This window comes from Ptychodera flava, chromosome 5 (assembly GCF_041260155.1).
Source record: "Ptychodera flava strain L36383 chromosome 5, AS_Pfla_20210202, whole genome shotgun sequence".
In the NCBI taxonomy this organism is placed as follows: Eukaryota; Metazoa; Hemichordata; class Enteropneusta; family Ptychoderidae; genus Ptychodera; species Ptychodera flava.
In genome coordinates this window covers 26717420-26978237 of record NC_091932.1, presented here as the reverse complement: position 1 = coordinate 26978237, position 260818 = coordinate 26717420, and the positions used below count along the sequence as shown (strand labels likewise).

At 37.6% G+C, this 260818-nt stretch overlaps 6 protein-coding genes and 3 long non-coding RNA genes across 17 annotated transcripts; 7 read left to right on the top strand and 2 right to left on the bottom strand.

The window, feature by feature from the left end:
* The first annotated feature begins 36 nt into the window (after positions 1-36).
* On the top strand, positions 37-13980 carry LOC139133399 (uncharacterized). The gene is made up of 6 exons (XR_011552587.1): positions 37-194; positions 3105-3315; positions 3828-3947; positions 9324-9563; positions 9895-9993; positions 10477-13980. It is a non-coding gene; the product is annotated as an uncharacterized lncRNA (long non-coding RNA).
* A 7191-nt stretch (positions 13981-21171) lies between these two features.
* LOC139133619 (uncharacterized) lies at positions 21172-21921 on the top strand. The gene has a single exon (XM_070700366.1). It carries the CDS (start codon positions 21172-21174, stop codon positions 21919-21921), a length of 750 nt encoding a protein of 249 aa, XP_070556467.1.
* Positions 21922-33299: 11378 nt separating this feature from the next.
* LOC139133398 (cytochrome P450 1A5-like) lies at positions 33300-93372 on the top strand. Of its 4 annotated transcripts, none has more exons than XM_070699963.1 (10): positions 33300-33439; positions 46304-46490; positions 47394-47567; positions 48913-48997; positions 50143-50304; positions 52137-52345; positions 52847-52966; positions 60705-60944; positions 61178-61276; positions 61770-65489. In XM_070699963.1, the coding sequence occupies exons 2-10, from the start codon at positions 46325-46327 to the stop codon at positions 62042-62044; spliced, it is 1530 nt and encodes a 509-aa protein (XP_070556064.1). In that variant the 5' UTR covers positions 33300-33439; positions 46304-46324; the 3' UTR covers positions 62045-65489. The 4 variants fall into 4 exon arrangements, with proteins under 4 accessions (XP_070556064.1, XP_070556065.1, XP_070556067.1 ...); XM_070699964.1 differs by lacking the exons at positions 46304-46490; positions 47394-47567; positions 48913-48997; ... (4 more) ...; positions 61178-61276; positions 61770-65489 and adding exons at positions 80586-80772; positions 81613-81786; positions 82538-82622; ... (4 more) ...; positions 91463-91561; positions 92116-93372 and having other exon boundaries at positions 33376-33439; XM_070699965.1 differs by lacking the exons at positions 33300-33439; positions 46304-46490; positions 47394-47567; ... (5 more) ...; positions 61178-61276; positions 61770-65489 and adding exons at positions 79730-79878; positions 80586-80772; positions 81613-81786; ... (5 more) ...; positions 91463-91561; positions 92116-93372.
* Positions 93373-95557: 2185 nt separating this feature from the next.
* LOC139133397 (cytochrome P450 1A1-like) lies at positions 95558-128187 on the top strand. Of its 2 annotated transcripts, XM_070699960.1 has the most exons (10): positions 95558-95714; positions 100916-101102; positions 111623-111796; positions 113163-113256; positions 114123-114284; positions 116319-116530; positions 117062-117181; positions 121179-121418; positions 121762-121860; positions 126166-128187. In XM_070699960.1, the coding sequence occupies exons 2-10, from the start codon at positions 100937-100939 to the stop codon at positions 126438-126440; spliced, it is 1542 nt and encodes a 513-aa protein (XP_070556061.1). In that variant the 5' UTR covers positions 95558-95714; positions 100916-100936; the 3' UTR covers positions 126441-128187. The 2 variants fall into 2 exon arrangements, with proteins under 2 accessions (XP_070556061.1, XP_070556062.1); XM_070699961.1 differs by lacking the exon at positions 121179-121418 and having other exon boundaries at positions 95587-95714.
* A 2573-nt stretch (positions 128188-130760) lies between these two features.
* LOC139133395 (cytochrome P450 1A1-like) lies at positions 130761-164526 on the top strand. Of its 4 annotated transcripts, XM_070699957.1 has the most exons (11): positions 130769-130948; positions 138199-138385; positions 143066-143239; positions 146213-146306; positions 147201-147362; positions 148794-149005; positions 149540-149659; positions 151846-152085; positions 152421-152519; positions 155199-155482; positions 155676-164526. In XM_070699957.1, the coding sequence occupies exons 2-10, from the start codon at positions 138220-138222 to the stop codon at positions 155453-155455; spliced, it is 1524 nt and encodes a 507-aa protein (XP_070556058.1). In that variant the 5' UTR covers positions 130769-130948; positions 138199-138219; the 3' UTR covers positions 155456-155482; positions 155676-164526. The 4 variants fall into 4 exon arrangements, with proteins under 4 accessions (XP_070556060.1, XP_070556058.1, XP_070556057.1 ...); XM_070699956.1 differs by lacking the exon at positions 155676-164526 and having other exon boundaries at positions 130770-130948; positions 155199-155561; XM_070699958.1 differs by lacking the exons at positions 130769-130948; positions 155676-164526 and adding an exon at positions 130967-131208 and having other exon boundaries at positions 155199-155561.
* A 1773-nt stretch (positions 164527-166299) lies between these two features.
* LOC139133391 (short transient receptor potential channel 4-like) lies at positions 166300-188882 on the bottom strand. The gene is made up of 11 exons (XM_070699954.1): positions 188831-188882; positions 188130-188219; positions 187734-187937; positions 179839-180596; positions 179145-179388; positions 178477-178593; positions 177939-178099; positions 174485-175009; positions 170136-170186; positions 169197-169339; positions 166300-169065 (listed from the first exon to the last, which is right to left on the bottom strand). The coding sequence occupies exons 4-8, from the start codon at positions 180249-180251 to the stop codon at positions 174919-174921; spliced, it is 1026 nt and encodes a 341-aa protein (XP_070556055.1). The 5' UTR covers positions 180252-180596; positions 187734-187937; positions 188130-188219; positions 188831-188882; the 3' UTR covers positions 166300-169065; positions 169197-169339; positions 170136-170186; positions 174485-174918.
* LOC139133392 (uncharacterized) lies at positions 181056-182902 on the top strand. The gene is made up of 2 exons (XM_070699955.1): positions 181056-181375; positions 182283-182902. The coding sequence occupies exons 1-2, from the start codon at positions 181178-181180 to the stop codon at positions 182730-182732; spliced, it is 648 nt and encodes a 215-aa protein (XP_070556056.1). The 5' UTR covers positions 181056-181177; the 3' UTR covers positions 182733-182902.
* LOC139133394 (uncharacterized) lies at positions 188881-235853 on the bottom strand. Its single transcript, XR_011552586.1, has 5 exons — positions 235713-235853; positions 195394-195423; positions 192393-192573; positions 189849-189963; positions 188881-188911 (listed from the first exon to the last, which is right to left on the bottom strand). It is a non-coding gene; the product is annotated as an uncharacterized lncRNA (long non-coding RNA).
* Positions 216834-229024, top strand: LOC139133393 (uncharacterized). Of its 2 annotated transcripts, XR_011552585.1 has the most exons (6): positions 216834-217149; positions 218771-218967; positions 221611-221761; positions 224727-224810; positions 228157-228374; positions 228614-229024. It is a non-coding gene; the product is annotated as an uncharacterized lncRNA (long non-coding RNA). The 2 variants fall into 2 exon arrangements; XR_011552584.1 differs by lacking the exon at positions 216834-217149 and having other exon boundaries at positions 218164-218967.
* Positions 235854-260818: the final 24965 nt, after the last annotated feature.

Sequence of the window (260818 nt, the reverse complement as noted above, 5' to 3'; positions counted from 1 at the left end):
TTTAATTAACTACAATTTTTGTATTTTTTTAGGAATTTCGCCAGCGGATACCCATTGGAAAGATCTGTAATAAAGGTGGCGTTTCCTAATGTAAAGAAAGCCATTGTTGACAAGAATGGAGAACCGTTCAATCCGAGATCAATACTGAAGTTGTGTGTTTGTAATGTGTTGGCAAATATTTGCTTCGGTAACGAGTAAGTTCACTTGCCTACACTTATCCATGAAAAAATGACCAAGTTAGCGTCGGATGTAGTCTCATAAACTTGTTGTTTGAAAGCCAGCAGTTTGATATTTTGTCGTAAAATTCATATAGCGAAAATGCTAAACTCTTTGCATATCTATATCTTGCTTATCTATCGTACTCGAAGTCATATACTTCATAGCAAGAAATAATTATCCAACTTGAATTCAAACATAGGATTTCAACTTACAATGAACAATGTCAATTATGCATTTACGATAAAGTTTACACAATGATGCAGCCTTAATACACTATAAAATAACCAAATATCTAGGGTAGCTTAGCTCGTAGCCGATCTGAACGACTCTTAGAAATCTCAAAATTTCATGATCCATTTAAGCAAGAACTGGATTCCAAATAACATGGGCGATATTATTCGAGTCATTTGTCCGTGAGAAAAAGAATCCTAGCTAGGTAAGTTTGCAAACTCTCAGTCAGAAAAATGTAACAACTTAGCCGGCTATTGAACCACTCTTTTTGGGAGTGGAGATTTAGCCGACTGGTTCTGTCTCAGGCCTCTCAGCTAGGCGACTGATGCGTATGTTGTGGGTTCGAATCCGATTGAAAACTATCCGTATTTTCTATCCTGGGTCGGTAACACTGCTGGTGGACAGAATTGTCCCCGAGGTTATCGTTCGCCCAGTTAAAGCGATGAAATTCGTTTCTTCGCTTCGATAAAGTGTGTATGTGCGATGTATGATAGTGAGCATGCGTGCGTGAGTGCTTCACGAACTCTACAACGTGTTGAAAGGTCTCAGTCAGAAAAATGTAACAACTTAGCCGGCTATTGAACCATCTTTTTTGGGAGTGGAGATTTAGCCACTGGTTCTGTCTCAGGCCTCTCAGCTAGGCGACTGATGCCGTATGTTGTGGGTTCGAATCCGATTGAAAACTATCCGTATTTTCTATCCTGGGTCGGTATCACTGCTGGTGGACAGAATTGTCCCCGAGGTTATCGTTCGCCCAGTTAAAGCGATGAAATTCGTTTCTTTGCTTCGATAAAGTGTGTATGTGCGATGTATGATAGTGAGCATGCGTGCGTGAGTGCTTCACGAACTCTACAACGTGTTGAAAGGTCTCAGTCAGAAAAATGTAACAACTTAGCCGGCTATTGAACCACTCTTTTTTGGGAGTGGAGATTTAGCCGACTGGTTCTGTCTCAGGTCTCTCAGCTAGGCGACTGATGCCGTATGTTGTGGGTTCGAATCCGATTGAAAACTATCCGTATTTTCTATCCTGGGTCGGTAACACTGCTGGTGGACAGAATTGTCCCCGAGGTTATCGTTCGCCCAGTTAAAGCGATGAAATTCGTTTCTTCGCTTCGATAAAGTGTGTATGTGCGATGTATGATAGTGAGCATGCGTGCGTGAGTGCTTCACGAACTCTACAACGTGTTGAAAGGTCTAAGTCAGAAAAATGTAACAACTTAGCCGGCTATTGAACCACTCTTTTTTGGGAGTGGAGATTTAGCCGACTGGTTCTGTCTCAGGTCTCTCAGCAAGGCGACTGATGCCGTATATTGTGGGTTCGAATCCGATTGAAAACTATCCGTATTTTAATGAAAGCTTGCACAAGCTCTAGGAGAGGAGAAAATAAGGCTAACTTTTGTTACCATTTCATTTGCTTCGACATTTTGTTGACCTAAAACTTTTAAACACATCAATTAACAATGTATATTAACCAGCGAAAATATATATGTTTTCACGCTAACATCGACTGATTAACTAAGACATTTCCAAGGGACCAACGGGATTAAGACCAGGGTATGTTGGAGGCTCTGAATATACATTTGCACAGAATTTCAGCGCACACTAGATCGCGCCCTATACCGGCATTGGAAATTGCAAGAAAATTTATTGTGGTAATGGATATTGTCACCCCTCGGCAAATGGATGCCCTCGTCACGAATATAAGAATATAATATAAGTTTGCAAACGGACAGTATTTTCCAACGCTCTTAGCGGCATTAACGTCCTTGTCCACACTTTGCAGTACCTTTCATTATTGACATTTAAGAAGAAGGAGTAACAGAACTGAGTGTATTAATTTCGTTTGTGTATTACTAGTAAGAGCTTGTCAGTTTGAGCATATCTCGGCATACCATTCTGTGCATTCAAGCAGATTCTTATTCAATCCCGGTGGTATTTTGCCTTTAATATCCTCAGCATTCAGGCATTTATGCGAAGCTGTTTCAATGCTTGAAAGTCAATTTTGCTTTGTTTATATCACTGCTCACCACTGATTAACAAATGTTCTTCCCTTGGATATTGCTTTAAATTTCTAAACCTAATTTTTCATCATCGCGTTAAAAATGGATCACGAGCTCGCGAGGGCTCGAGTTTTCTCAGGGGAGTTTTTGGAGCCAATTAATTTTTCTTGAAATCTCGAGTTTTAGGTTTCTCAATACAGCAATCGGTAATAAATCTGATGATTAGATAAAAGCATTTTCTAGCTAAAACAACATAGTGTTACATTAACTGATATTAACTGTTTTCACCTTTGGGAGTTTCTTATTTTGTGTGTTCATTCATTCTATTGATGTTTCGTGAAGATTCATTTGTCTGCTATTCATCTACGTATTGCAAACACGAAAATCTCGGACTGTTAGATGCTATTGGAGAAATGGAACCTATGTCAGAGCTAGGATATCTTATTCGAGAGTTAATTTTAAAGCTTTCTCAAGAATATTCTCTGACGATTTCATAGAAATCCTGGTGATTAGTATTGTAGCATCATTATAACTTAAAATTGATAGGGACCCATCTCCTTAAAGTGCCATGATTTTCTTTTGACATTTATCATTGGAGAACAGTGGCATGTCCCACGTCTTCGCAATCTACACATGTATCATGTCTTGTTTCAGCTATGACTTTGATGACACTGAATTCAAAAACATCATGCAAAATTCGTTAACGATATGGATGATATCTTTGCAAATGGCACACTGGCTGACATTAAGCCAATACTTAAGTATATACCATCCAAAACGATCCGTCAGATGAAGAAAGTTGCCAATACTTGGTTAAGATTTATCCAGTCCAAGATCGACGATCATAGGATGAATATACAAGAAGGTATCGTATAAACAACTAAACGGTAGAAATATTGAAATGATAACATAGTCAAGATTCATATGTGACATGTACTCGAAAAGTAGAATTAGCTGGAGTATGTACTAATATGCTCTTGTTTGCACAAAGAGAGTGGCTATATTTAAACATCATGAAGATTCTGAACTCTCGTCCATGTAGTAAATAGTTTCTTTGTTTCTACGCTTTCTCTCGACACAATGTTATATTCGTAATGATTCACACTAACGTCTTTATTTTATCATATACAAATAATATCTAACTTTTTACATTCATCAATGATAATATGTTTTTGAATTTTACTGAAAAATACAAACACAATTATCATCAGAATTATCACTGTCATTATGCTCCTCCTCATGATTATCTCATGATGAACACCTTTTTCAGAATTGCTGATTTTGTCAATCTATAACTCCTACAAATACTATCAGAACTTAGAATGATAATGTTCGTTGTCAGTGATTTACGGTCATTTCAACTTTCTTCTTTGATAGGTAGCGATTCTAATGTTGTTCATGATGTTTTGAAGTTACAAGCAGAATTGAAAGGTACAAACCAGGCTGATGTGTTGACAGACGTCTAAGCACGACAAATAGTATCTGATGTATCTGGAGGTAATTCATTCCTTTTATTTTGGATGATAGATGAAACTCTTGTAGAGTATAATAATTGTCTTCCATACTCTAAAATATTACAAAACGCATATACGTTCTTGTGTGCTAACAGTAACTTAATATAGAATTAATAATTATATGGGATCCGGATACATTGTGTCCAGGCCACTGTAATGTGACATAGTTTTTAATATCTCTAATGTTATACAGCTAACCCTTTTAAATTTATGCCATTTGGCTTCATATGGTATGGTCTTTGTCTTATGCTGGTAACACAAATGATGTATTTAAAAAAATGATACATGGCATAAATAGTACTTGACTTGTGAGTGCGACTACAGCAAGCCAAATGTTCCAAATATATTAATCGTCACAGTATAAAAAGAACCTTTCTACAGTGACATAAAAATTTGGTTGAATCATGGAAGTAAATAAATAAATAAATAAATAAATAAGAAAAGTATAATTCCATAAAAGGATATAAATGATATTTTATACTTAAATGTAAAATATTCTTCAAAGCGTAATAAGGGAATAAACAGTTTGTGCAACAAACGATTTGGAAAAAGGGGTACACCCATACTTATTGGCCTACATACACGTATAATAGTTATCGTAAAAATTGCAGTGAGTGCTGATTAAAAAAATTAAAAATCTTTAAAAACGATGTTACGTACAAAATAGCACGATGAGAAAATGTTTCAAAAAGCACTACTACCAGTCGGGGAAAACACGACAAAAAATTTCAATTACAAATGTTCTTACAATGTAACGAATAGTCGTTAACCATTTCAATAAAGCATCTACCATAAAGGCTATGGTCGGAAATACTTAATCGACCAAATTATGGCAAGAGCTTCTTTCTCGATTGTTGAATTGTATTTCTCATGTTTGGGAAAGTTCGACCGCATAAGAAATTGAAACTTCTTTATTGTCACGTACCTGTATCAAACAAGATCCAATACTAGTGTAACATGAATCTATACGCAGGACAAACGGTTCATCAAAATCAGGATGTCCGAGTAGTGGATTGGAAATAAGCACTGACTTCAAAGTGCAAAAGGGGTCTTCACATTCAGTACTCCATTCAAATGCAATGTCCTGTATCAACAGTTTGTTTAGCAATGAGTGACTTTGGCAAAGGTTTGCACACCCCGTTGATAGTACGATGCTAATCCAAGGAAATTCAGTAACTGAAGAATATTATTCGGATGAGGATAGTCCTTTACTGAATTAATTTTCTTTGGGTGTGATCTTAAGTCATGTCGTGTAACGATATGTCCTAATGATCTATTTCAGTCTTATAGAAGTGACATTTACTACATTTTAATTTCTGCCCGGCTTCTTCAAATCGATTTAAGACCTCTCGCAAATGTTGTAGGTGTTCATCAAATGTTTTTAAAAACACCACAATGTCATCCAGATAAATCAGGCATATTGACCCTTCGGTAAATTCCATCAAGCATTGAAAGGTGCTTGGCATGTTACACAAACCAAATGGCATAATGTTTAATTCACAGAGTCTATTGTATGAAACAAAGGCGGTGGTATCTCTATCTTCCAATGCAACTTCAATTTGCCAATATCCTGATGCTAAGTCCATTTTCGAAAACTAATGTGCTTGCCAAATGGCTATTCGATGGACTATTCGATGCATAGAACTGGGTAAACATCCTTCTTTGTGATGTTGTTCAATTTACGGTATTTCACAAAGATAGGCTGTACCATGGGCTGGTGTATGGTCAGATTACGTCATTGCCTAACGTAGATTGATTATGTTCTCATATGTATATACGTGTCTTTTGGATTATCTCCAGTATCTAGATTTTCCCAATCTTTGTCATGTTACACAAATATTACATCATATTCCATTAACAGCTCATCAATCTGTCTCATCTGCTAGGCAGACAAATCTGTGTTACACAGACCATGTGTCTCCTCGAAATAACCTTAGGCAATACTTTACCAGTAATTCACCATGGGTTGCTAAAGTCAGTCTCCGTCTCAGTGTCACATGCCTAGATCTGGAACTCACTACATTACCATCAACATCTCTAGCATCCAAATTCCATACTCATGCAATAACATCATCGTCGTCAGTAACTTCAAATACACCTAGATTTATATGCTTATATATCTTCTCAGGCTTATCTCTTGGGTTTATAACTCTAACTTTCACACATCAATTGTTTACAGTAACCAGTTCTTATGCAAAGCCAACTCCCAACTTAACATCATCATGTGGTCGGGCTTTTACTAGGCACAGTTTCCATTGTCTATACCTATGTCTGTCATGAAAGTTGTCTGCTAACTGCCAGACTTTCTGAAGTATGTAAGGAGGTTTCAAAACACGCGTTCTACAGTGGCAACTGTTAACTTTCAGTGAGGTATCACGTCGTTCTACTGTGGCTTGTTTTGTAGTGAACATGATGTAAAATCTGATCAATCAGTCATACGTGGAATTTGTGATAATATAAGCATGATAGAAAAATTTCTTGGCGGGAATCTCGAAGTCGACTTCCATTCGTCCAATAATGTTGACTTTGTTCCTATTGATGTTTTCTCACAAATCCTAGATATATGCAACAGGGATTTATTCCTCAAATTATGCAAACTTTGGCATAACTTTTCACTTACTATCGTAGTTCCTCCGCAACGAATGTCCGCTTACATCTTGACATCATCATTACAAATTTTCCCGTAGTAGTGTTGTTTTTGTCGTAACCTAGAGATGCTTTATCTTTGTAACAAAAGTCAATTTAACTCCTCCAAGATAGACAGGAGGAATGCGACGAACTCTAGAGGCTTCGGAAATAACACACATGCAACTTGTTTTCTTGTTATGAAAATGATATCGTGACTGTCACCGTACCAACTGCAAATATTAACGAACGTCTGAGTCCCTTCACAGAAGGACTAATTAGACAAATATCATCGGCATACATTAGGTGGTTTATGCAAATTCCTCGAATGTTACAACCAGTTTTCGTCTTCGACAAAATACAACTAAAATCATCAACATATATATTAAATAGCTAAGGTGACAAGATCCCACCTTGCCTTGCACCATTTAAGAGAGAAAATGTATTCGAAAGCCATGTGAGAAATGAAATTATTCCTGTCATTCAAAGGTGATGCTTCAATAGCTGAAGTCATCACGCTCTGATGTGTGATGTGTATTTAACCCGAAGTGGACAGTTATACATTGCATACATAGTAAAACATTTTAAGTGTTTTCAAGTTTCTAATGTAGATTAGAATCAATAAGGCGGGCAGGAGTGCTAGGGTTATAGCAGCAGGATGGAGGGGAAGCGGACATCTACACAAACGCTTTAAATATCTACTCTCTTTAACTGAGTAAAATGCAAATGATAAGAAAGAAATCGTAATTCAGGAAACCGCCCAGAAGAGAAAAAGAAAGCAATTGAATGAAAAACAGCACAGTTTTTGTCTTAGTCGAATAATAGCCGGAAAAATATAATCAGTCTGTTGCATGTTTATGGTTGAGTTGACGAGATGCTGATTCAATTAATCACCAAGTTTCCAAATTATATCAAGCCTTCGTATAATATTTCACAAGAAATTCTCGTAGCAATTTAATGACTACTAGTTCGGAAGTTTGACTTTCATGGGAAGCTTGGCACACCGTGATGGATTCAGCTATTGAGGCATCATCTTGGAATGACAGGGAATAATTTCATTTTTCACATGGCTTTCAAAATGTGGAGTGTGAAAAGATGGAGAGAGAGAGTTAGATTCCTAGCTCTAAAGGCTCATCTTCTGACTGCTGATATCAGCTGATATTAAAGATCATCAAATAGACTGATCAATAACTGGCTGCAGAAAGGGACAATCGATCTGTATTAAATTAATATTTTTCTATTTTGTTCATTTGATGGTGTTCTGACTGCTGATATCAGCTGATATTAAAGATCATCAAGTAGACTGATCAATATTTGGCTGCAGAAAGGGACAATCGATCTGTATTACAATTTAATACTTGTCTATTTTGTTCATTTGATGGTGTTCTACTTTGAACACAATGTGGTAACTCATCTAGAATGTACCTAACCACACTAAATTTCAGTCTGTGTTGTTTGAATTATTTAAGAGTTGACTACAATGGCGAGCATGAATGAGGATATACCACTTTTGAATTTTAAACTTTAACATACAACTTCGACCATGTGCTGTAATTTAATTGACCTTTCACAGTTATCAAAACATGAGTGTTCAGTCCCAGTGAAAAACATACTGTGTAAAACGAAGTTATTTTATTTGCTTTGTCGTTATGATTTCAAGTTTCTATCACAGATACACATCATTTTAGATTTGCTTAAGACCTTTCATTGATTGGCAAATTGTTGAAGTTGTGCGGGGTAGAATTGCATGTTTACTAACTGACAAATTGTTTTACTCACGTTAGTACATTAAAAATAGTTAGGAAAGGCCAGGGAAAGACAAGAAAACGTTGGATAGGTCTCACTCATTTTTTTACGAAACAAACATCTTACATCAATGCTCGTTTATATTACCAGCATTTCATTTAGCTCTCTCTGAACCTTGCAAGTCACTTATATATTATATGATAAAATAATTTAAGAAAATCTTCGCGTTATTAATTTGGAGATTTTCCACAAAAGTGCCAATGTGGCGCTATTTTCATGCTGACTCAAAATTTCGGTTGTCTTGCCCACACAAAATATTTATCAGTAGTCAAGTACACATTAACCGTACACCTGCCAAAAGGCTGCGTGCTGCTGAATGTTGTGATAAATATAGAAAAATTAGCTCAGCGCTACTGATGCTATCTTGGCTTACAGGAAATTGGTTCTTGGTCTTGTGCCAAATTATTTGAATTGTGATATGTGAAACTTAGTAAACGACTCAAACATGCTTCGATAACATATTTTGTTACTTCTGCTAAATCGCATGAATTCGTGCAATGTATTCATTGCCTTGATATACTCTGTAATGTGTGCGATGTGTTATAGTGAGTGTACGAGCGTAAGTGCTAACTCTATAGCGTGTGGAGGGGTCACAGTCAGATAAATTGTAATAACTTGGCTCGATTATTGACCCACTCTGTTTTGGAAGTGGGGATTTGGTTGAGCAGTTCTGTCTGTGGCTTCTCTGCTAGGTGACTAGCTGCCGTATGTTGTGAGTTCAAATTCAAAAACTTACCGTATTTACCATTAGTAAGGAAATGGGAAGGGCATTGTTATTTTACATTACGGTTCATGTTGAACAAAGAAATAATTTGAACTTGAACTGTTGTGCAGTCTAAAGACAAACAAACACCTGTTTGCAACAATTATAGATTGTTTTTTGTAGTTGTCTGTACTCAGACATTTCAATATTATACTCTCATACCAGCCGGGGTCGACACAACAACTGAAACCTTGATTTGGTGTGTGGCTTACTTGGTCAGCTATCCCGATGTTCAGGCAAAAGTACACAAAGAAATAGATGATGTCATCGGAAGAGATCGGTTACCATTGTTGTCCGACAAGGCTAAATTACCGTACTGCGAATCTATCATCCGCGAAGTAATGAGAATCAGAACAACTATGCCGCATAACGTACCTCATGAAACCACGGAGAACACTGTAATTGGTAGGTCTTCTTTTCACCTTCTTGTAAACATTCGAAGCAAGTACATATATTGTGTACTAATTTCGAAGAGTAAATAGAACTATTTCTATTGACGTTCCGCCTATCGGAGGTTGTACATGCTAATGAGCTCTTGCTTTCCGTTTAATAGCAGGAGTGGTTTCTTAAACTTTGAAAAGTGCAGTCATTTTCATTTATTACAAGAACTTCCAATCATTTCAGGCATCTAGCATTTGATGAGAGGGGATGAAAATTATGTGAACAATATGTCTGCATAGTTTACCAGGATTATTTGATTATAGAGGACTGAATCCTGCTATATCCAATCCCATAGGTGGCTATAACATACCAAAAGGGACCCAAATATGGACTAACTTTCAGAATCTGCACATGGATGAGGAATACTGGAAGGAGCCTGAGAAATTTTGCCCAGGTATGTTGAATCAAAATTTCTATATAGCAGTGTTTTTGACAAGGTCATTGTGTAGCAAATATATATTGATAATTAATGTGTTCTTCTGCCTTCCGAGTAAAAAAGCAACATAACAACAAACTAATGTAGCACTTTAATGGATGTTTCTACCTTTTTGAAATATAAATTGTTTTATAAAGTTGACTGGATATGATACAAAATTACTGATGACAGCAACAGAAGGAGATGTTGCGATCCAACAGCAGTTAAAGATCAAAGTATAGAGTAGCCGAGATCATGGTCATTTGCATATGCTAATATGGTTAACAAAAAATTCACTTAGAACTTGATCCCTTGTTGGTAACATTCCATTGCATAACAATCATATGGTACCCTTTGGTTCATTTTTTCGAGGTAGACTATACAAAATCATGAGAGATCACTGATTTGTAGAAGTATAGTCCGTAAAGAAAAATACAGACATTTTTTATGTTTTCCCTACAGAACGATTCTTAGACGACGAAGGCCGTATTGAGAAAAGACAAGAGAGTTACTTCCCTTTTTCGACTGGATGCCGTATGTGCGTAGGAGAGACTTTGTCGAGGAATGAAATGTTTCTGATATTAACCTGTTTGTTTCAGCAGTTTACTTTATCACCGGTCAAAGAAAAAGGGAAGCCAAGCCTGGAACCGACCTTTAGAAATCTTGTCACAAGATGTATGCCCTTTGAAGTTGTCGCAAAGGAACGCATTTCTGTGAAAACTGACTCGCAGGCTTGAATTAGTGTGTTCTGAAACAACAAAATTATCCACCGCCGAACTAAATTGGAAATGATAAATGCGTGCACTCCGAATCAGTAGATATAACACATGAAAAAAACACGTAATGTTTTTCCGATATAATGTCACCAGTGTTTTTGTTTGCAAAATATGTAAAACGAGAAATGTTGCAAACGTAGCGTAGTTTAGCAAGGTGTTAGGGATGTAAGATGATCACTTTTTACTCGCTAGAGAGGACACCAACATTGTAGTGTATATAAGAACGTTTTGCAAAGTGTAACCAAGTCTAAAACTATTTTGTGAAAATTTGACAAGGGGGTGTTGCGAACTTTGCGAGGTGTTTGGGCAGTAAAATGGTCACTTTTTACTCGCCAGAGAGACATAATCATGTAGCATAGTTAACAAACTTAGTGTAGCGAAGGGTAACCAAGTCTAGAAATATTTTTATGAAAATTTGAGAATGGGGTGTTGCAAACGTAGTGAAGTGTAGCGAGGTGTTTTGGGCTGTAAGATGGTCACTTTTTTACTCGCCAAAGAGACACTAATCTTGTAGCATAGTTAACAATCTTAGTGTAGCGTAGTGTAACCAAGTCTAGAAAAAAATTGTGAAAATTTGAGAAGGGGGTGTTGCAAACATAGCGAAGTCTAGCAAGGTGTTGGGGGCTGTAAGATGGTCGCTTTTTACTCGCCAGAGGGACAACAATCTTGTATCGTAGTTAAGAACGTGTAGCGAAGTGTAAGACGAGAAATAACATTTTGTAAAAATTTGAGAAATGGGTGTTGCGAACATAAGTGTAGCAAGTTGTTGGGGGCTATAAGATGGTCACCTTTTAACGCCAGAGGGACACCAATCTTGCATCGTAGGTAAGAACGTGTAGCGAAGTGTAGAAAAATTTTGTGAAAATTTGAGAAGGGGGTGTTGCGAACGTAGCGTAGTTTAGCAAGGTGTTGGGGATGTAAGATGGTCACTTTTTACTCGCCAGAGAGACATTAATCCAGTTGCGTAGTTAAGAACGTGTAGCAAAGTAAACTTTTGTAAAAATTGGAGAAGGGGTGTTGCGAATGTAGCGAAGTGTAGCAAGGTGTTCGGGGCTGTAAGATGGTCACTTTTTACTCGCCAGACAGACACCAATCTTGTAGCGTAGTTAAGAACGCGTAGTGAAGTGTAACCAAGTCTAGATAAATTTTGTTAAAAATTTGAGAAGGGGTTTTTGTGAACGAGCGAATTGTAGTGACGTGTTGCAAGCTGTGAGATGGTAATTTTAGCGAAGTTTAACCGAGTCTAGAGAATTTGATTTTCTAGAAAATTGGAGAGAGAGGGGGTTTAAGAGTGTAGCTGCTTTTGCTTGACGTTAGTTGAAGTAATAGAACAAAAACTTACAGTGTTGTTAAAAATGTCTAGCAAATTACTTGAACATATTTAACTTGGAGTATTGTCACTTGTAGTGCCCTGTAGGCTCTATAGAAAACCTTTTCTTGATTATTAAAATAACTGAAAATTCCTCAAAACATCCTGCTTACTTGTTCGATCAAAACACTCGATCTGAGGTAAATTCTGTAACCTTCGTACGGTAGCGATTTAACCTTGCGAAGACATCAGAGGTACCGGTGTTGTCCAACGGCGATCTCTCAGAGTCTAAGCACTGTAAAGCTTACCGAGCACTCGCACATACGTAATTACTAACAAGATAAAGTGTACATGTAATTTGGATCTATGACAGTTTTTCTGAGTTATTAATGTATTGACTCAAGACATATGAAAATGAGTTCAAACAAGAAAGGAATTACAAAAAATAAAAGCAAAAACTACCCGACCAAGATTTTTTACATTTTCCTAAAATGTAGTCTTAGTGGGTCGCAAATCTAAGTTGTTTCAGGAAAAGCCAAGTTGATCAATTTGTATTAAAATTAACATAGTAGGCGAGCAGCAGGCTCACCTATTTTTCACACTTAATGTACCCACCTTACATTAAGCCACATCACACATCATTTGAAAGCTTATTATCTTTACTTCAAGAAAATTGACGATGTGGAGCTGCCAAGTAGGGCCATAACCCCCTAATTTGCAAAATTCACATGGGTATCCAATTTGCATAAATGTGATTTAAAATTAGGAAAATTATTGTTAACTGTTAAATGATAGGTATTTGCATGTAGAAAAGAACTATGAACTCCAAACGTGTATTCAAAATATTCTTATTGAATATTTCTAATTAAATTGTAAACATCTTGAGTCGTTTTTAGCTCACGTGTGTAAACACGTGGGCTAATGTCATAGCGATGTCTGTCTGTCTGTCTGTCTGTCTGTCTGTGTGTGTGTGTGTGTGTGTGTGTGTGTGTGTGTCTGTCTGTCTGTCTGTCTGTCTGTCTGTCTGTCTGTCTGTTTACACGATAACTGAAAAACACCTGAATGGATTCAAGTCAGATTTGGTACACAGGTACCATATGCTACTTGCAAGATCTGATTAGATTTTGGTTAGTGTGGCTTGCATATTAATGAAGTTATGCAATCTCGTTTTTTTCGTACAATGGTTTCCCTATGAAGACGGTAATGACAGTGTAGACATATATAAATAAATACTGCACAAAATTTCATGAAACTTTTCACAGATGACAATCTAAGAACATTATGATGATAATGTGAGTGTCATGTCAATTATCTTCTCATTTGCATATTAAATGAAGTTTTGTTATTAGTGAGATAACTCTGAAATTCCAGCACCAAACTTGATGATACTTGCAACAAATATTGATCTAATATATATCAAATTATACTTAGAAGTATTAGGCAGTGTCAAGTTAATAAATAGCTCATTTGCATATTTTATGAAGGTTTGTAATTAGTCATATAACTCTAATACAACTTCACCAAATGTGATGAAATCTGCTGCAGATACTGATCCGACTGATATCTAACTGTAGTGTAAAGCATTTAACAGTGTGAAATTAATTAAGGGCTGATTTGCATATTTAATGAACTTTGTAATTAGGTATATAACTCTGAAATTACGGAACCCAAGTCAGTGAAATTGGGTACAGATATTGTTTAGATAAATATCTAATTGTACTGAGAAGCATTTGGCAGTGTCAAGTTAACAAATAGGTCATTTGCATATTTTATGAAGTTTTGTAATTAGTCATATAACTCCAAAATAACTGCACCAAATGTGATGAAATCTGCTGCAGATACTGATCCGACAGATATCTAATTGTGGTGAAGAGCATTTAGTTGTGTGAAGTTAATAAAGGGGTTATTTGCATATTTAATGAACTTTGTAATTAGTGATATTACTCCAAAATTACAGCGTGAAATTTGATGAAACTTGCTACAGATGTTGATTTGATAAATATCCAATTGTACTGAGAAGCATTGAGCAGTGTCAAGTTAATAATTAGCTCATTTGCATATTTCATGAAGTCTTATAATTAGTCATATAACTCCGAAATAACTGCATCAAATGTGATGAAAACTGCTGCACATACTGATACAACAGATATCTTACTGTATTGTAAAGCATTTAGTAGTGTAAAGTTAATTAAGGGTTCATTTGCATATTTGATAAACTTTGTAATTAGGTATATAACTCTGAAATTTCGGCACCAAAATTTTGTGAAACGTGCTACAGATATTGATTTGATAAATATTTAACTGTGCTATGAATCATTGAACAGTGTCAAGTTAATTTAGGGTTTATTTGCATATTTAATGAACTTTGTAATTAGTGACATTACTCTAAAATTACAGCATTAAATTCAATAAAACGTGCTACAAATGTTGATCTGATGGATATCTAATTGTGTCATGAATTATTGAGCAGTGTCAAATTAATGAACAGCTCATTTGCATATTAAATAAAGTTTTGTAGTTAGTGATTAAACTCTGAGAGTACTGTGGGAAGTTGAAATAAAACTGCTACATATAGTGATAACATATATCTCATTATTCTGTGAAGCGTACAACTATTAATGAACCTGTTGTAAAACACGTGAGCATATTCAGTTCATATCTGGTTGTTTTTTAAGGATACGCAGACTGGAACCTTTTCCCTTTTAATTCCCATATAGCTGAACAAAAAGAATATATAAACCAATTGGAACTAATCCAATTGCATATTATAAATGTGTGCTGAACAGCCCTCGTGTATTATTGATGTCATTTTGTTTCAATTTCTCTTGAAATCTTGTTTTGATGGAGAATCATTTGTTACTACATCTGTGTTACATCGACCGTTTCAGTTCAGTTATGTGAAATATGTAGACACAAGGCACCACATTTCATTTATCGTATTTATTGTTATGTAATAAAGGAAAAGCAACTCAACACACCGTTCATATCTTCGTTGATAGCGTTTTGTGTATGATATTGTATACATTGTCAGTGTATATTATATACTTTGTTTGGCTGTTTTATATAAAGTTTTGATTGGCCGTGGCGATTATTCCAGTTAACAGTAAAATACTAACACCACGCACAAGTTGGTACCTCATGCTAAAAGTACAAGTGAACAAAATGACGTCCACAAGGAAAGTTCTTAGGTTTGCCGTCTTGTAGCGTGTGGTCTAAATCTACGCCTATATTAGAACTCGTGAGCAGGATCTCGGCATGGCGTCTCAGCTTTTAACAGCTTTTAACAGCTTTTCGTAGTTTAGTTCAGAACATAAACAGTAGAGGGGGACTTCCCCCTCTACTGTCTATGTTTAGAACTACTGGGCAACATGATGTCTGACCAGTACATAGGCCTAGGGGTAACTAAAAATGCTCAGAACAGCCATTTTATCCAATCACACACGCGTTTCGTCAAAGATGTCAAAACATTTGGCTGATCTAACATTTGTAGATAAATATCGAGAACAATAGTATTATGTATGTGTTATAATCCAAAGCTGGCAAGTTTCTTTGTGGGGAAAAGTTGGAATGGGTGATATCTTGAGCAAAGATGTGCCACATACCCTAAATGTTAACAGATGTGAAAGTTTAAATAATTGTCTTCTTAAGATATGTCCTAAGGCTGCATTGGTGATACTGAGTGATATTAAACTTTTCAGTGAACCGTGCTAACGATCTTATATGCTGTATTGGTATTGTATGTAGTTTTTCTGTATTGGAAACAGCATTTGATATTATCTATTACCTTAAATGAGAGAGAGAGAGAGAGAGAGAGAGAGAGAGAGAGAGAGAGAGAGAGAGAGAGAGAGAGAGAGAGAGAGAGAGAGAGAGAGAGAGAGAGAGAGAGCGAGAGCGAGAGAGAGAGAGAGAGAGAGAGAGAGAGAGAGAATTATTCTGCTTTCCAGAACACATATATTCTATTCTATTGGTCTGCACATGCGCCTAGCTTGTGTTCAAAACTTATTACAGTATGCTGATGCGTAAATAGTGTTCTATTTCATGCAATCTTTGAACAATGGTAATGCGTTCTAAATATAAATACTGTATGTTCTAATTCTGAACACCTAATTCTTACTGACCACTGTAAGTGCATTCAAAAATTTATACAGTAAGTGTTCTAGTTTGCTGATCATTCAGCATCACTGTTAGTATAATGATTACATTTTTCCTAGCTATGTAATCTGTATTAATGAAGGAAGGGACGCTTTACACATGTCATTTTTTTGTGTGGCTTCACCAGCGTCCTTTTGCCGTGTTTATGTTTCAGCTTTGCACTTTTACAGTGGACATTGAATCATAGTCACTAATCCCTTACGCTTTATTAAATGCAAATGTATTCAACCGTGACCTTCACCGAGGTTTCCTGTTGTCGTTCATTCCAAAACTGAGCATTCACGTGCTAGCTGCCACACTGAGCTTTGCTTTCTGAACTCGCTCCAAGTTCCACACTGAATGTGTCTTTGTTTGCTGCATTCCTCACCTTCAAAGGAAGCATGGGCAAAACTAAAAACTCTCGCCGTCCGTCCTCTCACACCAAGCGTGTACCTGCACGCTTCGTTACAACCCCGAAGGCCAAGAAGACTCAGGCTTCACGACAGTCTCGACGTCGATCCACTCCGAATAACAATGATGGTGCAACCCTTCCCGAATACATCAGCCAACTCATCCAGTCTGAAATCGCCGCCGCGGTAGCGTCACTGCAGGCTACGCAGGGGTCAACCGCCAAGGACGTCATCTGCGTCGGATCCGGTAACACCACTTCCTCCAAGTTCAAACCATACCACCGATGTTCACTCGACACACGACGGGCCAGGCCATCAACGCCCACCAAGAGGTATTACTGCCTGAACTAATCGGCACATCTCACCAACTCAACGCAACCAATCACTTTTGGCAGCATATCAAACCAACGATGACTCTTCGCCGCCGGATTAACGACGACGTCATCGACACACTCACTACCAGACCACACTTGATCCAGCTTCTGCCACGTTTCATCAACAGGAAGTCAACCAGCAGGCCGTTGGCAGCGCCAGCACAAACATGGTGGCCTCCATGGTTAACAATGTTCCGAGTGAACTCAACGTCATCACCGCCAACGTACAACCACCGCCAGTACAAAAGTCCACACCAATTCCACCATCACACCTGAACCTTCTGTACGTCGACCAGTCAACACTAACAGCACTCGCCAACCCTGGTAAGTTCATTGAACTAGCTGATTTACACCCCGACACCCTCCTCCCATCCTCTACTCAGACCACCAAAACGCAAGTCTCCTTCGACCCGGACACTCCTGGCGTGGCCACCTTCACAACCCACATAAAACGGAAGAATATGACAGTTTTGAGTCATGGTCACAGTACTTTGCAACATTCCAAGCCTACAGTTTATACTTCTTCCCTCACGAAGCCGTCGACCTATGCGGTTACTACAAATTAATAGCATCCAAGGCTGAGATCTACAAGCCTGAGGCATGGTTAGGGTACGATAAAGCCTTCCGTCTTAACAAGGCCAGATATCCTGACCAGCACATTTGGAGTGTACCAGACCATAAACTAGACTTTACATGCTTTCAGCAGCATCCACATCTGCTGATTCCAAAATGCTTCGCCTGCGGCCAATGAGGTCACTTAAAATCTGAATGTCACACCAATGCTGCCTCACGCAACCAATATTACTGGGACAACTCCATGCCACGCCTACAGCTACACAACAACATTGCGCCAACAACAAGCACCCAGGTATGTCGACAGTTCAACCGAGGAAACTGCAAAAGTCCATGTGCACATGGTCGCATTCACACATGTTCCATTTGCTCTGCCACTGACCATGGTGAAGCATCCCACCAAAAATCTGGTTCAAAACAACAGCAAGACCAGCCCTTTCCACCACAGCCCTTTCGAGGGCATAACATGCAAGCCAGGGCACAGGCGACCCAATAGGTTCTGAGTTTTTCACACTGTTTTCTCTATCATTTTCTCTTCTTTCTTCATGCTCTGAATGATCGGAATAAATAAAATAAATGGTTTATATAACCTAACCTAGCCTCTGTGACTCTTTATTTATTTTACACTCCATTACAAGGACGTATATCTCTCATACACACATGCTGTAATTAATTAGTCAACACAACTAATTATGCTAATCCGTGGACTTATCAGGGGTTGGTCAACATCGGAAAGATAGTGATGTTAATGAAAAGGAGAAGGTATGAAGATCTAGGGAAACATGTCCTGAGGACGTCCGTAAACCTAGTGGACGCTTATATATTCATGATATGCGCAAACAAACACTGCTCATTATTCAAAAATAAACGGGAAGTTAGATCGAAAAGAACGCTGGAAACGCGCATGCTTTTCGTTGCCAAGCGCCAAATTCTAACATAACTAAGCAGACATGGTCCTGCTCCGTGTAACAAATGCCACCAGAAAGTATCGACCGACCAAGCAGAAAAAGATCGCCGGAGTTGCCGTTTCATGAGTTTTTCAACAAAATTATATAGATGTATGCTTCACGTCGTCGTTTTCTGCGAGTGTATATACCGAGTATAATTTACAAACCGCGTCGTGATTCAAGGCACAGTGGTGACACATTAGCAGGAGCACACACTGGAGAATTTTGGCCAGCACTGTGAATTTTTTAAACCAGTCACCTTCATTTCTCTGCACTCGCTATTAACTCCATGTCTACCGCTAACATATCGTTATTTTCTGTCTCAAAGTACGTAGCAGCAATAGGCCTTTGACGTTAAAGTCGGTTGTTTTCTGGTATACGGTAGCAACCAAGCTCATGACTAGAATGACTGTACGGCGGTTTCTTTTTTTCGCATAATAAAAGAGAGTTGGTCGCTACATGGAGCTAGTTTCTAGCTCCATGGTCGCTACTAGTCTAAGGAATTCATCGATTTTCAATCGTGCCTTATGCTGTTAGCAAAATTCCCGAAAGAAGCGGCGCACGGGCTATAAAACTTCGTTTGTACTGTTAGGCTAGCTTTGGGTCCATAGCTGTGGTGTTTTCGGACGGGATTTCTGCCTTTTATGGCTGGTTTTGACTTTAACGTCACCACCACAGCCATGGGAACGTCCATGTTCTGCCCGACAGCACGCTTGTCGCAACTTTGTTTGTCGATATTTCGAAAATTTTCCAACCAAATTGCCAACACTCATCGACAACATGGTTATTAGGGGCCTACCACTACCAGAAATCCGCTCAAAACTCACCAAACTATCGCAGTTTTCCAGCTTTTTCGACATGACTACTCGCAGACCGTTCTTTTTCTGGCGTACAAGCGATTGACGAGGCTCAGAGCAGCCCGTCACTAAAGTCACCTGAGCGGTGACCTCGCAACATCGAAACACAAACTGACATCACCGATGATGTCGGCCACTACGTTAAGAAGCCTGTGAGAATTTTTACCAGCACTGTGAATTTTTTAAACCAGTCACCGTCATTTCTATTCACTCGCTATTATCTCCATGTCTGCCGGTAACATATCGTTATGGAGAAGTTTAGTTACACGTAATTACGTTCCATCATCAGCTGATCAGTGATACCCATACGTCGCGTACGTGTAGAACATATACGTTCGGAACGGCAAACAACACCTCTACACATACAAAATGTAGTCATAATTACGTGTAGTAGTATTTTTAGATTATTCTTGATGATTTCCGCGAATTTAGACAAGAAACCTTGTAAACTATCATGGAAAACATCTTTGATATCATAATATTTCGTAGAGTTTGCACCAGCGCAAGAAGTACTTGCTATATGATTTCCTTACATGAACGTAATGTTGTTGTCTCATTCCACTTGTTATCTGACGCCGCCCCAAAGAGTTCTCCAAACCATATAAAAAACTGTATCAAAGAAAATCGTCTAGATACGAGCTAGAATATTCCTCATATAAAAATTAATGTTTCTTAAAACTTAAACGAATTTCCAATGTTTGTGAGAAAAAATACAGCAAAATTATCGAGAACGCACAGCTAAACTGAAAGGCAGACCACCGTCCGTACACCCACGGACGGCGGGCAGATAAAACGTCCCTAAGCAACACCACCCAATTGAGAGAACCACGCTTAACCACACGAACTTTGACCCTAGTCAAAATCAGACTTGTCCCTGGGAAATATGTTTACAAGTTTGCCCACATATAAACAACGTAAAGGTCAAAGGTTTCAACTTCCGACTTCCTGCTTTACGGACGTCCTCATGCCATGAACTGCAGGCAAGGCACTGGCAGGGTTTGCACTGTTCGCGACCATTTAAACGTTTGAAATTAGAGTAGCTGGCTCTCCTTGGCCATCGAAATACATTGGCTGCAGTAAATTTTGGATAAATGGTCATGACTGGCCGCAATTTGGTAATTTCTGGACACATTTCAGGAGAGCTTCTTACCTTCCCGTTTTAGTAACCATTCCTATCTTTCGCGATGTTGACCAACCCGTAAAATCCCTGATAAGTCACGGATTAACATAATTAGTTGTGTTGACTAATTAATTACAGCATGTGTGTATGAGAGATATACGTCCTTGTAATGGAGTGTAAAATAAATAAAGAGTCACAGAGGCTAGGTTAGGTTATATAAACCATTTATTTTATTTATTCCGATCATTTAGAGCATGAAGAAAGAAGAGAAAATGATAGAGAAAACAGTGTGAAAAACTCAGAACCTATTGGGTCGCCTGTGGCCAGGGCTGACCGTGTCACTCCAACCACAACCCCACTGCAGCTCCATACATTTGCAGCAGAACTACACCACCACCCCGACAAGGAATTGTTTCATCTGTCTTGCAAAGTATCAGCCATGGCGCAAACCTGGGATTCAAAGGTCACCATCACTCCCGTTTCACACCAAATGTACGGTCGGCACTCAGCAACCCAGACATCGTCATCAAAGTAATCCTAAAAGAAGTCTCGCTTGGCCACACAGTCGGACCTTTCACCGCCCCCCCCCCCTACTTCCAGACTTTGTCATCAACTCCCTCGGCCTTCGACATAAAAAAGTCTGGGGGACATCGTATTATTATGGACTTATCCCGACCTAACACAGACAGTGTCAACACCCACATCTGTAAAGAAGACTATACGCTCTCCTACGGCAGGGTCGACAATGCTGTTGCAATAATACAGAAGTACGGCAAAGGAACTTTAATGACAAAGGTCGACATCAGGTATGCCTTCCGCCTCTGTCCTGTCCGAAAAGAAGACTGGCACCTGCTTGGCTTCAAATGGTTGGATCACTACTTCTTTGACCGAGTTCTGCCATTCGGTCTAAGATCGGCACCTTTCCTGTTCGATCACATAGCAGATGCCATCCACTGGATCATCAGCCGGAGAGCTGATACTGAAGATCTACTACACTATCTTGATGACTACTTCGGCGCAGGACCTCCACGCCCCGATAAATGCCAGCAACTCTTAAACACAATGGTATCAGTCTGTCACGACCTTGGCGTCCCAACCGCCCCGGAGAAGATCGAAGGCCCATCACCGATCATCATTTTCCTGGGCATCGAACTCGACACAATCAAAATGGTCATGCGACTTCCTAATAACAAGCTCACCGATCTGATTCAAGCCTTGCCAACATGGATACAGCAACAAAGCTGCACGAAACGCCAACTTCTATCTTTAATAGGAACTCTCTCCTTTGCATGCAAATGTATTCCAGCTGGCAGAATCTTCATACGCCGTATGATGGATCTCAGCACGACCGTCAAATGCACCAATGACATCATCACCCTGTCAGATGACTTCCGCCTCGATGTCCAATAGTGGCTCGATATTCTTCCCACTTGGAATGGCTCAGCATCCTTCCTTGATACAGAGTGGTCTGCATCCTCAGACCTCGAACTGTTCACAGATGCCGCTGGGTCAATCGGCTGTGGTGCATACTACAAAGGTCATTGGTTCCATCTCACCTGGCCTGACGACTTCAGTGCTTCAATTGAATGGCAAGAGATGTACCCAATCATGCTGGCCTGTTCAATTTGGGGCCAATTGTGGCATGGTCGGAGAATTCACTTCCATTGCGATAATACATCAGTGGTCAGCATCTGGAAAGAAGGCTCATCGCGCTGCCCACGAATAATGCGTTTTTGATCAGAGCTATCTTCTTCGCAGCCGCCAAAGGGAACTTTCATATCATGCTTGCTCACATAAGAGGCACAGATAACACAATAGCTGATTCACTTTCTCGTTTGCAGATGAGGAAATTCAGGCAGCTCGCACCAATGGCAGACCAAGACCCATTCAGCGTTCCAAGTCACCTCTAACCGGAAATTCTGCTGTCCTCAAACTAGAGTCACATGTCAAGGCCTTTATACATAACAGCATTGCAGGCTCCACAAGGAAAACATACCAGGTTGGTCAGTCAAACTCAAGTTTACCACAATCAGGGTCTACCTCGCAGTCATAATTCACCTGCACACCAAAATGGGCTTCAAAGACGACATCAGCAATCACATACGGTTACAACGTACAATGCAAGGCATACACCAGAGCTTAGGAGACCAAAAACGCACCAGACTGCCCATGACCATCGACATACTTGTGAGACTAAAAGAAGGCTTTCGGGCGCACGCGTCTCTATGTAACCATGACAAGCTAATGCTATGGTCTGCCTTCACCATGGCTTTCTTCGGCTTTCTCCGTGTCAGTGAATTCACAGCACCAGGGAGCCATGACTTCGACAAAACATGCACACTTCTGGCTCGCAATGTGACAATATCTGAAGACCTAGAAATTTCACTTAAGGCATCGAAGACCGACCCATATCGACGGGGACAGCACATCAGGATTGCACCCACGAACACAGGAATTTGTGCACTGCGGGCTTATACTAAATATAGACGTTTCCATGCCGCGGTAGCGGAGATGCCAGTATTCCAATTTAACAATGGAGCGTGGCTCACACGACACGCCCTGACTGTCCATCTTCGTGACCTGCTAAGCAGAGCTGGGATAGACAACGCTCATCATTTTGCCACCACAGCTTCAGGAGTGGTGCGCTACCACAGCGGCGGATGCCAATCTACCATTACTAATGCTGTATATAAAGCCTTCGCATTGGGAGGTAAAATTGCGTCGTTCGAACTTATGGACTCCCTAGAATATCGTCAATCAGCAAAACAACAAACCTTCGGGGGGTTTTGCGTCATAATCAGAAACGATCGTAAAACCTCGGGATGTGAAAAATATGCTCGGGAAATGACATGTTTTTTACGATATCTCACGATCCGCGCGCAGTCGCCACGTCAAATATCGACCGTTGGCATTAAAAAAAATGTGTTTTAAAAATGTTACCAAATGGGAGTGCCTCTTTAAGTACTAGACGAACATATTATAATGCATATATATTTCCCCATTTGGACTATTGTTGTAGTGCCTGGGGAACTAGTGCAAATATAAACAAGTTATTCAAATTACAGAAACGCGCTGTGCGTGTTATGATGGGCACTTAGTATAATTATCCGACCAATGGACTTTTTAGATCATTACATATTATGCCTTTACCTGATATAATTTTATACAAAAATATGTGTTTAGTTTTTAATCCTTGAAAGGTATAGCCCCATTGTATATGACGGAAATGTTCCATATGTCTGTCAGTGTCATAGCCGTGTGACCAGAGCTAGCTCCCAAAATAAGCTTTATATCCCTAGAGCCAAATTGAATGTTTTTAAAAACACATGATCAGTACAGGGAGCTATGGAATGGACTAAGTTGAAAACAGAAGTCAAATCTTCTGAGACACTTGTCTCTTTTAAAAGAATTTATTTACAATAATATTGGGCAGAATTTAAGTTTTTCTTGCCTTTCTTGTTAAATGTGGCAGTTGTTATATGTGGTTATTTGTATTTTCACTCTTGAAAATTGTTTTTGTGGTTTTGTATATATTTGTTGTAAGTCGAGGGCCCTGGGGGAGATAAACTCTCTCTAGAGTTTACCAGGCTACCCTAATTAAATAAAGCCAAATAAAATAAAAAATAAATTTGTGTTCAATAACTACACACAAACCTTTAAAATAATTGATGATGATTTTTCAGCGAATTGATCTTGGCCTGCATAGCCTATCTGATGAAGTTTAATTTGACGTCAATTTTTACGGTAAATAGTTTTTGTTTTGCTTGTGACTCCTGCCCCAAACTAAATGGGGTAGTTATACCTCCAGTTCTATTACATGTCTATGGTTGTGTAATAAATTTGATTTTCGAATTTCACTGAAATGTTAATCACTATGCATGGTGGTCTGTGATGAAACTATATTTTTTTTCAGTACAAAATTAGATAAATCTTTGCATTTATGTATGCTTGATTATTTACATTATTGTGTTTGATTAAAGTAGAGTGGTTACAAGTCCATGGTTGTGCAAGAAATATGATTTTGGAATTTCACCGAAATGTAATTCACTATGCATGGCGGTTCTGTGATGAAACTACAAATAATTTATTTCCAATATAAAAACTAGGTAAATCTGTGCATGTATGTGCGCTTGATTATTTATATGAATGCTTTTGATTAAACTAGAGTGGTTTATGGCCATGGTTGTGAAAGAAATTTGATTTTGGAATTTCACTGAAAAGTTGATTTACTGTTTATGGAAGTCTATGAGAGAACTATGCACAATATTTTTCCAATATAAAACTGACAATATCTTTGCATTTATGTACATTTGATAATTAATATACACTTTTCCACCTTTTGCATGTTTTTGTCTCTTGCCCTTTATCAGTTTTAACCTTTCAAGCTGTTTAATGTAGGATACCACTGCATCTTCTTTGCTTGTGAAACTTGTGGATAATGTGTACCTATTTTGTTGGTGATTTCCTATTCAGGAAATATCACACGGACAATCAAAGTTTTGACCATAAAAACAGCTTCTGTCAAAAGTGACCCTCCCCCTAAGATAGGTTATAAAAAGTGACCCTCCCCCTTGAACTGTTTTCTAAAAAGTGACCCTCTCCCCTCCCTCCTGTTCCCCCGGCCCACCCTCCCTGTAATTTCTGAAGGCTCCCTAAGTTCAACTGAATAAATGAGTACAGTAGAATTTTCGGGAAAGAGACATAGAAGGCACAAGCATAAAGTAATTCGACTAACACGATAAATTTCTTTCATCGCACAAAAAAATCAGTGAATTCTCGCTCGGAATCAAACTTGCAGCGTGGCGTAAGGCTGTAGCGAAGACACAAGCTGTCGAACTGTGTGTAGCGCTGTGGAATCCCTTAGTTGACTCAGACAACACTCAAAACAGAATTTCTTCAAGTAATAAATTAGAATGTATCCACGCGCGAGATATGTGTCACTTCAAACATCTAAGTCCGTAAGACGAAACATTGACGTCGGAGATCGGGATTGACGATTTGACACCAGCAGAGAGACCGATGACGGCAGCGTTGTAGGCACAAACATGCAATGAGTGTGTCATCAAACAGAATCTTTCGCGCTCGCAAAGGTCGTAAACTTGTGCGATATTTTGAAAGCCATGGCATCTCTGAGAATGAGAATTACTTTTTCGATCGTGTCGTTGCATTTACTTCATAAATCTATTTGTAAACATTCTAAATAACTCTGAATACTATCTGTCGCTAGCACGGTGAAAGCTATGTCCGCTGATGGTCGACTTGCCTTGGTCTTCAGGCCTGGCATGACCCATGTGTGCAAGTGCCTGCATATGGATGGAACTTTGTCTGAATGTGAGTGACGTCAGTTAAGTGTTCTAGTTTGTGTTCGATAACTAAATGCATACCTTTAAAATGATTGATGATAATTTTTCAGCCGATTGGTCTGGGCCAGGATAGCCTATCTGATTAAGTTTAATTTGACGTCAATTTTTTAGGGTAAATAGTTTTTTCTTTTGCTTGTGACTCCTGCCCCGAACTAATGGGGTAGTTATACCTCCAGTATTCTATTTTAATATCTCCGAGAAGGATGTTCCTGATAATAAGTTCAGCTGTCCTCGGATTATAGTCCATTCCATTTAGATTACAGTAAACACTTAAGAGCTGTTTTACAGTATTTTTAACATTCTTATATACGTGTAACTATGGATTTCAATGTGTTCCCTTAAAAGATCATTGTTAAATTTTATTATATTACAAACTGACGGTCAGATCAAGATGTATCGTCGGCCATTGCCGTGTACCGTATCACATACCGTATAGGCTAAAGTTGATTTAAAAAAAGAATACCGTTATGTGACTGTTTTCATTTTGACAATTGCATTTGTATGCGTGACAAAGGTACTGTTCCATTTAACTCTCAACCTGTTCACAACCTGTTCATTTCGACTCGCTGCTATTCAAAGAATAAACAACAAAGGAAAGGCAATGTCTTCTTACATAACCATTGAAAAACATTGGAGAATTCATTTGCATCATATTTTAAATCCAAACGTTTGTTTTTCGAGTTACTTTTCCACATGATGCACTCCACTTGTATGACGTCCGCGGCAGATTAAGAGTACACAAAAACAGACAATAACGGGTAAAGGAAAAAACATAAATAAAAAAGAAAATTGTGTAAATCTTTACAAACAGGTTAATGCTTTACGTCCTGTATAGGTCAAGAGACTGGTTTCATGCAAAGGCCGCACCAGGCCTGCCATACCATGGTAATATTTAGAAATGGATATACTTCAGACATGTAATCTTATGCAACCAAATATTTTCTGGAATTCTCTACTCAAAGCTTTAGAATCTGTTATTCCCGATTTTTATGTGAAGGGTTTAAATGCATGGTACAATGCGAGTTGCAACACCACAAGAAACAGATGATGTAACTTTGAAATGGTGTAGTAAATTCCACTTTTTAAGTAAATCATCGAAAAATTGTAAAGGTCGTATCTGGAATGGGAAACAGTTGATTGCCACGGTAAAAATTGACTTGTAAAGTCCTGTAGTTGAATATGATGTCACAGAATTGTGTAGGTGTTGAGAAACTTAGAAAATGGTACTCGTCACTTGGAGTAACCCACCAGTCCCGTGAAATGATCTTGAAGAATATATATAAATTTACGAAAGAAACGAAATTACGGGAGTTTCAATGGAAACTTTTACACAAATTATTGCCATGTAACAAGTATTTGTTTTATTGGAAGAAGAGATATTCACTCAATACTGAGTGTCGTATTACACCTGATTCTCTTGAACATAAATACATACACTGTTCATTAGCTAAGGTGATTTGGGCTATAAAAAAGTCAAAAGCATTATAAGACGGGTATTTTGCAGAAATTTCGTTCTACTTGACCATTATATCATTTTTAACTGTGTAACAAACAACGTTTTCTCAAAAAGATGAGGAAGGCATTGTAAATTTACTGGTTTTGATTGGCAAATGGTGCAGTCATAAACATTGTCAGAGTGAAATAAAAGTGCTTGTAATTGCACTGTTAAAATATGAGTTTTCCTTAAGCTGCAAAATAGACAAGGAGATCTGTAATAACCCAGAAAGATTAAGAATGTTTTCCATATATTTTGCACGTTACTTGATTTAACATCAAAAGGACTGTACAGAAATATCCAATAAAATTACGTTTTGCTTTCTTGTGGTGTTTTGTTGTAAAATTAAAAATGCCTTTACACATTTCAAAAAGATTCACATGCAGCGTAGATTTCGTGCACTTTAAGTTCAAAGCCCAGCGATTGAGGCCCCAGGGGTTCGCTGCATATCGCTCATTAAACCAGGTCAGTTTTTCTTACTTAGGATCACACTAGTACTGTAAGCTAAAGCAAAACAGGGAGCAACATTTACCCGCACCGTAGTCTGGTCTTCAGGCCTGGCATGACCTATGTGTGCAAGTGCCTGCATATGGATGGAACTTTGTCTGAATGTGAGTGACGTCAGTTAAGTGTTCTAGTTTGTGTTCGATAACTAAATGCATACCTTGAAAATGATTGGTGATCATTTTTCAGCCGATTGGTCAGGGCCAGGATAGCCTATCTGATTAAATTTAATTTGACGTCAATCTTTTAGGGTAAATAGTTTTTTCTTTGCTTGTGACTCCTGCCCCGAACGTATGGCGTACTTATACCGCCAGTATTCTATTTTAATATCTCCGAGAAGGATGTTCCTGATAATAGGTTCAGCTGTCCTCGGATTATAGTCATTCCATTTAGATTACAGTAAACACTTAAGAGCTGTTTTAAAGCATTTTTAACATTCTTATATACGTGTACCTATGAATTTCAATGTGTTCCCTTAAAAGATCATTGTTAAATTTTATTATATTACAAACTGGACGGTCAGATCAAGATGTATCGTCCGCCATTGCTGTGTACCGTATCACATACCGTATAGGCTAAAGTTGGTTTAAAAAAAGAATACCGTTATGTGACTGTTTTTATTTTAACAATTGCATTTGTATACGTGACAAAGGTACTGCTCCATTTAACTCTCAACCTATTCACAACCTGTTCATTTCGGCTCGCTGCTATCCAAAGAACAAACAACAAAGGAAAGGCAATGTCTTCATACATAACCATTGAAAAACATTGGAGAATTCATTTGCATCATATTTTAAATCCAAACGTTTGTTTTTCGAGTTACTTTTCCACATGATGCACTTCACTTGTATGACGTCGGCGGCAGATAAAGAGTACACAAAAACAGACAATAACGGGTAAAGGAAAACATAAATAAAAAAGAAAAATGTGTAAATCTTTACAAACAGGTTAAAGCTTTACGTCCTGTATAGGTCAAGAGACTGGTTTCATGCAAAGGCAGCACCTGGACTGCTATACCATGGTATTATTTAGAAATGGATATACTTCAGACATGTAATCTTATGCAACCAAATATTTTCTGGAATTCTCTACTCAAAGCTTTAGAATCTGTTATTCCCGATTTTTATGTGAAGGGTTTACATGCATGGTACAATGCGAGTTGCAACACCACAAGAAACAGAAGATGTAACTTTGAAATGGTGTAGTAAATTCAGCTTTTTAAATAAATCATCGAGAAATTGGAAAGGTCGTATCTGGAATGGGAAACAGTTGATTGCCACGGTAAAAATTGACTTGTAAAGTCCTGTAGTTGAATATGATGTCACAGAACTGTGTAGGTGTTGAGAAACTTAGAAAATGGTACTCGTCACTTGGAGTAACCCACCAGTCCCGTGAAATGATCTTGAAGAATATATATAAATTCACGAAAGAAACGAAATTACGGGAGTTTCAATGGAAAACTTTTACAGACATTATTGCCATGTAACAAGTATTTGTTTTATTGGAAAAAGAGAGATTTACTCAATACTGAGCGTTGTATTACACCTTCTTCTCTTGAACATAAATACACTGTTCTTTAGCTAAGGTGATTTTGGCTATAAAAAGTCAAAAGCATTATAAGACGGGTATTTTGCAGAAATTTCGTTCTACTTGACCATTATATCTTTTTTAACTGTGTAACAAACAACGTTTTCTCAAAAAAATGAGGAAGGCATTGTAAATTTACTGGTTTTGATTGGCAAATGGTGCAGTCATAAACACTGTCAGAGTGAAACAAAAGTGCTTGTAATTGCACTGTTAAAGTATATCGCTCATTAACCAGGTCAGTTGTTCTTACTTAGGATCAGACTAGTACTGTAAGTTAAAGCAAAACAGGGAGCAACATTTACCCGTACCGTAGTATGGTCTTCAGATATTGGTGAATTATCCAATTGAAAACCTTCCTGGTTTTTTTTAGAATACACATACTCCAATTCCCTTCGAAAGTGTTGAAAATGACCCAGCCAGGCAAACGTAAAGAATAGCCTTGCTCGTCGCGTTGAACGTGGGTACAGGTCCTTTCAAAGTCTCCTTACAGCAAGCATTGAGAAACTCTTCCAAGTATGTGCGATGGCTATACGTTATGTGAGAAATCTAGCAAGTACATACTGTTCTCGTGTTTATGATGTTGGTCATAGATACATGTAGGTACCTTGGCACCAAATACGTTATTATCAGGGAGAGACGTTAGATTTCATTGTATGTAAATAAGTATTGAACAGACTAAATTTTATATAGAAGGTGTCTTTACGAACACCAGCTCAAACGAAGGGACAACATCTTTAGAGAAGGAACTATCTGGCAATATGTAGCATCCATATATAAGAAATAAACGGTGTTATCTTTGAAGACTTGGAGTCTCTACTGTGTTTCTGTATCCCTACATCCTCTCCCATGGCGATTTCCCGAGGAATAAGTGTTCGTTTAATATTGTTGATTTCTTCGTGTCGCTTTTACAGTGCTGTAACGTCTGCCGTATTTTCTTACGACGCCACGATACTGGCAGAAATCAAAGAGGAGAACCCTCATTTCGTTCATTGGCGATACAAAGGGCAATAACTCACTTAAATTTGACAAGGTGAAATGGTGGGAAATTTTGCCAATTTTCACTGCATGAAAACGCAATAATACAGATAAATTCACATTAATGAGTTGCCTGTATTATAGAATAATACACGTGAATTCACATGAATCCACATGAATACAGGCTTTCTGAATACAAGCAATGGATTATTAACTGTATTCACCTGTATATGCACTATTCAGCTAAAATACAGGCAATAATTCATGCTAATACAGTAAGTATTATAGCGTTTTTATGCAGTGTTTGGCAAGCTGACAATATAAAATGACCATATCCGGTAAGGCCAAAGTAAGTAAATTCTTTGTTTTGCGTCCACTCAAAATCCTAAAAGGTACGCGGGTAAGCGGCTTAAAAACACACACAGAAAATTTAACACAAAATCTGTTTGCCTGAATTGGACAATTTTTCTCAAACCACATGAATACTCCTGTCACAGTGTGACACACTGTATGATCACTGTATGCATTTTCATAACAAATGGATCAAAATAAACAGTCATTCTTTGACGTTTGCTTTTCTCTTATTAGTTTTAGATTTCTTTCTTGTGCATTCAAAGTGTCCACATGTCAATACTATTGCACAGCAACTTTACAGCCTTGGCAGTTTGAGGAATGGGTACACTATAACACTATACAGTAGCAGTCTTTTGTCCTCAAGTTCTTGTACGTTTTTTTCAAGTTTCTTGTAATGCCTATTCTCTGATGGAATGTCATAGTTTTGCTGAAAGGTGTCTGTTGTGAAAGAAAACACCAAACAGAAATGGTAACTTGTAGCCTCTGCATTCAATTTTAGAAAGATGGGGCATCAGACAGAAGAAGAAATTGATGATATAATTGACAAAAGTATTCCCTGTAGCTTCCTCGGGACCAGCACCTTTCCTTTCCATCAAATAAAAGAAAGCATTTCGCAATTGTCAGTCTCCACACGTACACACAGACTCATCAGACCCAAATTTTGTGGAAGCTTCACATCTATATTCCTTGCACTTTCAAAGTAACAAATACCAGATTGATTGAAAAGATGAAGTATCGTGGCATAAATGGAAATATTCTACAGTGGGTCAAAGCATGATCGACAAATACAAAACAGCGAGTAGTCATAAATGGAGCATCATCTGAATGGAGAATACGTCACAAGTGGTGTCCCAAAGGGTTCAGTTCTTGGACCAATACTCTTTCTAATCTACATCAATCATACTGGCGGTGAAATTAGTTCTTGACTCAAAAAATTACTGACAATACCAAGACATGTCATCCCTAGCGAAATTGTAGTGATCCTGAATTCTACAAGCTGATTTGGACAAGCTACAAAAAATGAGTGAACACTGGCGGACGCATATTGGCTACAACAATCCCTTCAATAAATACTCAAGAACAATATTTCACTGGGACGTACAACTGAAGAAATGATCTACTTCATTTTACCTTAAAACCTTCAAGCAAATGTGATAAGTTTGCAAAAAGGCAAACAGAATGTTGATCTCATCAAACGATCATTGTCGATCAAATCAAAACAATGTCATTCTTCGTCTTTACAAGCAACTTGCGAGACCACAGCTCGAATATGCAGTACAAGCTTTGTCACCATGGCTACAAAAGGACATAAAAATCTTAGCACGGCAAATAATACCCAAACTCCAACACTACAATTATCAAAATAGACTTAAACAGCTTGGTTTAATGAAGAATTCGCGGCGACATGATTCAACGCTAGAATTAGTTATCAAAGGCCATGACCACTGTAACCTTTCACTTGAGTTAGGAGCCAACTCGAGAACTTGAAGACAGTGTCCCAAACTTCATAAACTATTCGTTCGACTTAACACAAGAAAGTACTTTTTCAGCAAGAGTTGTGGACACCTGGAATAAATTACCAGCCGATGTCATTAATGCAGAAAGTGTGACCTCCTTCAAGAGCAGCTACGACCGCCTACTACAAGTTTGAACTTTCACAGAGGGATTCTAATATACTTTCCCATACTCAAACTGAACAAAAAAGTACCTAAAGGCCTTTCCTTTACAGGACTGATCATTGTTTATTTTTTGTTTCAAGTTAAAACCAATTAACCAATTTTTGGCAAATCTAAAAGACCAATTAACTAGGATAGGCCTCAACACTTTCTGATTTTCCCGTCTGCCATACTCTCTGAGTCGTGGTACCCAAGTCCAATCGGCCGACTGAATCTCTCTCTGTTCAAGTCCCGATTGCTCGCAATGACCATGCCTTCAAGTTGCCGTGCAAAGTTTCCTGTATTTTAACTTCGATTATTTCCCTGCTTTCATCCATTTTTTATCGTGACGACAAAGCCACAACAGGCAAAGCCACAACAGACAGCGAGAACGTGAGGCCCGGCGTGAGGCTGAGAGTATCGACAGGTGTAAATGTGTAGAGAGTACTGTTTTACGTCACCGCATGGTCCATTAGTGAAATCTGACTGCCGTAAAGGAGTGTTTCGAGCGCCACGACTTGTTTTTGCGACAAAATAGCGCCACCAACGGCGAAATTTTGAAAGGAATGTTTGTGGTTTTTTTCCGAAAAATCTCCAAAAACCTAGGCGCGCGCGGACGCAAAACAAAGAATTTACTTACTTTGGCCTAAACAATGTTTCTCGCTTCCTCTGTGATACAAAAAAACACACACACACAAAAAAACAAAAACAAAAAAACCCACAAAAGAAACACACACACAAAAAAAACAAAGACTTGAATTCCAAATCTATATAGTCATTGAAATTGACTGACTTACAATCAGATTGATAATTTTTCATTATCTGCTTTGTTCATTCCAACAATTAATTGTGAATACTTGTGTGCCCCAAAAGGTGTAATGGCTATGACACCCTTATATAAGCAGAAAAATGCAAAGTAGTTTTATGTCAAGACTAAAGAGATCAACGGGTCAGGATCATTAAACCACATTTGAGAAGGCAAGCACAGACGGAAGGTGAGCCGATTATCAGCAATTCATTGCTAGAATTTTCCCACTCTTTACCATATTATTTGAACCTTGAAGGTTCACTCAAGATAATCATCTTAGCAGAAGCAAAGTAGTCGCCAAAATTGGGCGAACAAAGCTTTTAAAGTGGCATTATGGTCCTGTCACACCTTGACGATTTAGCCAGCGTATACCGAAGTGTCAAAATCTCTCTAAAACGCTGGCTTACGCTGAACTAACGGTATATTTATTAATTTTGGGCGAATACACAGCGTATTCATAACGATTTTGACGTATACATAACATATTAGTAAGTAATAACTTCTCAATAACATATAGAAACTGTCACACGGACGGCGAATCTCTGGACGAAGGTTTTCTTGAAATCCGCCGCATCTTGCACGTTGTCTTTATCTCACAGAAAGTGACCACAAACAGTCGAAGTACGACTGCTGTCAATGATTAAACCGTCGTTTTCCAGTCGAAAATATACACTGTCGACCATTTCCTTAGCATATTTGGCATCGCTTATGATCAGGAAGCAAGACTTTGGCAAAACGTCCGAGATATAAGGGAAGATTCGCCGCCCATGCGACCATTTCTGTTCACAGCAGACTTGCAGTGCAAAATTTCCGCGTTTTCTATTGGAAGGAATTGTAGCCTTACGGGCTGGTGATCTGCCAACAACGTAGGCTGCCATGCCACCAACGGAGACGAGTTTTAGGCCAAAAAAGGAAATGTTTCTGGTCAGGTCTTTCTTTAAAAAATGGTGCGGCGACGCGAATTTTTTTTATTTTTTTTTACCCTACTGGAATTTTTGAGGGGATTTTAAAATTTGGGGGGGATTTAACTGAAACATTTAATGACATCTTATATATAAGTTTTAATGTTGCAGTGTTGTCACTTGTGATATACATACTACAAGCCATAAATCACTTGCTTACATAATACAGCTGCTGGCTGCAAAGACCATCCTCTATAAGAGTTTTTCAAAAGTCAACAAATTTGGGTATCACTGTTGTGAATGTATAGGGCTTCCAAGAGTGGCGGACAGCTCATTAATATTCATAAGCATTAATATCCCTAAAAATTGTAGCATATTCCCTCATACTTAAATATTCTGTATGTTTGTTTGCACATATTCTGTAAGTCTGCTTTCATAGGGCTTAACATCAAAAGTAACAACAGCCAGCCATTCCCGCTGTACCTTCAAGGGATTTTTTCATTTTTCACTGAACTGTCTGCACTACACAAATAAAGAAAAAAATATATTGCAGTTATAAAAGAATGTTTTGTAGCTTCTGAAAAAAATAATGTGCTTGTTTGTCACGTTTTTACTGAGCGTATATCATCCCTCACTACTGTAAGTTTGGATCAAGATTGCCCTTTGCAAACCAGTGAGCTGTATTTTTCTAGTGACCTAGCTGGTCTTGTAGTTTTGTGCGCAGATTCAGTAGAGCTAAAACGAACACCCTAGATGGCCAGATCCCGTATTTTGCGGAGTCGAGTTTTTCTCAATGTCAGATTTGCTCCAGTTGCTTTTTTCAGTCATTTTAGAATGAGGAAAATAACAAACAGAAAGGTTGGTTGTTTCCGACAGTTAATTTTAGGGTTTATTTGCCCAGAAAAATGAGTCAGTGACTGTTCACTGAATTCAAAAACCGGGCCCATTGACACCACAGCTTCCTTCAATGCGCTATGCTTGTGCAGTCTGCACTGAACACGTTTCTGTGACAGTAAAGTCCAATTTTTCGTATCACTTTTGCTATCAGAATTATTTTCAGTGTGTTATGGACATTCATATGATGCACAAAAACTTCAGTCTCCTTTTCTCAATCGTACCAGAGATGATGTGACACAGAAACCTTATCGGGCCAGGGGCAATGAACTTTTGTGAACGTAACTCTCAACTGGCTGATATAGGCTTTCATATGCAAAATCAGCGTACGGAAATTTACGCGTGGTATACTTTCAACAGCATTTTATTGAAGCAGTTCTAAAAGTATCAAAATAGAACTAAAATTAGTCCCTTCCATGTAAATGTACTTGCTACATTATACAATGCCAGTTGCCACACTATTAACAGGTGCCGATAACGGGTCAAATGCATCGAAGTGTGACAACCATGATAGCAGCCATTCCAGCCAGCTCAGTGCAGTGCGCAATGGGTCGCCTCTTCTATGTGCAATTAGCGGCGCGCAGCCTAGATGAAACACTGGTCAGTTTTATAATTTTATCGATATAGTCACATATGTACTGTTCATGCAGTCACTGATCATGCACCCCAAAGAATTTTCTCTTTCTCTTCAGCCGTTTTGGTTTGGTGTCATAGCAATCAGTACGTAGTTTGCCGCGGCCGCCGGCCACAAAACCGGAAAAAAGGGTGACGCGTTGTTGTTCAGGTGACGCGCGCGCTGACCAGAAACATTTCTTGGGGGGGGGGGGGGCTTAGCCTGCCGACAACGGTGCGCGTAAACCTCATGCTTATGGAAATTTGCTTTTTATTTTACAATTATCATTTATACATGCCCCCCAGCCAATTGTAATTGATAGTTTTTTACCGTCTGCTGACAGGACTTGGTTGCTTTATTATGTAATAATAATTTTTCGTTATAGTTAGGCCCGTTTTCTAAAGTCGACAATCTCAGGACAACCGTGAAATAGGAAAACATTTAATGAAAAGCTTGTAGAGTGATAGCTCAGCCGTGGAGTTAGGAAAAGAGCATCTTTTTGCGAACTTGTATATAAAAACAAAGACGGTTTTACTCCCGATGGAGTGAGTAGACTGTAACCTTACATTTCGTGTGTCTCCGCTGACGGAAAAGGAAATGACAAAATATGAGATTGACAGCCTTGCAGAAAAGGAGAATAGCTTTGTTTATTGTTTTTCGACCTAAATTGTGAAAAAATAATTATGGTTGTGTAGATGTCTCTTTTTGCATGCCACCGATGTCGCGACGTCGGCAGGCTACGTTGTTGGGAGGGTAACACTGCATAAAATGACAATGGAACTTTGTCTGTGACGTCATCTTATATGCACGCGCAGATGTAAAATTTTCTACATTGCATTGTTTGCAGCCCACGTTGTTGGCAGAACAACCTCGCCGTACTTCGGCGTATACCAACCAGCGTGCTTTAAACGTGCAAAACTTATCAATAACGTATTCGACATACGCCAACGTATTTGCCAAATTTTTCATACGTTGTCACACGCTTGCTAAATCGTCAAGGTGTGGCAGGTCCATAAGGCTTATTTGCGCGCCATTTGGGCAGTGTCTGCGACTGCCCTCGCAGTAGAATGTCATTGTCATGCAAATTTACTTTCAGTCGTTTCTATGGATATAAGTTTTTATAACGAAAAACATCAAAATTTTAAGCGAAATGTGCAATCCCAGTGCCAATTTATTGTAACTTCATCGTTTTGAATTTTAGCGCTCGTTGTAGGCGCAGTCGCTACCAACACAGGGTACGCATATGCGTTGCGGGTACGTCTTGTCTTGTCTTATCGAAAATTCCCCATGTCAGTAGAGGCACCTCAAAAAGAGTTTCAGAGTGTCAAGTACAAACTTCACTATGCTAAAACTAAATAAAAACAGGACAAACATTTACACACAACATAGAAGTAAAAAAGCTGTCATGCAGCTGAGGTCAGTCCCTCCGTCTTCACGTTGGATTGGTCGCCAAGTTAGAATGTTCGTTAAAGAGCAGTAGTCTCTTGTGGTGCAGACTATATAACGACAATCGGGTGAGTCGCCCGAAGGCTGGAATGGCAGTCAATATATGGCCGCCTTTATGAACGAAGACACGTTGAGTTTATCAGCACTCCGGCTAGTCTATTATCTTAGCACCTGGCTGCAGCAAGAATTACATTGCATTTGATACAAGTAGAGTTTTGTCAGTAAATGAGATACTTTCGTCGCACATCATCAAGAGCAGAGCAAGTCGCTACAAAGTAAAGCCTGTCTTTAGATCCTTGTTCAGATAGGGTACATGTGGCTTTAACAGTGTATTGATTGAAATCTCTCCTATCTGCTTGTAAAGTGTAAGTACCAGTAAGAACACGAAGGCAGACTCTTAGACGTCTAATATCCCTGACGCTGTTTGAAATATATGCTACTGATGGATCTGGTTTTAGTATAGAGAGTATATCTCCTTGTAAATATATAAGACTTGGATAATATTTCGTTCTTGAAGTAAGGTCTTCATTCCAATAGTTAACAGTGGCCTCCTTCAGTGTTTTCTTCCATACATTTTTGGTCGTTGGCAGTTCTATGAGATCATAGATATATGGCACTGAGCAGATGGCAAGTAGACTTCTTGCTTGAGTAAACTAGCTTTACTTCTTTTGGGATTTCAATGGTACCTGTCTGTAGAGAAATTCGAACTCGATAGAATCCTTGTTGTGATAGATGTTATACAGGATTATTAGAATCTTCAAATGGAATTTTGCAGTCACAGGGAGTGTACTCACTAGCAAATATGGAACAGGGTCCGGAATTCTTGTTGGTAGAGATAACAGTTCTTACATAGTCTTCCTGTAAAGTGCCTCCAATTTATTAACATCAGTTGAATTTAGAATTAAGAACTCAAGACCATGTAACAGAACAGGAACAACAAAGATGTCCAGCATATGACTTGTTGCTGTCGGTGTTAAACCACTTTTTCCATGCATTCTAGATCCAATAAATGAGTGGAGGGTACGCCCGGCTTTTCTAATATTTTCATCAATGGTTAGTTTGTCCGAAATAAGTCTGTTGTCTCTGATAATCCCAAGATGTTTAGCTTGTTTGGGTGAGGAATACCTGTATTTGAGATAACGAAGTCAGATACTTTCTTATCATAAGCGAGAATTGCACTCTTTTCGGGTTGGATTTGGTATCTATCATTTTGACTATAGAATTCGTTGATGAATAGCATTGTTTGTAGCTGGTCTTCGCTATTGGCAATAAGACTAACATCGGTTGGACCAGAACAGTTAATTCGTCCTATTTTGGTGCCCAGGTTGTTTTTTTTTAGTAAATCCAAAAGGTCATCGATGTATAGTTTAAAGAGATCCATTGTTACTTCATGACCGGAATTACGTCACTCGATAAATTTGCATATATGCAGAAGACTCAACACGGCTGCCTCTGTGGTCACCCTTTGGGTACCAAAGCCTAAGTTACGCACTCATTGAAAACCTTATTGGAACACTGATATGCATCTATAGACCAATGACTAAACTGAATTTTTTCAAGATTAATCACAACATCGGAATGACACAATTCTACAAACTTTGAACACTACTCCGTTCAAAGTGACATTTTTTGAAGAATTCTATTTTATATACAAAAACAAAAAACAAAATATTTGAAAACGACGCCTGATATTTCTTGGTACACGTGTCATTGTTGGTTGTCTTAGGGTGATTGATTTTATGACAAAGTCTAGAAATTCCGGGATTTGGTTTGTTGGGCTCGAATTGCCACTTCTAATAGAGCGCTCGATAAAGATTGTTCCTTCTTTTGGGGGTTTGTGTATTTTCGGTAGGAGATACTATCATAGTGTAAGTGTTATTCCAGTTATGGGAGTTGGGAAACTGTAGGTCTCCTCGTCAATAATTTTCTTGTTGCACATTTTTTCAATGATTTCATGTACCATTTTCACCATTCGATTACAAGTAGTTAGTTTGCATTTTGCGGCTGTCGATTACGTTCTTTACTGTAATCTGTCATATTTGCAATTGCTATGCCTCTTCCTTTATGGAAGTGCTTAATTGTCATTTGTTTGTTTTGGATAGACTGTTCAGAGCAGTCTTTTCTGCTAGAGTTATGTTGTTTCTGATGTGGGTTTCAAATTGGTTTCCGGTATCGATATTAGCTGCTCCGCGATAGTTTTACAATTTCGGATTTTCCCTTGTTAGTAGTGTCCAGCATGGACTTATCTCTGAACAGATATCTGATTGATTGTTAGGTTGTTTGGTTATCATGATATTGCACAATCTTATCATGCGAATAAAATTTGTTGATATATCGGCGAGAATTTTTGTGTAAAGGCACTTCGAAGTGGGAATAAATGTCAAGCTTAATTCTTTAACTTCAACAATAGTTAAGGTTTGAATTGCAAGGTGTTTGATGAATCTGAGAATATTTTTCGGTTCTTGTTTTTGTTTAACCTTCCATTTGTTTCTATGTGCTTCCTGGCGTCTTTACATTTTTGGTTTCAAAACAACAAAACGTGACCAAAAACAAATGTGCAAAGACACTTTCATAAAATTTACGGGAGCTGCAAAAAAAGTAAGGCACGCTATCTACCATGGGCAAAAGTCTTCTCTTCGTTCATAAAACCCGCAGGCTGACCAAACAGCTTCCTTCAATGCCAGCAAATCCTCCAAAAAGAGAACTACTGTTGCACAAAACTATGTGACTTTGATTGCCAACGACGAAAAAATTGTACAAGGGGATTTTGGTCGTGGCCATGAAATAGCACACTCTCATTCACTCATCAATTATTAACCAATTAACAAATTATTACTGTCTGTCACACCGCGACATAAAAGACATAATCCAACAATTGAAAAAAGGCTTATCTTATAAAGAAAGTAAAGAAACCAAAATCCCAAACATATATAATCCTTTTTTCGAGGACCAAGGTCACATAATCATGGTCAAAGCACTATCGATTCACCGGTTTCTTGTCATGTTTCCCGTTATCACGAAGTCACATTGATCTACTGATTGTATCGTATCACTATCAAACCGATGTGTTAAGTTGCCTTCATTTTCACTATATCGATTCAATTTTGCAGATAGAGGCTATTGTTAAATAACTAATAATTTTATAATTATTTGTTACTTGTTTTGTGCGCATTGGTTAAGATTTGTAACACTTATCTGTTATTTTGAGTTCATGGATCATCAATACAAACTGTCCATTACATCAGTAATAACTGTATCACTTCCTCATCAGCCAGGTCAGTAAAAAGCGGTATTGAGCCAAAACATAACGTATTATCACCCACTTGGCTTGATATGTTATAGCATCTTTTGTCCTTCAACCTTCAAATATACAGTATTATGTAAAATAAATCATATTGAATACGTTGTGTTTCATTAATTTTAACCATCTTGACCTGGTGGTGAAATATGGACTAGGCAGGAAAAGGGTTAAGGCAACAAAATATTGAAAACAGGCTTAATTAACAGTATTTTAACACCATGACACAATATAACAGCAGATATTTTGAATTTGGTCGACCATTTTGGCTTTATAACGTTATCATAATAATTCATTTGAGTCTATTTCATGATTTTTGTGATTTTCGAAGTTTAAGTCAGTTTATTCATAAAAAATATTCAAAACTGCCTGAATTTACCGTATTTTTTAACATTTTAAAGCAATATAATGGCGGCCATTTTGAATTTAGGAAGTCATCGAACCTTTCCAGTGGCTTAAATGTTTGGAGCAATAGATAGCTAATTTTCATCTAAATATATATGCGAACCTCGAACCTGTAGCGAATTTGGTACTTTTGTCATCCATGTAACGTTATTTTTGCAAAGCCATCTGTCGCAAACAATGCATTGTGTTTGCAAGGAGAAGAAGAAAATGTTCATACTGTGTGATACAAAATTATTAAAATGTCCAAATTGACAGCTGCTGTCCCTTTCAAGGGGTAAATCAGTTTTCCTGACGTTTGACCCTGGAGACAAATTGTTGTTAATTACTTTTATAATGAACCTACTACTTTCATGGGCATTCTGCCTGGTGGCATCAGTCATTTGTTGCGTCTACATAAACTGCTAAGATTTTTAGCATGATTACCCGAACACTGGAAATCGACACATTTAACAAAAACATATGCGAGTCGGTAATACTCTGACTTCACGGTACCCTTCAAAACATGCAAGTAACAGTCATTCGATTCCAATATTTTGTATGTATGTTAAAAGCCTAAGTCATATTTTTGACATGTCCCTGTACCAAATAAAATATATTTTATACAAAGCATTGCCTTTTATAATGTGTCTAGGAAAATAATTGGTAGAATTTGAGATTAGTTTTGACTGTAGTTTGCAACATAAAACTTTGGGGTATGGGGTAAGTTTGGTCTCATTTCATGAAAACTATAGAAGATATTGCATATTGCAACATATTAATTTAAGAAGGAGTAAATTAACTTTCTAGAGCTACCCCATTTGCCGCGTTATGTTCAAAATAAGCTCAGCAGATGACTTACAAGAAGACAGGTTTAACAAAAACAAATGCTAGTCAGTAATACTGTGATTTTGCGGTACCCTTCAAAATATGACTGTTACAGCTACAGGATCCCAATATGTTTTTTGTCAAAAGTCTATTTCAAGTTTCTAACATGTACCTGTACCAAATATCACAAAGTTGATACATAGCATTGCCCTTTGTATTATGTCTCGGTAAATAATTGCTGAATTTAGATTAATTTTGACAGTAATTTGCGACATAAACTCTTGGGTATGGGGTAAATTATGGCCCTATTTTATGAAAACTATAGATGATATTGCATATTGCTATATATACCATTTTCAAAAAGAATAAATCACCTTTCTAATGATACCCAATAAGCTAGGTCATGTTAGACTGTAAGCTCAGCAGATGACGTACAAGAAGACAGGTTTGATAAAAATCCATGTGGGTCACAAAATCGCGATTTTGCGGTACCCTTCAAAACATGACCGTAACAGCTATTGAGTCCCTTTATTTTGTCTGCTACAATCATATTTCTTATTCTGGGGATCCCAAGGCTTCTGAAAAATACAGGTTTGTTATCCTGTGGGGTGGGGGAAGGTGCACGTAGACGCCCCCTCTAGCCCATGGCCTAATAGAGTGTTAGTTATGCTTACTGTATAAGTAAGACAAGGAGGCACAGACAATTTTCCAAATACGTCTTATCAAAATTATTTTATGGAAAAATATTTAAAAAGAAAATTATAAAAATAGACAGTCATCAACAATCTATTTACCTTAAGGAGAAAATGGCAATATGACTATGTGTGTGCGTTTTAAAGTCTTCTTTTAAGGCTGTGCATTAGTTCATTGCATAACAATAAAATACCCATTCACGATATACCAATGTAGCAAAACTTGGAATTTTAGTGACTAGAGACAATAATGCATTGTAAATACCCAATTTGAACATTTATTTTCTTCTTCAGCATATTGCAATTAGTAAATAACATCCATAAATCTGTTTGAATTGCTTCATTGGGAGTTAACAATGGTTATCGTATTTTCTTCCGGTTAAAAATACTGAATTACCAGAAAAATCGATTTAAAGTTATCCAAGTCTATGACGTCATTTTTACTAAAACCTTATGCATTTTAGAAAGACCAGTATCTAAGCTTTCTAAAACTATAAGGTATATGGCAATTCAAGCCAGTTACTTCATCAAGGAAAGAATGTTGTACTACCCCTAGCTTTTGCACACCCCATACAGGTACACGCAATTCAAAATTGACTCCAGAGAAGTAGTGTATAGTTAAATATCTAATGTTAGCACTTGTTTGCTTAATATGTCGGAATAAATAATTCAAACACAAAAAGCACTCAAAAGTTTGCTTTATAAAAAGTAAATCACTATTGTTACATGGTATTTTGGTTAAAAAAATTCAAAATTGTCAAAACATTAATTTTAAAATCGTCCTATTCTATGTAAACAAAATTAATTTTGCTAAAGTTGGTGTTTGTCAAAAAGAGCAGTATCTGAGGAGCTTTCCAAAAATGTAAGGTTTGTGCTATACAAGGGGAGGATATAGTACCCCCTACCCCTACCCATTTTTTCGCCATTTTTGTGGTACATACAAATCAAAAACCAGTGCAGACAGGTAGTGCATTCCAAAGTATCCAATGTTAACATCTTTTTTCTAGTTCAGCACATCCCAAAGAACCAAAACATACCCTTGTAGTAGGTTTATGGGGAGGGGGGGTGCACGGTTGGCCCCTTCAGCCCACGGACTTTATTCTTTCCTATGCTGCGTAATTTGCTGAATTTAAACACTTGCAGGTCATGGATGGACGCAGTTGCCCACGTCATCGCAGTTGTATAAATGATCTTCGCAAAGTAAGGTCATTCTGTAGATTAGATCACGGGCACGCGCTGTTGTTATGAATTGCTATTCAGAGAATCTATATAACTTCCCTTTCTGTGATTGTGATATCCTATTTCTGGTAAGGCTATTATTTTTTTAAATCACGATGTAAGCTTTCCGGCGGTGTGTGTACGTCAACTGTATGTAAATTATTGAACGCCTATACACTATCAATAAAGAACAACGGAATGCCCACGAAGATCAAGATACTGTGCTATAACTTTGTCTAACACTTACGCTTCACTCTGCCTTTTGCGCTTGTATAACAACACAATCAAAGGCAGCGATTGTACAGACACGTGGATCAACACGATCACTCCACATTTTGTGGAGTGACTGCGATATGACCATTATGATGATTGTGAAACATTGAAACGCCTTATTATTCGAAGATAACTTAGACTTATTATTCGACCATTACGTCATGATCAGATTCAGGAAAACATACAGATCATTATCAACAAAAATTTGTTACAATATCCTTCAGAATACGTGAAAGTGCGGTGTCTTTCACAGAAATGAGTTGGCGCCAGGCAGTCGACGCTCCACACCAAGGTGACCCCACTGCTGAAGCGAAGTGCAATACAGGTCTACAGATCTATGCATGAGATATACAAATTATACAAACACATCTCAACCGATTTATTGTAAGTTAGTACAATGATATCAACCTTTGTCATATATATACATGTCAATTTGTTTCACAAAACAATTTAATATGGCTGCATGGCGGCCATTTTGTTACGATTTTATCATGTCCTGAACCGTAACTCAGACATGTATCAACCAATGCTATTTAAAGTTGGTACAAGGACATTGACTTATGTCATACATACGTACCTCGATTTGTTTAACGATATGATCCAATATGGCGACATGGCTACCATTTTATTAAAATTTTTTCATGTCCTCAGCCATAACTTGGGCAGTCTCAGCTGATTTTGTTCAAAGTGGTACAAGGACATTGACCTGTGTCATACATATGCATGTCGAATTCTTTTACGATAAGATTGCGTTTAGGCCATTTCGTTATGATTTTCCATGTCCTGAACCATAACTTAGACATGTATCAACCAATTTTATTCAAAGTTGGTACAAGGACATTGGCTATTGTCATACATATGTACGTCAATTTGTTTCATGATGTGATCCAATATGGCCGCGTAGTGGCCATTTTGTTACATATTTTTTCATGTACAGAGCCATAAGTCAGACATATTTCCACCAATTTCATTTAAAGTTGGTACAAGGACATTGACCCACGTCATACATATGCACATCAGTTTGTTTACGACATGTAGTAGTATCATGTCAATCATTGAATTTTCGTATGTAGGCTGATATGTCAAGAAATACTGCATCAGAATTCATGAAACTTCGTACAGATGTTAAGGTCGCATTGCTTTAACAGTGAATAAAGGCATTTTTCAGTGTCATGGTAATTAATTTGTAATTGCATATGTATAAAGAAGTTTCCTAATTAGAGTGATATGTCCACAAATACTCCATCAAATTTGATGAAACTTGGCATAGATGTTGATCTCACTGACACTTAGCAGTATCGTTTAAATTAATTGCTAATTGGGATTTACATGATGAATTTTTGTTTTTTAGGCTGTATGTCCAGAAGCACTGCATCGAACTTTATGAAATATGGTACCAGTGATCTGTCAGTGTTACAATGGCATGTCGAAATGTTTGGCAACATCCTGTCGATTAATTACTAATTGACTCATTTAATGACCTTTTGTATTTTTATTATGGTGGCCTATATTGGTTTTATGTTTTCAGCGTCATAGAACTCGATTATTTTCGGCCATTTGGTCCCATCTATATCGGATTATTTTTAATCACAGGCCTAATTAATGTACAGGACTCTATTCTCTCTTAGGACTTGTAATTAAAGTACCCATTAACAAGTGGGGACTGTGTCATCAACGATGACTTGTTTTATCTTAATACGTTTGACTATTATGTATTGGTAATAGAGCTTTATACCATCAACCCTTCATTGCAGGTTTGGTGTCTTTGTCTTACGTTAGCACTGGTTTTGTAACGATTTCTTTTCCGCCTTCGCCATGACACGTATTTGTCCTTTGACAATGTTAAGTGAAGTTTTGTGACTGTGTTGCGTCTATTTTCTGACTAGTTTGATTGACTACTTCGCCAAAGCAAGCAAGGATAGTAATTGCGTCTATTATCTGATGAGTTTGTAATTCGCAAAGTAAGCAAGGGTACATTACTAATCTGTGGACGCTGTCACCAGACTATCATCGGATTAACTTTGACATAGTCGACAACGAACGCACCATGTACCAGCAAGGTCTTCTGTTACACCTTGCTGGTGCGTTCGTTGTTTACTCTGTCAAAGTTAATCCGGTGATAATCTGGTGACAGCGGCCACAGGTTAGTGATTTACCCTTGCTTGCTTTGGCGCATTGGCGATCAAAATCTTCATAATAGATGCAACATGGTGATAAAATGTTTATGCAAGATTGTCAGGGGCAGTGCAAAGGGAAGAACAAAACATCAAAGGTTGGTAGAATAAAACCTTTATTAGCAATACAACAAAAAACGTACCCATCCCTGGGCACGGATATGTAGGCGACCCCTATGTTCTTGCCCTGCAGGCTAGTCGAATACATGGTACCTCTTTTATCAAAAACAATCTTTGTGTCGAAACAACCTTCACATGCGAATTCCACCGTCTGGCGCCCCCAATGACGAGGGCAAGCTGAAGTGATGCAATTCTTCCATGCATTTTCACAGAGTATTGCATCAGCTGTCAGAATGGTTTATGCAACAATGGAAACGATCCAGATCTTTCTCAGCAGTCAAATCAATATTTTTATGGTCCTGGTAGCCTTCGTACTGATAGCTGCATTGTGGAGTATGCGTAGACCTGCTGGTCTTCCCCCAGGCCCAAGAGGTTTTCCGTTCATTGGAAACATATTCGGTAAGTTTAATCATATTGTCTTGCATAAAAAATGCAACCGGTGCATGTAATTCATGTAAAGCAGAAGAAAGATAAGAACTTCCATAAAAAGTTCCTAGTTGAGTTGTAGAACTACAGAGGTCATATATTGAAATGAACCTTTTCCTTTCATGTCTCAACTAGCAAAATATTAGACAACCCGTTATAATAAATTAGTTAGTGACTATGCAAAGGCATAGGAGGTCACTAAAACTCTTGCATCGTCAACCAAGGTTTTACTAAACGTTCTGTCACTTAAACTAATTGCAGCTACATTAGTGAGTGAAGATAGAAAACAAATACGCATATTTTACTGGATACATGCCAGTTTTCAAACTTTTTTGTGTCAATTATTAAACAACCTCCCTGGGTCTTTCATTCTGATTTAATATTTACAACAATACTATAGGTTATAGTATTGACTGATGCAGAATATTAATTATATTAGAAAATGTGATGGTCAATCACTAGATTTTGATAAATTTTGTTGTGTCTGCTTTTGCATAAAGCCGAGTTGTGTCCAGTGAGATCTTGGATTATTCGTAATGAATTGACGGAGAGAAGCATAGAAACTCTGGTGATTTACCAGTATTGAAAGACATTGCAGATATCATAATCTTTCTACTAACAAAAAAGTCGATAGATTACAACAAGCCGTTCCACATCTACGAAGGATGTCATTTTCACCTTCTTATTTACGTTTCACTTAGCTTGTTCTATAGAGGTTTTGGTTAAGTTTTACCAATCATATGTTGTTGTCCAATGCCCTTTTCTTACGGACAACCGGTACGGCTGGAAGCTCACCTAACTTCCGTCATCAAAATGAAATCGATTAAAACGCCTGACGGAAAACAGTGTTGAATTTTGTCATCCATTTCGTTTCAGATATGAGCGGAAATCCTATGCGGAAAATGTCAGACTTCGCTAAGATATACGGCGATATGTTTTCCCTGAAAATCGGATTGCAGAACATCGTTGTCCTGAATAACGTCAAGGTTGTGCGAGAAGCACTCGTAAAAAAGCAGGACGGACTTGCTAAACGACCCTGGTTATATAGCAGTAAGCTAAAAATTGTTCCGAAAAGGGTTAATCTCAATTGATATATAAATAAGCACTATACTTCTTGCCTTATAATTTGGCTGCTCGAATTGTATGAAATGAAGAGACAGACATAACCGGAAAACATTACGTTATACCGCTGCCCAAAACCTTTAATATAGAACCATTGGGATCGATTTACCTTATAAGGCACGTTGAAAATCTTCGTCACACTGCAAGCCCCTGTGGAAAGTAGTGAGCTGGGAGATACTTAATTGCCAGTGAAGTACATATGATTAGTACGGATTGTAGACATGAAAACATCCTTACATATACACATGCAGTCTTTTAGCGAGCGGCACCGTGCATGTTGGCTTAAAGGGACATGAGCTGTAACTTGTGGCAAGTTTTTTCAGTATCCTGCTTCTGTATATTAACTATCGCGTCTGACCCTAATACGTTTGTCATGCTGAATTTTAGTGTATTCTTTTGTCAACACAGCTTGTATGTGTCTAGTGATCATTGTTTGTTTACATATGAATTCTAGTCCGGACTTGAATACAAGTGTCAACAATAATAATGTAGATTATACTCATATGGTTTGTGTTGATATGCTGAATTCTTGGCATTAAATAACAGTCTAGGGATTAATGCAGAAAATGTAGGGAAACCACAAAACAATAGTTCTTAAAAAATAGCCAAAAGATACAGCTTATGGAGCTTTAAAGTAGATGGAATGTTCTTTATTATTGCCGAAACATCCCATATTATATTGGTGCCATACCTTTGACTTTATAGTTTTAATAATTATATAAAAGGGGAAGCGGTCGTTTCGTTATTAAAAAAATGACATCAACATCAAGATCGTTTAGGCATAAAACTCATCCAGCCTATCGTTTTTATGAATGATTGGACTTTTAAGGTAATATGCGCCTCGAAAGTGAAAGACTTAAACTTTTGCTCAAACTCACCTGAAAGACACTTTCAATCATTCTCTTACAAAATCAACAATAAAAATAAGGGGTCGCTGTGCAAAGCTTGGAACTAGCAAAACAAATTACCTTACATTTTGCGATATTTAAATTCACAATGGCCGCCATTCCTGTGTTCACTTTATGTGGAAAAATAAAATTTTAGATTTTCGAAAAAGTAAGAGGGTGAAAGTTTTTCTTTCGCCAAGAGCTTTAAAATGAGCTCCCACAAGTGGCAGATCAGAAAAGAATTGTAGAAATTTGAGAGTACGACTATCAGTCCCCGAGGCGCGTTCTACCTTAACGCGTATTTGATCCAAAAACTTTTGACAACACCAAACGATAATGGGACGGATTAATGATTACTGTTTTATCTCTGTGTAAATATTGTATAGTGGACCTATTGACCGAAGGAGGACAAGATATTACATATGGTAAGAAATGGAAGACTATGCGTAAATTTGGACACAAAGCCGTCAGGTAAACTCTATTTTAAGAAAATCAGGATATCTAAAATCTCCAAGTAAACCGTTACTTGTATGCAAATGTTTTTACTTTCAACAGTTGAAGTACTGTTCGTTATAGATTTGGTCATGAAAGAGTAAAGTTGGACCCCTTTTGGCTAGCGTGTGATTTCAACATTAACATTCTTTTAGTTGGAAATTTTTGAACTTTTCGTTTTTCATCTAGTTTTGTATTTCATCAATAATTTTTACTCAGTATTCGTCACATCATATATTTGCAACAGGAATGTTGTATTTAGAACACCAGTTATTAAATAATATCTCCAGGCCTTTGTACTATGATGTGTCACTGTCATTGTGCAGAAAATTCAATCGGCGTGTCACTGAAAATACCATGACAGCAACGGCTTTATTCGTTCATTTTCTTTCATTTATTCGTCTTGGTTTAAAGGGTAAAAGTTATACTTTTATAGTAGTTTGGAAATAATGTTAGCATTGAAAATTTTATTGATTTTCAGGAAAGCATTAAGGGTAATTAGCCGATTGTACAAAGCGTTATAGGAATAAGCGTACCCCAACGGTAACACTAGTTTAATATCTAAATGGATGTTTGTGCGACTTGTGAAACACCGCTCTGTATGTATGAGGATTCGTCGAAGACTGTATTAATTTCTTAATTTATTCATTAAATGACCTAGGAAAAGTGTCGTACATGATAAAATTACAACCTAGCTTAAGTTGAGTTAATCAGAAAACTGTTATGAGACGTTTTCATGGTATGTTTCAAATTTAAATTTTAACGAATAAGGTAAATTTCTAGGCACCCCGTAAATTTTCCATTCATGCTTGAATAAAACTTGCTAACAGAATCATATTTAACATCGTCGAGGTGGAAGCAATTTTACGAATGAGGTTGAGATGAAAATCTGACAAATTTTGAAGTCAATCAGAATTGACATTATACCACATACTCGCGCTGTTTCGTTGTAAGCAAAAAGCTACGACTGAATAATTTGTTTGCTACTTCAAGACTACCATTGATTTCTGCGAATCATTCGTTGGTGGACGACGATTTTATTTCTCATGCGTAAGAACAAATTTCAGAAACAGGCATATCGTATTAAATGTATTTAAATAACTACAGTTTTTGTATTTTTTTAGGAATTTCTCCAGCGGATACCCATTGGAAAGAGCTGTAACAAAGGTGGCGTTTCCTAATCTAAAGAAAGCCATTGTTGACAACAATGGAGAACCGTTCAATCCGAGATCAATACTGAAGTTGTGTGTTTGTAATGTGTTGTCAAATATTTGCTTTGGTAACAAGTAAGTTCACTTGCCTACACTAATCCATGAACAAGTGACCAAGTTCGCGTCGGATGTAGTCTCATAAAGTTGTTGTTTGAAAGCCAGCAGTTTTATATTTTGTCGTAAAATTCATGTAGCGAAACTTGCAAAACTCTTTGCATATCTATATCTTGCATATCTATTGTACTCGAAGTCATATACTTCATAGCAAGAAATAATTATATAATTTGAATTTCAAACATAGGATTTCAACCTACAATGAATAATGTCAATTATGCATGTACGATAAAGTTTATGCAATGATGCAGCCTCAATACACCATAAAATAACCCAATATCTAGGGTAACTGACCTCGTAGCCGATCTGAACGACTCTTAGAAACCTCAAAATTTCATGATCCATTTAGGCGAGAACTGGATTGCAAATAACACGGGCGACATTATTCGAGTCATTTGTCCGTGAGAAAAGATTTGGACAGGCGAAAATAAGGCTAACTTTTGTTATCATTTCATTTGTTTTGACATTTTGTTGACCTAAAACTTTTGAACACATCAATTAACAATGCATATGAACCATCGAAAATAAATATGTTTCCGCGCTAACATCGACTGATTAGCCAAGACATTTCCAAGGGACTTACGGGATTAAGACCAGGGTATGTTGGAGGCTCTGAATATACATTTGCACAGAATTTCAGCGCACACTAGATCGCGCCCTATACCGGCGTCGGAAATTGCAAGAAAATTTATTGTGGTAATTGATATGGTCACCACTAGGCCAATTGATGCCTTCGTCACGAATATCAGAATATAATATAAGTTTGCAAACGGACAGTATTTTCCAACGCTCTTAGCGGCACTAACGTCCATGTGCACACTTTGCAGTACCTTTCATTATTGACATTAAAAAGAAGGAGTAACAGAACTGAGTGTATTAATTTCGTTTGTGTATTACTAGTAAGAACTTGTCAGTTTGAGTATATCTCGGAATACCATTCTGGGCATTCAAGCAGAATCTTATTCAATCCCGTTGGTATTTTCCCTTTAATATCCTCAGCATTCGGGCATTTTTGCGAAGCTGTTTCAATGCTTGAACGTCAAAGTTGCTTTGTTTGTATCACTGCTCACCACTGATTAACAAATGTTCTTCCCTTGGATATTGCTTTAAATTTCTGAACCTAATTTTTCATCATCGCGTTGAAAACGGATCACGAGCTCGCGAGGGCTCGAGTTTTCTAAGGGGAGTTTTTGAAGTCAATGAATTTGTTCTTGAAATCTCGAGTTGTTGGTTTCTCAACACAGCTATCGGTAATAATTCTGATGATGAAATAAATGCAATTTCTAGCTAAAACAACATAGTGTTACATTAACTAATATCAACTGTTTTCACCTTTGGGAGTTTCTTATTTTGTGTGTTAATGCTATCAAATTTCGACAGATTTTTATTTGTTTTGCTGATTACGTGGAACCGAATACATATGTTTGAAAGAAGTCTTTCTTGTGTCATAAGGACCTTGAAGACACTTCATTCTATTGATGTTTCGTGAAGATTCAGTTGTCTGCTATTCATGTACTTATTGCAACCAACAAAAATCTCGGACTGTTAGATGCTATTGGAGAAGTGAAACCTATTTTAGAGCCAGGGTATCTTATTCTAGAGTTAATTTTAAAGCTTTCTCAAGAATATTCTCTGACGGTTTCATAGAAATCATCGTGATCGGTATTGTAGCACCTGAAATTGATAGGGACTCATCTCCCTAAAGTGGCGTGATTTTCTTGACATTTATCATTGGAGAACAGTGGCATGTCCCACATCTTCGTAATCTACACATGTATCACGTCTTGTTTCAGCTATGACTTTGATGACACTGAATTCAAAAGCATCATGCAACTCGTCAACGATATGGATGATATCTTTGCAAATGGCACGCTGGCTGACATTGAGCCAATGCTTAAGTATATACCAACCAAAACGATCCGTCAGATGAAGAAAGTTGCCAATACTTGGATAAGATTTATCCAGTCCAAGATCGACGATCATAGGACGAATATACATGAAGGTATCGTATAAATAACTAAATGATAGAAATATTGAAATATATAGTCAAGATTCATATGTGACATGCACTCGAAAAGTAGAATTAGCTGGAGTTTGAACTAATATGCTCTTATTTGCTATATTTAAACATCGTGAAGATTCTGAACTCTCGTCCATCTAGTAGGCTACTAAATAGATTCTTTGTTTCTAAGCTTTCTCTCGACACAATGTTATATTCGTAATGATTCACACTAAGTCTTTGTTTTATCATATGCAAATAATATCTAACTTTTTACACTCATTAATGACAATATGTTTTTGAATTTTACCAACAAATACAAACACATTCATCATCAGCATTATCACTGTCATTATGCTCCTCCTCATGATTATCTCATGATGAGCACCTTTTTCAGAATGGCTCATTTTGTCAATCTATTACTCCTACACATATTATCAGAACTTTGAATGATAATATTTGTTGTCCGTGATTTACGGTCATTTCAACTTTCTTCTTTGATAGGTAGCGATTCTGATATTGTTCATGATGTTTTGAAGTTAAAAGCAGAATTGAAAGGTACAGACCAGGCTGATGTGTTGACAGACGTCCAAGCACGACAAATAGTATCTGATGTATTTGGAGGTAATTCATTCCTATTATTTTTGGATGATAGATGAAACTCTTGTACAGTATAATAATTGTCTTCCATACTCTAAAAATATTACAAAACTCATATACGATCTTGCGTGCTAACAGTAACTTAATATAGAATTAATAATTATGTGGGATCCGAATACATTGTGCCCAGGCCACTGTACTGTGACATAGTTTTTCATATCTCTAATGTTATACAGCCAACCCTTTTAAATATATGCCATTTGGCTTTATATCATATGGTCTTTGTCTTATGCTGGTAACACAAATGATGTATTTAAAAAAAATGATACATTGCATCAATAGTACTTGACTTGTGAGTGCGACAACAGCGAGCCAAATGTTCCAAATATATTAATCGTCATATATAAAAATAACCTTTGTACAGTGACATCAAAATTTGGTTGAATCATGGAAGTAAATAAATAAATAAATAAATAAGAAAAGAATAATTCCATAAAAGGACACAAATGATATTTCATACTTAAATGTAAAATATTCTTCAAAGCGAAATAAGGGAATAAACAGTTTGTGCAACAAACGATTTGGAAAAAAGGGGTACACCCATACTTATTGACCTACATACACGTATAATAGTAATCGTAAAAAGTGCAGTAAGTGCTGATTTAAAGAAATGTAAACATCTTTAAAAACGATGTTCCGTACAAAAAAGCACGATGAGAAAATGTTTCAAAAAGCACTACTACCAGTCGGGGAAAACACGACAAAAAATTGCCATGTAAACCATTGAGCATTGAGGTCTGTTCAATGCTAATGTCTTAAGCGGCTGTTAAAACAATACATCACTAAATGATCAGGATGAACGGTTACCTCTAAGGTTTTGAAAGTAAACAATGGGAGATCATTCCACTGTGCATCACGTGTAGGGTTGCTGTTGGTCACAGTCAGTCTCAGTCCTTCTGAGTAAATTCAGAGACTGTGATTCTAAGTAATCCTTGGCCCATGTCATACCTCCAAACCGAGATTGAAAGTCGTCCTAACACGATGTGCAAATCCAAAATCAATGACCATCAAACAATTCAAATAAAATATAATTGTTAGAAGTCTTTGCAAAATCATGCAAAAGTTGTAAGTTCATTAGTCTAGAGTTCGTTCATGTCCGAAAATCGTAATCAGTCCGATGTCCAGTATATTTTGAGGCAGTTCCCACGTGTCATCTTTAGGGTTGCTAACTTTTCATTGGATGCGATAGCGGTTTTCATGTTGACCATCAGAATGAGTAACAGTTTTGTAGTCAACACCTAAGGCCTGGTAAACATTATCATTCTTGTTATCATCACCTTTACTTCCGATGGTATCAAGTACGAGATTCTCGTTAACATTATTCCAGCCAACAATCTTATTTGTGACCGTTAGAGTCATATCTTTTGGATCAATTTTCGTCAGTATTGGTATTTCCATTGTCACCATCGGGTTGTCCATGTGGACGGCAGTTGAAATCCGTGTTTGGTTTAATTCGAGTAACATGTACAACTTGTTGTCTACGTTGGAAATCAAAGGTTGTTAAGAGATCGTTCACAGGTGTTACTTTCTCATTGACACGGTGAGATCAATGCTATGGATGTAGCAACTTGGATGACAACAGTAAAAAATTGGTCGACTAGCGGAAAATACAATACTCGTTAAAATAAAGACTGCATAGTTAAAACAAATACAGTAAAATACTAACCGACCAGCGGGAAATAAAACACTTGCAAAGCAGAGACTAAAATGCGCAGACGTTTCGGGTGCAACCCGTCTGGGTCGCTACAGTCAGCCTCCATCTCAGCGTCACATTGCCTAGATCTGGAACTCACTACATTACTATCATTTCATGCGTCAATATCTCTGGCATCCAAATTCGATATGCAAGAACATCATCGTCGTCAGTAACTTCAAATACACCTTGATCTATATGCTTATATATCTTGTAAGGCTTATCTCTTGGGTTTATAACTCGAACTGTCACACATCAATTGTTTACAGTTACCAGTCCTTATGCAAAGCCAACGTCCAACTTAACATCATCGTGTGGTCGGGCTTCTACTGGGCACAGTTTCCATTGTCTATATCTATGTCTGTCATGAAAGTTGTCTGCTAACTGCCAGACTTTCTGAAGTATCTAAGGAGGTTACAGAACACGCTTTCTACAGTGGCAACTGTTAACTTTCAGTGAGGTATCACATTGTTCTACTGTGGCTTGTTGTTTAGTGAACATGATGTAAAATCTGATCAAACAGTCATACATGGAATTTGTGATAATATAAGCATCATAGAAAAATTTCTTACCGGGAATCTCGAAGTCGACTTCCATTCGTCGAATGATGTTGACATTGTTCCTATTGATGTTTTCTCACAAATGCCAGATGTATGCAACAGGGATTTATTCCTCAAATTAGGCAAACTTTGGCATAACTTTTCACTTACTATCGTAGTTCCTTCGCAACCAGTGTCCGCTTACATCTTGACATCATCATCACAAATTTTACCGTCTACATTTATGGTGAATTTTCCCGATAACATAAGTATTTTTGCATATACATCACATAATAAACAATAATATCTTAATTGACACAACATGTTATTTCTCATTTGACCATTGAACTTCCAAGGAACACGTTTAATCTTTACAAAGAATTGCACCATGTAAGAGATTGCATGTTACAATTTTGTCAACTGCCAGCAGTGCAATGTTTTTTTTTAAATTGAAATGGGAAATGGCTGTACAGTTTACCTCATAGTTTACCTTATAATTTTACAGAGAGCACTATCATTGTCAAGAAACGTATTACAGCCTAAGATTCAATATTTAACATAATATAGATATAAGTGCATAGCTATAACAAGTTTTGCAGGAATAATTGTTAATAGTTTACCCGTAGATTACCATGTGAAGTGAGTTTACATATTTGCCTTAAAGTCTAATGTCATATTATTTGTTCACATCGGAACTTTCAAACAGGCTATTATGTGAAGGTACATTTTAATTTAACTGAAAAACATTTACAAATGCCGACTAAGTATTGTATTTGGGGAAAAATTCATGGTCTTCTCATAGACTGTCATGTATAGTGATTCTACAGTTTAAGTAAAATTCAAAGAAAGAAAATTAAATGTACACACATGCAATTTCTCACCTACCCATTCCAGTGAAGTAAATATATCAGTCGTCAAACACATATAAATGTAAAGATAATGCTTGTTTTGTGAGGGGAACTATTAATTGTTTGCCAAACAGACTCCCATGTATTTTGATTTGATATATAAAATGGTGACCCTCCTCTTATAATTTTCGTCCAATACCTTACCAAGATTAGGGACAAGGGTAAGGAGTACAGGCAAATGCAGCTTCATTAACACAAAGGAATACCAGGCAAGCGCAAGTTTCGAAGCTCATTTGAAGTGACTCTTCTGTCATTTTTTATTAACAATATTATTATAATATTATTTAAATAAATGTGAATTTTCTTGTCATTCAAAAAGTCTCTATTCAAGTTAATGTCATATTCCAGGTGTTCCAATTAGCACTGTCGCAGAGGTGTCTAGTAATACCAAACATATCGTAGAAGGCGTGATTTCTAGGATTGGCGGGAACTGCAGTTGTAGTTTAATTTAAGGGCGAAACATTTGGCTCAATTGCTCGTTTAATCTAGTTCTAGCTCGTTATTGCTGATAACTGCTTGTTACTGGTCGTTATTGCTAATTACAGAATTTACAACCTTCCCTCTAGTGCAGTCTAGCGGGGCCCCAGCGATCGAGGCCTTCCATCAAACCACCCTACCATCGCCGTCATCTGGCACACATGATCTCTTCAATGGCATAAATCGAAATAAAATATAAACAGCCTCGTTGTTTGGTAATTCTTCATCATCCTGAAACCTCAACAGTCATGATAAATGTATGGTTTTAAATAAATTGGTCGAGTTTTTTAAAAAATGTCCTTCGTTTTCCGTGCCTGACAGATGAGCGATAACATGCAATATAATGCAACTTAAGTCCCTCTGGACCAGCACAGATCCAACACGACCTGTCGATCAATTAATTGTAATACAGATCGATTGTCCCTTTCTGCAGCCAGTTATTGATCAGTCTACTTGATGATCTTTAATATCAGCTGATATCAGCAGTCAGAACACTATCAAATGAACAAAGTATTAAATAGTAATACAGATTGGTTGTCCCTTTCTGTAGCCAGTTATTGATCAGTCTATTTAATGATCTTCAATATCAGCTGATATCAGCAGTCAGAAGATGACCGTTTGAGCTAGGAATCTAACTCTCTCTCCATTTTTTCACACTCCACATTTTGAAAGCCATGTGAGAAATGAAATTATTTCCTGTCATTCCAAGATGATGCCTCAATAGCTGAAGTCATCACGGTGTGCCAAGCTCCGACAGTTATTCAGAAAACTATCATTTCAAAAAATCAATTTTGAAAACTCTTTAGCATGATACTTTTTGGTATTGTGACAGTCAACTAGAAACTAAATTTTTCACTATTGGTTTAGATACATATTCGGTGTCTCTGCAATAACTGCGAATTTGATTGCCCAATTAAGTAACTGAAATTGGTGATACTGTTACTTCTTTCCCTTAGAAAGACATTCATTATAAGTGCTGATCGTCATTTTGTGACCTCAATAAATGTAAATGTCTGCAGCCCCGCTGTGCACACAGCACAGAATTGTCTATGCAACATCCATAAAAGTCAAACTTCCGAATTAGTATTCATTAAATTGCTATGAGAATTTCTTGTGAAATATTATACTAAGGCTTGTTATCATTTGGAATCTTCGTGAAAAATTAAATCGGCATCTCGTCAACTCAACCATGAACATGCAACAGACTGATTATATTTTTCCGGCTAATATTCGACTAAGACAAAAACTTTGCTGTTTTTTCATTCAAGTGCTTTCTTTTCCTCTTCTCGGTGGTTTCCTTACTTACGATTTCTCTCTTATCATTTGCAGACATAATTCCTTGCCCAGTTGAAGAGAGCAGATATTGAAAGCGTTTGTGTAGATGTCCGCTTCCCCTCCATCCTGCTGCTATACCCTAGCACTCCTGCCCGCCTTATTGATTCTAACCTACATAAGAAACTAGAAAACGCTTAAAATGTTTTACTATGTATGCAATGTATAACTGTCCACTTTGGGTTAAATACACATCACACATCAGAGCGTGATGACTCCAGCTATTGAAGCATCACCTTGGAATGACAGGAATAATTTCATTTTTCACATGGCTTTCGAATACATTTTCTGTCACAAATAGTGCAAAGCAAGGTGGGATCTTGTCACCTTAGCTATTTAAAATATATGTTGATGATTTGAGTTGTATTTTGTCAAAGACGAAAACTGGTTGTAACATTGGAGAAATTTGCATAAACCACCTAATGTATGCCGATGATATTTGTCTAATTAGTCCTTCTGTGAAAGGGACTCAGACGTTCGTCAATATTTGCAGTTGGTACGGCGACAGTCACGATATCATTTTCATAACAAGAAAACAAGTTGCATGTGTGTTATTTCCGAAGCCTCTAGAGTTCATTGCATTCCTCCTGTCTATCTTGGAGGAGTTAAATTGACTTTTGTTACAAAGATAAAGCATCTCTAGGTTACGACAAAAACAACACTACCTGCCCTAAAACACAATTAAACCATTAAAAACACACAACACTACTACCACTCGAACAGAAACTATGACCCCCAAAATAAATTCAAATGTGAAACCACATCAAGTTCAACTGGGAAAAAATAAATCAGAACTGTTTGGTGGCGCTCGATAAAAATGGGCATCATCTACACAAAAATGCACGGAAAAAAAGATTAGGCTAATTGGAAAAAAACAAAAGGGGATATCCCATAAGAAAAATAACAACATGCAAAATTACTTAGTTGAAGACGTCATTGTTCACGTACGTGTTGTTCTTTTATAGCAAGTCATAGTTGTTAACACTATCTCCACTTTTGATGCGTACTTTGATTACAGGTCCTCGGAGAGAATAGAGTCCTGTCCATAATTGGGTCTGTGATTAAAAATTCTGCGTTACAGATTGGGCTAAATTGCGGAGAATGCATTCCGTGGTGGTGAAAAGGTTAACTAATTTGGGCTGACACCATAATTGACAAGGTCATTAAATGAGTCAGTATTTAATCGACAGGATGTTGTCAAACGTTTTTAAATCCTATTATAACACTCATAGATTATTACCTGCACCACGTTTTGTAAAATTTGATGCAGTGCTTCTGGAAATTCACCCTAAAAATTTCATTATATATCAAAATCAACGATTAAATTAAACGATACTGCTAAGTGCCATTGAATTGTATTACAGCACTACTAGGTATGTACCAAAATTCATCAAATTGGATGCAGTATTTCTGGACATATCACTTCTAACTAGGAAAGTTCATTAAATATGCAAATTAAAATTTAATTAACGTGACACGGACAAACTCCTTTATTCACGATTAAGGCAATGTGAGTTCAACATCTGTACTAAGTTTCGTGAAATTTGATGAACTATTTTTGACATGTAGGCCTAATTACAAACAGAATCATGAAATATGCGAATCAGCAGGCAATTGACATCATACTTCTACATATCTTTGCAAGCCATCACAATACTGAAAGATCGAAATCTGCACCAAGTCTCATCAAATCTGATGCACTTTTTCTAGACATATAACAATAATTATAAAAATTCACCATATATGCAAATTTGCAATAAATTGACTCAACACTGACATATGTCACTCTGTGCTATTTGAACTCTGTGTGACAAGAGTCTTTACAAAGTTTAATCAAAGTCAACGCAGTTGCTCCAGAAACAGAACTCTTTTTTACGAAGTCACTTTCAATGACATAGTCCCCACTTGGTTATTTGGAAACAAAATGGCTGTCAAGCGGCCATATTTGATCGTATTACAAAACAAATCGACATGCATATGTATTGCATAGGGAATAAATCTTTTAACAAGTTTGAACGAAAACTCTCAAGGCATCTTAGATTTTTGCTTGAACTGGTAGACGAACTCACGCATAAAATGCACACACGCACAGACATGACCAAACATATAAGTCCCCCTGGAAGTTGTCCTTAGAGACTAATCAATACTAGTACCAAGTTTTGAAAATGGAGGTATAAGCGAGAACTCCATACAGTTTTGAAGATGTCACTGAATGGTAAAGAGGGCTTTCATCATGCCAACTCATCAGACAAATTACACACTAATTATCATTTAACTGTGAACATGCAGCTGCGAGTTCTCTGTACCTTATTGCACAGATATGGTAGCCGTTGCATCCGAGATAAACCTTTCTGCACCTTTCACAGTTATCCAAACATGAGTGTTCAGTCCCAGTGAAAAACATACTGTGTGAAAGGAAGTTATCTTATTTGCTTTGTCGTTATGATTTCAAGTTTCTATCACAGATAGACATCATTTTAGATTTGCTTAAGACTTTTCATTGATTGGCAAATTGTTGAAGTTGTGTGGGGTAGAATTACATGTTTACTAACTGACAAATTGTTTTACTCACGTTAGTACATTTAAAATAGTTAGGAAAGGCTAGGGAAAGACAAGAAAACGTTGGACAGGTCTCACTCATTATTTTACGAAACGAACACCTTACATCAATGCTCGTTTATATTACCAGCATTTCATTAATTTCTCTCTGAACATTGCAAGTCAGACATTTCAATATTATACTCTCATACCAGCCGGGGTCGACACAACAACTGAAACCTTGATTTGGTGTGTGGCGTACTTGGTCAGCTATCCCGATGTTCAGGCAAAAGTACAAAAAGAACTAGATGATGTCATCGGAAGAGATCGGTCACCATTGTTGTCCGACAAGGCTAACTTACCGTACTGCGAATCTATCATCCTCGAAGTAATGAGAATCAGAACTACTATGCCGCATAACGTACCACATGAAACCACGGAGAACACTGTTATTGGTAGGTCTTCTTTTCACCTTCTTGTAAACATTCGAAGCAAGTACATATATTGTGTACTAATTTCGAAGAGTAAACATAACTACTTCTATTAACGTTTCGCCTATCGGAGGTTGTACATACTAATGAGCTATTGCTTTCCGTTTAATAGCATGAGTGTTTTCTAGAACTTTGAAAAGTGCAGTCATTTTCATTTGTTACAAGAGGACTGAATACTGCCATATCCAATCCCATAGGTGGCTATAACATACCAAAAGGGACCCAAATATGGACTAACTTTCAGAATCTGCACATGGATGAGGAATACTGGAAGGAACCTGAGAAATTTCGCCCAGGTATGTTGAATCAAAATTTCTATATAGCAGTGTTTTTGACAAGGTCATTGTGTAGCAAATATGGATTGATAATGAGTGTGTTCTTCTGCCTTCCAAGTAAAAAAGCAACGTAACAACAAACTAATGTAGCACTTTAATGGATGTTTCTGCCTTTCAGAAATATAAATTGTTTTATAAAGTTTGACTGGATATGATACAAAATTACTGATGACAGTCGCAGAAGGAGATGTTGCGATCCAAGAGCAGTTAAAGGTCAAAGTATACAGTAGCCGAGATCATGGTCATTTGCATATGCTAATATGGTTAAGACAAAATTCACTTATAACCTGATCCCTTGATGGTAACATTCCATTGCATAACAATCATATGCTACCCTTTGGTTCATTTATTCGAGGCAGACTATACCTTGACTCACAAAATCATGAAAAATCGCTGATTTGTAGAAGTATAGTCTGTAAAGAAAGGTACAGATATGTTTATGTTTTCCCTACAGAACGATTCTTAGACGACGAAGGCCGTGTTGAGAAAAGACAAGAGAGCTACTTCCCTTTTTCGACTGGATGCCGTATGTGCGTAGGAGAGACTTTGACGAGGAATGAGATGTTTCTGATATTAACCTGTTTGTTTCAGCAGTTTACTTTATCACCGGTCAAAGGAAAAGGGACGCCAAGCCTGGAACCGACCTTTAGCAATCTTGTCACAAGATGTATGCCCTATGAAGTTGTCGCAAAGGAACGCATTTCTGGAAAAACTGACTCGCAGGCTTGAATTGGTGTGTTCTGAAACAAAATTATCCACCGCCGAACTAAATTGAAAATGATAAATGCGTGCACTCCGAATCAGTAGATATCACACATGAAAAAAACACGTGATGTTTTTCCGATATAATGTCACCAGTGTTTTTGTTTGCAAAATATGTAAAACTGTAACCCTCCCTAGTTCATTCAATAAGGGTAGCAGTACTAGTAGCCTAACAGACCAGTCTAATATTTTTTCTCGTAAATCGCTATTTCTACTATATTCTTTTCAAACCATTTTTCCAGTATTCAATGTTCTGTGATGAACCAGGCGACAACAGTTTATGCCAGCGAAATCCACCGCCAACACGAAAAAGGCAACACTTGCAGTACAGTGAAACACCGAATCCTCTAATTCACTTTGAATCACGGTAGCTTACAGAAATATCCAATACAGCTGAAAATGACAAAACAGCTCGTCTTTACAACAACACATGTAATCACCCTGCTATAGTATGGTTCTGCTCTCCTAATAATGAAATGGCAATTGTGTAGCAGGGTGATTTTGTACCTTGATTAGATTGCGAACGTAGTGGAGTGTAGCGATTTGTTTGGGGATGTAAGACGGTCACATTTTACTCGCCAGAGTGACACCAATCTTCTAGCAATGTTAACAAAATTAGTGTGGCAACTGTATTCAAGTCTAGAAAAATTTTGTGAAAATTTTAGAAGGGGTGTTGCGAATGTAGCGTAGTTTAGCAAGGTGTTTGGCGCTGTAAGATGGTCACTTTTTACTCGCAAGAGAGGACACCACCATTGTAGCGTACTTGACAATGTTTGGCGAAATGTAACCAAGTCTAAAAGTATTTTGTTAAAATTTGAGACGGGGTGTTGCGAACGTAGCTAAGTGTAGCGAGGTGTTGGGGTAGTAAAATGGTCACTTTTTACTCGCAAGAGAGACACCAATCTTGTAGCGTAGTTAACAACGTCTAGCGAAGTCTGGAAAAATTTTGTAAGAATATCAGAAAGGGGTGTTGCGAAGGTAGATAAGTGAAGCGAGGTGTTGGGGCTGTAATATAGTCACTTTTTACTCGTCAGAGAGGCACCATTCTTGTAGCATACTTAACAAACTTAGTGTAGCGAAGTGTAAACCAAGTCTAGAAAAATTTTGTGAAAATTTGAGAAGGGGTTGTTGCGCAGGTAACAAAGTGAAGCGAGGTGTTGAGGGCTGTACGATGGTCACTTTTTACTCGCCAGAGAGACACCAATCTTGTATCGTATTTAAGAACGTGTAGCGAAGTGTAGAAAAATGTTGTTAAAATATGAGAAGGGGGGTGATGCAAACGTAGCGTAGTTTAGCAAGGTGTTGGGTATGTAAGATGATCACTGTTTACTGCCCAGAGAGACATCAATCATGTAGTGCAGTAAACAATGTGTAGCGAAGTGTAACTGAGTCTAGAAAAATTTTGTGAAAATTTGAGAACAGGCTGTTACGAACGAGCGTAGTTTAGCAAGGTGTTGTGGGCTGTAAGATGGTCACTTTTTACTCGCTAGAGAGGACACCAACATTGTTGCGTATTTCAGAACGTTTTGCAAAGTGTAACCAAGTCTAAAACTATTTTGTGAAAATTTGACAAGGGGGTGTTGAGAACGCAGCGAGGTGTTTGGGAAGTAAAATTGTCACTTTTTACTCGCCAGAGAGACACCAATCTTGTAGCATGGTTAACAAACTTAGTGTAGCAAAGTGTAACCAACTGTAGAAAAAATTTGTGAAAATTTAAAAAGTGGGTGTTGCCCAGGTAGCGAAGTGTGGCGAGGTGTTGGGGGCTGTAAGATGGTCACTTTTTACTCGCCAGAGGGACACCAATCTTGTATCGTATTTAAGAACGTGTAGCGAAGTGTAGAAAAATTTTGTTAAAATTTGAGAAGGGGGGTGTTGCGAACGTAGCGAAGTGTAGCGAGGTGTTTTGGGCTCTAAGATGGTCACTTTTTACTCGCATGGGAGACACCAATCTTGTAGCGTAGTTAACAACGTCTAGCGAAGTCTGGAAAAATTTTGTAAAAAATTCAGAAAGGGGGTGTTACGAAGGTAGATAAGTATAGCGAGGTGTCTTAGGCTGTAAAATGGTCACTTTTACTCGTCATAGAGGCACCAATCTTGTAGCATAGTTAACAAACAGTGTAGCGAAGTGTAACCAACTCTAGAAAATTTTGTTAAAATTTGAGAAGGGGTCGTTGCGAACGTAGCGAAGTGTAGCGAGATGTTGGGCGCTGTAAGATGGTCATTTTTTACTCGTCAGAGAGACAACAATCTTGTAACATATTTAATAAACTTAGTGTAGCGAAGTTTAACCAAGTCTAGAAAAATTTTGTGAAAATTTGCGAAGGGGGTGGGGCGCAGGAAACAAAGTGTAGCGAGGTGTTTGGGCTGTAAGATGGGCACTTTTTACTCGCCAGAGAGACAACAATCTTGTAGCATAGTTAACAAACTTAGTGTAATCAAGTCTAGAAAAAAATGTGAAAATTTGAGAAGGGAGTGTGGCGCAGATAGCGAAGTGTAGCGAGGTGTCGGGGACTGTAAGATGGTCACTTTTTACTCGCCAGAGAGACACCAATCCTGTTTGCGTAGTTAAGAACGTGTAGTGTTGTTCAAAATGGCTAGCAAATTACTTGAACATATTTAACTTGGAACACTGTCACTTGTAGTGCCCTGTAGGCTCTTTAGAAAAGCTTTTTTGGATTATTAAACTAACGGAAAATTCCTCAAAACATCCTGCTTACTTGTTCGATCAAAACACTTGATCTGAGGTAAATTCTGTAACCTTCGTACGGTAGCGATTTAACCTTGCGAAGACATCAGAGGTGTTATTCAACGGCGATCTCTCAGAGTCTAAGCACTGTAAAGCTTACCGAGCACTCGCACATGCATAATTACAAACAAGTTAAAGTGTACTGTAGTTTTGATCTATGGCCGTTTTTCTGAGATATTAATGTATTGACTCAAGACATATGAAAATGAGTTCAAACAAGAAATGAATTACAAAAATTAAAAGCCAAAACTACCCGACCAAGATTTTTTACATTTTCCTATAATATAGTCTTACTGGGCCGCATATCTAAGTTGTTTCAGGAAAAGCCAAGCTGATCAATTGGTATAAAAATAAACATAGTAGGCGAGCGGCAGGCTCACCTATTTTTCAAACTTAATGTACCCAACTTACATAAGCCACATCACACATCCTTTGAAAGCTTATTATCTTTACTTCAAGAGAATTGACGATGTGGAGCTGCCAAGTAGGGCCATAACCCCCTAATTTGCAAATTCACATGGGTATCCAATTTGCATAATTATGATTTAAAATTAGGAAATTCATTGTTAACTGTTAAATGATAGGTGTTTGCATGTAGAATAGAAATATGAACTCCAGACGTGTATTCAAAATATTCTTATTAAATATTTTCAATTAGATTGTAAACATCTTGAGTCGTTTTTATATTTAAAATATTGTGTAGTAAATACGAATAATGCTCACGTTATGGAGATAAATATCTGAATTTGTTTTGCAATTGCTTGTTTGTTTATTAAGGATACACAGACTGGAACCTTTGCCCTTCTAATTCCCATACTTCGGAAGAAAAATAGTGCAGACCTTTGAGTTTTGATATCTGTATGGATGCTTGTTTAGTTTGAACTTTAACATCAAGAATTCTTATAAAGATGTTATTCTGCCTGAATCAAAATGCAGAGTGTTGTGAATAACGGCTGAAGCATTTGGTGGTAATATGAGGAGTTCTAAGGCTAATAGAAATCATAACAATAAGCTTGAATTTTGTCAAAAACACCACTGAGGGCGCTATTTTCATCGCTATCTCAAAATTTTCGTGGACTTGCCCACATGAAAAATTAATCAGTAGTCAAGCTGACATTGACCTAACACCTGCTAAGAGGATTCGTGCCGCTGAATGTTTTAAAATAGGAAAATCGAGCTCAGCGCTACTGTGGTGGCCTGTGGGAAATTAATTAGTGGTCTTGTGCCATATGTCCTAAGGCTGCATTTGTGATACACAGTGATATTAAACTTTTCAGTGAACCGTGCTAACTTATATGCTGTATTGGTATTGTATGTAGTTTTTCTGTATTGGAAACAGCATTTGATATTATCTATTACCGTAAATGAGAGAGAGAGAGAGAGAGAGAGAGAGAGAGGGAGAGAGAGAGAGAGAGATTTTGCCTGACTATGATTCCCTGTACATGTACTTTCAATCGTGCTTAAAATGATAATTCACGCCAAGTCCTCTGTGCAATAGTGAACTACGCGTGTTCATCGGGCCCAAGCCCGGCAGCTACAGCCACTCGCTTATGCTAGCCGACATGCACAGTAATATTGAATAATCAAGTCATTTAATAGATATTCTACACACTAAACATAATTTTGCAGTGTGTTCACCGGGCCCTTGAAAGGCAGCCACGCATAGCCACTTGGTAATGCTGGTCAACGTGTAGGCCTACATTAATACCATGTACCGTGATTCTTTTATTTAATAATCATGTTGTATAGACATTCTCTTTATTAAATACGATTATTATCCAAGAAATATGCCAAAAGCGCCTGTGGCAGGCTTATAAATTGGAATGCTTACATCTGTTTGGGCAATGATTGTAGCTAACTTGAGATATCTATCTCGACGGCGACTATACCTGCTTTTAAATACACTGTTATTCTGCGTTAGACATGACCAGTACGCACGAACCCGGATAGTCCTGTGTGCAGGTCTGTTTGTTCTCGGCGTTATACGGCCTCCACCACAGCACTGCAACGGTCTATGGAGATAACTGGGGACTCTGCAGCGAGATTCATGATAGAGATCTTCGTGGGTAAACAACTTGTCGAGTATGATATGTTTCAGAAAACGAGCGGTTTTGGACGTTAGGAGAAGTTAATCGCATCTTTTCTGGGGTCGGTTAGGAGGTAAAGGTAGGCAGGGAAAGGGCTTTGCCCCGATAGAGCAGAATGTCGGCCAACAAGACCGTGTTTTCGTTGCGGTCAGGATCTGGGCCGCAGAGTCCCCAGTTATCTCCATAGACCGTTGCAGGGCTGTGGTTGAGGCCGTATAACGCCGGAAGCACACAGACCTGTACGCAGGGCTAGAACCAGGAGTATATCATATGGATGCAATGGCGAAATACGCCCTCTACGGTTACGTCTCTTGTCCTAGCTGATTATAGTAAATCGTGAAAATCACGAACTCTTGGCACGCATAATTACGAAGTTATGTATTCGAATTAACGTGAAACGTGGCTTTTATTCTATTGATAGTATTGTTAGACAAAGGAAAAAGGGAAATGATTTTACTCAAAAGTAGACATGAACAGATAACACTCACATAGACACACTAGCATAGTATTTAGTATAGACGCCATCGACAAAGATACGACTTTTCTTACGCATCAAGGTGTGCCTTTTGGTTATTCCAAACGCAGCCTGGAGGGATCCGGACTGTTGTCCCCGGTGGTGTCACTGTCGGGAGAAATGGGTATCCATGCGTATTCTCAAAATCACGGGGAAGGGAGTCTTTTTTATTCTTTGTTACGGGTCCGTGGAATCAAGAAAAGGGGGAACTTTTCTAAAAACCTCGCATAAGAAAATTTTGAAATATCCCGAGAAATATCTACCAGACACTCAAACTTCACCAAAAGTTGCATCGTGCGTTTCCCATGCTTTGATCATGTTTAAAACTGTGATTCGAAATCCCGTTCAGGACTCACCCTGCGATACAATCCCTGTTCCCCGTAAATAGTTCGGTGTTTGTGTGTGTTTAAAATTTTATGAATTTGACACTCTTGTTCCAAAGTTAACAGTCTCTTTCAGACTCTGATGTGTTAATATATATGAAAACAATATCATAATACAGCATTGACCTGACTCAAATATTACTCTCCCTCTCCTGGATTTGTAAGTAAGGGCATAGGGGGGCTGCATAAAATGTCCATCCTTATGCAGGGGCAGGGGCAGGGGTAGGAGTGTCTTGGAATCAACACAGGGTTCTTCTTGCTATGGTTTTCCTTTGACGGTCTTACGCTAAGAACACGATTGGAACTAATTTGGGATAATTGGATGGTGAAGTAATGTCTTTAAAATCTTCAAATGTTATTTCATCTGCTTTTCTTTTTACGTTACACACTTGTTTTTATGAGTGATTTGTAATATTTAGACATTAAGCTATGAGGCAACTAAAACTTTTGAGAAATTTGAAAAATTTTGAAAATCCAATTTTGCCAAACTAGTTCCAATTGTGTTTAAGTTTTGTCACTGTGTTGCGTCTATTATCTGATGCGTTTGATTGCCTAATTCGCCAAAGCAAGCAAGGCTAAATTACTAATCTGTGGACGCTGTAACCAGCTTATCACCGAATTAACGACGTTGACAAAGTCAACAACGAACGCACCTGCAAGGTATAACGAAGGAAAGGGGAGAAACTCTCAAAAGCCGTGTCCACAGAAACCTACTTTATGATAAACACTTCCCAATTTTACGAACGCCAGCAATTTTGTAACATTTTGAGAAGGGGACAATTTATGGGCTCGTCTGTTGCTCCTTTGGGTTGCAGAACGCTGTTCGAAACCGTTGAGTCAGTGTCCTGATGTGGTCCGTCATACAGGAAGCCGGAACTAGAAACCTTTGACTTTCAGAATCTCTGATTTTAGCTCACATGATCAATACGGGTAAACAAAGTAACCAAGATGCTTTGGGATATGTGGTTCGAGGGTCAAGCACAGCGCTGTTTATAAACACAGACATGACAATATATGCGCTTTCAAGTTGACGACGGCCAGTCAACATTTGAGTGGAGAAACTCACCGCTTGTTGCATAAAAAACCACTCTTTCAGCTCCATGATATGACCAATAAATATCCGAAGTAAATGTCATTCGTTTCTGCAAGACGTGGCCCATGCATAATGCGAACAGTTGGCGAGATGTTTTGTAAAACTGTGAAGACACGAAAGAAGCACAGCTGTACCAAACCAGGTCGATTTATGCGTTGGGGAGGTATGGTCTTGGGGAGATAATGTCTAAATCTTTTTGAACGATAGGCGATAGCAAAGACGATAAATATGTCAGTTGAATAAAACAAAAAAAATTGGGTATTATATCTTTTTTATGTCAGGTTTTGAACCCGCCTGAAACCCTAAATGACAATATAATAACTATCTGTAAACAATATTGTTATGTAGGTCATTGCCCCCACACTCATCATGACCTGAGTTCAATTAGTCTAGAACATTCTCAAGGTCACTGCCCTTAATGACCTCACAACCTTGAATTCAATTAGTCATGTTTTGAATGTTCTAGAAATTTAATTAGTTGTGTAAGAGAGATAATTTTAGAACAGTAATTAGCATGTCAATAAAAGTTCTAGATTGTTCTTATATGCATGTGTATAAAAGGGACGTGCACAGCTTCCAGTCAGACTTTTGGGATCGTGTCTCTTGTGTGTTACTAAACTCCAGCAGTAGTCATTCTCAAGACTTTTCAAGACCTTCACTGTCAACGTTGGATTTATACTGTGGACTTTGTGCAGCTTCAAGCCTGCAAGCCAAAGGACTGTTCATTCATCCGACTGACTGTTACAACTCTGAGACTGGAGCTTTGCCGTCCCAGCTGAGATAAGTAGTCTGTACACTTTTAAAGCTTGTACTCTATCCCTAACTTAGCAATTAGTTTTATTTTCGTAATAAATTTTGTATAAAACGTTAACTGCTGAGTTCACCCTTTTGTTCGTTTTCTCTGCACGTAACAAATTGGGGGCTCGTCCGGGAGACGAATATTTTGAGCCGTTTGACAACATTTTGTCTGCCTTTTCAAAACTACTGTATACTATGAACTCAGCGAAATTCAATCATGGCGGAATTCAAGCCAGACGAATTTATGGATGACCTTGATCAGGACGCATTTGATTCCCTCAAAAAAGACAACCTCATTGCACTGGCCAATTTCCTTAAAGTAGATGTCAAAAGATCTATGCGCAAGCGGGAAATACAGTACCACATTGCAAAACATTTAGTTAATTTAGGCCAATTTGAGGAATCCACCTTGAAAGATTATGAGCCCGAGTCTACCTTTGAACTAAGAAAATTAGAATTAGAAATTCAGACAGATTTGGAGCTTAAAAATTGGCATTAGAAAAAGAAAAAATACAAATGCAATTACAAATGGAAGAAAGACAGAGAGAGAAAGATAGGCAGGAAAGATTAGAAATGGAAGAAAGACAGAAAGAGAGGGAATTGGAAATGAAAGAAAAAGAATTGCAAATGGAAGAAAGACAAAGGGAGAAAGAAAGAGAGGAAAAAGAAAAGAAAAGAGAATTAGCAGAACACCGACTGCAGTTAGAAATGAGACGTTTAGAGCTTAGAAAGTCAGGAAAATTCTTCCCTTCAGACAATTTTGACATCACTAAGCATTTCAGGTTAGTTCCCCTTTCCAAGAAAAGGATGTTGATAAATATTTCCTTCATTTTGAGAAAATTGCTCAGAGTCTGGATTGGCCTAAGGAGTCCTGGTCTATGCTTTTGCAGAGTGCTTTGGTGGGTAAAGCCAGAGAAATTTACATTCAGTTGTCAGTAGAGCAGGCTTCAGATTATGATTCTGTGAAGGAATTAATTCTCAAGGGCTACGAGTTGGTGCCTGAAGCTTACCGTCAGAAATTTAGGGATTGTGAGAAGGTGAAGGATCAAACTTATGTTGAATTTGCTCGAACAAAAGAACAACTGTTTGATCGTTGGTGTTCTTCTGAAAAGGTCAGTCAGAATTATGACAAATTACGACAGCTTGTTTTGATTGAGGAATTTAAAAGGTGCATCCGGAGTGACATCAAGACGTTTATCAGTGAACAAAAGGCAGATACATTGGAGGTTGCTGCACGTTTGGCCGATGATTATTCATTGACACACAAATCTTCATTTCTCAGCAAACCATCCCAGTCCTTTTCATACAGAAACAATGCAGGTAAATTTAACTCCTCCTTTTCATCCAAGAATTTCTCAAAGGAGAGTAGGAAATCAAATGACAACAGTTCACAGAATCCAAGTAACACTCCCACGTCATCAGATCCCAAGTCTCAATCTCCTTCTGACAAACAGTTTGGTACACTTTCTTGTAATTATTGTAAGAAAGACGGCCATTTAATGTCAGAGTGTTTCAAATTGAAAAGAAAACGTGAAGGTCAAAGTGGTCAAAGTGGATCTAAGCCAACCGGCTTTATTTCTTCATCAACTCAATTAGAGTCTAATAATGTGTGCATAACATTTTCTGAGGTTAAACCCCTCTTATCCCCAATTAATGAGGTCAAGGTCAATTCTTCTCAAGATAGCATTATGGGTATTTTCGAGCCATTTATTCATAATGGTTTTATATCACTTTCTAGTGATTTCTCTTCCGCTACCCCTGTCAAAATTTTAAGAGATACCGGGGCTTCCCAGTCTCTTTTGTTGGCAGATACCCTGCCGTTTTCTGAAAAGTCATTTTCAGGTTCTAAAGTTCTTATTAAGGGGGTAGATTGCAATGACTTTATTCCTGTTCCTCTCCATAATGTCTATTTGTCTTCGGACTTTGTTTCTGGACCTGTGACTTTAGGTATTAGGCCTTTTTTGCCTTTTGAAGGGATTCACCTTCTTCTTGGAAACGACCTTGCTGGGGACAAGGTCATTACTAATCCACTTGTGACTGATAATCCTAGTTTAGATCAGGATCCAGAGCCAATTGAACAAGAGATACCCGATTTATTTCCTTCATGTGCCATTACTCGAGCCATGTCAAAGAAATCTTCCGAGAATCAAAATACTCTCAAAAATAATGTCACAGATGTTGACTTAAATGACACCTTTCTCAGTCAGCTGTTTGACACGGATCATCCCGTTATCCCTCGTGGATTTGAAACTTCCAGTAAAACTTCTGCTGACCAAAGTCAGATATTTTCTAGATCAAATCTCATTGCAGAACAACACAAAGACCCAGATATTTTGTCTTTGTTTGACAGGGTAGATGATGAAGGTAAAACTTCAGATAGCTCTGTTTCCTATTATACAAAATCTGGTATTCTCATGCGTAAATGGAGACCTCCAGATGTTTTGGTTGATGACGATTGGGCTATAAAACATCAATTGTGGTTCCAAAGCCCTACCATGCTGAAATATTGCGCCTGGCCCATGAAACCCCCTGGGCTGGTCACTTAGGAGTCAGGAAAACTTATCATAAAATTCTCAGTCACTTTTATTGGCCTAATCTCAGGCAGGATGTAGCACATTTCTGTAAAACTTGTCACACATGTCAAATGGTAGGAAAGCCAAATCAGACCATTCCAAAGGCCCCTTTACAGCCAATTCCTGCATTTCAAGAACCATTTAGTAGGATACTAATAGACTGTGTTGGGCCCCTACCAAAAACAAGATCAGGAAATGAGTACATGCTGACAATAATGTGTACATCAACTCGGTTCCCAGAAGCCATACCACTGAGAAATATAAAGACAAAGACTATAGTGAAAGCTTTAGTCAAATTTTTCACTTTATTTGGCCTCCCTAAATGTGTCCAGTCCGATCAAGGCTCCAACTTTATGTCTGGAATTTTTCAACAAGTAATGGATCAGCTAGGCATTAAACAGTATAGGTCATCCACCTATCATCCAGAAAGTCAGGGTGCTCTTGAGCGATTTCATCAAACTTTGAAAAACATGATTAGGACCTACTGTTTTGACACAGAGAAGCAGTGGGATGAAGGAATTCATTTTCTGCTCTTTGCTGTTAGAGAGTCAATTCAACAGTCTCTTGGTGTTAGCCCATTTGAGCTTGTTTTTGGACATACAGTCCGTGGCCCACTTAAGCTTGTTAAAGAGAAATTCCTATCAGACGATGATGATTGTCTGAATATTTTGCAATATGTGTCAGATTTTCGTACAAAACTCTCTAAAGCATGTGAATTAGCCAGAGAAAATCTTGAGTCATCTCAGCAGTCAATGAAAACCAGATATGATAAAAACACCTCAAAACGGAAGTTTGAACCAGGTCAAAAAGTTCTTGTTCTACTTCCAATTCCTGGCAAACCACTCCATGCTCGTTACTTTGGGCCATACCTAATTGATAAGAAATTAAGTGATTTAAATTACATCATAATAACACCTGACAGGCGAAAACAAAAACAGCTATGTCGCATAAATATGCTTAAGCCATATTTGGATAGGGATAATCCTACTATAACTCAGCCTGTCAGTGCAGTCATTTCAAACCATTATGAGGATAGTGATACTGAAACTGACTTGAGTGAAAATACTCTAAACTCAAAGCTGGGCTCGGTCAAGCTTCAGAACTCAGAAATCCTGGAGAAGCTGGAATCTACAAAGTTGGCACACCTCCAGCCAGAACAACAACAACAGGTGAAAGAACTGCTCCATGAATATAAACACCTGTTTAAAGATGTTCCAACGAGGACAAACGTCATCTATCACGACGTTGATGTTGGGGACAGTAAGCCTGTAAAACAACATCCATACAGACTGAATCCAACAAAAGCGAAATATCTCCAGGAAGAAGTCAAATACCTGCTGGACAATGACTTTATTGAACCCAGTAAAAGTAACTGGAGTTCGCCGTGATACTTGTTCCCAAATCAGATCACAGTTATCGTATGTGCACGGACTTTAGGAAGGTCAACACTTTAACAAAGACAGACACTTTCCCAATCCCGAGGATTGATGACTGCATCGACCGAGTGGGAAAAGCCAAGTATGTGACGAAATTTGACCTACTGAAGGGATTTTGGCAAGTCCCTCTGACGGATCGTGCTCGTGAAATATCCGCCTTTGTTACACCAGACGGATTGTTCCAGTACAAGGTGATGCCATTCGGAATGAAGAACTCTCCGGCAACGTTCAAACAGATGATCAACGACGTCATATCCGGGCTAGACGGATGTGCAGCTTACGTTGACGACGTCGTCCTGTATAGTGACACCTGGGAGGAACACATCAAGCTCATGCGGAAGTTCTTTGAGAGACTGAGTAAAGCAATGTTGACTGTCAACCTTGCCAAATCTGAGTTTGGTTGGGCGAGGGTAACTTACCTCGGACATACTGTAGGACAGGGTGAGGTAAAACCTGTTGATGCCAAAATCAGTGCCATTTCAAGTTTTCCCATACCAAACTGCAAACGACAACTGATGCGCTTTCTCGGTATGGCTGGTTACTACAGAAAATTCTGTCCAAATTTCTCCACAATTACTGAGCCTTTGACTAACTTACTTAAAAAGAAAGTAAAGTTTGTTTGGTCAGAGCAATGCCAACAGGCATTTCATACACTTAAAGCCATACTGCAAAGTGCCCCAGTGTTGTCTGCACCAGATTTCACTTTGCCATTCAAATTAGCTGTAGATGCTAGTGATACGGCTGCTGGTGCTGTTTTATTGCAAGAGGATAGTCATGGTATAGATCATCCTGTTTGCTTTTTTCACGCAAATTTAACAAATCCCAGAGAAACTACTCTACAATTGAAAAAGAGTGTTTATCTTTGATATTAGCTTTACAGCATTTTGAAGTTTATGTTACTTCTTCAAATCAGCCAATAGTGGTTTATATTGATCACAACCCTCTTGTTTTTCTGCAGAAATTTAAAGGCAAAAATCAGAGATTGCTAAGATGGAGTTTAATGTTACAGGAGTTTAATCTTGACATTAGACATATCAAAGGCAGAGACAATTTAATTGCAGACTGTCTCTCTCGTATTTAGAGTTTATTGTTGTTCACTTTCAAGAAATTTTACTTTAGAGTAAAACAAATTTTGAGTACTTAAATCTTTTTCAAGATTACATTTGTAAAAGAAAGATTTTTCTTTGAAAAATTTTCTTTTTTTTTGAAGAGGGGGTGTGTTATGTAGGTCATTTCCCCCACACTCATCATGACCTGAGTTCAATTAGTCTAGAACATTCTCAAGGTCACTGCCCTTAATGACCTCACAACCTTGAATTCAATTAGTCATGTTTTGAATGTTCTAGAAATTTAATTAGTTGTGTAAGAGAGATAATTTTAGAACAGTAATTAGCATGTCAATAAAAGTTCTAGATTGTTCTTATATGCATGTGTATAAAAGGGACGTGCAAAGCTTCCAGTCAGACTTTTGGGATCGTGTCTCTTGTGTGTTACTAAACTCCAGCAGTAGTCATTCTCAAGACTTTTCAAGACCTTCACTGTCAACGTTGGATTTATACTGTGGACTTTGTGCAGCTTCAAGCCTGCAAGCCAAAGGACTGTTCATTCATCCGACTGACTGTTACAACTCTGAGACTGGAGCTTTGCCGTCCCAGCTGAGATAAGTAGTCTGTACACTTTTAAAGCTTGTACTCTATCCCTAACTTAGCAATTAGTTTTATTTTCGTAATAAATTTTGTATAAAACGTTAACTGCTGAGTTCACCCTTTTGTTCGTTTTCTCTGCACGTAACAATATTTTTTGGACCTATCTTTTTACGTCAATGTTTAGACACCCTTTAAAAATGAATAATATAGCCACTATCTACTGTATCTTGTCTCACTATACTGTCGGGGAAAACACTTTTTCGCCCCGCTGTTATATGATTAGTTGCGGTGTCTTGCTCTTGCACGCCCGCTTTCTAGAAAATGTGTTTTTGTATAAAAACTACAGTGAAGGATATAAAAATTCCAAAGTTACTATTACACTTATTGATTTGACCAGTTATTCCGCGACACTTCATCGATTATGTCTCCTCGTCACAAACGGCCTAAAAACTGGATTGCGACCCTTGCTTGATGAGTTAGGTAGTTGAGTTTATATATTGATAGATTAATGTATCACAATATAGACAGATTCACGCAACTAAGCTATTGAGTTCTTGACAGCTCACTGACATATATAGCCAAGAGGGCGAAAGTCTCAGGCCCAGCGGAGCATACGCAGTATGCAGTAAATTGCATGCTTTCTGAAAAAAGGCGGTTAGCTACTTTGCAAAATGCAGCTTGACTAATGTTCCAGTCCTGTTTAAGAGAATAACTTTCGAGCTGCGTAGCTAGTAATGTTTTAGATACCCGAAATGCTTCTTGATTTACAGAGAGAATACTAGACTCTTCTTGCAAACGGGTCCAATTGAAAATTCAAAGCAAAATACTACGGTGTAAAATCTGCAAGCAAGGTCGCAGTCACCGACCGACATCCCCGCTTGTATTGTCGAGCACACCATGGGGCTACCAAATAGCACCATGATCTGAGCACAAAACCGAAAGGCACATGATATCATCACTCTAAAACTTACATCGTTTGTAAAACACGTCTTTTTTATAATTTCAAAAGACGTCTACAAAGGTGCCTAACATTACAAGAACGCAATTGATAAACTGAATAAGGTAAAGGCGAACGTCGAGTTAATAGAGCCTTTTTCGTTCTTGTTCTTGACTTACACGGAAATGTTAGGTCGGACTGGGGAGGGCTGATATAAGAGAATTAATTTAAGACAAGTTTTTATCACAATTACTTTCTGGTCGTTTTTCCAAATTGTTAACCAACTCTTGGATATTATCTGTCTGTAATTAAGATGTTTCATATGTTCAAGGTCAACATTAAATTAAACGCCTAATAAGTGGCTCATCAAGCCGACATAAATAACATTGTACAAATTTACAAAAACCTACCTGAATGTTTTAGTGGATCGTATACAAATGGTGTTCAAATCACATACAACTACAAAATTATCCAACGTTTATCAAAGTTCCATATACGGATTGACTTTCAAAGGCATGTCCGCATTTTGTCCTATAGTAGATATTCTCAACCATTTATAACCGTAAAAGCCTTCATTTAGGTAAAAAAGTAAAAAGCTGCACTAGTTCGAATATAAAATAGATAAAATTACAATACCGGAAAAAAACCTTCGATAAAAAACATTAGGAGTAGAGGAAACATACGTTCCGGGAGCAACCATGCAACCCCCTATCAGTGACTAAAAGACGCTCAAAGTGTCAAGATCTAAAAGTGTAAAAGAATGACGAATACATTAAAAATGACCAACCAATAAAAAGGTGAAAAAGGTATAAAACCGCACTAGTATCTGTATAATTTATAGTGTTACCTCTGACACTCTCAAAATCCTGTACATAACTCTAGTAGGAGGCCAACTTGAGTACGTCAGTCAAGTATTGTCTCCCTCCACAACAGCTGTATCTCATTAAGCATATTGAAAGAGTTCAGCGTAAATTTACTAAGTATATGCGTGGTAAAATTGGAATAAGCTACTGATCTGGCTACTGAACGCCACCTTCTTCCTTTTTCAATATTACACTGTCACAAGAGCGCTGGAAATTTGCTGGATGCAACCTTATTTTTGTAAGTGTATGTTTTCTCTTTTGATAACGGCCGCGAAATCGTATGTATTGTAAAGATAAAGTTCTGCGAGTATTTTGTGACCGTGTATTAGCTGTTAATACAAGGAATCAAATGTTCCTTGACTGACCGCGGAAAGTATCTTTGCAAAATGACATTGGATGGACACCAAGTTCGAACAGCGGCGCGGTAGGCATTGTCTCCTCAGATTTTAGTTTTTCTTGCAGTATTGTGAGTAACATGTTCATATTTTTTAAATTATCCCATTTTATTTAAATGTCACACTGTTAATTTGTGTCTCTAATTTGCTGTGTTTACATTATTAGTTACACTGGTAATAGCCTGCTTTCCGATCCAGGAGATATTTATTCTATTCTGTTTGTTTGCCTAGATTATGCTCAAAAAGTGTTACAGTGTTCTATTTCATGCAATTTTGAGCATTGGTAAATGCGTTGAAAAATAAAGGCACTATATGTTCAAAATCTAAACACGTGCATTGAATTTTTTTTAACTGAACACTTTAAGTGCAATCAAAATTGTTACAGTTCAGTGTTCTATTGTGTGTTCAATAACTAAACACATACCTTTAAAATTATTGGTGATACTTTTTCAGCCGATTGGTCTATGCCAGCATAGCCTATCTGATAAAGTTTATAGTGTTTATAGTGTTAATAAAATAATTTGACGTCAATTTGTTAAGGTAAATCGTTTCTCGTTTCGCACGTGTTTGTATCTGAGCCAAATGCCTGAAGAATACGAACAATAAATACACCAATATCGGACCTAAAGACTGCACCAATATCGGACCTGAAGACTATTCTTTTCAAGTTTTTTTTTGCAGTTCAGTCTGCTGTAGCATTCATCATGCAACGCTTTCAACCTACTTTTCAAGGGCTCATTCACCCCTTCAGAAGTGTGAATCCCGCCCGAACTAAATGGGGTAGTTATACCTCCAGTATTCGATTTCAGTATTATCACAAAAAGGATATTACTGATAATAAGTTCAACTGTTCTCGGTTAACAGTCAACTCCAGTTAGCTTAAAGTAAACCCTGAAAGTCTCAGGCTATTTTAAGGAATTTTTAACATTTTTATGTACATGTACCTATAAATTTCAATGTTGTCCCTTAAAAGGTCATTATTAAGTTTATGATATTCTAGACTGAAAAGTCAACTCCAAGAGTATCGTCCGCCATTGCCGTGTATCACATACCGTATAGGCTAAAGTTGCTTTGAAAAGAATACCGTTGTGTAACGTTTTTCATTTTTTAACAATTGCATTTGTATTCGTGACAAAGGTACTGCTCCATTCAATTCTCAACCTGTTCACAACGTGTTCAGTTCCGACTTGCTGCTATCCAAACAACAAACAAAAGAAAGGCAATGTCTTCTTACATAACCATTGAAAAACATAAGAGAGGGCATTTGCAGTCCATGAAATTTTCTAAACTCTTGTCATATTCAATGGTATTTTTTTTTTTAGTTACTATTTCACATCATGCACGTCGCTGGTAAGACGTCGGCGGCAGACGAAGAGTACACAAAACACACAAAAATGGGTAAAGGAAAAACATAAAAAAGAAAAACAAAAGATCCGACAAATTGCCAATATCTACGTATCTTTTTACGTACGCAGCGTTTTTTGCAAGTAATACACATTTCGGTCTTTATAGAACGGCTGGGTATAACATTCCGATGACGAGAAAAGGAGTAATATCGATAATACAATCAGATATAAGTTAATTTTCCAATTGAAAACCTTCCTGGAGTTGTTTTTAAAATGCATGCACTCCAATTTCCTTCGAAAGTGTTGCAACTAACACAGCCAGGCAAACTCAAACAATAGCCTTGCTCGCTACGTTGAACTTAGTACTGGTCCTTTCAAAGTCTCCTTATAGCAAGCATTGAGAAACTCTTCCAGGAAATAAGTGTTCGTTCAATATTGTTAATTTCTTGGTGTCGCTTTACTGTGCTGTAAATCACGCCTATAAGTCTGCCGTATTTTCTAACGATGCTGGCAGAAATAAAAGAGAGATCCTTACTTCATTCATTGGCGATACAAAGGGCAATAACAAATAATTTCGAAGTTTCGCAGTTAAATTTGACAACATGAAATGGTGGGCAAATTTTGCTGATTTTGGCAAGTTGACAACATAAAACGATCATATCTACTCAACAATGTTTCTTACTTCCTCTGTGCTTCGAAAAAGAAAAAAAGGTTTTGAAATTCAAATCTATATTGTCATTGAAATGGAAATTTATGAATGGCTTGCGATTTTAATAAAACAATCAGCATAATAACATTTCATTATGTATTGTTCATACCAACAATTGATTACAATTACTGGTGTCCAGCAGTGACAGCTTTTGTGTGATGGCCATGACAACGTTATATAAGCCACAAAATGCAAAGTAGTTTTTTAACTACACTAAAGAGATCAACAGGTCAGAGTCATTAAACCACATTTCAGAAGGCAAGCACAGACAGAAGGTGAGCCGATTATCAACAATTCATCGCTAGAATGTTCCCATTCTTTGTCATTTTATTTTCCTTCAAGGCTCACGATATCCTTGTCAGGAGAAGCAAAGTCGTCGCTAAAGTTGGGAGAACACAATTTTTAAGGGTCATTATGATGATTGTTGAATATTGATAACCCCTTATTTTTCGAAGATAACTGAGACTTATTATTCAACCACTACGTCATGATCAGATTCAGGAAAACGTACAGTTCATTATCAACTAGAACTTATCGCAATATCATTCCAAATACATGAAAGTGCAGTGTCTTTTACAAAAATGCGATGGCGCAAGGCGGTCGACGCGCGCTCCACACCAAGGTGACCCCACTGCTGAAGCGAAGTACAGCACAAATCTACAGAACTATGCATGAATTATAGACTAACTATTATTATTGTCCCTGATTTTGCAAGTGTTTTATACCCCGCTGGTTGGTCGGTATTTTAGTGTATTCATTTTAACTTGTTGCAGTTTTTATCCTGTGCCTTTAACAAGTATTTTATCTCTTGCTGGTCAGCCAATATTTTACTGTACCCTAGAGACCAACTATTTCTTGCCCTAGGCTAGAAGAGTACATATGGTACCTCTTTTATCAAAATCGATCTTTGTTTCGAAACCACTTGCGAATTTCACCGACGGGGCAAGCCACGGCAATGCAATTCTTCCGTGCATTTTCACAGAGTATCAAGCCGGCTGTCAGAATGGATTATGCAACAGCGGAAACGATCCAGACCTTTCTCAGCAGTCCAATCAATATTTTTATGGTCCTGATAGCCTTCATACTGATAGCTGCGTTATGGAGTGTGCGTAGACCTGCTGGTCTCCCCCCAGGCCCAAGAGGTTTACCTTTTATTGGGAACATACGTGGTAGGTTTAATCGTATGGTCTTGCACTACAAAATGCAACAGCAAATGTAATTCATATAAAGCAGAAGAAATATTAGAGCCTCCGTAAAAAAAAATTATATTTGAGCTGTAGAACCACAGAGGTCATGTATTGAAATGAACCTTTTCCTTTCATGCCTGAACTAGCAAAATACTAGACAACCCGGTATAATAAATGAGTTAGTGACTATGCCAAGGCATCGGAGGTCATTAAAACTCTTGTATCTTCAACCAAGGTTTGACTAAACGTTCTATCACTTCGACCAACTGCAACTATTAGTGAGTGAACATAGAAAACAAGTACGCATATCGATGATTTGATCCCTACAACCATAGGTCATTGCAGACTATTAATTATATTAGAAAATGTGATGGTCAATCACTGGATTTGATAAATTTTGTTGAGCATGCTTTATGCATAATGCAGAATTGTGTCCAGTGAGAAGTTGGATTATTCGTAATCCATTGACGGAGGGAAGCATAGAGACTCTGGTGGTAATACTGACATTTACAAATGATTTACCAGTATTGACAGACATGGCAGATTTCATAATCTGTCTACTAACAAAAAGAGTCGCTAGATTACGATAAGCCGTTTAACATCTACGAAGGAAGTCATGTTCACCTTTTTAGTTTCACTGCACTAGTTCTGCAAACTTAAGGTTTTGGTTAAGTTTCACCAATCATATGTTGTTGTCCAATGACCTTTTCATATGGACAACCGGTACGACTGGAAACTCACCTAATTTCCTTCATCAAAATGAAATCGATGAAAACGCCTTACGGAAAACAGTCTGATCTTTTGTGACCCATTTCGTTTCAGATATGGCCGGAAATCCTATATGGACAATGTTAGACTTTGCTAAGACATACGGCGATATTTTTACCCTGAAAATCGGAATACGGAACGTTGTTGTGCTGAATAACTACAAGCTTGCGCGAGAAGCACTCGTGGCAAAACAGGATGAATTTGCAGGAAGACCCTGGTTATATAGCCGTGAGCATAAAATTAGTCATTCTGGATAGGGTTAATCTTAATTGATATATAAATAAGCACTATAATTCTTGTCTTATAATTTGGCTGCTCGAATTATATGACATGAAGAGACAGACGTAACCGGAAAACGCAACGTTATACCTCTGCCCAAAACCTTTAATATAGCACTATTGGGATCGATATGCCTTACAAGGCACCTTGAAATCTCCGTCACACTGCAAGCTCCTTTTCAAAGTAGTGAACTGGAGATACTTAATGCTCGGTCAAGTACATTTGATTAATCATGAAGGCATCCTTACATGTACACATGCACAGTCTTTTAGCGAGCGAGACTGTTGGCTTAAAGTCGATCTAATAATAATAATAATAATAATAATAATAATAATAATAATAATAATAATAATAATAATAAAAATAATCATCATCATCATCATCATCATCAACATCATCATCATCATCATCATCATCATCATATACTTTATTGTTGCCAAAACATCCCATATTATATTGTTACCGGAGTAACTTACTGTATTGTTTCAATAATTATATGGAAGTTGAAGTGGTCGTTTCGCTATTAACACGAATGACAACAACATCGCCATCGTTTAAGCATAAACTCATCCAGCCTATCGTTATTATCAATGATATGACTTTAATTTAACGCGTATTTGATCCAAAAACTTTGACTACACCAAACGATCATCGGACGGACTAATGGTTGATGTTTTATCTCTGTGTAAATATTTCATAGTGGACCTATTGAGCGAGGGGGGACACAATATTACAAATGGTAAAAAGTGGAAGGCTATGCGTAAAATTGGATACAAAGCCGTCAGGTAAGCTCTATTTAAAGAAAATCAGGATAGCTGAGGTCACCAGGTAGACCGTTACTTGTATGCAAATATTTTACATTCAACACTTTAAGTATTATTCGTTATAGAATAGGTCATGAAAGAGCCCTTTTGGCTCGCGTGTGATTTCAACATTAACATTCTTTTAGTTTGAAATTTCTGACCTTTACGTTTTTCATCTAGGTTTGTATTTCATCAAGAGTTTTTACTCACTATTCGTCACATCATGTATTTGCCACAGGAATGTTGTATTTAGGGCACCAGTTATCAAATAATATCTCCAGGCTTTTGTACTATGATGTGTCACTGTCATTGTGCAGAAAATTAAATCGGCGTGTCACTGAAAACATCATGACAGCAACGGCTTTGTTCGTAAATTTTCTTTAATTTATTCTTCTTGGTTTTGAAGGGTAAAAATATACTTTTATGGTTGTTTGGAAAGAATGTTAACATTGACAATTTCATTGATTTCAGGAAAGCATTATGGGTAATTAGCCGATTGCACAAAACGTTATAGAAATTACAGAACCCCCAACGGTAACACTAGTTAATATCTAAATTGATGTTTCCGCGACTTCTGAAAAACTGCTCTTTATGTATGTGGACTCTTCGTCGACTTATTTATTCATTCAATGACCTACGGAAAATTAAAAGTGTCATACACGATAAAATTACAAATTAGCTTAAGAAAACTGTTACGAAACGTTTGCCACAATATGTTTTAAGTTTACGTTTTGACGAATGAGGTAAATTTCTAGGCTATCCGTAAATTTTATATTCACGTTTGATTAAAACTTGCTCACTGAATCATATTTCACATCGTCGAGGTGAAAGTAAATTTTACGAATAAAGTTGAGATAAAAATCTGACGAATTTTGAAATCAATCAGAATTGACACTATATCACATACTTGCCCTGTTTCGTTGTAAGCAGAAAGCAACATTGGCATAATTTGTTTGCTACTTCATGGCTACAATTGAGTTCTACTAATCATTCGTTAGTGGATGACGATTTCATTTCTCATGTAGGGTAAACAAATGTCAAAAACAGGCAAAAAGATTATATGTATTTAATTGACTACAGCTTTTGTATTGTTTTAGGAATTTCGCCAGCGGACACATATTGGAAAAAATTGTGACAAAGGAGGCGTTTCCTGATATGAAGAAAGCCGTTGTTGACAAGAATGGAGAACCGTTCGATGCTCAATCAATATTGACGTTGTTCGTTTACAAAGTGATGTTAAATGTTTGCTTCGGGCACAAGTAAGTGCGCTGGCCCATTTAAATACACTCATCAATGAAAAAAATGACCAAATTGGCGTCAGATGTAGTCTCATAAAGTTGTTGTTTGAAAGCCAGTAGTTTGATGTTTTGTCGTAAAATTCACATAGCGAAAAATTGAAGAAATCTTGCATATCTATATATAGCATATCTATCGTATTCCAGTCCACATATTTTATAGCTAACAGGATTCAACCTACACGCAACAAATCCAAATACGCATTTGTGGTAAACTTTATTCAATGTTGCAGCCTCAATGCACTATAAAATAACCTAACATCTAAGGCAGCTTCGAAATTCCATGACACATTTAAGGTAGAACGCACCTCGGGGACAGAAATTCAGGCCTTCAAACTTTATCAATTTTCTTCTGACCTACCACTTGTGGGGGCTCATTTTGAAGCTCTCGGCGAAAGAAAAGTTTTCACCGTCTTAGTTTTTCGAAAATCGAAAATTTTATTTTTTCTCATAGAATTAACACAGGGATAGCGGTCATTATGGATTTCATATATCGAGAAATCACAAGTTATTTGTCTCTCTAGTACCAAAGTTTGCACGGTGACCCCTGATTTTTATTCTTGCTTTGGTAAGAGAATGGTTGAAAGTTTCACTGAGGAAAGTTTGAGCAAAAGTTTAAGTCTTTCACTTTCGAGGTGCATATAACCTTAAGCAAGAACAGGATTTTTAATAACATAAGGGACATTATTGGAGTCATCTGTCTGTGAGAAATGCCAGGTAAGTTTGCAAACTCCTTAATGAAAGCTTGCACAAGCTTTAGGATAGGAAAAAAGACAAGGCTAACGTTTGTTACCATTTCATTTGGTTGGGTATTTTGTTGACCAAATACCTTTGAGCATATCAATTATCAATATATATTTACCATCGAGCATACTTATAGTTTCGTGCTAACGTCGACTGTTTAATTAAGACGTTTCCGTAGGACCCACAAGACTTAGGGGCTCTGAACGTATATTTGCACGGACTTTCAGCGCACACCAGATTGCAGCCAACACTAGATCGCTGTTGGAAATCGCCAACAAATTTATCGTGGTATTGCACGAAAATGGTCACCACTCGGCCAATCGGATGCCCCTGTCACTAATATAAGATGTCGATGATACAATATGGCGCAAATACCACGAAGTTTGCAAACGGGCTGTATTTTGCAACGCTATACGTCCATGTGCACACTTTGCAGTACCTTACATTGCTGACATTAAAGGGAGGAATGCTGGTATAATAATTTAGTTTGAATATTATTAGTAAGAACATGTGAGTTTGAGAATGTCTCGGCATATTCTGTGCATTCAAGTAGATTTTCATTAACCCTGATGGTATTGTCCCTTTTGCAACCTCAGCATTCAGGCATCTATGTGAAGCTGTTTCTGGTTGTTGGTAAAATTTTCTTTGTTCACATCAGTGCTCAACGTTAACAAATGTTCTCCCCTTGGATATTGCGTAAAATTTCGAAACCTTCTCATACATCATCGTGGTGAAAACAGATCACGAGCTCGCAAGGGCTCAAGCTCTCCTAGGGGAATTTTGAAGCCAATGGTTTTTTTTGGAAATCTCCTGTCTTTGTCAACCCAGCAGTCGGTAATTATTTTTATTGTTAGCTGCATTTTTCTATCTAAAACAGCAAAGCGTGACATCGCCTGATATTTAATGTTTTTACCTTTTCGAGCTTCTTATTCTGCTGTATTAATGTAATCGTGAGAACGTGTTTCTTTGAGACATATTTTCCTAATTGTGGGGTAAAAGAATGCAAATGTCGCCGGATTTTGATGTGCTCTGCTGATGACGTAGAATAAAATACATATCTTTGAAAGTCTTTCTTTGTGCCATTAAGACCATTAGGACACTTTATACAGTTGTCTGCTAGTCATGTACGTTTAGCAAACACGAAAATCTCAGACTGTTAGATGCTACAGGAGAATTGCAGCATATATTAGCACTAGGATACCTTAACTTACTCAATACTTACGATTCGATTCTCGAACGGTTTTATTGAAATCCTCATGATAAGTGTTGTAGCACCATTATTGCTTGAAATGGATAGGGACTCCTCTCCTTGAATGCCGTGACATTCTTTTGACATTTTATTATCGGAGAATGGAAGCATGTCATATTTTCTCTCACGTCCTCATCACCTAGACATAGATCATCTCTTGTTTCAGCTATGACCTTGATGACGCTGAATTCAAAAACATCATGCAGGTCACTAAAGACATGAATGCTGTCTTTGGTAATGGCACGCTGGCTGACTTTGAGCCAATATTTAAGTATATACCAACCGAAGCCGTCCGTCAGATGAAGAAAATGTCAAATACTTGGTTAACATTTATCCAGTCAAAGGTCGATGATCATAGGATGAATATGCAAAAAGGTATAGTATAAATAACTAAATGGTAGAAATGTTGAAATGATCGCATAGTCAAGAATCATTATGTGACATGTATGGAAATGTAGAATAAGCTGCAGTTTTCACAAATATGCTCTCGTTGGCACAAAGACAGTGACTATGTTTAAACATTATAAAGGTTCTGAACTCTCGCCCATATAGTTAATAGGTTCCGCTTATCTGAGCTTTCTCTCTGCACAATTTTATGTCCGTAATGATTCACGTTGACGTCTTTGTTTTTTTATATAGAAATGATATCTTTACACCGCATTGATAACATTAATTTCTTTTTTATTTTAGCAACAAATACAAAAACAATTATCATCAACATTATCACTGTCATCATGCTCCTCTTCATGATTAAGGCATAATGAACACCATTTTAAGAATTGCTTAGTCGGTCAAAAAATACATCACTTAAATATTATCAGAACTAACCATCCTAGAATGATAATATTCGTTGCCAGTGATTTATGATCATTTCAACTTTCTTCTTTAACAGGTAACGTTTCTGATGTTGTTCATGATGTTTTGAAGATCCAAGTGGAAGGGCAAGGTACAGACCAGGCGTTGACGGACGTGAATGTACGACAATTACTATCTGATATATTTGGAGGTAATTCATTCATATGTTTGTTGGATGATAGAGGAAAGCCTTATAGCATACGGTGATTGCCTTCCATACTTTAAAAATAGTACACAAGACATGTACAATCTTGCTGAGTAACGTCATATAAGGTTAATAATTATACGTGATTCGGACTTGGATGATGCTTAAAATACTTCAATTGGATGCTAATTGTTGAAATCGTGTGGGGGTAGAATTTCATGATAAATAACTGACGATTTTTTTCAACGAAAAGTCGTAAATTTAAAACAGTTAGGGAAAGCCAGGGAGTGGAAATAAAATATCGAAAACGTTTAACTGATCTTTTTACAAAACGAACACTTTACATCAATTCCCGTTTTTACTACCAGCATTTCATTTACCTCTCTTGGTACCTCGCTCCTCCGTCATATAATTTGAAGATTTTCTGGAAATGTTTATTTACTGCTGTGCTTGGCTGTGCTTTTTGACTTTGGAAAGGTGTTTTATCTTTCCTCACTACTAGCTTTATAATATTGTCACTCTTGAACAAGCATTCGGGTAATGACGTACTCATAAAGAATACCTAGGCTTCTATGTGTGAAAATGTTCACATCCCACAACACAATTTTGATGAGATGATGATGTAGGATCGCTAGGTCAGTTGATGCATCCAGTACTCATTAAAACGGACCTTTTACACCTTTGTTTTGGCTAAAGATACAAACTCATGGCGTTGATTTCCCTTCTCGTTTCAAAACACTTCAAATTATAGGTCTTGATCACTTGTCATGAAGATGGTTAAGATGCAAAATACTGCGGACCTTTAAGTTCAGATATCTGCGTTTTAATTTGAAGGTTTTTTTGTAAAAATATTGTTTGCTTGAATCAAAATGCAATCTTTTGTGAAAGATGGCTGTATTATTCTGTGGTAAGGAGTTATAGGGCTCATGGAAATGATGACAGTAAGCATGAATTTCTTCAATAATGCCACTGGGGACGCTATTTTTCATAGTAACTCAAAATTTATGTTGCTTTGCCCACATGACACATCCGTGGTCAAGCTGACATTGTCCTAAAACCTGTCAAAAGGCTTTGTGCCGCTGAATGTTTCAACATAGGACAATTAAGCCCAATGCTACTGATACTATGGTACCTTGATTGATTGCCGGAGATTTCAATTTCCATATGAATGACCCAGAGTCATCATACACCGGTAAACTCATTGATCTACTGAATTCAAAGAATCTTCAGCAGCATGTAAATCAACCAACCCATGTGTCTTAACACATTCTTGATCTGCTGATAACACGCTCATCTGATCCAGTATTGGACGAAGTTGGTGTTTCGGATATACTTGCGTCGGACCACAGTCTGGTTCATTTCAAGATGACTGTTTCTCGACCACCAAATGTAAACGTGACTAGGTCAAGACGAAATTTTCGATCTACTAATCGCGAACAGTTGAAGTCGAAGATATCTCTGGCGTTGTCAACCTACTGTAACAATCGAACTGTGGATGTTGACGATCTTTGTACAGGATATAATGCGGCTATTTCTGAAATTCTCGATGATCTTGTGCCGATTACGTCTAAAAAATTCACTGACAAGCCGAGGGCACCATGGTATAATGAAGAATTGATGACTATGAGGAGGAAGGTCCGTCAACATGAGCGAAAGTGGTTGTGTTCTCGTCTCATCGTTCATCGTGAAATATTCGTTTCCTCGCGGTTACAGTATAATCGACGAGCTGATGTAGTGAAGTCTGATTACTACCGGGATCGAATAAATACTGCAGACTCTAAAGGACTTTTCGCGATCGTTGATGAGTTGACTGGATCGAGGAAGACCAGTGCAAAGATTCAGCCGACAAATGTCCCTCCTAATGAGCTTAGTGACACATTTTTGAAATTCTTCCAGCAGAAAGTAGAGAAATACAGAGAAGGCCTAGTTCCACTTATTGACAATGCTATTTATCCTTTTCTCAACTGTTCTATGTTATCTTTTAGTCTTGTCAGTGAAAATGATGTTTTAAAGTTAGTTTTAAAATCATCTTCTAAATCGTGCATTTTAGATATTTTACCAACTGAAGTTTTTAAAGATTGTATTTATGAAATCGCTCCGTTTTTAACTCACCTTTTTAACAGCTCACTTTTATCAGGTACTGTTCCGCAGGTTTTTAAAACTGCATTTATTAAGCCTTTGATAAAGAAACCTAGTCTTGATAACAATATTCTTAAAAATTATTGGCCAGTTTCAAATTTATGTTTTTTGTCCAAATGTTTAGAGCGTATTGTCGCGGATCAACTTAAAATCTATTTATCAGAAAATAAATTGTTTGCAAAATGCCAGTCAGCTTATCGTACAAATCACAGTACTGAAACTGCATTGCTTAGGGTTCATAATGATCTCATGACAGCATTAGATTCACGACAGGATGTCATTTTGGTTATGCTGGATTTATCAGCTGCTTTTGATACTCTGGACCATGAAATTCTTCTCAATAGATTGCAGTGTCGTTTTGGAATAACAGGTTCAGCCTTGTTCAGCGTGTTCAACGTGTTAATATTAATTCAACAACATCACAATATGCTGTTCTACGTTTTGGTATCCCACAAGGTTCTGTCCTAGGACCTTTACTTTTTGTAACTCTATACACAACTCCTCTTGATGATATTATTTCTTCCCACGTCCTAGATTACATGCTTTACGCTGACGATTCTCAGATTTATGTTGTTTGTAATAGTCCAGACGATGTCAAGTTGGATCTTGAATTATGCATTGATAATGTGCGTCAATGGATGAGGTCAAACATGCTGATCCTAAATGATGAAAAAACTGAGGTAGTTCACTTTTCATCGCGTTTTAAGAGAGATGTGACTAAACTTGACAGTCTCAAGATCGGTACTTTCGATGTTACCCCGTCCACTACAGTTAAAGATCTTGGTGTTCTGCTCGATTCGAATGGTTCTATGCCAAATCAAATAAATAACACTTGTAAATCTGCCTTTTTAGCACTGTACAAAATCGGTAAAATTCGTTCTTTGATAGATATGCCGACCACAGAGAAATTAGTACATGCTTTTGTCACCTCACGACTAGACTATTGTAATAGCCTGATGCATGGGATTCCTGACTATCAGCTTAGAAAACTTCAGTCAGTTCAGAATGCGGCCGCACGTCTCGTAACACGCACTAAGAAATGTGAACACATCTCACCTGTTCTATTCCAACTTCATTGGTTGCCAGTGAAAGAGAGAATCAAGTTCAAGATTTTGCTTTTTGTTTTCAAAATTCTTTGTAGCGAATGTCCACAGTATTTGCAAACATTGATAGTTATAAATATCCCTGAGCGTGCTCTCCGTTCATCTAACAAGATACTTCTTACCAGGCGTGACGCTAGGGGCACTACAGTTAATTATGGTCATCGCGCATTTGCAATTGCTGCCCCATTGTTGTGGAATGAGCTTTCTTTTGATGCTCACTGTCTTGGTTGGTCTTGTGAGTCTTTTAAACGTTGTCTTAAAACTCTTCTTTTTAAGCATTGTTATAGTACTTATCTGTAATTTTTTTATTGCTGAAATTGATTTGATGTCATGTCTATATGTAATTTTATTGTAATGTGCAGAGCACTGAGACGTAGTGTAGTGCGCTTTTAAGCAATAAATATTATTATTATTATTATTATTATTATTATTATTATTATTATTATTATTATTATCATTATTATTATTATTATTATTGCGGGAAAGTGGTTAGTGGTCTCATGACAAATTACTTTAATTGTGATATTTGAAACTTAGTAAACATTTCTAGCATACTTCATCGACATTATATTTTGTTATTCATGCTAAGAAAGGCATTGTTAGTTTACATTACTGTATTTACGAAGAAATAATTTGAACCTGAACTGTAGTGCAGTCAACTGTCATACACACACCTGTTTGCAACAGTTGTTGATATACTTAGACCTTCCAATTTTATACTTTCATGCCAGCCGCAATCGATACAACAATTAATACCATAAACTGGTGTGTGGCGTACTTGGTAAACTATCCCGATGTTCAGGCGAAAGTACAAAAAGGAATAGATGATGTCATCGGAAAAGATCGGTTACCATTGTTGTCCGACAAGGCTAAATTACCGTACTGCGAAGCTGTCATTCTCGAAGTGATGAGAATCAGAACTATTGCACCGTTAAACCTAGCACGTGAAGCTCTGGCGAACACTACTATCGGTAGGTCTTCTTTTCACCTTCTTGTGAAAACTTGAAGCAAGTACATTTATGGTATATTAATTTGGAAGAGTAAATACAACAGTAACATTTCTATTGACGTTTCGCCTATTACAGTTCTACATACTAATACGCTCTTGCTTTTCGTTTAAAAGCAGGAGTGGTTTCTTATATGTGCAGTCATTTTCATCTATCACAAGAATTACCATTATTTCAGAAATTTGATGAGAAAGGATGAAAATAATTTGAACAGTTCGTCTGCATAGCTTCCAAAGAGTATTCGATTTTCTAGAGGACTGAATACTGCTATTTCTAATCCCATAGGTGGCTATAATATACCAAAAGGGACCCAAATATGGACAAACTTATGGAAGCTGCACATGGATGAGGAATATTGGAAGGAACCTGAGAAATTTCGCCCAGGTATGTTGAATGAAAATTATCTAAATAACAGTGCTTTTGACAAAGTTATTGTGTAGCAAATATGGATTGATAATATATTGTGCACTTTTGCTTAGCCAATAAAAAAAACGCAACATATAAATAAGCTAATGTAGCACTTGAATGATCTCTTCTACCTTTCAGAAATATAAATGGTTTAATTCAGTTTGACTTTATATATTTTAAGGAAGACCTTGATTTCTTTAGTGTCCTTATTATACAACAATTACTGGTGGCAGCGAAAGAAGGAAATATTTCGATCCAACATAAGTTAAAGGTCGACCTACACTGTGGGTGAGTTCAGGGTCCGACAAAACCTATTTGCACATGCTAATACGATTAAGAAAACATTCACTTAAAATTGATCACTTGACAATAGCATTTCGTGACATAACAATCATATGGTACCCTTTAAATAATTTGTTCAGGGCAGACTATGCCTTGACACACAAAATCATGAGAAACCATTGAATACTATGATGTAGAGGTATAGTCTGTAAAGAAAGGTATAGACATGTTTATGTTTCTACCTACAGAACGATTCTTAGACGACGAAGGCAATGCTCAGAAAAAACAAGAGAGTTACATCCCGTTTTCCGCTGGACGCCGTATGTGCATAGGAGAGGTATTGGCAAGGAATGAAGTGTTCCTGATATTCACATGCTTGTTTCAGCAGTTTACCTTTTCACCAGTCGAGGGAAAAGGGAAGCCAAGCCTTGACCCGACCTTCAAAAATCTTATCGCCAGATGTATTCCCTATGATGTAGTCGCCAAGGAACGTATTTCTCGGCAAACGGACTCGGAGGCTTGAATTGGCGTATTCTGAGACAACTTGCTTGGTAGATGAGAGTCAACAAACTTATCCACCGCCGAACGAAATTGGAAATATGATAAATGCGTGCATTTTGAGTCAGTAGATATCTCACCTGGAAAAAACATGTAATGTTTTCCTCATATAATGACACTAGTATTTTTATTCGCAAATATGCAAAAATGTAACTCTCCCTAGTCCATTGAATGAGGGCTTGCACATATTGGTAGCCTAAAGACTAACATTTTGCCTCTTAATGCGCTATTTCTCCCATACTCTTTTCAAACAATGTTTCTAGTATTCAGTGTTCTATTGTGAACCAGCCGACAACAGTTTCAATTTAGTGATGACATGCCCGCAAAATCCAAGGCTGACTTGAACATAGGATAGTAAAATTGTAGAATTCCGTTTTTACAGATTCGGGTTCATTTCTCTGACTAGCAACCGTAACATTGGGTCCAGAGCGTCCAGTAACATTATTTATTTCAGCATATCATTATGATTTTGCTTTCCCGAGTAAAAGTAATGAAAATAAAAGACAGCTATTTCCGTTAATACAGTTTGCTAAATTTAACACATCATCGCGGCCATACATCTGTACACTTGAATACTCTGGATTTAATGTCAATGCAACTATGTAGACCTCATGTTTGCAATTTACAAAATTTGACCTCATTGATTTTCTGAATGGAATTATGAAAAAAAAGCAGACTGAGTAAAAAAGAGTTTTTAAATGTGAGCTGAATCACACACATATAAACTTATATTGCTAATCTATTAAACAATACACGGAACCTCTCCAGCTAATGGCAAGTTATCATTGAACAATTTCTCTGCCTAATCTACAATAACCTCATATTTTTTATCCTTTGAATTTCTATTTTTTGTCAAGTTTACCCTGTTCTGCAATTGTGTTAAAAGAAAGAGTATTATCGACGATGTCTTTAGGGTGGAAATGAAATAAAACACAGTACAAAGAAACCAATAACACGAGCATTGTAATTTTTTTGTAAAATATAAAAAGTGAAGACAGTATGCTGCAAATACCAAGCTGTTATTGAGTGTTGCTTACCATCACTTTTCATAAATCTGGTACGCTTCCTTACTTTCACCAGCCATTTAGAATTTAGATTTTTAACGGTAGATTATGAATCGACAAACATAATATACATAGGACGAGATATGTAGTTTTCGAGTATATATACTGGATGTTGTTAAGGTATTCGACAAATGTTTTGCTTACAATGAACAACACGATTAAAAAACGACAAGCTACATAGTACATGGAAAACATCATCGGTAAAATATGTTAAGACAAAAGTCATTAAGGTAGAATGCGCCCTGGGGACATATATTCGCACTATCAAACGTTAACAATCCTTTTCTGATCTACCACTTGTGGGTTTCATATAAAACTCTTTGAGTAAGTAAAATTCACCATCCTAGTTTTTCGAAAATCGAAAACTTTATTTTTCTCCATAAAGTAATAGGCAAATCTTGGGTAACTTACATGTCTCTCTAGTACAAAATGTACACACTGACCCCGATGTTTATTCTTGGTTTTGAAAGAGAATGGTTGACAATCTTATAAAAAGGGTGACAATCATTAAATAAGAGGAAAGAGTCGGTGAAAAATAGGAAAAAAAACATATAAATAGCACAAGCTGCTGAAAATTTTTATGAGTTATACATATCCTACTTATTATATAATAAAATAGTCACATGAAGCTCAACCAAAGAAGGTGTGAAACCCTGAGTACACGTATTGAAATTCAGAAAATATTAGTATAAGGATTATGGACACAATGGTGAATCAGTATTCTAACCAACCTACTCCAACGATCGAATGGTCCCTCCCAATAGTACTACTTCAGCAAAAACCGATCATACAGCTCAAACGCTAAATAGTTCTATACTTTCTTTATTATTTCACCAGATATTTGTTACGTCTACAAGCAGCCAATGACTGAAACGTTTAATAGGTATATACTACACCTTTGACTTGAACAAAAACACAGATTAAACAGTAATCTCAAATGTATTGAACTCGCATGAATGCCTCCTCGGGGTGAAATATTTTAAAACCCCTTGTTGTAATGGATTATGTATGCCCCTTCCTTTTGTCGCAAATTAAAAAACTAAGCTTCAGAAAATTGTCGAAATGTCTCGTGTTCATCCTCCCATCACAACCTGCACTTGTGCTATACAAACACGTTATTGCTGACGACTATAACCTTAAAGTCTGAACTAGAATTTATGATGTCAACAACAACATGGCAAAGTGTACACAATGCCTTCTTGTGAAGTAATAAAGTTAGTATTTCAACATATTTCCGGGGAAAATATGCGCGTTGTACATGTTTTCTAGAACAAAAACAGCGAAAAATCAAAACGTAACGACATTGTTTCCGTAATTGATAAACACAGAGATGGGTGATAGGGTAGGCGTTAATCTAAAAAATAATTTCTGAACGCCATTGCATCAGCTACTTAGTGCACATGTACTCATTGAGGGGTGTTTATACAAGTATAATAAAATGTCGACTTGGACTGCACGTGCAATTTTTGAGAAAGATAAATAATAATCGTTTGCCCAAACGCAAAATGGCGCCCTCATGCAAAGAAAGCAAAAACACTGTACGTCGTGCATACATGTATATGCATTGGAATCGTCACAGAAACAACAGAGTAGTCCAATATAATGCATTGTGGTGGATGTTTTCCACTGGGACATCATATGCTTTGTTTTTGTGTAATATTACCAGTTTTTTAAAATAGCGGGAAATCAAAATAGCTGTGAAAATTTAAATATCTTGAATATCAGGTGAAAAAGTTCAATTTTGCATAATTTGCATAACTAATTATAAAATCTGTGGAAAACATTGCTATTGTATCGATGGCGGAGACGTTAGTCAAGGGGTTATGAACTGTCATAACATTTTTCACTACAACAGAACTGAACGAAATGGAATGTAAGTCAATAGCTATTTTCAGCTGTTGAAACGCAGCTAACCGTGGCGGAGAAGGCTGCGTCTATGAGGGTCATCAAAAGATCAACCTCGTAAAACCGTGGCAGGGTTGACCTTTTGATGGGCGACCCGCATAGACGCAATCTACCCACCACAAATAGCTGCGTTTCCACGGCTAGCTATTCGTATTCATGTGACAAACAGTACTAAGGTACATAACCTGGCTCACCAAAGAAGGTCACAGGGTTAGACACACGTATTCAAATAGTTTTTCAACCCAGTTTTACCAAGACAACTTGCTGCACTATTCTGTCATCTGTACAGGTTAATGAGGTGTCCTTATCAGTCTTGAAACGTAAGTATTATCAGAAGATTTAGTTCAGTAAATCGCAGTAATACCTCTATTAATTGACGCTGGTGGTACGGTTATTCTGCTGGTTTTGCGATCACTTGGGCGAACTGCTTTGTAATGGACTGACAGGAAAGAAGGTCATTGTGATAATTTTTCACTGCAAAAGATAATATCATACGACGTAACGTTGTTTGTGCACCACACGTTTCATTCTAAACTGGCGTAGCAGTGAAATTTACGGTATTTGGTTGTCCTTCTACCTAGCAAGTAACTGTGCCTGTAAGCTGCTGTACACACAATGCCCTCTAAGACTGCACACATAAATACTGAATGGTGTGTTGAGGTATTACAATTTAAATATTTATAACTCATTTTGGATCCCCGCTCAATACACTTAATTACATACTCCTCTATATGATCAAAAATATCTAAATTCCCCAATATTATATTTAGGAACATTTATCAAACCAACAAAATGACCTACAAGTTTTATGTCATTGTTTTCAGTGTTTTTTTTTGCTCATCGTTCAAACTCCAATCTTTTGTTTTTCACCCCAATATAGTGTAACATTCAGTATTCAGATTATTAACACATACACCCGCCATGCATGTTATGTACACATTTGCTGGCAGTTGCATTTCGGTCCACCATAAATTGGAGTCTCAGTATTGCATTAACACTATTACATATTCATACTCAGGTTGTGCTAATAAGCTTAAAGCATTTCAACCTGATTAAAAGATTGAGTACACAAATTAATGTAGACACACAGAAAAAAGATGCCGAGAAAAACCATCGAGATTAATATAAATGATCATTCACATAATGTCTATACTCTATATGGATAACTACATGTTCTCAAGGAACAGTTTACTCACAAACCACGCTAAAATGCCCATGTATTCACCTTGTCGAACACAACCTGTGCGTTTAAATTCAGTAATACAACCCAGTGTATTAGATAGACACATTGTACAAAAACTATTACCTTGGGTATCATCACACCTGATTGATTATTTATAGTAAACCCAGCATGAGACAGCCCACTTTATCTACAATGTAGCTGTTTTTACAGTTTCAGTTGAAACATACACATTGAATGTACATAATGATTAGCTAGAGTATCTTCACACGTTGATTATGTATAGTAAACCCAGCATGGGACAGCTCATTTTATCTACAATGTAGCTGTTTTTACAGTTTCAGTTGAAAGCTTAAACAAGAAACTATGTGTTTGTTTTACTCAGTTTCAGCTGAGAGAACCTCTACAGCTCTTCAAACTCTCAGCTGAAATGGTAAAAAACAATTACATTGTAGGTTAAGTGTACTCAACTGTTCATTTCTCAGTCTAGACAGAGCTGTCCCATGCTAGTTTACGGTAATTAATTAATTAATCAATGAGTTGGTGACTTTGAAAAATGTCATGATACCAAAGCTTATCGTTCGTTTTGTACATGCAATGTGTCCATCTCATACAGTAAGCTGTTTCACCGAACTGAAACCCACTGTATTTTCATTTGTGACATGTGGAGGGGAGACTGTATATCTGTTGTGTGTCTTTTGTTTCCTATTTTACTCCCTAACACAAGTATTTGGACTGCATGAAAACCCAATAATTCAGATAAATTCACATTAATGAGTTGCCTGTATTATAGTATAATACACGTGAATTCACATAAATCCACATGAATACAGGCTTGCTGAATACAAAAAATGGATTCTTGACAGTATTCATCTGTATATGCCTCTTCAGCTAAAATACATGCAATAATCCATGTTAATACAGTAAGTATAATAGGGTTTTTATGCAGTATTTGGCTTATTAAGGCAAAGGAACGACACGGAGACAAGTGTTTGGCCGAAATCCGGGGTTATGCATGTTCTGCCATGGCGATGGGGGACGAGGCGTCATGGCGGCCTGGACGGCGGTACCGGGCTCTGGGTGCTGTGCATTGGTCAGCGTCTAACCGGTCGCCCGCAGCAGACCCATGACAGTACCCCAGGTATAGAGACATACAGTATCTTTTATTGTGAGCTACATCCCTGCAGCGAGGCTTTTTTTGCGGAGGGTGGGCGGGAATTTTGTGGTGTGAGCTTGAGCGTGGCAGAAGTTGACATGGACGATCTATAGCTTTGATCACACTGATATGCGCATGGATAAGGACGTGGAAAGGGTGACGCAAGTTATTTAGATATGGTAAATGAGGGCAGTTGGTAGATAAGGTTACGTCTCAAGTGCATCCAGCAAGTGGTTGGAGTAGGTGGCGCATGGTGACCAATACATGTCAAGGTCTAAACCCTTTTCCCCGTGTCCCTCCAGACGTCAACAATGATTATAGCAAAGCCATAATCACCCATTAACGCAAAGGAACGACACGGAGACAAGTGCTTGGCCAAAATCTGGGGTTATGCATGTACTGCCATGGTTGGGGCGATGAGGCGTCATGGCGGCCTGGACGGCAGTACCGGGCTCTGGGTACCGGCATCGGGCAATGCGTAACCGGTCGCCCGTGGCAGACCCATGACAGTACCCCCCCCCAAATTATGGCCAAACCGCGGGCTTGCATGACTGCGGTGCGGCAGTAACACAGCCCCCCCCCCGTGGTGACCATGCGCCACTGGGAGATGTCTCATAGTATATGTTCATTGTTCCTAATGTTTCATGTGTCTATAGTTCATGTAGCGCCTTCCCTCATTGACATTGTCCAACAAGAACTGAGTCCTACGTCAAATTGTTAGCCAGTCGCGAGTACCTTCGGTACTGCATCGAGGGTCTCCCATGGTGTCTTGATGTAGATCTGGTTCGCATCACTTCTCCATCTGCCCAGTGTCTTTATGAGCCAGTCAGGTAAGCCAGCTTCGGCAGTGGTTGTGGCGGCGCCACTGCAGAAGTTATGCCCCCAAATTGAACCGGCCATCTAATATTGGGTACATCTCTTTCCATTCTCTTGCTATTCCATGGCGGAGATGGCACGGCCAATGGGCCAATTGTGTGACCGAGGTGCAGTTCCTTTGTTAGGCGGTGGAGACGGCATCCAGGTCGATCGTTGCTGCTGACTGCGTTGCAAGTGAAGCGCGGTGTGCGGTTCCCACTGAAGCTGATGTTAGCACCATCGGTGAGGTCGTAGATGAGGCTGGCTGTGGCTTGTTTGTGCGGGTGGTCGTGCAGGGCAGCTGAGAGTTTAGTGAGGCTGATTGGCGTTGTCGGCTGTAGCATTGCGATTGTCACTGTGTGGATGGTCGCTCCCTCGAAAGGGCTGGGGGTCTCTTGTTTGGTGCTTTGGTGGTGGTGCAGAGCATGTGGCCGCCCGGGCGTGGCCCCTGCTTTTCTTCGTTTTTGGCATGGTGAATTTTGTGGTGTGAGCTTGAGCGTGGCAGAAGTTGAAATCGACGATCCATAGCTTTGATCACACTGATCACAGTCCTAGCCATTTCATTTCCTGACTTGGGTTGTTTCTCGCTTATGTACACTCGTCTATGGGGCGAATAGTCCCAGAGCTGAATAGCCCACGAGGGACTGTGCAGTGATATGCGCATGGATAATGACGTGGAAAGGGTGACGCAAGTTATTTAGATACGCTAAATGACGGCAGTTGGTAGATTAGGTTACGTCTCAAGTGCATCCAGCAAGTGGTTGGAGTAGGTGGCGCATGTTGACCAATACATGTCAAGGTCTAAACCCTTTTCCCCGTGTCCCTCCAGACGTTAACAATGATTATAGCAAAGCCATAATCACCCATTAACAGTTGGTATTATGTACAGTCAGCTGTAGCCTGGACTGCAATTCAGTTTTAAAATTACCATTATACAGCTTGTGTTAATATTGGAAGTAAATAATTGGTGTTTCAATACACGCTATAGGGAGTAGAACAAGAAACTCTGGAAGTAGAAAAAAATATGTTGTTTCTCCCAAGAAAATTCAATGGCATTAATATTGTAGATTTTTCCAAATCAAATGTTATTAAAGCATTTTATTAAATGATTCCTGAATTTGTTTTATTATTGTTAACATTTAAACAATTGGATGACAAACTATGGACTTTGAAAATGTGAAGAAACAACTAAAATATTTTCAGATCCTCCCACACGATGTGCGTACCAGTCAAATCCCCTTGACAACCCCGAAAACTTGCAACCCCTGAAGTCCCCCTACCCAGTATTTGTGAATGCAGCGTAAGGGGAACAAACTATTTTGATAGTAAATATTCTTGTCAGAAGATAACGTCAAGACCAGGCCTTTAAAAACAACGCCAGTAAACAGTTGTTACTGTTCTTTCCTCTAGTGCATACTTTGTTGAGTTTGAACAAATACAGGTCATGGATGGACGCAGTTGCCTACATCATACCACCAGTGCGCATTTCCATAAATGCTCTCCACAGAATTGAGGTCATTCTGCAGGCCGTCTGTTGTTCTGAATTGATAGTCGGTGAAACTGTGTCAATTCCCTTCTGTGATAGTGATATCGTATTTCTTGTAAGGCTATTATTGCTTGTATATCACGTTTGTAAGCTGTCCGGTTGCAACAACAAGAAAAATACAAAGCCGTGCGTATGTCTACTACGTGTAATTATTACGCCCATACACTATCAAGTAAGAACAACAGAATGCCCATGTAGATCAAGATACTGTGCTATAACTTTGTCTACCACTTATCGCTTAACTCTGCCATGTCACCCTTCTATGTCAACACAAACTAAAAGGCGGTTTATGTACAGAGACGTAGATCTACATATAACTATTATGATGACTTTCGAACGTTGAAACACTTGTATTCAAAAATAACTAAGGCAGATAATTTTCCCAACAAGTCATGATTAGTTTAAGGAGAACGTACGGTTCATTATCAAATACAAGTTATTGCATTACAATATCCTCAAGAATACATAGCAGTGCAATTCACAGAAATGCAATGGCGCCAGACAGTCCCCAAGACGATCCCACTGCTCCTAGTGAGGCAAAGTGAAACACACATGTCTACACGAAATATGCAAATTGTAGACCCACCAGTCCTTTTGAAACACATAAGTCTAAGGATCGTATGCATGAGATACGCAAATTTTTAGACCCACTAGTCCTTTCCCTACAGGCTAGTCGAATACTTAATATCTCTTTTATCAAAATCAATCTTTGTGTCGAAGCCACCTGCGTACTTCACCAACGGGACAAGCCAGAGTGATGCGATTATTCTGTGCATTTTCACAGACTATTCAGCTAGCTGTCAGAATGGTTTATGCAACAGCGGGAACGATCCAGACCTTTCTCAGCAGTCCAATCAATGTTTTTATCGTCCTGGTAGCCTTTGTACTGATAACTTCAATATGGAGTATGCGTCGACCTGCTGGTCTTCCCCCAGGCCCAAGAGGTTTGCCGTTCATTGGAAGCATAGGCGGTAAGTTTAATCGTATGGTCTTGCATTACAAAATGCAATATGCGGGTGTAATTCATGTAAGGCAAAAATAAGATAAGAGCCACCGTGTAAACTGTTCCTCTTTGAGCTGTAGAACCACATAGGTCATTTATTATTGAAAACGAACTTTGTCCTATCATGTCTCAACTAGAAAAATACTAGACAACGCAGTGTAATAAATGAGTTAGTGACTATGCAAAGGCACAAGAGGTCCTGTTGTATGCCAGGTCAATTTTAATTTGATTTTTGCTCACGTGTTCACACACGTGAGTATATGTCGCAGCGATGTCTGTATGTCTGTTGGTTCGATATCTCAAAAACGACTCATCAGATCAGACTCAAATCTGGTACATCGATTTAGTTGGCATATGGCAAGAAATGAGTAGTTTTTAGTGGGTGTGGCTTGCATATGTTTGGTCATTTGCATAATTAATGATTTTAGAAAAAAATTATATACATTAAAAATGACTGCACACAATTTGATGAGATTTGCCACAAATGTTGATCACACCAAGATATAAGCAATTGGAACCATTAAGGGATGACATGAAAGATAGTTGCTAATTTGCATTTTTAATGAACTTTTTCTAATTGGCGATATATACCTACCTGTCCGATAGGAAACAATTTGTAAGTGTTAATGGGGTTCAGTCCCAAGAACTTCCAATTACCTGTGGAGTCCCACAGGGGTCTGTACTGGGACTCACTCTTTTTCTCATTTATGTCAATGACCTGGCAAAGTGTACAGATTTCTTTGATAGTCGCCTATTTGCTGATGATACTAGTTTATTTCATTCTTTTGACTCAAGAGAAGTCATAAATTTACATTATGTCAATGAAGAGTTACAGCATGTAGTTGACTAGTAATAACAAACTAACAATAAATACAAAAAAGACTGAGTATGTAATATTCCGGGGTAAAAATAGACTAGTACAATGCCAAGGCATAATCAGTATTAAAGGAGAACAGATTTATGAAGTAAAGCACTCAATATATTGGGGTTGACCTAGATAATAAACTAACCTGGAAAGAACATACAAATAAAGTTAACAAAACAATAAGTTCTAAGGCAGGTATATTATATAAAATTAAGCACATTGTCCCCAACCAATATTGTTACTACTTTTTAATTGTTTTATTTTACCACATATCTCTTATTCGTTAGAAGTATGGGGGAATAATATCGAATACGTACGCAACTTACCTTAAGCCTATATATCTTACCCAAAAACGAATAGTACGTACTCTTACAAACTCCAACAGATTTGAGCACACACAACCATTGTTTCATGAGTTGGAAATTCTTGATGTCTTTAAGCAATATACTTATCAAACTGTACTTTTTGTTTATGATAATATAAGTGGAAATTTTTCTCCAGACATCCCTTGTTTCTTTTCAAGCATTCAACATCTGTATCCTACTCGGTCGAAAGACAAGGGAAATCTTCTCATCCCTAAATATACCACTAATATAGGACAGTGTTCAATGAAATACTCTGGTGTTACACTCTGGAACCAAATCCCAGAAAGTATAAGATCTTTGAGATCTAAGTCAAAAGTTAAAAGAGACCTGAAACGTCATCTCTTGTTTATCTGACAGGTTTCTTCTCTTTCATGTATATTTTCTACGACAAACTTTTATAATTTATGTACTTACATTGACATAGAATTTATTTCAAATATCGAGGATAGGTCACAATGTTCAACATGCCGCCCTATGGCAAAATGATAGATTCAGCAATTGTGAATGGTAGGGGGCTGGACTCGATTAGTATGATACTATTTTCTAGTGCCTATCCAATTTACTAATCCTTAATATACTGTATTTTTCTTTTTCTTTTCTGTTCTATTGGGAAATAAAATATCCTTATCTGATTTGACTTGATCAAAATTGCCCAGACTTGGTATGTATATTGAAGATACTATGATTTCACACTCTTGAAAGTCATTAAGCATTTTAACTTCACCTAATTCCTAATTTGCGTATTTAATTAACTTTGCTAATTAGGGATATATATTTGAATTGACTGGATCAAAGTTGATTAACTTGCTACATGTATTGAAGCTACTATGATACAACATTCTTGAAAGTAATTAAGCATTTTAACTTCAGTAAATTCCGAATTTGCATATTTAATGAACTTTCCTATTGGGAGATTTATATCTTGATTAACTTAATTTTAGTTGTTGAGACTTGCGATATACGCCAACGATACTGTGATATAACATTATTAAAAGTCAAAAGACATTTTTACTTAAGCCAACTCCTAATTTGCATATTAAATGAATTTTCATAATTAGGGATATATATCTGAATTGACTTAATCAAAATTGATGAAACTTGCTATGTACATTAAAGACACTACAATACAATATTATTTAAATCATTAAGCATTGTCTCTTCAGCAAATTCCTAATTTGCGTATTTAATGAACTTTGCTAATTAGGGATATATATTTGAATTGACTGGATCAAAGTTGACAAAATTTGCTACATATATTGAAGATACTATGATACAAAATTATTGAAAATCATTAAGCATTTTAACTTCTTCCAATTCCTAATTTCTAATTTTCCCATATATGTTGGAGAGACCGGGGAAAAACTTTCTAAGAGGATGTGTGGGCATAGGTCAGGAATTAACAACAATCTGCCAACCTGCCTTTACACTCACTTCAATGGTCCTCTTCACTCAGTATTGAACATGAAAGTAAGAATATTAGAAAAAATTTACCACCCTTCTAATAGTTCAATACTGAGTAGGAGTTATCGCAAACAACGTGAACACCACTGGATCACTGAACTTGGCACAGCTATGCCTTATGGCTGTAATGATAAAATACTAGGTGTGGGTAACCTATCTAGCCCCAGAGGAAAGACTGTCAATGTCATGGGTTTGTTTAATTCTCATCAGAGAAGACGACGAAGTCATGGCCATCGACACAGCAATAACACCAGTAATCCTCAGTTCAGTGATCTACTACCCATGTTAAATCAACCTTTGGGTGTTCACAAGGTAAGAACTGCATTGTTTGCATGCTCCTTGCAGAAGTTAAGATCACTTCTCCTGACTGTTGAAGCTATGAATGTATACGACCCTCTGCTGCCCGAATACCGGTTAATTGCCATTATTATGGATATAGGCAAATATCGCCTATTCAAACCTGTTCGGACAGAAAGCATCAACATCAGCATCTCAGCAGAGATTGTTTTTCCCCTTGAGGTTTGTTAACAAAGGGATTGACATGATTAACATCAGCAATATCTTACACAACAAGGACGTTATGGACGTTATGGACAAAGTACCACCTTATTTTACACTTCAAGACCCTCCTATAGTGTCCTATACCTATTCTAAGACCGTAGGTAGGGTCTTGAAAGAAATTGATATTAGGAACAATGTTCATGATGGTACTTCTGATTGTATGTCATCTTCCTTTTGTTACAAACCTCACAGTCATATAATAACAGGTGACATGAAAATAGTTCCACATCCTAAGCTTCGGCAGCTGTTCCAGTTTGGCCCAAAATATCGCGAGCCACCCAAAGTAAACTGGAACTTTAACTTTAAGTTAATTATGGATGCTGCTGAGGCTTATGCTAAGAAGTGGGCTGCCCTTGAAGACGAAGACGTTGGATGTCTTTCGGACTGGCTTCGCACAGTCCGTGATAAGGTAAAATCTCGCATTTCACGTCTTCGTTCTTTACACACTGTCATCAACACTACATCTGCCTTCGATGACCCTTCTATACGGGAATGTCTAGATTCTTTACACGATAAATATATTTTTGTGCCTGCAGACAAAGCATCAAACAACATCATTTTTGTCTGCAAGCAATATTACATTCAATGTTTAAAGAACGAACTTCAGATTAACTCAGATGATGAGAGTAGCACAACATACTCTCTTTCAACCTTATTTGAAGAGGAAATATTGCAGAACCATTCAACAGTTTTTAGTGAGTTTGGCATCGAGTTAGCGCAAGATGACAAGGTATTACCTAATCTATATTGGATTCCTAAGATCCATAAGAATCCCTATAAACAACGTTTCATAGCTGGTTCCAGTAAGTGTACAACAACACGCTGGTCACAACTTTTAACCATCATTTTATCAACTATTAAATCTGGTTTGGTACGGTATTGTGACAAGATTTATGAAACTAGTGGGGTCAATCAAATGTGGATAAAATAATCGCAATCATACCAATCAATAATCCAATAACACTAGGTCAAAATTTGTAAGACAATAGTTGTAAACATAGACACAAAACAGCACAGAACAGACAGTAAATAGACGGTACAAACAAAGTCAAATTCATGAAAGAAAGATATATGGACCTCTGGCCAAAAGACCAAGAAGTGATGTCAGGTTTTTCGAAAATAGTAAGCGCATCCTGCCCCACATGTGGCACCCGCCATATATCAATCTGTAAGTCAGATAGGTAGTGGTCACTAACTAAGGCCCAATGTCACCGATGCCATCAGTGATCATTTGTCGAAGAGAGATATTGTATTTATCTACCAGCTTGCGATACCTTCCAAAAAAGCGTTTGAATGTAGAGACAAGTCTTGCTCTGGTGTAACCTTGATTTAACAGTTTGAAAGAGAGATGGCCATGTCTCTCTACAAAATCACCATATGAACTGCATGCTCTTGCATATCGTATAAGCTGGGAAATGTATACCCCATAAGCAGGTGAGAGTGGAATATTACTGATGAGGTGTGGAAAATTAATTATACGAAAGTTGAAATCATCTCTCTTGTCATATAGCCTAGTAGAAAGGTGACCATTGGAGTCAAATTCAAGTAAAATGTCCAGATATGAAGCAGAAGAGGCCGTTTCTGTTGTTTCTTTAATCTCCAATTCTCGAGGATAAATCATAGCGAGATATCTACTGAATTCAGAGTTATTCAGTGAGATAACATCGTCTATGTATCTAAATGTTAGGTTGAAAGTACGAGCTACAGAGACCTTTTCTGCTTGATAAGGTTCTGGATAAATTCTGCCTCGTATGAGAACAGAAATAAGTCGGCAAGTAAGGGAGCACAGTTAGTGCCCATGGGAATTCCTATACACTGTTGGAAAATGTGTCCTCCAAATTCAACAAATATGTTGTCAATGAGGAAATCAAGCATACTGATAATGTCTTTCTCGGTATAAAACACTTTAGCATTAGTTGTATTTTTAACAAAATATGTAGAATTATACCCTAATACCACATATTTGTAACGGCGTGAACCGTTTTTGTGAGAAAAATGCTTGGTTGATGATGTTTTTCAAGCGTTCTTTTCAATTTATCATGTGGTATTGTGGTATACAATGTGGAAAAATCGAAAGATTTTTTAATAGATGTTATTTTTGAAACAGATCTTGATTTCAAATTTTCCAAGAGTTCCTTCGAATTTTTTAATATCCACATTTGATTTATACCACTCCGAGAAAAGACAACATCACAGTATGATTGAAGTCCCTGTTTAACAGTACAAAGAACAGAAGTCAGTATCTTCGATAACTCTGTTGTTGAACATTTTGAAGATCCTGCGATAAACCTAGCTTTGTAAGGTGTTTTGTGGAGCTTTGGTATCCAGTATAAGCTAGGCAACTTATTATGGTCATCCTTTGTTGTATATTAAAATGATCCATGAATGACTTATGGTTTGCAAAAATTTCAGATTTGTTGAACATTGATTGTCTGTAAGTGGAGTTGGTTGAGGTCTTAGTTACACCAAGTTCGTCTATAAGACATTCAAAATAATACTTCTTACAGACAAATACAATGTTATTGGCAGCTTTATCAGCAGGGACGACAACATATTTGTCATGGATATCATTCAAACACTTAACAGCATCAGGATCTTTAAATACAGAATAGGGTCTTCTGCAAACATGTGATCTTAGTCGACCAATACGGCCACGCACTATTTTCCTCACAGATTTGACCCATTCTGACAGTGTGTCCAACTCTACATCCTCCCTTTTAGCCCATTTCCTGGCATAATCTTCAACTGAGTCCATAATGATCTTAAAATTATGGTTCCAGTTGATCCTGCGAGGTTCTCTGAACTTGGGTCCACAAGATAATATCTTACGAAGGTGGTGATGTTCAACCAAGTTCAGATCACCAGTGATGACATGGCCAACTGGAGTATATTTGAAGGGAGATGTAGAGCAGTCACAGGATGCTGGTGTTTGAAGGAATTCATCAATTTTTAAGTGCCGCAATGCCTTATTGTAATTGAATATTTTATTGGAGATTGTCTTGGTGTATTGATATGACAGAATAGGTACAGACTGGTTCTTAAAGTATACAGGTATAGTTGATGTAACCTTTTTGTTGTGTAGTATATTGCTGATATTAATGGCATCAATTCCTTTGTTAGTAAATGGAAGATGTATGAAATGACGATGATCATCAGTCATAGGTTCAGCACGAACAGGCTTGTATAGTCTGTATAGTGCAATGTCAGCAATAATACTAACCAGTCTGTACGGTTGTTTGTTCGGATCTGTCAAAGACAATCCCAATGCATAGACATGCAACCTTCTCAAGTCCTTGATGGAAAGAGCAAATAATGAAGTACGAATGTGATGGAGACCTAAAGGCTTCTGCAATAAAAGAAGCAGTTCATGAAATTTGTCATGGCAATTGGAACTCCAAAGAATTGTTACATATTTTACAAAATAACAAAAACATGTATAATTCAATCCACACATTTGATTTTTCAACGTTGTACACAGCCATCCCACATAACAAACTTAAAGACAGGCTATCATCTCTCGTGAAGAAAGCCTTCTTTTACAAGAATGGTAGTCGTAGGTATGAATACATTGCCATCAAGCGCAACTTAGGCTATTTCACCAACAACAGTGATGCCAAACTCAAATACAGTGATGTTGAGGTGATTCAAATGCTATATTTCCTAATTGACAACATATTTATCAAATTTGCTGGCATGACATTCAGGCAAACTATAGGCATTCCCATGGGCACAAACTGCGCCCCACTTCTTGCAGACTTATTTTTGTATTCGTATGAAGCAGAGTTCATGCAATCACTTCAGAAATCTGGGTGTAAAAGGATTGCCAAGCGATTTAACAACACCCACAGATATATTGATGATCTCATCAGTTTAAACAATCTGGTATATCCAATTATCTACACCACATCTACCCAGATGATTTAGAAATAAAAGAAACAACTGAAAGTGTGGACTCGGCATCATACCTAGATGTATTGTTTGAAATTAGACATAATACACTATATACTAAGCTGTATGACAAAAGAGACGATTTCAATTTTGAAATCATAAACTTTCCCTTTTTGTCGAGCAATATACCATCATCTCCAGCTTATGGTGTGTACATTTCACAACTCCTCAGATACAGTAGAGCATGCCATTCATATGAAGACTTTCGAGTTAGACACAGCCTATTAGCTCAAAAGTTAGTGAGGCAAGGATTCTCAGAAAGTAGATTAGTGAAATAATTTAAGAAGTTCTACGGTAGATACTGAGATGTTGCATCAAAATATGACCTGTCTGTTTTTCAAATGATGAGTGACAGCATACCAAATTTTGACTCACAAAAGTAATTTGGTGAATTCACCAAATAACAATGAATTTGTCACTTTGGGTCAATCTTGACGGGTGCGGCTAGCTGGCAGGGTACGCTTACCCATTCCAGACACCTGGTACCACCACTATTTCGTGGTTCAAGATAGCCCCATTGAGTTTGTCATCATCTATATGTTCCTTGGACCTGGTAAATTTCATAGTTTACCTTGAATGATAACGATTATTGGACCTGATTTGATGTCTATTACATAGTTACTGCATTAATGAACATTATTGAAAGTCATTAAGCATTTTTTCTTCAGCCAATTCCTAATCGGCATTTCAATGATCTTTTCTAATTACGGATATATACTGGGATTTACTTAATCAAAGTTGGCAAAACATGCTATGAACATTGATGATTATACAAGGTTGAAACAATATCGAAAGTCATTTCACATTTTCATGTCAGCTTATTAATAATTTGCATATTTAATGAGCTTTCACAGTTTGGCATATATGGCTTTAAGGACTTGGCCAAAGGTAATTATACTTGCCATGTAAGGTGTGATACAATGACAGCATTCAAAACACTTAATATTTTTATTTTAGCTAATTATATATTTGTTTACTTCATGACCTTTCAGAATTAATCTGCGGTGGATATTGTTTGTTATGTTGATCATAATACTTTAAAAGAAGTTGCAAACATGAGGCAAAGGTTCAAATTTACACATAATGTTCGGTGATGTTCGATGTTCGTAACTTTTTTTATTGAGTGTTGTATCTTATCGGTGTTTGTTGATCCTGTCTTCATATTGTAAATGTTTTAATTGTATTCTTCGTGGTTTAGAGCACGAGCCAATGAGATTTCTGGTGTATTTTTAATTTTAAACATACATTAGCGAATAAACTATGATGATGATGATGATGATGATGATGAACTGCAATATATAATAAAACACGTGAGCATTTTCAGTTCATATCTGGTCGATATATAGAAGTGTCTTTTTCCAGATGAATTTTTTTGTATTGTTTAAATGTTTGATTCTGTAGGGATGAATAGGTGTTTGAATAATTTAAGCCGTTTTAAAATATGCAGTTTTCAATCTTTGTGAATTAGTGTAGTGATAAGGTGGTTATGAATCTGACTTTGTCTGCACAACTGCTAAGTTTTAATTTGTGTGCATTGTGGCATTTTTTTGTTTTTGTCATATTAATTTTTGTTTCTCTGATTACATCAGCTTTGTGTTCATTCTATTTTTGCTGTTATGTATGATGACTTCTTGCCTATCGTCTGAGGTTGGTCTATAAAATATACTCATTCATAATGAGGGAGTTCGGTTTAAAATAAAAACTATTCATTTTGCACATGCCTTTTTACTTCTACATAGTAATCTTATGGTTTGTCACTGTATAGCATAAAAAAACAATAAAAATCATAGTTAGGAAGGGAATTAATGATTCAGATTACTTACAATCATTAAATATACATCTCCATCAACAGTTTTCATATGTAGAAAATCATAAAACTTAAATTGCATGACTCTTTACACTGCATAAATACCCTATAATACTTACTGTATTAACACGGATTATTGCCTGTATTTTAGCAGAAGAGTGCATATACAGATGAATACAGTCAGGAAACCACTTTTTGTATTCAGCAAGCCTGTATTCATGTGGATTCATGTGAATTCACGTGTATTATACTATAATACAGGCAACTCATTAATGTGAATTTATCTGAATTATTGGGTTTTCATGCAGTGTTATATTTTTATACCTTGATAGTAAAAGCTTTAAGTACATACCTTGGTTTAATCTGTTTGTAAGTCATATATCGAAGTCTCAAAAATCAGCCTAAACGTTCTTTACAAATTCAGTATATTTATAAAATATTTTAAAACATTCAAGTGCCTAATAAAATTATTAAAATGGACTTTTTAGTGTTGAATGGACCGTTATTATAAATAGGTTAAAAGTAAATTTTTTAAATTTAAAAAAGAAATGTTCAAGGACTTCAGCTACTTTTTGATAGATTATTTGTGCTAAAAATATAACAGAACCTTATTCAAAAACTATTAAGCATTGGGGCCTTAATTTGGCAGCCATGTTGGATTGCTGAAAAATATCATTGTACTTTTGTAAAACATTGAACCTCAAAAAAATTCCTTTATGACCATGAAGTATATTAAATTAAAAATCACTGAAATAGCTGGTTTTAATACGCGGTTAAAGACTTGTAGGACTTGATGTTGTAGGAATTTTTACATAGGATTTATGCCAATGATTAACATGACCACGTAAAAACTGTACCACCAAAATGGTTTATCCATGTCAAAGAAATGTACTTTGGCTTACAAAATCACAGAAATAACTTGTTTTTGATGTTATGAGCGGGCAGAAAGGTTGTTTTGCAGAAATGTTGCAGCCGTATCGCATTTATGCAAATTATCAAAGTCCTCTTATTGAACATTATATCTCAAAAATGATTCCCTGTGCCAAATAAGTAATGTTAGACTCTAAAATCGATGACAAAGCTTGTTTACCATATGATATATGTCCAATAATATTGTTTTGTATGACACTTGGCGGCCATATTTGATAATGCAAATTAGAAATATTTCCCCTAGGCAGATTTTAGTAAATTTTTAATATGATGTTGTTGGTACAATTTCTCAAAATCAATTCCGAAGAAAAAGTTATGTTACAATATGTGCTGGGTTGGGTGCCAAAATGCCATAGATCGACTTTGCACCTTCTTAGTTTCATTTTGCTACTTCTACCCGGAGTTTGGTTAATTTTGCAAATTATATGTTGTTGTCTAATATCCTGTTCATAAAAAGGCTGAAAACTCATCTAACTTCCTTAATCAAAATGAAATCAGTAAACACACCTGACGGAAAACAGTTTTAACTTTTGTCATCTATTTCGTTGCAGATCTGGCCAAAAGTCCAGTACATACAATTTGTGACTTCGCTAAGACATACGGCGATATTTTTACCCTGAAGATCGGAATGCAGTGCATTGTTGTGCTGAATAAAATCGATCTTGTGCGAGAAGCGCTCTTGGAAAAACAAGATGAATTTGCTGGAAGACCCTGGATATATACCAGTGAGATATAAAATTAGTTTTTCTGTGACAGGGTTAATCGCAATTGATAAATAAATAAGCACTATAATGCTTGCATTATAATTTGGCTGATCGAATTGTATGACACGAAGAGTATGACTTAACCGGCAAACGCAATGATATAGCTCTGCCCCAAGCCCTTTATAAAAAACCATTTGGATCAATTTGTCTTATAAGGCACCTTGAAAATCTTCGTCACACTGCAAGCCTCTTCGGAAAGTAGTGAGCTTAGAGATACTTACGGGGCGCTGCACCCAAAACAGCGTATTTGTGCACAAAATAACTTTGTTTTGCACATTTTCATAATAAATTAGTCAACCCAAGATTAATATATTCGTTTGGTCACCTTTGAGCTCGTCAAGCAGTCGTAAGTTCATTGACATAGAGGTGCGAATTTTTGCAAATATATGTAAATCAACGAATTTCAGGCTTCTGTTTTCTCCAAATTTCAAAATTTCTACAGAATTTCTTTCTTTTTTGGCTGAGTTACATTTTCTGAAATGTTCACATTATTTTTTTTTTAATGTTATATCATTAAATTGTTTGGCAATGAAGTTTTTACATTTTGAATAAGAGACATTTTACTTTTGCTACATATTTCATCACATTTGTGAGTGTCATTCTTTCATCCCATGCTTTTTAGAATGAAGAGAAATAATGCAAAATAAAATAGTCGGTTTTGCTAATACACTTTTGTTTGAACTGAAATATTAAATTTCAGAAAATAGTATCAACCTTTTGACTTAAATTTATTTACCATTATACAAAAACTGAGTTTTTTACGCAAATTACACACTACTTCATCACTCAAGTAAACTATTACTACCATGCTAAACATAAGATTCTCTGCCTTTTGAAAATATAGATTATGAGGGGGTTTCCATCATCTTAGATAGAATCGTCTCAGATAAAATACTTTGATAAAAACTGTTGGCAACGTGCAGCTCCCTCTTAATTCCTAGTGAAGTACATATGAGTTGTACGCATTGTAAACACGAAAGCATCCATACATGTACACATGAACTGTCTTTTAACGAGTGGGACTGTGCACGTTGGCCTAAATTAGATGTTATGTTCTTTATCGTTGCCGAAACATCCCATATTATATTGTTACCGGAGTATCCCTGACCTTTGAGTTTTAATTATATGAAAATGGAGCCGATTGATCCGTTATTAATAATGACACCAGCATCGCGGTCGTCTAAGCATAAACCTAATCCAGGCTATCGTTTTAATCAATGATTAAACTTTTATTTAACACATTTTTTCCCAGAACTTTTGACTACACCAACCAATCTTTGGAAGAGTAAATGATTAATGTATTTATCATTGTGTAAATATTTTATAGTGGACCTATTGAGCGAGGGAGGACAAAACATTATAAATTGTGATTTCACTAAGAAGTGGAAGGTTTTGCGTAAAGTTGGACACCAAGCCATCAGGTAAACTCTATTTAAAAATAATCAGGATAGCTAAGGTCGCCAGGTGGTAGACCGTTACCTGTGTGCAAACATTTCTACGTTCAACACTTGAAGTATTGTTCGTTATTAAATAGATCATAAAAGAGTAAAGTTGGACCCCTTATGGCCTGCGTGTGATTTCAACATTAAAATTATTTGTTTGAAATTTCTGATCCTTGCGTTTTTCATTTAGTTTTGAATTTCATCAATAGATTTACTCACAATTTGTCACATTATATATTTGCCAGAGGAATGCCTCCAGCCTTTGTAATATTTCTGCTTCTCATTGTGAAACACCGCACTCTGTGTTCAAGGATTTGTCATTGAGTGTATTTATTTATTTATTTATTTATTTATTTATTTATTTATTTATTTATTTACTCACTAATTATTTATTATTTATTTATCTATTTAATGATTCATTAAATGACCTAATGAAAAGTGTCGTACTCGATAAAATTACAATTTTGCTTTGGTCGCGTTAATTAGAAAACTTTTACAAAACGTTTACCGCATTATGTTTCGAATTTAACTTTTAACAAAGAAGGCAAATTTCTAGGCTCCTCGTAAATTTTCCATTCATGCTTACTCAGAAAATCATTTTAATTTCAATCGTCGAGATGAGAGCAAATTTTATGAATAAGGTTGGGATGAAAATCTGACAAATTTTGAAAGCAAACAGAAAGCAATGATGGAATAATTTGTTTGCTACTTCATGACTACAATTGAGTTCTAGTAATCATTCGTTAGTGAATGACGATTTCATTTCTCATGCAGGGGAAACGAATTTCAAAAACAGGCAAATCAGATTATATACATTTAATTGACTATAGCATTTGTATTTTTAGGAATTACGCCAGCGGATACACATTGGAAAAAATTGTTACAAAGGAGGCGTTTCCTCGTATAAAGAAAGCCGTTGTAGACAAGAATGGAGAACCGTTCGATCCGAAATCAATACTGACGTTGTTTGTTTGTAATGTGATTTCAAATATTTGCTTCGGTCACAAGTAAGTTCACTTGCCTATTTAAATACACTCATCAATGAAGAAATGACCAAATTAGCGTCAGATGTTGTCTCACAAAGTTGTTGTTTGAAAGCCAAGCTGTTTGACTGTTTTGTCGTAAAATTCGTGTAGCGAAAATTGCAAAACTCGTGCATATCTATATCCTGCATATCTATCGTACTCGGGGCCACATACTTCATGATAAACATTATTATCCAAGTTGATTTTTATACATAATGTTTCAATGTGCACGCAACAATATCGATTGTGCATTTATGGTAAACTATATTCAATGTTGTAGCCTCAATACACTATAAAATAACCCAATATCTAGCGTAGCTTAGATTGTAGCTGATCTAAACTGCTCATAGAAACCTCGAACTGGAATTCCAATAACTATGGCGACATTATTCGAGTAATTTGTATGTTAAAATAGGTATGCCTAGTAAATTTGCAAACTCTTTTAATGAAAGCTTGCGCAAGCTTTAGGACAGGAAAAATAAGCTCACGTTTGTTATTATTTTATTTGCTTTGACATATTATTGAATATAAACCTTTCAACATATCAATTATCAATATATATTTACCATCGAGAATAAATCGCGTTAAAATTGACTGTTTAGCTAAGACTTTGTCATGAGACCCATAAGACTGAGGGCAGGATATGTCGGGGCTCTGAACGTACAGACTTTCAGCGCATATAGATCGCGCAAAATACCGGCTTTGGAAATTGCAAGAAAATTTATCGTGGTAACGGTAATGGTAATGGTCACAACTCGGCCAATTGAAGGCCCTAGTCACTAAAAGATGTTAATGATACGGTTATGGCGCCAATACCGCAAAGTTTGTGAAACGGGCAGTATTTTCCAATGCTATACGCGGCTCTAATGCACACTTTGCAGTACCTTACATCATTGACATTAAAAAGAAGGAATGTCAGTGTGATGATTGAGTTTGTGTATTACTAAAGCAAAGTTGACTTTCAACTATTGAACTAATTTCACATAGATGCCTAAATGCTTCATCATTCTATCTAAGACAGCAAAGCGTGACATCGAATGAGATTTAGTGTTTCACCTGTCGGAGCTTCTTATTCTGCAGTGTTTAAGTATGTCTCGACATACCTTTCTTTGCATTTCGGCAGATTTTCTTTAGCTACGGTAGTATTTTCCCTCTACTATCCTCAGCATTCAGGCATCTATGTGAAACTTTTTCAATTGTTGAAAGTCAGCTTTGCTTTGTTCATATCAATGCTAACCGTTGATAAACAAAATTTAATGCTGTTGCCTTGGCCTTTGTCGAAAGTATTCTAGTTTGATATCATCGCCGTGAAAACAGATCACGAGCTCGCGAGACCTAAAGCTCTCGCAGGGGAGTTTTGATACCAATTATTGTTTTTGGAAATCTGGTGTGTTTGCTTTCTCAACTCCAAAGTCGAAAATCATTCCGATTTCGAGCTGCATTAATCTATATAAGACAGCAAAGCGTGACATCGAATGAGATTAAGTGTTTTCACCTTTCGGGGCTTCTTATTCTGCTGTGTTCAAGTAATCATGAGAACATGGTGTTTCTTTAAGGCGTATTTTTCTAATTGTCGGGTACATGCAATGCAAATGTCAACGGATTTTGCATTGTAGTGCTGTTGACGTGGAATCATATGTTTTACAGTCTTTCTTTGTGCATTAAGGACATTAAGCCACTTCATTCTATTGATGTTTCGTGAAGAAACAGTTGTCTGCTATTCATGTACTTATTGCAAAAACGAAAATTTTAGACTGTCATATATATATTGGAGAAGTGAAACCTATTTTAGCCCTAGGATAAAAGTTAGTTTTAAAGCTTACTCACTACTCGATTCTCGAACGGTTGTATAGAAATCCTTTTGATAAGTACTGCACCATTATTACTTGAAATCGACCCCTCTCTTTGAAGTACAATGACAATCTTTTGACATTTTATCGTTGCAGAACGGTGGCATGGCATGTCATATTTTCTCTCACGTCTTCGTCATCTTGACATTTGTCACCTCTGTTTCAGTTATGACCTTGATGACACTGAATTCAAAAACATCATACAGATCACTGACGACATGAATGATGTCTTTGGATCTGGCACGACGCTGGCTGACTTGCAGCCAATATTTAAGTATATACCAACCGAAGCCATCCGTCAGATGAAGAAAGTTTCCAATACTTGGTTAACATTTATCCAATCAAAGGTCGACGATCATAGGATGAATATGCAAGAAGGTATATTATTAATAAATAAACGGTTGAAATGTTGAAATTATAGCATAGTCAAGAATCATGTGTGACATGTATGAGAAATGTAGAGTTAGCTGGAGTTTATACTTATATGCTCTCGTATAGCTATGTTTAAATCTGTAATAGAGAGAAGTATAATAGATATCATTAACTCTCGTGCATGAAGTTACTAGGTTCCGCTGTGTCTAAGCTTTCTGTCCACACCATTTTAATCCGTAATGAATCATAATGACGTCTTCGTTTTATTATATACAAATAATATCTTACTTTTACACTGCACTAATAACAATAACTTTTTTTGATTTTAGCAATAAATACAAAACAGTCATCATCAACAGTATCACTGTCATTATGCTCTTCCTCCTAATGATTATCTTATTTATGATGAACGACATTTTCAGGATTTATAAGTTGGTCAATCTGTTACTCAAACAAATACTATAAGAATTAACCATCATAGAATGATAATGTTCGTTGTCAGTGATTTGTGGTCATTTCAACGTTCTTCTTTAACAGGTAGCGTTTCTGATGTTGTTCATGATGTTTTGAAGTTCCAAGCAGAACTGAAATGTAAAGACCAGGCCGATGAATTGACGGACGTTCATGTACGACAAATATTAGCTGATATTTTTGGAGGTAATTCATTCATATATTTGTTGGATGATAGAGATAATTCTTTTAGAGTACAGTGATTGTCTCCCATTCTTCAAAAATACTACACGACGCATGTACGATCTTGCTGAGTAACTTATATAGAGTTAATAATAATATGGGATCCGCATGCATTGTTTTCCAGCCACTATACTCGCTTCTTTAAGGCAATTTTCAATTTCTCGCCATAGTTATATTGGGCTAATCTGTTAACACATATGGCATTTGGCTTTGTATTGTTCGGTCTTTGTCTAATGCTGGTAAATACAAATGATATATCTTAACAAACGAGTTTGTAAAGTCTTACACCCATACTTTTTGACGTACATACACGTACAATAGTTGATGGTGATGGTTGATGGTCGAAATACAAAATTTGATTTTGTGGAAATTCAATATGGCAGCCAAGATCATGTGATCGATCGCTATTTATCGTCTAATTTTGAAGAACATGCTAGCAATTTTTTTAGGTTTTTGAAAAAATCCAATATGGTCGCCAGGTCACGTGAATAATTATCGTTTAAATGGTTATGTGCATCACATGTCGCTGGCCCTGATTACAGTGCTAAGTTTTAGAAGTGTACGTGCAACACTTTTCCAGATCTAGGATGGCAAAGATTTGACGGCCCTCAAATGAGGAAAGAAGACAAAAACCCAACGAAAACAATAGGGGCCAAGCCGATAGGCTTGGTCCCCTAATTAAAGGTGCAAGCAAGGTTCCGGGGTCCAAGTTGTTGAGTGGTGATTGAGATATACAAAATTATTAAAACAGGTCATACACAGTGTTTTTTAGTCAACTTTGGGTCTCATTTATGCATAAAAATATCATTGTAGCATTGATGCCTATCCTAGGATTAGGTATTCATGTCATTAATGTAGTGTAAATATTGACAGCAATATTAAAATGAAAGAGTCCACATGGTGTCAGACTACAGTTACAAATATTTGACAACAGTTTAGACACGTGTATGATGACCAAGAAGTTGTAGTTAACAAACAGAACAAAAGTACTGTAAAATAACAAGACGTTAAAGCAACCGTTTCTTTTCTAACATTTAGAACAGGGGGAGTAATGTATAATGCATGAAGCCTGATCATTGTAACTAGGTGCACACTTGAACACTCATTTAAATACAAAACATAAATATTACGACTACTATCAAAATAGCTGAATCGTGCACAGTTGAACACTTTTTTTTCATGCAGAAGAGAAGTAGCAGTAATCCTGGTATCATGGAGCTGATATGTGCACACATGAACACTCATTTAAATTAAGAACAGAATTTTCATGGTTACTATAGTGTCAAGGTAGCTTATATGTGCACACTTCAACACGCATTTAAATACAAACCAGAAACTGTAACAGCTACTATGAGGGAAGCTGATATGTGTTTGTTTGCAAAGCAATACAGAACAGAAGTACAGTAGTGCTAGGCTTGGAGCTGGTATGGGGACAGTTGAACACTCACTAAAATGCAGCAGAGAACTATCAGGGCTGCCAGCCTGGTAGCCGGTAGCATACTTTAAAGCCCCACTCAATTATCAGATTTATCTAATATAAATATTATTTCCTTGATAAAATATTCAATGGCAAACAAAAGAATGACAAACTGTTAATAGGCTGTTGACACATTTGCTAATGCGAGAACCAGGGATTGAGAAGGGCGCCTTTAACTCTTATTTATATACAGACAAGAACTATCTTTACTACTTCTTGATAGCCGATGAGTTCATACTTGAACACCAATTCGAACTAGCAGGGCTACTATCAAGATAGCTAATATGTGCACATTTGAACACTAATACAGAACAGAACTATTAGGGCTACTATCAAGGTAGCCTTAACGTGTACAGCTAAACATTGCAGAGGGAATTGTTTTTTGAGTGCTTGTAAAGAAACAAATACGAAATGTGCAAAGTATGATTTTTTTCACTAGTCATCAATAAAACATACCGCTTCAATAACCAGTAAATATTACTTTTCACCTTGTCATTGATACAAGATATCGTTACAATCGCAATTAAAAATAGAAAAAGAGATAGCTGTCCTGTATATGAACTCGGACTAACGCTAAGAATGCTGGGATTGAACTCATATTTAGAAAAGCGCTCTCTGTGTCAATAACTAGATGAAATTGCCAGTTTTCAGACAGACTGGTTTTCAGCCTGCAATATTGGTTGTTGGGCAGTACAGTTGCTATAATATATCCCTTGATGAACACAGCGGATTGTAATCACGATAAATGCAAAATGTTATGTACGAAGCGTGCCATTTATGTCTAATTTTTTGACAAATTAAACAGGAAAATATATACCTGCCCTTGTCTGAGAAAGCGATTTTTACATATCAGTGAGTGACCAAGTTAATTCGGTGTTTGGATTTATTGTTTACGCAATGCTTGGCGGTCTTGCTAACGTAAAGGGCAAGAAAAAATTATACTATTTTACTCTTTCTTATGCTTATTATGAATCAATAGTATCATTGACCACATAGCGTCGATTGTGCATCTTTGGACGGAAATAACATTTCTAATCTTAAAACCCCTGGAGCGACAAATAAGGTTGTACCTTATGTAATATTTTTTTGTACCATTTTCTGTAGTTTTAATTAAACATTTAGGCAATAAACTACACCAAACGACCGTATACCACGGGATTTCGACTAGTTCGCGACATATATACACGATATGTAGTGAACTGGTCAAAATCGAGTGGTATGCCATCTCTAAGTGTGATGTATCGCTATTATATTTTGTAACAGTATTCAAAAATTCAGGCATGGAATGTCATAAAAGGATTATTGCTCAAGCCGAGAGTTCAGGCGTATGCCAGCTGTAGTATACCGCGAATATACCACGGTTCTTTTCATGTAACCACCAATCAGATTGATCTGTTTGCGCTGTCAATATACTATTGTGATTTAGTTATTTTTCAAGTTTTCCTTCTTTAATCGCACTGAGCTTTATTTCAATCGAAGAGTATAGTTTTATCGCATCCAATCTTTATTCAACTTATCTTTTAATAACATATCCCTTATATTTTAAGATGAAAATGCAATCATATGGACAAAATGGCTTTCTCTGTATTATTTATACGCGTTTATGGATTTATATAAGAAGAAAAACTGACTGAGTTTATATTTATACTCTAACAATAAATATTTTTCCAACATTTGGCACGGCGTAGTGCGACATCCTCGATAAACTGAGATATGACCGATACAAAAGTTTTGTCTGAGTAGAATAACATTCGGAAAAACATAGTCAGTCTTTTAAATGTTCATGGTTGTGTTCACAAGCTGCAGATTTTATTTTACCGAGTTTGAAAATGATAACAACCTTTCTTAAAATATCACGAGAAACCCTCGTAGCAAATTTAATGAATCACAAGTTCGGAAGTTTGGCTTTCAAGGCCACGGAGAGCAAAGAAAACGTTGGAAAGGTTTCATTCATTATTTTACGAAACAAACACTTTACATCAATTCTCGTTTTCATTACCAGCATGAACATTGCACGTCAGTCATATAATTTGAAGATTTTCTGAGTATATTTATGTACTGCTGTACTGAGCAGTGCTTTGTGACTTAAGGGTTTAATATCTTACCTTACCATAAGTTTTATAATATTGTCACTACTGTACAAGCATTCGGGGTAATGATGTTTTAAAAACCATGTCACAGTTTCTCTGTGTGAAGGCCTTCACATCCCATGCTTCGATAAAATTTGTGTGCACTTTGTGATAGTGAATAAACGAGTGTGAGTACTTCATGAACTCTACAGCGTGTGGAGCAGTCGCGGTCAGAAAAATTGCAAGAACTATATGCTAAGATTTTGAACCCATCATTTTAGATTATCTGTGGCTTCTCCGCTAGGTTACTGGGCGCCGTACGTTGTGAGTTGGAACTCCATCGAAACCATCGTATGACAAACTCACATCTGTTTGCAACATACTCAGACCTTTCAATCTTATACTTTCATGTCAGCCGCAATGGATACAACAATCCATACCTTGAATTGGTGTGTGGCGTACTTGGTAAACTATCCCGATGTTCAGGCGAAAGTACACAAAGAAATAGATGATGTCATCGGAAAAGATCGTTTACCATTGTTGTCCGACAAGACTAAATTACCGTACTGCGAAGCTGTCATCCTCGAAGTAATGAGAATCAGAACTATTTTATCGCTGAACCTACCACATGAAACGATGGTGAACACTTCTATTGGTGCGTCTCTTTTTCACCTTCTTTGAAACACTCGGAGCAAGTACATTTATGATACACTAATTAGGAAGAGTAAATAGAACGGTGACGTTTCTATGGACGTTTCGCCTATCGGGGATATACATACTAATGAATTCTTGATTTCAGTTTAACAGCAAGGGTGGTTTCTTAAACTTTGATAAGTGCAGCCATTTTCATTTATCACAAGAATTACTATTATTTCAGGCATTTAGTATATTTTAGTATATGAGAGGAGATAAAAATTATTCGAACAATTTGTCTTCATAGTTTCCTAGGACTATTTGATTTTCTAGATGCCTGAATACTGCCATATCCAATCCCCTAGGTGGCTATAACATACCAAAAGGGACCCAAATATGGACTAACCTATGGAGTCTACACATGGATGAAGAATACTGGGAGGAGCCCGAAAAATTTTCGCCAGGTGTGTTAAATCAAAATTTGTGTATAGCAGTGTTTTAGACAAGGTCATTGTGTAGCAAAAAGTGATCGATAATATAGTGTGTTTTTCTGCCTACCAAACAAAATTAGCTACATAAAAATGAGATATTGTAGCAATTAGGCTGCATCACAGAGGAACATAGAAAGAGTCGCAACGGGTTTTGTTTAAGGCGTGAAGCGGTTATGTAACCCATCCATGTTCGCCTCGCCTCAGGTTGCTCTCGCCTCTCTTTTTCGAAGAGTGCCGACCATGCATCCTTCGGTAATTTCGGATGTTCGCCAATTGTTAAGCGAAAGTATGTTCGGCAAAGTTTGTGTTGTTGTTGTCGTGTGGTGCTGAGCGGAATTGACGTGCTGGCGAGTGTTTTGAGCTTCAGGAAAGTGTGTTTTAGTGTTTTAAAAATTCCTCTCATATTTTTATGAACATATAATGAGTGTGTTTGAACCAAATTTGAAAGTCTTTTATCGATACTCTCTGGTTTTACTCTCTGGTTTACGGTCAGTCATACCGTCTTTTACACGTGCCTCAAGGAAGGACATGTTTATGTCTGGCTGGCGTGTTATGTTTTGATTGGCGTGAAGCAGTGTTTCTGGCCTGAGAGCTCACAAAGTAACCATGGTTGCTACGCGACTGGCAGTACGTTGCCATCTCATCGTATTTTTCGCATAATCTCGTGTAATTATCAACCACAAACAAAGCCTCCAAATTGTTTAACACCTTTGAAGCTCATTTTAATATGAAAAGCCAATAGTCTACCGAGACGACCATGGAACAAAAGACATGCAAGCGTTGCCACTCTCTCTATGTTTCTCTGTGGCTGCATTCACAAAATGGTTGGACGGGGGAGGAGGAAACGTGATCTGAATCTTATTTTTTTTCAGATGCCCCTCTCAATACCGTCACAATATTTCAAGTCCCTCCCGTCTATATGATCAAAATTTTTCAAGCCCCCCCCCCCCCTGTACATTTTCACATAGGCGCATATTTATAAGGCATGCAGGCCGGGTAAAAATAAACATGTATTACGTAGTTCTGCTCGCAGATGTTCAACATACTTCCTCTTATCAGCAGGTTGTAGAGCCGTGTTCCTGCGCCCATTTCTGAAATTGATTTAATTTTACATGCATCAGTGGATTTTTTTGATTTATCAGTCAAAGCTGATTTGCGTTTATCCGATTCTGGCCAGGTCAATGGCACAAGCTGGATAATACACAAAATGACACGGGAGAGTATGCAAATTGTGAACTCCTGACTACGTTTTGCCAAATTTTGAAAAATGACGAGTGTCCTACCGACACATGTTATTTTTCAAAATTAAAAGACATATACGGCTTAGATGATACTTGTGTATGTTTTACAAAACTGACAATACTGAAAGGTTAAAATAGTCAATCAAATAAACATTTTTTATCTCAGAAATTTTAGGTGTAATAATGGCAAATTTGGTAAAAAATAAATGATTCCATTTAGACATGTTTTTTTCATTTAAATTACAGTCTTTACTGTTCAAAGTTATACTTTTGTGTTATTGTACAAGGAAATGTTAAATTTCATTCACTGCATGTATTTGAAATGAATGGTTTTATATATTATTTTAAGAGAAAACTGTGACTTTTCACCGTACGTTTGTATGAAATCAAGAATAGTAACCCTCATCTCTATTCTTTAATATTTGATTACTCTCACATGCCAGAATTCAAAAATCCGTGGTAACTGTTAAGCCTCCTGGTTTTCTCTGTGTTACTCTCTGGCTTGATCTTGTGACAATTACATGCATGTTTCACTGTCAACTGAGCGCCCTATGACCTAAACCCTTCTTAAACTACGTCAGAGTCTGCAGAGCTATCACTGTCACTGCCGGTAATCAGTGACAGTGACACAGGCTGTGGGCAGTAGCAGGGCAGTAGCTATATTAACTTTGTATTTTTACAATACTTTTGCTCAATTTATACAGCTACGTCCTTGTTCTACTTCCTAAAACGAGTTGACCTGTCCAGTATTCAGCTTGCCGACACGGTCTGTGTATGTGTACCGTGCTTTTGTATCACTGACAAATGAATTTCAGTCTGGACGCTAATTAATGAATTATCACCAATATTTAGAAATACAGGCTTTGTTGACAAACTGAATATTGTGCGTTTCAGCATGCCGTAGAGACACACCAACAAACAGTATTTGAAAAGAAACATTGAAAAAATTATCAACAGTTTTCCCCCATTTCAAGGTCAATTTGTTGCTTTTATGAAAATTTAATGGGCATTCATAGGTTTTAAATTTTTTAGCTCCGTGTCAACGACGGGTAACTTATCAAATAGGCTGATTATTCATCATCGTCCGTCCGTTTTTCGTCGTCCGTCAACAATTGGCTTCTCCTCTGAGACTGCAAGACCGATTACTTTGAAATTATATATGCAGGTCACTCGGGGTGACGTCACTTAAAATTGTTAAAATCGGGGTGAAATTTGCATATTTGTATTTCGGGGGTATTAGCTGTTTTCGGTATAAAAAGGTTCTTCTCTGAATGTTCGATTGCTTTGCAATTTGATATGCAGTCTTCTTAGAGTGACTTCAGTTAGATTTGTTCAAATTTTGATGAATTTTGAATATTTGTACTTTTAAGGCAATTTTTTGTCATTTTTTGTCAAAAATCTTTAAAAATCGTATTCTTTAAAAGTCAGGTCAGATGGCTTTGATATTAGGTACATAGGTCCCTAGGGATGATCTATTTCAAGTTTGTCCAAATTGTGCAAAACTATGCAATTTGTATTTTATGGCGATATTTTTTATTTAAGGTCAAAAAATTTATTTCAACAAACCGCTTGTCTGACAGCTTTGATATTTGGTATGCAGGTTTATAGAGATGAGCAATATGTAATATAATAAAATTATAAAGAAATCTAATTTTCTAAAAATGGGGCGTTTTGACATATTTGTTCAAAAATATGTTTCTCAAAAAGTATTCGTCTGATAGCTTTGATATTTGATGTACAGGTTTCTACCGATGAACTAAATGTGAAATATTGAAATTATGATGAAGTATGTAATTTTGTATTTTTGAGGCAATATTTGCCATTTTTGGTCCCAAATTTGTTTCTTAAAAACTGCTCTTCTGATAGCTTTGATATTTAGTACACAGATTCAAAGTTGTAATTTTATCTTTTGATGTATTAAAATAATAATGACACCTGCAATTTTGTTTTTTTTTGGGCAAATTCTACCAGTTTTGGTCAAAACCATGTTTCTGAAAGACTAGTTGTCTGATAGCCTGATATTTGGTACACTGGTTCCTACAGATATACTTAATATTATAAATTGAAGTTATGTTGAAATCTGCAATTTTGTATTTTTTGGGAAATATTTTCCATTTTTGGTCAAAAAATTTGATTCTCAAAAAGTGCTCGTCTAATAGATTTTTTTGGCTACACAGGTTAAAAGGGCTTATTTCAATGTGATATTTTGAAATTATAATGAAATCTGTAATTTTGTGGTATTGTGGACAATTTTTGCCATTTTTAATAAAGAAAATTGTTTCTCAAAAAACTACTCGTTTGTAACTTTTGTTTACATGTTGTTAGGGAATGTGATATGTTTAAATTATGATGAAATCTTAAATATTGTATTTTTGCCGCTAATTTTACCCTTCTTTGTCATGCCACTGAAATAAGCTATCAAAGATTTCCACCTTCTTCATTAACATATACGTCACAAATAGCTATTCTCTACATAAAACAGCGGGTCTTTATCAGCCGCTACGTCGCTTGTTTCGAGGCTTAAGTCAGAAAACGAGACAAAATGGTTTTATATTTTGTTTACTTATTACTAACATTAGAACAATCGGATGATATCAAAATGTCCGGAAACAAAACATTTTTAGGTCCCCTCTATAGGCAGAGCATAACTTTCAAGTCCCACCTCGACTCCCGCCAGACTTTTCAAATCCCCCCAAATTCCCCCAGCCCCCCAACCATTTTTGTGAACGCAGCCTTAAATGAATATTGTTTTTAGATGTTGCGATCCAACTTAGTCAAAATGCAAGGTATACCGTACCTGATGTCAGGGTCAACGATAACTCATTTGCATATGCTAATACGGTTAAGACAACATTCACTTACAACTTGATCACTTTCCAATAACATTCCATGGTATGACAATCATACGGTACCCTTTAGCCAATTTGTTCAGGGCAGACTGTACCTCGACAAACAAAATAGTGAGAAATAACGGAATACTCTTATGTAAAGCTATAGTCTGTGAAAGGTACAGACATTTGTATTTTCCTTCCTACAGAACGATTCTTAGACGACGAAGGCAATGTTCGGAAAAGACAAGACAGTTACCTCCCGTTCTCCGCTGGACGCCGTGTGTGCCTAGGGGAGGTTTTGGCAAGGAATGGAATGCTTCTGATATTCACCTGCTTGTTTCAGCACTTTACTTTATCACCAGTCAAAGGAAATGGGAATCCAAGCCTGGACCCGAACTTTGACTATATCGTCACCAGATGCATCCCCTATGACGTTGTCGCCAAGGAACGCATCTCTAGGCAAACGGACTCGCAGGCTTGAATTGGCGTATTCTGAGACAACTAGATTCGGTAGTTAACTTGAGAGTCAACAAAATTATCCACAATCGCATGACAAATGCGTGCATTCTGAATCAGCATATATGACATATATAAAAAAACACGTAATGTTTTTCCGATATAATGACCCTGGTATTTTATTTGCAAACATAAAATTTTACTCTCCCTTGTTCATTTAATAAGGGGTAGCATGTATTGATAGCCTAATTGACAGATATTTTGTCACTTAAAGCGCTTTTTCTCCCACATTATTTTCAAACCATGTTTCTAGTATTCAATGTTCTTTTGTGAACTAGCCGACAACAGTTTCAATTTGGTGATGACATGCCCGCAAAATCCAAGGCTGACTTGAACAAAGTAGAATTTTAGACGAAATTCCGTTTTCGCAGATTCGGGTTCGTTTGTCTGATCCGCCTGGCGACCGCAACATTGGGTCCAGTACGTATCCGGAATGTAAATATAATATCCTGTATATCACTATCAAGTATGACGCATGCATTCACCTCCAAAAGTCAGCTGGACCAAATAGAAAGGAGATTCTATATGCCATAACGACAAAGGTAACACTTGCGGTATAGTGAAACCCCAAATTACCCTACTCACTTTGAATCACCGGTAGCCTACAGAAATATTCAACACCAAGGAAAAAATGACAAAACAATTTGTGTTTCTCAACATCTACGAAACCTAGGTTACCCTTCTATATTACAGATATGTACAGCAGGGCCATAGTAATACTTATAAGAACACACGTAATCACTCTGCTACAAAATAATGAGATAAGAGAGATGAGGGCCATTCAGTAGCAGGGTGATTGTGTACCTTGAATAGAAGTAGTTCCACAATTGCTCAGCTGCTAATATTTGTCACATTATGCTTAGGTTTTGCAGTCAATTTCATTTTTTTGCGTGTCTTTACTTGACTTCTCGTTTGTCGTCTTATTGCCTCTTTTGTTTTTTAGAAGCGAGCTAGTGAAAAATTAACTTATCTCCATATCAGTAATTGCTTGGAAATATTTCAACAGCCCCGCCACTTTAAAAATATATTCATATAAAAGTAGACCAATAAGTGTAGAACTTATGGGGATAAGTGTAGATGTCATACATTCAAAATAACAGAGTTTTTGAAGCTGGATATTCAAAATTGCAAGTTGGCATTCTGACCGATGCACTCCTTCAATCAAATAGTCCACCCCTGAAGTGATGTTGAAACCAAAGTGATCAGATATTAAATAGAGTAAATACTGTGATGGACCTTCTGAAAAAAGTATCATTTATTTGTTATGGCTACACACAGCCAATGACTGCATGGTTTTTCAGTTTTACATCTGTTTACGGGAATTAAAAGTATGATATAGCGGTACATAACTTGTGCCTTCAAGGTGTAATACTCATATGAGAGCTTTTTTAAAGGGTAAACTATTTCAAAATTTCGTCAGCTGTAACTCTTTTTGTATTCCATAGTTTGTTCTGTTTTTAAAATGTACTTTCAAACAAATATGCCCAAATGTGTTGTGTTCAACGTGTCATTACAGCCTTACCTTGTGACATGACCAATGTGATTGTTGATCTTTAGTATTGGCAAGAATTAATATTTCAACGTCAAAATGTCATAATTTTTATTAATACGTTTTATTCGCGAGGTAACATTTTTTATTTCAGCATATCATTATGAGTTTGCTTTTTAGAGTAAAAGTAATGAAAATAAAAGACAGCTATTTCCGTTAATACTTATCTAACTTTTTATTTAATAAAATGGTCACATGGAGCTCAACCAAAGAATGTGTGAAATCCTGAGTACACGTATTGAAATTCAGAAAATATAAACATAAGGATTGTGAACACAATGGCACATCAGTATTCTAACCAACCTACTCCAACGATCGAATGCTCCATCCCAAAAGTACTACTTCAGAAAAAACCGATCATACAGCTCAAATGCTAAATACTTTCTGTATTATTGCAACAGATATTTGTTACATTTACAGGCAGCCAATGACTGAAAGGTTTAATCAGGTATATACTACACCTTTGACGAGAGCAAAAACACAGATTAAACGGTAATCTTAAGTGTGTTGAACTCGCATGAAAGCCTTCTCGGGGTGAAATATTTTAAAGCCCCTTGTTGTAATGCTTTATGTATGCCCCTTCCTTTTGTCGCAGATTAAAAAACTAAGCTTCAGAAAATTATATCGAAATGTCTTGTGTTCAACCTCCCATCACAACCTGCACTTGTGCTATACAAACATGTTATGCAGACGACTATAACCTTAAAGTCTTAAGTAGAATTAATGATGTCAACGCCAACATGGTAAAGTGTACACAATGCCTTCTTGTGAAGTAATATACTTCGTACTTCAACATATTTCTGGGGGACATATGCGCGTTGTACATGTTTTCTAGAACAAAAAAACCCCGAAAAATCAAAACGTAACATTTATAGTTGATAAACACACAAATGTGTAATAGGGTAGGCGATAATCTGACAAGTAATTTCTGAACGCCACTGCAACAGCTACTTAGTCCATGTACATATCGAATTTTTCACAAAATTTGACCTCACCTTCGTTTCTAAATTGAAGTATGACGAAAAGGCACCCTTACAAATTAATAATTATGAGCCGAAACACAAACACAAGTAAACGTATAACTTTGGTAATTATAATATAGCTTTGTCAATGCCAGTGAAGTTTGTAATGTAATTCCCCAAGATAGCTACTGATAATGTTTCCGGTTATTCAGTATTGTGACCCGAGACATGAGCTTAAAAATAAGTTGAATGGTGACTGATAAGCCCTTAGGCTAAGCAACTCATAGAGTTGCAATTCACATTATTAAACAATTGCTACTACATTACTACTAATGAATAAGAAAAATTAAAGTTCAAATGGGTACCTAAGCTCCTTTACTAAGATCTCAGTTTAGTCTCATCACTTGACTTTAATATAATTAGATGCATTGTTCCCTGTATTCGTAGACAACTTGTCTTTACCATTTTCTTGGAATGATAAAAACTTGTTTCTAATGAGGGAAAAGGGTCAATGTCTTCATCCAATGTTTAATATCATAAACCCTTACCAATACCCTTCAATTGTGTAAACGGCACTCCGAAATATCATTAGCAATGACAAACAAAATTGCTTTATATTCAATTGCCGTCCTTGGGAGCCGCTTCCGATGTTTAATGGCCCAGTAGCTGTATCTTTTAGCATTGTTTTTGTGATTTTACTTCCAAACCATAACAAGTTTGTGGAAATGTACTCATTGAGGGGTGTTTATACAAGTGTGATAAACTGTCAACTGGGACTGCATGTGAAATTTGAGCAAGATAAATAATAAACGTTTGCGCACAAAGTGGCGCCCTCATGCAAATAAAGCAAAAACACTGTACGTGGTGCATACATGTCCTGATGTATATGCATTGGAATCTTCACAGAAAAAGCAGAGTAGTCCAATATTATGCAAAGTGGTGGATGATTTCCACTGGGACATCATATGCTTTGTTTTCTTTGAAATATTACCAGTTTTTAAAAATGGCGGGAAATCAAAATAGCGGTTAAAGTTTAAATTTACTTGTCCAATTTTTCAGTTGTAAAATACTATATCCTGTAAATTTGTAGAATTTATAAAAACCAAACCAAAAAAAAAACGAAAGAAAATGGAAAGCCTTTTCCAGGTCAACAAATTTCAAGACTTACAGCTACAGGGGTTTTAATATAACTTCATTCGACCGCTTCGCAAAATAAGCTACATTTCTCCATCATTAAATTTTTAATATTAAAGGGAACGAATCTAAATTACCGACGATATACAAATAACTTTCGCATCGAGTTTACTCGAAATTTACCGTCTTACTTTCTTTTTATCTGCTAAGTGCCTTCCATCAGAAACGTTAGAAGGCTCAATGTGCTTCCATATGTAAATCGGAAATGTTTCATTCCTCTTAGTCAGGCTAACATCTGACTTATGTCTGCCTTACCCTTTTTTGCAAAGCTTTCACTTCCAATCTTGAATATCAGGTAAAAAAGTTCAATTTTGCATAATTTGCATAAATAATTATAAAGTCTGTGAAAAACATTGCTGTATCGATGGCGGAGACGTGAGTCAAGGGATCATGAACTGTAAAAACATTTTCACCACAACTGAACTGAACGAAATGGAATGTAAAGTCAATAGCTCGCTATTTTCAGCTGTGGTAACGCAGCTATCTGTGGCGGAGAAGGCTGCGTCTATGTGGGTCATCAAAAGATCAACTTCGTGATGACCCGCATAGACGCAACCTACCCCGTTACAGATAGCTGCATTTCAAAGGCTAGCTACTTGTACTCATGTGACAAACAGTACAAAGGTACATCACCTTGCTCACCAAAGAAGGTCACAGGGTTAGACACACGTATTCAAATAGTTTTACAAACAAGTTTTACAAAGACAACTTGCTGCCCTATTCTGTCATCTGTACCAACGAATGAGGTGTCCTTCTCGGTCTTGAAACGTAAGTATTTGTATTATCAGGATTAGTTCTGTAAATCGGAGTAATGGCTTTACACATTGACGTTGGTTACACGGTTATTCTGCTGATTTTGCGATCATTTGGGTGAACTGCTTGTGCAATGGACCGACAGGAAAGAAGGTCATCGTGGTGATATCTCACTGCAAAAGACAATATCATGCGATGTGTTTTCAGCGCACGTTTTTTTCTAAACCAGCGTAGCAGTGGAATTTACGGTACTTGGTTGTCCTACTACCTCGCAAGTAAGTGTTTGCGTAATCTGCTGTACGCAAAATACCGTCTAAGACTGCATACATAAATACTGAATGGTGTGCGGAGGCATCACAATTTAAATATTCATAACTCATTTTGGATCCCCACTCAACACTCTTAATTACATACTCCTCTATATGATCAAAAATATTTAAATTCTCCAATATTATATTGCCGAATATTTATCAAGCCAACAAATTGACCTACAAGTTTTATATCTTTGTTTTCAGTATGTTTTGCTCATCGTTTAAACTCAAACCTATTGTTTTTAACCCCGATATGTTGTAATATTCAGTATTCAGCTTATTAACACAAACACATACGTGATATTTGAAATCATAAACTTATGGTGTGTATATTTCACAACAGTAGAGCATGCAATTCATATGAAGACTTTCGAGTTAGACACAGCCTAATAGCTCAAAAGATAGTGAGGCAAGGATTCTCAGAAAGTAGATTAGTGAAATCATTTAAGAAGTTCTACGGTAGATACGGAGATGATGTATCAAAATATGACCTGTCTGTTACGCAAATGATGAGTGACAGCATACCAAATTTTGACTCACAGAAGTAATTTGGTGAATTCATCAAATAACAATGGATTTGTCGCTTCGGGTCAATCTTGACGGGTGCGTCTAGCTGGCAGGGTACGCTTACCCATTCCGGACACCTGGTACCTCCACTATTTTGTGGTTCAAGATGACCCCATTGCCTTTGTCATTTTCAATATGTTCCTTGCACCTGGTAACTTTCTTAGTTGCCTTAAATGATAACGATTATTGAACCTGATTTGATGTCTATGTAAACATTTGCTGGCAGCTGCATTTCGGTCAACCATAAATTGGAGTGTCAGTATTGCATTAACACTATTACATATTCATACTCAGGCAGTGTTAATAACCTTAAAGCATTTCAAGGTGATTAAAAGATTAAGTACTGATGCCGAGAAAAACCATTAAGATTAATATAAATGATCATTCACAAAACGTCTACTCTATATGGACAACTACATGTTCTCAAAGAACAACTTACTCACAAACCACGCTAAAATGCCCATGTATTCACCTTGTCGAACACAACACGTGTGTTTGAATTCAATCATACAACTCTGTGTATGAGACAGACACATCACATGTACAAACACGATTAGCTTGGGTATCAACACACATGATAGAATATTTATAGTAAACCCAGCTTGAGAAAGTTCACTTTATCTACAATGTAGCTGTTTTTACAGTTTCAATTGAAACGGACACATTGCATGTACAAAATAATTAGCTTGGGTATCATCACTCATTGATTATGTATAGTGAATCCAGCATGGGACAGCTCATTATATCTACAATGTAGCTGTTTTCACAGTTTCAGTTAAAAGCTTAAACAAGAAACTGTGTGTTTGTTTTACTCAGTTTCAGCTGAGAGAACCTCTACGACTCTTCAAACTCTCAGCTGAAACGGTAAAAACAATTACATTGTAGATCAAGTGTACTCAACTGTTCATTTCTCAGTCTAGACAGAGCTGTCCCATGCTAGTTTACGGTAATTAATTAATCAATGAGTCGGTGACTTTGAAAAATGTCATGATACCAAAGCTAATCGTTCGTTTTGTACATACAATATGCCCATCTCATACTGTATAAGCTGTGTCACCGAACTGAAACCCACTGAATTTTCATTGGTGACATGTGGAGGGGACACTGTATATCTGTTGTGTGTGTCACAAGTTTCCTATTTTACCCCATAGAAGAAGTATTTGGCTTATTAACGGTTGGTAATATATACATTCAGCTCTAGACTGGACTGCAGTTCACTTTTTAAAATTACAATACAGCTTGTGTTAATATTTGAAGTAAATAATTGATGTTTCAATACATCCTATAGGGAGAAGAACAAGAAACTCTGGAAGCAGAAAAAAATATCGAGTTGCAGCTCCTGTCCTTTTTTACACGAACTAGCTGTTGTTTTTTTCCCAAGAAAATTTAATGGCATTAGTATTGTAGATTTTTCCTAAACAAATGTCACTAAAGCATTTTATTAAATGATTCCAGAATTTTTTTTATTATTAACATTAAAGCAATTTGATAACAAACTATGGACTTTGAAAATGTGAAGAAACAAATGACTAAAATATTTTCAGATCCTCGCACACCAAGTTCGCACCATTTAAATCCGCTTTACAACCCCGAAAACTGGTCTTCCAGCACCCTACCCAGTATTTGTGAGTGCTGCGTCAAGGGGAAAAAACTATTTCGATAGTAAATATTCTTGTCAGGAGAAAACGTCAAGGTCAGGCCTTTGAAAACATCGCCAGAAAACAGCTGTTACTTTTCTTTCCTCTAGTGCATACTTTGTTGAGTTTGAACAAATACAGGTCCTGGATTGACGCAGTTGCCTACATCATACCACCAGTGCGCATTTGCATAAATGCTCTCCACAGAATTGAGGTCATGCTGAAGGCCGACTTTTGTTCTGAATTGATAGTCGGAGAAACTGTAACAATTCCCTTCTGTGATAGTGATATCGTATTTCTCGTGACGCTATTATTGCTTCTATATCACGTTTGTATGCTGTCCGGCGGCAACAACGACAAAATACGAAGCCGTGTGTATGTCTACTCCATGTAATTATTTTGCCCATACACCATCAATTAAGAACAACAGAATGCCCATGTAGATCAAGATACTGTGCTATAACTTTGTCTACCACTAAACGCTTAACTCTGCCATATCACCCTTCTATGTCAACAGAAACTCAAAGGCGGCTTATGTACAGACACGTCTACATATAACCATAACCATATAACCAGATCTACATATAACCATAATGATGACTTTGGAACGCTGAAACACCTTGTATTCAAAAATAACAATAGTCCAGTCGAAATAGAGTTAGACCAACCACAAATTGCAACAGATTTTTTTTCTTCAAAATGCATTTTAGAAAGGTACCCAGAACAACATAGTAAAAGTTTACTCGAATCCACCTTGGGGAAATATGTCTAATTTGCATAAATCAAATATGGCGGCAAACTATCCTACCAATTAATATAATAGGTCATATATAACTTTTTAAAGAAGCTAAGTCAGTGATTTCAAAGTCTGACACTAGTTATTTGGTTCGGGGAACCATTTTGGAGGTATAATGTTTTACATAGGCACTTCATTAATTTGCATATTTCCAATATGGGGGCCGACATTCTTACAAAATACATTTTTGGTCATATACCCCGTAATAAACAAGCTATTTCAGTGATTATAAAGTTAAAAGTGTATTTCTTTGGCATGGACAAACTATTTCGATAGGCAATCATTTGCATTGGCACTTTGTTAATTTGCATAATTCCAATATGGTGGCCAACATTCCTAAAAAGGAAATTGTCGGTCATATACCACGCATTAAACAGGCTATTTTCGTGATTTTTTAGTTTTGATATTTTTCTTGCTTATGAAGAAACACTGTTTGTGGTTCAGTTTTAACAAAGGCTTTTTGATAATTTGCATAAATTAAATATGGCTGCCATATTAATGCTCCACTGCGTAATAGCTTTTAATATGAATAAGGGTTTGGTACAGTTTTTAAGAAGGAACTGTTAAGTACTTCGACATTTATTTTTACAATTTTGATTTTTCTGTATATGACAACTCTTCATGATTGTTAGTCTTCTGAATAATATATTCTCTTTCTGAATTTAACGTTGAGTTCATCTTTGGAAGGCATTAATTTTGTGGGTGTTTAACACTCTACAGTGTCAAAACATGTAATCTTCAATGTTTACTGTTAAAAAAAGACGTGTACAAAATCTTTAGACATACATCTCCAAGGTGGAATCGAGTAAACTATTGATATGTTGTTCTTGGTACCTCTCTGACATGCATTCTGAAGAAAAAATTCTGTTGCAATTTGTGGTGTGGTAGGTGCCAAAATCTCGTAGATTGACTGGACTATAAGTCAAATAATTTTCCCAACAAGTCATGATCAGTTTCAGGAAAACGTACGGTTCATAATCAAATACAAATTATTGCATTATAAGATCCTCAAGAATACATGAAAGTTTTTTTCACAGAAATGCGATGGCGCCAGGCAGGACCCACATGACAGCCCTGCGCCCACACAGAACTTGACGGGGCTCAGAGTGTCGTTTGGGCCTGAAACGACGTTCTGGGCCCCGTCTATTAGTTATGCATAGTTTACTTTACTACTTTAATCGGAGGCGCACTTGACACCTTTTGATCGTCTCAGCAAACGATCGGCTGTTCAAGTTATACGGTAACCACCCGACTAAGACTTATCAAGTGCAGCGCCACTGCCAGTCGCGACGCGTCGACGGCCACTTTCACCTAATTACATATTCATGACATCATCAGCAGATTTCATCAGTCGCTAGATGCTCACGCTTGTCTGTATAAAGTGTGAAAGAGGCTCCCCACCTAACTATCCAAAATGTTTTTGTGTCGAGTTTGTGTTTGGTTCGTTTCAAAAATGTGTTCCTACATTCTTATCCGATTGTTTGTGTTAATAAAAAATGTTTGTTTCGCCTCGGATATTTGTAGGGAAGTTTGGATTAGTGTGTACGGTAATGTTTTGTTTGTGTGGGGAAAGCTTATGGCGAGACGCAGCCGGACCTATGGTGTTACAAAGTTGATAGAGTGCCCTTTGACGCTTGCGTTTCGAAACCCGAGTGTGGTTTCTCATCAGTCGCAATGTAGATTCTTTCTTTAGTTTGTGTTTGTGGTGAATATTTATTTTAATGTGTTTTAGTGATCTTGCTCATCGAATAGCAAGGCAAGAATATCAATGTTTGGGTCTCGTTGTGAGTCCATTTGGTGGTCTGTTTGTTTGTTTTTTGTTTCTTTACTTCTGTGAATTTTGTTTTGACTTGTGTGTCTTTTAGGTTTTTGTTTCTCTTGTAGGCAATGATTGGTGATTCTGGAAATAGATTCCTTAGAGTTGAGTCCTTCTCCAGTTCAGCCCAATGTTTCAAAAGAATTGCCTTAAGATCTTTTGTTTTTATGTAGGGGCTGTAAGTTGTACTGAAGATGAGTTTGTTTGCTGTTTCCTTACGTGTAATTGTACGGTTTGTTAGTGTGTTACGAATACTGTGGTTTATTTTATCTGTTATATTCGTGATTTCGTTGTTTTTGTATTCTCTGTCGAGTAGTTTGTTTCTAAAGAAGCTACTTTTTTAGTAAAGTCGTCATTGTTGTTACAAGTGCGGGCGTATCGAAGGATTTCACCTTTGATAAAGCCATTAAATGTTGCTGTCGGGTGACACGATTCTCTATGTAGAAATTGGAATGTGTCTGTTGGTTTAGTATGTGTTTTGATGTCGAGGATATTTTCTTTGTGGTATCTTGCACCTTTGAAAACTACTACATCTAGGAATGTAATTTCTTGTGTTGAGTTTTCGTATGAAAACTTAAACGTTGGGTGCATTGTGTTGATTTTTTGAATGAAGTTAGTGAGTTCGGTTTGTGTTCCCAGAAAGATTGCAAAGACATCATCTCTGAATCTTTTCCAGAAATGAATGTTGTTGCTGTTGTTTACGATTATTCTCTTTTCAAGTTCATGAAAAGCAATGTCAGCAATTTCTGGAGACGCATTCGATCCCATGCTGCAACCGCGGGTTTGACGGAAGTATTGCTTGTTAAATTCAAAACTGTTGTGTTTTAGAATTAGTGAAAGCATTTCTATTAAGTCTTCCGTTGGTGGTTTTTGATACCGTAATTTGTTTGAAGCGAGGTTTGTGAGTTTAATGTTTCACTGACTAGCCGAATCGCTTCCTCGTGAATTGTGTTTGTGTTACATAGATACTACGTCGAGTGTTACAAGAAATGCATGTTGGGGGACATTTGTTTTTCAATTTCTTGTATGAAGTTTGATGTGTCTTTTAAATACGTTGGTTGTTGCTGGACCAATGGTTTTATGAAGTAATCCAAGAATTCTGAGATTCTGTTAGTGGGACTAGAGCAGCCGCTAATTATTGGTCTCCCTGCAAACGTTGAGTTTTCGGGCGGCGGTTTGTGAATTTTAGGTAGTAAGTACCACTGCGGGGTACGGATTTTTATGTTTTTTGGATCGAGATACTTATAAGTATCATGGCCGATGTGTTTTTTCTAGTACATTTTGTTTAATAGTTCGTTGTACTTTGTTTACTGTTTGTTCTGTGTCGTCATTGTCTAGTTTTGTATAATACTGGATGTTGCGTAATTGTCTTTCGCATTCGTGTACGTAATCTTTTGTGTTTACGATGACGATGCCTCGACCCTTGTCGAAGGGTTTTATTGTAATTAGCCTATTGTTTGCAAGCTTGTTTATCGCGATTCTTTGAGCATGCGACATGTTCTGTTTCCTTGTTTGAAAGGGTATCTCTAGAAGTGCGAGTTTTGTCGCTTCTAGATAGCTTTCGAGTTTTGTTTTCTGTTGTAATACTGATCACTTGTGTATAGCTGAGACTATACTACTGTTAAAAAGAAGTTTAACACCTCACCAGCACGAGGGGTCATAAAAAATTATCGGAAGAGCCCTTTAGACCAACCAGGTACAAGTTTCCCGAAAGGTGTCAAGTACATAGGACTAACCAAACATTTAAGGAAAAACAGCAGGAACAATGAAATTGGTTGATAAGCCATAATCCCAAATTGGTCAATTTTTGTGTGGGCGCGGGGCTGGAATGCAATGGCGCCAGGCAGGACGATCCCACTGCTCCTAATGAGGCGAAGTGAAACACATAAGTCTACACGAGATATGCAAACTGTAGACCCACCAGTTCTTGTGAAACATTTAAGTCTAAAGATCGTATGCATGAGATATTGAAATATAGACCCACTACTTCTTGACCTACAGGCTAATCGACTACATGATACCTCTTTTATCGAAATCAATCTCTATGTGGAAGCCACATTCCCCTGCGAATTTCACCGACTGGGTCTCCAGCAACGGGGCAAGTCATAGTAATTCAATACTTCTCTACGTTTTCACAGACTATTAAGCTAGCTGTCAGAATGGTTTATGTAACAGCGGGAACGATCCAGAACTTTCTCAGCAGTCCAATCAATGTTTTTATGGTCCTTGTAGCCTTTGTACTGATAGCTGCATTATGGAGTATGCATAGACCTGCTGGTCTTCCCCCAGGCCCAAGAGGTTTGCCGTTCATTGGAAACATAGGCGGTAAGTTTAATCATATGGTCTAGCACCACAAAATGCAACAGGCAAATGTAATTCATGTAAAGCAGAAGAAAGATAAGAAGAGCCACCGTGTAAATGAGAGAAAATGCCGAGAGAGTTTGACCGGTTGACCTCGCTGTTAATTTTATGCAGGAAATTACAATAACAATGCTTGGTCGAATGACGCAGTGCCTTGAGGGTGGGATCACCAGTGGTATATGGGGAGGAGTACCTTCCCGATGGTGATAAGTGGTGCAGATTATCGTCGCCTAGGTGACTGGCGTATACGCGTGCCAAAAGACCTATGGTTGATTTCCTGTTGACCAGTCGGATGGAGAGTTGCAAATACCTGGACTGAACCATTTGGTTTTTTGTGGGTGTCGGTGGTACTTTGACAATATAAGTAAAAATGCACATATATTGAGTTTATTGTCTTGTTTATGAGCGGCCAGTATTTCAAACAGCATAAATTATGTGCATTTGCCCTTGAAGGAATAAATAATTTTCGAATAAAACATCGCGAATGTAACTACATTCCTTAAGCTCGACGTACACTTAAGTGCCCCAAAGAACCATGAAATCGCCCGACTTTCGATTGAAGAGATGAGTTTTGCCAAACCGCGTATACAGAAAAAGTGGCAGATGACTTTATTTTTAGAATCATAGACAGTATAGCGAGATGTAAAAAATGTGAAACAGGCTCCCCACCTAACTATCCTAAATGTTTTTGTGTCGAGTTTGTGTTTGATTCGTTTCGAAAATGTGTTCCTACATTCTTATCCGATTGTTTGTGTTAATGAAATGTTTGTTTCGCTTTGGATATTTGTAGAGAAGTTTGGATTAGTGTGTACGGTAATGTTTTGTTTGTGTGGGGAAAGCTTATGGCGAGACGCAGCCGGACCTATGTTGTTACACAGTGGTTGTTACAAAAGTTGATAGAGTCGCCCTTTGACGCTTGCGTTTCGAAACCCGAGTGTGGTTTCTCATCAGTCGCAGTGTAGATTCTTTCCTTAGTTTGTGTTTGTGAAAATTTATTTTAATGCATTTAAGTGGTCTTGCTTTCCGATTAGCGAGGCAAGTATATTAATTTTGGTCACGTTGTGAGTCCGTTTGGTGGTTCGGTTTGTTTGTTCTATATTTCTTTACTTCGGTAAATTTTGTTTTGACTGGTGTGTCTTTTAGATTTTGCGGAGGTTTGTGAATTTTAGGCAATAAGTACCACTGCGGGGTACGGATTTTATGTTTATTGGATCAAGATACTTACAAGTATCCTGGTTGATGTGCTTGTTCTCGTACATTTTAATTAATAGTTCATTTACTTTGTTTACTGTTTGTTCTGGCTTGTTGTGTATAATACTGAGTGTTACGTAATTGCCTTTCGCTTTCGAGTACGTAATCGTTTGTGTTGACAATAACGAAAAACCGACCCTTGTCGAAGGGTTATTTTCCCAAAATTTGTCCAATGTTTGCAAGCTGGTTTATCGCGATTCTTTTGGCACGCGTCATGTTTTGTTTCCTTGTTTGAAAGGGTATCTCTAGAAGTGCGAGTTTAGCAGCTTCAGATAGCTTTCAAGTTTTTGTTTTTTGTTGTTCGTGGAGTCCAATTTGACTTTTCTTTGAATTGGTGTTGTTGCGATTGTTTGTGTCTCATGATGTAGCGTAGTCACATTATACGACTTTATTTGTTAAAATCCTGAGGTGGTTTTATTCTGTTTGGTTTTGTTGGTGTCCGAATGAATTTTAAGGCTTTTGCCTAGTACTATTTTTCGGAGTTTCATAGTTTGAGCGATGATAGGTTGTTGTTGAATTTCATGTGTTGTCGGCTTTTCTTTGGAAATAGCTGATTTATTTCCACGGCCATGTTTTCTGTTACGTTACTGTGATTGTTTATTTTGTATTTAATGTTGTGTTTCAGTTGTTTGTTATGTGTACGATTTTTGTTATTTCTTTTAAGTGTTTGTGTGTTCTATGTCATATTATCGTATTTTTTGGTAGCTCCCTTTTTGGAGTATTTGGTGACCCTGAAAAGGGCCGCTTGGTATGGGTTTTTGTTAGCGCTTGGCGCGTTTGTTTTGGCGATAAGCCTAGCTTTTTATGCTTCTTTTCGCCGATCCGATGTGCTTGGTGAGTAGGTGTTTGCCACCTTCTTGTCACTGTGTGTGCTTACATGGACAGTCTGCATAGCCTTGAATGTGGTCTCGATTTTGATCAACTTACAATTTAGGAGTATATATCAAAACTGATAAATGATTTATGTGATTACTGTAGCTATAGATAGGCTACATTCAGGACGGGCAGCGACGGGCAGTAATTAGTAGGCAAAACAGGTGGTTTTCACCGTGGGCAGAACTCGGTGCAATGATACTGAACATTAATAGTAAGCCTGTCACCTTGAAGGTAATGCTGTAGGTGAAACAAGGACACACGATGGTACAAACAACACCACAAGTGAAACGTACACACATAAATACACGCGTTCCTACGTTGTGCCCACCCGGGCCACGCGATTAAAATATGACTGATACTGCTGGATAGTGTTAATTGGGTCGGTAAACAGTCAATTAATAGTTTAATTGACTACCTGGGTGATTGGCAGGTCGTGTCCAACGACGCATATGCAAAGCAGGCCAAAAGACAAAAGCCCCCAAAGTTATTGACAGCTGGCCAGGGGTCACCATGAATACGTAATGAAGCTTCACTACGCAGAAACTGCGTAGTCAAGCCCTTCTTAACCGGTCAAACTCTCTCGGCATTTTCCGGCAGAGCCACCGTGTAAACTGTCCCTATTTGAACAACGTAGGTAATTTATTATTAAAAACGAACTTTGTCCTATTATGTCTCAACTAGCAAAATACTATACAACCCAGTATAATAAATGAATAAGTGACTATGCAAAGGCACAAGAGGTCATTAAAAGGGACGTTCACAGGGACCAGTTACATAGCTTTCAGATAGTTTCCTGAACTTTGTGTTTCCTGTTGTATGTCAGGTCCATTTTGTTTTTCAATACATAGAAGTGTCTTTTTCCAGATGTATTTTTTGTGTTGTTTTGAAGTTTGATTCTGTAGGGATGAATATGTGTTTGAATAATTTTAAGCATGCAGTCTTTATGAATTTGTGTGGTGATAAAGTGGTTATGAATTTGACTTTGTCTGCAAAACTGCTAAGTTTTAATTTGTGTGCTTTGTGGCATTTTGTTGTTTTGTCATTTTATTTTTTGTTTCTGTGTTTACATCAGCTTTGTGTTCATTCTATTTGTGCCGTTATGTATGATGACTTCCTGCCTATCATCTGAGGTTGGTCTACTAAAAATATACTCATCCATAATGAGGGAGTTCACTTTAAAATAAAAACTACTCATTTTGTACATGCCTTTTTACTTATAAATAGTAAACATATGGTTTGTCACTGTATAGCATGAAACACCAATACAAATTACAGTTAGGAAGGAAATAAATGATTCAGACGACTTACAATCATTAAATGTACTTCTCCATCAACAATTTTTTATATGTAGAAAATAATATGTGTATATCTTAATAGTAAGAGCTTTAAGTACATTTCTTGGTTTAATCTGTTTATCAAGTCATATATCGAAGTCTCTAAAATCAGCCTAAACGTCTTTACAAATACAGTATATTTATAAAATATTTTAATACATTCAAGTGCCCCTGAAAACTGTTAAAATGGACTTTTTTGTGTTGAATGGACCGCTATTATAATTTTTTAATAGCATATTTTCTATATTTAATACAAATACATGTCCAAGGGCATCACCTACTTTCTGATAGATTGTTAGTGCTACAATATACCGGAACCTTATTTATATTAGAAACTATTAAGTATTTGGGTATTTGGATTTATGAAAAATATCATTATAGAACTTTTGTAAAAAATTGAATCTCAAAAATGTTCCTTTATGACCATGAAATATATTAAACTTAAAAATCACTGAAATAGCTTGTTTTAATACGTGGTTAATGACTTGTAGGACATGATGGTGAAGGAACTTTTGCTGCCATATAGGATTTATGCCAATGATTATCATGACCATGTAAAACACTGTACCACCAAAATGGTTTGTCCATGTCAACGAAATGTACTTTTGCTTACAAATCACAGAAATAACTTGTTTATGACGTTATGTGCCGGCGAAAATGTTGCTTTGCAGGAATGTTGGCAGCCATATTGGATTTATGCAAATTAAACATTATATCTCAAAAATGATTCCCTGTACCAAATGAGTAATGTTAGACTTTAAAATCGATGACATAGCTTGTTTACCATGTGATATATGGCCAATAATGTTGTTTTGTCAGACACCTGGCAGCCACATTTAATTAATGTAAATTAGACATATTTCCCAAAGGCAGATTCGAGTAAATATTTAAATTGATGTTGTTGGTACCATTTCTCAAAATGAATTCCGAAGAAAAAGTTATGTTTCGATATGTGTTGGGTTTGGTGCCAAAATGCCATAGATTGACTGAACTATTCACCTTCTTAGTTTCACTGAGCTACTTCTACCCAGAGTTTGGTTAAGTTTTGCAAATCATATGTTGTTGTGCACTGACCTGTTCACAAAAAAGGGAGGAAACTCATCTTACTTCCTTAATCAAAACGAAATCAATGAAAACACCTGACGGAAAGCAGTTTTAACTTTTGTCATCTATTTCGTTGCAGATCTGGCCAAAAGTCCAGTACGGACAATTTGTGACTTCGCTAAGACATACGGCGATATTTTTACCCTGAAAATCGGAATGCAGTGCATTGTTGTGCTGAATAAAATCGAGCTTGTGCGAGAAGCCCTCTTGGAAAAACAGGATGAATTTTCGGGAAGACCCTGGATATATACAAGTGAGATAAAAAATTAGTTTTTCTGTGTCAGGGTTAACCTCAATTGATAAATAAATAAGCACTATAATGCTTGCATTATAATTTGGCTGCACGAATTATATGACACGAAGAGCATGACTTAACCGGCAAACGCAATTATATAGCTCTGCCCCGAGCGTTTTATAGAGCACCATTGGGATCAATTTGCCTTATAAGGCACCTTGAAAATTTTCGTCACACTGCAAGCCTCTTTGGAACGTAGTTAGCTTAAAAATACTTACGGGGCGCTGCACCAAAACCGCGTATTTTGCGCAAAATCTTTTTTTTTTTGCAATTATTCATTAATCTTGATAAATTTGTTAACCCAAGATTAATATATTCATTTAGTTCACCTTTAAACCCCGGTGCGGGGTATAAAAGACCCCTAACTCATCGAAAATTCATAATGGCGCTTGAGTGACAACTGGCAACAGCAAGGTAGACCGCTCCGTGAAAATCAGCCGAAGCGATTCTCAAACAAACATTATTGGCATACCATAAACATAGACTGTTTCATAAACACGTAGGCCATACAGGTATCCTCAAAGTTTCACAAAGCCTTTTAAAATTACGACGATGTAGGGGAAAAATCGCTTTCGTAACAAAGGAAATTGCCCCCAGGGAACAGTCGTTCCGCGTTTTAATTAAACAATTGTCAATCATTCAGTGACGCGCAGAGGTGTAAACTGGTCAAACATTTGCTGTGCCTACGAGAATAATTACGACGTAAACAAACCATGTGTACGCCTAGAGTTACATGTATATTGGCGTGCACACAGAATGAAAACTTCGTGGTTGTCATAAACTATTTTACTAACAAGCGTTTATGTTGCAATGACATCGCGAAAGTGAGCCATTTTCGGTCGTGACTTAGGAAGAGAGGAGTCAGTACCGGTACGATGTATCCTTGCGAAAAGTGCGTACACCGTATTTTACAGAACTGCAGGCAGAGTCCATAGTTTACAATGACATCGAAAACAACTAAATACTAAAGCATGGCGGTAGCCTCCATGATCAATTTAGTTACAGTCAGTCAGTCAAAGAGAGCCACTTTTTTAAACAGCCCCCCAAATCTACGGCCGAAAGTACCGGTACGCTACAGTCGCTTTTGATATAAATGCTAGCCTTGAAAACCCGGGCTGAAAACGGCCGTACGTACACGTGTTCTCACACATGGCAATGACATGTCGTGTTCGGAGGGTTGGTAAGGTTTTGACATACCGGTTGCCCCAGTTACGTTTGGACTTCTGTTATGAGAATTAAACAAAGCTTGTAAAGACATCAAAACAGTATTTGTCAATGTCAGTTCAAGGTGAGAAAGTGAGCGTCATCATACGTGTGTCCGAGATCGGTTCATTGAGTTGGCACTACATCGTAAGATTTCGACAAAGGTGGACTTTAATTTCTTCAATAACGGAGATATCTATGAACCCAGTCCGTGGTTCATCCCATTGCTCCGAAAATAAACATAACTCGTGATGAGATGTCCGGGGTCACCATCAAAGCAACCGAGCAGCCGACCTCGATCGCTTACAGATATCGTGGTACGCGAGATTCATGGAAATCTCGATCCTTCCGTGATGTAGTGAACTTATTTTTTTATTTTAGCGATCGGTCATGACGTCACGTCGTTCACCTATTTCCTACCATTTTCCCGACAGTGTTTCTCAGTCAATGTTCAGATCGGTAATTCATGATTTCAACATACGAAATAGCCAGCTTCGGATTATTTTTAATGTTTATGTTTATTACTTTCTTGATGATTATTTCCACTACGTACGGCGCCATTTTCGTATGTGGATATGTGACCCCGAAACTTCAGTAAATCAACTCAGCAAAAACTTCAGTAGATCAACTCAGCACGCTTCCGTTTTTATGAAATTGTTTTTTTCCTTCTTTCTTTTTTTCTTTCGCGTAGTGCGAAGGCTGTACCTAAGCTTATAGTCAGAGCGTGATTTGAGAGCAAACAGATTACGCAGATAATGCGAACGATAGCAACCGTTACCAACAGACTCATTATGCAGAGCCATGCCCCCAAATGCCCACCCAAACTTGGCATTAATCCGGATCCCGGTCCATTTCGCCCCGGGCTTTAAGCTCGTCAAGCAGTAGTAAGTTCCGTGACAAAGAGGTGTGAATTTATGCAAATATATGTCAATCACCGAATTTCAAGGCTTCTGTTTTCTCCCGATTTCAAAATTTCCAAAGAATTTGTTTCCTTTTTGGTTCGGTTATATTTTCTGAAATGTTCACATTATGTTCTTTTAATGTTACATAATTAAACGACTGCCTAGGCAATGAAGTTCTTACATTTTGAATAACATTTCAGCAAATAGTATCAACTTTTTTACTTAAGTGTTTTTTAACACCAAAACTGATTTTTTTACGCAAATTACATAGCCCTTCACCATTCGAGTAAACTACCGGTATTACTACCATGCTAAACTTTAGATTCTTCGCTTTTGAAAATATACAGTATGAAGGGCTTTCCATCATCTTAGATAGGATCGTCTAGATAAAATATATTCCTTTGATAAAAATGTTTGGCAAAGTGCAGCTCCACCTTAATGCCCAGTGAAGTACATATGATTAGTACGCATTTTAAATATTAAAGCATCCATACATGTACACATGAACAGTCTTTGACCGAGTTGTACTGTGCACGTTGGCTAAAATTAGATGTATCGTTGCCGAAATATCCATATTACATTGTTACTGGAGAATCCTTGACCTTATAGTTTTAATTATATGAGAGTGGAGGGCGACCGATCCGCTATTTATAATGGCAACAACTTTGTGGTCGTTTAAGCATAAAACTCATCCAGCCTATCGTTTTTATCAATGATTAAACTTTGATTTAACACTTATTTTATCCCAAAACTTTTGACTTCACCAAAAAATCTTTGGAGGTTAAATGATTAATGTATTTATCATCGTGAAAAAATGTCAATATAGTGAACCTATTGAGCGAGGGAGATCAAAATATTATTAATGGTGATTTCTCTAAGAAGTGGAAGGTCTTGCGTAAAGTTGGACACCAAGCAGTCAGGTAAGCTCTATTTAAAAATAGCCAGGATAGCTAAGGTCGCCAGGTAGTAGACCGTTTATGCTATACAGTGACAAACCATATGTTTACTATTTATAAGTAGAGAGGCGTTATTGAATAGATCATGAAAGAGTGACGTTGGACCCCTTATGGCTTGCGTGTGATATCACCATTAAAATTCTTTGTTTGAAATTTCTGATCCTTGCATTTTTCATTTAGTTTTGCAGTTCACCAATAGATTTTGCTCATTATTTGGCACATGATATATTTGTCAGAGGAATGCCTCCAGCCTTTCTACTATTTCTGCTTCTCATTGTGAAACATCGCACTCTGTGTTCAAGGATTCGCCATAGGGTGTATTTATTTGTTTATTTACATATTTATTTATTTAATTATTAATTATTTAATGATTATTTATTTATTTTTTCATTAAATGGCCTACTGAAAAGTGTCGTACTCGATAAAATTATAATTTTGCTTTAGTCGAGTTAATTAGAAAACTGTTACAAAACGTTTAACGCAGTATGTTTTGAATTTAACTTTTAATAAGAAGACAAATTTCTAGTGTCCTCGTAAATTTTCCATTCATGCTTGCTCAGAAATTCATTTTAATTTCAAATCGTCGAGTGAGAACAAATTTCATGAATAAGGTCGGGATAAAAATCTGACAAATATTGAAATCAATCAGAATGGACATTATAACACTTACGCCCCTGTTTTGTTACAAGCAGAAAGCAATGGTGGAATAATTTGTTTGCTACTTTATGACTACAATTGAGTTCTACTGATCATTCGTTAGTGGATGACGATTTCATATCTGATGCAAAGGAAACAAATTTCAACAACAGGCAAATCAGATTATATTTATTTGATTAACTACACTATTGTATTTTTTAGGAATTACGCCAACGGATACACATTGGAAAAAATTGTTACACAGGAGGCGTTTCCTCGTATAAAGAAAGCCGTTGTAGACAAGAATGGAGAACCGTTCGATCCGAAATCAATACTGACGATGTTTGTTTGTAATGTGATTTCAAATATTTGCTTCGGTCACAAGTAAGTTCGCTTGCCTATTTAAATACACATATCAATGAAGAAATGACCAAATTAGCGTCAGCTGTAGTCTCACGCAACGTACACGCAACAATATCAATTGGGCATTTATGGTAAACTGTATTCAATGTTGTAGCCTCAATACACTATAAAATAACCCAATATCTAGGGTAGCTTAGATTGTAGCTGATCTGAACTACTCATAGAAACCTCCAACTGGATTTCCAATAACTATGGCAACATTATTCAAGTCATTTGTATGTTAAAATAGGAATGTCGAGTAAGTTTGCAAACTCTTTAATAAAAGCTTGCACAAGCTTTAGGACAGTTATCATTTTATTTGCTTTCACATTTTATTGAATATAAACCTTTCAACAGATCAATTATCAATATATATTTGCGATCGAGAATAAATCTGCTTTCGCGCTACAATTGACTGTTTAGCTAAGACTTTTTCATGAGACCCATAGGACTGAGGGCAAGATATGCCGGGGCTGTGAACTGTAGACTTTCAGCGCACATAGATCGCGCAAAATACCGGCGTTGGAAATTGCAAGAAAATTTATCGTGGTAACGGTAATGGTCACAACCCGGCCAATTGGATGCCCTAGTCACGAATATATGATGTGAATGATATGGTTATGGCGCAAAAGCCACGAAGTTTGCGAACGGGCAGTATTTTCCAACGCTATTCGCGGCTCTAATGCGCACCTTGCAGTACCTTACATCATTGACATTAAAAAGAAGGAATGTCAGTATGATGATTGAGTTTGTGTATTATTAGTAAGAACGTATATAAAGCAAAGCTGACTTTCAACTAATGAAATAGTTTCACATAGATGCCTGAATGCTTCATTATTCTATCTAAGACAGCAATGCGTGACATCGAATGAGATTAAGTGTTTTCACCTTTCGGAGCTTCTTATTCTGCTGTGTTCAAGTAATCATGAGAACATGGTGTTTCTTTAAGGCGTATTTTTCTAATTGTCTGGTACATGCAATGCAAATGTCAACGGACTTTGCATTGATCTGCTGGTGACGTGGAATCATATGTTTTACAGTCTTTCTTTGTGTCATTAAGACCATTAAGACTCTTTATTCTATTGATGTTCCGGCCGTGAAGACACAGTTGTCCGCTATTCATGTACTTATTGCAAACACGAAAATCTCAGACTGTTAGATGCTATTGGAAAAGTGACACCTATTTTAGCCCTACGATAAAAGTTAGCTTTAAGGCTTACTCACTACTCGATTCTCGAACGGTGGTGTAGAAATTCTCTTGATAAGTACTGCACCATTATTACTTGAAATCGACCCCTCTCTTTGAAGTACCATGACAATCTTTTGACATTTTATCATTGCAGAACGGTGGCATGGCATGTCATATTTTCTCTCACGTCTTCGTCATCTTGACATTTGTCACCTCTGTTTCAGTTATGACCTTGATGACACTGAATTCAAAAACATCATACAGATCACTGACGACATGAATGATGTCTTTGGATCTGGCACGACGCTGGCTGACTTGCAGCCAATATTTAAGTATTTACCAACTAAATCCATCCGTCAGATGAAGAAAGTTTCCAATACTTGGTTAGCATTTATCCAGTCAAAGATCGACGATCATAGGATGAATATACAAGAAGGTATAGTATAAATAACTTAATGGCAGAAATGTTGAAATGATAGCATAGTCAAGAATCATGTGTGACATGTATCTGAAATGTAGATTTAGCTGGAATTTATAATGATATGCTCTCATAGATTATAACTACGTTTACATATAATAGAAAAGTATAATAGATATCATAAACTCTCGTGCATGAAGTTAATAGGTTCCGCTGTGTCTGAGCTTTCTGTCTTCACCATTTTGATCCGTAATGATTCATTATGACGTCTTCGTTTTATTAATAAACAAATAATATCTTACTTTTACACTACTGCGGTAATAACAATAACTTTTTTTAATTTTAACAACAAATACAAAACAATCATCTACATTATCACTCTCATTATGCTCTTCCTCCTAATGATTATCTCATTTATGATATGAACAACATTTTTAGGATTGCTTCCTTGGTCAATCTGTTACTCAAAAAATACTATAAGAACTAATCATCATAGAATGATAATGTTCGTTGTCAATCACTCATGGTCATTTCAATATTCTTCTTTGACAGGTAGCGTTTCTGATATTGTTCATGATGTTTTGAGGTTCCAAACAGAATTGAAATGTAAAGACCAGGCCGATGAGTTGACGGACGTTCATGTACGACAAATAGTAGCTGATATTTTTGGAGGTAATTCATTCATATGTTTGTTGGATGATAGAGGAAATTCGTTTAGAGTACAGTGATTGTCTTCAATTCTCCATTCTTCAAAAATATTACACAACGCATGTACGAGCTTGCTGAGTAACTTCATATACAGTTAATAATAATATGGGATCCGCATGCATTGTTTTCCAGCCACTGTACTCGTTTCTTAAATGTAATTTTCAATTTCTCGCCATAGTTATTAAATGTAGAGCTAATTTTTTATACGTAGAGCATTTGGCTTTGTATTGTTCGGTCTTTGTCCAATGCTGGTAAATACAAATAATATATTTTAACAAACGAGTTTGTAAAGTCTTAGACCCATACTTATTGACGTACATACACGTATAATAGCTGATGGTGATGGTTGATGGTCCAACTATAAAATTCGATGGCAGCCAAGGTCATGTGACCGATCGCTATTTTATCGTCAAATTTTGAAGAACATGCTTGCTATACACAAATATTCGAATCGACCAGACCCCTAGGTCATCCGGAGAAACAATTATTTAGGTTTTTGAATAATCAAATATGGTTGCCAGATCACGTGAATATTTATCATTTCAAGGGTTTGCGCCAATAATTATACTGTTGTGATTTTGTTACTTTTCAAGTTTTCTTTCTTTAATCCCACTGAGCTTTATTTCAATCGAAGAAAACAGTTTTATTGCAGTCAATCTTTATCTTTACCTAATCTTTTAATAACACATCCCTTATATTTTAGGATGTATGCTATATTTTAAAAGGATACATAAAATGCAGTCATGTGGACAAAATTGCTTTCTCTATATTATTTAAACGCGTTTAAGGATTTATTTAAGAAGAACAACTGACTGAGTATATATTTATACTCTATTAATAAATATTGTTGAAACATTTGGCACGGCGTTGTGCGACATCCTCCCATAAATTGAAATACGACCGATACAAAACTTTTTGTCTGAGTAGAAGAACAGCCGGAAAAATATAGTCAGTCTGTTGAATGTTTATGGTTGTGTGACAAGCTGTAGATTTTATTTTACCGAGTTTGGAAATGATAAAAAGCTTTCTTAAAATATCACGAGAAACACTCGTGGCAAATTTCATGAATCCTATGCTCGGAAGTTTGGCTTTCAAGGCCATGGAGAGCAAGGAAAACATTGAACTGGTTTCACTCATTATATTTCGAAACGAACACTTCACATCAATTCTAGTTTTCATTACCAGCATGAACCTTGCACGTCAGTCATATAATTTGAAGATTTTCTGAATATATTTATGTAATGCTGTGATGTGCTGTGCTTTGTGACTTTAGTGTATATCTTTCCTTACCATACGTTTTATACCTTACCATAAGTTTTATAATATGGTCACTACTGTACAAGCATTCGGGTAATGATGTTTTAAAAACCATGTCACAGTTTCTCTGTGTGAAGGCCTTCACATCCAAAAACACTGTTTTGATGAGGTGATTAGGTAGGATCGCTAGATCAGTTGATGCACCCAGTACTTATTAAAGCATACTTTTACACCTTTGTTTTGGCTAAAGATTCAAGCTCATGGGGTTGTTTTCCCTTCTCTTTTCAAAACACTTACAATTAGTTCTTGATTACTTGTTATTAGGATAGTTAAGGTGGAAACTAGTGTGGACCTTTCAGGTTTGATATCGGCAACGGTGCTTGCTTGCTTGGTTTGAACTTAAATTTGAAGTACTCTAGTAAAGAATTGTCTACTTGAACCAAAATGCAGTGTTTTGTGAAAGATGGCTGTAGTATTCTGTGGTAATATAGGGAGTTATGGTGCTCATGGAAATTATAGCAGTGACAGTAAATTTATAGTAACTCTAAAATCACTGTTGACTTGCCCATACGAAATAATTATCAGTATTTAAGCTGGCATTGACCTAACACTCGTAAAAAGGCGTCGTGCCACTAAATATTTTAAAATTATAGGAAAATTTAGAGTGTGAGTACTTCACAAACTCTACAGCGTGTGGAGCAGACGCGGTCAGAAAAATTGCAAGAACTATATGCTCAGATTTTGAACCCATCTTTTTAGATTATCTGTGGCTTCTCCGTTAGGTGACAGGGTGCCGTACGTTGTGAGTTGGAACTACATTGAAACCGTCGTATGACAAACTCACACCTGTTTGCAACATGCTCAGACCTTCCAATCTTATACTTTCATGCCAGCCGCAATGGATACAACAATTCATACCTTGAATTGGTGTGTGGCGTACTTGGTAAACTATCCCGATGTTCAGGCGAAAGTACACAAAGAAATAGATGATGCCATCGGAAAAGATCGTGTACCATTGTTGTCCGACAAGGCTAAATTACCGTACTGCGAAGCTGTCATCCACGAAGTAATGAGAATCAGAACTACTTTATCGTTGAACCTACCACATGAAACGATGGAGAACACTTCTATAGGTGGGTTTTTTCACCTTCTTTTAAACACTCGATGCAAGTACATTTATGGTTTACTAGTTAGGAAGAGTAAATAGAACGATGACGTTTCTATGGACGTTTCGCCTATCGGGGGCTGTACATACTAGTGATTTCTTGCTTTCCGTTTAACAGCAATGGTGATTTCTTAAACTTTTGATAAGTGCAGTTATTTTCATTTATCACAAGAATTATTATTATTTCTGGAATTTAGTATTTGATTAGAGCAGATAAAAATTATTCGAACAATTTGATTGCATAGTTTGCCAAGATTATTCGATTTTCTACACGCCTGAATACTGCCATATCCCGCCCCCCAGGTGGCTATAACATACCAAAAGGGACACAAATATGGACAAACCTATGGAGTCTACACATGGATGAGGAATACTGGAAGGAGCCTGAGAAATTTTGCCCAGGTGTGTTGAATTAAAATTTCTATATAGCAGTGTTTTGACAAGGTCATTGTGTGGCAAATATGGATTGATAATATAGTGTGTTATTTTGCCTACCAAATAAAAGTAGCGACATAAAAAACGAGCTAATGCAGCACTTAGGCCGCGTTCTCAAAATGGTTGGGCGGGGGCGGAGGAATCGCGATGTCAATCTTATTATTTTTCAGATGCACCTCTCAATACCCTCACAATCTTTCAAGTCCCTCCCGTCTATATATTCAAAATTTTTGAAGTCCCCCCCCGTAAATTTTCACATAGCCGCATATTCATTAGGCATACAGGCAGGGTAAAAATAAACATGTATTACGTAGTTCTGCTCGCAGATGTTCAATATACTTCCTCTTATCAGAAGGTCGTAGAGCCATGTTCCTGCGCCCCTTTCTGAAATTGATTGATTTTAAAATGCATCAGTGTATCTTTTGGATTTATCAGTCAAAGCTGATTTGAGTTTATCCAATTCTTGCCAGGTCAATGGCACAAGCTGGATAGCACACAAAATTACACGAGACAGTATGCAAATTTTGAACTCCTGACTACATTTTGCCAATTTTGAAAATTGAGGACAGTGTCCTACCGAATAATGTGGTGTTTTTTTTAAATTACAAGACATATAAGGCTTAGATAATACTTATGTATGTTTTAAAAAACTGGCAATACTGGAAGGTTAAAATAGTCCATCAAATAAACATTTTTATCTCAGAAATTGTGGGCGTAATAATGGCAAATTTGGATAAAAGATAAATAATTCCATTTAGTCACATTTTTTTCTTTTAAATCAGAGTCTTTACTGTTCAAAGTTTTACTTTTGTGTTATTGTACAAGGAAATGTTAAAATTTTATTCACTGCATGTATTTGAAATAAATGGTTTTATATATTGATTTCAAGAGATTTCCGATAAAACTGTGAGTTTTCACCGTACATTTGTATAAAATCAAGAATAGTGACCCTCATCTTTATTTCCTAATATTTGATCATTCTCATATGCCAAAATTCAAAAATCCGCGGTAACTGTTAAGTCTCCTAGTTTTTTATGTGTTACTCTCTGGCTTGATCTTGTGACAAATACATGCATGTTTCACTGTAAATTGAGCGCCCTATGACCCAAACTCCTCTTAAACTACATCAGAGTCAGAGCTATAACTGTCACTGCCGGTAATCAGTGACAGTGACACTGCCCGTAGGCAGTAGCAGGGCAGTAGCTGTATTAACTTTGTATTTTGACAATATTTCTGCTCAATTTATACAACTGTTTCCTTTTTGTTCTTCCTAAAGCATGTTGAGCTGTCCGGTATTCAGCTTGCAGACACGGTCTGTGTACGTGTATTTGGACGCTAATTCAATTATCACAAATATTTAGAAATACAGGCTTTGTTGACAAACTGAATATTGTGTGTTTCGGCATGCCGTAGAAAGACAACAAGAAACAGTATTTGATACATTGAATAGAAATATCGGTAAAAAAATTATCAACAGTTGTGCCCAATTACAAGGCCAACTTGTTGTTTTTATGAAAATTTAATGGCATCCAAACATTTTGAATGTTGTAGCTCCGCTGTTAACGACGGATAGCTTCTCAAATAGGCTGATTATCCATCGTCGTCCGTCCGTCGTCCTTCGTCCATCAACAATTGGCTTCTCCTCTGAGACCGCAAGTCCGATTGCTCTGAATTTTGAAATGCAGTTCACTTGGGGTGACCTCACTTAAGTTTGTTCAAATCGTGGTGATATTTGCCTATTTATGTTTTGGGGCTATTTGCTGTAAAATAATCTTATTCCCTGAATGTGCGATTGCTTTGAAATTTGATATGCAGTCACTTAGGATGACTTTAGTTAAATTTGTTCAAATTTCGATGAATTTTGTGGCATTTTGGACAATTTTGCCCCAGTTTCTCAAAAAACTACTCATTTCATTGCTTTTGTTTACATGCTGTTAGGGAATGTGATATGTTTAACTTATGATGTAATCTTCCATATTGTACTTATGCAGCTGATTTTACCATTTCTTATCAGTCTACTGAAATAAGCTATCATAGATTTCCACCTTCTTCATCAACATATATGTCACAAATAGCTTTTCTCTACATAACACAGCGGGTCTTTATCAGCCGCTAGGTCGCTTATTTTGAGGCTTAAGTCATGAAACGAGACAAAATGGTTTAAGATTTTGTTTACTTAATACTAACATTAGTACCATTGGATTATATCAAAATGTCCGGAACCAAAACATTTTCAGGTCCCCTCTATAGGCAGAGCATAACTTTCAAGTCCCCCTCGACTACCGCCAAAATTTTCGAATCCCCCCAATTCCTCCAGCCCCTACCCATTTTTTGTAAAGGCAGCCTTAAATGAGCTGTGTTTTAGATGTTGCGATTCAAGTCAAAGGGTAAGTTATACCGTAGCTGAGGTCAGAGTCGAAAATAACTCATTTGCATATGCTAATACGGTTAAGAAAACATTCACTTACAACTTGATCACTTTTCAAAAACATGCCATGATATAACAACCATATGGTACCCTTTAGTTAATTTGTTCAGGGCAGACTATACCTTGACACACAAAATTATGAGAAATAACTGAATAATTTTATGTAGAGGTATAGCCTGTAAAGAAAGGTACAGAAATTTGTATTTTCCTTCCTACAGAACGATTCGTAGACGACGAAGGCAATGTTCGGAAAAGACAAGACAGTTACCTCCCGTTTTCCGCTGGACGCCGTGCGTGCCTAGGAGAGGTTTTGGCAAGGAATGGAATGCTTCTGATATTCACCTGCTTGTTTCAGCAGTTTACTTTATCACCGGTCAACGGAAAAGAGAATCCAAGCCTGGACCCGAACTTTAAACATATAGTAACTAGATGCATCCCGTATGACGTTGTCGCCAAGGAACGCATTTCTGGGTAAACGGACTCGCAGGCTTGAATTGTTTTGGTAGTCTAGAGTAAAAAAAATACCCCAGACAAATGACAATTGCGTGCATTCTGAATCAGCAAATATATATATATATATATATATATATATATATATATATATATATATATATATATATATATATATATATATAACTTCAAGTACAAAGTAATGAAATCTATTACTTAAGTTTCATGCATCTTGCTATGCTCAGATAGAAGTGAAAGGATTACTAGCTCGACACTCTTACATATATGATTGGGATGAACCATTCTATTTGTAGGTGGTGTTAACATTCGATAAATAATATTTGTTTTGGTGGCCACATTTTGAAACCAACTCAGAACATTTGTTTAACAGTGTAGATTTGTCACCATTGATGATGTGCAGCTTTCCAGAAAAGTTGCACATTATCAATGCCGACAAATCTACACTGTTAAACAAACGCTCTAGTTTTGTTTTACGTTAGACGTTCTTACATTTTCCACTGAATTATGAGATCCCCATCAGATATTGAACCGAATCGGTCAAAAAGGAAAAAAAGGAAATCTTGGTAAGCCCGAAGACGTCAAACAGAATGCGCCTCGGGGACAGTAATTCTAACTGTCAAACCTTTACAATCCTGATCTACCACTTGTGGGTTTCATTAAAAGCTCTTTGCGTAAGAAAACTTTTCACCAGCTGAGTTTTTCAAAAATCGAAAACTTTGTTTTTCTGCATAGATTTAATATATAGACGGCGGCCATTTTGAATTTAAATATCAGCAAATCTTGGGTGATTTGTCTCTCGTGAAAAATTTGCACAGTGACCCTCTGATTTTTATTCTTGATTTTGAAAGAGAATTGTTGAAAATCTTATAAAAAGGGAAGTGATCATTAGATAGGAGAGAATCAGTCAAAAATAGCAAAAAAAGACATCCAAATATATCAAGAGCTGCTAAAAATTCAACAGCCAATATATTTTACTTTTCAATAAAGCTCAACCGCAATAGGTGTGAAATTCTGGTACATGCCATGAAACTCAGAAAATATAAATATTAGGATTGTTAACACAGTTGCACATCAGTATTCTGACCAACCTAATGCAAAGATCGAATGATCCATCCCTAAAGTACTACTTCAGCAGAAACTGATCATACAGCTCAAATACTAAATAGTTTTAATACTTTTGTATTATTGCAACAGTTAAATGTTACGTCTACAGGCAGCCAATGATTGAAGGGTTTACTCAGACTACACATTTGGCGTGAACGAAAACACAGATTAAACAGTAATCTCAAATGTGTTGAACTTATATGAAGGCTTCCTCCGGGTTAAATATTTAAACGCTTAAACGCTTTTTGTATGTTCCCTTAAGCTTCAGAACATTACGTCGACATTTCTCTTGTTCAACCTGCCATCACAGCCTGCATTGTGGTATATAAACAATGTTATTGCTCACGACTATAACCTTTAAATCTGCACTAGAATTCTTAATGTCAACTCCAACATGGCATAGTGTACACGATGTGTGTTTTGTGATGTCATACGTCGTATTTCAACATTTATCTGGAAATATATGCGCGTTGTATATGTTTTCCATAATAAAAACAACGAAAAACCCTAAAGGAACAATGTTGTTCCTGTGACCGGTAAACACACAGACGGGTGACATGGTAGGCCTTAATCTAAGACATTTCTTAATGTCACTGCAACAGTTACAGATACAGTTATTTTCACAAAATCTGACCTCACTTTTGTTTCTAAATGGAAGTATGACGAAAGGCCACCCGTACAAAGGATTAATTATTAGCCGAAACACGGACATAGGTAAACACATATGTGCATCGTTAATTATACTACAACTCTGTCAATACCATTGATGTTTTTAACATCATCCCCAGGGATTACTACTGATAACGTTTCTGGTTACGCAGTATTATGAACCGAGATTTTTCCATGTCTATGATTTTACTGGCATTGCCATGCATAATTGACTTAAGCAAACTTTGTACCCCATAATCTATTCGGCTTTACCTCTAAAATTATGTCATGCAAAGTTTGCTTCCGTCCATTATGGGTGGTAGGGTTACTTTGGCTAAGATAAAGAATGCTTATTGCAATTTTTCTTCATTCTTTACACATATATTGTATTGATAACATATATATTTTTGTCAGATATCTGCAAATCAATAATTATATTTAACTAAACAGAATGTAACCATTGATCACTTCTCCAAGGGTAGAAAAGAACAGCACTAGGTACAATGCTTAATATACAATAATATTATACACACATACTGACTCTCTACAATTGTCAAATACGCTGTATACACGGACGTATACTAATAAAATGCACTAGTACAGTGTTCCCTTGTTGTGTGCAAAGATCTGCATTACGTGTACAGTGTTTCAGCCAGCTTTTGCTTGCATGGGGACACAGTGACCCATAGTAGGTGTGAAGGGGGGAAAAATTAAATTTTTGGGGGACATGTAATGTATTTCAATAAAACAACACAGTACAGTGTCATTATGTGTCATTATGACCTGGTACCATATTTGGTGTTCAATAGGCAAGTCAGGTGAGTGCATTAACGATCATTAGGTCAATGGTGTTGTGCAAAATTGTGCCAACATGAAACTTGCAGTATCATTAAGTTTACTGCTACCACGTGGTATGCACATAAACTGTAGGGCTCCCCCTAAGTCACCAAGACGATTAGCCAACTCATTAGCCAAATCAAAAATCTTGTAGGCACTTTGAACATATTTTAGGCAGTTTATGATCTCAAGTGTGGCAACAAATTTCTTGGTATTCAGGAGTTCTTCATTTTTCAAATCAAAATGTTTTGTATTTTACATTAAAGAAATATTTGTTCAGTTTTTATTGCATTAATTATCTGTGTTTTTATGACATTAAAGTGATAGAAATATTTTTTCATTTCTGGTGGTAAACTTTTACCACCAGAAATAAAATTAGGTGGCAATTCTAAAAATCAGGTAGCAATGTGAAGTGTATATTACCAAAGATACAGAATATTTCTGTAGCATTCTGTCAGTGTTCACAAATTTATGCAGTTTTGAGTCATGACGAAAATTTTGTGAGCCACACATATAAAAAATTTCCATGCAGAAAAAAAGCATTGGGTAGCATAGTGGCAATGTAGATACAATTATTGTGGTGTTTAAGGCTCTGGTGTTGTGTCATAGTTGTGACCAAGCAGGCTCAATAGCATCTTAAGCATAAGTATTTTTCTTGAGACAAAAATGGTTTGGCCAAACCCAAATCCTGTAAAACAATAGACAATATTGATATTGTTCATTTAATTTCCCCAATGTTTTAGAGTAATCATTGTTTCAAAGATTATGATAACGGTTTAGTCCAGAAATATTTTCATTTATATTTTGATATCATCAAGAAATGTCTAGTGATGTTCACTATTATATCATTAAACTGGTGGAATCTGCAGAAATATTAAAATCATTCAGAATCACACCATTTTGACCATTTCTTGTATAAGTTATAGCAGTTTGAAATATGCCAAGTGGACAATTTTAATAGCTTTACTTTTGAATTGTTGCTTTGATGTTAAGTTACCATGCAAAATTGTAGCTCTCAAATGTGAAGATTTGAAAATGAATATGCTCACTGCAAGTACTGTTGACAATTTCCCTTTGCCATGACTCTTAATAAAGTAGAATTAAAAACTGACAGTCAAGCTAAATGCCATTTAAATTGGAAGGCACCAAGAAATTTCTTTTTAACATAAGATTGTACCTATTGGCCCTCCCTAGGTGGTTTCTTTTGAACCATAATTGTGTACTTAAAGGGTCTTCATTCATGACATCACGTGAAATGACCCAGATTTGACCTTTCAGAAAACCTCAGTTTTTTCTCTTTTTCACTTGTACAATGACTCTGTTTGTGAAAGTTTCCTTCGAAATTATGGTTTTTACTATCAAACTGAGTTGTTTGTGAAAGTTTCCTTCGAAATTATGGTTTTTACTATCAAACTGAGTAGCTGCAGGCCAAATTTTGATGCAAGCAATGTAGGTAAAACTTGAACTCAAGGACAACCGGTACGCGGCACTTGTCCATGCAAAACCAAGCCTCAGTGTATTCATTAACGTTGTACGTCCGTGATGCATAGATGTATCGTAGTATCGAACAGCAACAGTGTTTGTTTTACGTACCAGGGAATTTGTAACTTTGTAGAAAGGAGAGTAAACTGTTTCAATACATTGCAACTTTGTAGGAAGGAGGGTAAACTGTTTCAACATCTTACAACATTTTATTGTTAGCCGTAGTTTTCTGTCCAGGAGGCACTGTCTAAAAATTCAATTGCCACTAAAATATGGCTTACTCATATCGCGTCATGGTGACCCACAACGGTTATTTTATCGGGACAAAACAAAAAAATTTGTTATAAATGTGTCATTTGATTTAATTACATCCCAGGAGCTAGTGCGCCCTCAAACAACCTTAAATGTCTAGCGTAGCCCTCTAGTGTTACTCAGATCGTTTTTACCCTTGCTTCGGTCACATGTTTTTCGAGCTGCTCCCATTTCAATTTTCTTTTTGAGAGACAAACTTCGTCCAGAAATCAGCACGACGTTACACTACTGCCGCACAGTTATAGTTCTCACTGCACGAGTATCCCTAGCTTCAGAAGTATGGCTGCCGGAGCAAATGCTCAAGATATCGAGGCGTCCGAAACGGAACATGATGAGGCAGTCGATTCTGCCGTTCCCGCCATCAGCACTAACGATACAGCTCCTGGTCAATCACGAATTCTCCGAGCAGGCGCAAGACCGAAGGCAACTTTCAAGACGTCGGGTCTTGGTAAGAAGACAGTCAAATGTGCTTCGACAGGCAGCAGTGTTCAAAAACAATTAGATGCGGTTACAACGCAAGTTCAAGATATATCGAGCAAAATTGCAGACGTAATGAAAATCGTGCAAGCCAAAGGCCATGACGTCACAGACCACCACGATAACCGGACCTGAAGGCGCGCCAAAACCAAGGTCACAGCTTTGTCGGAGCTTAAGCGAAACAAGGAACTGCAGGATTCCGTCGAGCAGGTTCTAGTCGTGAGTTCTACAAGTTCGCCAAATTCCGATACAGAAGACAGCACCAGTGGCAGTTCCGACGGCGAATACAAGGCAAGTGCCGCTGCCGTACACAAGAATCTGAAGTCCAGGGCGAAAGGTGCGAACGGCAACAATAACAGTAGCAAACACAGCAGTACATTGACCGTCACCAAAGGTAAACGTATTAAGAGTGGAGCAAAACGAAAACCCACTGATAGAGTTAAGAAGTATATACCCTGGCCTCACGAGTTCATTAGAGACCCAACTCCTAATAGGCCAGATGCCTTAACATATGACGATATGACATTAGCACAGCTAGTTTCTGGAGAGCTTGAAATAATATTAAGCATGAACCTTAGTAGTGATACCGCCTTACATAGGCTAAGCCACTTACAGAATATTGTAACAGATGCTCAATTGTACCCATGGGATCGAGTACGAAAGTATCATTCTATTATTTTGCAATATTTAGAACAAGGGTTGTTGGAGTTGGGAGATTCTTTTGATAATATCCACACCAGATTTGTAAGAAACCCCCCACAGCCTAACATATCACAAATGGTTGCTAAGAATAAAAAAGCACGCCGTGTGAGGTATTGTTATGCCTTTCAGAGTAACAAATGTAGTCAGTCAGATGACCACATAGTAGATGGTAGTTTAGAGAAGCATGTTTGTTCAGCCTGCTTGCGCTTCAGACAGCAAGAGGCAAGGCATGCTTCCATTGGCTGTCCAATCAATGACAGAGAGTACAGAGAACAAAAACAAAAAAGTTCACACCAAGATTGACAATTGGTTTCTGAGGGCCAGGGTCACAGCCTTGAGACTCTGGCTCCTATTGTTCAGCTTAGTACTGGCAATTCTTTCACAATTTCCCATCTTGTAGTTGATAGTGATTTCGATAGTGATCATTTTGTCTATGTAAAAGAGGTGAATTTGCCCAGTCAGGTGACATTGGAACAACCTCCATTGTATGTACACCAAGGGTCAAGTTGCACAAGCGAACCATTAGAGACATCAGCTTTCCATCATTTGGAAGATTCAAAGGCATACTCACTTGCTCCTAGTTTCAAACCATTTAATGTTTTTGTTCATCAATCTGTAGATTACTCATCAACTGTAACATTGCCTCAAGTTTTGAACAGTGTCTACGGTTTCACATAGGGGAATTTTGCAGTGCCACCAAATTCCACTGTCAAAGTTAACTTTCCTCACATCCCTCACTGGATTCCTCCTCGTATTGCTTCCTGGCCACCCAGCCCTCGCATTTCTGTAGATTGGTTAGTAAGTACGCACCATGTAGTGTTTAACTCGGGCAGACCAAATTTTGCAGGGCTTCGCATTCCCGTTCCTTCATCTCTGAACATTCCTGCATGGCATGCACGTCTTCAAGGACTAGACTACAGTCCAATTGTAGATTTCCTTGAATTTGGGTGGCCAGTTGGCTTTACATCGAGGAATCTGCCAGTTTCGAGTGCACGAAACCACAGTTCAGCACTACATTTCGCAAATCACATTGATACATTTGTGTACACAGAAGTAAGCTATGGCGCAACTGCTGGGCCTTTTGCCAATAACCCACTTTGTATTCCCATTGCAACACCCCCCCTTTCTTCGGTTCTGAAGAAAGATTCTTTGGAACGTCGCACAGTTATGGACCTAAGTTTCCCATCAGGCACATCCATCAATGCCGGTATCCCAGCAGACTATTACCTTGATCAGCCATTTCACCTTAGTTACCCTAATATAGATGCCCTCACATCCTTAATCAGAGAACTTGGCCCTGGCTGTCATTTATTCAAACTAGATTTGCGTAGAGCATATAGACAACTCCCAGTCGATCCACACGACTTCCATTTGCTTGGTTACACTTGGAGGGGTTCACTTTTCATAGACATAAGGTTACCTTTTGGCCTGCGCTCTGCAGCACTCGCATGTCAGGCAACAACAAACGCAATCATAGCTATGTATAACCAACTGGGCTTTCGCACGGTCAATTTCTTAGATGACTTTTGTGGCGCAGAAAAGCCTACCCTTTCTCAGTCTGCATTTTTGGCTTTGCGCTCTCTTTTTTGTGATTTAGGTATTGAGGAGTCTGTACGCAAAGCTATCCTGCCCACAACGTCTCTCTCATTTATTGGTGTGCAAGTGAACACAGTGACAATGACTTTAGAAGTTACCGAAGATAGGTTATCAGAACTGTCAGGCTTATTACCACAGTGGTTGTCTAAAAAGAAAGCAACCAGGCGCGAGTTGCAGGTTTTAATTGGCAAACTCTCCTTTGTTTCCAGTTGTGTGCGTTCAGGCCGTTTATTCATTAGCCGTTTGCTAGACACCCTTCGCTCAGTCCAGAGTGCGCATCACCATATCTATCTTAACTCACAATTTCGCAAAGACATACAGTGGTGGATTACCTTCCTTAGAAAGTACAATGGCGTATCCATCATTCCCAACAAAGACTGGTCTGCTCCTAACAGTGTTTTCTCTACAGATGCTTGTCTTTCAGGTTGTGGCGGCATTTCAGGCACACAGTTTTTTCACTCCAGTTTCCCACACTTTGTTTTACAGGAACAACACCCCATACATTGCCTAGAGATGCTGTCTGTTGTTGTTGCAGCGCGACTTTGGGGTCATAGCTGGCAAGGCCAACGCATATTGGTTTACAGTGACAACATTAGCACTGTCCAAGTCTTGAACTCTGGTAGAGGCCGCAACCCTTTTCTTTTGGCTGCTGCTCGCGAGCTTTGGTTGATTGCAGCTACACATGAATTTGAATTAAAGGCAGAACACTTACCGGGTGTCAAGAACCAAGTAGCAGACTGTCTGTCACGTTGGCATCTGCACAGCTCATACAAGGAGTCATTTCGCAGATTGACTCGCGGTAGTGAGTTAACTGAAACCCTTGTTTCTGACAAATTGTTTGTGTTGGACAAGACATTCTGAATTTTTTTTTCTTCGCAGATATCAGGCATGATCTAGATTTACTGCGACAGGAGGTTAAGCATTCTAGAATTGCAGCATTCACTTCTGGTACACGAAAGAACCTGCATACTCAGTTTCGGGCGTATTTCAGTTTTACACTATACTATGGCTTACAAGCACTCCCAGCCACTCCAACCATTCTGTCATTATATGCCCAATTCCTCAGTAGATCATTCAGAAGCTCAGCATCCATTGCAAACTACCTCTCAGGCGTTAAAACACTTCACATTCTCACTGGCTACAGTGTGGAAGCTTTTGAGTGTCTGAGTTACAAGCTAACAATGACGGGCATTAAAAAGACAAGCAGGCACACACCTTTGCAGAAGTTACCAATTACCGTTCACATGTTGGAAGACATGTCTGCACTAATCAATTTTGCAGACCCATTTCAGGTTGTCGTTTGGTGCGCCATATTGACAGGTTTCTTTTCATTCCTCAGGAAGTCCAATTTAGTACCTCCTTCTAGACAGGCCTTTGACCGCACTCGTCATCTTTGCCGTAGAGATTTTGTAGTCAAAGAATACTTTGTCACAGTTGCTATTCGCTGGTCAAAGACCATACAGTGTCATGAGCGTACTTTGATCATTCCTTTAGCAGCCATTCCTGGTAGTATACTATGCCCTGTGTCGGCATTTAAACAGATGATTTCACTAGTACCGGCGCAGGGACATATGCCGGCATTCATTTATCCAAAAAAAGGGAAACTGGTCTCATTAACACATTCTTCATTTTCATCCGCCGTTAGCGAGTTACTGGGGGGTATAGGTAAAGATAACAAGCTTTATTCAGTACATAGCTTGCGTAGGGGTGGAGCTACCCTGGCTCACGCTGCAGGGGTTCCTACAGATCTGATTAAATTGCACGGAGACTGGCGTTCAGATGCCTATGAACGGTATGTTAAGGTACCTATGGCTACGCGTTTGTCAGTATCTCAGCGCATGGTAAATTGGACACAACAAAAGCCAGTCAGTATATCTCACCAGTAACATTATGGATGATTCGCAGTGTTGTATTATTCTGTACAATTTTGCCAGTCCACTTTATGTGGCATCAGATTATACTGGCTACAAGTTGGCTTCAAGCATGTTCTCATTGTTTCATATTTGAAGCAGTTTCAAGCATCCTTGCGTTAAATTTGTGTACATTTGTACTTCCCATTCCTTAATAGCAGTTTTCGTTTCCTGCTATGTCATTTTGCCTCAATTTCTTTGTCGTTTGTGCGATGTTCCACCTTCATAGTCGGACACTTTCCATTTTGTTCCTTTGATTAGATTTTTTGCTATTGTATTTACTACTCTTCTTTTATCATTTGCTTTCAATTGCTGTTAGTGCAGTTTCATACGTTTATTGAATTTTTTATTATTTATTTATTTATTTATTTTTAACTCTCTGGCGGTTCTCTTTCTTGGTGGAGTCTTAATAAAGAACTTACAAATTTACCGCCAGAAAGTTGTTTTGTCCTTTTGTGAGAGCGATGGGTGTAATTTGTTATAAATGTGTCATTTGATTTAATTACATCCCAGGAGCTAGTGCGCCCTCAAACAACCTTAAATGTCTAGCGTAGCCCTCTAGTGTTACTCAGATCGTTTATACCCTTGCTTCGGTCACATGTTTTTCGAGCTGCTCCCATTTCAATTTTCTTTCCCACCCTCCTCTCCCACTTCTCCTGGAATACTTGTATTTTGTTCCATTTAACTGCCTTATTGTATTTTGTAGTTTTTGGAATGCTTTGATCACTTATGGTTTTGTCTTGTTTACTTTTCTGACCTTTTTCAAGTCTGATTGTGACACAGCTTCATTATTCGTTTTACTTGTTCTTTGTTATGTGCCTTTTTACTGTAGTGGAGTCTTAATAAAAAACTTCCAAATTTACCGCCAGAAAGTTGTTTTGTCCTTTTGTGAGAGCGATGGGTGTAATTGTGTCAAATGTCGCAAAGCCGCACGCTGGCTGAAACGCTGGCCGTATACCGTTTTTTCTGCATAGATATACGTCATATATATCAACACATTGATATGTTATATACAAAGGTATACCTAACGTACGAAACTAATTTTGTTTTACATATACGTCAATATAAATAATAATATCATACCAGTATATTGATGGCGCAAATGCAGCGATCTGATTGGTCGAGACGTGAAAAGAACCGTGGTATATTGGCGATGTACCACGGCTGGCACACGCGCGAACTCTCGGCAAGAGCCAAAATCCTGTTTTTTGACGTTTTATGAGAGAATTTCAATATACTGTTATGATATACTAGCAATAAATCACACCCAGCGAAGGTATACCACTCGATTTTGACCAGTTCACTTCATATATACACTCGCTATCGCTCGTGCATATATGTCGTGAACTGGTCAAAATCTCATGGTATATGATCGCTGGGTGTGCTTTATTGCTTGAAAATACTGAACGTATATCAAAGATTTTGCCCAGTGCAAGGAACGAAAAAGACTTCATTGTACATATAAGCCATGAATATAATGTGAAGAACATTTGGGTGCAAAATGTTCAGCTGTAATAGCATGATATGCTTTTCTACTTTTGTCGGCCATTTGCAATTTCGAATGAGTGAAAATGACATATGTATTGACAAACACACGTGAATAAAAACAATTTAGTTTCCAAGAACATTTCGGATGTTGCGGAGGTATTCGACAAAATGTTTTAGGACAAACAATATGGAAGTTTGTCGGAAAATGGCTACGGTAATGTAGTAATGAGACGTTGGTTACTAAAACATAAGATTTCGTGAAAGCATCCACTCAAAAAAATACGCATTCTGTGATATAAGCATTATTTTACTTCACGTTTTCGAGAGCTAATGTTACTGCGTTCAGTAATTGATGAGAGAAAATCAAAACTGTAGAATGTACAATTCAGTATGAAGAAACACTGAGAGACCCTGTCGTCTCTGTAACAAGGTTGCTTTCAATTTCATTTAAAAAAATTTCGACCGTTTTCCTCAAAAAACATTTACAACTTTGAAGTACAGGATTCTTATCATTAATAAAAAATAAAGAACAACCATAAGCATTAATCTATATTCAATCCAACAAAATTACAACGATCTTGAATACTGCACGTATACATTTCTCTGAGCACATTTTCAAAATTGAAAGTATATTCAGACCTTACATCTTTTTGTACAGATAAAAACCAATATCACAGCAAATGGTACTTTGCAAAAATATTCAAATCTTAATTAAGTTCTGAAATTAGGATTTATGAGTATACGAATAAGAATAGTTTCCTCAGAAGATTTAAATTTAAGATACAACGTGATATTCAATATGTGATGTTCGGGTTCAATATGAAAGTTCAACATTATAGTGCTCTTATGTTACAATTCAGGCCTGGTTTTAAATTTTCTGTGCAAGATCCCCTTATAATATCTTGTCGATTAACTTTATAAATTACATCGATTTACGATTCACATTTTCTTTCCTTCATAATTATCATAACGAAGTTTTCAATGTATACAACAACAATAACAAGAAAAAACGAACATGTTTAAAAGTAAACCTTGCAATTCCTCTATTCCGTTTTTTAAACAATTGCAGTGTGCTACAGCATCTTCCAAAATCTATTGAGATCTTGAGTGTAATGTAATGTACATTTGGGAATATACCCGTATGAACGGTTAAATCAATAATAAAATGACATTTCACGCTGAGAGGTGGGTACCTTATTTGCATGCATAATGAGGATTTTGCTTCAAACCAACACGCACACCAAGCGCTCACAAGTGGCGATGGGTCGGTTTTCTCCGTAGTGGGAAAATACAGATTTTCGTTAAAGCGCTCAATAGATTTTCAAGTTATCCGTTCTATGCGTTCCTAACAAGTGTTATCATAGTCTGGAGGGAAAAAATCAACTTCTGTGGAGTAGTTTTTCGTGAATCCCCGATGTTAGTTTTGACCGCGGCCAGTGCAAGGTCCCGTTAATAATTGCGTCATTTTCGTTAACACGTCTTTGACGACCCCAATTGGGCATTTTCTCCAAGACCAGACCTGCATTACTTTGTGTAACCAACTATTTTTGGTGTTCGAGATCTAGTTACTGAAAAATCGCCGGCGAAACTTTGTTCTAAATCTGACTTCGCCACTCCCTATTCATACTTAGATGGCCGCCGGTGTACACGCACGTATACACTGAACGTGGACGTACCACTTCTGTTACAGGGTACGTGGGTAACTGTACGTAATGCCCCTCCAAGCACAGTATCAGGCGTGTCTGTGAAGCGTCCGTGGCTTCGCCGACACACATGCACCGTGTAGTTATTTATACGGTAAAACAACGTCCGGGTTTAAACGTCACTTTTAATCGACAATTAACCCTAACAATTTCAGAAGAAATGGACACAGAATTTTTATACACGAGATGATAAACAGTAAACTTCATGAAAACATTAAACATCTTACCACCGGGTATCAAATATGTGGAGTTTGCTGAACGCTGGGGTGAGGTCATCGCATAGTTACAAATGCGTCGTTCGCGTTAACATAGTCCTACACTCTTCCCATTCATACGGAACACGGCAAAACCAATCATAAATATGTGTACAGAGTTTGAATTTGGTTCACAGCCTTTAACCCTTGTTTTGTAGCCAATCAATCTACAGATGAGTATCCCCCTATGTTTACGACGTTGCTATGGACCAGGCCACAAAGCTACAGGGAAAATAAATGTCCGTTTCGCTTACTTTATTGCTATAAAACTGCACAAACAAGGAACCTGGTGGTCCGTTACTCTTCAAAATGCTTTTACATGATTTTTGTTTGTTTGAAAAGAAACGATTACGGATTAATAGAGTAAGAAATTTCAGGTGATCCGTATCCTGCGGTCGCAGGGCTGCCATGATGCCTCTAAAGGCTGCATCTTAAAGAGAGGCTGTCCCTCATTATAATATCATTTGCATATTTTGAATTTATGCATATCTGGTACCCAGCTCTCAGCGTGTTCCTTTCTGTTATATAATCATTCAACTTCTAATGTATTGAAATTGATGGATGGATTTTTATATGAGAAAACATAGAAAAAGACCTTATATAGCAATATAGTGTAACATCGACTACCAATATATACATTTTCATTCTACAGTTCATCATGAAGATTTTGAATATACAAAGACTAGGTGAGATCATAAAATAGCATTTCCCTTAAAACATAAGGTACCTTTGACTTTAAAAATCCATCTGAACCCAGGCCGTGAGTATGATCATATATAAAGGCTTCCCGACAGCGATGTGTTTCTAAGGCACGCACAATGTCCACTGTGGCATTGTAATCAGCTGCATGGCTAAAGGATCGACGTAATTAGGTGGCGGGGTTTGTATGGGTCTTTGCATATTTTGTATTGCAAAATGTTGAAAAACTCACTACAGTATGGTGACAAGAGCGACATATCTGTATGTTTGTTTGATATGTACAATGCTTGTACATCAAAGCGAGCTACGATCCTCTTCACAGAAGATGATGATAATTTGATATCAGATTACTGAACGTCATTTAAGAAGTCAGACAGGGCAAGATCCTCGTGACTTTCATTCCTAGAAAACAAATAAACGAAAGATTACTCTTGTTTAAGGTAAAATACATTCAGCAATTACCCAAGATTTGTTTTATGTGACTCACTGGCGTATAGATAACATGGGCTAATTAAAGCGTAAACGACACTCACTGTTCTTCGGAGGTCCCGTTTTCGGGCTGATCTTGACTTTCTTTCCCGGAACGTGTTTCATCTTTTCTCAAATGCTTCACATAATATCTGTGCAGTAGCAGTTTCAAAAACTGAAAAAGAAAACATCCTCTTGTTTCTCTGTACTTTGACGAAAATAACAATTCGTTTTCATAAACATCACGTGACCAATTATCATCAGATTTAAAAATCTTTACCATAATAAGGCTATGACCTTAGACGATTTACCCTGGAATGGTTTAGAGAGTAATCAAATCCTTGCGCATAACACTTTCTCACTCATCTTACGACTGCTTTGCATACTGAAAGGTGAGTCTTTGCAAATGTTTCATTCACGTTTTACAAACAGATAAAAATTGAATGAATCTTTGCAATAAAAGTGATTTTAGCAAAATAAGCCTAGCTCTTTGCAATGCCTCCTTAAATGAATATATTTAAGGTCTGCTCAGAAGCATATTTTAAGTTTACTTGACTACCATGTGAAAGGTGGGAATTGCCTGATATATCAGGCTTCCTGACATTTCAAATCTGGCGCTGATTTTCATGAAATTGCTAGATTGTATCACTCTTTATCAATGAAGCGATAGATATGTTATTAAGTGTGTTATACACACTATGCATTTTTATAGAAATTGCAAACAAATGTGTGATATTTTATGTACTTTTATTTTGTAGAAGTGCCACATGTATGCCTTGGCACATGCTGCTCAGAAATGATACTGCGCAGAAGCATTGTGTGTCAAGGTTTGTCGAACGATCGATATCAATTTTATTGACTGATCTCTGCCGTTCTGACGTTAGGAAAGTACGACGCTTAAGATGTGAGATAATCTCAATACTTGTCAACATATAATAGAGATGTAAACAAGGCAGTTGGAAATCACAGTTATATACGCACCGTTTGATAACTTATGTACGCACCTTATGATAACTTAGTTTTGCCAGTTCCTGTTTTATTTTCGTATCTAGATCCTTTATCATCGTAAGAGACAAATAACATGTCAGTAAGGCACACATTAGAAAGACATTAGCCTGAGACAGAAAAATACATATTCATTTTATTTCGGTTCTCACCCATTGACATTCGATATCGTAAACATGTAACGCCATCGAGCACTCAATTCCAGTATTTATCTAGATTTATCTTTACATGGTATTGATACAGATTTCCTGACTAAGATAATGACATTTATATAAAAGAACATCAAAAGAGGTTTAAACATTTCTCTGGTGTAAATAAAAGATAAAATGAACATTCCATCGTTGATGGCACAGTCTCCACTTGTTAATGGGTACTTTGATTACAAGTTCTTGGAGAGGATAGAATCCTCTTCAATAATTAAGTCTGTGATAAAAATACTTTGATACAGATGGCGTTCAATTGCCAAGAATGAGTACAATGGTGATGAAAACATAAAACCAATGTAGGCCGCCATCCTAATTACAAAAGGTCATAAAATGAGTCAACTAGGAATTAATCGACAGGATGTAGCCAAACATTCTTGCATACTATCCTAACACTAACAGATTATCACCGGTACCATATTTCATAAAGTTTAATGCAGTATTTACAACACTATGAGATCAACATCTGTATCACGTTCCATCAAATTTGACGCAGTATTTGTGGATATATCACTGTAATTCGGAAAGTTAATTACATATGCAATTACAAATTAATTAAAATGAAACTGATAAATGTCTTTTTCTCTGTTAAAGCAATGTAAGCTCAACAACTGGACCAATTTTCATGAAATTTGATGCAGTGTTTCTTGACATATCAGCCTAATAAGGAAACTTCAATAATTGACATGATACTGCTACATGACGTGAAACAAATTGACGAGCATATATATGAAATAGGTCAGTGTCCTTGTATCAACTTTGAATACTCCTGGTGGAAATATGTGTGAGTTTTGGCTCTGTACATAAGAAAATCGTAGCAAAATCGCCGCAACGCAGCCATATTTGATCTTACTGTCTAAAAATCAATATGCATATGTATGACATAAGGCAATGTCAACGTACCAATTTTGAATAAAATCAGTTGAGACATGCCAGAGCTATGACTCTCGACAAGAAAAAATCGTAACAAATGGCCGCCATGCGGCAATATTAGATCATATCGTGAGAGAAATTGACGTGCATAGGTATGACATAGGTCAATGTTCTTGTACCAACTTTGAATAAAATCATTGAAATGTGCCTGACTTATGGCTCTGTACATGACAAAATCGTAACAAAATGGCCACATTTTTTCCACAATGGACCGTATCACAAAACAAATCAATGTTCATATGTATGACATGGGTCAATGTCCTTGTACCAAGTCTGAATAAAATCGGTTGAGAAGTGCCCGAGTTTTGGCTAAGGACATAAAAAAATTGTAACAAAATAGCGGCCATGTGGCAATATTGAATCATATCATGAGACGAATTGACGTCCACATGTATGACATAGGTCAATGTCCTTGTACCAACTTTGAATAAAATCGGTTGAGATGTGCCTGAGTTATGGCTCTGTACATGAAAAAAAATCGTAACAAAATGGCCACACAGCGGCCATATTTGATCTTATCACAACACAAATCAATGTGAATATAGATGACATAGGTAAATGTCCTTGTACTAAGTCTGAATAAAATCGGTCGAGACGTGCCCGAGTTTTGGCTAAGGACATAAAAAAATTGTAATTAAATGGCTACAAAAACAAATTGACATGTATATGTGTGACAAAGGTCAATGCCCTTGTACCAATTTTGAATAAAATCGGTTGAAACATGTCCGGGTTATGGCCCTGTACATGAAAAAATCATAATAAAATGGCCGCATGGCAGCCATATTGGATCGTATCACAAAACAAATCAAGATGCATATGTATGACATATGGAGTAATCCTTGTACCAAGTTTGAATGAAATCGCTCCAGGCATCTCTGAGATATCTGCGTGAACGAACGGACGGATGGACGGACGTACGTACGTACGAACATGACCAAACTTATAAGTCCCCCGGACGGTGTCCGTTGGGACTAACAAAGCTGATTTATAAGATTAAAAAGACGGTATAGAAGCCAAGCTATAAAAGAGAGATGTTGTGCGTACCCCTACGTTATTGTGTGGGGAATGACAAAAATGACAGAAGACACGTATAAAAGAAAAAGAAACGAACCCATACAAATAGGAAGTAGAGACATTTAACACTTGACAGACAACAACCAATCAAGGGATTGACAATGGGAAGATGGTGAATTTGACGCTTTTAAAACTAGATGGTGTCAGTGCACCCTGCTTGTAAATTAACAATTGCTCAATGCATTGCAGAGTCCGTAGCTCATATCAGATGTAATGCAATGTGATAGGGATTGATAAATTGCTTGTTAATATATTCCATCTTTTAATGTAAACATTTTATGGGTACATTGGATAGTAAAGTAAACAAGCAACCAATCAACGGGAAACAAAATAGAAAACCTTTAAGTGGCCCTCCCACTTTAAGTAACATTTTTAAACACATTTTGTTAATGCCAACGGTCACTAGTTGACGTAGCGACCGCGAGCGGATCGCGAGATATCGATAAAAACATGTCGTCAAAAAAAGTAAAAATTTCAATTCAGGTGGCTCACCTAAATTCAGCTTCTGAGCATCGAACGTAGGGAGTACAAGTCTATGCTGACGCTGCTGAACGCCATAGTACCACTCGCGTCGGTGATCGGTCATGCCCCGTAGGAGACAGCCGAGTCTTACTGACTCAGCAAAAAACGAAAAAGAAAGTTTGCTGACTCCACTAGAATTCGCATTGGTGACTGGTATAGCCGTTTGGAAAACTATCGGGAGCGCCTTGGCATTCTTACCCATTGGTAATCGTGATGGTCTGTGGCTCAATTTTGGTCGAACACAGATTAACCCTTTCTACGGGAAAACTGTCTTAATATTTAGAGTACATTTGCCAAAAAAAACACATTTCACTACGGAAACACCCTGGATAATCGCGGTCGGCAAACCTAAGTATAACACATCTTTGCCTTGGTAAGAGCGCACTGCATGGCTAGCCAACTCGAGTCGACAACGCAATACAATACACTGGCAATGGACATTGACAGGATTTCAACATTTTGAAACTGAATATGGCAAAAACTACCTTGACGCAGTAGGAGATGATATCAGTGATATAAATATGAACTGTACATTTTCTTGCATATTCAAATTGGAAACATTTTTACGAAATGGAACTTAGTTTCGGCCGACAGGCTGTCTCAGCACTGGGAGACAACAAAATGTAGTCGTCAGAGGCGGCTAATATTTTACACGTAAAAATATGATATCTATATGGTATTGGTTAAAAATATAATATTACAACTGATTGAGAATAATGAAAACGACAAAAACTAAGGAGAAGTTTTTTTTTAAAGTACCTGAGGTAAAGGCATAATGCTGTATACAAAGTCTGCGTAGTGGGAGGTAAATTAGTTGCGTCGTTCAAACATAGTATGGACTCCCTAGAATACCGTCAATCAGCACCTTCGGGGGATTGAAGGTCATAATCGTAAAACTTCGGGATGTGAAAAATACTCTCGGGAAATGACATTTTTTATCGATATCTCGCGATCCGCGTGCAGTCGCCACGTCAATTATCGACCGTTGGCATTAAAATGTATTTTAAAAATGTTATGAAGTGGGAGTGCCACTTTAAAACAAACATATCTTACTCCCCAACAAAGATTAAGAGTTTGACGTATCAACAGGAATAAGTTGGAAAGAGTAGTGAATATGGCCGGAAAAATAATTGACAAGAAACAATGCCAGCTCTGTAATTTGTATAGACAATCTGTATATAGGAAAGCCAAGGCTATTGTAAGCGATACCTCACATCCATTGTATTCTCAGTTTGATCTGCTGCCTTCAGGGAGACGCTATCGAGTGCCCATAACTCGCAAGAATATTTCAAAGAAATCTTTTATACCAAGTGCAATAAGCATACTAAATTCCAGTCTGTAATTTGTAAGCTTCCACCCATTTTAGATTACACATTACATGATGTCTTTATTTTTATAAGTATGTATCAAGTTTAACGTTTACGTTTGTAAGCTTTCATTGTGTTTTCTATGTGATTCTATTTGTGTGTCTTATTGTATATATGTAGGTGAAGCGAAAGAAAAATTTCCGCTAAAGGACAATAAAGTATAATCTAATCTAATAATCTAATCTAATCTAATCGCTCGCTTGAGCTCTCATGACAGTAATAAAACGATTAGAAAGAATTCATATCCACCTCGAGATTGTCCGGATCCTCTTCTTTACCCACGTTCCCAATCTCAAAAACAAACAGAGATACCGAGACAAGACCAATTGAAGTGTAGTAAATGCGGAAACAAAGCAGGAAAGCCGGAGAAAGGCCTCATGAATAAATGTTGGCAATCAATATTATACAAGAGTACGTGACTGGACGTAGGCATAAGACAAACGTATTTTTCCTTTCAGCAGAACTTACAGTTTTACATGAAACGATGTTCACATAGAGTTATTCCGGAAAGTAATGCACGGCATAAAATTACTAGAATGAAGAGGAGGAATCAGTCTGGGCCAGTGTCTCACAATGTCGAGCTTAATGTGAAATATTATATATCATGACAATGTTTGCATTCCCTTAAATATCTTCGAAATTAATTTCAAGATATAGTTTTGTTTTTGACGTAAGCGTATGCTTTAGTTGTCATGATGGTAATAAGGGGAATAAAAATATTTCATGGTCACCTCGGGGTTGTCCTGATCGTCTTCATGCAAATCCTCAACCTTTAAAGCAAACAGATACAGAAACGAGGCCGTTTAAGTGTAGTAAATGCGGAAACAAAGCAGGAAAGGCGGGGAAAGACCACATGAATAAATGTTGTCAATCAACATTATACTAGAATACGCCTCTTGACTAAAGGCATAAGACAAAGAACGTACTCCCCTTACTACTTACAACTTTACTTAAGATACAGATAGTGCCATTTCGTTGAAAGAAATGCACGGTCATATACTTCGAATTAGTCGTACAAAATAGCGTAGTTCCCTTACTCTGTTATAGGCCTGCGTTCGCGCTAGATTGTCTAATCAGAAAATTTACCCACTAGGCTACAATTACAATGGAAAACAAAGGCTATCACACCTCCATAATCCTCATACAGACTAGAACAAAGGCGATCCCAGGGATCCCCAAAAGTGCATTTAAGAAACTATTATCAGCTAAACTACAGTATATGCTAAGTCCTTGAATAGTCTCATCGTGATGTTTTTATCGATTAATTAAACGAAGCAAATAAGGCCACAGGGACGCCACTAATCATTATTATTAGAGCAATATTATTATAGATTAGATCCCAATTGCGCAAGAAATCTTTCATGTTTTCAACTGTTTCAAATGTTTTTAATCTTATTAATTTCGTTATATTTTTGAATTGGTAAACCAAACCATGCTCCGTTTCACATGCACAGTACAAACATAGTCAAGTCAAACTCTCTATGTCATTGAAATTACCAAACTTTATTGAAAGAACTGTCGTGTTAGCTAGCCACAACGCTTGATAAATGCCTGCACTAATAATGACTTTCGACAGAGTAAAATTTACTCAACGGATGCCTGACGGCCGAAATTGTTCGTATCATGAAATGACATGCATGATTAGAATGCCTCATGGACGGTCTCACACGATTAATTGCTTTCTTTGCATATGCATGTAAATGCTTTGCAAAAGTGCTCTCAAACGCTACCGTTATCGTAATTGTTTTAAACACTTTACCCGAAACACTTTAAAATCATTCAAGTCTTATAAATCAAATTTTATTACGTCTATCCATGCTTCCTAAGTTAAACCTTTGAAGCAGATATTAATTTACCCTATAAACTCATTCGCGAAATATTGATCTGACAATTGCACCTTGCAAAACAGCAATATAATCGTGGCTCCTGTAATCACACAGGTCAAAATGCACACTTTACAAAACCGAAAACTTCAGGTATTCCGTGTAAAACATTCTAGGGAAAGTAAACGTGAAGATAATATAAGTCACTCCCGATTCATATTTATAATGAATGAAATAGGCTAATAAAATATTCTAGACTAGAAGGACGAACGATTTTGTGGAAAATGTTTCCAAACACGAAAATTCCTAACCAGTACGATTTAATGGTAATCGAGCCACTTGATACGTCATCAGAAGAATAATGCCATTCATAACATACTCGTCAAAGTATAAACCCCTGCTCGTGTATAAGAGCCCCCGATCTCAGGGGATTTTCGAAAATGCGGTACATCCGTTTACGAGCCCCCACTCTACCTAGTTTAACCCTTTGAGCGCCAAAGTCAAGTTTTGCCGCCCTTATAAAATGTAACCCTGGCAATTTTTTCGTATATTTTGCAACATTTTGACCAAAAGCAGTTGCCAATGAAAAATAATGTTAATTTGGTCCAAAATTGTCGAAAACAAGTACAAAAAATTCATAAAAATTGGCAAAATTTTGCACACAAAGTTTAGTGGGAAAATGTACAGCATTCAAAGAGTTAACTCGAACACGGGAAGGCTAGGAGAGTATAAGGGGTTTTTACAGTTGGTAAAGTTATTTTTCAGATGAAGGAAACTATTAAAATATGTTAAAACAATGAAACGTTTGGGAAACGGCATGTTTTGCCAGTACTTTTATGATTGTGTGACCCTCCGTCCCATCCTCTGTCTCCCATTACCTAAATAGAATAGTCCCACTCTGGAGTCACATCAGCCGTTTTTTTAATTCACGTCCGCAGTGCTGGTTGTAGTCCTCTAACGCAATGTCATTTTTTTTAAGAAACTATCCTTTTATCTGTGAATTAGTTTTCGCCCGTGACTCTAACACGTTTCACTTCTATGTTGTTGTTTTCACAAAAGGCAGACCGTGTGATGTTTGAAAGTTTGGTTGTTACGTGCAGCTAACGCATACCGGTTCAGAGTTCACTCTATGCTGTTGATCGGCAGCTTGCTGACGCCTTTCTTTCAAGATTATTTTTTACTTCTACATATCATATGATTCAAGCGGGAATTACACCATAAAGTCACTTCTATATCTAGGAATTGGGTATTTAGAGTATCATCATCATCATTAGGGTATCATCTCTTCGTATTACGCAAAGATAGTCCTCTTTTTCCAAAAATATATAACGCACAGGTGGCAATACATATGAATCGATTTATCCAAAAAACGAAGAGAAAATAATTAAAAAGTATCGATATACGTACAAATAAAAAGAAAAACCTTGAGAAATATGAAATTTTAATAATTTATACTAAAATAATGAATGTTAGAGATGCTTAATTCTATTTTATTTGATGCCTATTTCAGTTTTTCCCCTCAAAATATAAAGTACAGCATGACTGGATTGTAAATTATTTATAAAGGAGTACAGGTAAGGTTTCATAAACAAACATAATCATTAATGAAATCATTATATCTTTTGTCCAAAGCCAGTATATGCAGCAAATTGAACCCTATTTTATCGATCAAAATAATTCACAAAATCCCGGAGAGGAGTGAGAATCTTTTTACAACTTACACCAAGAAAAAAGTATTTCGGTGGCCTCTTTATTTTCACATGTTCTTAGCACTTATCTATCTTTCAATGACAAAAATAAACAAACATGTTGGATAAAAAAATTAGTGGTCCGATCGCCCTTGCACTGAATAAAACGAAGAAAAGCTTAGGCTTAACTTTCCCTTGCAAAAAAAGTAGCGGAAGCATACGATCAGTGGACTGCTGAGTAACAGGATGAGATAGCATACCGTTGTCGCGGGAGTCATGGGTGGCCGTTTTGCGCAAACGTAGGACATCCATATTTTGGTTCTTTCAAATTTCCACTCAAGATCAATAACTTCCTGGAATAACAAACAATCGAAGCACCATTTTGCTTATAGTTAACACTATGAATTTTGAATCCATTCTATAATGTTTTGTACAGCCAAAGAAACCGCTGCGACACAATCAACCGGCACAGTAAGTATGAACACAACTTGACACCTGTGTATGATCGGTTGAACTTACATCATAGCAAATTAATGAATCTCGAACTACGTACGTCATTACAGTAGCAAAATACACGCCTCGCGTAAATTAAAAAAAGGTAGCATAGCTTATTTCTGTTTACCGAGCTACATGACTAATAAAATTACTACAGATTGATCGTTGATGTGGGCGTGGTCCTTGTTGCATAATTTTGCTTTTGGATTACGCACAGCAGGCAAAAGATATTCACTTTGGCAAAGTTCGGGTTGTAGTAAGCCTTAAATTGCACTTTCCCATGCATTGCCAATAGTTTTAGATATTTGAGGTAAGTTTCCGAACCCAGCGTGTCTTGCAGGGACTTCGTTGCCTGTATGAATATCCAAGAATGCAAAAGTAGGTAGTGGGTCATCCATACATGTTCAGGATAAATGTTGGTCTCATTGTGATCCTTTTCCTGAAAATAGAAACTCTCTGGCCCTTCATGGTTGCCCGAAGTTGGCTAGACATAAATACGTAACTGCATTTTTATGAGGTATGCCAGCCGAACCAAAAGTAGACTTTTTCTATGCAAACTAAAAGAAGCATTCTTTCTGCTCATACACTCTAAGTTACAAAGTAATACCTTGGCGTGCTCTGTAGAAAGAAATTTTGAAAGGGTTTCAGGGTTTGCCGATGAAGTTAGGGGGAAGTTTCGTAGGGATGTTGAAGTTGATGTGCCGTTTGGTTTTGGAAAAGAAGACGTTTTTAATCTCCGACAAAGTTAAAGACAGGGGCAGGTGATGTGACAAATTACAATTTCTTTGGTCAGATACACGATTTCTCAGAGTCACGGATCACCATGACAGGTTTGAAAAGTTTACGTGTTACGGTGCTCTCAATCTCGCTCGCAGGTTCCTGATGAAGTGCTCTTTAACGTACCTGTACCCGAGTGTATCTATCAGACATCATAGCGATGCACAAATTCAGTAACATTATGACAACAATAATGCCAAAGAAAGTGTACAACACGTATCCCATGGTTACATAATAGTCAGCAGCGGCTGAGGCAAATCTACTTAATTCAGAGGAAATATTGAACCTCATATTTTGGTCAACTTGTAGATCATCTGTGCCATCTCCTCCAAAAATTGTCGTAATTAAGATCGTCAATGATGAGGAAAGCCTGTAAAGCAACAAAACAATAGTTTATTTTTCTCTTGCTACAGCAACTGTCTTTGTTGTGCTTAGGGAGGTAATATCTCTCGCAACAATGAACTAATTGTCAACGACAATGAAATCAAACGGAAAAGCGATGTTGACAAAATAAAATTACAATGGCCATTGTTGTAAGAATTCAACATTAATATCGAAATGGACTTGTAATAAAATGTTAGGCTCTGCTTATTAGGTTGTACTTGTCATCTCAACACCTATCTTGCCCATTTGCCGCAACACTAATGACCCAAATATGATTTTATCGATACTGAAATGCAGCTCACATCGCCAATATTTTCAATAATTGAGATTATTTCAGTTGTAATAATTGTAGTCAGTCGGTAGGCATAATACCACCCATTTGGTATAACAATAAGCAATGTAGTGAAGTACTTAAACAATGGTATTGTGAACTTACTCAGCATAACCTGACTGGTCCGAGCCAAGGTCAACGTAGAAGTAATACATGGCAAGTGCGAATGCCAGAACAACATATCCAAATATAATAAGAAAGCGAAATATGTCATGCCTCATATCGGTAAATATAATCAACATTGGACCAAAAAAATGCGACAAGTACAATGGTTTCAATAAGCGAAGCAAGGCAAAGATGAAGCTGAGGGAAGCTAATTTACTGAGAATAATACATATGTACGGATTTTGGTAGATTGTACCGAAAAACAACGGATTTCCCAAAATAACGCTTCCCACAAAAAAGGTAAAAATAAAAAAATCCAAAAGGTTCCAGTAGCTTTTGAAAAATCTAAGGCCTTCTTCGAATATCCCTACAAGTTCATCAATGAAAAGCGCCCCAAACCAAATTAAGGACATGATAAGAATAGGCCAATAGTTTACGTTGGACACCACCACAATCTGACTGTTAATTATTTTATAATTGACTGAAACATCGTAAATAAAGAACAGAAGAAGAAATGACGCATAAGTGAAGTAGTGAGTCAGTAAAGCCGTTTTAGGACTGTGGAAGAATTTCTGAAGCCGCGTTCCTTTACAGAAGAAAAGTTGCACTGGAATCAGTTGACAAATTATGCCGAAGACGAAAATACTATAAAACAGGTAAATTAAGCCCCACAGCTTCCCTTTCTTCTTTGCCCATCTCCGCTGCCCACGCAACCATTCTTGCTTGAGGAAGTGCTGGCATTTTTCCTGTACGAGAAACTGAAAAAAAAATAATATATTAGCTGCCTTGTCATTTAATATTGCACTCTAGCCCGTCATTCAAGGAAAGCGAGCTCCAGCAAAGGGAAAACGACGATCAAAGGCATATATACCGAATGAAACCTGAAGCGCAAGATAAATTTGTCTCTTCGAAGTGAGGACTAGTTGATTAGGCCTGAAAATGTAAAACTTTTTATGGATGTACACTAAATATAAATATCAATATCGCCAGTAAGTGGAACCGAATAGAGAGCAAGAAGCCCATTTGAACTAATATAGGTCAGATAGAATGTGATATTTTCATGAGACTTTATATTCTTTAAATTGCATTTTTTGTGAAGAGTGAAATAGTAAATCTATTTATGCATTCAAAAACATTCATGACAATGCTTGACAAGTCAAACTTCCTGAATTTCTTAGTTTCCCGTTTCGCAGCATCTCAAAAAAAGGATATTCAAAGCCGAGTCACGTAGCGATTATCATTACGCCACTCATGAATATTCATATAGACAGTATAAATAGTCCTAAGACAATAGGTATCATGGTCACTCGCTAACAACGGAGCTCTGGGCCGGTGCAGCATGGATTCTCGCTCTGTCTCAGATGCAGCCAAATCGTTCGTCGCAGCGCACGGTCGCTCCACCAGCGGTTCTAGTGTTCCTGCACCCGTTCAACCTGATGGTGCAGGCCCGTCCAAGTCTACTGCATCCACTCCTGGGACGGCTTCTGCCTCCCAGCCTCTTCAGGTAGCTTCACCTGCAGCAGAGATCTCGGTCAAAGTGAGTATTATTCCTTTTTTAGCTCTTTGTCGGCCGTGGAACTCCCTCTTCCCTGTTCCTTTTTCTTCTTTTTGGCTTTCGTTCGTTTCTGTTGGCCTTTGTGTCGCTGTTCCCGTGCCGTGTCGGTTTTCCTTTTTTCGTCGTTTCCCTCGCCCCTTTCGTGTTCCTTTTCTTTCTCTTCGTTTGCGTTTCGTTCCACGGCTGGTCTTCCTGCCCTCCCTCTTCTCGCGTTTTTGTCTTCTTTCGCAGGTGCAACACGTGTCTGAAACAATGGGGAACAAGTGTGGCTCGTGTGCTGTCCCCTTGCTTGGTTCTGTCGACGGTCTTTCTTTCCCTTTCCTTTCTCCCTTTTTCTATAGTATAAGTATAGTATTTGACTGTATTGAGACGGCTGCTACATGGTCAAGAGAAATTTTCCGCGGTGAGGACACCTAAGTACAGTGAGGTACGCAGGTAAGTGGTGGCCGAGGGATACCAGAGCGATGAGGCTTCTGGCGCGTGAGAAGCGATGTGGCTCCTGGTTTGTGAGAAGCGATGAGGCTTCTGTTTGTCAGAAGCGATGAGGCTTCTGGTTTGTGAGAAGCGATGAGGCTTCTGTTTGTCAGAAGCGATGAGGTGTATTCTTTGTGAGAAGCGACGAGGCTTCTGCTTTGCGAGAGTCAATAAGGCTTTGATTAAAAAAAAAAAAAATTGAGAAAAGTTATGAAGCATTTGTCAACAGCTTGAGCACTGTTCCGCAGTGACGTTGTCTTGAGTTTGAAAGTCACAGTGGTCTCACAGGTGGAAAAAAAAAGAAAAAAAAGAAAAGAATTATACCTATTGTATTGAAGGCGTTTCCAGTCTTGAGATCCTGTCTTGTGAAGGTATTTGAGCTATCGTCTCACACACATGTTGTGTGTCCTTACAGGTGCCTGCCCAGGATACTTTGCAACAGCTGCTGCATAAGGTGGAAAAGTTGCAGCAAGCAGCTGACTCTGCCAATGTGGATGAGGCCCTCCAGAAGGTCATGGACCTGGCACACCTGTCGGCGACCCGTTACCAGATTATTAACGCCCTCAGAGTGCTCGTGGATAGGGCTACAGCAGCGAACCACCAGAAGCTGAACCGGTTCCGTGCGGTTTTATCCCAATTTGAAGCAAACGAGTTTGGGCGGGACGCGGGAAAACTGATAGTGCTCCTTCTGGGCAACAAAGAGGAGGAGGAAATAGCCTCAAAAGTCGGAAAATTCCTAAAGCATACGAGGGAATCCGCCCGTCCATATCCAAGCCCTCGCCAACGGGGCTTTCGGCAACAGAAACCAGACGTCAAGTGCTATGTTTTGTGGAAATCTTGGCCATGTTGCCAGAGACTGCCCTGACAAAAAGCAATGAAATAAATATACATAATGTGACCCTTGGAATGATCTGACATCGGACTTGACCTTGATTTAAATTTGATGTATTTAAGTTATTCCATTTATCTTGTGTGTAGTATATATTTGCAGAAAGTTAAAAAAAAAATATATATATATATAAAAATAAATATGAACGTGGCATACGAAGTTTAATATAAAAGTTGTCCGTTTTCTTGGGAAATTTTACATTCTTTGTATATTCCCCTCAAATATTGATTAAAAAAAAAAAATCTTGTTTTAATCACCCCTACTCCTGGACAGGGGGGCCTCCTAGAGCCCTCCGCCTCTCAGGCGGCCTGCCTTTCGCATGGTCCTGTCCGGGGGTGCCTCCTTTTTTTTTTACCACTGGGCTGTTTCTAAGTTTTGATGTTAGTGTTTGACCTTGGTTCTTTCTTCAGATCTCCCACCCATGGGAATTTGATTCCGACGACAATTTTAAGGCTCAGCCCAGAGATTGTTTTGGATGGGTTACGCTAGGGGGGCACCCCCGGAGAGGCACTGCATGACGAGGTTTTCGACGACCTACAGTTGGTAGCCAGAGGTTTAGTAAAGAGAGCCCCGACCAGTCTATCTTTTAGAAATCCGACGAGTTTGTAGCAGGAGAATTGCATCAGCATCTTAATGTATGGGAAAAGCTGACGGCCGACTCTCTCAACGGGAAACTGGTAATGAACTGGTTGACTGATGGCGTCTCAGTATCCGAATACTTACAGCACTTCAGCGGGACATTTAAAGGGAAAACTTACAACCACGATGCTCCACCTCCATGTGTATTTCAAAATTATCCTAACAGTAGTGATTTCTCATCATTTATTGGAAAAACAATCAATGAACGTTTGGTAATGGGGGCCATTTCTATATGGGGTAACGTCGAACGTGATCGTCCCCCTCTTATCGTCATGCCCATTGTTGTCGAACCAAAAAAACCCAGGATGTGTATAGACATGCGTTATATTAACCTTTGGATGCGGGATATGCCGTTTAAGCTTGACAAACTTGTCGAGGTTAGTAGATATCTGCAAAAGGGCGATTACCATTACAAATGTGACGATAAGAGTGGCTACGACCATGTTTTAATAGCAAAACAAGACCGTACTTATTTCGGTTTCCAATGGGCGGGTGTGTGGTACGTATGTAACACCTTGCCCTTTGGATGGAAGCTTTCTGGATATGTATACCATACGATTGGTTATGAAATCACAAATTACGCGCGTAGGTTGGGGGTCCCTTGCATTCAGTATATCGACGACCGTCATGGAGGGCCTTTGCAGTTGTCATCTATATGTAATGTGCCGCAAGAAAATTGTACCCCCCTACAACTTGCGCAATCAGCCGCGTATATATTGTTTGCATTGTGTGTATTGGCCGGTTATTTCATCGCCTTAAGAAAGAGTGTTCTAAGGCCAGTCACGTCACTTGTTATGCTGGGTTTCAAAGTAGATTCGCTCGCTCAGTCCTTTGCTATTCCCGAGGACAAACAGAATAAGTTTTTACAGCTAACGGAGGACATACTCGATCGACGGGCTGTCCCAGTACAACAAATACAGAAAGTACTCGGAAATGTAGCTCTTTCTCACTTGCTATCCCGTGTGCCAGGTTGTGCATTCGCCAGTTAGCAGGAGCGATTTCTAAAGCTCAGAAGAAGGCCACCTATTTGATTCCCATTAGGCAAGGCGTGCGCGAAGAGTTGTTGGAATGGCGAGAGTTAGTCACAAGAGTTAGACCATTTAGATGGCTACCCACAAGTCACTCAAATCTCAACTTGTACACTGATGCTAGCTCTTATAAATGGGGGGCAGTACTCCAAGCTAAGGGTGTTCCCCCCGTAGAAATCAGTGACATGTGGGAAGAGTCGTGGCAGCATCAGCATATTAATGTCAAGGAGGCAGAGGCACTTCTTCGCGCCCTTATCGCTTTAAAGGACAAGTTACACAATATCAGGCTGGACGTGAGTGTAGACTCTATGGTTTTGGTACACTCTTGGAATAGCGGGTTCCCGGGCTCAAAAGCAGAAAAACTCAACAAGATTCTTAAAGATGTTTTTTACCACTGCGTCGAGCAAAATTTGCATATAATGCTGTCCCACGTTGGGTCAGTCGACAACATCGCAGACAAACCCTCTCGACAGCTGAGTCAAAATGATGTTACTGTGACAAAATCAATTTGGCAAAAAATCCAAGCCGAATACGGGCCTCACGACATAGATGCAATGGCCACCGAATCAAACGCGAAATTAGAGCGTTTCATATCCCCTTACCCGCAACCAAGATGCGAGGGTGTGAATTTCTTTTCTCACGACTTCAATAAGCGAGACAATCTATACATTTTCCCTCCTCTCCCTATCCAGTCGCTCGTTATCGAGCATGTGGTTAAAGAGAAGCTACGAGCCACGGTCATCCTCCAATTTGAGAAATCAACGCCGCCATGTTGGCCTTTGGTGAAAAAACATAGCTCAGTTTGTACCCAGATAGCCGCGGCCGGTGAAACGAATGTTATTATGTTTCCATCACGCTTAGGATACGTCAATGCGCAAACGTCTGGTCCTCTTTTCATCGCCCAATTTAATATCCGCACCAACGAGTAGACAAAATAAAAAAAAAAAAATTGTAGGGTTAATCACTTGCAGATCAGAAATAATAGGCTAATATATATATATATATCTATAGTTGTATATATTAAAAAAAATAGTACATTTGACATTAGTGTGTCAAACTTTATACGTTGACAAAAACTAAACAACCCCTCCCCCCCCAAAAAAAAAAAACAAATTTAAAAAACAACAAACAAACAAAATATAGGTCTGCTGATAGCTGCTGGTATATTTCCCGTTGTATTTTTTCAGAGTTTGGTTATGCGGTGCGCCACCCCCTGGCAACTGTTCGCCTTCCGACGACTCGAAATGCCACGTGTGCTCCACTGAAAGAATTCGTAAAAGAAGCAACAAATTTCAGTAGCACAAGCCCGTCTGGACCTTACAGAGGTTGACGCCCGTATCCACCATTTGCTGGGTGACAAGTCTGCATATGACACACAAAAAGACAGATTGGTTCAGCAGCTAGAGGCTTTCTTAAAATTATTGCCGGTTCCTAAAGATTTGACCCAAGCCTCTCCCCAAGACATAGTTAGATTTCTGGTCTTCAAGGACTCTGACGCACGGTCTCAAGTGCACGAAGCAAACTGCCGATTTCTTGGAGTTTCTGGTAGTAGTCGCTGGTTTGCTCATGCCCAAAACGCTTACGTCTAGGAACAATCAAGAATGCAGTGGCAAAATTAAGTTCCTTTTACTCCGCCATGCAAATGGTCGGTATCACAGCGAGTAACCCGGCGGTGTCTGTAATGGTAGACAGGTATATAAAAAAATCCGGGGAAGAGCAAGCAAAGGCCCAAGTCACGCCGAAACAAGCTAAGCCTCTATTCGTTAACAAAATTAGAGTTTTCCTAGACCATATTTTGAGCAAGATCGCATCCTCCGGAGCGCCCATAGAAACGTACATCTACGCTAGAGATATAACTGTGTTCAAAATGTTAATGATGTCGGGCGACAGAGCAGGGGACCTGGGACAGATCAAAACCCAAGAAATATTTCGATTAGCGGACGGTACTGGTCTCGTATTCAACCACACATTTGGAAAAACGCTGAGAGGGGAACACTCAAATATGTTTATCATTAAAAAGTGCCATGATAAATTGCTCTGTGCAGTTACAGCCATAGAGGAATATGTAAAACTGGCGGATAAAATAGGACTCGATCTGTCGCTTGGGTATCTTTTCCGTCCCACCTCCCCAAGTGGAAGAATCGAATGCAAACCGCTCACATCACAGGCAATATACTCCCGATTAAAGTATTATTTGCACGAGTTGAACCTCGATGACTGGGAAAACCCACATAGTTTCAGGAGTGCTTGCGCTATTATGTTGACGCTGGCCGGGTCTACGATCAGTGAGGTAATGTCACATGTGGGCTGGAGGTCGGAAAGATCCCCTAATCTTTACATGCAGTTGCACAAGTCAGCAAAGGCAGAGGCTCCCGCATCTAGATTAGTGGAGGCAATAGCCAACCAGGCCCATTTGACGCGTGAGTATGAAGCTTTGGAAAGAATGGTTGCCTCCAGTCGACCGGCTTTCCCTTTAAGCGGTAGATAAGTCACCTTGCTAGCGGTTTCATATAAGATGTGTACCACCTCCGTACGCATATATTTATTTACAAATAAATATTACGTATGGTGCGCTCATGTATTAAATAAAATATTAATAGTAGTGATAATATGCACATGTATCTACTATGTTTCTTTGAGGATATGTATTAAAGACACTAACTGTATATTGTCTCTTGGAGTGGCCTCTTATTCAGTGTCTACTATTTTAGGAGAGCAGAAACTTGGAGGAATGGAGGTTATGGGTGGTTTTACTATAGTAAAAGACTAGACAGCGGAGCTAAGGTGGCAGCAATAAAGATATCTCGATCCCAATCCTTAATACAATAGGCTATATCATTGAGCGAAGTGATGAGGCTTTAAATATGTTAATATTCAAAGCCGAGTCACGTAGCGATTATCATTACGCCACTCATGAATATTCATATAGACAGTATAAATAGTCCTAAGACAATAGGTATCATGGTCACTCGCTAACAACGGAGGTGGCGGGTCGGATGAAGTATGTACAGACTTAGGTGACGGGCGCTGGTGTGTTTTCTCGAGCCCACCCGCCCACCCTATTTTAGGAGATCACTCGCTCAATGTACAGCCGCAAAACAGATATCTCGATCCCAATCCTTAATACAATAGGCTATATCATTGAGCGAAGTGATGAGGCTTTAAATATGTTAATATTATTAACACTAAAATGCAAAAGCACAAGGATGCGAAAGCTATACAATGTAATGTTGATTACGTTGGGGCTGTGTCAACCTAAATCCAGCAATTGTACTCTTTTAAAGTGTAGATGAAACAATATACATTTTACCCGTTTTTGTTTTGTTTCTATGGCCTTGTTGGCGAGTGATAACTCCTTATTCACCCGATCACACACAAAATGGTTGCAGTTATCTTGACGACTGTTGTCATTTTCACCTTCCAATAACTTGCCAACTTCATCAACTGTGATGCAAGAGTTCAGAATATCTACGGTGAACCTGGTTAGACTTTCTTGAAGTCTTTCAAGAGTTTCCTTTGGTAAAGAAGTGATACATCCACTATTTAATATGTAATGGTCAATGAAGAATTTGATCAAAGTCATTGGAAAAGCAGATGCTGCTCGTAGCATTTCACAGAAATAAAATCACAAACATTTCCATCAAAATATTATATTCGATGACCATTAAGGGTGACTGAAATCGGAATAAAGTGCAGCACATATTACCTTCCAAATCGTGTAATCCAGTACATTGACAAGCTGTGTTAGTTGTTTAGATCTTTCAAAAGCATCCTGCAGGAAACACGATTTATTAACCTGCATAAGAAATGGAAGCTTACATTAACAAAGGACCATGTAAAGGGGGTCACAAACCTAGGGTACAAACATCCGTATAATCGAGACAGGGCCTGGAACATCACTTGAAGTCGATAAGAAGAAGCCAACACTACTTAAAAAGCAGGATGGCACGTTTCCATACCAACCTGTAAGTTATGATGAAAACTGTTTTTAGTTATTGAGAGTAACATATCTAAATAATTCTGTATTTCATCGTTTGTCTAGCGGATGTAATTAAGCAATAGCCCCCGCCGCAGGAGGGTATACACGAGATTTTGGTACAATGCACGACATATAGCACGAGCCGATAGGCGAGTGCTATATGTAGTGAATTGTACCAAAATCAAGAGTATACCCAACTACGAAGGGGGTTATTGCTATAATATTATATCAACTTGTGTGTCTTTGTTGTCTTGTTTGGGTATTTTTGTCACTTTAAGCCCCAAATGCAGAAAACGGACGACTGGGAGATCGAATGTCGATCAGGAGTCATTAGTGCTGTCGCTTTGTGGAAAGAAGAAGCACGATTGCTGAAATGTAAACCATTAATATCTGTTCTTATTGCAATAATATAATATGCATATAATTACCTCCTGTCGATCTTTCTTTTCCGAATAAAGGTATGAAATACTTATATAGGCGGGACTTCACTATTTGGTCGATTGGTCCTTCTGTGAGGAACGTGGAAATATTGTAAATATCGTTATAACATGAATTTGTCTTTTATTGTAGTGATTTTGAACGGTTCTATAGAAGTTAAAACATATTTAGAGGCAGAAAATAAGTAGAAATGATACACTTTTGGCTAGGGTAAGATTATTATAATGTAGTCTTTATGATTAAAATTGTGCTAATGTAGCATACCTTATATAGTAGATGTCACCCTCGATGATTTTCATTAGCAACTGATGTTATTTATTTTTCAATGATAAAATTTGTTATGTAGTCTGTCAGCAATTAAAGGTTCATGTTGCAAATTCATTCTCCTCCACACGACCAAAGAAAAATATTCATGAAAAATTCTGACATGACGAAACAAATTAAAGCCAAACGTCTTGGCAAAGAAACCTTTCTAATAAACAGTACAAATTCACCTGACTTAAAAAAGATCAGTATTCAAAAAATATAAACTATGAAAAAAAATACAGTCCTCAAAACTTAACTCGATCTTAGATCTGACAGATCAATAACATAAAGTAGTGACACATGAAGGACTGGCTACAAAGCCATCAATAATATCTTGAACAGAATGCAAGCTCCGCCAGGCAGTCAGTGATAACTGATTATTAACGGTGGGATGAAGTCGAATTTTCGAGTATAAGTGACACCACAAAATGTAGCATCCTGAAGTTATTGAAAGCGTCCGATCTGATTCTTCCCAATATCATTCAAAAGACTGTTTCTATAATCCTGCAGGGATGTTATAACATCAATCACTCACCCAGTGGCTCAATCATACACTCACCTCATTTACTCACTCACTCACTGAATCACTCAATTAACCATATTAGTCAAACCAATGGATCAATCAATCAACCTTCCGACTAGCGAATTTATCAATCGACCAGTCAATCTATCAATCTGCAAAGAACATTCTTAACAACTTACCAAAATGAATATCGTCATTCAAAGGATTATCAAATAACAATTCAACCATTGGAAAGTCGTTATTTTCTGCAGCAATTTGAAGTGCTGAAGTAGTAATACCTCTGCACGTTTTCCGCTGTGAGAAAAATTGAGTCCAAAAGAACTAGCCAAGTCAATAAAACTTGTATGTATGTATGTATGTATGTATGTATGTATGTATGTATGTATGTATGTATGTATGTATGTATGTATGTATGTATGTATGTATGTATGTATGTATGTATGTATGTATGTATGTATGTATGTATGTATGTATGTATGTATGTATGTATGTATGTATGTATGTATGTATGTATGTATGTATGTATGTATGTATGTATGTATGTATGTATGTATGTATGTATGTATGTATGTATGTATGTATGTATGTATGTATGTATGTATGTAAATGTGTATGTATGTATGTATGTATGTATGTATGTATGTATGTATGTATGTATGTATGTATGTATGTATGTATGTATGTATGTATGTATGTATGTATGTAAATGTGTATGTATGTATGTATGTATGTATGTATGTATGTAAATGTGTATGTATGTATGTATGTATGTATGTATGTATGTATGTATGTATGTATGTATGTATGTATGTATGTATGTATGTATGTATGTATGTATGTATGTATGTATGTATGTATGTATGTATGTATGTATGTATGTAAATGTGTATGTATGTATGTATGTATGTATGTATGTATGTATGTATGTATGTATGTATGTATGTATGTATGTATGTATGTATGTATGTATGTATGTATGTATGTATGTATGTATGTATGTATGTATGTATGTATGTATGTATGTGTGTAGGTATGTATGTATGTATGTTGATTGTATGTATGTATGTATGTATGTATGTATGTATGTATGTATGTATGTATGTATGTATGTATGTATGTATGTATGTATGTATGTATGTCTGCATGCCTGCATGCATGGTTGCGTGCATTTATGTATGTACGTACGTATGTATAACTGATTGTCTGTCTGTCTGTCTGTCTGCCTGCCTGTCTGTCTGTCTGTCTGTCTGTCCTTTAGAAGCATCAGCAGGATTATAGTCCTTGGAACAGATACCGAAACCCTCCTTTCCCCTTTCCTATGGATTGTTGAACAACAATATTTTCGGAAAGCCTATATCTTCAGCTACCTGAATCAGGTTGTCTGCAATTAAAGCAGTGCTAGGTATGGCCTTGAGCAGCTGCTGTAACTTCTATTTCTAAATAAGTGTAGTATGAGCATTGATTACATAACTTGATGATCCAAATTCAATGTCACATGCAAAGTATAAAGGAAACATGTCAGAAATTTCAATTACACAGTGGTTTATTTCGTCAGACCAAATGCCCCAGCTAAGAGTGCAAGGAGTTTGAAATTGTTTAAAAAATTATTGTCTCTTGAAAGGTGATTAAACTTGACCTGTTTGTTTGAATTTGACCTTGAACTGTAACCTCGAAAGTTACTGCATCGGAGCTTAACCAGTATTCTATACTTAATTATTAGGTAGTATAATTCATGTTCACACCCTAACAAAATCAGAGAGATTACTGTAAGTTTTGTTATGATGACAAAGATTATTCAGGTATTAGTCGTTATTGTGAGACCATATTGATATCGATCATACAATGTAAGTAAGCTGCCACCCAGTACTACAAATGAAACCATTTAATGAACTAATTGCAACATCTGTGACCATGCTCTTTGTGAGAAAACAAATTTTTGGTCGACATGTTCTGTAAAATGATTATTTTTAATTGTTCTACTTTGACCTCTGGTTTCAAGATGACCTCGACCTTTTGACCTTAACAATATGGTCATAATTTTAATGCTTGAACCTGAAACTATATGTATTATTGCTTGAAGTTTATTACACACCAGTTGTTATGGTAACAAAATATTCATATCGCACAATATGTGCAGTAAATCAGCTAAATATGATAAACATTTACAAAGCACACTATAGTTGGCACTATATACAGAGTCCTGGGCAATTAACTTTTCAGTAAACAGGAACCTTAGATGATTACTACGCAAATATATCACAAAATAGTTGTATTCACCTTCAAAACTAGAGATGATGCAAATATTTTGTTATTTATTTGCATAATAATCATTCTCTTGTTTTGAAACCGACGTTGACCTTTGATTTTGCTGTTCATGGTACCAAAATAAAGCCTCATATCCTAATGAGTAACTCTGGGTATTTCAATTCTATACAAACATGTTAAAAAGTCGATACAGTAGCTCCTCACGGCCACCATTAGCATATATTATTATAATTGCAAACAACCTGATTCGAGTATCTAGATATATAGGCTTTCTGATAAAAGGTCTATAAAACTTCGTCAGGTAGGACTTTTCAAATACCCTAAATTGCATGAAAAAGTCTCTTAGAATCAGAACTGAAAGTGAACTTTAACTTTTAGAATTGGTCATAAAACGGGAATAATAATATTATTAGTTTGCCTGACAATTATACTCGTGAAACGAATACTGTAATACATACCTTATTTCGAGCATCTTTAGCAGTGCTTATAAGTTCCTTTACTCTTCGAATGTTACTCTCTGACACGGCATCCATGAACTCTTTGAAATCACGATCATCTTCAGTCACTGTAGAGTGTTTGTCTACGACAGCTTTTCGATAATTTTCGATCTCAGGTTCATTGATGTCAAATACACTTCATCTACATAGAAGGGAAATAATTGTCATTGCTTACATCGGGATGTCAGATGTGTGTACTATTGACATTACATGGTTCGCATTTCTGTTAAGAAATTAATTCATATATATCCCAAGCGTGCTATCAGGAGATAATATGAGAAAGCTGATGATCATCTCATTTTCTCATCATGCAGCAATGTTAGAATATGCACGATTGTAAAAAGGGTTAGCGCCAAAATCTCTATTATATATCATATTCACAAGAAACGTGCCCTTTGTCTCGATAACATTGATAATAAATATGTTCTGCTTTGGTATCATTACTGATTGTTCGTAACAATTAAACTATATTTTGATTGTCATAAAATTGATTGATTTAAATTGATTTCTACTATTTCTTACATCTGATTTTTGTACTGCCATTTGCCTTCATCCTTAGATGCTTCCTTTACGTTGCCAACCTTTGTATGATTCATTGCCTTTGTTAGCGGTTCTCTATTCTTTCACGTGTCCTTGAACATTTCTAAAGCACATTTCTTTTTGAAGTAGAACGCGCCTCAGCGACAGACAGTCAGACTCTCACGTTTATACAATTTGTTTTCTTATATACCACTTGCGGAGGCTCATTTCAAAGCTCTTAGAGAAAGAAAGACTTTTACCGTCTTAGTTTTTCGAAAATCCAAAATTTAATTTTAATTTCCCCTTTAGAGTTTATACAGGAATGGTGGCCATTTTGAATTTCAAATATCGCAAAATGTTGGGTAAATAGTTTTCGCTAGTTTCAATCTTTGCTAGGTGACTGTGGCAGAGTCCAGTTACTTTTGTATCCGCTAAGTGCCAACCACTCCAAGAAATAACCACCCTTAGTTGTTTTAGTTTAGGATAGATCTATTCAAGAAGTGGTGAAAACTTGGTAAATAAAGCGATTACAATACCAGGTCATTTATTGTCTATGTCAGAGAGTCGGAGTAAATCAAGTTCAAAGTGAACGGAAAAATATAACTAAATTCTAAGAAAAATATCTAAGCACTGAGTTCAAAATGGTTCTCTAAATATTGGGAAAGTGATAAAAGGAAATTAACTTAATCGTTGCGCCTACAGTCCTACTTTTGGCTGGAGTGTTTGTCTGATCCACGTGGCATGACAGTGTAAAAAAATGTGTGTCCGTAGGTGTAATTTAATCTGTAACCTTTATGTTTTACAAAGAAGTTTCTTGACCTTTTGTGTAAGAGGATCTTAAGACAGAAAGAGTTCAATCTTCTGAATATCTAGTTAGGGTCATGAAGGGTTAATCCACAACAGTGACCTTTGATTTTTTATTGTTGATTTTGTAAGAGAATCGTTTGAACTTTCTTGCAGGAAAGTTTGAGCAAAAGATTAAGTCTGTCACTTTCGAGATGCATACTACCTTAACTTCTTTGATTAGCAATAACTTTGCCAAATACCTACTTTCGCTTTCTTGGGTCTTATCGCTTGTATGGTTTTTTAGCTCCTGTTCTTTCCTTAAGATCATTATGGTTCATAGTACCAATGGAATTGCTACTGATATCCTGTCTGTCTGGTTTTTCAGACGCTTTCAAAGGATGAAGCATTTCTTATGGTATCTTTCGAATCGTACTGCGGTAATCATCCCTGCTAAGAAGAATATCACCTGCTGCTGATTTTAGCTTGATTTGTTACTTAGATTTTTAGTAACTTTTATATACGTGCCACAAAGTAAAGTTTTTGATAACATGAGTTATATTTAGGCAGAGTACAATACAGACTGAGAGATATTTCAATACTGTATAATGTTCTCAAGAAAATGTCGAATCATAACGCTTTCAAATCGTACTTTTACGTCCGATTAATGACTTTATAAGATGTACAGAACAAACAGCTACAAATCTACTGCATGTTAAATGTAATAGACGAAGATGGACACCCATTTATATGATGAACTGTTCATCACTGACATCAGTACGATAATTTTTTTACAGTTAACGGTGATATTTAACGTGTATTGTTTACATTGGCATTTCAAGTACAAAAACTAAGCACGTTTCTCCTGACTCAAGAAGAATATAATTGAGTAAACACATAAGAAACGGCGATCTTAGAACGTCTTTTACTAAATCTGTCATACATTATATTGTTGCAGCCAATCTACTATTTGCTTTGTTTAGGTAGATCGCGCCTTGGGGACAGATATTCGGACTCTCAAACTTTTATAATTCTTTACTGATATACCACTTGTGGGGGTTCATTTAAAGCTCTTGGTTTAAGAAAACGTTTTACCAGCTTAGAAATTTGAATATTATTTTTTCTCAATACAGTTGACACAGGGACGGTGGCCATTTTGAATTTTAAAAATCGGTAAATCTTGGGTTATTTTTTTCTCTTGTACCAAAATTTGGACGGTGACCCCCGCTTTTTATTCTTGATGTTGAAAGAGAAGGAATGAACGATTCCTTAAGGAAAGTTTGAGCAAAAGTTTAAGTCTTTCACTTTCGAGGCGCATACTATCTTAACTAAGTTCATGCCCCTCATTTCTTTAACAAACTTCAATATTCTCTGAATAAAATGGTTTTGCGTTGTAACTTTGACAATCATTTGTGACGATGATAAGCGCAATAGTGACAGTCATTTATCAAAGATTTTAAGGAATTACGACTGCATTCCTTATATTAATGCAAGCTTTGCATATATTTAAAAAAAATAAAGTAACACCTATGGAGCGTCGTATAGATTATGAGCTAATGTAAATGGTAAAGGCCAAGCTGAATATTACGAAGTCACAAAAACATACAAATATGTGCTTTCATAAAGAAAACGACGTACTCTGAAAGGAAAGGTAACTTACCCTTTACTAGCCATTATTCAGTCGACAACTCTGCAAATGGCAAAAGAAAGGGATCTTCAATGTCGAGAATAATGCGAATTATGAATATATATATGTTATCCAGTCACAATGTAATAATTATGAAACAGAAAGGTTAGGTACGTTTTCTGCTCAAGAATTCTTACAGATTGGGCTATCTGTAGGAGTAAACCTGATATACACTGATATGATTTGATTAACACGATGTTCAATGTTCTGGAGAGTCGACCCTCCCCTTCGCAGCACAACAGTATAATCGCGTTCATAAGCTATTCCTTAGGACCTACACACACTTGGTTTTGTGTATTTTTTAGAGTTTCGTGTAATGTTGAGCATGGTTACCATGGTCGTTCTGGAGATATAATGGACAGCGACTGACGTTTTCAAGTGCCTGTAGTAAACGTAGTGAGTTACGACGTCTTCTTCAAAGGAAGGGAAGCTATGGACGATTACCTCAGTATCAAAACCTGAGCATCTTGTTTTTTGAAAATCCGACATAAATAAGAGTGAATCTCATGGTATCGTAACAAAAAATATAAGGAGGTTGATCTAGACAGTAGTGCTTCCTTCTCTATTTCGTTTAAACACAGACAAATAGAAAGACAGACTAGCAACGCGGCATGCCTTTTGTTCCATGGTCGTCAGGCTAGACCATGGCCTTTTCATATTAAAATGAGCTTCACAGGTATTAGACTCTTTGGAGACTTTGTTCGTGGTTGATGCGAAAAGTACGACGAGATGCATCGTCCTGCCAGTCGCGTAGCAACCACACTTACTTTGTGAGCTCTCAGGGTAGAAACACTGCTTCACGCCAATCAAAACATAACACGCCAGCAGTTTCATAAACACATGACCAACTTGTGAAAGACGATATGACTGACCGTAAACCATTGTGGAAAACCGGACAGTATCGATAAAAGACCTTCAAATTTGGTTCAAACACACTCATTATATATTCATAAAACTGTGAGAGAAATTTTTAAAATGGTAAAAACTCACTTTCCCGAAGCTAAAAACATTCCCGTTTTCGCTAGCCCAGCACGCCAATTGCGCTTAGTGCCACACGACAACAACAACACAAACTTTGTCACAGTAAATGAAAGAAAGTCCGGCCGCCCTTGAATAAGTTAACACCAGTTTGATTTCACGGTTATAAGGAAAATCTTAAAATTTAAAGGGCAAAGGGAATTTCCTGCACCGATATCTCCAGCCCACCTTATTTCTTCACATTGATAACAAACTCATGTATTCTACGACAGCAAATGCTGTATGTGACCCTCCCCGTGCGGAATGCGTGAAATTTCATGAGCCTTCAGAAGTATTTGCGTGAAAAACAGCAAACTCCCAATACACATACCGGCCCTCCCTGTAATTTCTTTACAAACCAAAAGAGCCGTTACATGAGTGACGAACAGTGCGATAAATACCAAGATGAAGAAGCCCAGATGCCGAATTGGGTCTTCACGCTAACTAATTCATCACCCACCGGGCCAACAACTAAAGGGGCTGTACTCCCCCAGTAAGGAATGAAAAACACTCGGTGCTCAATGTAAACAAGACAGTCGCCAATATTCTGTACAGCGTCAATGTTGCCATGGGTGATAATTACCTTAGCGGGGCGTTAAACGATAGTCACTTTCCTGTCAAGAATGTGACGTCAAACCTACGGTAATTTGCATTAAGGTTGTCCCAGGTACGAATTCATCGCACATTCCAAGGCTCTAAGATAACAATCTAATTATAGCTCAAAACCTTTTAATCGTCAACCAGGCAAATATGGATGGAAAGAGTCTTTCCGCTGAGGGCAGGCTTTACTAACAATTTCCAATTATTGCCAAAGAAAACTGCCAAGGGAAACTGATGCGCTGAGTTGGACATTTTTCTTTTCACGCAACAAGTCTTTCATTATGCCTATTGTTCAGTTGCCAAGGAAACATGGCGACCTTTTTGGGCCTCTGAAGTGCAGCTGACCTCTTAACAAGAAGTCGAAATAAAGAAATCGAAAATAAAGCTCTTTTCACTAAATAATGTATCAAACTGCACGGTTACAAAAAAGTCAGGTCCTGAGACATAAAGAAAGCATACCTGCAAAAGATTTTGCTAGATAACTCGACAAATGTCTAGAGAAATTAAATTTAATTTTGTAGACCTGGTGAGCGTATGCGGTTCTGTCACGGTACATCGATACCGAACACAAAGGTTGGGTGTGTGCGCGTTGTGTTTAAATAAGTCTTAAAAGTCGTTAAGGTGATAAGTAGTCGTTCAACCGAAGCTAAAAGTTCACCAGGGTCTACACTCCCCCCTCACATACAAACTGTACTTGGCTTAAAAGGCAGAGGTCTTGTAGCTTGAGAGCATGCGAAATTCATCTTCGATCATACAAGAAACTTAAACGGCACGGATATTCATAGCGATGGTATAGTTTACTGTAAACCGATAAGAACAGCATATTTTTGATTCCCACTTCATTTCTTGATTTTCGAAACAAAATCAATTGTGTGACATGCATTTGTTACCAATGTTGTGAACTCTTACACAGAAATATGGCAACAAATAATGCTGCTTTATGAAAACAAAAATGATATGAAAGAAAGCAGTTTATTCCTGTTCATCAAATGTTTCCAATAAGGGTCACTAATTGAATCGGTTTGTATCGAGGAGAGGTTGATAAATACTCAAAATTTTCACGAGGCATTTTTCATTCTGTGGAGCGCGTGTGTTGCCATCGTTGGGTGACTACCTAAGGGACGTGTTGAGTAACAATCAACCTTCTAACGTTAGGCCTTAAGTGAAAAATAAGAATGGTCCTTAATTTGGCAATCAGGATGACTGTTCTTTCATATACACTGTACACAAGTTATACAGGTTTTCATTATGCGCGATGTACACGTTGCCACATGCTGGCTGGCTGACTATCTTAGGGCATTAAACTCTACACTTTAAGTCAAAATTGATAACTCGAAAGTTAAGTATTTCTCCTAAATGTTGTTTCACAAAAACTCAGGACCTGAAAGAAAAGCGATGACATAGCTCCGAATCCATTTTGAAGACAACTCGGTATAAATTAAAAGTTAACATACCTGCAAAACCCTTCGGTCGACACCCCTACAAATGTCAGAATAAACGATTTTCATTTCAAATGTTGCCGGGGAGTTGTCTCGGTTGAGTTGCAGTGAAATAATTAAAAAAGAAAATTTGGGTATGAATGTTCTTTGTGTAAAAGGTCTGTCGTACATGTAGAGTCGATGCGAGTAAACATGTAACGACATGATTTCATTCAAGCGAGGACAAAGTTCTCAGACGTCCATATTCCTCAGCAAGACAACAACTCCTGAAAGACGCGCTATACTTATATGAGCTTCATGCATCATTGCACGTTTAGAAATTCCTTTTATTTTCTGTGAGGTCACTCATTTTAGTTTAGTAGTAGTGAAAGTGAAAGATTTAAACTTTTGCTCAAACTTTGCCAAAGGAATTTTTCAACCACTGTCTTACCAAATGAAGAATAAAAATCAGGGTTCACTCAGGAAAAGAAACGACTTGAAATCTACACAGGAGAACACCCACAGCCCTGTGACATTCAAACACATGGTACACAGTTGTAAAAAGTCCTGTAACAGCCCTGTGGAGTGACAGACCCTGTACTAGTTTGTGAAAACTTTGTCTGTTGTTGTGTTTTGACAAACATTATAGTGACATAGCTGTGATCCACAGGCATGTGCCACTGATGCGCATATATCTGTGGAATGGCAGTGAATAATGGGCTGTTACAGGGATTTACTTTACATCTCAGTACTAGGATCTCTCACATCATTAACTGTCACAGCGTTATTTGCCACAACCCAGTACTAGCATAGCACACATCACTAGTAGTAAGTTTTTGTTCCCTTTTGGGATAAAGTAAGAATTTTACACCCATTTTATTCATTTATCTAAAGGAAGTGAAGGAAAAATTAACCATCCATGTAACTAAAGTATGACCCTGACCTATATATGAACTCACGCACGCGCAACAATTTTGGCGCAGCAGTGCATTGTCCTGAACTAAGCGGGGAAATTCCCTGCTGAGTCAGGTCCTGGACTTGCGCAATACACTAGCTATGACTCACTGGGTAATCTCCCTAACAGAACAGTATTCTATTACCGGATGGAAGGGAGATCATTTGTTATATAGATTCTGACTGTGCTGCAGCTCTGCACCCTGTTCCATAAGTGTTCCAGTGCCCATTCTGGAGGTGGATGTAAGTATATACTCGTTTTCTGGTTGTGTGAATTTACTATGTTTTTCCTACGCCTATCGGAACGAGATTTTCACCTATTTTAGTCCCTACCGGAACACTGTTGCGCAATACCCCTATCGGGACGTTTCCAGTAGGGACTTTCGCAATACCGCTTTCGCAATACCCTTCCAGTTGCTTAGCAACTTGTCACGTGGTTTCAGAGGTCTGAAAGTCTACAGTTTTCAGAAACATTTTCTACAGAATTTTTTCTGAACGACTCTAGTTAACTTGTTCACCCGATAGATAAAATTTTAGTAATTTCCTCTGAACTTAAAATATGACGAAAGACCATTACTTCAAATAATATGAGACGTTTCAGATGAATGGTACTGATATCTAAAGTGTTCACTCTTTTATCTCTACGTACAAATGTAGTTCCTAAGTCGTTCTCTACTCTATTCCCACCAACAAAACATTCAATACTCATTTCATTGCGATCTTTATCAATACTTATGATAATATCACAAGTTGTTCTGTTATCTGTTTTCATAGCATAATATCCAACCAAATCGTCAAATTCATCTCCAGTAGCTAACTTTACACATCTAATGAGAACTGTACCATGTTGAAGTATTTTCATATTATCAGTCATCTGTTGATTTACAGTCTGTAAAGTGAGAACAGCTGCCTCATCACCGACACTTTTAAGACCCAGTTTCTTTAAAGTTGTGTCCCAAAATAATCTAACTGGAACTCCGCTAGCTGTATACGAGCAATAATTCTCCCCCTCGTTTATCCACCTTCTTAGTGTATTATCTGCCTTCATTATTGTATTAAGAGGACTAATTTTAAGGTGAATCGGTATACCAAGAAGTGCAATGTATGGATTCGTAGGAGTAAGCCAACTACGAAAATCTAACAACTTGTACTTGTTAACATTGCTATCGAAATAAATAACATTTGGAGTTCCTGGCAGTTCAGTAACTCCACCACTAATTTCACTATCCAATATATCTAAGATGTTACGTGGTACATTATAAGGCATGAATTTCTGACTAGTCGAATTCCATGTCAGTGCAAAAGGAGTAGGATCATTCGAAGCCTTTGTGGCGTCAATTACAGTTTCATCGATGTCTTTCAGTTCAGAAAATTCTACAGCATGCTCGTGGGGCGCCGCGGCTAAAACGAAATATTTTTCGCGGTCCTTGTAACGAAGGACATAATCCTTATTATGATTAGTAGCTATCTTAGTATTATTGTTCACTTTAACATCACTTAAATCTTCAAGCTCAAGATTTTGTACACGAATTGCACCTAGACCTGAGTTACTTGGACCAGACATAATTAACCTATATACAGTGAAAATTAAAATAATACCTTGTAATAATATACAACGTACAACGATGATCATTAAGATTGTAAGCAAAACAGGCAAACCGGTTACTATGTATTTTAACCCTTGCATTGACATATCACAGTTTACGAAGATAAGGCTGCTAGAGTGTGGACTGTACAATTCATGGCATAACATAACATCGACGAATAATGTATTAAAATACCAAGAAGGCGTCCAACCGAAGAAGACTAAATCAATACGACCGGGTAACTACAATATCGATACGTTAAACAAAGCAATCGGGTTGAAGCAAAAAATTAATTTTGAAAAACATCTGCCGACAGGCCGCGTTCTTCTAACTTTGGCTGAAGATGTTAAAGTCTATTTCAATGCCACAGGTAGCTTCGCCAACGTAGTCGGCTTTTCAGATAAACCTGAGGACAACCCTGTGATAAAAAGTACTATGAGTCCAGGTCTAGCAGATTTCTTAACAGTCACTGAATATATAGTTCATTCAGATGTTGTTGATTTTACTGGAAGTTATGTTGGCTTGGGCTCTGACGAATACATACAGGGAGTAGTATCAGACTCTTTACAAACACTTCCCATTCAGGATACAAAAGAAATAGGTGAAAAGGTCACCTATAATTTTAAAAACGGCTCAATTTCCATGCCATTGAGAAAAGGCTCAGACTATATGAGTTCAATGCGTATCTGGATAACAGATCAGGATGGAAACATGATCAATTTCAATAACTGGCCAATTAGCTTTTGTATTGAATTATTGTAGCTAAACCATCCTACCGATGTAACATAAACCATCCCACGACCAATCCTCCAGCAATATAGATCATCTCATATTTTTTTTGCTCTTGACTTGGCTGATAATAATCTGAGAATTGAACTGGACTTGACGTAGAGTTGCTTTGCACCGCTTCTGCTTCTTCCAGGATTTCTGCATCTGTATCTCTTAACTCTGCCGCAGCATGTGCATCCTTTGCTTGATTTTCTCTTTCCCAGTCAGCCTGGAGTAATCTTTTTTCTGACCAGACGTTGCGATCATGTTCAAATTTTTCTAATGCTTTATCATGTCTAATTTTCTCTTCAATAAGAGCCTCACCATTCCCAGAAAGCTTTTGTCCGATAATATTTCCTCCTGTGAATGCCGTTGCATTTAATACAGCACCGAGAACTGTCATTCCTATTGCTGAGGCCATAGCTAACTGTATATTATTACAAAGTATAAGGTTCTGCAGGAATAATATTTTTCTGTTCAAGGAGATCTTTAGTCGCAACCGCGGCAGCAGTCGCACCGCCTAATTTTGCCAAGCGAGTCAAATTTGGTCGACTTGGATCGCCCATATCCATTTTCAGAAATTTGCTGGAGATCATAAGATATCCCATCGCAAGTCCTGCGATTACAATACCATCGTACATTGTGTTTACAACTGTTTTAGTATCCATGATTGCTGACTAGTATATAAAATAGAAAAATAAAAAAAAATATTATATATACTCCATCTCATACAATGTAGAGGAGCTGGGAACCCCCCTCCCCCTCCCCTCCCCTCGAACCCCTGTCGGAACTGTTCCGGAGGGAGCTGCTACGTGCTCTGTTTTTTTCGCTTTCTGGGGAGGATCTTTCCGGAGGGGACAACTGTGATGTCGAGCACGCCCCCAATATAGCCCTAATGCAGTCAATGAAACTCCCACAATTCCTAAAACAAGATAACATTTATTATACCATTTATTATCGCGTGAGCTATCACACTGTTGTGGCGGTACCCTCCCCCCGGAACAGTCTCGAAAGGAACTCGCTACCGCATCGCTCCCCCCCTCCATTGCTTGGCGTTTCTTCCACCTGTGTTCCCTGTTCCATTTCGCTACTCGCTTACCTGCAGCAACTCTCCCTGGATGCTTCGTCGGTAACGTCACTTTCTCTATGTTGCGCTGTGTCGGAGGTGTCGGTGTTGGTGGTAGGATCGTCCCTGACGGAGTCGTTTCCGTTTGCGGTGTGGGCGTCGTTTCCGTTTGCTGAGTCGGAACCGTTTGCGAAGTTGAATCCATTTATTTCAGGTACTATATTAAACCCGATTTTTTTAAAATTTAAATGTTTACCCGTAATTAAACCGGTGGAAATTAGAGCAATCACGGGCCCCCACGGTGTACGCTATCCGCCTCCCTGATAATCGTTTTATTTCACTGTTTAGAATAAAATCCTTTTTAAGATCAGTGGCATAGTTATCTCGATCATCGATTGGAACTACCTGACTTATTGCACAGGCTCCTAGATCTATGAAACTTTGAGTGATGGTATCACTTATAAGAGAACTGTATTTCGCTTCGTACATTTTGAAGGCTTTATCCACCGTTTCATCTCTCCATTTTTCTACGTCAGCAACTGAAATCTCCTTACCAAAAAATAACTTACTTTGACCACTTGCGATGACACAGAGTATTTTTTCACGTTTTGTCTCTATTATGGATCGAGCGTCCGACGCTGCGGTTGGTCCTTCGGAATGCGCTGCCATATTTGCCGCTGCCGATGACTTTATTAAATTCTCCATTGTTTGCAGTATGTTATCTATTCTTAGTAAAAAATAAAAAATTCGTTTAAACCTGAATCCGAAATAAAGTATTAACATAGTCTGGAATGTTAGTACCCCTAACGAAATCGTTCCGACAGGGATTCCGGGAAAATTCTCCTCCATTTAAATCTATATGTATATAGAAACACAAATAATGAGTACAGACCTATTCCCAGTTGCTTTTCAATTGAATAAGACGAGCGTACCGACAGTACAGCATGCTGATATTCCTTCCAAACCGAACGGGGGAATAAAACCTATTCTCATGGACTTAGAAATATATGTAACGCCGACAGAAAAATTTACTTTTCATCCTCGGGATGTGTTCAAAGATAACGTAATCACTCATCGATCAGCTAAAGAAAGTAATGTCTGGCTGGGCAGTCCGCATATGAAATATTGGGACCAGCAACTGAATTTCGCTGTATGGTGCAGCACTACTGGTTGTGGTATATCATTCGCCCATCTCTTTGATAAGAAATTTCCGCCCCAAATACGATCATTCTGCCGTTTCCATGTATACTTTACAATACGTCGGATCCTTCACGAAATGGGCGTTGCACTTCCAGACGATACCCCCACCTTCAAAGCGGGCGACAATCCGTACAATCTCGTCCAATATGAACTTCTATGTACAGAATTTGGAAATATAAGCCCAACGAAGTCCGACTTTCGTTATCGAAAAGGCCAGAACTCAGGTCTTGGTTATGGTTATGAATATTACACTAATCGTGGGCCCGTTAGACAACCAAAAGCGATATACAACGGTCATGACTTTTTCCTCTCCGCCGACGGAGGCGTTTTCTATACACATACAATTTTTGGAAAGAAAAAACATATACTGTCCGACAAAGACAGGCCACACTACTATTTCTTCCGAAATGATGGATCGGAGGGACAATATAATAGTTTCATTCCTCTGAAGGGAGACTCTGGATTGACAAAGGCTGGCCTAGCCCGCCTAAACGAAAGTCTTGAAGCCTACGTATATTGCATACTCGGCGCACAAGCAAATATTCGCAGTACCATAGTGGGTGATACTGGCAGTGCAGAGCAAGTAAGAAAAGAATTCGGTGTTCTCCTCGAAGATGAAATTCGTAATACAGACAAAGTAATCAGTTATAGGCGATATCAAGACACAATAATGAATACTGGTGTCAAACTTGATATGGCAGTCTCACCCAATTTACTTCTCTTACCGTCTGAGATGGTCATCCTTTCGGGCCCGGCAATCTCAGGTTATAATAATGAATTGCAATACGCAACTGAATCTATGGTCTTCGGAGTGAATGGTGATATAAACACGGAAGTTCGAGAAAGTGCTGTACATGAGATGGAAGGAGGGGAGGATCCTGTGAAGTGGCAGGACGAGCCCTCCGGAGGGGTAGGAGGAGCGACTGATACGAGTCGGGGACCTCCCCTCCCCTCCCCTCCCCTCCCCTCCCCCCGGAACGGGCAGCATCTGCAGACCCTATTCACGAATTCGGCAAAATTGGTTTGTTATCTTTAGCCATATTCATTACATTCATGTACAGTATATAGATCCGATCCGATGGCAATGTTCGCAACCCCACCATTCAACATGATTATAACTGGACCGACATATTCTGGCAAAACAGAATTTATGTTGGACCTCCTCACCGGTCCGTACTTAAGGAAATTCGAATATGTGATATTCATTTGCCCAACATTCATGAATAATAAAGCGTATAATAGAAGATTCATTTTCACCGATGACAACGTGTTTATATTTCCGGTCGGACTCGATGCTGTGGATGATACACTAGCCTACGTGCATAAAGAATGGGTCGGTACAAACACTTTAATAGTACTCCACGACTGCGCCTCGTCCAAAGATATGAAGAAGCGCAGTAACGTTTTAGTCCAACTTGGTTTCAGCGCAAGACATGACGGATTATCTGTCTGGGTTCTGACTCAACAATATACTAGTATTAGTAAACCATTCAGGGAAAACATACAGATGTTAGTACTATTTTACACACCGAACAAGATAGACAACAAAACTATTATAAAAGAATATGGAATGGAGGTGTCAGAACGGGAAGCCGTGGGCCTAATCAAGCAATTGAAAAGTAGGCCATTCAGTAAACTAGTATTTCATTTACGGAATCCGTACTGCATAACATTTTTCGTATAATATAGCAATTATGGAAGCTGAAGACTCTACCGATAGGAATCCCGAAGGTACTCTTAGAGAATTATATTACAACCCAAAAACTGGTTTTGGAGGTGTACAAAAATTATATGACGCAGCACGGGCCAGCGGACTCCACGTTACTAAGAAAGAGGTGCAGGAGTGGTTAAAAACTCAGCTAACTTATAATCTACATAAACCGGTACCTCGTACTCGTGCTACGGGCGGGAGGCGCGTTTTTGTAGCATCGATAGACTCTCAATGGCAAGCGGATCTCGTGGAATTCCCTCCCCCGTTCGCAAAAGAGAACCGTAACATTCGATACATGCTAACGGTAATCGATGTACTCAGCAAATACGCATGGGCCAGGCCTATACAGTCAAAAACGGCTGATGATACGTTACAGGCGCTACAAGACGTGATTAAGAAATCCGGGAGAAGGCCCGACAAACTTCAGACAGATGAGGGACGGGAATTTACTAATCGAAAAATGCAGGGGTGGTTGGAGGAGTCAGGTATTCATTGGTTTCACACCTACAGTGACAAAAAAGCTAGCGTCGTTGAACGTTTTAATCGAACCCTCAAGACGATGATGTGGAAATACTTTACATATAAACAGACACGTTCCTGGCTCCCCATTCTACCACAACTTCTCGAGAATTACAATAACACCGTTCACGGAAGTATCAAAATGAAACCCAGGGACGTAACAGAGGAGAACGATTGGCAGGCATTTTATACACTATTCGGTCCTGAGTTGGCAGCCGGGGGAGTTAACCCTGAATTCAAGCCGGGAGAACGGGTTCGAATTACAAAATACAAGACCACTTTTAAGAAAGGATATTTACCAAATTGGACAGAGGAGATTTTCGTGGTTTCAAAAGTTGTGTATGCAGCTGGACTAGGAACGCCGCCAGTTTACAAAATAAAAGATCTGAATGGAGAGGAAATACTTGGCACTTTCTACTCTGATGAACTTCAGAGCGCCCTTTCGGAACGGGGAGCCGACGAGCTGTACAGAGTAGAACGAATTTTGAAGACGAAAAAAATTAGAGGAAAGAAATATTATCTGATAAAATGGCGCGGCTATCCAGAAAGTTTCAATAGTTGGGAGCCAGAGGAAAATGTTATTAGAACTTCGTAAGTACTTCGTAAGTTCCTGTGCTGGTACTTGTCAAGTACTTACGTAAGTACTAACGTAAGTTCTAACGTAAGTACTAACGTAAGTACTTACGAAAGTTATTCAGTAAGTACCATGGAAGAAGTCTTAATTTCTTGAAAGCCGAAAGTGTCAGTTTACCACCTCGCTTCCACCCCCCACCTGGCCAAGTATTTATCATGTACTGTCGTAAGTAATGTTCACTTATTGCATCTTTTTCGGCCGTATGTGGATGAGGTGGTACTCCGGAGGCACATATTAAGTTTGCAAGATCTTCAAAGCGACTTCTCATGTTGCCATAGTCCGTTCTTTCGAGTCCCCCTTGTTCAGCTTTATCGATAAGTTCTGGTTGAAGTATAATGTACACAACTGACATGAGCCATAGACAAGTAACTTCAAAGTCCCCCCTTTTCATAATGTCAGTGCTCGTAGGTCAAACGGAGCATTATAAGCGTGCACAGATTCACAAGCATTAAGAAGTTTGTGTAGGTTCTTGAGTGAGACTCGAGGTTGTTCTAGTTGTTCTTGACCAGGTGGGAAGTACGCTTTTTCAAGTTCCTCCTTGCTGAAACCGTCTATTAAAAATCCTGGCTGCCGCCGCTCCATGCAATTCCAAAGTCAAAAGCTCATGGGAAATCTACTGGCCCGACTGTCTCTGTATCAATTGTTGGATTAAGTATATTCTTGAGAACTTCAGGCGTAAGAGATTGATGAATTACCAAACATGGAAGCCTGTAGTCGTGGCAAATTTCTAAGAAAGTCTGTTTGAACTTGTTGTGAATCTCTTCTAGTTCTTTTAAGGCGGTTATTTCGTACGACCTGGCTCGAGTCAACACATTCCGCCTGCAATAATCCCAAGGCATATCTTTGAATATGATAATGAAACTATGTAAATGGTCAAATGCTCTAGAAACAATCTTTTTTTCTTCCGCTGCCACGCCTCGGATTCGAGAAAAAGTTAGATGTTGAATTATGGAAGAGTCACAAATAATGTAGCGTTCCGAAGGGGTACCCCCCTCCCCCTCCCCAGCCTGACATTGTAAACTAAGCGTATGTTCTATAAACTGTTTCTGAAAATCGGCAATCGAAACGTGGCGCCCATTATAAAAGTCGGCAATGTTGCTGGAAAAACTAGTGTCAAATTCTGGTACGTGAGTCTCCGCCAAATTTACTGCATCGTAACTCTTACCACTTCCAATTGGTCCATTTATGAATATGTATGACATTTTGGGGATACTATATCATAGAAAAATTTTTTTTAAAATTATTTTTTATTAAGATATATACGATAAGACAATGACAATCCTTTCTATTTCAGATGCAATAAAAATACTTGAAACCGGAGAAGACAATATTCGAATCAGTGACGGCAAACTCATATTTGGTGAATCTTTGGTAGATCCTATTATATATGTAGACAGTGAGCTAGAAGTAGTTTTCAACATCGGACCTAAGTACGGTTCTAAAGATCCAGCTACATGTGATGAAATGTGTGTCCGTTGGCAACCGAGTCTTCAAAAGTTTACCGATTTGATAGTATTCCGTACCCTAGGTGAAAGTTTCGATGCAAGCACTGCTAAAAGTTATGCTGCAAGCCTAGCCGCTCACTCCAAGAATACTACTGGATTTTACAATCCATCTAAAGTTTATCAGAAGCGAGGGAGCGGGGCGCAGCCAGTTGCGTATTTTAAATTTCGGTTTAAAAGAGGGGCCGATTTCGCTACATGTATTGATATGGTTCAAGAAATTGACTGCGGTTTTAAAACAGTGAGCCCATTGCCAGTCCGAGAAAATCCTGCTATTGTACCTCGTAATATCAGGAAAGGTAGTAAGATAGAATTCTTAGCATTTAAACCGCGATTAAATAAGCGTGCCCTTTCTTTCACTGTTGAGAGGTTATTTTGTGCTGCGCCTAATAAACCAGAAATTCAAGATGCGGAAGAACTAGTCGACTTAGAAAGATTAGGTGAGATATATAAACAAATAAATGCTGCCAAAAATATTATAGTGGATTTTGATGACCTATCATAGAATAATTATTTTTTCATTTTAAAAATTTTTTAGGATAGTATATATCATAAAGATGGCCCGTCGATTACATACAGCATTCAAGGGAGCAGTTTTACGAAAAGAATTTCCTGAAGTCAAGCGAGTCAAGGATATCGGGGAGCTGGTGGATATTGAAGGTATGGCCAAAGGGGGAAAGATGTACTCTGTTTATACTGAAATGGAAGTCAAATTATCGGATCCGAAAACTGGTAATACACAAAATCGTACATTGCCTGTTAAATTAAAAGATACATACACAAAAGATGTAAGAGGGGCGGATGTGGGGCAACAATTAATAGATCGCTACGATCGTATGCTTGATACAATTGAAGCTGTTGAGGGTTCTGGTCTCGTTCTCGAGGAGATACTTAATTTTGAAGTAATTCTAGTAGAAGTTTTACTCGGGGCTGGCGCAGTCCAACTTCCCGATGGTTAAAAAATAAGCATTGTGTTAGCGATCTTATTCTACCGGTGGGGGCTGAGAATTGTTTTCAGTATGCCGTCGTAGCAAGTATAAAGTTGAGCGATCCCGAGTTTCGTGAAAAGAGGGGTGGTCAGGTAAGGAGAAAATGGAATACGTACGCCCCATTTATGGCTGACTACTGTTGGGAAGGTATTCCCTTTCCTACGCCCGCCGATCTGACTGTATTCAGGCGCTTCGAGCAGCAAAATCCGAGCACGAAACTTCAAGTGTTTCAGATCCACGAGTCCGATACCGACCCGTCAGACATAACTATGTTATATAGCGGAGCCGAGGGGGGAGCGGATCGGGTAGCAAATATATTACTGATAGTTGGTGGGGAGGGAGGAGCCCGGGGCCACTTCGTGCCAATTACTTCGTTAAATCGTCTTCTTAATTCTAATACTAATCGTAAGAATAAGCACAGAAGTAAGTGTATTTGTCTGGTTTGTAAAAGAGGTTTTAAGTCAACAGAAGAATTAGAAGAACATCAGGTATACTGTGGAACAGACGCCGCCCAGCCAGTTTTTCCTAAGGAAGTATGTCAATTCGAAGGACATCGGAAGAAGGTCCCCGCCCCCTACGTCGTCTATGCAGATACTGAGGCAATTATTGAGAAGGGGACCGGTCGACATATTCCAATTTGTCTTTCGTATGTTATGGTGGAACGGTGGGGCGCCTTCGGAACGAGGCCAAAAGTTTATGGTAAAAGAACATTCACAGGTCTCTCCTGTGTTACAGAATTTCTAAAGGATATGAAAGAACGGGCCGAGTATTATTCGAAATCGTATTATTGGAAAATAATACCGATGAGGGATCCTTCTAATTACAACGATCCAGTCTGTATTGCATGTGGAGAGCCGGCAGGATACCGAGTAGTGAAGGAGGAGGCGACCTTCTATTGCGAAGGATGCCGGCCGTCGAGAACCATTCCTATCTACTTTCACAACCTCAAGGGATACGATGGTTCTTTTATTTTGAAAAAGTTACATGAAATAGATGGAGGGGGTTCCGGACCAGAGCCTAAAATCATAGCTAAGACGAGCAATGGTGGAATTATGGGTCTCTCGAAAACATTTATTTTTAGTGCCTCAATTGTTGTTGATGGGAAGAGGGAGATAAAGAAACGTTTCTTTTCTATAAAGTTTATGGATAGTGCTCAGTTGATGATGGGGTCATTGGCGAAGTTGGCAAAAACTGTGCCGGACCACGGATGGACGACAGTACCACTTACGTACCCGGACATTCAAAGGGCGAAAGGTTTCTTCCCCTACGAATATTTAGACTCGGTTGACAGACTGGGAGAGGAGGAGCTCCCGGAGAGGGGGGAATTTTATAGCGAATTGACGGAAGAGGGGATTTCAGAGTCTGATTACGAACATGCATTGCGAGTATGGAACGAAGTTGGATGTAAGACGATTCGTGATTATATGGAATTCTATTGTGAGACGGACGTTCTCCTTCTTGCAAATATATTCGAAAATTTCCGTGACACATGTTTAGAAGCGTACAAGTTAGATCCAGCCCACTATATGTCGGCGCCCGGCTTGACATGGGATGCTATGTTACTTTACACAGGTAATAAATTTGGGCTCATTCAAGATGCTGAGCAGATGAATTTCGTACAGAGGGGAATTCGAGGCGGTATCAGCCAGTGTAATATTCATTACTTACAGACAAATCATCCTGCTTACGTCGCCGAGGGGGCTGGTGAAGCTGGCGGGAACTGGGATCCAGAGAAGCCGGTGACCGAAATAAAATATCTCGATGCAAACAATCTCTACGGCTGGGCAATGAGTCAGGCAATGCCTACGGGCGGACTTCATTGGATGACGATGGAAGAGTGGGAGGAATGGGAAGAAGGGGGCCGAGGCGGAGTCGGTGGAGCGGGTTCCGGAGGGTGGGGACCTGGTTCCACCTTTCCACCAAGTTTTCTAGAAGTAGACTTAGAATATCCGGTCGAATTACATGAAGAACACAGCGATTTGCCATTAGCGCCACATCACTATGAATTTCCGAGGCAGGGCACTCGACTGATTACAAGTGTGTTGGACAGAGAGAGATACGTCTTACACTACAAGTTGCTGGAATTCTATCTTCGGATGGGAATGAGATTGAAAAAGATTTATCGGGTGCTTGCTTTCGATGAGAGGGCATGTCTTGCGAAATATATTGACTTTAACACTAAAATGAGAGCAAACGGGAAGACAGATTTCGAAAAGAATTTCTATAAGCTGATGAATAATGCAATGTTCGGTAAGACAATAGAGGATGTTCGAAAGTACAGAGACTTTAAATTTGTTTCGGACTGGAACGGTACGGATAGTGGCCGTAAAAAGATTCAGAAGTATAATCCAAAGACGAAACATATAACTTTCATAACTTCCGAAGAGGATGGCGATTCCTGCGACAGTGCCCTACTGGAACTGAAAACGGATGAGCATAGATATGTAAAACCAGTTTTCATCGGCGCCGCAGTACTGGAACTTTCTAAGCTGCTTATGTATGAGACGCATTACAATTACTTTCGAGTACGGTTCCCTGGAATACGATTAGCCTACATGGATACTGACAGTTTTGTTTACAGTGTGCCGATCCCGGATCCGGACGTAACTTTCAATGATATAGTCCGAGAAGATGTTGAAAAGAATGGTGAGAAGTCTATATATGATACTAGTGGGATGAGTGGGCCCAACTTTCCGAAGATTAATAAAAAAGTGATAGGTAAATTTAAAGATGAGTTGAATGGTGAACCTATTCTTGATTTTGTCGGCATACGCTCGAAAGTGTATGCTTTTCGAACTCCCGTTTCCGAGACGAAAAAAAATAAAGGGATAAAAGATGTTTGTGTTAGAAAACATTTGAACTTTGAAGATTATAAGGATCTGTTTGAAACTGGGAAGGAACCCGAGCCGGCACAGTTTGTACAGTTTGTACGGAAAAAGGCTGGAGAAATCCGTAGTGAAAAGCGTAGTAAAATCATGATGGCGCCAAATGATATCAAACGTGTGCAGCTATACAATCTGAACACGGGCGAATGGCTGGCAGAAACACGGCCGATAGGAATGACGGGTCATGGTTAATATTGTAAAGACTTTAATCTACTATTTTCAACAGATACCTGGGCATCGCTAATAACATAAACGTGGGCAAATATATTATCATTGTGAGCGTCATCGCCACCCCACGAGGCATCTTTCTTCAGGATCTCAAGCTGTATTCCGTCCTTTGTGTTCATTACTTTTAAACCATTTCCATGAAACTCAATATCTTTAAAACTACGCAGATCGATAAACAGACAGAATTTATTCTTCAAATAATCAACTTCATCTATATCAATTTCACACCAATCTTTATCTTCAGCAAAATACCGTCGCACCTCTCGCCAAAATTGTCTTGGTATCATCTTCTGAGCGTACACTTTATTTGCAATGCCTTCAATCATTACAGACACAGATTCAATGGATGGGTTAAAGAAAAGTTCGCTATTAAGTTCTGTCTGATTCTGATTTTTAGTGAAGAGTATTGCGATACCTCTAATGCTACGTCGTGGTACATTTATATTTTCATTGATAACCGTGTCCGATTCTTTGAATGGTATTATTCTAGAATAATGTATATGCTCGTAGAGAAAACTTTTTCCACCGTTGTAATAACCAGCAGTTGACCCCGCGAGTTCGGGGTCAGTTATTGTTTCGTATTCCATTTGAATGTTTTTTAATTTATAATTGGCTGTAACAACCTGATTACTGACAAGTAATTGGGAGGCGGGTGCCAACGTAATTTCCCATTCAATATGACTCCCTAACGCTTTTGGATATGCAACTCCATGGCCTGTCACGAGGGGATGAGACAGACGAATAGCATATTTTGTTTTATATGTGTCGAAAAGTAACTTATCGCCCACGACGGCGGCATCTGCATCGGTCGCACCGCTTCTTAATTTTCTTAGATTTTCGTTCTGAATTCCGTACAGTGTCATGTTCGTTCTCTCCTTTTTATGTTTGAAGAGATCGCGATAACATTCAATAAGGTTATATTTACTCAAATCGAAAAGTGTCTGACCCTCAAATGTGAGTTTCATACGCTCCACCAAATTTTTTGCAACATTTTGAACTACTCGGTTATATTCATCTCCCATTACTTCGAGATCAAAAACCAGGTCGAAAGTATCTGGAACTAGTACTACTCCGCTTTCTAACTTCGGACATCGTATGATAAGTGTCTGGCCTGGATCTGCCTCACTTGGAATATTAGCAATCACATGATGAGTTCTTTCTGACTTCGTTCCATGCGGTATTCGGTTGGTGAAAGTCGGTGATAATGTTCTATCGTACCCCATTTTTCGTGTAATGTATATAGTAGAAGAAAAAAGAAAATTAATCACATCTTTACATAAATATTTCCGTCTGACTGAAAGATAAATCGATTGCCTGTGTCGCGAATCAATCGAAGAACCCAATATTCTTGTAAATGTTGGACTTCCATTTCATCATTGTCAATCTCCTGAAAGACGTTTATGAATTCTAGTCGCTTAAAGAAGTTAGTCTTTTGACATTCCTTCACGAAAGCTAATATGTTATGATATAGATTATCATCTTTGAGTCGGACACCTGGATTTGCTCGAAGGATATGTCGATTTACTCGTCGGAGTTTGCACCATTCCAATTCGACGGAGAAACCAAACAGATCTTTATTTTTAGAAAGAAACTTTGCAATATTCTTTTCACCAACATGTCGATGCCATAGGGGGCCATATATTAATACATAATTTTATTTATAATGACTAATGTTAATCCAGTTAAAAATATCCATAGCTGTTCTCCAACAAATCCAACCACCGATCCTGCTGTTTTTAATAGAAAACTGACAAGGGAGCCGATTAAACCTGGTATTGCAGCAGCACTTTTTGCAGCCAATGTTTTTAACCATTCGCCAAATTGCTTTACAATTTCTTTAGCTTTTGTGTATACTTTGGGCGGACCTGAACCAGACCCGCCAGTTCCTGCTCCTCCTTCCTCCTCCTCTCTAGTCACAGCCAGGGCAATTGTTGATATTGTCATTCCAAGGGCAGTCAGTATTGCAGCGATTGTTATACCATTTCGTTTAAATAACTCTGTCAGCTTCAGCCTGAGTGACAATTCTGGATCAGAAATTACATCACGAAGAGACCTAGTCGTAGCCAGACTTTCACGTGCCCCGCTAATCTTACCATTTTCGTATTCAATTCGATTGTCAATTTTAGCTTCTCTTGTTATGAGTTCAGCTAGTAGTTTCTCGGCTTTTTCTTTTGCTTGGGTGTGTTCTACAGGAATTTCCTTTAACTGTTTTTCAACTTCTCTTTTCTCTAGCCTTATTTTAACTTTTTCATCGTTAAGGTCGCTAATACGCATATTCGCAATCTTTAATTCATCATTAATAGCTCTATATTCTGGGTTTAGATTGTTCCATTGTTCGATTTTGTTTTCAAAAGCTTGTATTTTGTCTGCATTACCAGACGCATCTTGTCGTAAGAATGTCAGTTCATCTTTGTATACACCCATGTCTTCTGGCGTCATCTTCTCAGCTGGTATTTTATCATTTTTCACATCTTCAGAATACAATGTACTTCTCACAAATTCGGGCTCTGCGCTGTCCCCCGTCTTACTGTATACTTTAGTTACAAATTCATATCCTCCTGCTTCTTTTTTTACTGTCTTGAGCGATTTAAATCCACTTCCTGAAAGTTTTGATAGCCTGAGGTTTTTATAATACAGCTTTCCATTCTCAATCTTTGCATTCAAAATTAATTCGTTTCGTGCTGCTTCATCAGTAATATTATTCTCATCTAAGAATTGTTCAGCCATATCTATTTCAAGTTCTACTCTCTGTCCAATCACACGATCTACCTGCGGGCTAGCAAGGAAAGGATCAGCTTCTGCAAGGGCATTATCTTCTATATAGAATGTTTCAGTAGCGTCATCATCATTTAAATTTGCATCATCGAAATCCTGGAGTGGTATATCTTCTCCTCCTTCTGCCATATTGTCTTTCTATATTACTACAATTATTTTTTATCATCCCTTACATATACAGTAAAAAATGCACATCTCAGTTGTTGAAAGCGTTGAACAATTGGCCGACTATATCGAAAGAACTAGCGCCGCATATCGACGAAGTTATAAATTAATGGGTCGAATTGATATGGCTCTTAATGTGACTAAGGGAATTCTTGTAAGTTCTGCTGTAATAGCGGCAATTCCAACAGTTCCAGTTCTTTTAGCTTTAACTCCTATACCAGGTGTTATTATTGATGTGATACAGGGAAAAACAGGAGTATCAAAAAGAAGAGAGAAGTATAAACATTATTATGTGCAATATAAACAGCTGCTTACACAAATACAAGAAAAAGGTGCAACCGAGACCCCCGCCTCAGAACTTATTCAGGACATATTTCATCAGGCACTAGAAATACAAAAACAAGAAGGATTTAGTCCACCGCTGGAAAGATACCTACGACATTATGGATTAAATGGATATGAAATTTAGTTAACTTCGTGTTCAACATCAGCTAGACTCCGCGACTGACTGACAACACGGGTAAAAGTCCCTTTATATAGGCTAGTTTGATGGTGATGACTCACACGGAATTTCCCGTACACCTTCGGAACGTGTCTATACATGTTGTGTGTTTAGGTCAGACAGAACAAGTTTCTACATGTCCCAGCATCAGTGGTTCGTTCTAATACCCAGTGAGTGTATTGCGCAAGTCCAGGACCTGACTCAGCAGGGAATTTCCCCGCTTAGTTCAGGACAATGCACTGCTGCGCCAAAATTGTTGCGCGTGCGTGAGTTCGTATATAGGTCAGGGTCATACTTTAGTTACATGGATGGTTAATTTTTCCTTCACTTCCTTTAGATAAATGAATAAAATGGGTGTAAAAATTCTTATTTATCGCAAAAAGGAACAAAAACTTACTACTTCACTGTACCAGTCTATTTTACAAAGTCAAGCAACACATCAACACACATCACTGTACCAGTCCTATTTTTCACAGCTATGTGACACCTTAACACACATCACTGCACCATCTCTGCGTGTCAGGGTTGTGTGTTACCGGCGTTATATGGCTTCCCACACCGGTAACACAGGAGGAACCACATTAGGACCCCCTGGCACAGTAACTTTGTGCAATGATTGGCCCTCTGTGTACTGTCGCTGTCCCGGGTGTACTGTGTGCACGAAACTACTTGTATGTGGTCAGTTTGAAAATAAACAATGTTAACCAAGATGTCTCACTTCTTACAACCTTGTTTGATTGGCTGTGTGTTTTTACAGCCCCAAATCTATGTAGTATACTTTGGAGTGGTGAATTATTGTGTGTTTGTTTGTTTTCTTGTAATCTCGAACTCCCCAACTCCCCCTGTATGAAACACGAAAATATGGTCGCCAAATTCATACGGAACAGTCACATTAGCTTGCACAAATGTCGGGAATTAGGCACAAGGTCAGTGTCAATATCATGTCAGGCACATTCACCTGGGTTAAGTCCAGTGACCAATGCGTATGTTTGGGGATGATTAGTTCGTGAAAGCATAGAAGCAGCGCGATTGTTCATTCAACTGACCAGGGGCGCGGGGCAGGACAGTGGATGCAAAGAAGACTATAGTGTAGCTGCAATATTTGTAGTCCATAGGGGTCGTTTTACCGTCAAATCAAAAATGCACCTTACAGGCTATAATTATTGCTGATAGGAAGACCGATGAATCATGCCAAGTAGCTGATTATGAGGTGAGCATTATACAATCATCATTAATGGCTTCATGCAACGATGATAAATACAATTTGTGATATAGTAAAAACCTACTGTTGTAGTGTTTTATTAAAGAATCTCAATCAAAAACATCAAAACAGCGAATTTATTCTATTGCAACAACCGTCTCAAATACATCATAAAAATGGATGACGATGACAGACGATGGTGTATATTTACAACGGTAAGGGAGCCGTCATTATTTACGGCCTGGAGGGGTCAGAAGAATTGCTTTAGAAACTCCAAAATTTCGAGTAACCCCCCCCCTGCCAACCTTGACGTGTTTGAGTACTCCCCCTCTCTGCTAAAGAAATTTTGAGTGACCCCCCCCCCCAAAAAAAAAGAAAAATTGGGAAAGTTAAATATCTATACAGTAAAATGGATTGCTGCTGCTGTCACAGGCCCTGTACAGAACCTGATTAAACCCTTTAGTACAGGTCTGTGTCAGAAAGAGGTTCCATTGCTGTGATAGGGGCTGATGTACAGGTCTGTATCCAGTGCTCTGATCATATGCAGTGTTCTCCGTAGGATTTTTTTTTACAGGAGAAGATGCTGTGTGAAAGTACCACAAGTGACTGCACAAGTGGTGACAGGGGGAGGTCAGGAGGGGGGGGGACTTGGAGCTTTTGAAAAATAGAGATTAAAATGGTGTTATTTGGTGGCACGTGAGGAGTATTTTCAGATTTTTTTCTTATAGATAACTCAAAGGAACAGAAATCTGAGACAGTATTCCAAAACTGTTCACTGATTTCAATGAAGATTACATTTTTTGATAAAGAAAAAATAGCGACAGACATACATTTATTCACATTTATTATTTATTATTATTTTCCTGCAATAAAAGATGGGTTTGTTGTCAAGGCATTCCACTGGTTTTAAACTTTATAGAATCAGAATTAGCTTGCTTTACACATTTTCCCCTATCGCGTAGAATATAGAAAGCAGACGTTTCTCATGAATGATGAGGCAAGTTAATCAGGAAGTACTGAAAAATGTACTCAGTACTAGCCTCTAACATAAGCCTTGCCACGTCAAATAGCTGATCATTCTCGTCTGAAGATCACAATAACGTGAAACACAAGTGTAATGAGTATACAGACAATAATGTGTGTGTACATATACCGAGTATGAACATATATATCTCAAGCATACATATTGCTGTTCTTTACCACCACTAACTATCAGTGGTTCAGGATGGTCCTACTTAAATTTGTAAATCTCAAATGTCCCATGGACCTGGTAATGTATTACCTTGAATGAAAATGAATATTGGACCAGTTTAATGTCATATCACTATTATTGTTGTATTAATTCACAACTTCACTAAATGCTTCAGTACATATCAACAAAATTGAGTAGCCCCCCCCCCTTGTAGCTTTCGATTTTTTGAGTGACCCCCCTCTCAGATTCCTCCGACTCCCCCGGCCAAAAATAATGACGGCTCCCTAATTCCTTACGCGGGCCGGCCGCACAGGGCCGGGTACAACGTTCTGCCTATAGAGGTTGTGAGAGACTATCGCCAGTGAGTGAAGTAAAATTCTAAACGCGAGTCACAATCATAATCTTTATCTTAACAATTGCATAAAATATACATTTCAGAGATAATTTGATGAGACTGACAACATAAGAAATGAGACGGCGTTGTGCAGAACGTACGAATATGAGTTTCCCGATGAAGAACGATTGCAAATTCTCCCAACTTAGGTGATCACGTGATCGTGTTCGGGGCTCCAGCTGGTCAGATTGTAGTGCAGACAGACCTGAGACTGGTCGACCGAGCCGTACACAAATCTCAGGTAAGTAGAGACTTTTCAAAAAGTTTTCAAAATATTTCGTTTTTCGACTATTTACATATATAAATATGACTGTCATGCAAGCTGATAAAAAGAAAATCGCATTGCATACGAGAAATGTGAAACGCTCATTCCACAAGTTTTGTTGGAACGACCGGATTAATTTTTGGCACACAGTCCATGTAGCCGACAATGAGATGCGGTTAAGGTCTCCTCGACTAACTTTCAGCTGGTTGCTCACTTTCTAGTACTATTTTTATAGTATTTTATACAAAGGCACAGACTTATTCTACCTGCAACCTAAAACTGATAGTTATCATTCTTTACTATTTTTCATAGTTTTCGGTAGCCGGTATCAGACACTTCGTGTTCGTGTCGGCTACGTGGACGATCTGATTTGTGAGTCAGAATTTCTGATCAAACTTGATATTTTTGTTTGGAAAAAGTAAGGTTAGCTAGGTATACTTAGAATAGTAAATTTGATGTCAGTTTGATCTAATGCCATTTGATTTTGATTATGCTATCGATACCTTTGTCATCGGGCCACGGTAATAAGGCCCAGCGTGTATGTTTTATTTCCACACAAGAAATGGTCAACTATTTATCTACGATAACAGACTCTGCGTGAAATAGTCGTATGGCGACGTCAATGCATACAATCAGAAAGCTGGACGGAAGCGTTCGGTCATTTATGGAGCATTGAGCAAACGCTGCCCTAGTATCGTGTCTACGGTTAAACCATAGACCCTAAGGTTGAACTAATCATGGATGTACAAAAATAGAACAGATCTGGCCAGGACCGTCATCTGGCCCGTATGGACCCTGTAGCAAGGGTCTATGGACCATAGTATGTTTATAGTGAGAAGAGGGGAACATCTCCGGGCGATAGGTCTTTCATTTAAACTTCCGGGTTAGAGATAACACTAACGAAATGTATACATGTGATAGCCTGAACCTGGCCCATGCTATGTTTATGTTATTGACATGGTGAAGGGCAAGAAACAAACTGTTGATTTGTTATATCACAGGGGACCCACAAGTCTGGTACTAGTTGTTGTTGTTTCCATTGTTGTTTATGCTTGTTAGTTGTTGTTGTTGTTGTTGTTGTTGTTGTTGTCATTGTTGTTGACCATTAAAATCAACGAACATAACTATAGTATAGTGTTGGTGTTGTTTTAAACGTAATGTTGATGTCCTAAGAGTAAGAATCACTACAACGGCACTATCATTATTTGACCCATTGCAACTCTCTCCAAATGTTAACTCTCTACTTTTGGAGAGAGTTGTATTGTTCAGTTCAGTTCAGTTCAGTTTAGATGAGGGATAAGGTATCCAGAGGATGATGAAAATCCCTTCGTTCTCTAATATTGGCAGAGCGTCGTACTTGTTTTTAAAGTCATTGACAGATTGTGCATTAACAATGTTGGCTGGCATACTGTTCCATGTATTGACTATCCTAGATGAGAAGAAGTATTTTCGTATATTTAGTCTGACAGTTGGTTTCAGCAGTTTATAATTGTGTCCACGTGTAGTACTTGATGACAGTTGAAGTGATACATTGCATGAGTCGTATCCATTTAAAATCTTGAAAACTTGCAACAGGTCTCCCCTGGTTCTTCTCTGCTCCAGTGTAGTAAGACCAAAGTGCTGTAATCTTTCTTGATATTGTAGTTTACGTAGTTCTGGAACTAATTTTGTGGCCCGGCGTTGAACTTTCTCTCCTACTAGTACTAGTAGGGTAATATCCTCTTGTAACCACAATGACCATGCTTGCACACCATATTCCAATCTTGGTCTCACCAGTTGCTTGTACAAACGTTTAATTATATATATGTCTTTTGATTTGTGGGTAATTGTTCTTTTAATGATGCCCAACATGTTATTTGCTCTTTTTGCTGCGTGGATACACTGTGATGAAGGTTTGAGGCTGGAATGCACTGTTACACCAAGATCTTTTTCCTCCTCTGTATGCTGCAGTGGTATATTACTCGTCTGGTAAACATGTGATGGATTGTTCATTCCAATATGCATGGACTTACATTTCTTGACATTAAAACTCAAATATTGGGTCAAATAATGATAGCGTCATTATAGCAATTTTTAGGACATCTACAATACGTTTGAAACAACAACAATACATGTACAATAGTTATGTTTGTTGAATTTTATTTTCAACAACAATAACAATAACAACATGACTAATAAACAACAACAACAATACACACAACAACAAAAACAATCAGACTTCTGGTTCCCCTGTGGTTACAATATATCTACAAAGTATCGTACTTACATGGATGGAGAGCTGCTACAGCCATACTATAATTGTTCGGAATCACGTGTATGGGGTAGCTCTACCCACCAACTCCTTTACTAATTAAGTAGATTATGCATTGGGCATGTCAATAGTTAGACGTGTCTTTCATTTATCCTAATGATTATTCATACTACAATGTATATATGGACCTGTGATAGTAATAAAGGTCAAGATTTGAACTTCGTCATACTAAGACATAATACAAAGCTGTCTCTGGCAATTCTGTTTCTCTCTAACCCGAACCTATCCCAAAGTGTGTACCCCACAATTATTACAAGACAGAATAATTTTAATTACCCGGCTAACATGGGCCTATTTTTATCTTTTAGAATGGATACACAAGACACTGTTTGTGAAACTTGTGGAAAAGATTTTCGTAGATTATTTAATCTCAAAAGACACCTTAAAAGTACCAGTCATCTAGTTGAAGTGAAGCGGCAAGCAGTTGAAAAAGAACTGCTTCTGGAAAGTCAAGACAGTGTAAGTGCATAGAACTTTGAGTGGGACTTTGACTTACCTGATGTCCAAAAATAGTCTATATTGGCTAGTCAGTGTCAATGGTGTAACTAATGACATAATCTGACACATCAGTATAGGCGATTTGATAGTGTGTTTAATATTATATTATAGCAATAATATATTTGGAGTGGGCCTGAACTGTTTAATGCATGCATATATATATACTGTATTTTCATTAAAGTGGCACTCCCACTTGGTAACATTTTTAAAGCACATTTTTTTAATGCCAACGGTCGATATTTGACGTGGCGACTGCACGCGAATCGCGAGATAGCGATAAAAACATGCCTTCAAAAAAGTAAAAGTTTGAATTCCGGTGGCCCACCTAAATTCAGCTTCCGAACATTGAACGTTCGGCACTTGGGCCATTGTCAACTAAGCTATGGAGTATGAGTCTACGCTTACGCTGCTGTATGCCACAGTACCACTCGCGTTGGTGATCGGTCATGCCCCCTGGGGGAAAGCCTAGTCTTACTGACTCTGAGAAAACACGGAAAACAAAGTTTGATTCCACCAGAATTCGCATATGTGACTAGCACATTACATGCGGTTGATACATAGCGGCCGCCGAGTGGTATGCAGTGTTCTCCACAAGGGGTTTTTGACGGGCGGTGCGCCCGGCTTCTTTTTGTCGCCGCCCACCTTTAATCTCGCCCGCCCACCTTTGTTTTCTGTCGCCTAAACTGTTTTCACAGTCAGTTGTCCGAACAATATCTGAAAGCCTATTGAATAAAAATGACAGCAACTGACAACGTCGTGTAATAAAGAGGGACCGTTCACACATCTGTCGGTTTGTTTTGCGACTGCATGCAATCCTCAATGTTCTCCCCAGGCCCCGACGGCCCCAATCCTTTATTTTTTTCGCCCGATCCTGTTTCATATCCGCCGGCGCCGATACTCTTTAGTAAATGTGGTTGAAGACCCATGTTTCTCAGCGGCGATTTTGTCACGCTCTTATTTCAGCAAGCTTTTCAAGTGTGAAACGGCCGTAGTGCCGATGAACACTGGCTAAGACTTCAATTCAAAAAGCTTGAAATGTGTTAAGCTGCCGACCGTACCGTACAGACACCGTCCATTTCATACAACCGCGGACACGGTACACTCGAAGGCTCGGTGTTGCATTTTTGCCAGCGGACACTCAGTCAAAGCATCTATGCTATTGTCAACTGCCATTGCCGCCAATGTCTCGTACTTGTAAGGATCCGATGGTCAGGAAAAGTGATTTCGATCAGATCTGGCTAAAATCGTACGATTGGTTGAGACAAATATCAGATGCAAAAAAGTATGGTACTTCGCGTGCTCAGGTCGTTGCGTATCCGAGCCAAGTTAGCCATTTTGAGATCCGTGTACGTCCACATGACGTTGAAGCCATGTGTGTCATTTCCTGTCACGCATTCGTAACTTGCATGGATTCATTCGATTGACTTTGAGAAGCAGTTCATTTGATCAAGTTTCAAAATCCGTGACCGTTTTAAAATATCAAAGGCACAATGAAATGAAGTAAAAAGAAACTGCACGAGCTAAAATCATCATTCGTGTGATCATCCGAATACAGCAGCTATGTACCGTACATACGGTTCTGTAGGCCTACTGGTCGCGTGTGATCGAGATCTAGTGCGCCAGCGTGCTCCACACAAACATGCATGGCAGCCTACGCCGCGCAGTTGTCGAAGTTTTGTACGTTTGCCGAACTAAGAGTCGATGAAATTTCAAATCTTTCTCTTGGAAATACTTGGTATCATTTTTTTCGGGCCTCCCTTTATTATGAATTGAGTTTTAAAGTCAACGTATGTTTCTCTGCAGGCATGCTCCGCTGACTCCGCATTGTAACTTAGTGCATTATTCAGTCCCGTGTCAACTTGTCATGGACGTAAAAAAGACGTTCATGGCTTTACCAATCCAGCTACAGACAAACATATAGTAACAGAGGGTCACATGAAAACGTGCCACCATTTGCCACCGATTATTTCGAACACTGATTACTTCTCATGTAGGCTTACTTTTGAATTTTCATGTTTGTATTGTGCAATTTATTTACTAAATTGTGTATTGTTTGTATTAGTTCAATGTGTTTTTTTTCACTTTTGATGTTTTATTATTTATTTAAGTAAATAGACAGGATTTAAATGTAAAAATAAATTGTATAGCTTGCCATTAATCACTGCTGAATGGAGAAAAATATTGAGAATGTCAGAAGTATATCTCATCACTGGAGTGCCTTGTGAATAGCCCTGGTGATATGTAAATTGTATGCAAATATTATGCAATACATATGCTAATTAGCCGCCCGCCTTTAATTTTCATTTGTGGAGAACACTGGTATGCATAGACGCATACCACGCGTACGGCGTACTGTGTGGCAGACGACAAAATGTAGTCATCGGAGGCGACAAATATTTGACATGTAAAAACTGATGTTTATGTGGTATTGGTTAAAAATATAGTACAACTGATTTAGAATAATGAAAACGACAAAACTAAGGAGAAGTTTTACAAAACTTACCTGAGGTAATGGCATAATGCTGTATATAAAGTCTTTGCAGTGGGAAGTAAATTAATTGCGTCGTTCTAACTTATTGTAGACTCCCTAGAATATCATCAATCAGCACAACAACAAACCTTCGGGGGATTTCGGGTCAAAATCAGAAACGATCGTAAAACTTCGGGATGTGAAAAATACGCTCGGGAAATGACATGTTTTTATCGATATCTCGCGATCCGCGCGCAGTCGCCACGTCAAATATCGACCGTTGGCATTAAAAAAATGTGTTTTAAAAATGTTACCAAGTGGGAGTGCCTCTTGAAGAGAGGATAATTCACAACAGCAAGATACAGTACAGTCAGTCTTTTCCTAGAATGTGCATGCCATTGCTTGCGTGATTTGGTCAATTTATCCATGGCAACATACCTTTTTGGCAATTTTTAGGAAGATGGATCACCCATGATAACGTGTACATCTCAGGATTCTCAAGAACACTGGTTAGTTGCAGTGGAATAGAATCATGGAAGTGTAAGTTATTGTGCAGTTATATTTGTTAGCTCCGCTGTCAGTGATGCGGAGCTTATCAAATAGGTTGATTTTCCGTCGTCGTGTCCGTTATCGTCGTCCGTCAACAATTGCCTTCTCCTCTAAAACCCCAAGTCCAATTGCTTTGAAATTTTATATGCAGTTAACTTGGAGTGACCTCAGGTTAGTTTGTTCAAATCGTGGTGAAATTTGCATATTTGTATTTTTGGGGCATTTTTTGGTGTTTTTGGTAAAAAAATCTTCTTCTCTGAAACCGCTTGTCCGATTGCTTTGAAATTTGATATGCAGTTTACTTAGGGTGACTTCAGTCAGATTTGGTCAAATCGTGGTGAAATTTGCATATTTGTATTTTTAAGGCAATTTTTGTCATTTTTGGTAAAAAATCTTTAAAAATCTTCTCCTTCAAAAGTACCAGTCAGATAGCTTTGATATTTGGTACATATGTCCCTAGGGATGATCTATTTCAGATTTGTTCAAATTGTGCAGAAATATGCAAATTTGCATTTTTAAGGCAATTTTTGCCATTTTTGGTCAAAAAATGTATTTCTCTAAAAGTACTGGTCTGATAGTTTTGAAATTTGGTATACAGGTTTCTATAGATGAACTTAGTAATATATATTTAATTTCTGATGAAATCTGTAATTTTGTATTTTTGGGGCAGTTTTTGCCATTTTTAGTCAAAAAATGTGTATTTCCAAACTACTGGTCTGATAGCTTTGAAATTTGGTATACAGGTTTCTATAGATGAACTAAATGATATTTATTGAAATAATGATGAAATCTGCAATTTTGAATTTTTGAAGCAATTTTTCCCAATTTTGAGTCAAAAAATGTGTTTCTGAAAAAGTACTTGTCTAACAGCTTTGAAATTTGGTATACAGGTTTCTATAGAGAAACTACATTTGATCTTTTGAAATAATGATGAAATCTGCAATTTTTAGCTACTATAGACTATAGTCTATAGAAGCTATTGGGATGGGTATCCGTCCGGCGTCCGTCGTCAGTCTGTATGTATGTAAGTATGTATGTCTGTTTGTGAGGCGTCCGTCCACTCAAATATCTTGAGAACTACAGTACTTACTGATTTGATATTTGTTGTGTAGATGAAAAATATGATTTTGAGAAACCATTTTTTTAAATTTTTTGATATTGTTGAAAATAGGCAAATTAATGCCAAAAAAGGTGTTTTTGGTAAAAAATCTTCTTCTTCATAACCGCTGGTCAGACAGCTTTGTTATTTGGTATACAGGTCCCTAGGGATAACCCAACTTAGATTTCTTCAATTGTGATGAAATGTGCAAATGTGTATTTTTAAGGAATTTTTGTCATTTTGGTCAAAGTTTGACTTACATTGTATGTAATTCTTGTACTGTATAAACCCTATCAATTCACCCAGAAAAAAATAATTAATATGATTTTAAATAATTGAATTAATTAGGAAATCATCAAAGCCAAAATAAATTTAGTGTGGAATTATCAGAAAGTTAAACTTTTTTTGACAGGTCATAGTGAATTGAGGATTAAAACATGTAAAGGCAACTTTCCTGAATCCCAACTTTGATATATTCTGAACCACCATTTATGTTATCTAAAAGAAATTGCTCATTGTCATGATAGCATGGTCAAATAAATAGAGATAGAGAAAGTTCTAATTTCCATTTATGGTTGACTTGGTAAGGATAAAATAAGATTACTTTTTGAGGAAAAAAATAGAGTGGTCAATTAAAAGAGTAGTCAAAGTGATAGGGTTTTTATGGTAAAGCTGGGCTGTAAGATTCCTCATGTGCTATTTATAGCAATTATGCAATCTGTGTAAACAGTGCAATGAAAGTGTAACATGATTCCTTATAATGCTTTTGATGACCTTGAACTTCTTAAGTTTCAAACATTTGTCTCTTCAGTGTGCTTTCTCTTAGAGCATACAGTCTCAACTTATTCAACAGAACTTACTTACAATGTTAATTTGAAAGTTAAAATTTGCTTGGTTAATAGGATGAAAATCCTGATATTAAAAGATAACCAGCTCAAGATTCTTTATAACCTGACAGATATGCTGTTTTTTTATGACGTAAATCTTGATTTAAGCAAGTCTTGTTTACTTTAATTAGAATGTGATTAACTCTCGTTTATTTGCTATTATAGACTAATATAGTCTGATGAAATATGTGAATCTGTATTTTTACAGAATTTTTGTCCATTTTTGGTCAGGCCATCCTGAAATGAGCTATCAAAGATATCCAACTTCTTCATCAATACATGTGTCACAAAGGTTATTCTCTACATAACACAGCAGAGCTCTGTCAACTGTTGAGTCGCTTGTTTTTTCAAAACCGCTGGTCAGACAGCTTTAATATTTGGTTTACATGTCTCTAGGATGACCTTAGTGAGATAATTTCATACAGTCAGGAAATACTTAATTTTGTATCCATGTCTATAGTGGCTTCAGGGACTTTGGCCCTATGTTTATTTTTAGGGGCAATTGTTGCCATTTTTGGTCAGAAAATTTTATTCTCAAAAAACTACTCATCAGATAGCTTTGGTTGACATGTTCTTAGGGATGATCCGATGTGATATATTCAAAGTATGATGAAATCTTCAATTGTGTATTTTTGCAGCTTATTTTAGCCACTTTTTTCTGGCCACTGCATTGAGCTATCAAAGATTTCCACCTTCTTCATCAACATGTGTCAAAAATAGTTATTCTCTACATAAACACAGCGGAGCTATATCGGCCGCTAGGTCGCTTGTTATATTAGAAAAAAGATGTGCAAACGTTTTAACTTGATCCAAATATTGCATTTTTGACTGCAGAATGCAAAATCATTAGGATTTTATTCAAACACCATGTACCGTACAAACTGTTTGTTTCATGTAGCCTACAGGGTTTTTCAGAAATATTCTAATCATCAGGAAATTTGTTCAAATTCAATAATGTTCTGGACCACAGGTATAAAAAGAACACTGCAACTATCATAAACATATCTGATTTGAATAGAAAAGGTTAACAGCGTGAAAGATAAAACTCCACAAAAAATCCATGTGAAGCAGTAAATGAATATTTTTGACATGTTTTCATGCTTCATGAACCCATGAATATCAATCAATATCAATATCAATCAAATGCTGCTTCAACAAAGTACTTGACATTTCAGCTGTAGTATATCAGCAAAATTGACAGCCTTTCTCAACGGAATAAGCAGATCACAGGACCCACTTCCACAACAGTGGGATTCAAAATGACGTGTTCAACTGTATAGTTACTGTGAATTATCGTGTGTAAAACAATAATATATGTTATTCTTAAAAATGTATGTCTCCACTTATGCAGTTGCAACGAATCATGATCAACAGACTGGATGTGCAGATGTATAACAGGGTAATATGGATGATGATGATGATGATGATGATGATGGTGATGACGATGACGATGACCAAGATGAATCTAGTGATGATGAAAGCAACATTAATCATGATATTGCTTTTTATCCATTTAAAAGTTCAACAGAGGTGGAATTGGCTCTACTTGTCTATGGTCCACATCCAGTGGTAAGTGTATTTTATAATTTCATTAATGGAAAAATCTTGTCAAAGTAATATCTGTACATTCTCATACATTTATTGGGGCTTTAATATTATTATATATGGATTTCTTGTTCATTTTTGTTTGCATTGATTAATTATCTGATGTGTGAATGTTACATAACATTTATTTGATAACATTTCAGAGGCTTAATCAGCCTTAATTTAAAACATATCACAAAGTTTATACCTTCATATTGTTCCAGATGTGAACAGTTCATTGGGGTTGTAAGATCAGGATACACATACAGTAACTACAAAAATCTATCCAAGGATGTAACAATGTCATTCAGCAAATGCAATTATTGGAGTTCATCATGTGAGGTGGTATTTGGAAAGAAGGCCAACTGATCCGGTAGGTTTTAACATCCTCTAATGCATTCATGTTAAAAGGATACAGTTGTCAGAATTGCGCTCAAAGGTGGTATGGGACCCATATGACCAATGTATCCACTGTATCCAATGGTGATTGATGAAAGTTAACATGACTGTCATAATCTACATCACATAATTTAAATGTTGCAGCTATGATAATGAGATGCATCTAGATATAGTGCACGAAATACATTGTTTGTAAACAAGAAATTCGCAAGGCGCAGTTCTGATGACTGTTTCCCTTTCAGGCTTCATAAGCAGTTGTCTGAAACATAAAAGTCACATTACAAACATTGGAACCATGGAGTATGTATATGGTAATAAAAGCTATACTTTAAGCCAAGGAACAGTCTGTCTGTGTGTGTATGTATGTATGTATGTATGTATGTATGTATGTATGTATGTATGTATGTATGTATGTATGTAAAATATGGTTGTATATGTATGGATGTATGTATACATGTATATATATGCATGTATGCATATTCGTATATATATGTATATGCATGTATGTGTCTGTATGTCTATGTCTGTATGTGTATATTAAAAATATATGCATGTATGTTTGTATATGTATGCCAGACCTTATGTTTTGAGGCGAGCGATCGCTCCGCTCGCCTACCGCTCGCGCAAATCAAATTCCGCGAGAGTGATGAGCCGCTCTCGCCACGGCTGGGGCCCAAGTTTTTGAGACCAAAGGCACACGTTGTATCCAAAATGTAACATCTCTAATCTCCTCCGACCGACGCGCAAAGCACAGTGTAGCAAATTAAATAATACTTTCAATATTCAGTTCACTTCACTTCAGTATGAATTACGTTCTCGGCAAGCAGATTCTAGCAATGGAATGGATCGATTTAGGTGCAACAATGTGATACAGTATTACAATAGTACTCGTCTCATGATAGCGTATCGGCGGCGGGCCTAACACTTCAATATAGCACCACTACGGTTCGGAGTTTACACGTACACAAATGTACAAAGTGCAGCCCTTCATTCTCATATTTTCATACCAACTCCGGTTTTTGGCTGCCATATTCTTTTGAAGTGTTCAAAACACAATGGTTATCCTGCGGCAGCAAGATTTCATTGGAAAAATATGCGTGACAAACGATGATCATATTGCTTACGCAGATCGAACGTGGAGGAAGTGTCTACAACATGATGAATGGCACTACACGTCACAACTCACGGAAACAAATGCATAATCTCTGATTAAACAGTTTAGCCTTAGCGACTGCTAGGTCTCTTGGTCCTTTGAAAGCTTAAGATAATTAAATGATAATTAAATGACTCTAAAAAGTTGGACAGATACCTGATACTTCTGAAAAAAGATCGTGAAATGATCCTGAGTTCATTCTACCGGAAAACTTTGAAAGACGTAAATTTTTGCAACATTTTGGTGTACAGCATAGGAGTTCTGTGTGACTGTCGTAAAGTGGTACCTGTTGAAACATTTGGCTGCCCTCAGCCCTCTTTGCCTTCGAGTGTACACACCGCGGATCATGTACCTCGACGTGGCTGTTATGATAAATTCGTTTTGTTTTGTGAAATGTAAACTTGTGATCACTTTGATATATCGCGGTAACAATTGGCCAAGTTAAGTCTTGTTGAAGACCAACGAGCATGCAGGATGTTTCAGCGGGCCGCAAACGTAAACAAATGAAACATAACTTGACTGTGGACTGCTGGTAGCACGATTCAGTGTAAAATCTAGTTCTGTACGCGTTCTTGGCGTAGTTCAAACTATGGAGGTAAAAAAATACCTCCATGTTCAAAACCAAACATGTTTGATGACAGCACTGTTGTCTTGGTAGGTTTTTGTCTTAATGCCAATATATCTAATGTGCATACCATGTAGTATTTTTAAAGGCTTGTATGAAAAAAATCATGAAAAAGTTACATGTCCTTTTAAAAAGTATAACTTCATCTATTTATCCATGAATGTAACAGAGGCCAAGTTTCTGCATAATTTATTGTTCGAAAAATGTTGAAAGTTGGCCAATATGCTATGAACATTTGGGTGGGAGAACACTTCTTATCCTGTTCCATCTATCAAAATACATAACCCTATTTTCTTCCTTCTCTATTACATGACAATAAGAAAGACAGCTAGTGCATATTGTTTTCGTAATAAATTTTATTCATGCACTCTCCATACTGTTTTCAGGGGACCTGTTCAATCACTCTCTTAATGTCAGCAGTGCCATATTCAAATAACAAGAGATGACACAATTTTTTTTCACTCGCCTGACTATTTTCATGGGAGCTGCTTAGTCACTTGCATACCACTCACCTGATAGTTTTGGGAGAGTGAATTTTAGCTCTCATGCCATTTTCAAAAAATAAGCCCTGATGTATGCTTATATTTATTTGTATGTATGTCAGTATTTATTTATGTCTGTGTATATGTCTATCTGTATGTATGTTGTGTATATGTCTTTATGTCTGTCTGAATGTATATAAGCATATATGCATGTATGTCTGGAGGTATATATGTATGTATGTATGTACATCTTTATGTGAGTATGTTTGTTATAGAATAACAGGTGACACGCTAACCATTAACGTTTATTTATGGGCAAGGAAAAGAGGAAAGCCAAAAATTAATGGGTAAGGCTTGCCGCGCTCATAAATAAACGTTAATAGTCAGGTGGAGTTTGTTATTTCCATTATATTATCAATGAACCCAAGAAAACCGTCAAATTTGCAAAAATTTCCAAAGCGCAAAAAACGGCGCCCCAGAACTGAGCAATACGCGACACTGTCTCATGTGCTCTGGAAAAATTTGGCAAATCCGGAGATGTTTTCAGAAAAAAAGTATCTAAACTTGGCCCACAAGTGCTCCATTTTATTTTGTGACTGATTATGATTTACGTTTGAGCTGTTAAGTTACAGTACTTTGAGTTGTTTATCTTATTATTCATATTGACGGGCATGTAAACAAACCATTACTGTGTATTTGTGGTCAGTCACCTGGTTCTGCTCGACCAATCAAAATGCAACGGGCATGGCATGGTAGTGCAACTTTTTCTGTAAAATCCAGATTGTTTTCTACTACATATGGCATAGAAAATCACAACTAAATTATGATGTAAGGTGTTCTAAGAAAGGACTTTGCGAGTAACTTGCCCATATTCCCAACCTTGGTAATATTTTGCACTTACATGTTAGTTTTTGGTTTATTTTAATAGGTTGCATAAGGATTCTTAAGAAGATGTGTGAATGTTCAATTGCAAGAGCAAGCCTACATTGGTTTTCAGAAATTTATAGATATATCCAAGTACTGCCCATACAATTGCAAAGTGTTAAGATTAATTGATGATATCGAGTTTGTAAGTGCTGAGAGTATTGTGGGTCACTCATGTATTCAGCATATCTGCGAAAGAACTACATGTAGAGTTATCACATCATGTTGCAGAGTTCAAAGTAATGTAATCCGGACAAAAATATTTCAACACAATAGACATTTTCCTTTCAATAGAGTAAACAAATATGTTATTGCAAATTGTTAAAACTATAACTCTAACGTAGTTTACATTTAACTTATATTCCAGTAAAGACGGCAACTGTTCTGTATGAGATTTTCTGACAGAAAGATAAACGTATGTGGTACAGTGTCATTCAGTGAAATTATTTCAAATGGTAATTCAGAGACATTCATTTTTGTGGTCATTTGTGTCTTCGCTGTCAGCGACATGGAGCACTTATCAAATAGGCTGATTGTCCAGTGTCATCCAGCATCATCATTGTGGTCCATCTATCATCCATCAAATTCTTCTCTGAGTCTAAAACCAAATGTTTGATTGCTTTGAAATTTGATGTGCAGTTCACTTTGGGTAGCATCAGTTAGGTTTGTTCAAATGTTGATGAAATTTGCACAATCATATTTTTTGAGTATTTAATGCTGTTTTCAGTCAAAAAGTCTTCTTTGAAACCACCTGTTCGATTAATTTGAAATTTGATATGGAGTTTACTGGGGTGACCTCAGAATTAATAAAGTTGTACTGAAATTCGCATATTTGTATTTTTAAGGCAATTTTTGTCATTTTTGGTAAAAAATCTTTCAAAAATCTTCTTCAAAACTTAACGTCTGATATCTGGGATATAAGTGGTTGGGATGATCTATTTCAGATTTGTTCAAATTTTACAAAAATATGCAAATTTTTGTCACTTTTGATCAAAAATTTATTTCATCAAAAGCTTATGTCTGCCAGCTTTGATATTTGGTATACAGATTCATAGGGATGATCAAAATGTGATACATTCAAATTATGATGAAATATGGAATTATAATTGTGGGGCAAATTTTTGCAATTTTTGGTGAAAAAAATTTTGGTCCTCAAAAAACTACTGATCTGATAGCTTTCATTGACATGTTCTTAGGATGATCTGCAATTGCGTATTTTTGCAGTTATTTTTGCCATTTTTTGTCAGCCCATCATGAAATTAGCTACAATAGATTTCAGTCTCCTGTATCAACACATGTCATAAGTAGTTATTTGCCACATTGGACATTAGGTTGCTTGTTCATATCATTATACAATGTACATTTGTCAACCTTGCTACAAAATCAAGATGAATGAATAACGTTCGTGTTGACACCAGTTAAAAGGTTTATGTCCCACCTGACCTATCATTGTTAATTTTAGATATTGCACTATGTTAAAAGCTTGAAATTAGTATGAAATAAATCATTTCTGACATTAAAATGTATCATTTTTGTATGTTTCATTGCTGTAGCACATTTGTATGAAAGAGTTGTTGTGTGGAGATGTATATACACTCTTATAGTGTACAGAATTGATAATAAGATGCAAAATACAGGGCAATAAGAATGCCTGAAATGATACACAGTGTTGGTACACATGTGTGGCCAATAGGACTGTACAAGGTCTGTACGCAACCCTGCAACACATGTGTGTAAAGTAATGTAACAGGGGTGTATACACCTCTGTGCCAGGGCTTCTTAGCAGAGCTACTGGGACATGGCTGTGAAAGGAAACTATAGTTAAGGGATATAATTTGTAGTCTAATCACAGTACTGTCTCACACATCCCTGTGACACAACTATAAAAAAATTGACTCTGCTACAGGTTTCGTTCTACATTCATGCACAAGGACTGCAAAAAAATCTACTCTGTTACATGGATGTAAATCACAGCTCTGCTACAGGGTCGTGCTCATCTACACTGTACTAGGATGCTAGCACAACCCTGTAGCATAGCTTTGCACATCCTAGTACATGGTTGTGCCAGGTCTCTTGTGTACCTGTATTTGAAATTAAAAATGGCCGCTTTTCCGGTGATAACTCTTTGGAAAAATGACATTTCGATTTTCGAAAAAGTAAGCCGGTAAATATATTTCTTACTCGAAGAGCTTTCAAATGAACCCCCAAAATAATTGTTAAAGTAAGGAAGTCTGAATATACTTCCCTAGGCGCATTCTCATTAATATGGTGTCTGAGCACTTATGTGTAATCTGTTCTGTGACGGTCAATAAGGCCTAATTTTAAACGAAATGGTTGGTGACAGAACTTGCGTTTCTGTAAACGAATCTTTAAATCGAAGTATATAAGTAAACATACCGTGACACGGTTAAATTGACACAATGATCCGAATATCTGAACTAGAATATAAGCGACAAACAATATTGCTTCATTGCGTCTAGGGACCATAGTGAAAAGGTTGCACCCATCGGTTGGGATGGAAACACTCTGCTACGAGGGCATTCCATTGAGACAAGAAGGTTTCTTATTCACGTTGCCATAGTTTGATTACTGCAGAATCTGTGCGCTTCAATACCCAAACACAGAGTTGACATAAAAAGTAATACAATTTAAACATTGCCAAAAGGTACATATTTACGGTACTGTTCAGGCTCTGAAACACAAGCTCGGAATCCTTTAATCGACGACTAGCACTACAAAGATGATGGGAAAGGTGGGTTTGAGAATGTTTTCGATTTCTTGTAAGCCAAGACAAAAAAAGGTAAAAAAATGCACCAAGCTGTGCTTATAAACGCTCCCAAACATCGACAACTGCTCCGTTATATTTAAAGTCTTTCATTATGCGTAGCGTCCAGGTTGCCATAGCTGGGTGGCTGCATGGGTTCGCTGAACTACAATAAACCACACGAAGTAAAATTGACAAATCGATGGCCCTTCAATGACCTTTCACTTTCGAGAATGCTTGAAAGCTTTAAGCAGTGCTACCATTACGTAGGTCACAGTGTGGAGGGACTGCGGGTAGGTGTACTTCGCATCATAAATGTTTACGTTGGACCCCCAAGCGGGTCCTTGGCCGCGTTAACTGTACCTCAGCACATAAAACACAGCGCGCTTTATCTTTGCTCCCACAAAGATGTTACCATTATCATTATAACCACGATCGAAATAAAGTAAAAGTATTTCCTCGTAATTTTAGATAAAAGAAAACAAAGTTACAGATAAACCCAACCTGTGGAACAAAATATCTATCGGAAACTTACCCCAAACTCATTTCCTATAGCTAACCCAAGCCCAATTTTGTGATTTGAAATGTCTGGATCATGGTAAATCGTCCAGGGTAGAATAGTTTCATCGACAGCTCGACAATTATCGACAGAAAAGGGAGTTTCTATTGCGGGGAGCTTTTGCGAATAATTGTGACCTTGTTTTCAGGAACACAGGGTTTGTCAATGCTGCACTGATTCGAGCTGCTGAGAGAACATTGGTAGAACTGAAGTATTACATTAAATGACATTCTTTCATTGTGCGTAGAGTCAAGGTTGCTATTTCAATGATGACTACCTAGGGGCATTAAACTACTGTGGACCCAACAACATGAAATCGAAAATTACAAATCGAAAGTAAAGTTATTCCTCTTCGCATGTGTCAAAATGCAAAGTAAATAAAACATTTCAGGCTGTGAAACAAAAAAAGTTCCATACCTGCAAATCTTGTGGTCGACAAGTTGACTTCACGACTACATATGAGCGTTGACGTATGGTCGACCTCACAATACTGGCACCTTAAGAGTGTAGCGTCCTGGTTGCCATGGCTGGAGCTCCCTAGGGGCGTTAAACGACAGCTGAATGAAGACTGAGGTATTTGTCATGCTTGTCGTCACAAGTAGCTTGTAGAGACATATCGTCTACAATTACTTCAAGACCTTCTAAGGCAGCGTTCTGTTATTATGGCGTGGGGGGGGGGGCGGCAAATTCCTTCTGCGCATCAGTCGAAATAGGTGAACCACCCTCCGATTGCTCCAAAAAATTGATGACCCCCTTTTAAGATGACAAAATTTCATGACCCCCTTTTGCTTGTAAAAGCTGCACATACAAACGCCTCTGGAGGGGAGGGGGCGATAGAATCCAAAAAGAAATTCTCAGATTTTTTCAAATGACCTCCCCTTACAAAAAAACAAGGTGTTTATGTTCAAATTGTCCCTTCTGACTTGCTATAATTTTGAAATTACCCCTCAAAGGGATTGGATAGAAATTACAGGTGGATTGCAATATTTTTTCGCAAGCGTGTGTGTAAAAAATTTTGATATTTGGATTTAATTAATAATTAGCTGTTGATAATGTTGATTCACTATACATGGTAGTCTATGAGAAAACTATGAATGCTTTTTCAATATTAAACTATATCTATGCATGTATATATATATATTTGATAATTTACATAAATGTCCTTAATTGGAATAGGGTTGTAACAACTGGTATGTGAACAAAAAAATTGACGTTAGAATTTCATCAAAAATGTGCATCCATTATACATGGGAGTCCATGAAAAAATTGTGAATAATTTTTTTCCGATGCAAAAGTTGCTTAACCTGTGCACATACAGAAGTTGAATAATTAACATAATTGTACTTGATTAGAATATGATGGTTAAAGGTGCATATTATGTCTACAAAAATCTGATTTTGGAATGTCATTCAAAATGCTCATCCACTATACATGGGAGTCTATGAGGAAACTATGAATAATTTTTTTCCAATACAAAAATAGGTAAAGCTGTGTATTTATGTACTCCTGATTATTAATATTAATGCTATTCATTAAACTAGGGTGGTAACAAATGGATATGTTTGCCAGAAATTGGATTTTGGAATTTCACCAAAATGTAGATTCACTGTACATAGGAGTTTATGAAAAACTATGAATAATTTTTTTCCAATAAAAAATAGGTACATCTGTGTATTTATGTACTCTCGATTATTAATATTAATGTACTTGATTAGACTAGGGTGGTTAAAAATGGATATGTGTGCACAAAATTGGATTTGGGAATTTCAACAAAATGATGATTCACTATACATTGGAGTCTATGAGAAAACTATGAATAACGTTTTTACAATGCTAAACTAAATTGATTTGTGCGTTTATTTGTGTTTGATAATTGATACAGATGAACTTGATTTAAATAGGGTATTTGAAAGTGCAGGTGTTGGCAACAATATTCATATTTGAATTTCACCTAAAAGTAAAATTTCACTCTTCATGGTACTAGTAGTCTACAGGTAACTGTTAAGTAGTTTCCCTGACAAAACTTGCTATATCTCTAATATGTAAGTAATATGAATTGTTCACTGCCCTCAGTGCTCAATTTAGAGTAATACAAGCCTCAGAATTGCCTAGGCAAGATGTTCATGTGACAGATAATTATACTTTTGTTCAGATTTTCAGTTAAATGACTTCAGAGAATGAAATCATTCAGTGAATCATTTTTATCTCCCAGAATATTTCTGAACACTAAATCTGCTTTTAAACGGGACGGACACTTATGAAAATTAAGTGACCCCCCCCTTTGCAGTTTTCAAATTTAAGGTGACCCCCCTGGATTATGCCGGCCCACCCCAGCCGTAATAACTGAACGCTCCCTAAATTACCAATTCATCAATCATGGCTCTTTGCCAAATTTCGCTTTCGGTTCTTATACCAAACGGCATTTAGTCAGGTGGCTTAACAAAAATATCGTTACACGGATGACGAAATTGCCAAATTTGGTACAGAGGTTCGCATATATGTGTAGATCAAAATTAGCTATTGCTCCAAAAATTTGGGCCGGCGGAAAGGCTCGATGACGTAATAAATTCAAAATGGCCGCCGTTATATTGCTTAAAATGATAAAATACGGCTAATTCAGGTAGTTTTCAATATTTTTTTGAATAAACTGAAGGAACATCCTAAATTACAAATACAACATAACATTGATACAAATCAATTATTGTGATGACGTCATAAAGCCAAAATGGCTGACCAAATTCAAAATATCCCCCATAATATCGTGTGATAATGTTCAAATACTCTTAATTAAGTCTGTGTCCAGCATTTCAGTGCCTGAGCTGAAATTAACACCTCAAATTACGGACACCTATAATTGATGAAAATTAATTATTGTGATGACGTCATAAAACTAAAATGGCAACTGAAAATTACAAAATGTCCTATTATGACGTTCACTTTGACTAGTACAATGACCCATTTATGTAACAAAATGATAGTTCAAAGGTAATGTACAATTTGTCTTGATGATCCATGAACTCAAAATAAATGATAAATGTACCAAAACTCAGCCAATAACCTCAACACAAGTTACAAAACTATTATGAAATTATTGATTAGTTAACAATGGCCTATGTCTGAAAAACTGAATCAATGTAAGGAAATGAGGGCAACTTTACGCATCGGTTCTACCTTTGAAAGTGTTACGATATAGTGAGTAGATCAATTATAGTAGTGTGATTTCATGATACAGAAAACATGGCGAGAAACCGGTGAATAAATCATGCCTTGACCTTGATCATATGACCTTGGTCCCCGAAAAAAGGTTTTATGTTTGTGATTTGGGTCTTTTGCTTCCTTTGTTTGAGAAGCCTTTTTCGTTTGTTGAATTTTCTGTTATTTATATCTCGATGTGTGGTGACAGATACATAATTTTCTACTACAGTATTTCTCTTTTCGGAGGATGTGCTGGCCTAAAGAGTTATATGAACAAAGAGAATACTTTTTTGCCTTTTGAAGGTATCTTGCCTTGCTTTTTTGCAGCTTTCGTGAATTTTATGAACAGCGTCTTTGCCTTTCGTGTTTGGCATCGTTTTGCTGTTTGGAAACCAAAAACATAAAAAACGCCAGGAAGCGAAGTACATAAAACATAAATTCGAAGATTAAACAAAAACAAGAACTTAGAAAGATTGTTCATCAAAAATCTTGCAAATCAAACCTTACAAAATGTTGAAATCAAAGCATTAAGCAAAGGCTTGAAATTTATTTCCATTCCAAAGTGCCTATACAGAACAATTGTCCAATCAGATATAAACAAATTTATTCGCATCATAAGATTATGCAATATCATGAGAAACAAACGATCAATCAATCAATCAGACATCTGTTCTAAGATAAGTCCAATGTCGACACTACTAACAGCAGAAAACCCAAAACTGTATAACTGTCTCGAAGCAACTTAGTGTTATGTAGGTCATTTACCCCACACTCATCATGACCTGAGTTCAATTAGTCTAGAACATTCTCAAGGTCACTGCCCTTGATGACCTCACAACCTTGATTCAATTAGTCATGTTTGGAATGTTCTGGAAAGTTGATTAGTTGTGTAAGGGAGATAATTTAGAACAGTAATTAGCATGTCAATAAAAGTTCTAGATTGTTCTTATATGCCTTTATAAAAGGGACGTGCTCAGCTTCCAGTCAGACTTTTGGGATCGTGTCTCTTGTGTGTTACTAAACTCCAGCAGTAGTCATTCTCAAGACTTTTCAAGACCTTCACTGCCAACGCTGGATTTATACTGTGGACTTTGTGCAGCTTCAAGCCTGCAAGGACTGTTCATTCATCCAACTGACTGTTACAACTCTGAGACTGGAGCTTTGCCGTCCCAGCTGAGATAAGTGGTCGTTACACTTTTAAAGCTTGTACTCTATCCCTGACTAAGCAATTAGTTTTATTTTCGTAATAAATTTTGTTTAAACAGAAACTGCTGAGTTCACCCCTTTTGTTCGTTTTCTCTGCACGTAACAAAATTGGGGGCTTGTCCGGACGACGAATATTTTGAGCCGTTTGACAAGATTTTGCCTGCCTTTTCAAAACTACTGTATACTGTGAACTCAGCGAAATTCAATCATGGCGAAATTCAAGCCAGACGAATTTATGGAAGACCTTGATCAGGACACATTTAATTCCCTCAGAAAAGACAACCTCATAGCACTGGCAAATTTCCTTAAAGTAGATGTCAAAAGATCTATGCGCAAGCGAGAAATTCAATTCAAGATTGCAAAACATTTAGTTAATTCTGGCCATTTTGAAGAGTCTGCCTTAAAAGATTATGAGCCTGAGTCTTCCTTCGAACTCAAAAAATTAGAATTAGAAATTCAGGCAGATTTGGAGCTTAAAAATTGGCATTAGAAAAGAAAAAATACAAATGCAATTACAAATGAAAGAAAAGAATTGCAAATGGAAGAAAGACAGAAAGAAAAGATAGGCAGGAAAGATTAGAAATGGAAGAAAGACAGAAAGAGAGGGAATTGGAAATGAAAGAAAAAGAATTGCAAATGGAAGAAAGACAAAGGAGAAAGAAAGAGAGGAAAAAGAAAAGGAAAGAGAATTAGCAGAACACCGACTGCAGTTAGAAATGAGACGTTTAGAGCTTGGAAAGTCAGGAAAATTCTTCCTTCAGACAATTTTGACATCACTAAGCATTTCAGGTTAGTTCCCCCTTTCCAAGAAAAGGATGTTGATAAATATTTTCTCCATTTTGAGAAAATTGCTCAGAGTCTGAATTGGCCTAAGGAGTCCTGGTCTATGCTTTTGCAGAGTGCTTTGGTGGGTAAAGCCAGAGAAATTTACATTCAGTTGTCAGTAGAGCGGGCTTCAGATTATGATTCTGTGAAGGAATTAATTCTCAAGGGTTATGAGTTGGTGCCTGAAGCTTACCGTCAGAAATTTAGGGATTGTGAGAAGGTGAAGGATCAAACTTATGTTGAATTTGCTCGAACAAAAGAACAACTGTTTGACCGTTGGTGCTCTTCTGAAAAGGTCAGTCAGAATTATGACAAATTACGACAACTTGTTTTGATTGAGGAATTTAAAAGGTGCATCCGGAGTGACATCAAGACGTTTATCAATGAACAAAAGGCAGATACATTAGAGGTTGCTGCACGTTTGGCCGATGATTATTCATTGACCCACAAATCTTCATTTCTCAGCAAACCATCCCAGTCCTTTTCCTACAGAAACAATGCAGGTAAATTTAACTCCTCCTTTTCATCCAAGAATTTTTCAAAGGACAGTAGAAAATCAAATGACAACAGTTCACAGAGTTCAAGTAACACTCCCACATCATCAGATCCCAAGTCTCAATCTCCTTCTGAAAACAGTTTGGTACACTTTCTTGTAATTATTGTAAGAAAGACGGCCATTTAATGTCAGAGTGTTTCAAATTGAAAAGAAAACGTGAAGGTCAAAGTGGTCAAAGTGGATCTAAGCCACCGGCTTTATTTCTTCATCAACTCAATTAGAGTCTAATAATGTGTGCAACACATTTTCTGAGGTTAAACCCCTCTCATCCCCAATTAATGAGGTCAAGGTCAATTCTTCTCAAGATAGCATTATGGGTATTTTCGAACCATTTATTCATGATGGTTTTATATCACTTTCTAGTGATTTCTCTTCCGCTACCCCTGTCAAATTTTAAGAGATACCGGGGCGTCCCAGTCTCTTTTGTTGGCAGATACCCTGCCGTTTTCTGAAAAGTCATTTTCAGGTTCTAAAGTTCTTATTAAGGGGGTAGATTGTAATGACTACATTCCTGTTCCTCTCCATAATGTCTATTTGTCTTCGGACTTTGTTTCTGGACCTGTGACTTTAGGTATTAGGCCTTTTTTGCCTTTTGAAGGGATTCACCTTCTTCTTGGAAACGACCTTGCTGGGGACAAGGTCATTACTAATCCACTTGTGACTGATAATCCTAGTTTAGATCAAAATCCAGAGCCAATAGAGGAAGACATTCCCGGCCTTTTCCCATCATGTGCCATTACTCGAGCCATGTCAAAGAAAACTTCTGAGAATCAAAATACTCTCAAAAATAATGTCACAGATGTTGACTTAAATGACACCTTTCTCAGTCAGGTGTTTGACACGGAGCATTCCGTTATCCCTCGTGGATTTGAAACTTCCAGTAAAACTTCTGCTGACCAAAGTCAGACATTTTCTAGATCAAATCTCATTGCAGAACACACAAAGACCCAGATATTTTGTCTTTGTTTGACAGGGTAGATGATGAAGGTAAAACTTCAGATAGCTCTGTTTCCTATTATACAAAATCTGGTATTCTCATGCGTAAATGGAGACCTCCAGATGTCTTGGTTGATGACGACTGGGCTATAAAACATCAAATTGTGGTTCCAAAGCCCTATCGTGCTGAAATATTGCGCCTGGCCCATGAAACGCCCTGGGCTGGTCATTTGGGAGTAAGGAAAACTTATCATAAAATTCTCAGTCACTTTTATTGGCCTAATCTCAGGCAGGATGTAGCACATTTCTGTAAAACTTGTCACACATGTCAGATGGTAGGAAAGCCGAATCAGACCATTCCAAAGGCCCCTTTACAGCCAATTCCTGCATTTCAAGAACCATTTAGTAGGATTCTAATAGACTGTGTTGGGCCCCTACCAAAAACAAGATCAGGAAATGAGTACATGTTGACAATTATGTGTACATCAACCCGGTTCCCAGAAGCCATACCACTGAGAAACATAAAGACAAAGACTATAGTGAGAGCTTTAGTCAAATTTTTCACTTTATTGGCCTCCCTAAATGTGTCCAGTCCGATCAAGGCTCCAACTTTATGTCTGGTATTTTTCAACAAGTAATGGATCAGCTAGGCATTAAACAGTATAGGTCATCCGCCTATCATCCAGAAAGTCAGGGTGCTCTTGAGCGATTTCATCAAACTTTGAAAAACATGATTAGGACTACTGTTTTGACACAGAGAAGCAGTGGGATGAAGGAATTCATTTTCTGCTCTTTGCTGTTAGAGAGTCAATTCAAGAGTCTCTTGGTTTTAGCCCATTTGAGCTTGTATTTGGACATACAGTCCGTGGCCCACTTAAGCTCGTTAAAGAGAAATTCCTATCAGACGATGATGATTGTCTGAATATTTTGCAATATGTGTCAGATTTTCGTACGAAACTCTCTAAAGCATGTGAATTAGCCAGAGAAAATCTTGAGTCATCTCAACAGTCAATGAAAACCAAATATGATAAAAGCACCTCAAAACGGAAGTTTAAACCAGGTCAAAAAGTTCTTGTTCTACTTCCGGTTCCTGGCAAACCACTCCATGCTCGTTACTTTGGGCCATACCTAATTGATAAGAAATTGAGTGATTTAAATTACATCATAATAACACCTGACAGGCGAAAACAAAAACAGCTATGTCACATAAATATGCTTAAGCCATATTTGGATAGGGATAATCCTACTATAACTCAGCCTGTCAGTGCAGTCAGTTCAAACCATTATGAAGATAGTGATACTGAAACTGACTTGAGTGAAAATACTCTAAACTCAAAGCTGGGCTCGGTCAAGCTTCAGAACTCAGAAATCCTGGAGAAGCTGGAGTCTACAAAGTTGGCACACCTCCAGCCAGAACAACAACAACAGGTGAAAGAACTGCTCCACGAATATAAACACCTGTTTCAAGATGTTCCAACGAGGACAAACGTCATCTATCACGACGTTGATGTTGGGGACAGTAAGCCTGTAAAACAACATCCATACAGACTGAATCCAACAAAAGCGAAATATCTCCAGGAAGAAGTCAAATACCTGCTGGACAATGACTTTATTGAACCCAGTAAAAGTAACTGGAGTTCGCCGTGCATACTTGTTCCCAAATCAGACCACAGTTATCGTATGTGCACGGACTTTAGGAAGGTCAACACTTTAACAAAGACAGACACTTTCCCAATCCCGAGGATTGATGACTGCATCGACCGAGTGGGAAAAGCCAAGTATGTGACAAAATTTGACCTACTGAAGGGATTTTGGCAAGTCCCTCTGACGGATCGTGCTCGTGAAATATCCGCCTTTGTTACACCAGACGGATTGTTCCAGTACAAGGTGATGCCATTGGAATAAAGAACTCTCCGGCAACGTTCCAACGGATGATCAACGACGTCATATCCGGGCTAGACGGGTGTGCAGCCTACGTTGACGACGTCGTCCTGTATAGTGACACCTGGGAGGAACACATCAAGCTCATGCGGAAGTTCTTTGAGAGACTGAGCAAAGCAATGTTGACTGTCAACCTTGCCAAATCTGAGTTTGGTTGGGCAAGGGTAACTTACCTCGGACATACTGTAGGACAGGGTGAGGTAAAACCTGTTGATGCCAAAATCAGTGCCATTTCAAGTTTTCCCATACCAAACTGCAAACGACAACTGATGCGCTTTCTCGGTATGGCTGGTTACTACAGAAAATTCTGTCCAAATTTCTCCACAATTACTGAGCCTTTGACTAACTTACTTAAAAAGAAAGTAAAGTTTGTTTGGTCAGAGCAATGCCAACAGGCATTTGATACACTTAAAGCCATACTGCAAAGTGCCCCAGTGTGTCTGCACCAGATTTCACTTTGCCATTCAAATTAGCTGTAGATGCTAGTGATACGGCTGCTGGTGCTGTTTTATTGCAAGAGGATAGTCATGGTATAGATCATCCTGTTTGCTATTTTTTACAAATTTAGCAATTTTAACAAATCCCAGAGAAACTACTCTACAATTGAAAAGAGTGTTTATCTTTGATATTAGCTTTACAGCATTTTGAAGTTTATGTTACTTCTTCAAATCAGCCAATAGTGGTTTACATTGATCACAACCCTCTTGTTTTTCTGCAGAAATTTAAAGGCAAAAATCAGAGATTGCTAAGATGGAGTTTAATGTTACAGGAGTTTAATCTTGACATTAGACATATCAAAGGCAGAGACAATTTAATTGCAGACTGTCTCTCTCGTATTTAGAGTTTATTGTTGTTCACTTTCAAGAAATTTTACTTTAGAGTAAAACAAAATTTGAGTACTTAAATCCTTTTCAAGATTACATTTGTAAAAGAAAGATTTTTCTTTGAAAAATTTTCTTTTTTGAAGAGGGGGTGTGTTATGTAGGTCATTTCCCCCACACTCATCATGACCTGAGTTCAATTAGTCTAGAACATTCTCAAGGTCACTGCCCTTGATGACCTCACAACCTTGAATTCAATTAGTCATGTTTGGAATGTTCTGGAAAGTTGATTAGTTGTGTAAGGGAGATAATTTTAGAACAGTAATTAGCATGTCAATAAAAGTTCTAGATTGTTCTTATATGCCTTTATAAAAGGGACGCGCTCAGCTTCCAGTCAGACTTTTGGGATCGTGTCTCTTGTGTGTTACTAAACTCCAGCAGTAGTCATTCTCAAGACTTTTCAAGACCTTCACTGCCAACGCTGGATTTATACTGTGGACTTTGTGCAGCTTCAAGCCTGCAAGGACTGTTCATTCATCCAACTGACTGTTACAACTCTGAGACTGGAGCTTTGCCGTCCCAGCTGAGATAAGTAGTCTGTACACTTTTAAAGCTTGTACTCTATCCCTGACTTAGCAATTAGTTTTATTTTCGTAATAAATTTTGTTTAACGTAAACTGCTGAGTTCACCCTTTTGTTCGTTTTCTCTGCACGTAACATTAGATCGATAGAGGAAATTCTTATCGCAGCCCACAACAGAAAGAACATAAATCTAATAAAAAAGATTGCTCTGAACAATCTGACTGAAAACAAACAAATCGCAATAAAACCCATCAATAAAGGAAGAGGCAGAGCAATTGTGAATACGACAAATGACATTAAAGAAAGTTTGACAACACTTGGCAACATTAACTATGCGTTGGATATTGTATATGAAATCATTTATCTGAGACACGAAGATCCTTGGCGAGGTGATTTACAGTTTCCCCATTCCCATAAGTAAAATAATTTGTACACAACGATGGTATCTCCTGCCAAACATACACAGAACCCAAGCAGAAGGAACAATTATCATCCAAAGTCTCAATAGAAATGGCTGCTCGAGCCCAATAAACCAAATCTCGGACTTACTAGACTTTGTCATAAAATCAATCACGCAAAGACGACTTCCATATGTCAGGGACACAAAAACTTCATTAACTAGTTAGAATCAATAAAATACAAGCAAACTCTATTCTGGTACCATTAGATGTTGTATCGATGTAGAAAAACACGCCAAAAATAAAGCCATAAATGCAGCGATCATAGCGTTGGACTCTGAAACAGTACCAGTCAACTGATACGATACAAAAACCCACTAACAACGTACATGAAAGCCTTACTGCCGATTATTCTGAATCGCAACATATTCTCATTCAACTGAGAAAATTACAAACATATCTATGGATGCAGCATGGGCTCACAAGAAACAGCTGATATCACATACCATGAAACGGAGAAAGCTATATTAAATCCCAATCCGGTCAAATAATCGTATGGAAACGTTTAACGATTTACTCAGGAACAGAACATAAAGCTATAATATTCAGAATATTTGTCGAGGAATGCAAAACCATGTACCCTACGTTCAATTTGGGATTTCATAATTGAACATTCTATCGACAAAATCTCATACCCTGACCTTGTGGTCTTCAAATGCCAGAGACGCAATTGAGAGAGATTTCTCGACTGCAAAACCCACACCAAACCATCTGACGATATTGTCTGCCACCAATCTTCAAATGATTCATTAAAGAAAGGTGAATTACTCAGATATGTTGGCACATGCAACAACAATACGGTCTTCATAAAAAAAGGTCAATTTCTCGACGCAAAAACGTCACCAACGCGATTACAAAAAGAACATACGTAGCTTGTATCGAAAAGAAGTTAATGTAACAAAATGTCAGCTATCCTTCATCAACAAAAATAAGAATAATGAAAAAAACTTGTCAGCACAACCTCATCAAAACCAGCCTAATCAAACAATATGATAAGAAACTGGAAAATAATGAAGGGCGGTTAAACGCTGGCCATGGTTTTCCAGAAAACCTGTAATAACGTATAAAAGGAAGAAAAACATACAGAATATCCTCCTTTAAGCAAAATTCCAACACAAGGAGAGTACAAATGGACGGTCTGAGCAACAATTCATGCAACAATCAGACCACAACATAATGATCTTAGCATCTCTACTTGATGGCTACCGTCAAACTAAGCATGTTGGAATACAAGACCATTCAAGTGACTGAAGAGATCCCACTTTGGCCCGAAACACCGCTAGGGGGAATAACCAACATAAAAATTTTTCTCTGGGACTAAGGTCACATTACGAGGGTCAAAGCACTATCGATTCACTGGTTTCTCATCATGTTTCCCTATCACGAAACCGCATTGATTTAATCACTATACCGTATCATAAACAAGGTTGAACCAGTGTGTGAAGTTGCCTTCATATCCTTTTATATCGACTCGATTTTTCAAACATAGATCATTGTTTAATAATAAATAATCTCATAAGAGTTTTTACTTGTGTTGGACTTATCGGCTAAGTTTTGGTACATTTATCTTTTGAGTTTATGGAATATTAATACAAATTGTACATTACCTTGAAACTATCATTTCGTCACGTACATGGGCTATTGTACCAAGCATAGTTCATAATCGGCCATTTTATAACTTTCGGTTGCCATTTTGGTTTTATGACGTCATCACAATAATTAATTTGCATCAATTATATGTTTTGTCTGTAATTTGGGTGTTACTTTCAGTTCAGGTGATAAAATGCTGAAACAGGCTTAATTAACAGTGCTGTAACATTTTAAACAATGTTACGGCAGACATTTTGGATTATGACGTCATAATAATTGATTTGCGTCAATTTAATGTTTTATAATTTAGAATGTTTATGTAGTTTATTCAAAAAAATAAGGAAAATTGGCCGAATAAACGGTATTTTACCATTTTTAAGCAATATAATGGCGGCCGTTTTGAATTTATGACGTCATCAAGCCTTTCCGGTGGCCCAAATTTTTGGAGCAATAGCTAATTTGATCTACACATGTATGTGAACCTCTGTACCAAATTTGGCACTTTTGTCATCCGTGTAACGATCTTGCTGTTTTTTGTTGCTAAGCCACCTGACTAATTCTTTTGAACATATATCTGCCCAAAGGGGTGTTGATTGTAGTTGGCTTGGCACTTTTGTCACTGAATTTGAGTTGCCAATAACCTGATGTGGAATCGAATTTAGAAAATACTTTTGCGTCGTGCATTCGCGCGTTACAACATCTTTCAATGTGACATTTCGGAAGTGCTCGCGACAGATAGCTTTGTTTAATTTTTGCGGATCTAGGAACACGCGAACTTGGCCATTCTTTTTGATGACCAGTGTAATTTGACTGACCCATTCGGTCGGCTCAGTGACAGGTTCAATTACACCTGGTAAAACCATACGATCCAGTTCCGCTTTGACTCCGCTTTTGCCTCCAAGGCGACGACTTTGAGACAAGTCTTTTGGTTTGTGAACCATTTCAGTTTCAAGAATTCTAACATTTCAATTGTCTTTGGTACGTCGTCATCATGCCGTCTTCACGGGTAACTGCTTTCACTGCGCGCTGGCTGCGTGGGCTGTTTTGTCTACGTCTGACTCACACATCGGCTGCTGGGCCGTATTTATGTTGTGGGAGAAACACAACGGTTGTTTCGCTGATTAGTAGTTCTGCACTTACTTGCAAAGTGGTTTCGTTTACCGCATTGTTTGCATTATCTGCAATATGCTGGGCATTTCCAAGAATCGTGATAATATGGACAGTTTTACTGCCTATTATCAGGGTCCGATCTTCGCGTGGACCTCTGGTTTGACTTACCACGTGACTGTTTACCGCGACACTTGTTGACGACGACGTCATGTACATCAATTTGACCTGAAGCTTATAACCGTTGACGGAAAGCGATCTCATCCGACCTCCGGATATTTCGACTGCTCTGCCGGTGTCTACGGCTTACTCTAGTGTGAGGTCTTCGGTTCTGAGAAGTCTTTCTCTGACTTTGTCATCTCTGATACCACATACGATGCGATCTTGGAGAAATTAATTCGCCAAAACATGAGGTTGATCACAGTCTCTGAGCAGCATGGGGAGTGCCGTCAAATAGTCCGTGAAAGATTCGCTAACTTTCTGTTGTCTAGAGTTTAACAGATAACGGTTTACAGTAATGTTTTTCTTCAGCTCGCAATAAAGCGCAAACTTTGCGATAACTCGTTCTATCTTCTGTTCATCACCAGCAGTAAACTCAAATGTGTCGAACACTTGCTGTGCTGCGGCGCCAGCTACATAAAGGAATGTGGTAACCTGTACTTCCTCGTCTTTTCGTTCAACTCTCCTACCGTTGAGAATGTTTCCCAACTACATCGAAATTTTTTCCAGTTCTGTGCGACATTACCATTTAGACGTAGATGTTGGATATTGGATTGAGCCATTTGCCTCAACTCATGACACCATGTGCAGTATTGTCACAGGACACGACGTGGTCTGTCCGACGGGTGCCTCTGTGATTGAGGCAGCTCACTTTATTTCTTAGATCAACATAGAGGGCAGTACTACAGAAAGAAATACACCGTCACCTCAAAGTAAAAACTTACTGCACGGATCATCAGACTCTGAAGTATTAGGGTAAAATACTTGAAATTCGTCTGAAACAAAAAAATCAATGGCTTTTTCTTTTCAAAAATGCTTGTGTATGCTCGCTCTTGAACTTTCTGTGTAGTAATACGCAACCCTGTCTTGGTGAATTAACGACAATAAGAAACGTTATGTAGATGTTCTTTAAGGCATAAATATATCTTTGAGTCAACATGTGTACAAACAGTTAGGGACACGATTATATTGACAATGGGGGTTCAAAGTCCTAAAAAGTCAAATGCCTCTGCAATACAACAGCATATTTACGAATTCGCGAAGAACGCTACCATGTATGGGAATAAAATAGCGTTAAATGCATTTATAATTCACTTACAGTGAATTTCGAAATAGCTGGGAATTAGAACGTGCTCTGGTGATAAGAAAAATGTTTCTGGCGATAGAAAATGAAGCCAACTGCTTTCATTACAAAAGTTCCCATTCGATAAATTTTGCAACAATTTAATTCAATAAGACGTTCACTGAGTCACAGTCAACATCATCAGTGTTGCCGCAAGCCAAGCTAAGAATTTAATGGCTTGTATGCAAGCTACCTCTGAAAATGATATGGCATATATACATGCCAAGCAAAGATCACTTAAGCTTGCCAGCAAGCAAGTTTTTACTAAACAATGTATTTCAGGTAATCAACTGTTATATGAACTAGGCTTGCTAGCTTTTTACTAAACAATGTATTTCAGGTAATCAACTGTTATATGAACTAGGCTTGCTAGCTAGCCACTTTTAAGATACTGTGGCTTGCTCATACGCCAGATAATGCTGAACCGTGGCTTATTTATAAACCAATACCACACTTCTCTGGCTCAATAGTAAGCCAATTCTGGTTCCATCCGGTTTGAAGATGAGCCAATATTAGTGCAATATGGCTTACCACCAACCCAATTTCTGACTAATTCTGGTTTACAGGCAAGCCACTTTGAGAATATCTCTGGTCTACAAACATGCCATTATAAGCTGGCTTGCAGGCATGCCACTCCAGGGCTATTGTATGGCTTCCTGACAAACCAGTTCAATATGAACCATATTGCCGGGGGAGGGTAATTATTTCTGACCATCCTTCGAAAGTAAATTGGATTACATCAAATTTTGCAGATACAGGGTAGGATATCAGGAAATGGAATGGCCTATCGGGTCCTCTATGTGATGAAGCCACACTAAGTAGGATTGTACCAGATCTGAAACACAGATAACAGCTGAAGAAGTTAGAAATCCTGCTGACTACATGAAAAGAAAAACAACAACAATCAAAGTATTGCAATAAAACCTAGACTAAAATTTATTGCAATTGACAAGAAATGAAACAGTAATTGTTGCAATATAATCAAATCTAATACTTACAAGGGTATACTCGCTAAAAATGAAATTCTTTCGAATTCTGCTTGTAAAATCATATTGATAACATAATTTGATTGTATAACATTTACTACATCATGTATCTCATGCCAAATTGCAAACAGTGTCACATGTCTTCATATTTTTACGGATCGACTGAGAATATCTCTTGTCAAAAATGTACCGCCTAAGTGAAATACCATTTCTGACACAAATTCTATGAACACGTGATAATAAATCAGTGTGACCCTGCAATCTACCACATAAATGCATATTCAAAAGATGCAGGTAAAAACAACGTGCACGAGAGTTATTACTGAAGATGGATTTCATCAAATCAAGAGACCTTATTTCAATTGACGTATCAATTTTCATAACATTAATTGCCTTCAGGAAAGAAGTACTTTTACAATATTTGTGAATGCTAAACCCAGCTTTTAGTAATTTTGACTGGATTTTTTCGGCCTCACTAATGGATGATTTAGACATATTTACACAGTTAATACCGTACATTAAAAGTGATCTTATGGCAATGTTACTATTCGTTTTTTCAATAGGGGAAGAATTCGTTTGTTGAACTCGCCTTGGCCTGCTGAGAAGTACCTGGGGTCTTCAGTGTATCGACTACACGAGACGTTCAGAATTCGTTGGTACTACATAGACTTTGTTTCTCTGTAGACAAGCTTGACAGTTGTCATCGCCCAAGATACGCTTCTCCCATAGTCTAAATGTCTTGGGTCCACTGTGTTCCTCTCTCTCTGTTCCAATCTTACTTGTATTGTTTTAGAATGAGATTTTAAACGTTATCTTTAAGGCGTGGCTTTGATCATAAGATAGACATGAATTAAAGATAAAATGATACATCCAATCATAAACGTCAGTGTCACAATTAATATCAAAACGTCACTGTGACACATGTTCTTGTTTTCGTCATGACCTCCGTAAACACCCTCGTAAAACGTAATTAGCGATATTGTGCGTTTCGTCGAAAATATGGTTTGTATTCATATCGACTTATTATAGAGATCTTGTTTGTTTAATTAACCATTTTACTGGTGTCGATGACCGCTAGGTTCATTAACCTTTGTCTGAGGTAAAATATCTACGTAACACTCTCCGTCTTTCAAGCAATGCGTCCCGCATTGTTATCTATACACTAGTTACATCTTAAAGTGTAAATAAAAAGTCGTACATTTACAATAAGGTGTAAAGTCTTTAAAAAAGCGAAAAATTACAAATTAGACTTTGTTTACATCGAGTTTTAAACGGCATGAAAGTGGCCGTCCTCGCAAACTCTGAAGAAAATAAATGCAATTTTGTTTCATATTCCTTACTTCGTCATTATAACATTGTCTTCTCATTATGACAATACCATCTATTCTTATATTCAACTTAAATATTTTCTTACAACTTAATTGCGCATATTTGTCATTATATGAGACAAATTGGGATAATCGCGGATTTCTCATATCAGTTTTAGAGATTGACGGCTTTAACATTCCCGTCCTTTTCACCTCGTGTGGCTCCCTTTAAGGGTATAATATATTATATCATGCTACCATGCGCCATTCTGATTGGACGAGAGCTCATTCCACCGATGCTAAAATACTGTTTTAGCACTGATAGCAGTGGTAAAACGGGCCCCTAAACCAGAATTTTCGAAAATTTCCCACTCGCTGCATTTTGAACGTACCCATCTAAACCATAGACCCTCGCGAAAAACCGAAACAGTCCGCTTTGTTTCAAAGAAAGAATACAGAATTTTGATACAAAGATAGAGTGTGGGTCTGTAACTCACCTCTTGGTGAAAATAAGTTGGGATTGATGATAAACTACATCTCTGAACCAGCACACTTGAGTGTGATGTAGACGAATTATTGCATTGAGGCGACAGCGCACCGTGCACTTTTCTTGATATTGCGGGAATCGAGACGTGATATATCCTACCGCTCGTTAAAATGAAGCTAGTATTCGTTCACACACTGATAAATTGACACTTCCTCACAGTAACGGTAGGCCTATGTCAGATATTCTTTACCAAAGTTGGGCTGCAACAGACCAGGGTGTCCTAACGATGTAGACCAAGAAGTTCAAAATAACAATGGACGGCGACTGCGACAAAATTTGACATCAAATGCTACGAACAATATCAGCGTCCAGCTCTCGCTGCATCGGGCAACACACACTGTACAACTGTTCATCACAATTGCAGTCATCGTACATCTGGATTATTTCAAAACTGCATGTTTTCTGGTACGTCCGAATTATCCATCAAATACATCCTGTAACTTCACTGTACCACCTCTGAATGTCGCGACAGTCGAGGTATACCGTATACGCGTAAGCGGTACAGAATGAGCCATCAAATCTATTTTTAGTAGGCCTATGCCAAAAAAAACCAGGACTATTGTTCATATGTAAATTTACGAAAAAATTGTTACTTTTTCTTTTGATTTGAACTCTTGACCTGTTTCCTGTGTCTGCAGCAGGTTTTATGATAGTCTTCGCGTTGCATGCGAATAAAATGCAATGTTGATGAACGTATGCGTATTTATCGTACGATACTGTGTGCGTGTACGTAATCCCAACATAAAAATGCTCGGTCTCGGGCGCAGAATTTCCGACGATCGATCTCTCACACGTCCATTTTCTGTATTTGGGGCTTAATGTGACGAAAATAGTCAAACAAGACAACAAAGACACATAAGTTGATATAATATAATAGCAATAACCCCCTTCGCAGTCGGGTATACACTCGATTTTGGTACAATACGCTCCATATAGCACTCGCCTATCGGCTCGTGCTATATGTCGCGCATTGTACCAAAATCTCGTGTATACCCTCCTGCGGCGTGGGTTATTGCTTAATAAACATAAACTCTCATGTATCTGTTTCTGTCCCTTTTTTGAAATTCTAAAGACGCAAAGAATAGAATAACATCACAAAAGAATTCCGTGAGCTTAGTTATGCAAAACTAATAGGCAACTTGAATCACAGCATCGTAATATGCGTTCACTTTCTGTATAAATAATGCTCAAATCCAAAAATATCTCTGTTTCGTTATACCGATGCTCCAACAAATGCATCGTCACTATAACTTATATAAAATCATCTCTACGTAATGAAGTTTCCCCATAACTTCATACACAAAAGTCACCTTTGCTAATCGTGACTATTTAAAATTCTCCTAAAACTCTTAAATCTCTTCAAAACTCGTCTTCTACATATACAAAAATAAAACAGGACATTTTTTCTATTTGCATGTATTGTTTACACAGGCAATGTATCAATCACTAAAGTGCGATTCAAATCTTAGAATAATTTCACAAACAAATAAGTAGCATAAATGGTAAATGATAGAAGTAGTTAACATGAAACGGAGGTTAATTTCTGTTCGTAATACCATATGACACCAGACGGCTTGTTAAAAAATGTATCTAAATAATTCAACTGGTAGGATTACATCATACATACACTCATTTACACTTGAGGCCTCATTTCATTCATACTCAGAATCAGTAATGTAAATCCATACCGTGATGAATTAAAAAAATGAATTTCTCATTTGTTTTGTCAGCGATTATTGCTTGTACACTCTCTGTATGATTAAAATGAGTCTTAATGGACAGTCAAACAACACTTCATTGATTGGATGTAAGATTTTGCGAAAAAGAAAGACAATTCTTCATCGAATTCAAATTATTCCATTACAATGAGCTAAACATCTAAAATAAAAATTCCAATTTTGCATATCATTAATCTCTATACCATATTTCACCAAAGAAAAACATTGACGTCGGCGTCAAAATATCATATCACCGTAAAATAATTTCCTTAAACCACGGCAAGGATACAGTGAGTTAAGCAAACGAGAAACGCCATTTGTCTTGCTATTCATTGCTCGATTACATGCATGCCTGTATGTCTTTTTCGCTGCTTTGTCGCATAAATAAATTAGTCCAGTACGAGTTCTACCACAGGATTTCCATATGCTAAACCAAACACGTTGCCGATTACGTGTCACAAGACAATCATTATTCCATCAGTTATTTTTCTTGAAACGGCCTTTATAACGTTGATGACTATCAGAAATAACCGTCTTACATGAATAATGCATGATATCAGCAACGTCATTACACACGGTGTCTAGAACTTTACATGCTTCATCTCTGCACTCAACATCATCAATATTACAACATTACAATTAAAGAAGGCAGTCATAAATATTTGACGTAAATCATCATATTGTTTTGTTTCACGCTAGCCATTTTTACATCATTCTTAGAATTATGGTTCCACCATTAGATATTAGAAGCGAGTTGGTCAAAAAGTAAACTAATCTGTAGATCAATAAATGCTTAAAAATTTCTCAACACCCCTGCCACTTTAAAAATATATTCATATAAAGGTTGGCCAAAAGGTGTAGCACTTATGGGCAAAAGTGTAGATGCCATGTACTAAAAATAATAATGTTTTAGAACCTGAAAATTCAAAAATGCAAGTCGACATTCAGACAAATGCACTCACTCCTTCAATCAAATAGTTCATATGAAAGCCCGTAAGGGTCATTTTTTGTGAGGAAAAAAATTATTATCACATGCGCACCAGATAGTATCTCGTGCGCAACAGAAACTATCACATGCGCACCAGATAGTATCTCGTGCGCAACAGATACTTTCTCGTGGCCAAGAGATAGTTTCTCGTGCGCACGTGATAGTATCTGGTGCGCACGTGATAGTATCTCGTGGCCACGAGATAGTATCTGGTGCGCACGAGATAGTTAGTTTCTAGTGCGCAAGCGATACTCTCTGGTGCGCACCAGATAGTATCTCGTGGCCACGAGAAACTATCTCGTGGCCACGAGATACTATCACGTGCGCACCAGATACTATCACGTGCGCACGAGAAACTATCTCGTGGCCACGAGAACGTATCTGGTGCGCACTTGATACTATCTGGTGCGCACAAGATAGTATCTCGTGCGCACTAGATACTAACAGGTGCGCACCAGATAGTTATCGAATCTTTAATTGCCTTGCTAAGGTGCCAACATTTATAATTAATCGTTCATTGGCCATATCGGTTCTCTTTTATGTTTGTTGTGCATTTGAAAATACATTATGAAGCAAATATTGAACTTAGTTCTACCTCTTGTTTATCATTTGGCTGACTTGTTGTGCAATACGCCTTGATAATGTTTAAACAATTTATCGTTAAAATTTAGAAATGTATTGTGTCATTTTTTAATGAACAAGTCGAATTATTAATTGCAAACCAAAAATTATACCTCAGTTCCGACATGGTTGACACAACCATCATGTTTGCGTAAATGTACGATGCCGGAATAAATTTGCCAATTTGACGTCCTTTCTCGCTAATACCTTCCGAGTTATTTTATGCATATCCAGACTTTCCATTTAGCCGATATCTTGTCCTCTTAACGAAGAAATATATTTTGTGAACGGGCTGCCATTACATTATTTGTCGTGCTGCAGAGCTATCAGCTTTGTGTAAAATATTTCTACATATTTTGTCGTGTTGTTTTTTTATATTGATATTGTCTAATTAGTTTTGCTTGAGAATGATATTTATAACAATGTTATGATATTTCTGTGGGATGCCGGGTCTGATTTCGCGTAATCTTCATTTTTGTAAAACTATAAGCTTACATTCTGACCGGGCTGATGTTCCATGGTCAGCTGTACTTTTAATGTATGGTATTGGGAACGCATACCGCTTCATTTCAGCGATGGTTGAAAATTGATTTTATTCTCATCCATCCCTCTTTTCTTCGATGTCAGGCTGAATATAGCCAATCATGGCCTGTTTCATTTTCATGTTGAAAATACACCTCCCCACTTTCGGTATAATATACTTTATTGATACAACTTTGTCTCATTATTACTTGTATGTTCGAGGGTACAAAAAGTTACTGATGTGAGGCTTTTTTATATTTTCATGACGAAAATAAACCGTACTATTTAGTTTACAAGATGTAAATTGCCATGCGTAACACTCCTCATGTATAAACTGCGGAAAACCATTTGAAAGAATGTTACTGTTTCCGATCATCATGAGTTAAAACCTACTCAAATATTTAATTTTCGATGTGTCACCTAAGCTGGTTGAGCTCGGCATCTGTGCACTCGATATCTCAATAGAGCAATGAAGTAAATTGTTCTTCATCTCATGTGTATGAATAGTTTTCAAAGACATTATTCTTTTTGTCTACCAGTCCGTACTGGATATTGCGCGGACATGTTGGATTCGTTTGGAAACGTAGTATCTATAGTTCAAAAATATATCCTCTGTGTATGCTGATATAACAACTTACAAGCTCTCGTTTCCATCAATGCTGCGTAGACGACTGTAGTCTTTCTATGGAATATTGGTACGCATGAAGTTCAAAGACCTTGTGTGGCGATCATTTCAGTTTTCAATAGAAATCATTATAGAAAAAAGGGTACTACATGTAAATCCGTTTAAGAACAACAACTTCTTCTTATCACATATTACCCAAGCACAAACAATAAGTCTTCCCATCGATTCTGATACCTGTTAAAGTAGTTAAACGATGTTTCAAGCACAATACTGTGATGCTTAATCCGTCTCATTATAAAGTGATAATATATGATAAGCCTGTTACTTTTCGAGTGTGTCATAGGAAAGAAGGATGTAATGATGTACATTCTATTGTACCTTTCACCTTCTTGCCGCCACAAGATAGTAACGACCTTTCTTGTAAGCACAAGGTGTTAGATGAACAGGATTAAACTATTCAGAAGGCAACATAAACAATCATAACATTATGTTCACACACGTATGATAGCAACACATTGGCACTTATTCATTTCCCTTAATATTTTGTGGTGCTAGATACTATCTGTTGCGCACCAGATACTATCACTTGCGCACGAGTTACTATCTGGTGCGCACGAGATACTATCTGGTGCGCACCAGATACTATCACTTGCGCACGAGTTACTATCTGGTGCGCACGAGATACTATTTGGTGCGCACAGGATAGTATCTGAAAAAAAGTAAAAGAAGTTTACCATGACGATTCTGCGTTTAAACTTTTGAACTACTTTAACAAAAATATCAATACACCGTGCGCAAGTTGTCCAATTTTTTTTCAGTCGTCCGTCGCGTGGAACACGTTCGTCCGTGTATGGAGCAAATGCCAGACGACCTCTTGGTCTGCACTTACCTTCCGCAAAGTTATACACTATTCCAAAGATAGCACAGGCCTAGAAATTTACCTCAGATGGAGACACGCTATTTTACGGGAACAAAAATTGACTGAATCTCGACGCGGCTCAGTCCTATCAGGGTGCTCTTGAGTGTTTCACTTTTGTCAAAATTTCATCTTTTAGATACATATCTAAATTACTAAATTCACAAAGCTTGAGGTGTGGTGCATATTTGCTTGAAAAGTTGTGACCAGACTTTCTTAGTATTTCCATGGCAACCGTTTCTTTAATGTGTTGGCACACCGTCACGGACACTACAAAATATTATGAGTTGATGGAGAAATAACATAGTAAACTGTACAACATTTGTAAAACTATTGTTCTTAAATGTTTAACCAAAAAGTACATGCATCTGTTGTAGAAAATAAGGTGCATGTACGAACGATTTGTTAAGAAAAATAAAGAATTTTTCATTTTTTTCTTCCCATGAGATTTCGATTCCTCTAGTTTACTGATTTGCCCTTTCATACATTTGAGTTATTTTTTACTGCAATTGTTGAAGTCTTTAGAAAACATAAATAGCACTTCCAGCAAAGTGGTGCTTATTTTTTGTTAGTTTTCTAGTCCTTTTTGTAGTATTGAAAAAGCGTCACGGACACTACATGTTCAGGAATATGTATGTGAAACAAACTATTGTTTATTATAACCCGTAAAGCTGTAAAAAAGAGAAGAAACATAACAAGAATTGATCACAAACAAATTTAAAAATATTATTGAGGAAAGATCGACATCAATAATATTTGAAATCTTGGTATTTTTCAATAACCAGGAAATTTTATCAGGAAATTTTATCTTGCTTGAGATTACTGGTATGTAATCAATGATAACTGGTATGTAGAAACTGCTACACAATGCAAAACTGTCCTAGTAACACTATAAAGTGAACAATAAATGATTTACTGAACATTTTGTTTCCAACACATTAATTGTGATCTGTATTTCAGTAGCGTCACGGACGCTACACACATGAATATTAAAGAGGCAACTTCTTTATCAGCTGTAACAGGGAATATTAAACACCGATGCTCTTTATCAGAATTTTAATTTAAGTCATAAAGAGTATAATATAATACTCTCTTGCCACTCATAGTGATATTTTTTAGGTGACTGGAGTATTTTAAGTATTTGGTCAGCATCTATTGTATAGGAACGCGACTGTTTAGTCGGTGGCATCCATCTTGTACTATGAACTTTGATCTCTCTCCAGTATTTGACTGCAATACCAGCATCAGTAGAAATGACCTATAAAGAGACAATATTAAAAAATATTTGTTTTCAAAATAAAAAATGAACAAATCACAATTTTTAATAAAAATAGATTTTAATATTTTTGATAGTACAGTAAATGTAGATAGTTACCTCAGCTGGGAATGGCACGTGGTGCAACATTCTTTCTTGAATATTGGTACATTTACTTTGATCATAGTCCCACTTTGAGAGATCTGTAAATGGGCCAGGCTCGACTAGCGAACAGCTATATTTTCTGGCTCCACATTACCACTGAAATGTAAATTTTGTATTTGCTTGTTATGACTTGTAAAGTGTACTACTACTTTTCATGGTAATAAACCAAACCAACCACAACCAACCAACTACCACCATCACCAACAGTACCATCACCAACACCATCACCACCACCTTCATTAACAGAGCCATCACCTTCCCCACCAACACCAACAGAGTCATTACCACCACAAGTAGCTACTACAGAAAAGCATTAAGGAATACTAAAGTGGAAACAAGGGACATTAAATTACAAAAAATGCTTACCTTGCAAGTCTCGTGTATTATTAATAAAGAAAGGATACATGCAATTACATGCACTGCTTTGAATGTAATGCTTTTTCAATATTCTTGGGCTCCATAGCTTCACCCATTCAACATTTTGGCAAATAGCACCTTGCAAACATCCATCAAAGTAACAGGATAACTGTCTTGTGAGTAGGTGATAATCACAACCTCCCTGTTTGACAGCGTGAAGTACCCTGGTTCCAGTCAGTGTTAACACGTTGGTTTCTTCTCTCTCATGTGGTACATATTGTGTGAAGATGAAATCCCATTTGGACAATTCTTTTTTACCACCCTTCTCTCTTACTTGGGGTCCATGTGCCAGCTTCCCCTGAACATACTGCATCAGTGACTCTGCATTGCTAATCAGAGCTTTGCCACTTACTATGGCTCAGTAGCAAGTGTTCTTTACAACACTGCTAATTCCATCACAAACCCCTTTCCCATGTGACGTTTCAAAGAAATTTCTGATGACAGGGTATGTTTTCTGGAGGGAAAGGTCAGCAAATGCTTTTCTTCCTTTATATTGAGCTGCACATCCATCAGTCCACTCATGAACTTTTTAAAACCAGTATTTTGTAACCCTGGCTGCTCACTCAATATCTCAAAGGCCTTGTCTTCAAACACTTTAACCAAATGAGAATCGTGGTGGGTATCCGGTGAAACTCCAATGATTGCATGCTTTATCAACATGGCATCTTCTTGGTAGTATGCCATCATTGGATGAAGTGTCAATTGAACTTGGTCAAAATAACCTGACTGGACTTCATCTTGAAAACAGCAGCTGTAGTTCTCACCGAATTCCATGGTGAGTAAGATTTCTCCTTCTTGCAGTTTGTTTTGACAGTTGGACATTTGCCGATGTTGCCAATTTGCCCTGAACATGTGCTGTGGATAGAAGTTCATATCAGCCTTTACTGCTTCGGTGAA

Bases quoted from the DNA above. Each gene is read 5' to 3' on its own strand.
- LOC139133392 (XM_070699955.1), top strand. From the start codon at position 181,178: ATGGATTCTCGCTCTGTCTCAGATGCAGCCAAATCGTTCGTCGCAGCG. The intron at 181,376-182,282 runs GTGAGTATTATT...GTGTCCTTACAG, and splicing joins CAGCAGAGATCTCGGTCAAA to GTGCCTGCCCAGGATACTTT.
- LOC139133391 (XM_070699954.1), bottom strand. From the start codon at position 180,251: ATGTCCTTAATTTGGTTTGGGGCGCTTTTCATTGATGAACTTGTAGGG. The intron at 178,100-178,476 runs GTGAATATCTTT...TTGTTATTCCAG, and splicing joins ACAACCCGAACTTTGCCAAA to GAAGTTATTGATCTTGAGTG. The intron at 175,010-177,938 runs AAAGTTAAGCCT...TCTGTTTGCTTT, and splicing joins CGCTACTTTTTTTGCAAGGG to AAAGGTTGAGGATTTGCATG.
- LOC139133397 (XM_070699960.1), top strand. From the start codon at position 100,937: ATGGTTTATGCAACAGCGGGAACGATCCAGACCTTTCTCAGCAGTCCA. The intron at 117,182-121,178 runs GTAATTCATTCA...CTTTCATGTCAG, and splicing joins ATTAGCTGATATTTTTGGAG to CCGCAATGGATACAACAATC. The intron at 121,861-126,165 runs GTGTGTTAAATC...TCCTTCCTACAG, and splicing joins GCCCGAAAAATTTTCGCCAG to AACGATTCTTAGACGACGAA.
- LOC139133398 (XM_070699963.1), top strand. From the start codon at position 46,325: ATGGTTTATGCAACAATGGAAACGATCCAGATCTTTCTCAGCAGTCAA. The intron at 46,491-47,393 runs GTAAGTTTAATC...ATTTCGTTTCAG, and splicing joins GTTCATTGGAAACATATTCG to ATATGAGCGGAAATCCTATG. The intron at 60,945-61,177 runs GTAGGTCTTCTT...CCAATCCCATAG, and splicing joins CACGGAGAACACTGTTATTG to GTGGCTATAACATACCAAAA.
- LOC139133619 (XM_070700366.1), top strand. From the start codon at position 21,172: ATGGACTTATCCCGACCTAACACAGACAGTGTCAACACCCACATCTGT.
- LOC139133395 (XM_070699957.1), top strand. From the start codon at position 138,220: ATGGTTTATGTAACAGCGGGAACGATCCAGAACTTTCTCAGCAGTCCA. The intron at 147,363-148,793 runs GTAAGTTCGCTT...CCTCTGTTTCAG, and splicing joins AATATTTGCTTCGGTCACAA to TTATGACCTTGATGACACTG. The intron at 149,006-149,539 runs GTATAGTATAAA...CTTCTTTGACAG, and splicing joins TAGGATGAATATACAAGAAG to GTAGCGTTTCTGATATTGTT.